At 36.5% G+C, this 288,358-nt stretch overlaps 8 protein-coding genes across 10 annotated transcripts in view; 5 read left to right on the top strand and 3 right to left on the bottom strand.

The window, feature by feature from the left end:
* ft (cadherin-related tumor suppressor fat) overlaps positions 1-104,858 on the bottom strand; it is a 155,915-nt gene extending 51,057 nt beyond the window's left edge. For both annotated transcript variants that reach the window (XM_069500366.1, XM_034971433.2), the window contains exon 1: positions 99,673-104,858. In XM_069500366.1, the coding sequence (XP_069356467.1) occupies positions 99,673-104,826 (5,154 nt within the window). In that variant the 5' untranslated portion in view covers positions 104,827-104,858. The remainder of the gene's footprint in view (positions 1-99,672) is intronic.
* Positions 104,859-122,273: 17,415 nt separating this feature from the next.
* On the top strand, positions 122,274-125,070 carry LOC117984386 (uncharacterized). Its single transcript, XM_034971012.1, has 3 exons — positions 122,274-122,331; positions 122,539-123,304; positions 123,646-125,070. The coding sequence occupies exons 1-3, from the start codon at positions 122,285-122,287 to the stop codon at positions 123,742-123,744; spliced, it is 912 nt and encodes a 303-aa protein (XP_034826903.1). The 5' UTR covers positions 122,274-122,284; the 3' UTR covers positions 123,745-125,070.
* A 6,342-nt stretch (positions 125,071-131,412) lies between these two features.
* LOC117984776 (synaptic vesicle 2-related protein) lies at positions 131,413-147,419 on the top strand. The gene is made up of 13 exons (XM_034971425.2): positions 131,413-131,801; positions 132,722-132,881; positions 133,151-133,247; positions 134,003-134,127; positions 135,714-135,777; positions 136,758-136,883; positions 138,580-138,651; positions 139,849-139,988; positions 141,125-141,282; positions 142,011-142,119; positions 142,572-142,656; positions 143,136-143,225; positions 144,116-147,419. The coding sequence occupies exons 1-13, from the start codon at positions 131,681-131,683 to the stop codon at positions 144,254-144,256; spliced, it is 1,488 nt and encodes a 495-aa protein (XP_034827316.1). The 5' UTR covers positions 131,413-131,680; the 3' UTR covers positions 144,257-147,419.
* A 1,094-nt stretch (positions 147,420-148,513) lies between these two features.
* LOC117984775 (lysine-specific demethylase 5-like) lies at positions 148,514-155,533 on the bottom strand. Its single transcript, XM_034971424.2, has one exon. The coding sequence runs from the start codon at positions 155,032-155,034 to the stop codon at positions 152,611-152,613; it is 2,424 nt and encodes an 807-aa protein (XP_034827315.1). The 5' UTR covers positions 155,035-155,533; the 3' UTR covers positions 148,514-152,610.
* Positions 155,534-157,682: 2,149 nt separating this feature from the next.
* Positions 157,683-163,372, top strand: mRpL38 (mitochondrial ribosomal protein L38). The gene is made up of 4 exons (XM_034971431.2): positions 157,683-157,990; positions 158,327-158,895; positions 162,225-162,386; positions 163,066-163,372. Exons 1-4 carry the CDS (start codon positions 157,809-157,811, stop codon positions 163,338-163,340), a joined length of 1,188 nt encoding a protein of 395 aa, XP_034827322.1. The 5' UTR covers positions 157,683-157,808; the 3' UTR covers positions 163,341-163,372.
* Positions 163,373-163,934: 562 nt separating this feature from the next.
* LOC117984778 (hsc70-interacting protein-like) lies at positions 163,935-202,823 on the bottom strand. 2 transcript variants are annotated; one of them, XM_069500438.1, is made up of 9 exons: positions 202,807-202,823; positions 171,263-171,455; positions 170,726-170,817; positions 169,696-169,904; positions 168,824-168,933; positions 168,109-168,268; positions 167,419-167,673; positions 166,826-166,970; positions 163,935-166,103 (listed from the first exon to the last, which is right to left on the bottom strand). In XM_069500438.1, the coding sequence occupies exons 2-9, from the start codon at positions 171,445-171,447 to the stop codon at positions 166,036-166,038; spliced, it is 1,224 nt and encodes a 407-aa protein (XP_069356539.1). In that variant the 5' UTR covers positions 171,448-171,455; positions 202,807-202,823; the 3' UTR covers positions 163,935-166,035. The 2 variants fall into 2 exon arrangements, with proteins under 2 accessions (XP_069356539.1, XP_034827320.1); XM_034971429.2 differs by lacking the exon at positions 202,807-202,823 and adding an exon at positions 171,568-171,673 and having other exon boundaries at positions 171,263-171,465.
* On the top strand, positions 174,602-184,414 carry LOC117984777 (GATA zinc finger domain-containing protein 14-like). The gene is made up of 12 exons (XM_069500059.1): positions 174,602-174,994; positions 175,467-175,699; positions 175,921-176,019; positions 177,564-177,647; positions 177,720-177,800; positions 178,055-178,126; positions 178,241-178,324; positions 178,448-178,528; positions 180,094-180,207; positions 181,430-181,806; positions 182,856-182,986; positions 184,321-184,414. The coding sequence occupies exons 1-12, from the start codon at positions 174,952-174,954 to the stop codon at positions 184,380-184,382; spliced, it is 1,461 nt and encodes a 486-aa protein (XP_069356160.1). The 5' UTR covers positions 174,602-174,951; the 3' UTR covers positions 184,383-184,414.
* On the top strand, positions 199,496-253,573 carry kek3 (kekkon 3). The gene is made up of 4 exons (XM_034971231.2): positions 199,496-199,753; positions 248,884-248,926; positions 250,662-252,255; positions 252,621-253,573. The coding sequence occupies exons 3-4, from the start codon at positions 250,736-250,738 to the stop codon at positions 253,465-253,467; spliced, it is 2,367 nt and encodes a 788-aa protein (XP_034827122.1). The 5' UTR covers positions 199,496-199,753; positions 248,884-248,926; positions 250,662-250,735; the 3' UTR covers positions 253,468-253,573.
* Positions 253,574-288,358: the final 34,785 nt, after the last annotated feature.

The following is a 288,358-nucleotide window of genomic DNA, read 5'->3' as shown; positions in this document are numbered from 1 at the left end:
GTGGCCACGGTGATAAGGACAAAACATAATCATTTTGTCACTTTCTAATAATAATAAATAATAATAAATAAATCTTTATTTTCAGATATAAATCCAGCAAGTTATACATTATACATTATAATAAAATACCTACTAAATAAAGAAATTAATATAAATTAAAATTAAAATTAAAATAACTAAAATATTGTTTGATGTTCAAGAAGTAGAAGTAAAATCTTACTTCTACTTCTTATTCGCTAATAAGAGCTTAAATGCATTTAGCTATCTCGCTCTAACAGTAAGTGTCACAATAGGGCTACTTCTAATAGTCCTTGTTCTGAGCCTAGTATTAATGAGTAAGGCCCTACGCAGATGACAGACTCTTGTCCGCGGATGTCAAAAATTAATCACTTCAAAACTGCATCGCATAACGCACACGATGGACTGATAGAATGGCGAAAACCCGTAATAATTACGACGGACTTTTGTCCTCCGCGGACAATATAGTCTGTCGTCTGCGCAGGCTCTATTGGACAATAATTTGGGTAGATGTACAGCAGGGTAGATGTATAAGCAATCTTCTCGTAGCATCATAAACGGTTCGATTGGACAATGTTACGCAACAGTACTTTTTGTGGGTGTGAAAGGAATTTGACAGCATGTGACGAACAGGTTAATACGGTACCTAATAGTGCATTCCCATATTCCCATACAGTGAGCGGAGGCGTTCATAGTTAGGCCCGTTTTGATACAGCGTTGTTGTCATTTATTTATTGCTAATTAGATCAATATACACCAATATACGTAACTTCTAATAGGGTATTTTACCTTTTTTGAAAAGTATCTTAATTTGATCCTAAAGTGATAATAAACTACCAAAAAAATTACAAAAAATTTGTTCAATCGATAAGTGTAATAAAAATGCATTTAAAAACCGCCGCGAAAACGCTACCCGCCATCTTTTTACGTTCATGAGCTGATGACGTCACGCGGACACACTACGGTAGGTATCATGCGTTTTGGATATTTTTGTAGAACAGTTCAAAAATTAAATCCTTAAAATCAATTAGGTATAAAATTCATTAGATAATTTTATAAACGAAAACTAACATTTTTCGATTGCTTATTGCTAAAACTGTCTTGTTTATACATTTTTAGATTTTTTCTCGCTTGGTCTAACTCTAAAGTAACGTATTAATTGCGTTGCTGTGACTCGATATTGTGTGTGTTGGGAGTGGAGTGTTCAATGGCGGCATCAAGCTTCTGAAATGCAACTATCGGCGATCGCTGATGCTAAAAATATCGTGTGTGCTATGGCCCACAACACTCACTGCAGTCGCAATATTGCTAATCGCCGATACTAAAAGTAAGTATTGTGTGTGCTTGGCCCATAGACATGTAGATTTGTTGTCAATTGTCACCTCTAAACTGTTACGGTTTACACGTATTCGTACGATAGCATTTCCAATTACCTTTGTAAACTCTATGCTAGGATTGATTGATTGACTACTGTACAGTTTCTGCAGCAGTATTCTTCTGTGTATTTCTTAAACAGTACCTACTACTTAATTTTGGAAAGCAAGAAATTTTGAACCCGACAAATAAATACATTGACTTTTATTTCTTCTTCTTTTAACTCATAATAGATAACGAATTATGTACCTACATTGTTTTAGTATCGGGCCCCTTATTCATCAATCAAAGAAAAATTGTACCTATTCATTAGGTACTTCAAGCACTATTACAGGTACCTACGGACCTACCTACATAATATTTAATCAATCTGTGATACCTGTTTTCGGGTTAGAATTTCTAGCACATAACACTACAGTATAAGAAGAGTAACAGTAGTCCAACGCCTTTGATCTCGTGGTAAATGCCGACAAGCGTTACGACAACGTCTAGGGTTGTCACAAGTAAACAATATATTCTTATTTTGTTTATTTCAGATCAATATTGATACAGACAGACAAACATAAAAAATAAAGAATGTACACAAACATCCTATTACAATTTATTATATTTGAATATAATATCTGAAATTAAAGGGTGCTGCTGTCACTTGTGTTCGTGGTGTCTATGTGACCACGTGATCAGATTTTTGAAAGATCATATCTCCAACGTCTTCCACTCTGTAAGTTAAGAGAAAGGAGGTTCTAATTCAGTTGGAAGATTTGACCTAAGCAAGCCTTGCAAACCATACAAACATTGCAAGTTAAATAAAGCCTGTAAAAAAACAAATCCACGCGGACAAAGTCGCAGGCATCATCTAGTATAGTACCATCAATAGTTAATGTGTAGGTACTTCAATGCAATAAAAATAATGACGACGACAACCCTTCAATTTATGTCCCGGCATTACTATATGCATAAAAATAAATAGAAATCTGTTTAAGAATGTACAAGTAAAGAAAGCCCTTTCATGTGATGTGATACCCTTTTTGGTATCGTTATCTTGAAAATTGAAAATACTAATTATTGTTCATAAACACATTTTAATTTTTTATATTTTATATAACCACAAATTCACGGTTTTCAGATTTATTCCTTTACTTGTGCTATAAGACCTACCTGCCAAATTTCATGATTCTAGGTCAACCGGAAGTACCCTATAGGTTTTCCTGACAGAAACGGCAGACGGGCAGACTAGAGACAGACAACAAACTGATCCTATAAGAGATCCTTTTTCCTTTTGAGTTACGGTACTCTAAAAAATCACAAGAAGCGGTAGTGATTTCAATATTATAATCATGATGCAATGACCGCAGAAGAAGCCTCAATCATCGTGGTTATATTCATTCATCTATTCCTATCAACATCAAACATTTAACACAAAAAGACCCATAAGTAAACATTCAAGAACACTTACAACATAATACTTGATTATGTTTTTGTTAGCACTGTACGCAGACTAATCACACAATAAGGTCAAAATGTGGTACCAGCTGTAATTAAATACAATTCGAAGGGACATGAACACATCTCGCGCTGTTGCTTGCACCCTTTGCAAAGCGACGCGGCGCGTAAAACTGTCCTGATAACGATCAATCGCTAAGATTGCAATCGCGACCAGTAGGATTAGTACAAGTTTGCACATCTGTACTACGTTGATAGATTTCGAGTCGAATCACTAATACCTCAAGCCTTTCGTCCATACATTTATGACTAGCGCCTTAATTGGAGGCTTTGCGAAATAAAATCGGTGCCTTGCACTGAATAAACTACTTTAACCTTCACTTACTACGAGTTTAGGTCTATTTTCCTTTAACATTGTAGTGTTTTAAACTTGTTTGGAACCTCGTAGCTTTAGTTTTAAGTTTATGTAATTAATTATTATCACCATTACATCAATTTTCATACCAATTTAATAATAACAATTGATAATCAAAAAGTACCATTATATTAACAATGGTACAACACACTGCAACGAAGCAACGGATCGGCGTGATTTTTTACATGGATATAGATAAGGACCAACTTTTTATCCCAGAAAATCAAACAGCTCCCACGAGATTTTAAAATATAAATCCACGCAGACGAAGTCACGGGTATCAGCAAGTTTTGAATAAATGGTTTTGGAATTTTTGACTTTGACGCCGTTGTCCAGATGTGCAAACTCGTACTAAGGGTAAGGATCGAGTCCGTTCAAGAGACGCTTGGCCGACATTCCGGCACCTCTCTATCCAGTATCCAGCTATTAATGAAACATGGTCTTAATGAACGAGACGTAAAATTATACGGATGGTAATTTTCAATGCAAGATACCTTTTATATTCACACATTAATGACTTTGTTTTGACGCGTTTTATAATCTTTTTCGATAACAAACACGATTCGCTCATTAATATCAGGAATTTTATTTCTGCCTAAATATTTTTCAGTTGCTATAAAAAAATGATGACTCAATTAGTGATCTTGGTAGAGAGACTCATAATAATCATAATAATTATTATTCATGTAGAATGCAAGTATAGTATGTCATTTTGGCTTTGTAGAGCGTTGTCACTCATACCTATATTATGACGTTTTGTCGGCGTCAACGACAGAGACAATGCTCTACAAATCTCCTTCTAAAAATCTACAGGAGACATAACTCTAATAGGTTAAAACTAGCTTATGCTCGCGACTTCATCCGCGTGTACTTCACGAATTTCAAAACCCCTATTGCACCCCCTTAGGGGTAGAATTTTCTAAAATCCTTTTTATCGAATGCCTACCTGATAATAGCTATCTGCATGCCAAATTTCAGCCCGATCCGTCCAGTAGTTTGACCTGTGATAGATCAGTCAGTCAGATATTATGGCACACACACACACACAACTTTGTTTATTTATTATTAGCTCAACGGGTAAAGAGTGGACTGAAAACCGAAAGGTAGACTGTTCAAACCCCGCCCGTTGCACTATTGTCGTACCTACTCCTAGCACAAGCTTGACGCTAGTTGGAGAGGAAAGGGGAATATTAGTCCATTCAACAATGGCTATATTCTTTTAAAAAAAAATATTGCATGTACCAATTTGCATAAAATGATAATTAGTAGACGTAACAGTCAAGGTATAACATCAACTGACACACATGACATCAACAAAGTTTTATACTATGTCGATGTCATAGCATTTATACTAGAATGTCGCTTCCCGCCGTCTGTCCCTTTAGATCTTTTAAACTTCACAACAAATTTTAATGCAATTTTCATCAATAAATAGAGTAATGAGATCAAGGTATATCCGTATACTTTTATACTGTTTTGTGTTAATTTGTTAAACTACTGACTGAGAGCTTTCATAGAAAATTCTGTCTTATTCTTTTGAAATATGACAAAACAACCACAGTGATAATAGATGGCTGACACCACATAAGTATCTACATTGCACGGTGCACCCATGCAAAGCTGGGGCGGGTCCCTAGTAAATGATAAATAGTAGACGCAACTAAATAAGCCGTATTTTAACATTTTAAATGGGACATTAAGAACCAAATCATAAAAGGGATAATGATACATATTATGTACCTACTCGGAACGAGCGTCGCAGGAGCCGGTCGTTCACACAGGCCTGTCCAATTTATATACTTTTTTCCCAAGTGTAATGTTACAGCTATAAAATTTATAGGCACAGAGCTCAACATCACAAACAAAATATAGGTACATGAAATATATTTAAAACAAAAATTAATAAGTAGACACAATATGTATATAATCAGTATTCCTTATTTTATAATAAACTTTGTTGGTATATTGGTTTGTCCTTCAATCAGGTCGCAACAGTGCAACGGATTGACGTGATTTTTTGCATATGGGTATAGATAAAGACCTGGAGAGTGACATATAGGCTACTTTTTATCCCGAATAATCAAAGAGTTCCCACGGGATTAAAAAACTAATTCCACGCAGACGAAGTCGCGGGCATCAGCTAGTATGGCTATATTTTGACTCATAATGAATTCCTGGCATGCTTGGGTAAATGCAAATAATAAAATATGTGAATAAGAAATACTTAAATTGTACGCAATAATTCTTACCTGATACCTGCTGGTTTGATAAATTATTGAATGGATGAAGTAAACGGAGGACAGTGTTAGTTGGCACGCTTTCGAAAATGTTTATGTCCAGCAGTGGACGCATGCAGGTTAATGGATTGGATTGGATCACGGAACAGGGTTGGATCGAAATGTAGCTAATTAACGTAACTTTACAACCGACTAATCGTATCCAAAGTCAATTTTCTACATATTTTTTTGCTTTGTTCACGAAGCGGTTAGTTTTTGTGGTGGACTCCCGGGCTAACACTTTTGTCGGGCGCATGCTGGTTAGATCTCCCATCGCGAGATATGTTGATTTACGTTTAACGCGCGTGACCTCTCGTCGAAGCCGATCATAGGTTCGATAGACGATTCGAACTTGCGCTCCGAAGATATCGGCACATCGCCACTCGTGGAGATGTATCTCGGAAATATTTCGCGGTGCATAGCCTCCGTGCCGGCCACTCGGACTGAGATTGCTAGATTTCTTTGTGTTTCACACGATTCCGTTCCAGTAATAGAATCGGGACTCCAAATATCATAAATAACTTTGGCCATATTTACCCACTGATTGCATCTGCATCTAGGAGTAATAGCGGAAACGTTATTCCAAAATAAAATATTGCTGTCGATAAAGAGTAAGATCATTAGATCAGCTGTATTATATGTTTTTTTCACTTTCAATTTGTGTGTTGTAAGTAATATAGGTAGATAGGTATGTGTAGCTCCAAATTTAATTAAAACATTAAAAGGATAAGCTGTTGTCAGCTTCTTTCATATTTTCTTCAATTTGCATTACATGAACGTAGTAAAAGTGGGCGCAACAAAGAAAAACCATTTAAAAAAGAAAAAAGAAAAAATGTAATGTTTTATTAGTCCCTTTCCCATAATACGCTCTATCGATAGTAGGTATTAAAACTAACAACACCCAGAAAATGTAGATACTTAAACCTATGATAAAATTACCTTGTAAGATTTATTGATATTTGTGCGAGTAATAATATCTACTAAGTAACTAAAAAAGTAATTTACATAACGTACCTACAATGCAATTAAAACAACATGACATTAGAACGTTTTACAAACATTAAACACAAAATCAACCTAGCATTAAAATTTTACGGAACTTAATTGGCCATTACCATCTCGATAGGGATGTAGAGTTGTAGATACTTCAAATTGGAATACATAATTTATACAATGAATAATTAATTATTATATAACAATTGACACTTTTTTAAGAAGATCATTACATTTTTAATATGCAATCCTGTGAACCTGTAGGTATATAAAGATTACAGTTAAGTACATAGTTATTATTGTGATAAATTCAAGCCTACTACTAACCAGTTTTTGAAAAACCAGTTTAATTTTACAGTTAGTAAAACATAGCTTTATTATAGCAATAAAATTAATACAAGAAAAAATCATTCAATCGGAAATATCAAAACAAAGCACTTTTTAATTAATTGATTAATTAAAGGCAGGGGTTGATTTGGAGGGAGTAATTGATTAATTAACCAAATAAAAAAAGGCAAATATATATGTATGTATGTATGTATATACTTTATTGCACCACAGAAACACAAATGACAGGTTACAAAAAGAAATCTTAATAAGTAGGTACAAAAAGGCGGTCTTATCGCTAAATAGCGATCTCTTCCAGACAACGCTAAGGAAAAAACGAACAAATGGACAATGGGAGGTGGTGTAAAATAAACCTAAATAGTATATAATAATATACCGTCATTAGCAATAACAATAGAATTACTAGGTACATCGTCGCTTACTGGCGTGTAATACGGCATTTGACCAACTAGTCAAATCAGTAACTTTTTATCAAACGTCGTGCATTTAGTATGCAATATTCTATGAAAGACTGGAATGTGACGTGACATCATAATGACTTACTTTTTTAGTTTAATTAATAATTTAAAATGGTTATGACACTTAAAACTATTTGTTAGTTTTACATTGATTTTACTTATTTTGGAAGACCCTCTATTTAATGATCACTGAAAAATAATTTATTTTTGATGTAGTCAAATACCCAATTATCAATCAGTTTATCTGTGCTTACCGTCAGGTAAAGTCGCCGGTTGCAGTCAAAAGTTTAGAACTTATAAATTAATAAAAAACGAATAATCTATGAATATTTTGGCAACCCTACGCAACACACGAGTTCAATGTTGCTAATTAAGTAACATGTAACGAGCTTAGAACTTGAGACCAAATGTTAGACCTACCTATTTAAATTAGTACGGAACGTAACAATGAATATTGTATGGAAATATTGCACTCGTTTCAATAGCTTTGTTAAAATGTGACCTTTAGATGTGAGGTATGCACTGTAGTTCTTCTTAGATACCTAATATTATCTATAAATATAATATTATTATGTCTTATTTTTAAGGTTCCGTACCTCAAAAGGAAAAAAGGAACCCTAATAGGATCACTTTATTTCTGTCTGTCTGTCTGTCTAGAAACCTATAGGGTACTTCCCGTTGACCTAGAAACGATGAACATGAGCTACTTTTTATTCCAGAAAATCAAATAGCTTCCACGAGATTTTTATAAACCTTAATAAGCGTGGACAAAGTTCCAGACATCATCTATTTGGTAAAGAAATTGCTTGCATCCTCAAGACGTACTTGAGTTCTTTTTATCCCTAAAATTCGAAGTTTCCGCGACATAGACATAGGCTACTTTTTATACTGGAAAATCAACGTTTCCGCGGGATTTTTTAAAAACCTCTATCTACTCGGATGAAACCGTGGGCATCACCTAGTTAACTATAATTCTAATCTACTTGGGTACTACACAATTTTTTTTAATGTTAGCCTACGGAATAGGTCTACGCCCACGGATCGGTAATAAAAAAAATGAATAAAACACTGAAAGAATTTCACAGTGATATGGCATTTTACGTATAAGAATTATTCTTCTTCTGGTATTTCGGCATAAGAATCTGGTCGTTGATTAATATTTTGGTTACCATTAAATACCTGCAGTGTCTTTGAAATCCTAATGATGTAAGGGTAATACTAATAGTCTGTTAGAATGCAGGGTTAATGGATTTTTAATTTGGTTCTGGTGAAATAAAACTGAAAAGTTTTATGATACTTGTTAAAATGTAAATCATGAGCCGCATTTGCGGTTGTCAGTCAGATTCTGTTTAGTTAGAGGTTGCGATAAGGGATGCAAATATCCTTAATGCCTCCAGTATTGGTATCAGAGTTGCTCGGGATGTGCAGTTGCCGACACGATAAGTATTATAATTTCGAGCGTTTCAAGCTACTGTTTTGCTCGGTATTTATAACACGAAACACCTGATTTAAATTTAGGAATCTATATATATAAAAGGAAAAGGTGACTGACTGACTGACTGACTGACTGACTGAATGACTGACTGATCTATCAACGCACAGCTCAAACTACTGGACGGATCGGGCTGAAATTTGGCATGCAGATAGCTATTATGACGTTATAGGCATCCGCTAAGAAAGGATTTTTGAAAATTCAACTCCTAAGGGGGTGAAATAGGGTTTTGAAATTTTGTAGTCCACGCGGACGAAGTCGCGAGCATTAGCTAGTCTAAATATATAAAAGGAAAAGGGCTGACTAACTGACTGATCTATCAACGCACAGCTCAAACTACTGGACGGATAGGGCAAAAGTTTGGCATGCAGATAGCTATTATGACGAAGGCATCCGCTAAGAAAGGATTTTTGAAAATTCGATCCCTAACGGGGTGAAATATGGGTTTGAAATTTGGGTATTCAACGCGGACGAAGTCGTATAGATTAAATATTTTAAGTACCTAGGTATAGATTATTCCAGCCATACTCACTTATTTAGTTGACGTCAGCCCGGCTCGTTTCGAACCCATCCGGGGTCCTTTTAATATAAAGCACTCAAAATAGTTAAAACGCTAAAATGAAATTGTTGTAGTGATCAAATTAGAGTAAGTACTATAAAAGTAGTAAATAAAAGCCCATACTAATATGTATTGTAAATAATGACAATATTGCAATAACAGTTCCATTCAATAACTTTCAGCGAGAAATTCATTTCCACGAAGACAAAATCATCAAATAGTTTCTATTCAGTCAATCTCAATAAAGTACCTACAATAAAGTCAAACATCTTCCGGCATTCGTCAAACGGACGTTTCACGGACGAAGGCAGTTTGTTTAGCAGGCCGCGACCCGCTACGCGCTAGTCGGTATCCAACATCCAAGCAAGGGACAATTGAGCGATTTGTCAAGTATTGCATTAGGCAACCAGTCGATGCATTCAATATGAAAATCGATGCAACGACACCTTTGCGCTCCTGCTCGTTCATTTCTCTCCACATTGGACGACTGCCGCATAAATGTCCGGTACAACAAGTAATGGATATATTGCAGTTGATAGTAGCCGAGATCTAGAAACGTGGGTAGAAGCTCGCGAATAGCAAGCCTTACGCAAGATATATCTACATGGGACAATGGACGAGGAATGCTCAGAAAACAAGCTTTTTGGGGATTTATTGGATAGATTTTATGTGGGATGGATTTGGTTTCCTTGCATCTACCGCCTACTATTGACTAACATGACCTAATACTATTATTTCCTTAGAAAATATATTTTCTGTTTCAGAATATCGAACAACACACTTATTTATACTTCAATTATTATAAGCTATCATTTTAGCCAAAAATGCCTATATTAATTATTTTGCTAGACAGTTTTTTTTACAATTTATTATTTTAGGTTCTTTTTGACTTGTACCAGACTTTTACATAAGACTTTATGACTAACTATTAGCGACCTGCCCCTACTTTGCCCGGGTTGAACAACATAATACCTATTATATAGCCTGTTATCCATCAGAAATATTCTACCTACCTCTATAATTATGGTGAAAGAATTTCTCATGTATGAGTTTCGAAGATTATCCTCCACATACACACAAACTCACTAAATTCGAAATCTTTATTTATAATATTACTACAGAGTTCTTCAAATAGTGTACAATCCAAATAGTTAGCTTAATATGTAGTTCATGTAATTTAAATTACTATTTATTTTAACTACCCAAGAATAACTAACATTCTTGCAATCCGCTAATCCGGGTAAGATCGACTAACAAGTCTTCACTGTCGACTAATTAAAATTAATACGTCTACCGCACTTCGTTAGCCGGCATCAATTTCCCGACCTCGCCCGCCCTGTGACATGGCTCGCCAGTCGCCACCACCGCTTGTTACTGGGTCGACATCAATGCCTGCACATACCTATTTGTACCGTTCTAAGGTGTTTCCAATATTCCATTCGTAGCTATTTTCAATACTGAGTATCGATGTCGCGTGAACGATAATACGAAAATCAATACATTTAATATGAGTTAAGTTACGTTGGATGATGCTCGTGACTTCTTGTTTGAACTTTTTGATTTTCTGGAGTAAAAATCAGTCTATAGTAATCCGTCTCCAGGATGCTAGCTGTCTCTGTACGAAGTATATGATGCCCGCTCCTTCATACACATGGATTCAAGAGTTCGAACGGGTTTTATTACAAACTTTGGTTTTTTGATTTCCTGGAACCAAAGTGGCATTCGTAAAAATTCGTTAAACGGATGGGCCGTGAAAAGTTAGTAGATAGACAGACAGATAGACAGACACGTTTTCGCATTTATAATATTAGTATGGAATTATGGATATGGATAATAGACACAGTTAATTTCGTTATAGATGCAAACTTCATCGATGACAAACAAACTGGCCAAAAACGTGCCAGATCACGTGTATGGTTCCGTAGCATAAAAAAGGATATTATTACTATAGACTTTAAAAAATAATACGAAATAATCAAAACAAAGTTATTTTTATTGACAACTACCGGATTTCGTACGTATGGATTTAGGTTTTTAAAATTTTCCGGGATAAAAAGAAGCCTATGTCACTCACCAGGTCTTAACCTATACCCATGCAAAAAATCACGTCGATCCGTTGCTCCGTTGCGACGTGATGGAAGGACAAACCAACAAACAAACACTCTTTCGCATTTATAATATGGGTAGTGATTTTTCTCTGAATACTATTTGTTTGAAATTTACACCGCATCGACCGCATTATCTTGGTCTATCATAGCTAATTAACTACGTACCTACCTACCAATATCCTATTTATAATAAACTGTTAACAAAGCAGTGGCAAACCTCTTTGACATTAATAGGCAACAAAGAAACCAAAAACTTCAGTTTAGCTTTATATAGGTAAGCATTCCACAAAGATCATTTGATCAGGATTAACTTTATAGGAATTTCCACACATACACATTCCGTCGTTATTTCCAATCAAATAAATTAGGAAGCGCATACAAAGAAGGAAGCGTCAAGCAATCACGCAACCTTAAGGGAACATTTCTTAAATAATAGAACTCCTAATGAAATACGTAGTACTTGTACCTATCTTTAATTGAATCTTATTTTTAAAGCAAGCCATGTCCATGACATTGGCTGCACGTATACTACGATTTCAATGAAACCTTTTATATTTCCGGGATCCAGTATTCTGTACCCATCTGACAGATACAAACTATATTTGTGGCAAATGTTACAATCCGATCAGACTACACACGATAAACCGTAAAAAGGTAACGGACACACACTTTCACATTTCAAATATTAAGTAGTTAGGATGGATTATGCCAAAATCATCTTCAATTTTCGCTCGGTCACGAAAGCAATAAATAATTATTGTTATTTTTTTTACTTGGTAATAGTAGGTAATCGTATAGCCTTAATTGGCTCTCTAATTGGCGTAGATCATCCATCTTATTCGTTTAGTAATACAGTTGCCTAGAGGCGATATAATATATACCTACTACGGCTACCGTTTGAAACCTTATTTTATTATATTTTATATAAATAAAATATGTGATAAAATAATAGTTTCATTTCAAGAAGAAGAGCTAATTCATATAAGCGACTTAAATCGCACGCGATTAATCGTGATACGTGCTTAGCCTTTGGCTTGTGTGCTCAAAGCTTAGCTAACGGTGGTTGCGCCCACTCTAGGTGTCGCCCAACTACGCTGCCATCCGTCCCTGTGTTCCTACAATTTATGAGACATCGCCTACTTTATTGGGTAAAGCGTTTCACATAAATCCACTAAGAACATCTCTGTGTATATTTTTAACAGGGCAGTTTATTTTCGTTATATTCAAATTGCTTTAACACACATATTAAGTCGACGGCTTATCGGAGAGTCATTTAAAACGTGTTAATCTTTTTACCCAAGTAAATACCGAATGTATATGGCTAAGTCGTTATTAATTAAGATCAAAGAAGTATTGTACTATGAATAAAATTTAAATACTATCTGTCCCGGCTTACTCACGTGTGTAGTCGACGTTAGCCCGACTAGTTTCGAACCCATACGGGGTCCCATACGGGGGGGGGGTATTTATAATGGAAATCACTCACGGTAGTTTAAACGCTAAAATAAAATTTAAATTACTACATCCCATAAATTATGTTCGTTTTGTACTAATTTGTTACCTTGCCTAGGTTTAAAAAACCATTATTTATTTTTAATCATATTACGTCTTACCTACTATAGTACGCGATAGGTCGAGATAGCAATCCGGGAGGGGACGCCCTTAAACCCGCACAGATTGAGACTCTTTAAATTTATTTGATTTGATTTATAATTTCGTTTGCGATTATGGAAATAGGTGCAGACAAGATTGTGTTTTTAGTTATTACATAAAAATGAGTAAAAATATCTGACAACGTAACACAAGTCGTGGGTACATGCTTGTAGTTTGTAGCATGTGGTACAGTTATAAGCTGCTACAACCGGCTGAAAGATTGACTGACAGGACAGACACTAGGTCCGGCAATCAGGCACTAGGGCCAAACAAATCCGTTAGACATTCAACCTCTGGTATCTGACTAGATATCATAGAATGATGATGTCACTATTAGGTATTGAAACTATTGTAGAGCCATTTTAATAGGCCAATGTTTACCGTTTTAAAGCGAGTTTGTTAAATAGTTAAAAAAAATTATCAGCAGAGAAAACTTGGCAGAGTAGTTCGGTTTCATGAATACAATGGCTGTATTCAATGATAACTAACTATATGATAAATAAATTGAATAAAAATCTAATTAAATTCCAATTCGGAAAATTAAAGAGTTTCCGCGGGATTTAAAAAAGAACCGGCTAAGTGCGAGTCAGACTCGCACACCGAGGTTTCCGTATTACAGTCGTATTTTTTCGACATTTTCTACGATAAACCAAAAGCTATTATGCATAAAAATAAATAAAAATCTGTTTTAGAATGTACAAATAAAGCCCTTTCATATAATACCCCACTTGGTATAGTTATCTAACTTTGAAAATTGGAAATACTAATATTTGTTCATGAACACGTTTTAATTTTTTTTCAATGATGTATTAACCACAAATTCACGGTTAACGGATTTATTCCTTTTGTTGTACTATAAGACCTTCCTATCTGCCAAATTTCATGATTTTAGGTTAACGAGAAGTAGGTACCCTATAGGTTTTCTTGACAGACACGACGGACAGACAGACAGACGGACAGACAGACAGACAAACTTTTCTGTTTGTGAAAGTGATCCTATAAGGGTTCCTTTGTTCCTTTTGAGGTACGGAACCCTAAACATCATCTACGCGAACGGAGATGTAGACATCAGCTATGTCTTGAATATAACTATTTTTTACGATTTCGAGCCCCAGGAAAAAGTTGGCTAGATGAGATAAAATTGTTCGCAGATATTATGTGTTTGCCATGACGGTTCTCAGAACAGTGTTTAGATTTTTTCTGCTTGTCAGGTTCGTTATTAACAAAAAATCTATTGAATGCGTTTTGATCAGATTTACTATCTCATTATAATTATTAACAAATTAAATTGTATCCGTTTATAGTTTTACGCTGGAGAATACTTATTAAAAAACTTCACGTAGATTCTGCGAAATATTTAAGTACATTTATGTATCCCTACGAAAATAACTATTGTACCTATATGGTCAAATATAATTCATGTAACTAATAATAATCAAATATGGTCAATAATGGTCAATCATTAACGGTAAAATAGGTTAGTAATTTTAGCTCTTGAGACTATAGTGTATCTGAGTTTTCAACCAATGTGACGCGATAAGACAATTTTGTAATTGTTCATTACTTATGTCTACATAACCTAGGTTATACGCAATAAACAATAATAAAAATGTTGCTATTTTACATTTTAGTTTAAATAAATGTTCCCTGGAAACGGAGACGGCGCTAATGTGGGACATAACGTGCGTTGACACATTAGTCCCGTGTCACATCAGGGAGACAGCATCAAGATCGGGAGCTGCAGCAGAAATAGCTGAATATGGCAAGTGGCGCAAGTATGCCTCTCTTATCGAGAGTTATATTATTGATCCGTTTGCCGTGGAGACCCTGGGGCAGTGGAGTCTTGTCTTAAAAAGTTTTTACGAGACATTCACCGCGATTAATAGCTCATCTGGTGACAGAATGCTGGCTGGCTCAATTTTTGCGTAACGGATCAGCCTGGCTGTCCAGCACGGAAATGCAGCCAGTATTCTTGACACCATTCCACGCGGGCATGATTTATATAGTAATTAGATAAGGCTAGCTTAAGGTTTTATTGTAATATTTACGTTTAAATAATAATATATTGTAGTTACATCAATAGAACATCAAGTGTAGTATATCAGTTCAAAGATTGATAGACATAAGAGATATGGAGTCTGCGGTTAGACCTGTGTGTATTCGTTTTGTATTCAGTTTCAGTCTGGAAATTGACTAGATATCATCTGCGTACTGATTGTATTAACATTTGACCTATGCAGGAGATGTTTAGAGAATATTAAATTATAGCAGGCCCAAATCCTTACTAATATTGTAAATGCGAAAGTGTGTTTGTTTGTTGGTTTGTCTTTGAATCACGCCGCAATGGAGCAACGGATCAACGTGATTTTTGCATGGCTATAGTTAAAGACGGAAGGTTTTTAATTCGGCGATAAAAATTGTCACTTGGAGAGAGAGTGAAAATAAATGAGTCTCCACGGGATTTTTAAAAACCTAAATCCACGTGGATGAAATCGTGGGCATCATGGGTTGGATCCTTTTCGCATAACGACGTCCAATTATTATGTGAAAATATGAATCTGTCGTGTTTGCAGAAATTATTTGTTATTAAAATAATGTCTCTATTCAGTTTTATAACTTACCTTATACCTATCTATTAATGATGGCGGCTGAAAATATATTTTATAAGCCCTAATTTAAGATTGCAGTTCAAGTCGACAAAGTTTCAACTCTTCTTTAAGTGTTGCAACTACTTATAAACCTCGTTTTAATATAGTTTAACCTCTATGTATGAGGAAATTAGAAATAATGTCTCCTTGAAAAAGTGCCATGTTACAAAATAAATCTTCATAATTCCTGTCATAACTCATAGTATCTTAACGTCTTTACTGCTCAATCGTTACCAGCTGATATTATCATAAATATCCTATTTTATGCCTACTTATTAAAATGTCCACATAAATCTGTCTTCATTGCAGTGTTGAAAAAGTCGCCTGATATCTTAATCTTCATCATAGATCATAACTTTCTAATCAGGTCAAGTAACGTTCAACTTTACAAACTAGTTAAAGAACGGATGTTACTTGTTTAAAGAAGTTAAAAAGTAGTTCTACTGATTCCATTTAAATCTGAAACATAATTTACTGTCTCTTAACTTCCGCAGATCACTCTTCTCGATAGCAAATTAAAACGAGTGTCGCGATAAAATGTAAACATCTACTTATTTTATTTATTGGACAAAGAATACACATATGTTTTTAATAGATGATGCCCGTGACTTCAGCCATGTGATTTATGTTTTTGAAAAATCCCATGGGAACCTTTCATTTTCTGGGACCAAAAGTAAACAGATTGACAGAACAACTAACCGCTCACTTATAACTTAACTTATAAATAATACCTAAACGATTGTTAGATAAATGTTATCGTCTTATAAAAATGTCTTAGCTATATCGAATCATCAGACCACCTTAGTGGCAAAACCGAAATCTCCTCGTTAGCAAACGCGATCGTGACTTTTGCAATATGATCCATTTTAACGCTCGTAGCATACTGTTATTATTTCTCTTTATTTAGCTAAGAACGGTACCCGGTTTATACATAATAACCTTTTATTACTAATAAGGTCTTATATAGGCACACCTTAGATACTACTATTGCCCACGCAAACAAATTCTGTAGTCAAGTAGCGATACAATGTTTTGTTGATTTTTGATTTAAAAACAGCTTCAGCTGTAAGCACAGAAGATATTTTGTATTTGAAAATCATTGTAACTGTAAGAGTCATTCTAAACATGTAGATTAAGATTCTCGTAGTGTAATATAGGTAATAATGATACCAAGTAAACCACGATTTTTGATGTAACCCCATCAGCATGTAATATATTCAAGACAAGCCCATAAGATGTATAATTGGAGACAAGTTATCACGAATCCCATGATATCTAAGCGTTCAATTATCCTATTCGTTATCTTATCTTCACCAACATTATACAGTTTACCATTACAAATATAGGAAGCGTACTATTAGAACCGGGTGAGCTGTACATATTATTTCAAAATCACTTTAAAACCTACATCTAAATATGTAATTAATAAAGTTTGGGTCGAATGAGCTCGTAGGTTGTGGACTCACGAAGTAATAAAATTAAATAATGTTCCCACAACTACTCTTGTCTTTGGTGAAAGGAAAATACGCTTTGCGCTAGTATTCTGTTGCACTCTTTCAACGTTATGAGTAATAAAATAAGAGAGAAGAAAGAAAGAAAGTAATAAAATACAGCCGCATTCAGAGATGCTTAATCGTTGCTTAAGTTTAGTTAAAACGACACAGAGCTATATCTCTCACATAAATCTGTCTCGTTTTAACTCAATCTTAAGTAATTATTAGCGACTCTGAGTGCGGCTGATAGAGTGATAGAATAAGGGATGATTTATGCCAGCACCTGGCGGACGCGGGCCGCGACACGTGGACGAGGCACGGATTTAAAACATCACGAACATTTTATATGAAGCAGTGTATACTTCACCGTGTGGCATCTGTGCAAGGACACGACACGATGAAGCATAAACTGCTTCATATAAAATGTTCGTGATGTTTTGAATCCGTGCCTCGCCCGCGCTTCGTACTTGGAACGGCCCGCGCCCGCCACGTGCTGGCATAAATCATCCCTAATACTAAATACAATCCTAATAATATTATTATACAGTCTGGATGTTTCTTACTCCTTTAGGCCACAGTGAGTGAACCAATTTGGCTATTTGGAATGAGGATAGCTTAAACCTTGAATTAACACAATATTATTTTAGCGTTTAAACTACCGTGAGTGATTTCCATTATAAATAATATCTATCCCGGCTGTACTCACGTGGCAGTCATAGCCGCGGCGCGTGCGCGAACTGACTCCCTTGAAAAAGGACCCCGGATGGGTTCGAAACTAGTCGGGCTAACGTCGACTAGACACGTGAGTACAGCCGGGATAGATATTATTTACAATATTATTTTATCCCGGAAAAGAAATCCCGCAGGGTTTTTAAAAACCTATATCCACGTGGATGACGTCACTCGCGGCCATCAACTAGTTACCTAGTAACTGATACCTCTGTACCTAGGTACGTATAATTTGTTTCCATAGTGTATTAATTATTCAATGCCTCGAAAATATCACAGTTTTGTATAGAACATAAAAAGAGGCGTAAAATGTTTATTTAATAAATGATTAGTAGGCACCTTTAAAAACGTTATAACGTTACAAATAAAGGAAATGTTCTATCCGAGTCAGCCTGTCCCCAGTTTTAAAAGTCAATTAAAAGACTGATCGATGCTTGTCTTGGAATCTCGAATTATTATTTTAATCGTGTTTTTTTACGACGTGTTGGGATTTATCGCTTCGTTCAACGCACGTATACACACGCAATGCCGGTATTAAAAGAAAAAATATTTGCGGTTAGTATGTGTATCTAGTGTACACGATGTATTTCGCACGCTGCATGTTGCATCATACAGATTCGACCTGTTTCAGCAGATTACAGCAAATTAAGCGTTTGGTTCATTGTATATCATGGAATTCCGCAAAGTAACGCCTGCTTATATACAACATAAGCTAGTTATTACATAAACTGCTAGACGTATTGTGTATCTTTTCTACTAGAACATCAAAGCTCAACAGGATATTAAAATAAACTAATAATAAAGGAAGTCAAGCTGAAACAGCGTGATTAATTTGCAAGTTTAGCAGGAGGTCTGATAGTATAGACAGCCTGTTACGGCCAGCCTGCAGGCGGCCGAAACTTGTTGGTAGTCAGTCTGGCTTCAGATTAGAAAGCACTAGATTGATAAAAGCGAACAAACCACTATCAAGGTATTGATTAAATAACCGGTGTGTTGAACGTTTGATATGACCATATCGGTACTGCAAACTCGCAATGTTCTTGTGCAAAATAAACTTTAGCGCATAATATGATCTAGGTACACAGTTCATTACATTTACCTATTGGTTTCTTTTTTTAACTATAACTGGTTTAACTTCCAAAGATGTTTAAAAGGACTCTGTATTCACATAATATTGATAGATTAGTGGTTAAGCCCTTGGCCTCCTATAGTCGAAGGTTTGGGTTAGTTTCCGGGTACGCACCTCTATTCGGAGTTATGTTTATTTTAAGCAATTTAAGTACTATCGCTTAATGTAGCGGTAAAGGAAAACATCATGACAAAATCTGTGTGCCTTAAGAGTTTTCTATTATGTTTTCAAAGGTGTGTGACAGGTACGTCTGGTAATCAGCACTTGGCTGCGTGGTAGACTAAGGCTGAAATCTATAGAGCGCACTTTGACTTTGCTCAGACTTAAGATTGAGTTCAAACGAGAGACATGTCAGAGTGCGCTCTATAGATCTCACCCTTAGTATAGCCATATCCTTCTCATTCTGGGAGGAGACTCGAGCTCTGTAGTGAGCCTGCGATGGGTTGATGATGACTCTGTATTTTAATGATTCTAATAAGGAACATGTGGCCTAGTTGTAACAACGCATACGAGTAATCAATCGTTTGCGATTATGATTGGCAACTGGATGAGTGACTGATTTTGGAAGTCCGAATTTGGAGCTTTTGTTTCGTTATTGGAAGTGAAAGGCATGAAAAATGCTTATAGGTGCTTATTATTGTACAGACTTTAGTCTAAAATATTCTAAAATTTTAATTTAGAACATGGGCTTTAAATTAAACAATGTTTGCAATTTTATTTGAAACTAGCTTATGCTCGCGACTTCGTCCGCGTGGACTACACAAATTTCAAACCCCTATTTCACCCCTAGGAGTTGAATTTTCAAAAATCCTTTCTTAACGGATGCCTACGTCATAATAGCTATCTGCATGCCAATTTCAGTCCAATCTGTCCAGCAGTTTGAGCTGTGCATTGAGTCAGTCAGTCAGTCAGACACCTTTTCCTTTTATATATTTAGATTTAAAGCTAGACGTTAACATTGTGGCTAATTCCGCTGTACACAATCTCTAAACTAAACTAAAATGGCACCTCTAAATCTATTGCTATCCCTTTCTTAATGTTGCTTGCGGATAAGGATAGCATTAGATTTGGACCTGTTAATTTAGGTTAGTTTAGAGATTGTGTACAAGAGAATCGGCCCCAATATCGTCCTATAAAGTGCGGATGAATCACAATTTAGAAAACAAACAACAAACTCGCTCACGGCTAAGGGTACAACCATTACCAATAACAATTTCCCGGCCGCCATCTTTGTTCACGATTCAGACCAGGGAATGATTAAGGCGATTATACCCTTGTTTTTTATTAAAGAAAAGAAAACAATATCCTTACTAATAATATTATAAGTGTGAAAGTGTCTGTCTGTTTGTTTGCTAGCTATTCACAGCCCATCCGTTTAATCGATTTTTGTGAAATTTATTACAGTTATGGCTGGCATGGACAAAAGGCTACTTTAACCTAAGAGTTTCCAAGGGATTTTCAAAAAAATCTAACTCGACGCGATCGAAGTCGCGGGCATCATCTAGTAGTAATATAAAACATATTCAATGGCATAATTTTTATGTCCCGATGTTTTTTTACTTTCGTCTGTGATGTTGCGACAGTATTTTTATCTTACATACTAGGAGTAGTAATCATTAAATCAAGAGAGTAGGTAATCATTGAACAAACTCCGATTAAGATTTTGCGTTCAACATAAGTAAGTTTGGATGTACCTTAATAAATAACATCCAAGTGTATGATTTTTTTTATATAATATTTTTAAAGAAACAACATTTATGGGTTAGAAATTGAATAATGAATATGTAAGGTAGAGCGAATTTTATCAATTGAATTCAATTGAACTTTAGAATTTGTTTTATTTTTGCAAATTTACTGACTATTTTTATACGTAAATTCTTAGGCTGCGATATTGGATCCGTTTGTCAAATTTTTTAATGTTAAGTTAGGCATTAATATAAAGTACAATAATGTGGTTTTGGTGCCGAAAATGTTTCGACTTCCACTTTAAATCAGATAGCTAATTGCAGATCTGCAATAACAGTAACTTTGTTTGCATAATAAAAAGTTTGTTTATATGTATTTTGTAATACTTGTGATAAAAACGGACGTTAGCGGACATCTTCCTTCATAAAGTTTTATTGAAAATCTGATATCCCTAAGTTTATGTTAAATGATTTTACCGTTACTGCAGACTTTGCTTGAAATGATACCCGCTGTAGATATTTAATTTTATGTTTTCATTCAATAACGAACATTTAAAGAAAAATAACTTTATCCGATTAAAATATTTTGTGCACCAGCTACAGCCTACCAAGCAGTCCAATGTTTTTACCTCAAAAAACTTTTTAATTAGGTAACGCAGGTTTACAAGAACTATCAAGCAGCTTCACTTGCCTCTCACATGAAGGAGAATAAGATTTTAAAAAGAATAACAACACAGATAGATATACAGGTAGGAAGGGTACTAGAAGTCTGCATACAAGACAAGATATGGTTATAGTGTAAAACATAACCCTACTTCTGGTACAGTCAGGTAAAAATATATATATTAACCTACATAATATTGAAGTCACTGAACTAACAATCACGAAAAGGAACAAGCAAATTAAAAAGACGATAATTCGAAATATTATCTTAATCTGGATAAATCTGATTCATTTTAAGTCACGATAACCTAACAATGTCATGTTCAATACTATTCGTAACTTAGTCGAAGATATTCTGTGTCCGCGATACCATCAGACGCCCCGTTGGCTTATTGATAAGGTTTCCATACTTCCCGTGTATGCTGGAATGCTTCTGAGTTTATTTAATGTAATTTATATGGAGGTACGGGGATATCTCGAAGGGAAATTTATAACAAGTAACAACGCACGCGTATAACAATCGTATGTTATATGATAACAACTTATATTTATTATATTTAATACGCTTGAATCGGTGTATGTTACATGCGTTTTGTTTTATTGAATTTATTTACCTAATAATAATAATATATTTCAGTACTTGATTAGTTTATTTTATTAATTAAATAAGCAGGTAGGTAAATATAATTTATTAGAAGCGTAGTATGACAAATAATAAATAAAAGGATGACGATTACTATTAAGGGTGGATTCTTAGTTAAAATTAATAACTTAATGTAAAATCTTCAGTTATAGAGATAATAGGTAATTTTAGAGTTCCGTACCTCAAAAAGAAAAAGGAACCCTTATAGGATCACTTTGTTGTCTGTCTGTCTGTCTGTCCGTCGTGTCTGTCAAGAAAACCAATAGGGTAGGTACTTCCCGTTGACCTAGAATCATGAAAGGCAGTTATTATTATAGACAAAATATTATCACAACATCAAAATGACACTGAAATCAGTTCTATAGAGACCATAACACAATGATATTTAGTTTGAGATATTCATATAAAGTGAAGTCAATAAATCAAGCAAGGCACCTACAGTAACGGGTTAAGCGATATGAAACCCTGCGCTGCTATGTATCACAGAATAGCTTCAAATTGAAACTGTTATGATGGGCAGAACAGATTCGCCAGGGGTCGAGGCGACATCACGAAGCGAACGGGGTTAAAGAGCGCTGGCTGATAGTTGTGAATTCACCCGATACAATGGCCAATTTCTTGATGGATTTTACCGTAACTGAACTCTTAAATAATAACCCTTCATTTTCTGAGATGCAGAACATTTCGCAATTAGCAACCATTGTGTTCTAGTTATTTACTACTTGACGAGGTACATATTTTAAGAGTGATATTTACGCTATACTAGTAAACACATTTAGGTAAATAGTTTTTATAATGTTGTAAAAATGTATAAAGTAAAGAGTTTAAACATGGTCCTCAATGATACAATAATTATTATACTCATACTCATCAAAAGAGGAAAGATTTGTTTGGTTATTTGTAATCAATAAACTCTGAAACTACTAAACCGATTTTAATAATTCTTTCACAATTAAAAAGCTACTTTATTCAGAAGTAAGTAACATAGTCTATAATAGTTATGTATAAAGCCACTCGGCAAATCGAAAAGAATGAAATTATAGAATATTGAATAGAATATAGAAAAGCTTTAAGAATGCAAAAAAAAAATTATTGCTCACTTTTTTGTAGGTTAACTAACTAGGTAACTTCATTTGAAAATAATATATTACAAAATATGTAAAATACAGTTACGAATACCATACGTATGCGATAATAGCTAGTAATTCCTAAAATAGTAGTGTTCATATATTAGCCACGTCCACATGTTAAGTTAAGTAAGCTCTTGCCAGTTTATCAGTCAATGAATACAGTAGTTTAACAAATGATATGGAGATAGCTTCCTCACATATAAAGTATCGCCGTTTCTACACTTCTCCATATTCATCATCCCATTGAACTCGACAACACGGCGTCCCGTGTTTGACCCAAGCCTACCTTCATGTTAGTCTTTAACCTTTAATTGTCCCTTGAACAAGAACAATGTGCGTCTGTGTACTTAGTCTACAATAAATCTATCTGCAATAGGGTTGCTAACTGTGCAGTTTTTTGAGTGCATGTCTTGGTTTTATAATAAGTATAACGTAGGGTGACCAGTAAACTTAGTACGAGATTTTATGTCTCACCAACGTTGATGGTATTCGAGTGTCGAAACATTTCCGCATTATAGTAAACTGAATCTTAACTGTCTTGTTTTTTAAGCTCAAGTTTGTCTACACATCTACAGCCAGCGTTCAAAGCGGAAACGTTGCAAAATTAAAATCAGTGGCATTGAATTTTTTACTTAAATTCAAGGCTCTATAGATCCATTTTATTTTGACGTTATTATGTTTCGACTCTCGAATTCTAGCAACGTTGGTGAGATGTAAAATCTTATACTAAGCGTACAGGATCACTTCAAATAACAAGCTTGCTCAGCAGCATGCTCAGTTTTAAAAATACGGGATCATTCTTAGCATACTATAAAATTGGCAATAGGTATCCCCCAATGATTTTCGTACTTTTGCCACTCATTTATTTTTTCATAGTCAGTCAGGTAACTTTGTATATTTTTGACCGTCATTAACCTGTGTACCTAGTTTGTTTTTAAATCCAATGGTTATCCTTTTTTGTTCACGGATAAAGAGTAGCTTATGTCCATCTCCGCGATGTAAGCTTTTTTATTCCATTATGAGTTAACCCTGACTGCAATCTCACCTGGTGGTAAGTGATGAGTCTAAGATGGAAGCAGGCTAACTTGGAAGGGCTATAGCAGTTTTATTTAATTCATTCGTACCGGAACAGTCAATCGCTTGGCAGCCTGGCTTTGCCAGTAGAGCGGTAACTAGCTACGGCCGTAGCTTCTCAACGGATCAGATCAGAGACAATTTAAAAATTATCAATTCCCAACTTGTTCATGTCGGGAATTGAACCTCGGACCTTCCATTTATAAGGCCACAGAACTCAACCGCTGTACTAGAAAGGTCGTCGAATCTCTGCGCCAAATTTTATCAAAATCTGTCAAACGTTTGATCCGGAAAAGGGAAGTGGTAACAGACAGATAGAGAAATGAACAACAAAATAGACGGACACACATTTCTACTACGTCTTACTTGTCAACTTCAATATATCCTAGTATCCTACAATATCAGCATGGCAACCCTAATCTAAATGCACAATAACTAAGCACAATAAAATTGTTCTACAAGCGCTGGGCGAGGCCTTTGCCCCGCCATACAGCTGATGGGCCATTACTTTACTTACTTTACGGTGTCTCTATGAAATGAACGCATTTCAATGAGAATTAACACTTGAAGTTATTCATAAATACTTGTCTTGCTATGGAACTGTAATTAGGTGAGGTTAGACCAGAGAGTAAGGTTATCTGATAGTTGATACAGAACCGCAACTGTGTCTCGAGCTATTTATATTATACCTTCGTAATCATTACAACGTGTATTGATAATAGATTAAGATAATTACTGATCAATAATTACGAAATGAACCATGTTCAATTTGAATTGTTGTTATTTTCGGGTTCCGCCGTACATCCGAAAGAAAATACGGAACCCATACGTATCTCTTGTACTGGACCGATTAAGTAGGAAGGTATACACTATATACATGAATTTCTGTTACCCAAACAAGGACATATAAAAGATAAAAAATTTGCAAACTGTACCGTGTGACATATAAGTATAGGACTTTTCTTCTTTCTCTTCTTTTCTTTTTTCTTTTCTGTTGTGAGAGATTTTTTTACAACTATTTCAAAATTAATAGTTTTAAGTTATTTATGAGAAAACTATGAAAATTGGTCACTTTCCCCCTTGTTTCCGAAACTATTGAGCTTGAAATTTTGAAAAAATACAGAAAAAATTTCTTCGTTTAGAGATCAGGAAAACCTATAAGAAGAAATCCATGATTTTAAAATATCACGGCAATACTTAATCTCTCAAGGTTGCGCGAACAAACTTAGGTACATATTATTCATCGTACGGAACCCTCTTCACACGAGTTCAACTCGTATATTTCCGGTTTTTTATCTTTCAACATGCGTACTTTAAAGTTTATATTACCATTTAAATTAGTGAAACTACGCTGGTCAAAAGGAATTATGAGACATGAATTTGCTCGGGCTTATTTTCTACTATTTTTATAGATAGGTAACTGATATGTTATATAATTGTGTTAATGGATACAAATATTCTGTTACCCGTTAAGTAAATCTTTATAACTGTAGGCTATTTCTTATGTTGACCGTAGAAGCCAAGAACAAAAAGCTTGGGGAAATAGACTTAATATTTTTACCGAGAAACCCTCACCACCTGGGTGTCTGATGCACTTCGACCGTCCGCTGTGCCAGATCCTTCTTTCCACGCAGATGCAAACTGTGGAACCAACTCCCATCGGCGGTGTTCCTACTAGATTACAACATGGGGATGTTGGGCGGATCAACAAATTCCTAAAAGGCCGGCAACGCATCGGCGCTTCCTCTGCTGCAGCAAATGTTCATTGGTGGCGGTAAACACTTAACATCAGGTGACCCGCCTGCGCGTTTGCTCGTTAACTCTATTAAAAAAAAACTACCTACTACCTAATATGCGAAAGTATGTTTCCCGACGAAGACTTTTTATCCCGGAAAATCTAAGATTTCTCACAAGATTTCTAAAATACCTAAATCCACGTGGGTGAAGTCGTAGGTGTCATCTATTCTTTACAGATTTAGTTTGAATCCCTGATACGGATTTTTATCTCGGAAAACAAGTTTCCACGGGATTTGTAAAACTTAAATCCACGCAGACGAAGCCGCGGGCATCACCTAGTTTTTCCATGAATCTTAAGAGTATGTAGCAGTTTATTAAAGTAATACATATTTACAGGACGTCTTGACCGTTCACGTTATCCTTGTTAAATAAAATTGTAAAGAGCACCGGAGCGACAATTCGACACAGAGCCGACTGCTCTGCGATCACAAAGCTTTCTCATTAAACCGTCAACGTTCGGAGCCGTGACAATAAACTCATTTCAAAGAAAAAAATCCTCAGCCCGTTTTGTTACATTTCTTAACGGAAAAAGAGTACAAAAGGTTTTTCTTAGGCGAAGCGTGACTGTCGTAATTAAGTGGCGAGAAAGCGATCGTGTTGACGAAGTGTTTGGTATCGAAGTGCATAGATAAGCTTCGAATTATGTACCATAATTCTTTTCCCAATTGACTACGAAATTGTCACCCAAAATAATTATGTATTCAGTATTCACTGTTATCTAGCTTTTATTTTCTACTACTGTTATCTATTTTTTAGTAAAAATGGTAATTAGGTAAAATATAATACAATATTCATTGCCTACTGAATAACTTTTAAATAACGTAGTAGTAAATTTCTATTCTATTGTAATGACGTGGTAAAAAAGTATAACGAGTCTAGCTGATGCTATAGTCCAGGTTCAGTTATAAAATCATCACAGGATAATTTCTATTGTCAGGTCCAGTTACATGACAGGTAGTTAAAGTTACTTTACGGTTACTACCTTCAAACTTTGATTTGACAACTCAGGGTTTTTTTTAACTTTGGACCAAAATTTTACCATAAATCCCTTATCATACAGGTATGAATAATGATTTGTGCAATCCACTTTGCTTTTATTTGGCGGTCAAAGTTAAATTTAACCATCTGTCATGCAACTAAACTTAATCAACGGGTTTTTAAATCTACTTTATTCAAAGCGCCAGTTTATTTTCTTACATTTAAGAATCAACCACCAAGTACCTAGGCAGCTGTATATTTCTGATCAGCATGCGAATATCACAAGGGTGTAAAAAGCTACTTTAAATTCTCGAGATTCCCTAAAAAGGTATTCGAAGTTGCAGTCATCTACGTGTCCTATAACATAAAATCCGGCTTAATAAGTTGCTTCCAATTTAAAATCAAAATTATTTTTAAGTCCGCTGTCTCTCAGAAGAGGGGACCCGTCGGGGGCCAGATTATAAATCATAAATGCCACGTTAGCCTCGCCGGACGGCCGGCTCGTATCGAAATTATCGCCCGCAAGCCCTACGTAAAATATACAAAACAGTCTCAGGTTACCACGTCAAATATTTTCTCTTAAGACGTCTAAAATAAACTACACTGACTGACTCATTAGCTCATACCAGTTTCTCCGTAGAATGGAAACGAACGTGTGTTTTGCTATAAGACCATTTTATGATTGAAACTGAATTACGAATATAAAATGCTTGGAGGATTGGTCTCTGCGCTCCGACCGGCGTCCAATCTATAACCTAAGATAAAATAATTATCTGACCTGCCTCGACTTCGATTGAACGGAATTTTTAAAAATCAGTGAGGTTGATATTTAATTATATGTATTCCTTTATATTTAACCGAAAAACAAAATATAAATTTCCACGGATATAATTTGTAAAATAATAAGGGTCTTATATTTTATTTATTCTTATATTTTTACCCTTATTATTTGTTTGTTGGTTTATTGGTTTGATGGTTTGTCCTTCAATCACGTCGCAACGGTGCAACGGATTGACGTGTTTTTTTGCATGGGTATAGATAAAGACCTGGAGAGTGACGTGCCATAGGCTACTTTTTATCCCGGAAAATCAAAGAGTTCCCACGGGATTTTTAAAATACCTAATTCTACGCGGACGATGTCGCGGGCATCAGCTAGTTACATAATAATAACGTTATTTAGATTTTCCTAACAATTTTCTTCCTTACATTTTGTCCTGCTGTTCAATTGTATGTGATACTTCATGTTTAGATCATTAAATAAATGAATGTCATACATATAAAGTGTAGTATAAATACTGTAACTGTCTTGTGTGGGCTAGAATAGAGTCATATAAATAACCAATTTCATTGCTTGAAAGGATCATGATAAATGTATGTTCTCTCCAGTAAAAGTTGACAATACAGTTTGATGCATTTGAAAAATGTTATGTAGCATACACTTACTACGAGGACTTATATGCCACAGAATAATCATCTGTAGTCAGCGACAGGTCAAGACGGCAATGATCGGGGTATCAGGCGGGGGAGACGCCCCGCACACCCACCGCCCGCACCGGTATGGTAGGGCGATTGTATAAAACCTACATCAATCATTATTACGATCTCAATTGTTCTGATTGGCTGAATTTGTACGATTCTTGTTGCAACAATGCATTGTAGCCAATAGTGAGCAAGCGTTAACCAATCAGAGATGATTGCGATCGTGACATTGTACTTAGCTGTCATTTTCCCACAATCGCGCAGCCAGTTAGCACGAGGGTTGTGCGGGTGTGCGGGGCGTCCACCCCAGTTGTCATCTCAACCTGTCGCTACTATACCTATCTACAAATACTAAGATTGGTTTTTTTTTAATAATTGTATTTTCATAGTTGATAGTCAAAATAGTTATGATTTTGATAACATTAGCTAACTCTACGTACGTAGGTTTTGCTCACTAGCACAGTTTCCTCTCAGATAGACCATAATCCGCCAAGTGGCTAAGTGTGGATTGATAGACTTCACAAACCTTTGAGAATATTATGGAGATGGGGCACTCAGGCATGCAGCTTTCGTCACGATGTTTTCCTTCACCATTAAAGCGAGTGAAATTTAATTGCCTAAAACGCACATAACTCCGAAAAGTTAGACGTGCGTGCCCGAGATCGAACCCCCGACCTCCCGAATAAGAATCACGTAATTTTTAATGATTACTAATAAACTAAAGACGCGAATATTGCGACACCCAAACTGGGTATCCATAATACTTTGTACATACTTAATATGATGTAGTTTATGGAAATGCAATAAATGAAAATTGAAATTGAAATTGAAATATTAACAAAACGCTTAACGCGGAGGAAATCTATTTAGGTAAACAAAATAATATTTGCAATAAGGCTATCTGATACCAAACTAGTTTCAAATTGTAATCTTGGCATCTCAGCTAGGCGTTAGGCTGCGACGAAGACTACCTTTTATGTAAAGGCTTTTTTGCCACATTATTTTTATTTTTTGTAACGATGCCTTAGGTAGCTTGTCGGTAGGAAGGGCATTCCGAACCAACAGTGGTAGATTCAGTGACGATTCAAAGCAATTTCTAAAGTTTATTTGAATAAAAAATCTTTCTATTTTTGTTTCTTAATCCATACTAATATTATCTATACTAATATTATAAATGCGAAGGTGTGTTTGTCTGTCTGTCTGTCTGCTAGCCTTTCATGACCCATCCGATACACCGATTTTGACTTAATTTGATACAGAGATAGTTTGCATCCCGGGGAAGGACATAGCCTACTTTTTATTCTGGAAAATCAAAGATTTCCCACGGAATTTTCAAAAAACCGTAATCCACGCGGACGAAGTCGCGAGTATCATCTAGTTATTCAATAAAATACAATTTATTATGATAGTGCTACCAGTACCCTAGTAGCCCTTCTTACACAACTGCCAAAAAAAGGAGTGCACCTAATGTTTTCAGGGTCATGAACCCTTATGAGTTGCTTTGTTTCACCATAACTTCTAAATGTAGGTACAGGCTACTGTTAGATATTTTATATCAACCTGAGTGACAATGTATTTAGCAGCCGTGTTTTAAATTATTTTTAATTAGGTACTTATACTTGTTAGTTATAATATCGTAGGAAATTGAAACAAAATTAATCGAAATTATAAAAATCAATAGTAGTTATTGTATTTTCTACCTTTATTAATGATACCTATCATACTTCATATTTCATGCTAATATTATAAATGTCTTCGTTTGTTTGTCCTTTAATCACGCCGCAACAGAGCTTTTTTTGCATGGATATAACATGTAGTTAAGGACCTGGAGAGTGACATAGGCTACTTTCATCCTAGAAAATCAAAGAGTTCCAACGGGATTTTAAAAACCTAAATCCACGCGGATGAAGTCGCGGCCATCAGCCAGTTTTGAATAAATGCTTCGACTTTGACTTTACCCGATCATGATTAGCAAATTTTTTTTTTTTTTTTTTTTTTTTTTTTTTTTTTTTTTTTTTTTTTTTTTTTTTTTTTTTTTTTTTTTTTTTTTTTTTTTTTTTTTTTTTATAAAGAATATTAGCCATATTAAATGACTAATATCCCCCTTTCCTCTCCAATTAAGCGTCAAGCTTGTGCTAGGAGTAGGTACGACAATAGTGCAACAGGCGGGATTTGAACCGTCGACCTTTCGGTTTTCAGTCCACTCCTATACCGGTTGAGCTATTGAGGTAAAATTTAAAATTGCTGTGCTTAATAAAAAAGTGTACCTACCTAGTAGAAAAATGATACATAATTTAACGCATTGACAACTTGATAAATTACCCGTCTGCTTTCAAAGACTTACCCATGCATCAATAGGAAATAGTAAAAAGCGGTGTCAAATGTTCGTGACAGTAATCACGGGCGCAAAAAGCGTCACATGCCCCTCCAATTACCGACCATCTACGGAGAGCCTACGTGCCAGGCGTAGCTACCCGATACAATCTAATTCCTATAAAGTGTACTCACCTAAAATAAACAACAATTATTATTATTAATCTAATTGGTAAAGAAATTGTAGAGAACGCAATATAGCGTTAGTTCACTTTTGTAAAACTTTTGTTAAATTAAAATAGATATTTTGTAGCCGGTGACATCACATAATATCTAAGTTAATCAAGATCAGCACCAAAACGTAACAGGTCAGCACAATACTTTTATGGGGGCGCAGGCCAAACAAGTTTAAAACCTATTTAGGGTTCTATTGTAAAATAAGGAACCCTTGTAGTTTCTTCAAGTCCATCTGTCTGTGTCACAGCCGTTTTAAAAATAAACTATAATACTAGTTGTAAGGTTTAAAAGAAATACCTACAAATAAAGAATCCTACTAAGTAGGTACCGTTAGAGAGAGGCATATTTCAATTTTTTTTTTAAATGGTACTTTCTGAAAACGAAAAGCTGATTTTTTAAAAATCATTATGTGGTTTCTTAGACAATTTTTGGAAAAACAAACTTACTGTTTAGTGAATAATGACCGCCAAAGTTTTCAGCAATTAGCATGGCTATGGAGTCCTACTCTATATTGTGTGCCCTGATACGTACTTTTTGTGTTTTTTTGTTACTTATTAATAATGAATTACATAACATGGTGTTATTTTAAAAGCGCCCAGTGTGAGTGTTCTAAGAGTTTTCGCACCTCGGAATATTAGTTTTAGATTTCACTTCACTAGGCGAAAACTTAATATGTAGAGAAAAATCTAAGGATTCATTGCGTTGACTACTAAGATACTGCATATTTTGTATCATACAATAAAAACGTTACGTATTCCAAATGACGGTAGAGTAAATAACGAGTTCAAGAATAAAGACGTGTATGCGGGATCCTTCTATTTTAGAAAAAACAGCTAAAGGGGAATAGCGTTGCAATTATAGCAAAACCATCTTCCCATCCGTCTGTCCGTGCGCGGCCAAGATGGCTGCCGCATGCCTACCCAAGATTGACTGGTAGCTGAATACTTCGCCAAGGGCGATCTAGGCTGGGCTATCTATCTCGACCGGCCTGCCACGGAATGAAGTTTTGCCCTCGGTAAATTAAAATTCTTTTTATTTGATAAGTGTTTTGCGATTATCTGTACCTAAGTACTAACTTTAAATACGATGGACGTTTCATTTAAAAGCAAAATTTTATTGTAATGGAATGTATAAGTGAATACGTTGGATCTGAATGTATTGATTTCTTATAAATATTTGATGGGCATGTTTGAATATGCTTATAGAATAGCAGAAATGTAGAATATGCTATATTGTCTATAATATATATATTAAACTTATATATACTGCATATAGTGTGTATATATATGTAGGTATATATTAAACTTCATATTATTGTAACCTAATGTCAAAAATGTTTTTGTTTTGTATAATATTTTTCATTCCTTTATTGTTTTTAATATTCTAGTCAGTAAGGGGAGAGCACTGATGCCTATAACACGAGTGTACAACTTATTTTAGGCATCGGTGGATTAACCTAATTTTGGTTGTAATTTTGGTGAAACAATAAATTATTTATTTATTTATTTATATTTATTATATTATATTATACTATCTTGTACCTCAATATTAAAATAGATTCTAAGATTTGTATAAGAAAAGGTGTTATATAGAGTAAGCTATAATATTGACGTTAATAATATTTTCTATTATTTTTTATACCTACTCGAACAAGATTCAGAATGTTCAAATATTTCAGCCATTTGCTAAGTCAGATTATTTCTATTTTTTAACATCTTCAAATTTGATTTATGTATAGTAAAGTGTATAGTATGTATAAAACACATAATTAACTACCTTCTGAAGAAGCAGGTAATTTTGTTCCTTAGTTTTATGCTACCGAGGTTTCAAGCATCTGCTAAAATAGATAAATCAACAATAATGGACCCTTATCGCCGACGTCGAAACATAAACATAGTATTAACTTTAGCTCAACGTTGAACCTATCTCATAAATGTCGAATAGTCCAACTCAATATTCTATGATCAATATAATCCCTTTAAGGTGGAAATAAAAAACTCACTTTATACACTGCGAAATGATAACTTCTAAAGTAGTAAAATATGCATCAAATTTTACCTGAAAATAAAGAAAAATATATTATTATTAGTACATCTATACTATCATTAACAGTTGAAAAAGCATAATATCATGGACATTAGTTACTCTGTGGTACTGTATTATCTGTAAGGAGTTAATTAAGTACATTACATTATTATCTACGAATTCCGATGCCCATCTAACATTACATCGGCACTTATCACCACGTGAGATCCTGGTCAAACAAACCCGTTTTAAAATAAAAAGACTGTGCAAAACATTATTGAATTATTATTAAGTTTTTCGACCGGATTAACTCTTAACCGGTACATCGGTAGATCGCCAAAAAAAAACATAATAATGACGTTCACACGTTAAACGGTGCCCGCCTAAATTGCCAAAACCCATCATCACACAAATGTACGCCGTTAACCCAAAACCGCATAAGTCACATTCATCGCGCATCAAAAAGCAATCAAGCGACAAAAGTTGAGGCGAGTCATCTGGAGGAGCTCAAGGAATATTTTTGAAACGCACTAATCGATTCAAGCGAGGCCACAGGTAAAGGCCTTAACATAATTTACGGTGCTCTATAAAAAGTTGGTGCATCGGGAGTGGAGGTAGAAAATATAATTTTAAAATACGCTATATAGCTTTATGACAACCACAAGACCATTAACTATAATGTGCCCTACGGAGAAAAACTAGTACATATTATCATGTTTTGCAAACAGAATTATACATAATATTTAATGTTAATTTTATTTAAAAAATTAAATTATGATACAAAAGTTGTTGACAATTGTAAATATTCCAAAATATATAAATAATAATTGATTGGTTATTTAGGATTTTACACAGGATTGCAAAAGCAATAAATAGTGTTTATAGATCATAATATAAAACGACAGAAATAATAAATTGTAGTACAAGTTTAATAAATAAAAAGGTCCTTTAGTAATCCAGGGCAAGAAATAAATCATCCTTTTTTTAGGATTTTGACACCTTTTGTGAAATTGTACATACAAAAATTATTTTTTTACTTTTTAGTGGCGTTTCATGTAGGTTTTTTATAGTTATGTCCAGAATCAAGATCGATTCTGCAGGTGTTTTAATGAAAAAATTAACATTAGGCAAATTAACCCTTTTATGCATATTTAGTGTTAAATGGACATAGATAACCAGAAGATATTGTTTATCACGATCTTTCACGATGATTCAAACTCAAATAATTTATCCAAATTTTGGGTACCATTGTATACTTTTTAATTGTCAATTGTGGAATTTTTAAGAAATGTAATGGTGATAATTATATCCTAAATTATTCTATAAAGACTAGCAAATTCCCTGAAACATGGAAGAATGCTCAAATTGTCCCCCTTCCTAAAAAGTCGAATCCATCAACCGTAAATGATTTCCGTCCCATTTCTATTTTGCCATTCCTCTCAAAAGTCCTTGAGAAGTTAGTCTACCAACAGTTAAATCTATTCCTTAACAAGCACTTACTTCTCAGTCCTTTACAATCCGGATTTCGTCCTGGTCATAGCACGGTTACGGCACTGGTCAAAGTGACCGATGACATTCGATGGGCAATGGACAATAAACAGCTCACAATTCTAACTTTGCTTGACTTTAGTAATGCATTTAATACGGTGGATTATGACATATTGCTGAGTCTGTTACGTTCTATTAACATAGCTCCATCGGTGATTGACTGGTTTCGGAGTTACCTCAGAGGCCGTCGTCAGCGCATCCAAATCGACGAGGTTGTCTCTGAGGTAGGCTGGGGTACCTCAGGGTGGCGTGTTGTCTCCTTTACTCTTTGCCATTTTCATAAATTCCGTAACTTCTCATATCTCTTCTCTCTACCACATGTATGCAGATGATATCCAAATTTATTGCTCTGCAACTCTAGAAGATCTCGATTCTGCTGTTTGCGTTATTAATAATGATTTAGCTGCAGTTGCTGATTGGAGCAGACAGTTTGGGCTACGCGTTAATCCTGCAAAATCTCAGGCTATTGTTATTGGCAGTCCAGGATACATTGCAAAAGTTAACTTGCAAGGCCTTTCTCCGATCCTCTTTAATGGCGTTGTTATTCCTTACTCTGACTCTGTTAAAGACCTAGGTATCCACTTAGATCAACAACTGTCCTGGTCTGTACATCTAAAAAAGTTGAGCAGAAGAACATTTGCGACGATGAGTTCTTTGCGACGGTTGCGTTATCTCTTGCCAATTCCAACCAAAGTTATGTTGGCACATTCTCTCCTTCTCTCTATTCTCGATTATGCGGACGCAAGCTATCTCAACTTGACTGAGGACCAACTTAACAAGCTTGAGCGACTCCAAAATCTTGCCATTCGGTTCATATTTGGTTTGCGCAAATATGACCATGTATCTGAATTTCGTCAAAAGCTCAAATGGCTCCCTATTCGCCGTCGCCGGGATTTGCATGTACTTTCTCTTCTGTACTGTGTGCTATATCACTTAAAAACTCCCCCTTACCTCAAGGAGAAGTTTAGTTTTCTTGGAGTGCAAACCGACATAAGATCCTGCCGAACCTTAATGTTAGAAACGCCGAGTCATAAAACGAAATTCTATGGCAACTCATTCACTGTGCGAGCTGTTGAACTTTGGAATGCACTACCATTGACCATACGGAAATCAAAGTCACTAGACTCCTTTAAAACTGCAGTGAAGAATCATTATCTTACAAACTGAAGACGACAATCATATTTGTTTCTCTTTAAGTACGATTATGGAGTATATATTAGTCTATTTTATTAGTATATTGGTATTATACATATTATTTAATACATGTATTAGTGGTTTATGTATTAGTATGTATCAGTTATTTAAATGTATGTTTATTAGTATATTACACACCACCTGCAATCTAATTTTCCTTATACTTTCCAATCTTCAAGGTTGCCTGGTAGAGATCGCTAATTAGCGATAAGGCCGCCTTTTGTATCTTCCTTCTGTCTGTGTTTTTTATTCTTTAATGTAATCCTTCTTGTGGTTGTGCAAATAAAGTGTATTTATTATTATTATTATTATTATTATAATTAATTACGTAAACTTAAAAGTAAAGCTACGAGCGTTTTAAACGCGCCTTGAGAAGCTCAGATTTTAGTCCAAACAAATAATTACTTAATTTGTAATAATCATTAAATTAAACGCGACATAACATTACTCTCCCAGGCTAATAACAACCATGATTACGATGCATGTCCGGAGCAAGCCTGCGCATCTCTAACTTTGCCCCAGACACCCCCCGCTGCCACGAGAAATATGTTACCTGCCGCATGATCGAGGAAACAAACACTAAAGTATTGACGAGGCTATAAATTTCAGAAATGACCCTGCCTTCTGATTATAAAACCAATTTAGGTGTCCAACTTAAAGTGTCTTTCTTTACGTTATGCTCTTTGTGTATCCGATTCCATATTATTGAATTTAACATAATCTTTGTTTAACGCCTTTTTATTTAAATGTCAAGAGCGTTCAATGTCTAGATAATAACTTGCCTAGACATCTTTTATTAGGGTGTAAATTTTCACAAATAGCTCATTATAATATAATGTACACAATAAATAAACGTGTACATTGTCACCAACTTGTTTTTAGCTATCCTGTATCATACTATGGGCAATGGCTAATTTTGTTGTATATGATCTCTAAACTAAACTAAATTGACAGATCTAAATCTTCTTAATGTTGAGCCAACGAGAGATTGCGTTTTTGACGTTTCGACAGTCAGATATCAAAGCAATGTGTGCGAGAGGGCACATAATATTATTTTCTCAAAATAAATACCTGATTATTTTATATGCAACTGCCAAGAATATGTAAAAAACGCAATCTCTCGTTAACTCTATAATAGTGCTATTTATGAAAGGTATATAAATATATTATTTAAACCAGAAACCCCCCTGATATACCTAATAACAATACATTTAGACCTCTCATTTCATAAAATCTCATGGGAACTCTATGATTTTCAGGGATAAAAATTGTAATTCTTCCGTTTCCTGGATGCAACCTATCGCTGTGCCAAATTTCGTTTAGATTTGATCTGGGGGAAACATAAATAGCATGCTTTCGCATTTTAATGATGCTCGCGAATTAGGCGTAGATTTAGGTTTTATAAAAATCTCGTGAGAACTATGGTTTTCAGGGATAAAAAACCGGCCAAGTACGAGACAGGCTAGCGCAATGAGGGTTCCGTACTACAGTCGAATTTTTTCGACATTTTGCACGATAATTCAAAAACTATGATGCTTTATGCATCATAGTTTTTGAATATATAATAAATAAAAATCTGTTTTAGAATGTACAGATGAAGGAAGACCTTTCATATGATACCCCACTTGATATAGTCACTCACTTCGAAAGTTGAAAATACTAATTATTAGTTCATGACCACAATTTAATTTTTTTTGTGTGATCTAACCCTAAATTCACGGTTTTCAGATTTTTTCCTAAATATCAGCTATAAGATCTACCTACCTGCCAAATTTCATGATTCTAGGTCAACGGGAAGTACCCTGTAGGTTTCTTGACAGACAGACAGAAAGACAGACAGACAGACAGACAGACAGACAGACAGACAGACAGACAACAAAGTGATCCTATAAGGGTTCCGTTTTTCCTATTGAGGTACGGAACCCTAAAAATTACCATTTTTCCATCTCCAGGACGTATCCCTGTGCCAAATGTCAAGATTTGTTCAGTGTGGATCAGTTGAGCCGTGGAAATGTAACATAGACACATAATTTTGCATCTGTATATATACATAAACGGAAAAGCTGACTGACTGACTGATCTATAAACGCACAGCTCAAACTCTGGATGGATCAACTGGACGGATCGGGCTAAAATTTAGCAGGTAGGTAGAGCTATTATGACGTACATGTCCGCTAAGAAAGGATGTTTGAAAATTCAATCCCTAAGGGGTAAAATAGGGGTTTGAAATTTGTGTAGCCCACCCGGATGAAGTCGAGGGGATGAGCTAGTTTTTAGCTAAGCACAGGTTAAGGCGACATAGCTCAACGGGTTGCGAAGCTGAAGTGGCAATGGGCAGGGCACATAGTTCGTAAACCGATAGATGTTGGGGTTTCAAGGTGCTGGAATGGCGACCTCGCACCGGAAGACGCAGCGTTGGGAGACCCCCTACTAGGTAGACGGACGACATTAGACGAGTCGCAGGGAGCCGCTGGATTCAGGCGGCACAAGACCGTGGCGTATGGAAGTCCCTACTAGAGACCTATGTCCAGCGGTGGACGTCTTTCGGTTGATGATGATGATGATGATGATGACAGTTTAAAATAAGAGTCGATATGTATGTTCTTTCTCAATGAAACACATTTATCGTAGGTTGTCAAGTGAAAGCGCTCCGCGCCGGAAGCCTGTACTCGTTGCTCTAGCCAGCCTACATTAGTCTGCTTAATAAGCTATGTTTATTTGTCAGTTTTCCTGTGCTAAGGACTACATTTTACCAAATCGCAATTTAACGATTCTTACGTACCAGTATGGTAGTATGTTGTAATGGTTAGGTGCATATTATAACCTCTTTCGATTTATAAGGTTTCACAACTTTGTATTTATCCTAATCCTAATTATTATTAACATTATAAACGTGGCAGTTTAGAGGGTCATTATTGCTTCACGCCACAATGACTTAACCGATTTGGTTGAAATTTTGAACAAAGATAGCTTATACCCTGAATTCAAGTAGATGGATTAAATGATTCAAAACTAATAAAAGTTTATTGGAATATACCTTTCTATTTATATTTCTAAATTAACTCATAGCTTACTTTTCATTCCGGAAAATCAAAATTTTCCGCGGGAAAGCTGCATCTACGTAGACGAAGGCTCGAGCATCATCTATTTTCTAATAAAAAATAGTAACAAAGTAGTAAACCTTATAAATAGAGCTAACCTGGAATTTAACGAGAGATCTCATAAGGTACAAATCACTCATAGTGGAGGTCTTATTGCGTAAATCCACAAATAATCAAATGTAATTGCCTACAATTTATAATATTATCATAATGACTCTCATAGGGCCATGACACCAGATTGGAATAAGATTATAAAATAAAATAATATATAATACGAACCAAAAGCACAGGAAAAAGCTAGCTGGGCCATAAAAAGTTTATTGCTTTTCTTCCACTTGATCAGAGGTCGTGGACCTCATATAGTTCGGTTTGAATTTTTAATTCAACTAAATATGTACATCTGATTACCATTAATAAAATTAATCAATACAAATCAATGTTTATATGTCACAGTTGTCGAAAATGACAAAATATTCAGGCTTTGAGTGACACTCCTTTGGTTTGTTTTGTTATAATAATATGTAATATGCCCACTCGTTGAATTTTAAAACGCGGCAAGATGAGGCCTCTTTATACCTAGGTATATGCGCCTTATTCTGAAACTTTCGAATCGATGCAAAAATATGCAGCAAGTTCTTGAAAGGAAATCTCTTGAAAATTAAATATGAATAATGAATATCCATACATAATATTCAAGTAATGTATGTCATATTGCCATACCTACCTATATTTAAATTAAGATCTAAGTTCTTACATAAAAGCTTAAGCGTCCAGCATTTTTGAGATTATTCCTATATAATAATTTGTGTAATTACTATTATTTTATACGAGCTGAGCCCACGGCTTCATCTGCGTGGTGCATGCTTTCATGTTTTTAAAAATCCTGTAGGAACTCTTTGATTTTCTGGAATAAAAAGTAACCATGTAATTTTTAAGATCTTTTAATATATCCGTGCAAAAAGTCACGTTGATCCGCTGCTCCGTTATGACCTGATTGACGGGCAAACCAATAAACAAACATACGTTCGCATTTGTAATATGTATAGCTAGGTAGTAATACAAGATAAATGATGTGCAAATTTTCAGCTTTCTAGGTTGGGCCGGGCGTCGATAAGTCAGTCAGTGAGTGAGTTGGAGCTTTTCTTTTTATTGCATAAGATGTTAGAAGAAAAGTAGCAAGTTGTGATGAAATTAACCATTTACTAATCATAGTATAATGTAACGTTATCTTATGTTTTTCTAAATAGTAAATTTAAAAATAAAAGCTGCCACAGTCTTAACGATGCAAAATAATTGGATACCCGTAAACAGTAAGCCCTATAAGTTATTAGTGGAAGCAATAAGTTATTGGCCGCTGTCATGAACTGACCCCGGTTCAACTCAAATTTGTATACAATATTAACTGAGCTAGAAACGCGTACAGGATTCCATTAAATCACATAACTCAAAACACGCTACTGGCGCCGGGGCCTAATTGAAAATAGCAAGTAGAGTCCCTAGATTTAGCGTATTAATTAAAATTAAAGATTCTCGCCTCTCCCCACTTACGCTCAGTACGGACTTGCTCGCTACCATTTGTACCCTGCTCACGTTTACTCACATCAATACAAATTAAACATTCAGCCTAAGTTTTAGAGACCAAATTTCAATAACAAGCCCTCAAATTAAAATAAACAAATCTAAACTATAAACGAACGAGCCAAAGTTCAATTTGATTTGTCAAATAGCGTTCAACAGTATAAAATGAAACAAGGCGCGTAGTTAATAATTTATTGATATAAGACATGCAAAGCCCATAAAGTAACCAATGGCACACGTCTCGGTCTCTTTAATTTGTAAGTCGTTAGTATTGAACGGGCGCTGGCAGCGTTGAGATTAAGATTTTACCAGTTTCAATGAGTAATTTCAAAATTGTCTTTACTTTAGTGACCACAGACCTTACACAGATAAAGGCCAAAACTTTGTACAAAAATTCTGAGTTATTCCTTGTCTTCATTATAAAAAGAACTTCTGCTAGGTCTTAGCCAAGACTGAGCGTTGATTCGAGCAGTCAGTGAGTCGGGTTTTTTTTTTATAATGTACCTATCTCGTTAGATTCTGAATTAAGAACAACATTAACAACCAAAGGGGCTGATTCCATTGCATTTAATTTTAGTTTTTCTATTTCTAAGCCGCATTCCATTAGGTTGGACCTGTCATTTAAGTGTGTTTTTAGAATAGCACGTCTCTCTAAGTCTAATAATATAAGCGATTTTAAATTTAGAAAAACGCCAATACAATCGCTGCCAATGTGCACTTAGCATTAAAGCACTTGTCATATCAGGATAGAAATATATATTATAGAAGCCAGTTTAGATGATTAGGATTCTTACTTTAAAATAATACAGCAGATGCTTTGCTTGATTTTTAATTACTTAATATTTTGGCCTTACCTGACAAATTTACAACTACCTACATTTTAAATAATTGATAGATGATAACTTTCATTAGTCATCATTAGATTTTATTAATCATCACTAATACAAGCCAAGCCCACTGTTTAACGCCCTAAATCTCACATACTCATACAGTGTACACTTTCAGATATTGTGTAGAAATTTTAATATTTTTGGTAAAAATGTAATTTTAATAAGTTATGTGTAGTACCTACCTACAAAGTTAATTATCATAAACTAGATTAGTATTAGACAGAATGTAGCAAAAAAGGATTAAAATAAATGTACAGTCCATAAATATGCCTATATAGCTTTTTTTTAAATTGGTCTGTTTTTAACAGAAATACAGCGAATAAAAAAGATAAGTAGGTTTTTAAATTATATATATGTCGGAGAATATAATACATACGAACGTAGGATGTCATAATTAATTAAATCTAGATGAATCTTCGAAATATAGGTAGATAGTAGGAAAGAAATAGTCTGAGAAGTCCGAACATGAAATAGTATCCATTTGCTAAAGTTTATTGTAGCTAAATACCTATAAGATATTTAAAATAAAGTACATTCGTTATTTAATTAGACAAAATTGAAAATTTTTATAGCCTCGTTCATTATACGGCAGCATAAAATTTAATTGATGAATGACTGTTTTATCACCAAGTTTTTTTTTAAATTATTGCATAAAATTATCTAAGAAAACCAGCATTCAGTAAATGAGTTTGTATAGAACGTTGGACTGTACAAACAATGAACTAAGTAATGAATAAAGATCAATGCGTAAATGTGGTAATGGAGCTTTATTACAATTTAGTAAATAAACAGCCAGTCAACCGTAACCAGGCGTAACAACGTAAGTGTCTCAAACAATAGCCCTAACTGTTGAACAAACAAAAGTTATCGTTCGAGTCTCAGGCGTTAGGACGAAACCGACCGAGCGGTGGGGCGGTGCGTCCAGAGAATGTTAGAAAAACTTATAGAAAATGACAAGCGAGTGACAAGGACGGGCAAAAATATAACGTAGAAAAGAGAAGGACGGATAGAAAACTCGTTCGCCAGCATTCCGCCGCATGGTGGATTTAGGAACGGGGGCAACGCGATACGATTAGGCGGTTATGCCTTGTTATTTTTAAACTTTTGAGATGTGATTTTTATAGAGGGAGATGATTTTCTGCTACTACACGCGTATTGCTTTTTCAATTAAGACATTTTTGACACCAGCAATGGTTGAAAAGGAAAGTCAATAAAAATACATTCCACCAATATTATTGCAAGTGATATTCTAACAATGCATGAGATATCTTAGTTATTTTTAATAAAAGATCGAAAAAATTGTCGATTACTTTGTAGTAAATGCATCGTTCATAGTTTATCCCGAAGCCTAAAGACTTCATGTGAAGGGCTCTTGATTCCTCGTAATTGCTTGTAATTCAATTTTTTTTAGACTTTTGTTTAGGTATGTAAAAACTTGCATCTTCACATCTAGTCCTATTTTTATATTTTGTACATGAAACCAATAGCAGTATTATATGACAAAACTAAATAAGAGCTCAAATGAAAAGCCTTCGCAGTATTACTATAGGAGACAAGATAGAGACCTGCAACTTACTTGGTATTCAAGAAGGTCATTCTGAAACACTGTATGTTAAGTGAGATCTTAGGCTTGCAGCCACTAATAGTTTGCCTAAACGTATAATATTTAGAAAACCTACTCGTGGCTAATACATCTTCTAGCATTGAAATGGACAAAATCAAAAGTACGCTAGAAGACGTGTGCTATTTAAAATGACAGTTGTTCTTGTACTGACTCGAAGCGCTCCACTGAGCATACCGGGAATTGGGTATTTGACTCAAACTTTTTTATTACTTTATTATAAACTTTGATAAAAATAATGACGTAAACTGAAAAAACTAATTAAATCGATCAAATAACAAAAAAGTTATAAGCATTTAAATATTTCTGATTAGACAGAGATTGCGATATAGCATTTTGACGTCACACCTTACTAATGCCATAGTAGATTCGTGCGGTTTCATACAAATTTTTGTTTTGCGAGAAAGGGATAGAAGACTCTCCCACTCCAAAATTAAAATGCCTGTAACTGTAAATTTTTGTTGGATTTTAATATTATTTTCAGCGTACGTCATTATTTTATCCTAGTTTATAATAAAGTAATAATATTTATCAAAGTCAAAAGTAGAAAAATACCCAATTACAATTGAAACTTTGTGTCAAAGGGTGTTTCATAGATAATGTTTACAAATATCTCATCACTAAAATTCCGAGTACGCTCACATGATGCTCACTACTGCTATCAGCGCTAAAATGGCAAAAATCAAGTTGTTTCAAAAACAGGTTGGCAATTTTTTTTTAATTTATAGACTACCGCTTGGCTGCAATCAGACCTGGTGGCAAGTGATGATGCAGCCTAAGATGGAACGCGCTTGCCTAGAAGATGCCTATTGCAGGTCCAGTCCAGCGTGTATTAAGAGAGATCATAGTGTCTCTTCGGAACTCATCTGTTCTAACTTAGGAAATCTAACAAGAATGGGGAAACAGAGGGGAGAAATCTGTCTCAACAGACGGACCTACGGAATGGCTTAAAGTTTCAGGCTTTGTAAAGATATACATTTTAAAATCGTGAATTTATCTGTTGCGTAGCCCGAAACAGCAGTGGGCCCCCACACGCATGCATCGAGGTGTCCGATTGCTTCTCGTGTAACGTTACTGAGGTGAAACGAACCTCGCCACGACAAGTTATGACACGACAACAAACGCCGACACACATGATAAAGGCTTTCTTTATTATTGATATCTACCTATCTTCCTACTCCTGTTAGCCTGAAATGATTATTGGCAAGATAACTTTATTAATATACCTAAATATTGCCAAAGTCAAAGTTAAAAAAAAATATTCAAAGAAGTACGCGACAGGTTGAAATGGCAATCGGGGAGGCATTGGCTCCGCACACCAGCACAGCCCCCACGCTAACGCAGTGTGGGTGAACGCGGATGACGTGCAGGTGTACGGGGCTTCCCCTACCTCATACCCCGATTGCCATCTCGACCTGTCGCGGACTATAGGTACTATTGTAGGTACACTTTTTTTACTGTCAAATTTTGGATTTGTAAGATGAGGTAGTGGTGATAATTAGTGACGTAAACTTAAAACTAAAGCTTCTAAGGTTCCACTTGCGCCCAGGTCTGAGAAAAGTCCACAACAAACTCAGCAAGGTATTCTTTTCTTTATTGTTTTAAACCTAAACTAATTCATATAATATTATATCTAAAAGACAACCACGTAATTTGTTGAAATTCAAAACGAATATATTATTATTATGTAGCTACTTTTTCTCACTGTAAATCGTGTGATTAAAATTAAGATTTAAAAAAAAACATTAAAACAGTTTTTATAGTTCATGTAACTAAAACTCAAAAAGTAATAGTAATTAGTTAAGCTATACTGAAGAAAATAGCTCATAATTCCTTTCCGACCGTTAGACCGAAGAAAAGACATCAACGCGTTATCTGTGTGACGCGTTGATGTCATTTCTTTGAAGAAAGAGGAAGAAATTGTAAACATGCCAATGCTGTTTTTATGCATGGTACCTTTATTTTTCAATCAATTCAATAATCTAACAACAGAAAAATTATTATTTTTTTACATTTAAAATCTATTTTGCACATAATTACTGATTTTATTTATCACTGCAATAGAAAATAATTGCAACATTTACGATGTCTCAGTAATTAGATATTACCTAATCAATTATTTAATACATAGGTATTTTGAATGCGAAAGTGTGTTTATTGATTTGTCCTTCAATCACGCGGCACGCCGCAACGGATTGGCGTGATTTTTTATGTTTTTTGCATGTTCATACATATAGTTAGAACACCTAGATATTGACGTTGCGTAGGCTACTTTTTATGCCGGAAAATAAAAGAATCCCACGGGATTTTAAAAACATATTAAACCATTCTACGCTCTAAGATTAAAACTAATCCACGCTAACGAAGTTGCGGGCATCAGCTAGTATAATCATTATAAAAAACGAAAATAGCACTGACGATACGAAGTCGCTATGATATCGTATTTTTATGAAGCCTTACAATTGTCCCTCTTTCCTACTTTATTCAATTTTTTTAAGCCTGCAATATTATGTGGTAATATTTGCTTATCCTTTGTGAACGGTTTCGCATGTCACAACCGCAAGGATATCATGATTTATAAATAACAAAAGGCATTAAATAAATCGCCACCCTTCGTTTCAAAAGTTAGACAAAGTTACATACCTACTTATCTAGCTTTATTTAATATTTTTCGATCTTCAATTTATTTATATATTTTATGGTTTTTTAGCAACTTACTACTAATAGAGAGAGTGAGAGCCTTCGTTATTTATAAAACATTTTTGAAAAGTAGCCTATTTATTTTTAACGATGTGCCTTTTAAATAGACTATTTGCGTCAATTCAAAAGGCATTTGCGATATTTCTCATTACATATTATAACAATCTGTAATTATTGTAAGCACAACAAATTATTATCATTACCACACAACATGGAACAAAAACAGTACTGTCGCAAGTGTGTCGGCATTAAGCCATGAACGGGCTCATAGGCGGGCACTTAACACGCCAGAAATTCCTCGCAATAAACTTCCTTCTAAAAGACAGCACTCACTTTTTATATGAATTGTCAAAGTCGACGCGCGAAGTGGTAAAATATGGCTCTGTATACAGCAACAAGGCTAGAGACAATGCAAACGTTTTTATACTCAGTAGCAGCTCTCTTAGATCATTACAATAGCATAAAGTAGCCAGTTATGAAGCAGCCATACGCTGTGAGAACTTGCTCTGCGACCGGTTTGTAGCTTAACGCTTTTTGTAGAAAAAGTCATCCGTCGTTAAACAGAAAAAATAAATTTCCCAAACTTAAGCCAGATTTACTTTACGAGCTAGCACAGCATGAATCGTATAAAAATTGTAATTTTATAAACCGTCCGTATGACAAGTATATAAAACTGAGTTTAGAAATATAAAATTAAAGAGCGATCTTGAATTATCGATGCACCACGAACAACCGATCCATAAAAGTCAGAAAAAGAAAAATCGAGTAGGTATCGTATAAAATCGTATCTGCAAAGATAAGGGCGGCGACGCGTTCGTGCCGCGTAGCTCACGGCTGCGACTCAATATTTCATGAAACAACCGATTTATATGCGCGCTCCAGCAAACCTTAATGTGCACTGTATGTAATTACTACTAAAACAACCAGGTAGATCATGGCTTTTTCTACACGAAAAATGAACAAAGAAAAGTTACAATCTCAAAATAGAAGACACCAGTTGACTTGTCCCAACTTTGTACGGGTGGACATGAGATAAAATGTGAAAAAAATACGAAAATTATTCTTGAACTTAATTGAAAGTTAGGCAAGTACTATAAGCGAAATAGTAATTATGTTAAAAATAAATAAAAATCAGGACTTTTTAAAATTATTCTCTATAAATAATGAACTCTAGCCCTAACTACCACTATAAAAAATCACATCATTTTATTACTACAGTCCAAGTCCCTATTGTGCATTGTGATAAGTGTGTAATTTTAATAAATTACAAGAAATATTTTAAAACTAGATGATGCCCGCGACTACGTCCACCAGGATTTAGGTTTTAAAAATCCCGGGGGAACTCTTTGGTTTTCGGGGATAAATGTTTTCTATATCCATCTTCAGGATGCAAGCTATCTTTGTACCAAATAAATTATTCCCGCAACTTTATCCACGTGCATTCTTTATCAAGTTTTTAGAAATCCTATGGAAACTTTTTGATTTCCCATAATGCATTTTTTCAAAAAAATATAGCCAGTGTCACTCGGGATGATGTAAATATATCCTTTACATCCAAATCTGTTCAGGCATTTGTAAGTTATGGTAGAATAAAGAAACTCACATACAATACATATATATTACGTATTTATAATGTATATGATAGGCAGTGGTTTAACTACACTTCAATGAATGAAAATGAACCCTGAAAATAATAGGTAATACTTACACTCCTTTTTGGGGCAGTCATGTAAAAATTATAGAAAAGTAAGTATTTTACGTGCGGACAAGGTAGATGATTTAGTATGTCGTTCATTTCATATAATTTATTAGTAATAATATTTCATACTAAAGACCAAGCAACAGCCTAATTTCAATGCAGGCCTACCGCGGCATTAAATCGGCCACCGGTGAATGCATTACTAGGTTGATGCCAGCAATCGATGATTAACATACAATAATGAAAGTCATAATACAGTCAATACATTCCTTGCCAGAGATGTGAGTTCATCTCTACGTCCATTACACAGATACATATTACAATAACGCCGATGGCACCGACATACGACTCGGTCAAGCTGATTTCGCAATATTTTTACATGATTAAAATATGATTATAGTCCATAAATTTTGTAGCTTATAAAATAAGTTGATGATGCCCGTGACTATTTCCGTGTAAATTTTTATATTTTTAAATTCCCCCGGAACTCTTTGATGTTCCTGGATAAAAAGTAAAAAGTAGTCTAAGGACTACCAAATAGATGATACCCAGATGTCTTTCTTTTGTTGTAACGTGGTTGTAACATAAGTTTTTAAAATTCCTGTGACTTTTCGGGCTAGTCGGAGTGCTAGCCCATCGGTTATACTGATTCTGATGAAATGTGGTACAGGTCATAGCTTACATCCCGGGGACAGGGACATGGCTGATTTTGTCCCGGAAAATCAAAGAATTCACACGGTATTTTTAAATCCACGTGGCTAAAGTTGTGACCATCATATCATATATTTGGTACAGAGATAGCTCGTATCTCTAGGCTTTTTTTATCCCGGAAAATGAAAAAGTTCACTGGATTTTTAAAAACCCTCAACCTAAATAAGGTTTCGGGATATAAATGTAAGTTGTGAAATAAAATATAGCAGCATGTTTAACAACTTTGTTTCAGACATGTAAAACATAAAACATTTAACGCACTTAGGATTAAACTTGAAATCGTTTTTATCAAGTATAAACTAGCTTGTGCTCGCGACGTTTTCCGTGTGGACTACACAAATTTCAAACTCTTATTTTATCGCCTTAGGGTCAAATTTTCAAAAATAATCCTTCTTACGTCATAATAGCTATCTATCTGCATTCTGCATGCCAAATTTCAGCCCGTTCCATCATGTGGTTTGAGCAGTACGTTGATAGCTCAATCAGTCAGCTTTTCCTTTTATATATTTAAACTATATGATGCCCGCGTCTTTGTACGCGTGGATTTAGATTTTTTTAAATTGCCTATGATAATTTCCGGGATGCAAGCTACCTCTGTACCAAATTTCGTATAAATCGGTTAAACGGATGAGCTTTTAAGAATCCCGTGGGAGCTGTTTGATTTTTCGGGATGAAAAGTAGCCTATGTCCTTCCCCGGGAAGTAAACTAACTCACTACCAAATTTCATCAAAATCGTTTAAACTGTTGGGCCGTGGAAAGCTAGCAGACGACAGACAGACATAAAGACAGAAACACTTTCGCATTTATAATATTAGTGTGGATGAGGAGTTTTTAACTAAATACAAACCTAAATAAAATCCGGATAAATATCAATTAATACCTATTAATAATTGTCAGAGACTTATAATGTAGTATGTCAAACAGATTATTTCTCTTACGACAGGTAAGTGCCCCTACTTATCACTCTTAACATTTTTATCTGATTTACCCATATGATTAAGGTACGTTTAGGTATCGTGTTTCCAAGCAAGTCCTTACCACAGTATTCTTCTTTAAGCTGTGTTAGCCTAGTGGTTAGGACGTCCGCCTTCCAATCGGAGGTCGGGGGTTCGATCCCAGGCACGCACCTCTAACTTTTCGGAGTTATGTGCGTTTTTAAGTAGGTAATTAAAATATCACTTGCTTTAATGGTGAAGGAAAACATCGTGAAGAAACCTGCATGCCTGAGAGTTCTCCATAATGTTCTCAAAGGTGTGTGAAGTCTGCCAATCCGCACTTGGATCCGCAATCAGCGTGGTAGACTATGGCCAAAACCCTTCACACTCTGGGAGGAGACCCGTGCTCTGTAGTGAGCGAGCGATGGGTTGATCATGATAAAGATGATGATTCTTCTTTAGCCTTTGGGATTTAAAAAGTATCACTTTCTTTAGCACTTTACACTTTGCTAGTATCAGATTCTTTTTTTGAATTTTTAGAGATAATTTAAGATTATTAATTTAAGTATTTGAACAGGTTTAATTAAATTACTCTTGATATTTGACTCATGCCGATGTTTGAAATAATTTATAGGGATAAAATACGGCTATTTTGAAGTTTTTATTTAAGTCTCATTCGAAAATGATTTTGGATAAATGATGACTGACTTTACTAAGCAGTTTTTTCATTGCTAACAATGCATCATGGTAATTATAGAAGATATTGGTCTGTACTACGAAACTGCCCCTTTAATGAGATCTTTCATATTAGTAGCCGTTACTCAGACTCACTTAAGATATACATCTGAGAATGCACGTTTTAGTTATGTTTTAAAATAAAATAAAGTGTCCCTGATTTTCTTAGTGGCATAAAATTTATCATTCTTCATAAAAGCTTTGTAAACATCTTGTAATATTTTTTACAAAAAGTTTGTACAGACGTTCTTGGAACTTTAAAATAAAGTAACAAATCGATCTGCCACTTGAAAAATGAAACATTTTTAGGGTTCTGTGGCCAGAGGGTGCCAACGGGAGTCTATTACCAAGCCTACGCTGTCCGTCTATCTGTCAGCGGGCTGTATCTCATGAAGCGTAATAGATAGAGTCAAAATTTTCACCGAGTGTGGATTTCTATTTCTATTTCCGCTATAAAAACAAATGATAAAAAATTCAAAATGGCCGCCTTGCAAATTAAATTAAAAGTACACAGTGTTGTGTCTTGTACGATGGTACGGAACTATTCGTGTGCGAGTCGCACTTGACCGGGTTTTTATATTGTTAACGATTTCTTCACATTTTTTGTGGTTCTAGGAACATCTTAACACATGAAACATGCACGGTTGAAGACTGAAGTAGCAATGACAAGTGATACACGTCTGTTAAAAAATTAAAAAAGAGCATAAAACTGGTTGGCAGTTGATTGTCTATTTTGAATTATAGAAGAGCAAGTCACGATCAGCAAATAAAGTTATTCAGTGGATCAGTGGAATTACCTACTACGGGACTCGATAAGTATATTGAAAGGTAGTTTTTGGAATATCTTTTATTTCATAGTGACAGAATTTCATTTTCAATACCTTAGTATTTAGATAGGTGCCTATTATAATTTTCTTTATCATCACCATCATGATCAACCCATCGTCAGGTCAGTAAAAAACGGGTCGCTTCTCAAAATTCTCAGACATGCAAGTTTTCTCACGTGTTTTCCTTCACCGTAGAAGCAAGTGATATTTAATTGCTTAAAACGTACCTTCCGATCACGGCGTATTTATCAATTTTCTTATATTTCTCTAATATATATACTTACTTATATAAAGTAAATAAAAATGTTAAATTTTATTTAATTAACCTAACGTCAGTCAAATATTATAATTTATTTAACAAACCAAATAAAAGCATGATGGATTCCTAAACAAACAAAAGGATCGTTGAATGATTTGCATAGTTTCAAGCCTGGTTCATTACAATGTTTTATTACGTCCGTCGTATTACTTATCAGTGTGTCAAACGTGTGTTATCTACACCGGCGGCTGATGGATCGATGTTATATATACAGTTACTCCCATTGCTTAACTTGTCCATTTGACCATTCCCGAAGCTGTCGCCCTTTATGTTCGCCGCCGTGTCTCAAATCATCCTACTTATTTGTGTCTTTACTATAATAGGTATATACCTGGGCGCGTTTGGAATCCTCGTAGCTTTAGTTTTAAGTACGTATTAATTATCACCACTATAATATCATCTCATAAATTAAAATTTTGACCATCAGCAAGCGTAAAATTTTACCTATTCTGAATAAATAGTTTGAGTTTGATACTAGATGATTACCGCGACTTCATCCGCGTGAATTTCGGTTTTAAAAATACCGTGAGAACTTTTTGAATTTCCGAGGTAAAATAAATTGTATTAAATTCAGGGTATAAACTATCTCCTTTTATAATTCAAGCCAAATTGGTTCAGTCATTATGGCGTGAAGGAGTAAGAAACGTCCAAACTTTAAGCGTGCCAACTACAACAATAAACAAACAAGTGTGCTTTTATTTGCGCAGATGGACGTGCTGCGGCCTATTTTAAATACAGTGCAGCATCATAAGCTATTTCTTTCTCCATATTAATTGTAGGTAGGTAAAGCTATTTTAGCGTTTTACTTTTACCATACACCTATTAAAGTATTGTATATCCATACTAATATTATAAATGCGAAAGTGTGTCTGTCTGTCTGTCTGTCTGGTAGCTTTTCACGGTTCAACCATTCAACCGATTTTGACAAAATTTGGTACAGCGATAGTTTGCATCCCGGGGAAGGACATTGGCTACTTTTCATCCCGGAAAATTGAAGAGTTCCCACAGGATTTTTAAAACCTAAATCCACGCGTACGAAGTCGCGGGCATCAGCTAGTATATTATAGTTTATACCCACAAGTCAAATAATTTAGAGACATCAATAAATCTGGATTTGAATATTAACATGATATGATGTTATACCTTAGTACGAGTATATTATAAGAACTAAATCATTCGCAATTTAATGAATTAAATTTTAATCCAATAGGTAGGTAGCTACTGAGGTGACAGTCTAGGAAACCTGATCGAAGCAAAAACTGGTGGCATATGCACATACCTGCCTCTTATTTGAGATCTTGAGAGGCACGAGATTGTATCTATCTGAACAGGTAACAAATAGCGGAGTTACAAAAACCTGAAGGCCCCAACCAAACCTACACAACGGGCAGGCCACAATAGAACATGTCAGATTATAAGATGAATGATTTTAATTTCTGCGTTCCGCCCGCTACACCGCACATTAAATCTGTATGAATACACAAAATACAGACTCGAATTCAATACCTATAAATGAACAAGGTAAAGTTTCAAAGAGCTCGCTAAAGAAAGTTTATAAAATCAGTCAAGTGCGTATTGGGCCTCGCGTAGCGTAGGGTTCCGTAGTTGCCCATCACAATAAGCGGAATACACAACTAACTTTTCAATGAAATTTCAAGCACATTTTATGAGTTGGTTGGCTATTACTCTTTAAATTGTAAAGTTTAGAACCCTACTAAACTTAGCAGTGATAGTATTACTTTTATAACTTCGTTATACGTTATATACTACTATATCTAAATAACTATTTGGCTGGCAGCAACCATTTAGATGTCGGGAGGGGACACATTTAACAAAATAAAATTCGCAAACGGATCTCTGAATCGAAACATTGTTTTCACAATCCCACAATATTTTTGAAAGACTCAACAACACCTCACACTATGAAAGGTATAGTGTAGGTGTAGGTACCTACCTTAATAACTTTTTTTTTCTAAATTTTATTATACCACTTTATCGGTGTGATTATATACGGTATAGTGTATACCTATGCCAAATTACAGGTTTCTAGTCCTAAGAGTGTCTGAGCTAAGCTGCAGACGGACGGAGAGATGGATAGACTTACATGGCGAAACTATACGGGTTCCTCGTGGACTATGGAACCCTAAAAACAGTTTTTAATTAAGCCAACCACACAAGTATAAATGTTGGATAGTAAATTCATCAACGCCATAGCTAATTATGGCGGGATCGCGCTTATTTAGAATTGAATTGTGCAATGCCCAGACGTAAGTACCAGGGCTCCATAGTAAAGCCGAGAGTATCGGATATCCGACGTTAAACGTAGTATAGACTACAGAAAAAATTGTCGTATTTTGCGTGTACAGTGTACAATCCGATAAAGACCGTCTCTACATCACTCGCTCCATACAAACTTAGTTTATTTCTCATTAGAATATGAATCAATCAAACTCGATGTAATTTTGTAGACACATTTTAGAAACTAATCTGTGGTTTGCTAGATTTCCGTAAAAATAATGAATTCTATGTATCTATCTAAATATGTTATTTTAAATTTGCCGGTTCCGCAATTTTTTATATGTATTTAAAATTATTTAGAAATGTAATTTTAAAGCTACACGGGTGAAAAGATTTGCATGTAAATAATTGAGACCGTGTAATCGAAACTGAATATTTTAACGGAAATCTGGAAACCGCAAGCAAAGATATTAGTTTCTAGAACGTATCTACGAAATTTCGTTGAGTTTGGTTGGGTAGTGACCAAATGAGAGCCAAACTACATCCGTTTGGAGTGCACTACGAATAAATGCCTCTTAATTTATTGACACAATATTAAACGCACTTTTTCCTCATATTTATAACTAACTTAGAACGCGTCCAATAGTTTGAGCTGTGCGTTGATAGATCATAGTCAGGTCAGTCAGTCACCTTTTCTTTTTACATATATTTAACAAGCTTATGCCCGCGACTTCATCCGCGTGGACTACACAAATTTTTAACCCCTGTTTTACCCCTTTACGAGATGAATTTTCAAAAATCCTTTGTTAGCGGATGTCTACGTCATAATAGCTATCTGCATGCCAAATTTCAGCCCGATACGCCAAGTAGTTTGAGCTGTGCGCTAATAGATCAGTCAGTCAGTCAGTCAGCTTTTCCTTTTATATATTTAGATTTAAATATGTAATAATTAAATTGTAATATATTATTTCTTATTTACAATGATTATTATCTATTACGGTAATAACGCCGCGTCAAACGGTTTACTATCGCCGTTTACTGTAGTAATTGGCGCCCATCGCGTCCGTCAATGCTGACCGTACAAGTGCAATCCCGAACAATGGCTGCTAATAATAAGGAACGTCGTATTTACGAGCATACGTGCCCTCAGACCTGAGACGAGCCAGCTCTATTGTACTCAGACCTCCTATGATTATTTCAACCGCATGCATTTTTCTACCAAAGGACCCTTTTTATGATCACATCAACCTAATTTACGATTTTCCTTAAGATTTCAAATGAAAACTTCACCATTGCAGTGTAATTGGTATAATTCATCGATCACTTCGATTTTGATCGATTCTCAGACCGGCACGTTTGGGACCCACGTAGCTCTAGTTATAAGTTCGCGTAATAATTATCATCACTATATCTTGCAAATCCAATAACTAACCATCAAAACTTTATTATCTTATGGGGACGTGGGGCCCGGGAGATCGAGCTCTTTTCAAGGAAATTTCGAAAAGGGTTATCGAGTCAACCTGGGACTCGAAAGCTGGCAGCTACCTTGGTCAAAGAATTATTTTGGCCATCCAAAGGGGTAATGCTGCCAGCATCTTGGATACAATGCCTCGCTGCGGTGGTCTCGATGAGGTTTTAATTTAATTTATTTTAATTTAATTTAAAAGTGTTCTTTTTACTTTTAATTAAGGTTTAAGTTTATTTAATAGAATTACCTATTTTGAATAAGTTATTTTACTTTGACTATGATTTGATAGGTACTGAAAGCTATCCGCATTTGATCGTCATTTATGTACTAAACTACCTACTACATTCTATATCGACGACTAAAGTATTACAAACGCGTTTCCTTTTAGTTGTGACACTAAATTACAAAAATGCACCAGTAAAGTAAAAACCGGACAAGTGTGATTAGAGCTCGCTTGGAGAGGGTTCCATACGATGAATATGTAAGTTTGTACGCACAATATAGAGAGATATAGGTACCATTACCATGTTATTTTTAAAAGACCACCACCATAGACTTTTTAGGTTTTCCTGTAATATTATATTTTCATCTATTTTCTCAAATTTTACTTTAAATCCATTTATTTTAAAATGGTAAAAAAAATACATACGTGACTCTCACAATAAGCCCATGTATTTGATAATATACAAGTCTTACGATACAAATCGCAAATATATATTTTTTAATTTTGGTTCACATAAATTCAACTTAATCGGTAGGTACCGTAGATGCGGAACAAATTGGCTGTAATAGACAGACAGACTGACAAACAGACACATGAGTGATCCTATAATGGTTCCGTTTGTTCATTCGGACGCACGGAACCCTAAAACAATTCAACATTTATTGCAATCATAGCATAATATTATGGTACTTCACACCTTCAAAGTGCAAATATCTACAGAATAACCTATAAACTGACACCATTTTATTGTGTCGTGACATTAAACTAAACATGTTACTTAACAAATCTACAATACATTCCAAAATCCACGTAACTCGATACCGAGACCGGTATGGCTTAGCTAGATTTGCTAAATTCAGCCTACACGGTGACCTAAATACGCCAGCGCCTGCGCACCCGGCGCCCGCCAATCATAAACCGCCATTCAAATTTCGAACCGGCGCCACTTCATCTATGACTATGAAGATAATAAAATTAGAATTGTAGGCTACCTAGGTATTGCGCAATTCTGCTCTTTATTTGACTGCGAATGGGTTAGTGACGGGGCAATCTATAACCTTGAATAAGATTGACATACTTTAAAGCTTGCCACCATTATAACCTGGGGAGTGTGACTATTCAAAGTTAGAGCTATGTCGGTTACTCTGGTTCTCCTACATTACTGATTTGATCACGAAGAGAAACTCCAAACTTAGCTCTCTCCATCGCCCACTGATTTCAAAAGATATAAAATATATTAATCGTTTAAATAAAAAAAACCGTTAGCACTAAGCTAGGCAGATTAGTCGAGTTAGGTATCTACTGTGTAGTTCACCAGCATCATCATCATCATCATCATCATCAACCGATAGACGTCCACTGCTGGACATGGGTCTCTTGTAGGGACTTCCACACGCCACGGGCTTACGCCGCCTGAATCCAGCGGCTCCTGCGTTTTCCGGTGTGAGGTCGCCAATCCAGCACCTTGGGACCCCAACGTCTATCGATTTTACGAACTATGTGCCTTGCCCATTGCCACTTCAGCTTCGCAACCCGTACTTGCCCGTACGCACCCGTTCTATCTACTGGCGTATAACTATTTAACTAAACAAACAATTTATAAAAATGATAAAACATCTTTTCATTAGACTCGAAGCAACAGCAGTAAAATATGCATAATTTGCAAAATATTCTGTACCATGTAACTACACAGCAATTATGTGCATTTATAACTAGGAACATAATTCTAAAAAACTAGTTTCAGCTGTCGGCTTGTCTTGCGTATAAATTGATTTGGCCGCTTGACTGGCATTTTTATATGGTCAATATATGATGCTTCTAAATTGTTCAATCACTATTGCGTATGCAAAATCTATAGTATAAGTGAAACGATCAACAAAATGTATGAAATTAAGCTTTATAAAAACGAGATCTTGCTCGTGACTCGTAGGTTTATAAAGTCAGTCTCTATCAAACAAATTATGGGTGCGACTTCATTCACGTGGATTTAGGGTTTTTGAAAATTCCATGGGAACTCTTTGACTGTCCCGGACAAAAAGCACTATATCCGTCCCGTAATACAAGCTATCTCCTGAATAGTAGGCCGACGTCTTAACCACTAGGCTATCAGAGGATTGTAGGTACAATGTGGAAAAATCTTTATTTAACCATAAAACATCCGACAAAGCCTTCCACGCCGAATTGTTTAGTCTAGCACTGAGGCGTAAAGCATCATAAAATGTACGTACAAACATTATGCACCTATCTTTTTTATTAGGTACCAAGAAAAATTAATAAGTAAAAAAAAGCTCTGCAGTTTTCACATAGTAAATGTTTTATTTCTGTTAGATTACACTCTGCTATAAAGAAATAAAACATTTACTTACTATGAGACACAGTCAAAGGGGTGGCCACGAACTTTAGGCATTTGAAGTAAACTAATCGTATCGAGTGACGTTCACCGTAGAACCGTATAGAACCTAAACTATTTGGACAAAAGATTCTCCTACACTGGGGTACAATAGAGGTGGGCAGCTCCAGTGCCACATGTAGGGTTGCAGGGTGACCCCCACAACCAACTTGCACACCATCTACGGTCTACCAGACCGATTAAAATAGACGTTAAATAAATTAAAATACACCGGCGCAAAATAAGTGGGCATATAATAGAGATGGAGATAATAAGAAAACTTAAGGCTATGAGTTGCCATCTCGACCTATCGCGTACTATACTTGTATGTACAATACATAATATTATGCATTGTGTGAGAAATAAGCCCGTCACGTTCTTGTTTAAGCGCACTCATTGGCAAAAGCATTTATTTGTCTTCACTTAAAATATCCTATTACAGAAACAAGGGTTATATACGCGTAAGACGAGGGAAAATTTTATAAAAAGAGATTTCGACTACTTAGGTACCTAATCGCTTCACGAGGCCTTAAAAACTTTAATAACTCAAATATTCACAATTACAATCGCACTAGCAATTATACTTGCAGAAGTCGCTTTCATTGTCAATTTGTGCAATCTATCAACATAATAGTACTAAAATTATAAAGAACTACAGTTTATAAGTTTGCTTGTAGGGCGTAATCTCCGGAACTACTAAACCAATTTTGAAAATTCTTTCACCATTAGAAAGCTACATTATCCCTAATATACATAGGCTATATTATTTTTTTCAAAAAAATTAGCTACCTATGCGAAGCCGGGGCGGGTCGCTAGTATCTTATAAGTATTAAATTTTTTTACAAAAAAAAAAACCGACTTCGTTACACAAACACTAAAAATTGAAAAATAATTTAATTTATTACCGAGTATATTATGTATACAAGAGTTAATATAGTTCCATAATAATACTTTTTGGTGCCGGTGCAAATTAGCTTTAGCTGCGCGAATCGTCTAGACTTCATATTTTTATGGGACTCCACAATGGCACCTCATTGGCACCGACCCCAAAAAATATTATTATGGAACTATGTATATTAACTCTTGCATACATAATATATTCGGTAATAAATTAAATTATTTTTCAATTTTTAGTGTTTGTGTAACGAAGTCGGTTTTTTTTTTTTGTAAAAAAAAATTATTTCACAATTTTTAGTGGCCCCATGGAATTATGCTATGACTGGTTAAAAGTCAACTGTTTACTAAGCTATTACACTGATCGCGAGCAATTTACTCTTATCCGTTGAGGAGTTCCAGTATCTATCTTCGAAGATGGTCATCAGATCTTCACCAAATTGAAATGGGACCAACTTTGAAGTATACCCTTTCAAACAAAAAAATAATTTTCAAAATCGGTCTAGGCGTTTTCGAGTTATCGGGGAACATACATAAAAAATAAAAAAAAATAAAAATAAAAAAATAAAAGATTCCGACGAATTGAGAACCTCCTCCTTTTTTTGAAGTTGGTTAATAAATAAAAATGAATTCGCCGAAATGTATGTACGCGCATAACTTCCGAACGACTGGGCTAAATTGGTTAATTCTCTTTTTTGTGTTAGTAATTGTCAGAAAAAGGTTTTTATGAAAGAATTTTATTGGAAAATCCACGGGATAGATAGATATAGATAGAAATACTTTATTGCACACAAAACATATTACATAACATGACAAAAACAAAGAAACTAAAACTAAAAGAATTTGTATACAAAACTTGCAGAAGTTATGCCAACTTGTTAAGACAACATGCGGGTGTTTACGTAGTACGGTATACGGTATATATAGTATGGTATAACAACATTGTAAATTGTAAAATTAAAATTAAAAAGAGCAACCGCCGAGTTTCTTGCTTGTTCTTCTCGGTAGGAACGGCATTCCAAACCAGTGGTAAATTAAAACTACCCGAAGATTCGAAAGCGCTTGTAAAACGTCTACTTGAATAAAAACATTTTCTATTCTATTCCATTCTACAAAAACTGACCTCTGCAAGAAATTGCGGAAGTCACTTGCCAATGGACACTTGGACTAATGTGATAAGTTGATCAAACTGACATCGTACTGTTTATAAGGTGGTGCAGGTACGTGCGCATTTTAGGCATATAAGTTAAGAAATGTCTAGTTTAAATCACACAACAATAACTCGCAAAAAAAAAAATCACAAATCACACTTTCTCACCGGATGTGAGAGCGTAAAGTAAACAATAGACATATTGCTCTCTATAGAATTGTGATTGGTAGTTTATTTCACTAAAAGTTTTTGCAGTATTACAAAAAACTAATGTGCGTCAGGCTTAGGAAGCAAGCTTTTTAAAAGCTTTCCACAGTGCAGGGCATTAAGCCGGAGTGGAGATAAAACAGGTACCATAGATGACGACATTGCCGCCATAAATATGTTCAGTTTCTCGCCTTTGTTACACTGATAAATCACGTGCTTTGACTAAATCAAGGTTGCTCATAATTTAGGAAAGAAAATTGAAATGAAATGAAATGATTTATTTGTTTTAAAGGGTCTTTTTAAAATTGTGCCAGGGACCCTGAAGTAAGTTTGCAAAACCTGTATCTCAGGGTCCCCAAAATTACTATGTGTAATATTATCTCAATAAAAAAGCTTTTTTAAAACAACCTTTTATGATGTATCCATGTACCAAAATGAATTTGTCAAGAGTCAAGACCCATTCACCTCAACTATGTGTTGTGTGTATGGAGTTGTAATGGGTGGTGAGTTTCTATGACCACCTCCCAGCTATATCATGAGACCGTTGTCATCATATAGGTCTACTTGTGAAGACAAATCTAACGAGCTCAAACATGACGCAGTCAAGAAATTGAGGAGTTCCTAGTTCCTATAGCCAAGTTCCGCCTACACCATGAGACCACCTCTATGGTACCATATTGCATTTTCATCGAAGGCTCAATCGGTTAGGAGAAACTGGTCTAAAATTCAGTTGCAAGATTTGACCACACACTAACACGGCAAGTTAAATAAAAACTTGTAAAATAAAAGCGAATAAGTACTCGCTAGGTATTTTTTGTTTGTAGTTTCACGTAACTCTTAGTTGTTTTCTTCTATCGTCTTTTTTCTGTCCATTTTTAGGGTTCCGTACCTCAATAGGAAAAACGGAACCCTTATAGGATCACTTTGTTGTCTGTCTGCCTGTCTGTCTGTCAAGAAACCTACAGGGTACTTCCCGTTGACCTAGAATCATGAAATTTGGCAGGTAGGTAGATCTTATAGCTGACATTTGGGGAAAAATCTGAAACCGCGAATTTAGGGTTAGATCACACAAAAAAAATTAAATTGTGGTCATAAACTAATAATTAGTATTTTCAACAATCGAAGTGAGTGACTATATCAAGTAGGGTATCATATGAAAGGGCTTCACCTGTACATTCTAAAACAGATTTGTATTTATTTTTATGCATACTTAGTTTTGGAATTATCGTGCAAAATGTCGAAAAAATGCGATTGTAGTACGGAACCCTCATTGCGCGAGCCTGAATCGCACTTGGCCGGTTTTTTTTTAACCTGACTCCGTTATGTTGCCTATCTCATATCTGACCATTTATTTACGAAGCCACACAGATATTATCCCCCAGGAAAAACTTACCTACAAAACCTGTCAAACAGCTAAAGATGGGGGCAATTGCTATTGAGACCTAATAAACAATAACTAAAATATATTATGATAATACTTGTACGATGTGTCTTGTTTAATTTAATTTATTGATGTGTTTAAAAAAGGGCTGTTCCCTTCGCCTGTATCTTGATGCCTTCTACCCACGGCGCGTAATTTGAATGCATGTTTTTGTGATATTTTACAAAATATTTGAAACCCAAGACCCGTGTCATGATAATTAATTATACCGTCCGCTGTAGAAGGTAAGAAAATATCCATACCTAATTCCAAACTTATAATAGGTACTTATATTAATGTGAATATGTATCTGTCTGTCTATTACCAAGGCTTAACCTATGACTAAACCGATTTTGACAAAATTTGACGCAGATAGCTTGCAACCTGATGGTGGACATAGGATAGGACTTTTTATCCTTGAAAATCAAATAACTCCCACGGTATTTTTAAATAACCTTCCTAAATCCACGCGGTCGAAATCGCCCTATTCCACCAAGTTTTTAGGTAGGTACTCGATGGATTTGCCTCAAAGAGAAGTGAATAAATAGGCAAAGACTAATATGATGGTAGCAATTTTTTTCAGTTTTCTAATTGGCCTTGAAGGAAAAATTTGGGGCTTTATAGGTAGGTACAGATGAAACTTGATAAGCCAAAACAAGCATATAAAATTAAATTTGTTGAAAACAACTCTACCTTTGCTCGCTAGCTCCTCAAATTAACCTATAAAACATAATAATAGTAAGTATCGGACTTTATTTATTAAATAATGACAAATAAGTCATTTATTTGTAAAACATTTATCACGGTCTCTAAGCAATCGCATTTTATACCTACACATTCAAATACCTACGCTTTGAAAATAAATCCCACATGGGCCAATGACAAAACCCTCTCGATCCGGAAAAACATTCTTAGGTCAGATAATATATTGCTGTCGCTTAAGCAAAAGTAGATTCGATATTTCAAACCGCGGCTAAGTTATTGGCCGTTATTAATAACAAGCCTTTTCTAACTTAATCTGACTTGAAAGCATTGAGTCGCACGTCGTCGTGGGCAAAGTATTGTTCTGATAGCAAATGGAATAGTCAACGTGCCTTATCTGTACATTATACTTTAGGGTTTCTAATGATTGTACCCACTTATAGATATCTTCTATTACATTGACAAAGCACCTTTTTTAAATCTAATAGTCATATGAGATGTCTAGCATGGAAGTTGTGATTATTACATTGTGACAATTGCAATCATTGTACCTAATTGTCTGAATTTATCATAATTCTATCTGTGTATTTATTTTATCCCTATAATAATAAGGATACAGTTGACACTCTAGAGCTATTCAGAGTTGATTTCGGTAGTCCTAAGATAGTAAGTGTCTTTTGATGAGATTTATAAGCTTATTTCCAACAACTACTACTAGTACTTAAACAAAACCAAATAGTATACAACTGGCATCAAAACAAAAATTAACATTATTAATTAAACTGGTCGACAATTAACTTTGCATGTAACATTTTTTTATCATCCTTCTATACAAAATATTAATTCCAAAAATAAAAGATCCTTAAAGTTTTCAAAATGCAGTCACCATGAGACTACAATTTTGTACACATTTGAAAATCATTGCCACCCCTTTGTCCTTTATTGAGTTGAATATAAACAATGCTAATAGTGGGCGTCACTTTATTGTTATGAATACTCATACAATTAAAGTTTAGAACAAATAACCCATTGATAAATGTATTTTTAAACTAATTAAAAAAATAAAAAGTCATATCATAAATACTCAAAATCGGCAAGGTGTGAAAATAGGTAAGAAAGGAGCGACGACAAATGTTTGTGACAAAAAGTCGGTAACCCAGAAAGATGCGGGTGCGTGCTGCGGGGCGGGCAGCGTGTAGAACAAACTTTTAATATTTAGGTACAAGAAATTGTAAGAAAGACGCACGGACGTGTCCTAATCGAGAACGGGTGCCGAGCGGCATGGAAAGTATACGGCATCGCGCCCGCTGCCCGCCCTGCCGGACGCATCCGCTCACACCTGGGCCGCTCTATTTAGAGTTTCTTCAGTATTAATTTATACTGTCGTCATATTGGTAATGTGAAATGGAATTACACGTCATAACATAATTGTTATTCATAGATTGTCCAAACACATATTTAATTTTAAAATTTATTTAAGCAACACTTATGGCTTGTAAGTACTAAAGCATCCCACTTAACGTTTTCAATTAATTTATTTCAATAAACTTCATAATTGAGGTGGCATCTCGATTGATATTTTTAAAAATACTCGACTCAATTGTTCCTCGTTAGCGAGGGCTGGAGACGTTGGAGTTAGTCCAAAGAATTGAAGTATCTCTTCAGTATTAACGCTGTGTCATTGCACAGGAACAATGATGACTGTGGAGTCGCGACTGTTGGTTTTTTATCCGACTACGAAAGGATTATAATATCACTTGACAATTATTAGATTTTGATAAATATTAGGTGTCGTTTGCTTTTTCTCCGAAGAATATATGGCGGTATGATAAATTTATTTTTTATTAAGAATATTGTACGTAGGTATAGTTTTCAATAGCATCGATACCTATTTTAATATACCTAGTAACTTCTTATGAGTATGTATATATTATTATTGTCATTAATTTATTGACTTAATATGTATAGATATTATTTTATTCGTTTGACTCCGTGAAAGTAATAAAAATTGATCAAGCCGATAACAATATTGTTATCATCGACTCTACATCTTTTTGTGCGTTGCTAGGTGAATACGAACGATTGAGTGGCCATAGGTTGGCGTGTGGGCAGTGGAGGACTATTGAGTCTTTTTTTCTGCGTACGCGGGCACCTCCTTCCCTCCCTCGCTTCGTTCCTCTCAGACTCGCCTGCGTCCTCATTGTCCACGCACTAAAATAGCCCGCATTTAAGTTCTCTGCGAAATATACACATAAAATTACTTTAAAGGTTTAGACAGACAGAACGCGTAACGGATTCCAGGAATCTTAACTTACCCGTAAGTTTTCAAGTGAAAACATGTTACAGTCCGATTTTTTTGTAATTTATAGACTAGGCTGCAATCAAATCTGCTGGATGGTGGAGTCCAAGCGCACTAAAGCGCGCTTGCCCAGAAATTGCCTTTTCACTCTTGACTTGAAGGTATTTTGGTATATTAAAGGAGAGTAGGAAATCTGAAGCCGGTAGCGGTTTGAATTAGAATTAAAAGCGAATTGCTTTGTAGGTAAGTGTCTGTAGAATTTTGACTATGTACGGGTGGAGAACCGTGGCGATGTCCTACAATAATATGATAGATAAATGTTCTTGGGCACATTCTCCAAAATATATCTTGTAGAATACCGATAGACAGGCCACTTTCCGCTGATGTACTAAGTTTTGAGGCTTAGAATTGACCAAAGCTTCATCACCAATGAGTGATCCACCGGTCCCAATTCATCAAGCCTCTTTATAAAGTCTTTCACACAGCGGAGGGCATATCGCGTCGCTGCCGTCACTCTTCGTTTCTAGCCAGGCTTTACAGGCAAAGCATACAACCAAGACCTAAATGATTTATTGGTAGTATATTTGCTTTACATGATTGACTTGAATAGGGCCAGCTTAATTAGTTTTATATTTATTAGGATTTGTAACTAAGAGGATCTCATTACCGCAAATGGACTTAGTTGGTAGGATCTTGTAACGTATCAATTTTATGAACAGAAATAAACTCTATACTTTAGGAATATCTCCACTTTATCAATGACTACCATAATCATATCCCTAAACAGTACAAGCAGAGTTAAATAAGTGAATATATTATATAGTGTAAATTCACTTTCCGTGAAACGTAGCAAACGATTACTTGCTACTTACATTAATTTAAATAGATGTTCTTCAGTTTCTTAGATGTGATTCGAGTGTTCTCACTCGCGCATTTATTTTTATTTTATTTTATTTTTAATAAAGGGGATTAAATGTAATAATTTTCAAACTTTGCGAGATTTTGCTCCGTGACTCACATTTCACCGGCTATTTAGAGTTTCACTATTTTACATAATATATGAAATGGCTTTTCACATGAATTTTATATGCTACTCGTAGCTGTAAAATGGTCCATCTTATCAAACCAAAAAGATTATGAAATTGTGTATTTGATTTGGGAATTTTACTTGATATTTTTTTCAAATCTGAACCGATTTTCATGATTCTTTTTTAAAAAGGTAAGAAGATCTTAAAAAATTAAGAATGTAAAACCTAATGGCACATTAAAGCCGCTTTTGTATAGTAAATACTAAATAGTATATACCTACCTACTTTTAATTATACTAACATTTTGTCTTTTTTTGTTTGTAAATTTTATTCTTAGAATTAAGTTCTCATGTAGGTAAGTGACTTTGTCTCTATGAGAATTAAACGTCTTTAAACCTAAACCTAATTATAATGTGGATACACTTAAATTACCTATTATTAAACTGTAAAATCATAATCTTTACTTTTTTGCATAAGTCCATAATAAAAAATCTTTAGTATTTCCCTACAAACAAAGGGACAATAATGGGCGTCATTATAATGACCCTTGACAAAGTTGCTTGATATCTAAATTGAGTATACACTTTCGCAGTTTATTCCCCAACATCGGAGATACCTAGCGCTTGCAAATGCCTGTGCCGGCTATAAAAATCACCTCAAGTGCACAAAGTGAGATAGCAACTATCTGAACGATTATTCAGAGGCATCTAAGGGGTAGGGTATATACCTATAAGCCTGCGTGCATACATTCCGATCCGTCACGACTATATCAGTTAGGAACAAAATCTGGCCAAAACGGCAAACCAAAATTAAGCACTAACTAGATTATATATGCCTACCATTTCATGAAGATTTGGCTTTTTTTAAATCCCGAGTTTTTTTTCTCGGATAAAAATTAGCTCCAGGTGTTTAACTATACCTATCCATGCAAGCAATTACGTTGATCCAACGAAAAAGGACAATAATTGTCTATATCGTAGTGTACTTAGACTGTGGAACCAACTCCACAGCGTGTTCCCACTAGATTACAACATGGGGTTATTCATGGAGTGGACCAACAAATTCCTAAAAGGCCAGCAACGCATCGGCGGTTCCTCTGGTGCTGCAAATGTTCATGGGCGGCGGTAATCACTTAACATCAGGTGACCCGTCTGCTCGTTTGCTCGCTATTTCTATTTAAAAAAAAGACTTAGTAAACTCTAACATAAAACATATTTGGATTAGTCGACCGTGTTTAGTTTATTGATCGCTCTGTAAAGTTGCAGGACACCCAACATACGACTTCCTGATGTGTTCGGTCGAACAGGACCGGTAAGTGTACAGGCAAGCTAAAGCGCGCCCTTATCGTTCGCCTGGTTGTTTTAAGCCGAGAACAAAGTGCCCACTTTATGGGACGTTCTTACCTGTCTGGATTATAATTTTTATGAGCTATAAAATTCAAACTATCTCGTTTTGACAACAAGATAAGCTGTTAATTTGAATTTTTACTTATTCTGCCTAAAACCTAAAATTTATATAGGCAGGTCTCATTATGAAATTAGTACCGATCCATACAGTTTGCAAATTTGTACCTACTCTTGATGAGTAAACGCAAGAGCAAATAACTTTGTTTGAAATATTGAGAGTGGGTATGACTTTATTGACCATCTGAATCTTACTACAGTTTCTTTTAAGGTGTTCTTAAATAAAGTAACTGTTTATGCAACGATTGTTTGGTTAACTATGATTGGCCAGTTCCCATCACAACAAGTGGTCGTACTGGTCGTGTTATATGTTAAATAGATAGACGTCGTGTAAAATACTTTAAAAATAAAAAATCTTCAAGATGAATACAAATTAATTAAATTTTCGTAATACAAACATGGAATTATGATAATTGCTGCTGTATAAACTGTAAAATTTAAACTATGTCCAACCGAGAGTCTGGATAGTATCAATTTTGTACTTTACTATTGAATGTCATAATAAATACTGTTATACAGCTTTTCATTTCCATCCCGATTCAGAATTAACAACCGTTACGACGGCTATCGGAAAACGTGCCTTATTTTGGTAAATTTTCAGATCAAATTATGGTTGGCAAGTTTCATTATGTGGAGAATTGGACGTTACCTTTCTCATGTTTCGTAAACAGTATTTATTTTTGTGTGAGTCGAAAATTCTTGTTAGAAACGGCTGGTGTGAAGAAACTGGTTTTGAATTTTTATCTCAATTATAAATATGTAGATAGTAACGCCCCCGAGTATACTCAGTTGCTGGAACTCTTTAAGGTTACACTTCTGGCGCGCTTCTCCATACAAATATATTACGCATATTATTCTATTATTTGTAGTTCTACATCTAAAAATAAGCCAGACATAAATTTATCTTTCCATTATCTATGCCTTCAAACAATAAATACTTACAGTAAAATTATTTTTATTTTGTAATGACTCGTGAAACATATTTATTTTAAGCCGTATTTTGAAGCAACTTCCTACGTTAATAAACTATCTTCAGTTTGTTAAAAAAATATTTCTTAGTTAGCAAAAAATTACAAGCGTTATTAGCGTTGTTCACACATCACGCATCTCGCTCATGAGTATGTCCCGCCCATAAATGCTGATTGCAATAGCATGCTCTTGCGCTCGACTTGAAGCGACCATGGAGAGCACTCTTAATATCGGCTCGTATATCGGAAGATGAGATATTTTGTATCTGTATCAAGTTATGGTCTGTTCGTTTCATTTGTCTTGTAAATTATTGCATCTTGTATTTCATAAATTTGTTTATTACTGTTCACTTTTAGTATACCTACTTATGAGTTTTTTAATACATGTATTTATCCCATTTATTAGGTAAGTACTTGTTATCAAACTCAATGAAATTTTGCTAACACATTTTGGACACTAAGGTTTCTGTAAAATATGCCACAATTTTTGTTTTCCGTATCTATAATTTTTTTTAAGTTTGATTGGTTAATATTCGGATGAGAGCCAAACTACGTTTGTATGCAGAGTGTTGGCTCGCTAGGGAAACTTCTCTTAGGTTCGCCGTTATGAGTCTTCAAATATTCCAAGTTATAAGGGATGTAATGATTCAAAATTATTGTAATCGATCCGATCCGCTTCCTCGCAGTAGGTAGGTACGTGCTTAGGTGATCCTTGCATAGAACAAACGAACACGAGACGATTTTATCAGTGATCCGTTTTTTCTTACTTTTGACTACGGAACACTAAAAATAATCATATATCTACAAGTTCGGCATTAAAATCTTTTTCACAGAAACCTATGTAAAAAATCAATAAATAAGACAGTCAGCGCAAAGACTGAAAATAATGTTACGTCTTACTTCTCTATCTAATTCATCGGAATCCTTGTATAATTAATCTAACAATTATGCATAAAATTACAACCAATAAAATTAAGATAAACCCTACTAAGCCCTAAGTTTGATAGCGATCTGTATTCCAACCTCATGAGGCAGTGAGAACGAATTAAGGGCAACATGTTGTGATGCGACTGAGAACAATAGAAAGGTACCGCACAAAAACAAGCACGCAATCACAAATACAGGCCGAAACCCGAAACATACCTGTGCTTCGGTCCGGGGGTTATTAATTAGTAATTGTAGGGTGACAACCTAGTCTAAAAACGTGGAAAATACATCTTTAATTAACTAACAACCAAGTTTTGAATACAGCACCCCCAAAAGCTTATACAAATTCAGAGCTTATAAAAGGTTTCTAAGAGTAAAACATTTTTAATGCCGCAGATTCAAATGTGGATGGGAGAATGTGACGTTTTATGGAATCGCAGTTGAGTGCGAATGTCCGGAAAATTGTCGTTAATGATGGCTCTCCTAATTAACGAAAAAGTGTCGCCACGTTGACGGGGCACCAGAAAAGGATGCCTGAATGTATTCGGGCATTGGCCGTCGTGAAACTCAAAAAACCGTTTAAAAATCACTCGCTCCGCCCACAGTACGCCCAGCCAGTGTAGCAGACTTATGATTTATCGTTACGACGACAACCCGCCCCTCACTAACTACCCGGCTTCCGTCCTGCTAATTATGTGCCTATATTATATCGTCCTTGCCAAATCTTAAGAGGTTGATTTCTCTCATCGGCGGTTTGAATCAGCCTTTGAACTGCATAAAATTTGATACTGGCGCGCGTATAATGACATCTTAATAAAGGTATCTCGATCTTTATTTAATTATGTTAAACGGGATTTGTAATTCGTATTAACGGTTTGGTAAATTAAATAAAATGTAAATGTTCTTTGTTGTTCACCAAGTAGAACCATGAGTACCTAAGTAGTTAATTTGGGTTTAACAAATTCATTTGTCAATATTTACTTCGATTACCTCGGATATAAAAGTTACATCTGACACCTATCTAGATAGACAGTATAAGAATCGACAGACGGCAAGACTATATCCAAGGATTCCTTTATTCGATTACGGAACCATAATAAAAACCATTTATCTTGTATTTGAAATGGGCCAGTCTCAAGTGAACATAATATAATATGTAAGCATACACTACCTACTAAGTAAGGCCTTTAACTTAACAAAACACTCTGATGGTAGACAAGGCATTCCACAACATTTTACCTCTAGCTTAAGAGTATGGGGGTATCTTGTAAGGAAAACATATGTATAGCAAAGTGGAGGAAAGTGTTTACAACAAATAGCAGAGTATTCCTAAGTAAAACTTTCGAACCAGCTTTAGCTTCTAATTAAATTAAATTGAATTCCTTAAATCTAAATGTTTAGGTTGCGATTTAAATGATTACCGTTGACGATGAATAGCAGCATCAGAGGAGTCACAGATTTAAGAAAGAAGATGAAAGGACATCACTGGTCAAAATGGCCTTTAATTTTTTTATTGTACCGCTCTATCATTAAAATGCACATCAATGATCGAAGATCCGATTTAAGAAAATTTAATACAATTTTACTAATCAGAAGTTCAATCTATAGTTAATCAAAACAATTTTAATGCTATTTCAGTGATAAAACGTTTCAATTTATGTCGTGATTGGACGTTGATTATACGGTTCATTTGGTAACGACGTGCACCTTAATCTTAACGTTCTGTCACAACAGACGAACGAACAAGTTTTTTCGTGGCTTGTAGCTAATTTATTCAGTGCACCGAGCGCCGGTTAAGCGGGCAATTTGTCATGGATAAATTCTCTATTAGTTTAACCAATCGGCTGCGAGTAGGTATGCGCGTGTAAGTTTTTGTAATCTTCACATAATATGTATCTAATCGTTTCTGTTCTGCGAGTAGATATTACAATTTGTTGGGAAATTATGTTTGCAAGAAATAATCTTCCATTACAATAATAAAGTTTCGGTTTCCCCTCCACTTTTAATATGTGTACCTTTAAGTCAAGATTGAATAGGCATCTTTTAGGCAAGCGCACTCCATTTTAGGTTAATGCATCACTTGCAAGCAGGTCTGATTGCAGTCAAGGCAAAAAGAAAGGCAAAAAGGTGAAAGCTATATGAATTTAAAAAAAAAAGGTTTTCCCTAATAACGACCACGCTGGGCAGGCAGGTTTGTCTTCGCAGCGGCACAATGTGACAACTTTAGTCTTCCATACTAAAGAATTATTATAAAACTAGCTGATGCCCGCAACCTCGTCCGCGGGGATTTACATTTTTCAAAATGCCGGGAACTCTTTGATTTTCCGGCATAAAAAGTAGTCTATGTGGTAATCTAGGGTATAATCTATCTTTATTCCAAATTTCATCCAAATCCGTTCAGCTGTTTCTGCGTGATTGAGTAACAAACATCCAAACATTCACACTTTCACATTTATAATATTAGTAAATTATATGGTATAGACGATGAACCCTAAAAAGGGGTAAGAAATAGAAATTCAAGATTTAAAAACAAAACATTTATTTAATACTGAAATCGTGTTGAATAGCGTAAAAGATGCTCATATATTGAATGTAAGCATACATTATCTGTAACTAAGAATGCCAATGGCGTGAGAACTGCCAGTGACCACTTCAAAATTATTCTAAATACGTCCGATCCACGTCCTTGATGCGTGACTAGTTAGCAGAACAGCCGGGAATACATGGAAACACTTGCTTCGCACGCATTCGTACTTGCAGTTATAAAAACGTCTTACGATACGATATCGAGCTGTAAAGAATTTAGACAAGTTTATAATGTTCATAATAGTGATTTTTATCCTGTAAGCTTTGCCAAGAAGTTAGTGGAGTAACTTTTGTAGAGTAAAACCATGCAAGTAACTTAATATTAAAGCGGTTAGTAACAGCGATCAGAAGTCTGCGATCACAGAGTATATTCTACAACCAGGATAAAATACTGGATCGAACTCCACAATCGCTGAGTTCTTTCCATTGAACGCCATTATATCTACTACCTAGGTTAGTGCACGAAGCGATTGAAATTCGCAAACACCACATTCTTTTTATTTTTCGTGAAGATGTCTTTAAGCTAGCTCGTATGTGGAGTCCAAATCTAAATCTAATGGTAGAATTATTTAAGCCAAGACAGCGTCGTACGATATACAAAGTCAATAGTGACGTTATGAGTGTACTTTGCCGGATAGCTCGTGAAGTTCCAGCGAAAAGAACAAGAAAGCGGGTAGTTTGATACTGCGCGTGATAGTTTTGATTTCACCTCACCTTTGATTTAACCACAGTCCTACAAGAAAGACCAAAAACTAAATAGGTACGAGTAGCTATGGTTTTCACGAAAAAATGTGTTGAGGTTTTTTCCATTTTTTAATGTGAGGTAACTTTTTATCCTAAGAATTTCTGAAAAGTAATTTCGTAAATGTTCATTGTTAAAATGTAATTTCGCGGCCAATTTTATACATTAACATGATAAAGAAATTAAATTTTGCATAATCACATAAAAATTCTTACACTGTCTGTAGTAGAAAGTAATGATGGACGTTGGAAGTTGGAACAAATGGTCTGTGTAATCAATGACCAATGGCAATTTAAATTGAAACTTATTGGTCGTGCATTGATTGTGGTCTTATTCGTGTTGTGACATTAATTTTATGGTGCTTAAATTAAACCCACTTCTTTACTCCCCACACAAAAAGAGGAGTGTTATAAGTTTGTCTGTCAGTACGTGTGACTGTGTACGCTACGATGAGAGAGCACGTTGCTCTCTTCCTAGTGTTGAAACTTATAGATAGAACTGTATTCGGTTTTTCATTCAAAAGGAAGTTATAAAACAATATTTTTTATAGAAGAAACTAAAACATTCGTCTGTTTGAATTTAGGCTTTTAATAATCCCGTGGTAACTTTTTTCATTGTCCGGCGTGAAAAGTGGCTCTACACGTCCTTAACTATAATTATATCCATTATCCATGCAAAAAATCGCGTCAATTGACTATTACGCGTCGCTCCAGCATGATTGAAGGAAAAACCAATAAGCTCACATTCACATTTTTAATATGTGAATGTGATTATATTAGTATTATAAGATAGTAAATTTTTAGGAACTACTATCTAGTTTGCATTAGGTACTCGTAGGTTCAATTGACTTAAACTTTGAAACTAAAGTAAGTTGAACTGAATTGAATTTTGAATTTTATTTATTTATTCAAACTGAATTTGTCTTACAGATTAAAAAGAGCAAAACAAATGCAATGCAACTCTCCATTACACACTTTTACAACCAATTTCTAAAGGAGCACGATGAAGAAATTAAACTTTGCATAATCACATAAAATTCTTTATACTGTCGTAGAACGCGCACGTCAATAACAAATGAACCGTGTAATCAATGGCCAGTGGCGATTTAAATTGAAACGTAATAACAACAAAATACGCCATGCCTTGATTGTTCCTTATTTGTTTTTGGACTTGGCTTTCAATTTACGAGTAGGTATGTTAATCTGTGTGTATATTCTTATCTGTATATTATTTATAATTTATCAAGAGCGATCAGCTGTAGCTCCATCCAGTGTTATAATTGATCCGAGATCAGAACACAGGACATTCTTGACATTAGATTTCATAGTTCACGGCACAACATGCTCATAAAAAGGAAAGCCCTGACTCACTCACTGACAGACTTGTAAACGCCCAGCCCAAACCCTTGAATCTAGAAAGCCGATTTTTTTTTAAATTATATTTATTTTATTATATTTTCACCGTTGGGGTCCCAAGAAAGGCGACCTCGTGAAAATAATCGCATGGGAGCCGCGAAAATCAGGCGGTGCAAGGCCGTGTAGTGTGGGAGATCCTATGTCCAGCTGTGGAAGTATATCGGCTGACTATGATGATAATGAAGATGATATTTTCGCAAAGCGAAGCCGCGGGCGGTCGTTAGTTTACAAATAAATGCTTTCAAATAATAATTTCACATGTTACACGTAGGTGTATAATAAAAGGCATTTAACTTCATTAGACGTAAACGATGGAATGGAACTGCTCAAGGCTCGCAAACATAAAAACAATAAATTGTCTAACGTACCGGGCGTCATAAGACAACGTGTTCATAACGTGCCCGTACTCGCAGGTTATTTACTGACACCTACACATCGATATTACCCGACATGAATTTTAAATGATGAAGTGTAAAACTTTTTTTCTTAAATGGGATACATTATTAAATACTAGCTGATCCACCCGACTTTGCTTTGGTGAAATTTGATATACTTACTGAGGTATAATATAAACTAGCTGATGCCTGCGACTTCGTAGTTACGCGTGGATTCAGGTTTTTAAAATTATCAAATAGGTAGGCATAACTTAATAAATATCCCATGATATCCACCTTCAGTTTTGATAATAACGCCACATAAGGCATAATAAAATGTTGAAGTTAGTTTAATGAAGGAGATATTATATTAATATTGGTCAGTTCAATTTTATTTCTTTATGATATCATTTCGCGTTTACTACAGTACATAAAGTAGTCGGGCGTTGTCTGCAAAGATAGGAAATGGTACGAGATTCAATATAAATAAATTGCCCAATAGAATCCCCCAAGGTGCATCTTACACGCCTGACTCTGGATCAGATGCCATTACTCAACATGCAACATATCAATTAAAATGAGTATTAAGGATTCTCGTCTCTATAGGATGCTTTTATTACATTACTAGGTTTTGCCTTAAGGGCAAGGCTCGACCGTGCGTGTAGTTTCAGTAACGCAATACAAAAAGAGCGAAACCTGTATCTACCCCATTTTATGAATGACCCTTTTCTAGAGTGAAGTAAACATTTCAGTCGTTTTATTAGGGTTCCGTAGCCGAATGGCAAAAAACGGAACCCTTATAGATTCGTCATGTCTGTCTGTCTGTCTGTCTGTCCGTCTGTATGTCACAGCCACTTTTCTCCGAAACTATAAGAGTTGTATTGTTGAAACTTGGTAAGTAGATGTATTCTGTGAACCGCATTAAGATTTTTACACAAAAATAGAAAAAAACAATAAATTTTGGGTTCCCTATACTTAGAACTGAAACTAAAAAAAAAAAAATCATCAAACCCATATGTGTGGAATATATGGATATATGGATAGGTCTTTAAAAATGATATTGAGGATTTTAGTGTCATTTTTTTCTTAACTGAATAGTTCACGCGAGAGACACTTCCAAAGTGGTAAAATGTGTGTCGTCGTCGTCGTCGTCGTCGTCCCCCCCCCCCCCGGGGGGCCCCCGTAACTTCTAAAATAAGAGAATGATAAAACTAAAAAAAATATATGATGTAGATGTACATTACCATGCAAACTTCCACCGAAAATTGGTTTGAACGAGATCTAGTAGGTAAGTAGTTTTTGATTTATCGTACAAAATGTCGATAAAATACGATTGTACTACGGGACCCTCAGTGCGCGAGTCTGATTTGCACTTGACTGGTTTTTTGCTCTACTGATTATATTATATTCTATGATCCAAGTACGGACGTGAAATGTACAATTTTGAATATAGTGGTCATTTTTGGAGGGAAAATTAGATTAGTATTAGAGTAGAAAAAAGTTTTGCAAAAATTTAACAACAGTGAACATTTAATAACAGTTAAAAATTAATAAATTAATGAGCATAATTTGTCATGTTGCTTTACGAGCAATTTTTGTTGCTCATAAATTTTATTGACATGGAAAATGTAAACACGATAGGTCCTAAATACAGTGAATAATTTTACTTCAATCTGTTTTCCTACAATATTTATCAAGAAAAGCTTATGAGTTTTTACAAAATATGTTACCAAGATTGTATGGTTTATTTTAAGATAATATGAGTTTAGATAAAGGGGTGGATAGTAGTTTATGAAACGGTTGCATAATGGGTGGTATTACAAAAACTCATGTTTTAATACCACCCACTATGCAACCGTTTTCTAAACTACTATTACATAGTAGATTTTACAAATCATGTAACTTGGGTATAATACTGTAGATTGAGATAACACACAAGTAAAATGTCTTTGCCACACTAATATTATTGTATGCCACACATAATAATTATTGTATTGTTATCAGATTTAAAGTTGTGCAAGATCAATCGGTCATAAGCATGGGGGTAAAATTTCATTTACTACATTTGACCCAGCCAAGACATAATCAAAGCTAGCTTATAAATATATAATATAGCTAGTCGTTAGGTTTTGACCGATATATCAAAGCAATTTCTATCAACATTTTCACTAGTCGTATGAAACCAAAGGGTATCAGAGTATAGCGCGGGCGGTAGAGAATTTATCTGTTTTGTCATAAATCGCAACTATAATATTTACGATCAATATCATGCCGTGATTTACAGCGACAATGTTATTAAAACATCCATTACTATATTCTATGTAGGTACATTCGAACACACATGATAAAAAGAACATAAAATTTATAGCCTGACTGCAGCGTTTACTGTGGCCGACTGTACTAGGCCACCCTTGTTACAGTACGCGGCAAACATTAATGTAGTTCGACCTTAAGAAAGAGATAGGTAGTGTAGTGCACTGTGTACTGTAGAAACCGACAAAACGTCACATAGGTATGAGAGACAGAGACAACGCTCGCCAAAGTTGAAATGTCATTCTAAAGGCCGATGTACATTATTTTAAGCCTGTACATATTGTACGCATTATATACAGTGTGTTTTTTTAACTAGATCAGTATGAGAAATCCAAAACCATAGAAAATAATATAAAGATACTGTCTTAGGAACCTGTTCATCTTTTTTTTTGTGTAAACAATTTTAGCATAGTTGTTTTCACGAAAAGATAAAGATTTCCAAAACAGTTTTCCTGTATCTCCTATGGTTTTGGATTTCCCCATACAATCCCAGAAAAAAAAACACTCTGTATATCTAATTCATTGAATATTAATCATCCAATATTGTCTATTATCTTAATTATTGAGATTTATTATGAAAACTAATCCTCTATAACGAGCCAATCTCATATTCACGTCGTTAAAAGATCATGTATTAAAATCTTTTTTACATTATCATATTAAAAAAAAAATTTACTAGACTCACAAAGAACTTTAGGTGATAAAGCTTTTGCTTTATCACCTAAAGTTCTTTGCCACAAGCAACGTTGTTGTGGCAACCCCCTGTCAGACCACCTTAAACTTTAAAGGCGTCTGGCAGCGTTTGCCACGATATCTGGCAATCCATGACGTGATTTCAAATACTATTCCGTAGAAAACATTAAAAAACTAGCTGATGCCCGCGACCTTGTCCGCGTGGTATATATAAGGTTTTTTAAAAATCCCGTGGGAACTCTTTGATTTTCCGGGATGAAAAGTAGACTATGTCATTCTCCAGGTCTCATCTCATCTCTCATTTTGATGCCATCAAAGCACTTGATTTTAAGTAGGTATCAATTTTTAACTAAGCAGACTTTTTAAGGTTAATTAAAAATTAGTGGTGTATATAAAATATAAATATATACACTTAAATATAGATACATATTTAAAAATGTATGAATCAGCTAGTAGGTAGGTATTTATTAAATTCTATAGAGTAGTTTGGAAATTATATAGGAAGCGACAAACTAACTAAACAGATAGAGAATGCTGCATAAACTTTTCCGTAGTCGAGCAATAAAAAGCTCTGAGGTATGAAAAATAACATAACGCATAACATAACCTTTGTCGTAAACGACCGTACGACTTTATTGCGAGTGCCAGTGAGGTCGCGGGGTTATCTCGAAGTACCGGAGATCGTTGTCAGTCTTCATAAGTGCCGATGTATAATACGCGACAGGTCAAGATGGCAATCGGGGAGGGAACGCCCCGCACACCCGCACAGCCCTTGCGCTAACCCGGTGCAGGCGAGCGCGGGTTACGTGCGGGTGTGCGGGGCGTCCCCCCGCCTTATACTCCGAATGCCATCTCAACCAGTCGCGGACTGTACTAAAATGGCGTGGCCACCATTGCTTAGTGCCACGGACCAAACAATCGCAGCTTACGTACTTAATTATAATATAAGCATTCCGGAAGACTTAAACGAGGGAAGATCCGTGGTTGACCAAAAATGCCTTTACCTTGCCTACGCCTATGTAATGAGATAGACTTATTCGTCTTTGAATTAGCTACTGGGAATAATTGAATATGTGAAATATTTATTAGCTTGATAAACATTGCTTTATGTTTAACAAGCTTTTGCACAAGACTTCGTGCTTGTAGCATAGGTTTTTAAAATCTTGCAGAAACCCTTTGTTTTTCGAAAAAAGTAAGCGCTTCTCCAGGATTCATGTTCTTTATGTCGGTTAGATCGGTTCAGTGATTGAGCCGAGAAAACAGACGAATTTTCAGCAAACTGACTTTCGCAATATTAGTCAGTTTTATAGTAGATAGGTATAAACGTTATGTGTAAAGAAACCGGCCAAGAGCACGTTAGACACACGCACCGAGGGTCCCGTACTCAGGTATTTTTTTCAACATTTTGCACAATAAATCAAAAACTATTATGCATAAAAATAAATAAAAATCTGTTTTAGAATGTACAGGTAAAGCCCTTTCATATCCCACTTGGGGATCTTACTACACTATCTTACTTTGAAAATTGAAAATACTAATTAACTATTTGTTCATGAACACATTTTAATTCTTTTTTAATGATGTAACCACAAATTCACGGTTTATGTATTTTTTCCTTTATTTGTTCCTACTATAAGACCTACCTACCTCCCAAATTTCATGATTCTAGGTCAACTTTTTCTTGACAGATACGACAGACAGACAGACAACGAAGTGATCCTATAAGGGTTCTTTTTTCCTTTTGTGGTACGGAGTGTGAGTTAAACTCGCACACTTAGGGTTCCGTACCATCGTACAAGAAATAAAAATAAATTTCCATGGCAGCCATCTTGAAATCTTTATTATTTGTTGTTATAGCAATAGAAATACTTTGTAAAAATTTCAAATTTACCTATTCCAGTTCATGAGATACATCCCGCTGACAGACAGACAGACGGACGTATAGACTGACGAACAGCGCAGGCTTAATAATAGGATCTCGTACCTAGTCCCAGTTTTGATTATATAAATAAAAATAGATATATGATTATATAATTAAATAAAGGCCTGAAAATTCATGTAGGAAAAGTACATAAAACCTTAGATCCATCATCAGTACCACCCATTTCGTTCTCCTCCATTCCAATCAACTCACCTGCTGCCCCCCTATGGGAATCTTTAAGCACATTTAAAAACTCAGTCCCGATAATCAGACGCATTCCACGAGGTTCACGTCATTCAGTTTGCTCATCTCTTAAAAAAACCATACAACATGTTCTATGTCATAACACCTGCCATAGCTGGGAACTCTTGCTCACGTTCGCGTACCGTACGCTACACGTGGACAAAGGTCAGAGCCTCTCCCTCACACAAAAAATAAAAAATAACTGCACCAATGACAACAATAATTACAGCAACTTTCCTTCCCCTTCCCATCCTCCCTTAAAACGCAGTCTTACTTTAAATAAATTAATTGAAAATAAAATAGGTGATGGCGATCTTAAGGGAGCGGCTCGGATCTTGTTTTCTAGTGACACTGTTGCCCCTGACACGGCGGAGACTCTGGAAGCACTGCGTTCCAAACATCCATCCCCATCTCATAATTCTTCTTTTCCGGACGCACCGAGCAGTGACGATTTGGTTTTTCAGGCCACTACAAACGACGTGCTGGGAGCTCTGTTGGCTTTCAGGAGTGGTTCGGCTGCGGGGCTCGATGGTTTGTCCCCACAACACTTCAAAGATTTGGTTTGTGGTCCAAATATCGACGCAGACGGTACACTCCTCAAAGCCATCACTGATCTGGTGAACCTGATGCTATCTGGACGAGTACCTCAAGAAATTGTTGAAACTTTATATGGTGCCAATTTATGTGCCCTCAAAAAAAAAGGATGGTGGTATTCGTCCCATAGCAGTGGGTTCGACGATTCGGCGCGTCGTTTCTAAAATTTGCTGCAAAAAAAAATTACCCCTAATTTCATCCACATTTGTTCCTGTGCAATTAGGCTTTGGAGTTAAAGGGGGATGTGAGGCAGCTGTTCATGCGGCTCGCACGTTCCTTCTTGGCTCACGGGAGGAGGTACTCCTTAAAATTTATGTTAAAAATGCATTTAACTCAATAGATCGTGGTGTCCTCCTCTCGGAAGTTAAAAATAAATTTCCACAGCTGTTTCCATATTTAGCGCAGTGCTACCGGAATCCATCCAAACTTTTATATAAAAAAAATTTACTGATCTCCGCTGTGGGCTGTCAGCAGGGGGATCCACATGGACCAGCTGTTTTTAGTTTGGCTATCCATCCTATCATTTCGACGCTAAATTCAAAATTCAATGTTTGGTATTTAGATGATGGGACCTTAGGTGGCGAAGTGAACACAGTTTTGGACGATCTAAGCAGTGTTATATCAAAATTTGAATCTATTGGCCTAGAACTAAACTTTGATAAATGCGAAGTATATGTTCCAAATTCGTTTTCGGCTGATTCTAAATTAGATATTTTAGAGAAATTCAATATGTTGGCTCCTGGTATTAAAATTTTAAATGATGAGTCACTTCGTCTCCTAGGGGCTCCCGTACTAGATGCATCAGTTCCTCTATTTGTTGAAAATACTATTTCAAAATTTAGTAGTAACTCCCACCGTCTGTGTGAAATTAATCCACATATGGCTCTCACAATATTGCGGTTTTGTTTATTTGTTCCAAAATTTACGTACTATCTAAGATGTTCTCAACTTTGGAAATTTAATACTTTATTGGACAATTTGGATGCTTTTGTTAAAAATATTCTCACTAGTATTCTAAATTGTCCAATAAGTAATCAAGCATGGTCCCAGGCTTCTCTTCCAATCAGGTATGGAGGTCTGGGAATTCGCAAAATTTCTAGTGTTTCGCTGCCAGCATTTCTTTCCTCTGTTTACAGTACACACACTCTCTATGGCAAGATTATATCCAATTCTTTTGGTTCCATAGAGGTGTCTGGCTTAACAGAGGCAAGAAATGAATGGTCCATGCATAGTCCCAGCCAAGTGCCGGTTTCTCTTTCTTCCCAGAGACAGTGGGACGACATTATTTGCAAAACGACATTTGACACTTTACTAGCAAACGCAAATTCTAAAAAAGACCATGCTCGTCTTCTCGCTGTCTCTGCAAAAGAGTCCGGCTACTGGCTACATGCTCTTCCCTCTGCCAACCTGGGCACTATGTTAGACCATACGACACTTTCTGTTCTCATTGGTCTTAGGCTTGGCGCCACAATAAACCAGCCTCACCGTTGCCACTGCGGTGACTGCGTTGACGCCTTCGGCCACCATGGGCTCTCCTGTTCGAGAAGCGCTGGACGCTTCTCCCGCCATAGTACCCTTAACGACATCATCCGGAGGTCCCTTGCCACCGCCCAAGTGCCAGCTGTACTAGAACCTATTGGTTTGGCACGTAGCGATGGCAAGAGACCTGATGGTATGACGCTCGTACCGTGGAAGATGGGCAGGTCGCTTGTTTGGGATGCAACTTGTGTAGACACTTTAGCTGCATCCCACATTCAGGCGACCTCCTCTATGGCGGGTGCAGCGGCCATCAGCGCCGAACAGGCCAAGAGGCGCAAATATGAAAACCTCGATGGGAGCTTCGTATTCGTGCCTTTTGGTGTGGAGACCTTGGGGCCGTGGGGCCCGGGGGCTCGAGCTCTTTTTGAAGAAATTGCGAAAAGAGTTATCGAGTCAACCGGGGACCCGAGAGCTGGCAGCTACCTTGGTCAAAGAATTAGTTTGGCCATCCAAATGGGTAATGCTGCCAGCATCTTGGGTACAATGCCTCGCTGCGGTGGTCTCGATGAGGTTTTAGATTTAATTTAATTTATTTTAGTTTTAATTTAATGTTGTTTTTTTTAGATTTAAGTTTATAAAAAGTTGCCTATGTCAATTTCCTACCTTTGTATCAAACTTCATAATATATATAAATAAAATAATGTATAGTTAATTTATAAGGCAACGTTCCCATATCTTTACCACATTAATAATACAAGCATTAAAATAAAAGGCAATGTTTTATTCCTATTCAGCGTTGTAAATTTTCACATATATTTAAGTTTTAGTAGTCATTAAGTTTAATTTACTGCGATGTGCATACACCTTCTCCATAGGCTTAATGGATGTTATTTCTACGATCTTCTATTTTGCTATTTGCGTGTATTCTAGTTTACTCATTTAATTTCTTGTTTCTTCAAGTAGCATATTATACTCATTTGAAAATGTGCGACGTCTAAAATGTAGATTATCAGTGTTTTATACTAATTCGAGAACTCGAGATCACTCAATCAAATGCCTATATATTTCTCAGGCTGTTTTTTTTAATATACTTATAGCCTAGCGCTTGGATGCAATCAGACCTGATGGCAAGTGATGATGCAACCTAAGATGGAGCGCGCTTGCCTAGAAGATGCCTATTCAATCTTGAGTTGAAAGTACCTATATTATAAGTTATTTGCTTAAAGCAGACCTGAGTGCAGCACCCATTCGACCGGCTCTTATTTATTACACACATAAAATCGTGATCTCTATTCTGACTTCTATGCATAACTCAACATTGTACTAATCTGATATTGAAAACGACCGAACTAGTAAGGAAGAGTTTGACGTACAGTTCACTATAGGAGCCGATCTTATCTCACCGCCTCACCGCTGTCCTGTCCTATCCGCTGGCGGCCGCAAGCTTAGATTTAAAGGGAGCATCGGTAACTTGAAGAGACTATGCTCGATTATCATGATCAATTGAATCGAAGCACCGATGCCATAATCTATACGAACCACGAATATCGTACATGAAATCGGAAGGGACCTTAGATGTATGTTTACATCCTTATCGTGACTATCCCTATATCGCGTGGTCATTTAGATCATAAAACAATAGAACAGTTGCAACCGAGAGAATGTAATGTGCAGTTATGCAAATGGTAGGGGTCGCGACCGTAAGCATGAATATTGATACAGCATTGTCGAGATTGCAGATTTCCCCGCCGATAGCCTGAGCTCCTACTTTCTATGAGCACGATTCGGAAACGAATTATCCCAAACCGATTATCCGACGATAGCATTAGATCTTATGAACAATAAAAGGGTAGCGACCATCGACATAAACGACAATAAAGCGTTTGTATTTGCATACATGTTTCTCGTTAAGCACTGGAAATAAAGATGGAGGCACATTTATAAAAAGCTTAAGCTCATTCATTTTTTGTGCATATTTTTATATTATGGATAGCGTAAACGCAACAAGAGCTATCCGTACAACTACAATGGCCGGTTCATCTAAGAAACGACTTCGAAAACGAATATAACGTCAAAAGGTCGTAAAACGAGACCCGTTTTATGGCACACCTTTATAGCCGCAGGGTGCCTAAGGATGGTCGGCGGAAGCCACGTCTCAGTTGGCCTCGACGAAGTACAGCACTATTCCTAACCGGTCTACTCTCGTTCGACCAGCTAAAGAATTTGATTTCTATACCTACTGGTACATGGTAAATTTAATTTATCAGCTAAGTATGTATATCATGACATATTACGGTCATACCTTTCTATTGTTCAATGTTTCGACAGAGTCCGAATCTACTTTTGTAACGAGTTGGCCTAGCACCTTAACAAGCTATTTAATTCACTTGAGCGGTGTATATTTTTTGTACATAAATTTTGTATAATATTAAAATTGAGTATTTTAGTAATTGGTTTGGCTTGAAATAATCTTACACTATTCTAATAATTATTGGTTAGTAAAACAGCTGGATTATGGAGGTCAGCTGGGTCTAGGAGGGAGCAGGAAGATGTTCACAGGGCTTACAGGACTCACAGGAACTCAACCTAATAAACTAGGTCAACCAAGTTTTTACTCGTTGTATTGATCTGGACTAGTGGTAATTGGTAGATCAATAGGGATTAATGTCTGATGATGGACAGACAGGTCAGGTTTGTTGAATGTAGATCCCGTAGATCCATATCTGATTATGATTTTAATACTTATACGCTTTTCTACTTTTGAGTGTACCCTAGAACATGAGTGTACCCTAGAAAATGTCATTATCACGAGAATACACAAACGCTCATATTGTTGGGCAACGAATCAGCCTCGCTGTGCAGCGCGGAAATGCAGCCAGTATTCTTGGAACCACTCCACGCGGGCATGATTTGTATAGTAATTAGATAAGCTAGCTTTATTTTAATTTTTTCATTTAAAAACGCTCATGTAAAAAATTGTACCTACCTACCATACAAACAATTTCGCGGCCATAGAATAGACTAGTTCCTAGTAGGTACATGAAAGGGTGTATGTAGGTATAGAACCTATCGCAGTATTATATAATGCCCAACAATTGGTAGACAGCAGTAATTTAAAATTCTAATAAAAGAGTATTGTATTACCGAGCTAATGTCAAAGATATTTCCATGCATAAATTGCTTTGATTTAGGGTCGAAGTAGTGCTTGGACTCATAATTATTTATAGTCTAAATGAAGTTGTATCGTAAACGTCCGCTGTGATTTATATATGCGGCTAGAAAGCAGCCGAAATCCTGATACTTCTATATTTTATTACCCTAATTTAAGGCTGCTACCCCATTATCGTAAAATACACTAAAAATATAATTTGAATTTATAAAACAAATATGAAAGAGAGAGTTTACACGAGGCTCGATTAAAATATATGTAAACATGTTTTTAATTTTGAAAATAGCTATTTTACAAATACGACAAGATAGCCCGCCCTCGGGTGGATCTTCTGAAAATCCATATGGGATTAGAAAGGGTGAAGTTTAAAAAATGCTGAAACACGCAATAAGTACCTACTACAATCTATTTTTATCCAAAAGTCCAAATACCAATTTTCATGGATATACCTATTATGAAAAATAATAGATTTTCATACAAACTAGTATTTAACTCCTTTGGGGGGTGAAATGTCCAAAAATGGTGACACACATTTTTCCATTTTTAACCAAAAGCCCAAACGCCAATTTTCGTGGATTTAAGTGAAATAACTTGAAAAACTATGTATTATCGTACATTTCTGGAATCTACCCACCATGGGTTGAATTTTTACCGGCCCCGTGAGGGGTGCCTGATCCTGAGTGCCCAAGAACGTCATAAAAGAAATCTGCTGTAAAAATTTAACCGCCTAAAAGCGATCAATTAGTCAGTCAGGACGTTAAGCCTATAATATATACATATATAAAAGGAAAAGCTGTCTGACTGATCTATCAACACACAGCTCAAGCTACTGGATGGATCGGGATGGGCATGCAGATAGTTATTATGACGTAGTTATCGCTAAGGAAGGATTCAGGACGAAGTCGCGGGCATAAGCTAGTTATATAATATAATATATATCTATATATTATAGCTTTAAGTTTTATTGTATTAAAAAAAAAAAAATCTATATATTCCATTAAGTAAATTAAAAACAAAAAATATATATAAAAATATCTTTAGGTACAGTTTAGACTAAGTAGCTATTATTACAAAAATAACTTTAATTACTACGCCAATGATAATGTCTTAACAGTTCGGAAACCACTTTCAATAATTAGAAACAAAGTAAATAGGTAGGTATAGGTAGGTGTTCAATATTTATAAAAATACATATTTCCTATTTCTCTTTCGAAATATATTTACTTATTCGTAATTTATTACGCGTAACCCGCCAACCCAGCCAACCAGTGGTATTTAATTGTACAAATTAAACCCGATTTCCTATCCGCAGATTGACGACCGGTAAACTAACTATGTTATTCATTCAAACTGTAGGTACATAAATACCTACATATCTAATAACTTCTTTCACTTTCTCGCCAGTTGACCGTCGTCATTAGGTATGTCATTTATTTACACATAGTTATAGTACGCGACAGGTCGAGATAGCAATTGGACGCCCCGCACACCCGCACGTCCCCCGCACTCACCCGCATCAGGCTAGCGCGGAGGCTGTGCGGGTGCGCCGTTCCCTCCCCGGCGGCCCGACCTATCGCGGACTATACTTGACTCTATATTATCTCTATTTTTGTCTGTATTACATTGCTTCCGAGTTCCGTCCAATTTTAAGGCGCCTAGGTATGAGATGAGATTTTTTTAACTTCAATACTTACAAGTTAGCCCTTGACTGCAATCTCACTTGGTGGTAAGATGCAGTCTAGATGGAAGCGGGCTAACCTGGAAGAGGTATGGCACTTTTTATTAAACCCATGTACCCCCATTACGTCTTTGTTTTCTACATGGCATCGAACCGGAACGCTAAATCACTTGGCGGCACGGATTTGCCAGTAGGGTGGTAACTGGTAACTAGCCACGGGTGAAGCCTACCACTAGACCAGAGAAAATTCTGAAATTATAACATTCCAAATTTCTAGTAGGTATGTATGAAGTCGGGCGAGCTTCAAGCTTTCATTTCTAGTTTCTTTTATTAAGCTCGCCCGACTTCATACGTACATTCAAGTGTAGAAACAAAAAAAAATGTTTTTACTTTGCAGTGGTTTTGGAAGTCGGTTTTTAATTTAAAAAAAATTATAGCGAGTTCCAATAACACATTTCGCTAATATCACGATCACAAGCAGACTATCCGGTTGCTAGCAAGAATTGAATTCGGGTACTTTCTCTCATTTGTAAGCTGCAATTTTGCTGTTTGAGAAACAAATATCCTGTTACATAGAGCGACAAAAACTAAAGTGACATCACGGATACGAAACGTATATTTTGTAATAAAGACTCCTACCTGTATTGGCATTTCTACCTGCACCAGCTAACAGGTTAATACAATCGAATCTTTCCATGGAAATAAAAAATGGTTCACTTTTGAAAAATATCTCAACGTGGGCTGGTATTGTCCGAAACACGTTTCTACTTTAAACTACCAAAGTACAACAAAAGAAATTCTTCCAATGACTAGTGAATTTTTGATAGTTCTTCATTTTTAGGGTTCCGTACCTCAAAAGGAAAAATGGAACCCTTATAGGATCACTTTGTTGTCTGTCTGTCTGTCTGTCAAGAAACCTACAGGGTTCTTCCCGTTGACCTAGAAACATGAAATTTGGCAGGTAGGTTGATCTTATAGCTGACATTTGGGGAAAAATCTGAAAACCGTGAATTTAGGGTTAGATCACACAAAAAAATTAAATTGTGGTCATGAACTAATAATTAGTATTTTCAACTTTTGAAGTGAGTGACTATATCAAGTGGAGTATCATATGAAAGGTCTTCACCTGTAAATTCTAAAACAGATTTTTATTCATTTTTATGCATCATAGTTTTTGAATTATCGTGCAAAATGACGAAAAAATACGACTGTAGTACGGAACCCTCATTGCGCGAGCCTGACTCGCACTTGGCCGGTTTTTCATTTATATGGGGTCTATTTTTATTTACGAATAGCAGTGCCCGCGACTTTGTTCACTGAGTATAACTGCTTTCCTGTGGGACTGAGTTACCTAAAAAGTAGTACCAGCCTGTAAAGTCTCATCAAGACCAAATACAGCCGTATTTGAGATAAATCCAGACAAACAAAAATTAAAACCCTTTATTTCGGTTTTGATAACTCGCAATTAAACATATTATTATAAGCTTAAGAAGATGAACTCCATTTGTATGTGATGATGATGAATGAATATGTACATTAACTTATCTTATGTAACGTTGGAATTATTATACTAAATATAAAGGAATAGAAACTTTTTGCAAAGTTTCTACAAAGGGCTTTAATGTAGAAAACAGTAAGCACGACCATACAAATCAGGAAATTATCTTAGAAATAAGTTACAATTTTGAAAAATCTACTTTTATAGAATTAAGGCGCATCGATAATTCAAGGACAAAATGAATGACTAACTGGTCATAAATATGTATAAACCCTTTGATTACAATGTTGGTCCACAATTTATCGGCTAAATTTGATACCCGTGAAATTATACCCACTTAGATAAAACCGTTTCGTAAGCCTAAAATAAAAATTGAATTAATGTGAAAAAGAAATTAGTCTTATTTCTTTCTGGAAACGGTTTCACAGTATATTATATAATATTTGAAAATAATACAACAAATAAGTATGTAACTGAGTTTTAAGTACTTATTTCATTTTATTTTAAGTAAGTATTTCATGTCAAAACTAGTGGTGTTTCTATAACTGTAATAAAAAGTGAAATCATGTTTATTTATCATACACATAACAGTAGGTATAGATAGTAGAAGTATAGGATAGGTAAGCAAGGTGTTCTAAATATTGTCTGTCTGTCTCTCTGTCTGTCTGTCTGTGAAGAAACCTACAGGGTACTTCCCGTTGACCTAGAATCATGAAATTTGGCAGGTAGGTAGATCTTATAGCTGACATTTGGGGAGAAATCTGAAAACCGCGAATTTAGGGTTAGATCACACAAAAAAAAATTTATTGTGGTCATGAACTAATAATTAGTATTTTCAACTTTCGAAGTGAGTGACTATATCAAGTGGGGTATCATATGAAAGGTCTTCAACTGTACATTCTAAAACAGATTTTTATTTATTTTTATGCATCATAGTTTTTGAATTATCGTGCAAAATGTCGAAAAAATACGACTGTAGTATGGAACCCTCATTGCGCGAGCCTGACTTGCACTTGGCCGGTTTTTAAATATCATAGCGATCAAAGAGTATATAATCACTATAGCGATTTGACATTTTGTGTACCTACTTACCTATATTCACGAATCTATTATTGCATAAATTTTGAGAATGCACTCTATGTGTCAAATGCAAAGTCAGAAGTACGATTTTACAGTGCGACAAGGCTATCTTGGCGCGTGGCGAAAACCGGAACTAACGTTGACGTCAAGTGCCCCCTTTGTTCTTGTTTGAATATTCTAAGCCTTTGTTCTCAAACAGTGCCCCCCTGTTAATGTCATTCACAAGAAAGCCTTGTCGCACAATAGTCCTTGGAATTTTCGGGTTCCTATTGTCTTTGATAATTATAATAAACGTATTAAAAGGTAAATAAGGTATTTTGAAAAGGTAACGGGAAGTTCCATATGTGGGCGGAAGATTCTAACAATTTCACTAGGCCATTTGCATTTTACAACTTGTATCGTTGTACGTAAACGAGATTTTGCCGGGAAAGGCGAGAATCGACTCGTCTCCATATTGCTTATACATTTTATATTTAAATTTAGGTGTTAAAACGCTAATTAGGGGACCTCTTTTAGGTAGAGTCACGGTGATGTTATAGAATGTATTAAAATGTGTTTCTTATGACGATCATAAAGTTATTTAATTTAGGTATATTGTGTTTTCATGCTGGTTGTATTTTTGTTGCATAACTTAACTATACAAAGTAGGTAGTGTTTAAAATATGTTAATAGGCAGGTAAGTAGGTACCTCAATAAATAAATAAATAAATGTTTATTTCGGACGTTTCCATCCATAGATTGTTAGTATGTTAGTTACAATTTTTTCCTTAATTAGTAAGTTAGTATTGTTAGTTCATTAATGGGTAGGTACAATTAATTTTATTTTACTGACCCAATAGCTATTGCCACACAGTGGTGTAGTATGGGACAGTCGGGCCTGGCCGCAATTTCCTTTAGGATGCGGTTGTCGCTGGTACGTAAGCGCTGCAGGAGAGATGCCGCTTTTTTCGCATCAATGATATAACAAAGCAAAATTTGAGAAGATATAATAGTACAATCCTTTATCCCGTACTCATAAGACGTATCAAAAATTTAAGTGTATGATGACATAATGAGTGGTATTGGAGTTTGTATAGGGTTTCTTGTTTTTCCCATATTTTAAACACTGCGGAGACGTACACTTTGCGACTAGTCGAGAAGAACATTGATCGTTTAGACTTTAGAGATGTGATGCTGGAGTCGAATGCTAGGAGTTTCATGGACCGAATTTCGTACCAACGGGAACGTCTCTATATCTACTCCAAGAACCTTTCCACGGCGCAAGAGTGACTCCATTGTGCGACAAGATCGACCGAGGAGGGCACCAGAGACCGAGGAAAGTCGCCCATAATACTAGTATAGTACCTACTAGGCTGTCGCCCAGCAGGAACTGGGCAAAGTCGTGAATGCTCGTGATGCATACAACATCTGCCCTCAAAGAAATTGCTTTGTGATAACCACAGCCGTTCTACCAAGAGATTTACGACGAAGAAGAAGCTTCTTATTTCTGATAGTACTTGCCTAGATAGGCAAGCGTTTTAGAATGTAAGACTGTTTTGGCCTTCTGGTTTGGTGTTTAGAAGATATAAAGAGCGATTCACGAATACTGCCACTAAACACACCAGAATATGATAGTACACCAAACAAATATTGATTTTTTACCTTAGAATCTAAATTTTAATTTAATTTTATATTTCACCTCTGTAATAATATGGGTACAATTTGCCTGAAATAAATAACATTATTATTATTATAGTAGTACGGAACCCCTCAGTGCGCGAGTCTGGCCGCACTTGGCCGTTTTTTTACTTAACAGTAAACTTTATGGCCCTTTCTAATAAAAAATGGCACATTCCCTTACTCTTCCTCTCTCATTTCCTTTTAAATCCACATTATAAACGTGAAGTAGGTAAGGAGAACCTACGCTTCGTTGGTAAGAAATTGCTTCATATCCATCCATACTATAATATTATAAATGCGAAAATGTGTCTGTCTGTCTGTCTGTCTGCTAGCTTTTCACGGCTCAACCGTTTAACCGATTTTGACGAAATTTGGTACAGAGATAGCTTGCATCCCGAGGAAGGACATAGGCTACTTTTTATCCCGGAAAATTAAAAAGTTCCTACGGGATTTTCAAAAACCTAAATCCACGCGGACGAAGTCGCGGGCATCATCTAGTAAGTATATAAAATGAAAAAGGGGACTGACTGATCTCTCAACGCACAGCTCAAACTACTGGACGGATCGAGCTGAAATTTGGCATGCAGATAGCTACTATGACGTAGCAATCCGCTATGAAAGGATTTTTGAAATTTCAACCCTTAAGAGGGTGAAATAGGGGTTTGAAATTTGTGTAGTCTACGCGTACGAAGTCGCGAGCATAAGCTAGTTATTATTTATTTATTGACTTCTTGATTGTACCTTATTAAAATAGATGTTACAATAGATAATAGATATGTTTCGTGCCACAATCTACTATTCTATGGTATGCAAGCCTTCCCAGGAAATGCCAACATACCACGCCTTAACTACTACCATTTTAAAATAAAATTTCCTTAGACCAATAATCCTACGAATTCGATTTACCGGTTACCCATGTTCAATAGTGATTTAGATTTCGAATAAGTATAAAACTGCTAAGTTGAATAGAACTAATTCAGTGCTTAGTCAGCATTTAGTATATTTTATTTGCAACTAGCTTATGCTCACGACTTCGTCCGCGTGGACTCCACAAATTTCAAACCCCTATTTCACCCCCTTAGGGGTTGAATTTTCAAAAATCCTTTCTTAGCGGATGCCTACGTCATAATAGCTATCTGCATGCCCAGCCCGATCCGTCCAGTAGTTTGAACTGTGCGTTGATAGATCAGTCAGTCAGTCACCTTTTCCTTTTATATATTTGCAATATATCGTGAACTTTTACAAATTATAGGATTTTTTGATTATTTGTTCGCGTTTTTTTTGTGGTATCAGTGCTATGTCCTGTCTTCGTTTTTGACAGCGTTCTGATTACACCCTGTATGCAGTTATAACGATCGGTACAATAATATGTAGTGACCGAATTTATAAAAATACTAGATGATGCCCGCGACTTCGTCCGCGTAGATTTAGGTTTCTTAAAAATCCCGTGGGAATCTTTGATTTTCCGGGATAAAAGTAGCCTTTGTCCGTCCCCGGTATGTAAGCTAACTCTGTACCTACCAAATTTCATCAAAATCGGTTGGGCCGTGAAAAGCTAGCTAGAATGGAGACTATGGAATTTTTTGGCAAATCGCGAAAAACATATTTTTGCAACTAGCGCTTCGCTTTTTATTCGGACATAATTAATATGCTCACTACAGAGCATCGGGTCTCCTCTCAGAGTGAGAAGGGTTTTGGCCACAGTCTACCACGCTGGCCATATGCGGATTGGTAGACTTCACACACATTTGAAAACACTATGGAGAACTCTCAGGCATGCAAGTTACCTTATTTAATATTTAATTAATCTATTAATCTATATTTAATTAATCAAAACGCACATAACTCCGAAAAGTTAGAGGTGCGTGCCCGGGATCGAACCCCCGACCTCCGATTAAAAGGCGGACGTCCTAACCACTAGTCTATCACAGCTTATCTATTACAATTTATAAAAGACTCATTTTTAATTCAGACACTTTAATATCAAAAGCGTGCGATATTAGGAGGTAACTATAGGTACCTACCTACTTACTGTAAATCATACAATCATAATGCGACGGAGGAGTGCCAGGCTCGGAATTAAAATGCAATAATATATCCAGCGAGCTGTAATTCTGGCCTGTCTCAGATCTCTTGAGATTATCGTAAAGTATTTATTTATCCATTCCCTCGGGAGGTTAGATAGCATCAGGGAATCAATTTTGCGGTGAAACGTCGCGGAGGCGTAAGTTTTGCGAGGCCTAACTTACAGGTGGCAGTAATGCCCATTTAATAGCTATTGGCAACCGAAAATAACGCGCGATAACGTGCTGCCAGTATAATAAACGAGTATTATTTTCTTTATTTTGTAAGTTCACGATTAGGTATGTATACGTAGTTATAATGATAGTACTTATACTATTTTACATTGGTGATAGGTTGACTCGTTGACGGTTCGTTTACACATACAGCCAAAAGGTACTATACTTGAATGATAGAAGTAGGTATTTCCGAAAAAAGGGTCAAGTCTACAAATTATTATGTAATCTTTTGACCACAGCACGCCAGCCGATTACGTCAAGCGACTGGCGTAGTCACGAAATTCGGACCCTAGGCTACGACGATTTCTCCAATGTTAGGTTGGTTTACATGATAGGTAAACCCGGAGGAGGACAGGCTACCAACTTCTGTCCCGGAAAATCTACCACGGGATGTTCAAAAAACTAAAACCCGAACAGATGAAGTCGCGGTATCATCAAGTTCTTTATAAAACTACCACTTAAAGATAAACATTAGAACGTTTGGTAGCGGGAAACTACCTACCTACTACCTATTCTTAAAACTGCACGCTTTATCAAATCCCTGATAAAACTTCTACTGTCGCCTGCTACCTTGAAACGCAAGCTCAGTAAATTAACGGGTCCGATATAGGTAGGTACTAGCAGCGACGTCCTCTCTCACGCAATTCATAGATCCTTAATCTAATTCTAAAGCCCGCACTAAAACAACGCCATTAATATCGACGCAAACAGAGCGCCGAGAATCTATCAGAACTGTAAATTTTTGCCTTAGCATTTAAATAGTTAGGCCATATCCTAAACAAATCTTTGATCACAGCTATAATCTAAGAGAACCAGATAATAAAAATGACGGTACAAAACCGTTTCCATCAAATCATAATAAACTTAGTAGATAGGTAGGTACAAGACGTTCAAACTTATGAAGTACACTCTACGCTCATAACTAGTCATACATAAAACACCAATGTATAATACCTATGACGTAGAAAGCATCAAGCTTACTAGAAACCGGTTTAGCTCCACATGAATGCACACATAGAAGTTGTCCAATTAAACTTGATCTGTGACAGTCAGCGATACCAGTCCCCGCTCGAAACTTGGTGAAGGGCGTCTGGAGGCGAGGCAGGTCGCGTTGAACTGGTCACCACTCTCGAGTGATAAGAAAGCGGCCACAGTAGACTGTCAGGGAACAATCTGTTGTTAAAATGTTGTGATAGCTTTCGATATTGGAAATTATAAACCTAGGTAGATGTCTCAAGATAATGAGCCCGATTGGTTTGTTAAAATGTATGTAAGTACCTAAAGTACCTGTAAGTATTCGTAGGTACCTTATACCTAATTTGCATCATAAATTTTTAAACCGACTTTCAAAAAGGAGGTGGTTCTCATTCGACCCGTTCTTTTAAAGTAGGTATGTAACATCGATTTTTTCGAGGTTTCTGGACGGATTTGCAAATTTTTTTTTAATCGACAGTCCTTGTTTCCGAATTTCTGGATCCAACTCTCAGCCCTAATGAATAAAATGCATTAGGTAATATTTTTACACTACAACCTTAGCTTACTTGCTCTGAATGTCAAGACGAGTAGTTAATTCAGTTATAAATTACTAGATGATGCTCAAGACTACATCCGCATGGATAAATTTAGTTAAAAAATTCCGTGGGAAATTTTGATTTCCTGGGATAAAAAAAGCTATTCTCTTCGAGATGCAAGCTATCTCTGTCGTCAAAATTGGTTAAGCGAATGGGCCGTCAAAATTAACAGACAGATACTTTTATTACTATATTAGACATAATTAGTATGGATACAAGTTGAATCTATTATCATACTACCAATATTTTAAATGCGAAAGTATGTTTGTTTGTTGCTTTGTCCTTCAATCACGTCGCCGACGAATAAAGCAACGTATAGACGTGATTTTTATGCACGTGCACATATTATGTGCACATGCAAAAAATAACGCCTATACGCTGCTTAATAGCTATATAGTTAAAGACATGAAGAGTGATAAATACTACTTTTTATCCCGGTAAATCAAAGAGTTTCAACGGGATTTTAAAACCTAAATCCAAGCGAATAAAGTCGGGGGCATCCTCATAATTAACTGATTCAGGGCAGTTGTAACTTTCCTTGACCTCACTTCTTGTAGAATACGATTAAACACTAAATTGGAGCACGCTGTATCTATCATATCGAGTAACATCAACTCTCTCCGAGACCAACTATTTTTCTAATTGATCGCACGACTGAGTCTGAAAGGAACAAAGCTAATTTAGAAACCTTCACCTTCGGTATCTTTACTATTGAAAAAAAAATTGGTAGGTACCTAACTCTCAGGGCGATTCAATACGGATTCATTGTAAATCGAAACATTTCACGAAGGTTTATACTCATAAGTAGGTTCTAATTAGGCTCGCTCGATGTCCGGTGAGGGTCAATTATAACACCACTTAATAAATATTAAATTACCTTTATAAATGAGAAAGTGTCTGTCTGCTACGTTTTCACGACCCATGAGTTAAACCGATTAGGTCAAAATTGTTACAGAGGTAGCTTGCCATTCCAGAGACTGACATACGCTATCGATTTTATCCCGGAAAATCAAAGACTTCCCATTGGATTTTTAAAAACGCTAATTTCGCTAATACGGAGATAACTTGAGTTTTTTAGATGGAACAAAATCGGATTTTTAGAAAGCTAATTCCAGTCGATTAAAGTTGGTATGTATCTAGTAAAGTATATTTCTTAAACAGAGTTTTTTAACTTTTCGTGTGATAACAAATGTTCAGTGACGACAACATAACTAACGCTGCATTTAATTCCACAAATCAAGCCTTAAAATAACTCCGTCACCGATGCGTGCTCTAATCCATTGGGGACGGAAAGTATAAGGTACCTAAGTGACTTTTTTCTCTCTCGATAAGGCTTTTAAGGGACACGCCACCCAAACTCGTTATCAATTGTGCCTCAAAAAGCATTAGACAACGTAACAGGTTGAAATAAATGCTGATTTAACATCCAAAGTTCTCTTCCAACGAGCACACTCGTCCCAATCAATAAATTTGTAGATAAAAACAAAAATGCTAATACGTTAAAATTCCCAATGCTAAATCAGCGACGTCGGCGACTTTGTTTATTACTTAAAATATTGTATTACGGCTGTTTTACGCCGAAACAAGAACATGCGACAATGAGGCATGCTACAATTGGAAACATAAATTTTGCGACCTTTAATCAGCATACGGTAGTCTATTTTATACCTAGATCATATTATTATCGTGCTGTAAAATTGGAATATTACGGTACGACCATTGACTTATTATAATATGATAGACTAAATATACTATTATCTACTACTAGTTATATAATACTAGCGACCCGCCCCGGCTTCGCATAGGTGCAATGTAGATACTAATGTGGTGTCATTGAGGTGTAGTTGCCTCGGAAACTCTCAAATGAGAGGATTTTTTCCGACCTAATTCACATTACTTCAAATTCTCTAGGGATTTCTAATTTTTTGAGAATTAAACTATAGCTATAAACCTTCCTCTTGAATCACTCTATCTCTTAGTGAAAACCGCTTTAAAATCCGTTGTGTAGTTTAAAAGATCTACGCGTTTATACATACATACAGACGCGGGAAGTGACTTTATTTTATACTATGTAGAGATGCGACTGTGAGGCATGCCGCAATGTTGCTCTGTGTTGCTCTGGTGTAAACGAATCTTTAGGCATATTATGTACAAAGGTAGAGCAGGACCTATTTCTCTTATATTTTTTTATTTACAATTTAAAAATTCATATGTGTACAAGCTCTTATACGCAATGCGTAGACACAAGACTATTAGTATTGGCGTGAAATAATGAAAGCTATTTCACAGTATAACGTAACCTGTACGTTCATTAAGGTGAGTGTCGATGCCCGCGCCGGGAGCGCGTTGAATAAATCAGACTGGGGAATGCAGGCTGGCGCCCTAATGCGCTTTCGATGTCAGTTGATAGTCACCCCTCTCCCCGGTCTACCTTAAATCGATCTTCTCTCATATAATCATAACACAAATAATATTATTGCCAATTCACTTTTAAAAACCAGTTGGTGTGTATAAAGTATGGTAGAGTAAGTACCATTGTGTTTGAATAAATAATATGATTGAGTATTATTATTGACTAGCTGATGCCCGCGACTTTGTACGCGTGGATTTAGGTTTTTAAAAATCCCGTGGAAACTCTTCAATTTCTCGGGATGAAAAGTAGCCTATGTCCTTCCCCGGGATATAAGCTATCTATGTACTAAATTTCATCAAAATCGGTTGAACGGTTGAGCCGTGAAAAGCTAGCAGACAGACAGACAGACACACTTTCGCATTTATAATATTAGTCCATACCAATATTATAAATGCGAAAGTATGGATTAAAAATTAAGATATTAAAATTTTAGGTAGGCAAAGCTCATCATGCTCAGCTTAGTAGTCAGTAAGTTGTTATCAAAAAGACTCAGGCAGTGGTCCGACCGCCGACGATGAACGATGACGTAGAACTAGAAACTTAAAAGAGTTGGCGATCAGCGGGAAGCGAGTGTGTAGCTTCGATAGTTTAGTCGCCGGGCTATAAGCGAGTGTGCAAGTGCGACGAGCGATTACTCGCGCACACACAAAAAATTGTGGTCATGAACTAATAATTAGTAACGAAGAAGTAGAACTAATAGTTAGTAGAACTAATAATAGAAAACTAATAATTTTCGAAGTAAGATAACTATATCAAGTGGGGTATCATATAAAAGGGTTTTACCTGTGCATTCTAAAATAGATTTTTATTTATTTTTATACATCATAGTGTTTGAATTATCGTGCAAGATGTCGAAAAAATACGACTGTAGTACGGAATCCTCGGTGCGCGAGCCTGACTCGCACTTGGCCGGTTTTTATAATTACACTGACCCATCTGCTTATAAACTACTGAATGAATGGATTTCATTGCAATTTGGCATGTACATAAAACTAATAGGTACTTGTACATTTTAGGTAGTTTACATACAATTCATCCCAAAAAATGGCTCTTTCGGGATAGGCAATTAAAATTTTTGACGATGTTACTCCATAAGTCATTTAAATCTGAACCGATTATTATTATATTTCCTTTTTTTGCAAAGGTTTTTTTTTAAATCTTTTATTAACAGGCTTTTACTTGCAAAGGTTGTACGATAAAGTTGGTTTCATGTAATAATCTTTTTCTAAACTGGTAAAAACTGTAATATCTTTGAACAATTTATTGTTAAAAACTCGTTTCCTGCTAACACAAAATCAGAATCGATAAACATAAAGATTTCTTATAAGACTTTTATGAGCAAATGTGCTAAAAAATACCTCTGTGTACCTACATCAAAAAAGATGTTGAAAAAGAGCGAGTAGGATTCGTGCTCTGAGATGGCTCCGTAATTGTTTTACACATTGTATATTATGCCAATATTGGATTCAAAATTATTGATTTCCTTTTTTTCACTTATTTTTATTATCTAATTTTGACGACCTCCCTGGCGCAGTTGTAAGCAGCGCGGTCTTATTAGTGGGAGGTACCGGGTTCGATTCCTGGCAGTGGTTTGGAATTTTGTAATTTCTTAATTTCTGGTCTGATCTGGTGGGAGGCTTCAGCCGCGGCTAGTTACCACCCTATCGGCAAAGCCGTGCCGCCAAGCGATTTAGCGTTCCGGTACGATGCCGTGTAGAAACCAAAGGGCATGGGTTTAATAAAAACTGCCACACCCCTTCCAGGTTAGCCCGCTTCCATCTTAGAGTGCATCATCACTTTCGACCAGGTGAGATCAAGAGTTAACTTGTGGCTGAATTTAAAAAAAAAACTACAAGACCTACGTTCTAAATCGTAGATCACCAGGAAGTACCCTAAGGTTTGATGATCAGTCAGTGTGTAGGAGTTTTTAGTTTACAAAATATACGCATCATTATGCCTTCAGTACTCGATATCAGGTTGTTACCTCAAGCCAATTTGGAAAAAAACAGCTTTGACACACGGACTGTTGGACGCGCAACAAAATCCGAAAGTGTTTCTGTCTGTCTGTTGGCCTGCTTGCTTTTCATGACCCATTCGTTTAACCAGTTTTGTTTGACTCATAGCTTTCATTCCTAGGAAGAACATAAGCTACTTTTGTTTTGGAAAATTAAAAAGTGGATCTACAGCCACAGGATTTTTAAAAAACTGAAACTTACGCGGACGAAGGTGCAGGCATCATCTAGTGATCCTGTAAGTGTTCAATTTTGAGTTACGGAACCCTAAAATTACAGTGTATTAAGAGTGACACTCAAGCACTCTACGGTCAATAGGGTTAGTTCGATTAAATAAGATATTTGGAACGTATTACGAACTCGATTCGAGTTTTGAATACCTTTTTATTTTTCTGATATTTTAAATTAAATGCTAGCCCTTTCTTAGGTTATCGTATCGTTAAAAACATCTTATTTTAAGATTCCAAAAATAATTTGTAAATTTATATTTATATGCACGCGGATGAAGTCTATCATCTAGTAGTAAAATAAAAGTTGTGTACGTCTACCCGGGCTGATTTTATGCTTACAGAACAATAATGTTTTAAAATTTTCAACCCCAGTGTAATAAATGTTTTTTAAGGCCAAAGTCTCAGGTTCAACTTTTATGTGACAAAGAGTAAAGGCATTATCGTAACCATAATCCAACGAGAGGTTTACGAGCATACTTTATAGGATTTTGCTTTTTATAACATTTCTTCAAACTTAAAATGGTACATTTACCTTGTAGCGTAAATTCCTTCCTTTCCGAGTTTGTTATTACGTTTTTATTGATTTTGAATAAAGTCCAAGCATAATTTGTATATTATTGTGATATATATAAGTTTAAATTGCATGTATTATGTGTATAATATCATTGGATAGTACCTATATGTACCTACTATACATGTTATAAAACAAATACCCTTACAGACATCAATCGATCCGAATCCATGAAAGTACGGATATGAAAAATATCTACGACATACGTCATTAGCTACCATACAAAACAAAAAGGAACGTATTTTCACGGACCCGGATCGGATGAGTGCGTAACCGCCGCTATGCTACTGAAATTATTTAAAACAGATACATAATGTTTATAATTTTATTAAAGTTCCTATTAATTATTGCACAAAGTAAGCATGAAACAAACAAATTACAAACAAAATTCATGTTTCATTTAATCTTTCGAATGTTTCAGAACGAACGTTGAGATTTCGTTGCGAGACGCGGCTTATCGTTAATTTAGAGTCTCCGATTAGACTCTGCCATCCGACGTACGCTAACGAGCATTCGTTTTTAAATTTATTTTTATTTCGACAACAGTATGGTGCCGATGTTTTGTCTTCTACCGACGATTGTACGAAGTTAATTGGATTGTCCGCATTAAAATAAACAAAACCTACCCATACTCATTCGAATATGCTTTAATCGCGACATCTGTCACACCAGTCGGTGCCTTTTACAACACTTATTTTATAATTTGATTTATTTAAAAAAGATCTTGAAATATTACCTTAGTAGTAGTAGATTGCAGTGGAGTCCCAGAAGAAACGGCACAGACTTCTACTTCATATCGATCAACACCTGCTTCTCTATCTAGAGTTACAGCTGTGGACAAGATACCTAGAGAGGAATCTATATCAAACAACCTGTCCACTTGTTTTTTATCACCAGTCACATTCACTATATAATATTCTAAGCCACCTTTATAGTTGTTAGTCATATTTAGCACAGGAGTTCCAGCTGGTTCATTCTCAGCCACCGAAATAGACCCAACGTTTGTCCACGTAATACCCTCTAACTCTGTCCCACCCATTATAACAGTCAAATATGTTTCCGTGCTTCTTTGTTCACTCAGCACTGCTTCATCTGTAGCTTTAATAACAAGATTCCATCTGGCATCAGGCATGGCGGGAGGATAGCGCAAAGTCAATGCACCATTACTTCTATGCAAATCAAAAATATCATTACCACCATGAATCAGCTTATATGTAACTAGCCCATTTGTTCCAGAATCCATATCACGAGCCAAAACATTCATTATGAAAATTCCACGATTTAAACTTCGTCCTAATCTTTCAGAATTTATGACAGCAGCGTTCATAGAGACGAAAACTGGTGCGTTATCATTAATATCTTCAACAATAACTGTTACTAGTTTCTCTGCAGAAAGTCTCAATGAGGCAGGTTCAGCTCTGTCATAAGCAACAACAGTTATCCTAAATGTGTCAGTGCTTTCTCTATCAATAGGTAATAAAGTGTGAATGACTCCTGTGATATTATTTATTGCAAAATTTCGTCTCCCATCATTGGGATCTTGATGCGTGATTGAGTAATAAACTTTTCCATTTAAACCTGAATCTGGATCTTCCGCTGTAACTGTAACTATTGGAGTATGCGTTGGAATACCCTCTCTTATTTGTCGCACAATAGCAGTGTTAGTAAAAATGGGTGCATTATCATTCGCATCGATTACGTTAACTATAAATGAAATGCTCGAAGAAAGACTCGGGCTTCCATTATCCGTTGCTGTTATATTCAAAACATAGGAAGTTAAATCTTCGTAATCCAAATGCTTATGAAGAAACAATTCTCCAGAATAGCTGTCTATAAAAAATGCTTCTTTTCTATTGCCTGATGTAATGGTAAATTGCAACTCATTATTTATACCTAAATCTGCATCATTAGCGTAGAACTGAATAATTTTTTTATTAACAGGTTCTGTTTCTAAAACTGAAACTTTCATTTGAGTTTGTGTGAAAATGGGTGCATTGTCGTTCTCGTCCAATACATCAATACTTATAGTTGCTGTAGAAGAAAGACGTATAGCTAGTCCTGAATCATGAGCCATTATGGTGAGTGTATAACGATCTACTGTTTCTCGATCTAGAGGCTTATTAATAGATAGTTGACCAGTGGCTTCATCAAGCATAAATTTTCCAAGGTCGTCACCTCCAATAAGTTTATAGTAAATATCTCCATTAAGACCTTCATCAGCATCTAAAGAATATACTCTCATTATGGAAGCGCCAACATCAGCTCCTTCAGAAACTTCTACTGAATATGGCGTTCTAGTAAAAATTGGAGCATTGTCATTTACGTCAGTAATATATATGGTAACTCGAACTGAATCAGACAACTTTACTTTTCCATTGTCACTTACTGTAACAGTCAATGTAATGTAATTTTGTCCAGTGTTTTGTGATAAACTCTCTCTGTCAAAAGTTTTCAGAGTTCTAATGAACCCGTTTCTTGAATCGATTCTAAAATCATTTTGAACTATAGGTAAACTGAAAGTCAGTTCAGCATTTCGTCCAATGTCTTTATCTGTTGCTGTTAATTTTCCCACAAAAGTATCGGCTGGTTCATTTTCTTTAATTTTGAATATAAAAGTTGTATTAGTAAACTGCGGACTGTTATCATTTTCGTCTAAAACGTGAATTACAACTGGAACCTGTGATGATCTTGGAGGCTTTCCATGATCAGATGCTATTATTGACAAGGAATAGTAATCTCTCTCTTCTCTATCAAGTGAACTTCTCACATATAGATAACCATCAGGGAACACGCCAAATTTTCCGTCCATATTACCCTCAATAATTTCATAGGATATTCTACCATTAAGCCCTAAGTCAGCATCTGATGCCGATATAGCAAAAAATCTTGTATTCACAACAGTTGATTCTAATAATGAAGTTTCGTAGGAAGTATGATCAAACACAGGAGTGTGATCATTCACATCTTTTACTATGGCCGATATTGTATGTTTAGTTGCAAGTACTGGTCTTCCATTATCAGTAGCAGTTACTTCGATTGGTAAAATTGATCCTGGCTCACTTGTAATAGCTTTGTTTAAATATATAACGCCAGTGGTATCTGATATGCGAAAACTGTTATCTACGTTGTAACTTAAACTATATGAAACTGTTCTATTTGATCCTGAATCATGGTCTGTGGCTCTAGCAAAATAAACTTCTTGTCCAACCGCCATGTTTTCAGGTATAAATATTTCATCTTTTCCTTCTATAAAAATCGGATAATTGTCATTAACATCTAATATAGAAATATTCACCGTTGTAAATCCAAATGTTTGACCACTTTTGGCCATAATTTTTAAGTTATACGTCATTTTATCTTCGCGGTCAATATTTGATGCAGTTGTAATTATGCCACTTTTTTCATCTATTTTAAATACATGTTTCTGATCACCATCTATTAAATAATACAAGATTGTATCACTTGATGTTCTAGTATTCACTTTACCTACAAACCGGCCGAGCTGAGTTTTCATTGTTCCTTCATCTTCCACTATTTTAAAATTATAACCATTATAGCCCTCAAACTCCAAGTTTTTACGTTGTGAAGCTTTTATTATTTCAACAATGGCATTTTCAGTAGCTCTTCTATTACCTCTATCTTGACATGATATTCTTAGAGAATATATTGCTTTAGGTGCTTTGCGGAAATCTTTTTGTAAAATTATTTTTCCACTATTTGGATCAATATCAAAATACCCATCCCCTCCACTTTCAATTTTATACATAATCTTAGCATTTTCTCCTTCATCTAAGTCCTGAGCTTTTACTTGAAGGATCGTTGACCCAGGATTCATGTCTTCCCTTATACTTTCAAAATATCTTTTAGGGTAAAACACTGGGTCATTGTCATTAACATCAAGAACTTTAAGAAATACTGTAGCCGTAGATAACTGAGGAGGGTATCCTTGATCTTTAGCAACTACTTGAATCTCATACAAGGGAATTTTTTCTCTGTCCAATTCTATAGCCGCACTTAATTGTCCAGTTATAGCATCTAATATAAAAGTATTAGGATATTTCCGTTCAACATTTGACGATAGATAATAAGACACAGATCCATTTGTTCCTTGATCATAATCGGATGCAGTTAGTATGAGAATTTCTTTAATAGGTTTCACGTTTTCAGGAAGAGTTGCATTGATCTGAGATTGTGGAAAAGTAGGCGCTTCATCATTTTCATCTAATATTGTTATTTTAAGTCTCGTATATGCCCATTTGGGATTAGGTCCGCCATCCCTAGCTGACACATTTAATTCTACAGTACCTTGGATCTCTCTATCTAATACTGACCTTGTTGTTACTAAACCCGTGAGATGATCAATGAAAAACCATTGTTGTTGATTTCCATCATTAAAATCATAGAAAATTTCAGCATTAACACCTGAATCTTCATCGGACGCTGTAATACCAGCCACATATGTACCAGATGGAGCTAGTTCACTTAACACTGTTGAATATTCAGACTTTTCAAATACTGGTTCATGGTCGTTTACGTCATTAACGTGAATTACAAGAAATGCAGTGGTGGTGCGTGAAGGTACACCCTGATCAGTAGCAACCACACTCAAATTGTATTTACTTATTTCTTCCCTGTCTAAAATTCCGTTAACATGGACGATATAAACACTACTCGAGTTTTCTAGACGAAAATGATTGAGTTCATTTCCGGATACAATTTTCACACTTGTAATACCATTTAATCCTGCATCTAAATCAGTTACAGTTATTGCAGCAACAAGTGATCCATTCTTGGCATTTTCATCGACTGTAGCAAAGTTTGCCGTCGGGGGTACATAAGTAAAGGTAATAACTGGGTCATGGTCATTTGCATCAATAAGATTAACAGTTACATACGTTCGTGCATCTTGTCGCGGTACCCCATGATCCTTGGCTATAACAGTCAAAACACAGGTCATATTACACGTCGTATTGCTGCAATACTTTGGACAGTTTAATTTCTTTGTAGTTGTTATAACTCCGGATTCTGGATCCACTGCAAACTGTTTTTCTGTATCAGTAACTTCATAGGTAATTTTACTATTGTCACCCAAATCACTATCTGTTGCAGTTACTTTTAGAACTGTAGTTCCAGGTGGTACACTTTCGTTGAGAGACACAGAAAAGTCACTTTGATCAAATATTGGCGGGTTATCATTTACATCTAAAATAGTAACATTTACTTGTAGGTACCCGTACTTTGGCGGGCTTCCGCCATCCCGTGCTGATATATTTAAGACATAAAAATCATTTGTTTCTCTATCTAACTTGCCCGTCGTTTCCAAGTGTAGGTAGGAAGTTTGTCCGCTCGGATTTACAGTAACATTTAAGCGAAATTTCCCTTCATTATCACCATCTATAATTCTGTAATCATTTGCTATTCCATTTTCTCCCAAATCCATGTCAGTTGCTGCATCTAACAACAACTTCGTTCCTGGAGCCGCACTTTCTGAAAATGCTACGGCTATAATCGGTTCAGGGAACTCTGGAAAGTTGTCATTGACATCCGTTACACGAAGTCGAACTTCAATAGGATAAGTAGGCTGACTCGATAGAACTACAAACGCATAACGATCCACTTTTTCACGATCAAGAATCACATTAGTTTTTATCTCACCAGATACTGAATCCAGGATGAACTCTTTCGGAGGCTCATTAAAACGATAGGTGAAACCAGGTTTGATTGGTATCTTTCCAACAAACGTTCCTATAGGTTGAGCCTCTGGCACGCGAAGGTCGACACCGGTGTCCACGGCGCGAGACTGCATCTGTTCGGCGGCGGCGCCAGCGCCCGCGCCGGAAAGCAGCGCCAGCACGGCCAGCACCACGTGCCACCGCCCCATCCTTGTCATGACACTGGTAATAACATCGCACAGATGCTCTCCTTCAGCGAAATTTACCCGCAACTGAAACTCTTACTGTGTCCCGTTCGCGCAGTGCCGCGCGCTCGCTCTGCTCAGGTATGCAACATGGCCGCGACGACCTGCGCGAGCACGAATATCTCACAGAAAGTGCGACCCGCCGTTGCGCCTACGCCGTCACATTCATTCGTAAACACACGTGACACTCACTATTTACACCAGTTACAGGTCGCAATGTTGGTTTATTCAACTAAAACTCCATACACTTCATACATAGAACGTTAAAACGTAGAGTACGGAAAGATATCACAGTTTAATAACACTATCCAGTCAAGTTATTGTCAGTTTGTAGTGTTGTTTTCGCAACGGGACGGGCATGCAGGTTGCGACGCGCTCGGCACGGTACTGGCGCGGCGGGCGGAGGCTTTCTCGCCGCCCCGCGACCCTCCTTGTGCCTCGAACCTCCCCGCAGCTTTAAAGCTCAGACCGTAGCTGCGGGATGATGATGCAGAGATAATGTCCGCCCAAGGATTCTACTATTTATTGTTCAAAAGACACTTATTATTATCATTGATGCAGTAAAATATTTTTAATAAGGCTGCTGTAGTAGGCCACGTATAGTTAACACTTTCCTTGTGTAATTAATATAACTATCAGTATTTCTATTTAAGTTATTTTACAAAAATTACAAAGTTATAAGATAGGAAGTTATAAAAATCTCCTAAAATAATATAACTCAATAATTTAAATACTGGAGCTAGGTATAAATCTAAAAAAATAACGCCTACCGTAGAAATTGAAACACTTAGTTGCATTGAACCATATTATAAAATTAATTATTTTAGCTACCTACCTATTATATTTATATCTATACCTTTGGCGCGTTGATGTCTTTTGTACGCAAATCAATTCATTGTAATTATGAGCATTGTTATAGCGGTTCTAGGTATATTATTGGTGACATTACAATGTATTTACATTTCACAAAATTTTGAGCTATAATCCACTGATAAATAATTTATTCAAATAAGTAGGCATCTCAACTATTACACTATTTCAGTAATATTTCTGTATCTCTCATTCTAAAGGTCGACGTACAACATTTCTTGCCGGCTACTTTATCAGCATTATTATAGTGGTTCTAGGTTTGTTATTGGTTACATTACGTTTGGTATTAAAATATTACATTAACAAAATGTTGAGCTATAATCTATATAATATAAAAAAGGAGAAGCTGACTGATTGACTGACTGACTGATCTATTAACGCGCAGCTCAAACTACTATACCGAAGTGGCTGAAAGGCATGCAGATAGCTGTTATGACGTAGACATCCGCTAAGAAAGGATTTTTGAAAATTTAACCTCTAAGTGGGTAAATAGGGGTTCGAACTTTGTGTAGTCCATGCGGAAGAAGTCGTAGGCACGAGCAAGTCCACTGATAAATAATTTATTCCAACACGCTAGGTAGGCATCTAAACTATTACACTATTTCTGGAACACAAGAATTGAAACGCCTAGAGTAGCCGGAACTGGATGTCTGGACTAGAGCCAAATTTATAAAATACCTTAGATACTACTTACTCAAATTAATGCAATTTTTTTTTAAACGGTCCAGTAAACAAATTAATGCAATTTTTTTTAAACCTACCAAATGTCACACATATCCATTGAGGTATACTAGTAGATATTCTGCATCGGTAGAATTTTAACAAACTGCATAGATATGCAAGGGAAGTCTGTACGTAGACTACCTACCTATAAATGAATGAATGAAATGAAAATCTTTTTTTTTTATTTGTATAAACTTTTACAAGTGCTTACGAATAGTCGTATGCATCTACCACTGATTCGGAATGCCTTTCCTGCCGAGAAGAACCAGCAAGAAACTCGGCGGTTGCTCTTTTCAAATATTTGATATAGGTACAAGATTATGCCATGTATAAAATAGTATTTGCAGTCTTGTGCGTTGCTGGAACGAGCTGCAGGTCAAATCCACGCTCTTTTATCATTTAGATAATCTTCAATTGTGTAATATGCTTTTTTCAGGAGCATATTTTTAATAGATTTTTTAAACTTGTGCAAAGGTAAGTCCAAAATAGTTTGCGGGATTTTATTATAAAAGGTAATACCCATACCCACAAATGACTTTTGGACTTTCCTGAGGCGGAAGGCAGGAGCTGCAAGTTTGTCTCTGTTTCTAGTTAGCCTATTGTGTAGACATACATATTATTGTGGACATACATACATTTGAAATTGTGGTGTATATTACTATATAATATAGCTTAAAATCAATTAAATGCCATTTGTTATAACAGTAAAAGCAAAAATCATGAGAAAACCTTCAAGATTGAGAGCTATCCTTAATATTGTTATTCGCAAAGGTGTGTGAAGTCTGCCAATCCACACTAGGCCAACGTGGTGGCCTGTGACCTATAAGCCCATCTCATTCGGAGTGGAGATTCGTGCTTATATTTGTAGGTAAGTACTTAACTGGAGTCATTTTTCATCCTGAATTTAACACATAATTTTCCGATTGATGTTTAGGAAATGTATAGAATTCTAGGAAATCTGTATAGAAAAATATTAATTCACACATCTTATTGATTTTAGGAGTTACATACATTTCCTTTCTATATAATGACGGATTACATACATTTCTGGCAACAATAATAAACGATGGTGACGACCATGACGACTGAAACCCCAAAGTAAGAAAAAACTCGTCCTTGAACTCCATCTATGTCGTGCATGCTTTACAAGGTGCAGCTTTATGGACATTATTTTCTATGATGCTTTCAAGACAAAACTTCTCGCAAACTCCTGAACTTTTGCCGAGCTTTTGCCTAATCCCGCTGTTCTTCAATAGATGGCGCTGGTAAGCAAATCTAAAAAGGGTACCTATTTCACACCAAGCGAGATAAATCTAAAAATGTAGGTATATAAATAAGATAATAATTAGCAATAAGCAATCTAAAAATGACAATTCCAGTTCATAAAATAATATAATATTTTTTATAGTTCATTTTATAGGTTTCATTTTTTAATCAGCAGGTCTACAAGTATCCGCTGTAGCCACCATGATGAATCACGATTCCCGACGTTCCCGACTGTGACGTGAGACGTCACATTGATTGTGGTTGTAATGTAAACAGAGATTATTACTCCCGTTACCGTACCGCATATTTTATTTATGGAAGACGGGTTCGTACCTAATATGGTAAAAATTAAGCTCTCTCATGGTGCAAGCTTGGTCTACTTACCGAGTATACTTACCTACTACAGTACGTGGCAGAAAGCAATGTACATCGACCTTTAGAAGAAGGAATTTTTAAGATTCAGTCATTGAAGATGTCAATCCTAGCTATAGTACGCGACAGGTCAAGATTGCAATCGGGGAGGGTACGCCCCACACACCCACACAGCCCCCGCGCTAACCCGGTGCGGGCGAGCGCGGGTGGCGTGCGGGTGTGCGGGGCGTCCCCCGCCTCATACCCCGATTGCTATCTCGACCTGTCGCGGACTATAGTTATAAAGGTATCGATCGCTTTGACAAACCATCACCAAAATAGCCTGAATAATATATACGAGCCCCTTTTGGTTGGTTAAAAATAACCCAGTAAGTACTTTCATACTTATACTATATTTTCTATTGAAGCACTTGTTGCTTAAATGGCTTGACGTCACTCCCCCTACTAGTGCCGCGGCGGCTTTGCCCAGGGGGGCCGCGCCTCCCAGCGGGAAGTGCTGACGTACGGACCTATACTTATGAATGGAAAGAGTCCTAAACTTGGCTGCCTTACTTCTCATACCTACATAGCATATTATCACGGACTACGTCATTTCGACTAGCATAATATCTTTGTCACCGTAGACAGCATTTTTACTGACGCACATTTTAACGCTCTATCACTATCACTACAAAAATAGCTATAGTACGCGATAGGTCGAGATTGCAATCGGGGTATGAGGCAGGGGGACGCCCCGCACACCCGCACGTCCCTGGCGCTCGTCCGCGCCGGGTTAGTGCAGTGGCTGTGCGGATGTGCGGGGCGTTCCCACCCCGATTGCCATTATATTATAAGTATACATATTGTTCGAATTTCGTTGAAAAAACATTTTTAAAAAGATAATTTTGACAAATCCATACTACAAGTAGGTATATCCATGTTATAAATGCGAGTGTGCTTGTCTGCTAGCTTTTCTCGGCCCATACATTAAACCGATTTTGACGAAATTTTTTACAAAGATTGCATGCATCCCTGGAATGGACAAAGACTTTTAATCCCATAAAGTTGAATACCTCCCATGGGATTTTTAAAGCCTAAATTCAAGCAGACGAAGTCGCGGGCATCATCTAGTAAATTATATAATATATTCGTCTTTACCGTAACAAGTAGAATAATTAATAAAGTACCAGGAAATATTGTACATCGACCTTTGGAAAGAGATAGCAGTTTCGTAGAGCGTTGTCTCTGTCGTTGAGACCGACAAAACGTTACATAGGTATGAGTGACAGAGACAACGCTCTACAAAGCCGAAATCTCATTCTAAAGTTCGATGTACAATATTTCTTGCCGGCTACTGTATGTTTGCCTGCGTAAGCACCTACCACGCATACGTTCAAAAATTTTGAAGGGGTATAACAGATAAAATCTGTTAATTCAACATTTTTCTGTCTAAAAATTTTTAAGTTCCTTTTTATCCTAATAAAGATTTTAATTAATATGTTAGTATATCTAAAGTTGTAGTTTTTATATAAGGTCATCTATTCTTGGTACAGAACAAAACCTTTCTTGAATGAAAATTTCAGGAGAACGGGTTGCTTTCAGTTGTAATTTATTACGGTCTTCTGAAAATCGACATTGGGAGTCTGAATGCCATTTCTATAAATAGAAGCTCTCCCACCCACGCTACTGAAAGCTCAGCTAAGTAGTATATCTACGGGTATACACGACCCCCGCCGCCGCGGCCGGGGAGAGAAAAACAAAGGCCTCTGGTACCTAGCTACTACTCAGTGCTTCATCGCCTTTGTATAATAGGCAGACGTGCTTCGAATACGGGTAGGTAATAGAAAAAGCAATTATTTTGTATCTGCTGCAACAATAACAATGCGCTAAGTAAATTTACTATTTTTAAATCGAGCATCCTTTCAAAGGAAATTCTTGCGATGAAAATTCCGTTAGAATTTCTAGGGTTCCGTACCCGAAGGATGCCATTTGGACTCTACTACTAAGCCTCCGCTGTCCATCCGTCTGTCCGTCAGCAGGCTTGTATCTCACAAACTGTAATAGGTAGAGAGTTGAAATTTTTACTGAGTGTGTACCCGCTATAACAAAATATAATTTTAAAAAACGAAGTAAATTTCAAATTGGCCGCCATGCAAATTATTTAAAAAATTAAAAAGTACTTACATAATGAACTTCTATGACGGTACGGAAATTTATCCTTCCTAAGTGAGGAGGATCGCACTTGGCTGGTTTTTATTTAATAACTGGCACAGGTAGATATAGCCGCATCTACTTAGATTACAACATGAGGTTATTCTAGGGGCGGACCAACAAATTCCTAAAACGCCGGCAACGCATTGGTGGTTCCTCTGGTATTACAAATGTTGATGGGCGGCGGTAATCACTTAACATCAGGTGACCCGCCCGCTCGTTTGTTCGCCATTTTTATTTAAAATAAAAACATCAGTAAATATTTCTGTAGACATTGTCCGTCGTGTTCAGCGAAAATGATTGTGTCGTACTGTATTACTTTACGTAGAAAATATTTAAATTCGCAACAAAAATCTGTATAATACACGAAGCGCCCAAAACGCAACGCAATTTTTAACTGGAGTGGATGCTATTTTTGGCTGATCTTTCATACTGCCGTAGGTACTTCCTCCTACATAACTTATTAATAACATTACAAGTGCCAAAGTTTGTCTGTCGCTCTATCGCTCTAGTGACGTGCGGGTGTGCGGGCCACGGAACAGAAAGAACAGTTTTTTCTGTTCCGTGGTGCGGGCCGTCCCCCCTACAAGTTTATTAAAGAGAAAATAAATTTATTTTACATTCTAGGCGTCTTTTTAAGCGTACTTAGTACGTTTGAGTTGATTACTGTTTCAAGGGGGTATTTTTGTAGTTACATCATCATCATCATCAACCGATAGACGTCCACTGCTGGACATAGGTTTCTTGTAAGGACTTCCACACGCCACGGTCTTGCGCTGCCTGAATCCAGCGGCCCCCTGCGACTCGTCTGATATCGTCCGTCCACCTAGTGGAGCGTCTTCCAACACTGCGTTTTCCGGTGCAAGGTCGCCATTCCAGCACATTGGGACCCCAACGTCTATGGGTTTTACGAACTATGTGTCCTACCCATTGCCTCTTCATCTACGCAACCCGTTGAGCCACTGCAGGTGTAGTTACATGTCATGTAAATATACTTTGAGGGCCTCTGTTCATATCATAGCAGCATCACTAATAACAAATTAATACTAGGTAGGTACCTAAGGTTCTAGATATCAATAGTAATGCAAAACGGCGACATAGAGGCGCCAGTCGGTCAATGACCTAGTATTTGTGACTTCCGCTATGTAGGTACCGAAACTGACGATGCAATTCGACTGCACCGAAATACCGATTTCACCCTCCCCGACCTACCCAATGCGGTTGAGTCTGCGAGGCGCTATTATTTCCTAAAGTTCTTAGCTATAGTTACTTTTACTAGGTATGTAAATATAATCTACCTATACCCATATTAGATGATGCCCGCGACTTCGTAAACGTGGATTTGGGTTTTTGAAAATCCAGTGCTGATTTTCTGTGACAAAAAGTAGCCTCTGTCCATCCCCGGGATCTCTGTACTCGTCAAAATCAGATAAACGGTTGGGCGATGAAAAGCTAGCAGACAGACGGATAGACACACTTTCGCATTTATAATATTAGTAGGGATTTATATCCATACTAATATTATAAACGCGAACGGGAAAAACTGACTGACTGACAAGTGCATGGTTTGAATGTAGGTACAATCCAAACTACTACTGGGTTTCGTAGGCCGCCATTCAAAAAAGGAATTTCAGAAATTCCACTCGAATGAAACTGGGATGAACCAGTTTAATATATAAATATACGATATCTAACGGTAAGTAGAGACATCCGGGGAGTTAGACCTAAGTAGCAGGCAGACGATAAGGAATTGACATTTTGGGAACTAGACCAAGCAAGTAGAAGAAATTCCGGAAATTGTAAGTAACAAAATATACTAAATCATTGGAGAAATTTGTAGAAGTAAAAACTACCCATATTATTATAAATGCGAAAGTGTGTTTGTTTGTTGGTTTGTCCTTCAATACGCCACAAAGGAATTGGAATGCAAAAATCGGATCGACGTTAATTTTTGCAATATAGTACAGACCTGGAGAGTGAAATAGACTATTTTTATCACGGAAAATCGAAGAGTTCGGGATTTTTAAAAACCTAATCCAAGCCGGCGAAGTTGCGGGTATCAGCTAAAAAGGAATAGGCAAAGTACGCTCTTTAATCTACATTAAAATCTGGTTTATTTAATATCCCTATTATACCTTGTCAGATAAATATATTGCTCCAGGCTGTCCTCCTACGGTTACATAATAGGCTACTTGACAATTTTTTTAAGTTGGTCTTAAATGGTTAATATTTGTCCTATTATATCAAAAAAATTAACACTATATTTTTTTGCGCCCTAAAAACCGTAAAACTTTAATTTAAAAAAATATTTTTCTTAGACAGGTGAAAACACTGTCGGCCATGTTTGGCCGATAGATTATCTGTGCTCTGACGTCATGCATTTGTAAACAACAGCATAACCACAGAGTACATTATATATTATACTGAGCATAACCTACCAAAGTTTAATAAACATGACTTCTATACTAGTTTACATGAAAAATATAGTAATTATCGTTATTGCATCATCCGAGAATGTAAAAAACGCATCGATAAAGACCACAGGAAAGTTGTGGATTAGAGTGCCCAGTGAAATAAATATACGTAACACGCAAAGACTTGCTTAAAGGGATCCTATATGACTAACGACTTCAACCCAAATTTATTTTTGCAAAGATCACTTTGTTGTAAGTCTTACTTAATAACTTATTCAATTTATAAAGAGAAAACGATATTTTTTACGTTTACTATGAGTTTTTAGAAATATATAAAAACTAGCTTATGCTCGTGACTTCGCCCGCGTGGACTTCATAAATTTCAAACCTCCATTTAACCCACTCAGAGGTGGAATTTAAAAAAAATCCTTTCCTAGTGGATACCTTCTCTTTACCTACAAAGAACACACTCACCAAATTTCATGTATCTAGGCCCAGCTGTTTAGATGTTTAGGCTGTGCGTTGATATATAAGTTAGTCAGGACTCTAAATTTTATATATATGGATACTACGTTAGTCCCCGCGTGACATAGGAATGACATTTCTTTGTTTACATATTTAATGACGTCACATCATGGCTGACAGCGTTTTCTGCGTTTCAAATAAAAATAAAAATTGTATTTTTTTAAATTGAATTTATATATCCATCCTGCGTTTTTAATAATTGTTATTGATATATTTCGTTGTTTTAAGCAAAATACTATATAAATAATCATTTATTGGACGAAATTAGATATGAGTCAAGTAGCCTATTAGTAGGTAAGTGTGAGTTAATTACTTAAATAATAAGTTAGACCTACAGTTAAGCAGAATTTTGCGTTATAGTGTTTTTATCACGTATATGACAATAACAAGCTCAGGATGGATATCAAGCTTTATTCGGTTTGTTATCTGCCCTAAATATGTGTTATGTACCTAGATTGATTTTCAATGAGACTACTTCATCGCAATATACAATGTTAGGTTTAGTATACGCAACACCTGAAAGTAGTTCATTCAGAATCGATTGCAATCATTTTTAATACGGGTTATATTTTGGCCAAAAATACTTTTAAATCTTGCAAGTTTGAACACCTAGTTGAATGACCGTAAGCACCAGCTGATTCGAGCTGCGCAAGCGGGAGCGCGCAACATCGACGCCAGCCATCCCGTTCGCTCACAGCCGCTCGCTTGGGGTGACCATGTTTTTCGAGGACAACGACTCAACACAACAGGCTTATAACTTTGTAAATTTTCATTAAATATTTTTGAAATTTTATATAAATGTATATTCTTAAATGTACAAATACTCGATAAAATTTTCGGTTTTTGCGTTAACTAAAACTAACGTTGTATTATCATACGTACGTAGGATCTGTTCTCCTGAACAATTTTGTATCAGATTTTTCGCCTTTCGCCTATACAGAGAGCTGGACGTTGAAAACAAACAAGGGTATCCCAGCAAGGGTTCTCAAAAACTATCTTTATTTTATTTTATTCGTTTTTTGCAATCAACAGCGATATAAACAATATAATTTTACATAATAACAGACTGAAAATAAGACCAAATAGGATTTCAACTTTTTACAGATTACTTAAATAGATATTAATTATAAATTTATAACAGTACCTTTGATAATTTAAACAAGCTTAACAATAATATAATAATATGAAAATATAAAAGTCAATTAACTAGTAAAAATACCTAGTAGGTGATTCACAACATATGTACTATGTATCTATAACATATCTATAACATATCTATCATTCAGAGAAGTAAGTATATGGTCTCCAAAGTAAAAATATTCAAAACCTAAGGTGAACTAACCGTTGGGTGAACTGGTGAAAAAGACGGCCACCAAATAAAAAAAGTCGTCTCATACAAAAAAATTTAAGTAGTAAATTATTTTCTTCGTGAAAACTTTTTAATTTTTTTGGTTGATTATTTTTTATTATTTATTTTCTTTATTGGGTTTACCAACAGCTTAGTCATTCACAAATACAGTCACAAAAACAATTTTAACTATGTAAAATACATTCACAAAAATGACAAGCTTATTATAGGCAACCACAGCATGCATAAACTTATCATACCTTGATGTAACCGCATATTCACGGTTTTCGGGTTTTTTCTCTTTACTTGTGCTCTACCTGCCAAATATAATGATTCTACGTCAACGGGAAGTACCCTATAGATTTTCGAAAGGACAGACAGACAGACAACGAAGTGATCCCATACGGGTTCCGTTTTTCCTTTTGAGGTACGAAACCCTAAAACTTGCCTATACTATACAATAATGTTCTCAAAAGTGTGTGAAGCCTGCCAATCCGCCAAGTGGCCAGCTTGGTAGACTATGGCCAAACCCTTCTCATTATGAAAGGAGAGCCGCGTGCTTAATAGTGAGCCGGCAATGAGTTGATCATGAAAGTGATCACAATGATTAATCTACCATATTGCACTAATTTTATTTGTTTTAGTCCCATGTTAATATTATATCGTAATAGCATGATAAGATGGGCAATATCTCATTTTAATTTATTTACCTAGTTGTTATCTAACAGGGCCAATATGGCAAAATAATCGATTATTAGATAACAAAAGATACTTCTTCGGGTTTCGCTTAAACGTATTTGGAAAAAAAACATTTCATTTTAAACATAAAATCTACAATTTAATGTATTTCCATCGTCCCTACGTCTCTTTTGAGGATACTCGAACTAGCTTCGCAATGTCATTCATCTTGTTTCACTTGAAGTTTATCCCACTGTATCAAAACACAAACTACATAGTAAAACTGTTTTATATTGTAACTAGATGGTAACTAGCTTTATAATTAGTATGCTTGCGACTTTTTTTTTTTGACGATTTACCTCTTTAGGGATTGAATTTTCAAAAATATTAGAAATCATGTTATAAATATTAAAATTTGTAAAGTTAAATACTATGGCCATAATTAATAGAGCGCTTTAAATATAATATGAAGGAAACATTTGATTGAATGTAGAATATTGCAACCTAAACCTTATGTGATTCATTCAATCAAATGTTGTTGACAATAGACATCCTTTAATTGCATATCTATTTAAAGTAACTTACTTACTAAGTTTGCTAATCGTTAAAATTACTACAATTATTTATCAAAGTAGTATTACATAATATATTTGTTTGTTAACATAATAATGACTTTAGTTAAGATACGTTGAAAACGAATCTTAAGGAATGAACGAAGGTAACTTCACGTCATTTCGATTAATGTCTGAGTTCATTCATGATAAACGATATAAAAAGCCGTGTGGCCGAATAGGCAGGTAGTTCTGTAATGAAAACCGACAAATAAACTTGTGAAATCGTCTTCGAGTTATTTTTCCTTCGTGGGCTTCTTACATCAGAAGCAGGGATCGATCGGCTGAACGCAGGTAATAAGTGATTTATTTTATTGTGTGAATAAGTCTAAAGCGATTTGAAAATTGAGATGTTTTTTTTTGTGTTTTAAACCTGTTCATTAATATCCATTTATGGAGTTAATTATAGAAATACCCACCACCTTCATAAGATAATTTACGAAAAGGAAAAAGGAACAAAATGAAACTTTGCTGAGATAGGAGTGATTTTTTTTAATCTACCCGTATTTCATCGATTTTCATGTTTTGATCTTTCCGTGTTACTAACGTCTCTAACCGATCTACGTAGCTAACCGATTTTCAAACTATAAATAATTAAGTACGTTAAAATCTAACGCAATAACATCTATTTCTAAGTAATGTGTGTTTTTCATCTACCCGCATTACATTGATTTACATGATCAAAATGTTTATTCGTCTTTTTTTTTCTTTCGTTCTTTCATATCGAGGACGACGATGTGCCGCAAGCCTCAGCCTGGAAGTGCGGCCAGAGACGCAGTCGCCGGTGTGGCCGGAGTACAGCCGGGAACACGGCTGGCAACGCGGCCAGAAGCGCGGCCTCCACGCCGCGATGCGACTGGGAGCGCAGCCGGCAGGACAGCTGGGCGGTGCGGCCGCCGGTGCAGCCGGGAGCGCAAACGTCGGCGCGGCCAGAAGCGCGGTCGCTGGTGCGGCCTGGAGCGCGACCGTTGACGCGGCCGCTGGCACGGCCAGGAGCGCGGCCGGGAGCACGGCCGTCGGCGCGGCCAGAAGTGCGGCCGCCGGCGCGGCCGGGAGCTCGGCCGCCGGTGCAGCTGAGAGCGCGGCCGTCGGTGCGGCCGGGAGCGCGGCCGTCGATGCGGCTGGGAGCGCGGCCGGGAGCACGGCCGTTGGCGCAGCCGGGAGTGCGGCCGGGAGCGCGGCCGTCGATGCGGCTGGGAGCGCGGCCGGGAGCACGGCCGTTAGCGCATCCGGGAGTGCGGCTGGGAGCGCGGCTGTCGGTGCGGCCGTCGGCGCGGCTGGGAGCGCGGCCGCCGGTGCAGCTGGGAGCGCGGCCGGGAGCACGGCCAATGGCGCAGCCGGGAGTGCGGCCGGGAGCGCAGCCGTCGGTGCGGCCGTCGGCGCGGCTGGGAGCGCGGCCGCCGCCGGTGCAGCCGGGAGCGCGGCCGTCGGTACGGCCGGGAGTGCGGCCGTTGGCGCGGCCGGGAGCGCGGCCGTCGGTACGGCCGGGAGTGTGGCCGTCGGCGTGGCTGGGTGCGCGGCCGTTGGCGCGGCCGGGATCGCGGCCGTTGGTGTGGCCGTCGGCGCGGCTGGAAGCGCAGCCGCCGGTGCGGCTGGGGACGTGACCGTCGGCGCGGCTGAGAGCGCGTTGTCGGCGCGGCTGAGAGCGCGGCCGTCGGCGCGGCTGAGAGCGCGGCCATCGGCGCGGCTGAGAGCGCGGCCGTCGGCGCGGCTGAGAGCGCGGCCGTCGGCGCGGCTGAGAGCGCGGCCGTCGGCGCGGCTGAGAGCGCGGCCGTCGGCGCGGCTGAGAGCGCGGCCGTCGGCGCGGCTGAGAGCGCGGCCGTCGGCGCGGCTGAGAGCGCGGCCGTCGGCGCGGCTGAGAGCGCGGCCGTCGGCGCGGCTGAGAGCGCGGCCGTCGGCGCAGCTGAGAGCGCGGCCGTCGGCGCGGCCGAGAGCTTGGCCGCCGCGGTGCGGCTGGGAGTCCAACCAGAGCAACCGAGGGAAGCAGAAAAGTCTGCTAATTCAAATGGTGATAATTATGCATCGATGTAAACATGTTAATATGAGTTATATAGATTTCATGAGGCTCATGAGTTTTGTAGATTTATCAATGATCAATCTCCAAAACTGCATTATGATGAAAATAAAACAATCTCTAAATTTGATTATACAACAAAAGTTAATGAGTGCACTAAATAACATACCACTTTTGCATTCCCGACTCAGATCATGTTAAAAAAAAAAATAGTACATGGTAATTACAATCGATTAATCGCAAAACCTTAAGGGCTTGTGTGGATCTTGTAGATTTGCTTGGGTTTTCGAAAGACATGGGTAGGGACTAGGGAACATAACAGTGGAAGTACCCATAACCCAATGCATAGACTCAGAACTCTCACTCGATGATATTTTATGACACCCGATAATTTGTTTTAGTTTAGTTGAGTCTCAGAGAACAATATTATTTAAAGCATTGTCTTTTTTTAAAGATTTTGATGAAGGGATTAATAAATTAGAGAAATCTTTCACTTATTGGATTATGCCATATTAACTTTAAATGAAAAAAAAATGACATTTCTATTTATTTTGATATATAAATATAAGTAATCTATGAAAAAATCTTGAACTAGTACACTCATTAACCAAATTCAATCAATCAATTAATAATAGTACAGATAGTGAAGAGAATAAATAATTATAATAATATCTACATTATTAGCATTATTAAATGTAGTATCTCTAACGGAAAAATCAAGGGATCAAAGGATATTCCAAGCATAAAGTTAAGGGGATGTCAAAATGAACTTCCAGGCATGAACCGAGGGCATGTCCGAAGAAGTTCCAGGCATTAAATTAAGGGAGTGTCTGAAGGAACTTCCAGCATGAAATGAGGGTATGTCTGAAAAAGTTCTAGACACGAAATTAAGGGCATGTCTGAAAAAAATTTCAGGCATAAAATTAAGGGCATGTCTGAAGAAAATTATTTCAGGCATAGAATTAAGGGCATGTCTGAAAGAACTTCCAGCATAAAATGAGGGTATGTCTGCAGAAGTTCTAGACACGAAATTAAGGGCATGTCTGAAGAAAATTTCAGGCATAGAATTAGGGATGCTTAAAGAAAATGTTAAGCATTATTTGAAAATTGAATTATATGAGTAGCAGGGAGCTGCTGGATTCAGGCGGCACAAGACTATGGAAGTTCCTACGAGATTTAAAAAAAATTAAAAAAAATTATACAAGATAGATAGATAGAATTAGTAAATATGTATGAGAATTTTATTTTCTCTGTGATTTTATTTAAATCAGTGTAATTTTAATTAATGCTTCAGATTATGATAAATTAAATTATTGATTGGTTATTTTTTTTGCGACACAAGTTCTCAAGTTCTAATTATGTTTCGTTACTCAAATACTAAAGTTATTACTTTATTCATGTATCAATCCATTCTCATTTGATTATTGTAATTCTGATTTAATTGTTACAGTTTCACGATTAGTTTAATCCTGTTTTAAATGTATAAAACAATATTAAAGAAGCTAAAAATCTTGAGTAAGATTAAGATGAATTAAAATCTTAGTAATATTAGTTAAATAGATCTTAAATAATCTCAAGGATTTTATATTTAGTTCAGTTAGTTAGTAATAAAACATTTAGCTGGTATAATAAGCTTCCAGAAGACATATTGGAGGTGTCTCTCAACAATGTTCAAAGTCTTCATAAAACGTAAACTTATTTAAAAAAAAAATCTATTACAATAATACCTAAAGTACTATTTGGATGATAAGAAAGCTTGGTTGGGAATGAGTTGCTTAACAGCTTTGTGTTAGTTCTAAGTTATTTTGTAAAGTGGTGATAATAAAAAGAATACCCGGCTGAGTTTGTTGTGGGCTCTTCTCTTCTCTTCTTTTTGTTTTAAGTACGTATTAATTATCACCACTATATCATTTTACCAATTCTGGATAAACAATTTGAGTTTGAGTTTGAGGTAGTCAGGGTGTAGTCTCATGAAAGCAAAAGCACAGTGGACATAAGTACATTATGTGAAAAGAGAAGGAAATTCTAGTTAAATTTTAAATTCTTTACCACGCTCTTCTCGCCTAATACAAAGATACTAAAATATTGTCAATTATAGTTAATTATCTACTTATGCAATTAAAAGTTTGAGGACAAACTATGATTATCAGAATGGCCGAAATGTTAGAAATCATGTTATAAATATTAAAATTTGTAAAGTGAAATACTATGGCCATAATTAATAGAGCGCTTTAAATATAATATGAAGGAAACATTTGATTGAATGTAGAATATTGCAACCTAAACCTTATGTGATTCATTCAATCAAATGTTGTTGACAATAGACATCCTTTAATTGCATATCTATTTAAAGTAACTTACTTACTAAGTTTGCTAATCGTTAAAATTACTACAATTATTTATCAAAGTAGTATTACATAATATATTTGTTTGTTAACATAATAATGACTTTAGTTAAGATACGTTGAAAACGAATCTTAAGGAATGAACGAAGGTAACTTCACGTCATTTCGATTAATGTCTGAGTTCATTCATGATAAACGATATAAAAAGCCGTGTGGCCGAATAGGCAGGTAGTTCTGTAATGAAAACCGACAAATAAACTTGTGAAATCGTCTTCGAGTTATTTTTCCTTCGTGGGCTTCTTACAAAAATATCTACGTAATATTTCAGTTAGCAAATACTAATTTATTAAGTTGTCTTGAAACTTTCCAAGGTTTTTAGTGAACAAGCTCTTGGAACAACGTTGCTTGGAACAACGTAGCAAGTAAGTACTTACCTAAGTAATTACCGTGGAAAATAAAATAAAATAATAGAAATGGTATCTGCTTTCTCTAAACCGTGTCGCTATCGTCGATTATTTTTATGAGCAACTCATACAAAAATAGTTAGCGATCATGACGTCTTGGAGACATGCTCGCTAACGGCTAACTATGGGCCTCATAAGAAAGCTCAGAGTAACTCAGCGGGCAATCGAGAGAGCTATGCTTGGACAGGAGATCCTTCAGGAGAGCCAGAGTAACCGACATAGCTATAACGGGTTGCGAAGCTAAAGTGGCACATAGTTCGAAAAACCGATAAGAAGTAGGGGTCCCAAAATAATCCAAAAGAACATACGTCTCAAGCATCCGAAGCAAGATAAATTAAACAATAATTTTATACACATACGTCTGTTTTTACAATAATGCCTACTGATGATATGCTCTTTTAACATTTCTATACCTATTCTAAATTCCGTTATAATTACCTATTTCGAAATTAACAAATTTCTCTATGTCAATTTTACGAATACCTACATAAACAAAGTTTTAACATAACTTTCGATAGTCCATAAGTAGGTCTCTTTGAGTAACTTATTCCATTAGAATCCATCAGCCTGCATGCGTCCTGCTGGACATAGGCCTTTCCAAGAGCACGCCACCATAACACGGTCGGCAGTCCACCGCCATCCTCATCCACCCGCTTCCCGCCACTTTCTTCAGGTCATCGAACCAGTGGGTTAGAGGTCTCCTATACTTCGCTTACCAGTACATGGTCCCGACTCCAGAACACAACTATCAGCGTCGGTTCTGCAACAGACCAGTCGCCCTACCGCGGTTGTTTGACAGCTACAATGTCACGATCGCAATCATCTCTGATTGGTTATGCTCGCTCACTATTGGCCACAATGCATTGTTGCTCATTGTTGCAACAAGAATCGCACAAATTCAGCCAATCAGAACAATTGAGATTGTAATAATGATTGATGCAGGTTTTAGACAATCGCCCGCTGACTTGCCCATTGTCACTTCAGCTTGCTAATCCTTTGAGCTATGTCAGTCGCTTTTGTTCTTCTGCTAATATCCTCGTTCCAGATTATTCCCTGAGAGAGAAATATCAACGTAGCTCGCTCCATCGCACGCTGAGTTATTATTTGTGGACGAGGCCAACTGTCAGAGTCTACGTTACTGCTCCGTACGTCATTACAGGTATATAAGAATGCAATCACAGACGCACAAGCATGGCACATTATAAGCAAGTGATATGCAGGCTAGTGGAACGCCTAAAAGATGCCTAATGTGAAGTGGAAGGAAAAACGAAAGCCGGAATAGGAGTCCATACCTATCCTAGCGGTGTGAAATAAATACGATAGTTCTTTAGACTATCTCTGACGCTGTACCGGCTCTTACCTACTATATTAATATCTTTTGAGCCTAGTAGTTGGTATCCAAAATAATAGTGGGACGATTTAGTAAGATGAATAATCTGTGGGTGCGATCAATATCCGAGGGAGTTTAGCGATGGGGGCGAGTGGAGGGAAGCCACCCCGAAGGGTGTACGCAGGGAGACGTTCATTGAGAACGTGTAGGCGGCGCGTGGGCGACTAGCTTATAAAGCAGCACGGCCCGCCCTACCGTCATAGTCGTGTTCTGAATTCTGTATGCGAAAGTCGTTGTGTGAAATGTGCATCATGCTTTCTGGACTCAGGTAAGGCATTTTTTAGTTTCTACTACAAAATTAGTAATTAAATTGTTTCAACAACATTTAATTTCAGCAATTTCTTTTTAATTGTTTTAAATTTAAAGTAAACCTATACGTACTTACGTACCTAATTGTTTTTTTTTTAATGGGAATAAGTACCTCATTAATATTTAACGTTTCAATGTAAAATAAAATACAGTTATTTTTTTATAGGATGTGGGTGATTTTATTCTGCTATTTATTAGCACAAGCTAAGACTTATCCTTTACAAGAATGGCCTGTATACTCGCAAGCACCACGGGAATACCCCGAAGATGACTACTATTACGCTCCAAAGGTTCAATATTATTATGATGCGCCCGCCATAAATGTACCTGAGGTCTACGGTCAAGTTCCTTACACATATTTTTATGACCCTTACGGTCATTTTGCTAACGAAGCGCCAAAGAGACAAGAAGAAAGGCTAGCCGCTCTGCCGATCGGACAAGAGACATGGTTCGAAAGCGAGTCGGCACCCCGCTGGAAGTCTAACAACATCGATGACGTCAATGCAGCTTTCCTTGATAATTTGATATTAACGCAAATGGCTCAAGATGCACAAAGACGACGAGAAAATGCTCGAGCAGCGTTTGCGAACATTGATTATGAAGAAAAGGACAATGAAGACGAAGATGTCAGAGAACTGAAGGCTTTAGCAGGGAAACCATTCTACCATGTTCCAAAAACTGTTCCTAGAATTGAAGAAGACGATTATGTTGATGACGATGCTGATAGCTTTATTAACTGGAACGGGAATAAAAGAAGTGTCACCACGGCAGCACCCGAGCCCAGCACGGAACAACCAAAGAATGGCCAAAAAGAAGTCGTAATGCCACGACCGGCATCAGTCTCACACATTTTTGAAAGCCATCAATCTAGTCAAGACAAGAACTCACCATTTTACAACACCATCACGCAGTTATTAGAAAAACAAGGCCATGTAAGTGTGAACATATTTTTATATTTAAACTCAATCATCTCTATAGAATAGGGGTGCTTATGCATATAGATTGTGGAAACCCGAAGTCTAAAAATAACTTGCCCGGGTAGGGGGGTGGTGGGTGACACGCGCTCTGAGGCCGGGTCAATCGCGGTAGGGTGGGATGCGGAGAACCGATAGCAGCTAAAATTGCCTTTCCGATTAACCTACTTAAAACACTGAATGAAGTTTGATCTGTGTATATTAAAATAGAATTAACCGTTTTTTATAAAAACATCGGAACGGAACCCGAATAATGACCAATTAAAACGCAGTTACTAATAGCTATTTTTTGTTAACAGGAAACTTCGAAAGGACGAAGAATCGATAAACGTTTCGTCGCCGGTGACTCCGATCTTGTCGTTGAACTTCGAGGATTAAAACATCGCATTGCAACTTAAACAAATGCAGCTTGATTATCGCCAACTAACATGAGACTGAATATTATTTTAGAATAGTAAATACTAACAGCAGAGACCTGACAAACTAAACACGCAGGCAATCAAAAACCAAAAAAAGTAGGATAGGTTATTTTCTAAATTTTTATCCGCATTCATCATGTAGGTAGGTACATTTATTTATTTACAACATCTGAATTATATAATTGCCGATCATTTCAAATGCAATGTAAAAAACATTCATCTCGATTTACGATTGGTATCTATCTCGCTCAGTAGAAATAAATTCAGTGCAGATATCTCAACAAAGTACCTAATCGATTTACTATGTACATAATAAATAACATTTCGGATCCTTTTCGATTCTTTACTAGTTTTGATAAATATCGTAGCAGTTACGGATGTCTGAACGTACAAAATGTGACTATAATCACGATTTCTGAAAAGGTTGTTGAGTGTATATTAAGGAAGATGTAATAATGTTCTTCAAACGAAAGTTTGTTCCCTTCATTTGGCAGCTAATGTCTTGCACTATTGATTGTGCATTTGTAAATAATATATTAGATATTATGTATTCTTCTAAGACTTAGATAGAAAATATATAACATGAAATTGTTATTTTTTGTAAACTAAATATTTTTTGTATAATAGGTACTTTTTGCTAAAGTAATAGTTTTGTGTTAACTGGGCAAAAACTTAATATTTTCTGCGCAAAATTTGAACCTATTTTAACTAATAGGTAAGGACTCTACTTTTGTAAATGGAACACAGAAAATCACGTCCATTACCATACGACCCCATAAAAGATGCATTTATATTATAATTTATAAATTATAAGTATACGGATCTAGGGTAGATAAACGTTTGGGTAAATGAAATCGGTAGAGAATAATACGTTTATGATAAAATCATTACTAAAGCACGATAAAATTAATCATAAGTATATCTACCATTACTTTCATAACTAACCATCATACAGAATATCTTCTTAACTTTTCTGAAACTAAGCAATTTTGTATCCACCATTTTCTAATATAACTAATATTATCGGGTGCTAATTAATTATTTGTTTTCTATTTTTCTTCTACGGTCTAAGCAGACAATATACAGTTACTTAATCGTTTTGCAAAGCAAAAAATATTGAATAAAGTATACTTTTTTAACTGTAAGAATGAAATGATTCTCTCGAGGAGCAGAGGATTAGGTGATATTTTAGCTTTACAGCTTCGTAACTAATGTTTGTAAGACAGCAGGTCTCTGAGACCTTTGTTAAAATTGAATTTGTATGAATTCCAAATCTATTTTATGAATTGTATAAATCATACCTACTTATAATAATCTCTTACTTTCCAATTCCCTTATTGTACCATTTCATATCTCCCTAATGCGCATTGAGTATAATGTTATAATATTCATATTAATAATGTAGTCCTTTTATAATAATTTTATTCATCTTAAAAGTAATTAAAAATTATCTTTCTAAAGTACATATCTGTTCATAATAGTAACAAATTAAGTTTCCATGTTTAGATAAAATTCGATCCAATTCCTAAAGTTAGTTTAAGTATAATTATAAAATACAGTGTTAATGTGACCTATGAAGTATTACTAGATCATGATAATATAATTCTTTATCTTGAATGTGAGAATTTCCCTTTTATTTTCGCATTGATGTTTAGGTTGTTAGCACAAGTTTGTGTGTAGGTACCTACTTCTTTTTATGTTCGGTAATAGAGGTAATGCCTTAAGATAGATAGATATCAAAACTTCGCGTGTGAACGTAATATATACAAGCCTACTTAATGTTTAGAAGATTTTTGCGAGAAGTTTTTGTAGGCTCAAAATATCACTTTACATACACGACTATCCCTATATATTATATTTTATAGAGAATGTATTAGCGAACTTACTTTTTGTTATTATTTCAACCTTAACTTAAAATAAGACGTACCAAAAATGAATACAATTTGAACTATCAGAGGACCGTAACGACATTGTGTCCTGAAAAATCAAAAAATAATAAAATATATTAATTACAAAATATGATGTGTTTTATTCCCATACCTTCTAGCTCTTGATGGCCACTTTCTCTACACAGTTTTCACACCACTCAGTTGGATGAGTATTAGGTAGACCTGTATTTGCGTAGCGTTCTTTTGGTTTTCGTAGCACCCGCCGGCGTCAGTCCTCGCGGTGAAATCAGAGATTCGTCAGAAAAAGTAGGCTACTAAAGTTCGCTTATGTAAAAGATGCAGAATTTTCTTGCACGTCTCAAACGGGACTCCGGTGGTTTCTAGGCGGTTACTCCGTGAGCACCAGCTCACGGGGTAACTTAAAGCCTTAGCTGGCTACCGACTGCATAATAATATTATGTTGGCAGCTAGAAACTTTCTCACCGTCTATTTACACTAACTGGAGCTCCCTGTACATCTTCTACGTTTTTTTGAGTGCCGTATCTAGGTATGTACCTTTCCGGTTCCGTAACGCCTAAAACAGCCGTCCCGTGGCGCAGTGGAAAGTTTTCTCCCAGACGACGACGGTTCGCTTTTATTTTTTGGTTAAGATCTGATAAAGTTTGGTAGATTTACCTACGTATGGGATGGAACTCTTCACCGATTACCGAAACAGCAAATCACTCGCGATCAGTAATAGCCAATAGGTACTTACCTATAAGTACGCAATCGGATGAGATGGCAATCGCAGAGAGACGCCCCGGCACACCCGCACGTTACCCGCGCTCCCACGCACCGGGTTAGAGCGGGTGACGTGCGTTCCCTCCCTAACTAGGTAGGTATCGTACCTAGTTGAATAAATTAATAGTCTCGAAAATTCTAAATTTCTAAAGCAACCTACCTACGTTACCTTTAACCTTTCAACAGAAAGGCAACTTTATGTACTTAATAGAACACCCACACAGTAACTACCCACGCGCTCGCTGCACAGCGTCCTTTTTAGGGTTCATTAGTAAATAAGCAACCCTTATCGTTTCACCGTGTTCGTCTGTCAGTCCGCCCGTCCATCTGCTTAGCTCAGAAACTATCGTATTAGAAAGCTGTAAATCGGCATGGGTAGGTAATAGGTATACATATTAAATTATTATTAATCAAACGGACAGAGGTAAAATAAAATTTTGAAAGATTTTTTTTACAGTATAGTGTGTGTATCGGGCATATCGGGGGTCGAATTGTTTGCTCTCATCTATCTCAGGGTATGGGGGTCCCTTAAAAAATATTACGAGTGTGTGAAAACCATTTTTTCAATAATTCAGGGCTTCGTTTGCGAATAGAGTCGTTTCATTTACCTACCTAGTAGGTAGGTATCTAGGTAAATGAAAAGTTTAGTAGGAGGTGATAAAAACTGCAAATGCAAATCTTAGGTAATTATCATCGCCAGCTCACAACAGAGCACGGGTTTCCTCTCAGAATGAGAAGGGTTTGGCCATAGTCCACCACGCTGGGCAAGTGCAGATTGACAGACTTTACATACCTTTGAGAACATTATGGAAAACATTATGGTTTCCCCGCGATGTTTATCTTTAATGTTACAGCAAGTGAAACGCGCATATATAACTATGTATAGGTAATGCGCAAAAATCACGCCTCACGCGCCATTTTAACTTTTTGTTTCAAATTTCATGTCAAAAGTACGAGTTAGTCCTTATTTTAAAGGTGAATCGTACTTTTGACGTGAAAGTTGACCCATACAGTTAAAATGGCGCGTGAGGAGTCATTTTTTACGGACCAACTGCGTAAGGTGCGTAAAATGCGTGTCCGGGATCGAACCCCGTACCCGCGACAGGAGAGATGTAATGATGCTCCCAGGCGGAAGCAGCATTAGCGATATTTTCTTTGTTTTAGTTAAGTACCTACATACAACATACCTAGGGATTGCTCTTACCGCAACCGTTGCTATTGCGCTGGAACCATGTCTCATTAACATCGTAATAACGTCATTTTGACGTCAGCCGAAATAAAAATATACCATCAGCTCGAAACTTCATTCTAGCCCTGACGTCACTAAAATGGCGGCCACGCGCAATAGCAATTTGCGGGACTTAAGAGTCTACACTTTACCTAAGTAGGTATATTTTTATGTATGCAATATTTACTTTGATACCTACAGTTAAATTCATACAGTACTAATATTATAAATGCGAAAGTGTGTTTGTCCGTCTGCCCAACAGTTTAACCGATTTTAATGAAATTTGGTACAGAGCTAGCTTACATCCCGGGGAAGGACATAGGCTACTTTTTATCCTGGAAAATTAAACTACAGGATTTTTAAAAACCTAAATCCACGCGGATTAAGTCGCAGGCATCATAATATTATCATAATTAGTAATGTATAAAATTGGTTATGTTAGGTACAAGCAAAATAGTTAGGTAGGTACTTTCATTGCTAACCGTACTTTTCTGAAATCTTGGAAATCTTGGAAATCAGTTGAAATTGACATTTAATTGTCTTAACCTACAGATTGAGGTAAAATCATAGACTTAGGATTTTTCGCTACATTCTAACTTAAGTAAAATGGCGAGTTTGACTTTCTCCGTAGACTGAGTAAAAAAGCTAGACTAAAGTACTGTGTAACTGCGTCTGAGATAGCGATAGCACGACGTAACGATGAATAACACGACAATAACCATTGTTTAGTACACAGTAGTCAATATTTGTATTCACCGATCAACAATATTTGTATTAAACGTTTTGTATATTAAAACAAGTACCTAACTAATTAACTAATGAGAAATACAATGACGCCACGAATTCTCAGTTTGTTTTGCAACTGAAGTTGTAGTCCTTGAAAAAATCGGTTACACGATAAGGGACAAAAAATAGGTTAGATGCGTCTCTGTTTTATCACATTAGTAACTTTATCTGTGCCCTAGAATAATAAATACTATAGAACGCTGATGAAGTTACTTTTGTATGAAAACCGCGCGAGCCACCTCGCACACTATCTTAAAGAATAGCGTATTCAGCAACACAGCCATCGCGACTTTACTATTGGTCAAAAAATTACAAGCAAAAATCGTCTGTATCTTCTTAACGGTAGGGTTGATTTTCAAGTACCATTCAAGTATTGTATTGCCAGCTATGATAAAAATTTGCACAATAAATATTTTCAGTTCCTAATATCATGTTCCAAGCGTTGATAATTATTGTGCTTATTGTGCAAACATCTGAAAAACATGTTTCACTATATAAAGTACATGTCGCTCGAAGTAATCACTTTAAAAATAATTAATTAAATTATTGTGAAAATTTTTGTACGTCACTGGCAATACACAAGCCACTGACAAATAGTGATGTGTAACAATTGGAAGTCGATATCGATAATAATTATCAATACGTCATAATTATTGGCTATCTTAAAGGGCAGTTAAAGATGGTATGGCATTGTTTAAATTTATTTACATACATGACGATTTCTAACAGACTTTCGAAAAAAAGGTTCTCAACTCGACTTATATGTATGTTAAATATCAGTATGTACCTACCTAAGTTACCAATCTTCTCACTTCAGCCGAGATCCTGTTCTTACGATTTCAAAATCAATAATGGTACCGGAAATGTCTATAGTTAATTCAGTCATTCTTTAGAATACCTAGTCAATCCATGATATACCCGTCTTGTTTTGGCAAAGTATAAAATATGCAATCTATTGTTGTCCATCATCATCATGATCAATCCATCGCCGGCTCACTGCAGAGCACGGGTCTCTTCTCAGAGTGAGAAGGGTTTGGTCGTAGTCTACCACGCTGGCCATGTGCGGAATGATAGAATTTATATAAGTATATTGATAGACTAGATAGTAAATAGATCAGTCTGTCAGTCAGGCCGGAGGAAGTCTTATTATATAAATAGATCTACTATTGTTGTATTACTACCTACTATAAATTATGCTATAGTACTTAAACTTTTTTATAACAATAGGTACCACAAGAAGATTAACAAAAATACACTATCGATAAAATTATCGACACACGCAAGCCCAAAATTAAGAGCGTTGACGCGTGGGACCACTTCGCAAGTTCTTTGTTTGTTTGAAAATGAAGAAAATTTTTGTATGAATTTGTTTTGTTTGCTGGCCATCTTTTTTCCCCGACCGCAGCGATAATCCTTGAAGATACTTAGTGTATATCCCCTTATAGCAATAGCTTCTAATCTGCCTACAAGAATAGGAACAGAGACGGTATTAAAAGCCTTGGTGAGATCAATAATCACGCCTACTACTTTGTTCTTAGCTTCTATACGATTAACAATTTGATCAGTCAGAAGGTTGATGGCATCTTCTGTATACTTTCCCTTCCGTAAACCAAACTGATTCTCAGATAATAATATGTTATGTCTATTCAAGAAGCTGGCTGGCTGGTTGTTCAGAATTTTCTAGATGACATTTGAAAGCATTGTTAGCACTGAGATAGGTCTATAATTTGTAATTAAGGTACTCCAATAAATTTTGTACAATTGTGACTTTAAGGATTTTTTTTCTGAAAGAAAACCTTCAAGCTCTGTGCACATGTGCTTTCGGTGGCTTTAGTGCCCACAAGACAGTTCTTATATTCTTCTAAGTGACACTGTAAGACTATTCGTATGGACGTATTCGTATGGATAGCTTGGCCTTATGTTTCTTAGCATTGCTATGTCTATCTTCTCTTATTGTAGGCATTACGAGATACTCGTGTGTTTCCGATGTTTTAGTAAACCACTAAAACAAACGGGGCTTTGAGTATTTACCGTGTGAAAGACTGAGTTTTGATATCACTGTAGTTTTTGTATGTTAGAAATAAATGTCTTTGTTAGAAATAACCAGAGAATGTGTTTATTATATGTGTTTTTCGTGGTTATATGTTAACTAAAGACGCACTCAAAATCGTATAATTTAGTAAACGTCTTCCGCAAGAATAAGGATTTGATAGGATTATTATTTTTCAATAAAATTAATAATTCATTAGCAATAGATCTTTAAAAAAGGCTTGTTCTTAAATATTTCAACCTTTTTATTCGTTATTACTCCTAATATCTGTAGCACTTCGCACATGAATAATTCCAAAAAAATCGGTAATTGTGTTGAACGCTCTTAACATTGTCAACCGATATAATTTTTCGAGATTATGCCTCGATCTACAAATATTTTAGTAGATTTTTATCTTATGGACGAAAGAAATTCCTTTATTTACCCGGACTCACATTTTTATTTCGCATACGACTTATAATTACAGTAAAACTCGGCATCTTTTCGAGTTTTGTACGGCAGCTCTAATCACGGTGACAATTGGGCAAAAATGGCCCATAGTAATGTGCTCAAAAGACTTTGATATGAGCGTTTGCTCATATCCGCGGCTCGCCTGCCCCGCCCACATGCTTCATCAAGTAGAGGGGGATTCCAACATCAATGATCTGTGCTCTCTTTTTAGTGTGAATGAGAATGCAAACGTTCCTTTATCTAGAATTTTTACTCAGTCTACGACTTTCTCCCTATTTTTTGTCTTCTTTTCAAACGGATTATGGTTAGTATGGTAGTAATATAGTAGATAGGTAATCTATGATGGTTACATTGGTCAATGACATTAATGCAGCATTCATGATCATGACATTTATATTTTATTGACACCTATATGTTATTGATCTGTGATTGACACTTGACAGTTGACGTTGACACCACCGGTTAGTTGACGAGGCGAGTAGGAGTTTCAATTTTCAAAAGTTTCAAAATAAATACAATAAATAAATAAAATAGAATATTACGCGTTCCTATAAAAAGTGTATGAACAGCCTTAGTTTAAGTAATAAGTCAGTTGCTTATTTGTATTGAAAAGGACTATGAAAGTACAAGAGTACGCAATAAAATAGGTAACAGCAAGTTCAGATTCCCGTTACTCGAATACTTTCCACGTCAGAATAAGTTGCTTAGGTGGTAGTTTAGATAAATTCAGTGATGCGTAGGGCTAAAGGATACCAGGATCTAGACGAGAATGCGGGAGACTCCCGTCCACCGGCACCCCCAATGCCATTACCGCAAGAAATCGAAATGGCCTCCGTTTCGGTAGTCCCTGATGGTATGTCATGAAATTAATCTCATACATTACCTATTTATAATTCACTCATAGAAAAAGCTATACAAATTTTACACCAAAATCCAATACACCTACTCCACCTACATGAGTAATATAAATACATGAAAGAACACAACTGTTAAACAAGAGAAAGTATGTAAAATTAAGTAATCACATACTTTCTACTACTACTAATTTCTTATTAGTTAGCTTGCTTACGAATTCCATTCTATAGTTAAGGCAACTAATCATTGCAATTTAAGCATTTTAGCTATACAAATACAATGTTGTATTCAGCAACTTCATAAAAATGTAGATAGATTTTTCTTAGACAGGCTTTCGCTGCATGCCTGACCAAAATTAATGATGAGTTGGTATGCATTGGCCTAGAATATGCCTTCTCAGTTATTGCTTTAAAGGTGCACTGTTCTTCTTCTTCTTCTCTCTGGGCTGGTTTCCGCACTTAAACGTTTCCGTCTGTTGTGCACTGTTAAAAGTAAGCCAAAATGAAGCCTAGGCTTAGTGTAAGTAAGTTTCAAGCTATTAGTATTTGTAATACATTGTATCTATACCTCTATACTAATATCATAAAGAGGTAATGTTTGTAAGTTTGTTTGGTAGGGGTAATTTCTGGAACTACTGAACAGATTTTGAAAGTTATTTCACCAGTAGAAAGCTACATTATTTCTAAGTGAGCTACGCTTGTGAAGCAGGGGCGGATCACTAGTCAAGTATAAACCAAATAAAAGGACTTGTTAGCTTTGTAGCAAAACAAAATGTGTTCATGAACAATAATAATAATAATAATTAGTATTTTCAATTTTCAAAGTAAGATAACTATACCAAGTGGGTTATGTTAAAAAATACTTGAGTACAGAATCCTCAGTGTGTGAGTCTGACTTGCACTTGGCCGGTTTTTTCAGATACATTCACTGTGACACAAGCTGTAAACGCATTGGGTTTTGGCTGGTTCCAAGTTAAGTTATCACTGTACACTGGCTTGTGTTGGATGGCTGACTCAATGGAGATGACCATACTGAGCATATTGTCACCAGCTCTGCACTGCGAATGGAATATCAGCAAGTAAGAATAGAATATATTTTTATTCAAGTAAACTTATACAAGTGCTATTGAATCGTCAAATAGTTGTATTTACCACTGGTTCAGAATGCAGTCCCTCCCTAGAAGAACTAGCAAGTAACTCGGCGATTGCTCTTGTCTAGTGTTCAATTTAAAATTTCTTCTTTAAAATTTTTTTCTTCTCTTGCTTTTCTTTTTATATAGGGTATGTAGATTAAAAGCAGTATTACTTAACTGTAAGTACAGTTTTATTTTGTGAATATTTTTTTCAGGTACCAACAGGCCCTTACCACTACAGTTGTTTTTATGGGAATGATGTTAAGCTCTACATTCTGGGGCAATATCAGTGATAGATATGGAAGGAAAACTGTAAGTAATATCACTTAATAATACCTTACAGGTTACTTGCTTTAATGGTGGAGGAAAACGTCGTGAGGAAACCTGCATGCCTGATAATTCTCCATAATGTTCTCAAAGGTGTGTGAAGTCTACCAATCCTCACATGGCCAGCGTAGACCAAAACCCTTCTCACTCTGAGAGAAAAACCGTGCTCTGTAGTGAGCCGGCGATGGGTTGATCATGATGATGATGACAGGTACTGAAGGCTTACTCTGCAAAATTGTTAATTAGATAATAACTCTTGTTAAAGTGCAATTCAGCTCGCACAGCACTACAGCAGAGTGAACTAGAGTGAGGAAACTCTTGGTTTGATCGTGAATCGCGATATGTCAAATATTAGGCTCTAAAAGAAAAATAGGGCTACTTTGGGGCTAACTGCCTCAAATGTCCTGACATTTGAAGCCTGCCAGTGACGTTGAAGCCTTGACGTTTTGTTAGAAGTTCCCTATCTGTTATGAACTGTGTATAACAGTCTAAAGTTTAACAAACTCCTCTCTTTCTATCGCGTGAACTCTTATAATATATCTCTTTCTTATGAGATCAAAGGGGATCAGAAGCCGCCGTCTGGTACTTGTCACGCGTCGTCATTGGGTCTCGGGTCACGACCAAGTGGGCCCAACCTGTAAAATAAGTGTAAGCACTTGAGCACTGTAGTATTATGTTTGTCAGCTCCTCATAATTCTAAAACAACACAATACATTTTTTATATTTTTCAAATATTTCAGGCTCTCAGCATGTGTGGAGTGTTACTATTTTACTATGGATTGTTAAGCGCCATTGCTCCCAACTTCCTTTGGCTGCTATTTTTGAGAGGACTTGTTGGATTTGCAATAGGATGTGTGCCACAATCGTTAGTATAAAATTTCTTACTAGTAAATACACACTTTAGTACTAGTATTATGAACTGTGATCAAATATCCTGTGGGAACTCTTTGGTTTCCCAGGATAAAAAGTAGCCTACGTCACTCTACAGGTAGGTATGAAAAAATCACGTCGAAAACCACGTCTATTCGTTGCTCCGTTGCGACGTGATTGAAGGACTAACCAACAAACAAACACTTTTTTTGCATTTATAATATGGGTAGTGATGGGAAAGTTTGTCTAGTGATTGGAAAGTTTGTCTTTCTCCTACCTTTTCACCTATAACGCGTAAAATTCAACGCCTCACGCGCCTTTTTAACTTTTTGTGTCAAATTTCATGTCGAAAGTACGATTTTAGTCCTTATTTTCTTTTTGTAACAAAAATATTTACAGTAAAGAGACAAAAAAAGTTGACAGGGAAGCACTTACCTCTATGAGAGATATACTTCCCTCTTTTCGGAGTTGTGTGCGTTTTAAGTAATTAAATATCACTTGCTTTACCGGTGAAGGAAAACATCGTGAGGAAACCCGCATGGCTGAGAATTCTCCATAATGTTCTCAAAGGCGTTTGAAGTGTACTAATCCGTACATGGCCAGTGTGGTAGACTATGGCCAAAACCCTTCTCACTCTGAGAGGAGACCCGTGCTCTGTAGTGAGCCGGCGATGGGTTGATCATGATGATGATATCCTTTTAACCGATTTTGACGGAATTCGGTATAGATATCAAATTTCATTCAAATCAAATCAAATAAAATGATTTATTCAAAATGGGTAATAAATTACACTTGTTGAAAGTCCATTGTTGCATTTGTAAGAAGATATTTATGTAGTGGCGATAATTTTTACGCGAACTTAAAAACTAAAGCTACGAGGGTTCCAAACGCGCCCAGGTCTGAGAAGAGCCCACAACAAACTCAGCCGGGTATTATTTTTATAATCACAATCAAACTCTAAAACTAAAAATCACAATTACTTATTTTACAATCAAATTAAAGAGTTCCAGTGGGATTAAAAAAATTAAAAAAAATTAAAAGTGGGATTGAAGTCGCGGGCGTCTCTAATTGCTATTAATTGAAAATACATCGACGACCTCCCTGGCGCAGTGGTAAGCGCTGTGGTCTTATTAGTGGGAGGTCCCGGGTTCAATTCCTGACAGGGATTTGGAATTTTATAATTTCTAAATTCTGGTCTGTCTGGTGAGAGGCCTCGGCCGTGGCTAGTTACCACCGTGCCGCCAAGCAATTTAGCGTTCTGGTATGATGCCGTGTAGAAACCAAATGTGTATGGGTTTGTTAAAAACTGCCATACCCCTGCCAGATTAGCCCGCTTCCATCTTAGACTGCATCGTCACTTACCACCAGGTGAGATTGCAGTCAAGGGCTAACTTGTATCTGAATAAAAAATAAAAAATAAAAAATATCTATACCTATTGCCTAGCATTATCCTGATGTTTTTATTGTGCCGTGCCGTGCCCGTGATTGAACCTCGGATCCCTGAAAAGGAGGCCGACGCGACGTCTTAACCACCAGGCTATCATGATGCATAGTGTTAAAACAATTTTATTATTTTTTCAGGGTTACACTGTATGCAGAATTTTTACCAACAAAACAAAGAGCCAAATGTGTTGTTCTTTTGGATGTAAGTGTTGCTGCCATATAGAAATTCCATACTATTTTTCTTTTGTCACCAGAAAAAATCTACTTCTCAGGCTGTTAAAGTTCTTGTTTATGCTAGACTAGCTTATGCTCGCGACTTCGTCTGCGTGGACTACACAAATTTCAACCCCCTATTTCACCCCCTTAGGGGTTGAATTTTCAAAAATCCTTTCTTAGCGGATGCCTACGTCATAATAGCTATCCGCATGCCAAATTTCAGCCCGATCCGTCCAGTAGTTTGAGCTGTGCGTTGATAGATCAGTCAGTCAGTCAGTCACCTTTTCCTTTTATATTTAGAAAGATGTACTTTAAGATTATAAACTTATAGATGAGACAAATAATAAGTGATTTGTTTAATAAATAGTTAATAACGAATCAGTTATTAGTTATTTGGGCTGGCTTTGGGTGGTTTGAATTATGAAGAATGTTCTTCATAGGTGTCGTTTTAGCAAAAGATATGTATTCAGATTCAGATTCAGATTTTTTTTTTTTTTATTGTAATATCGCGCCAGTATTAAAGTATTATGCGTATTGAGATTTTTAAGTGTCTTTAGGGTTCCGTACCTCAGAAGGAAAAAAGGAACCCTTATAGGATCACATCGTTGTCTGTCTGTATGTCTGTCTGTCTGTCAAGAAAACCTATAAGTGACCTAGAATCATGTTTGGTAAGTACTATTCTTATAGCACAAGTAAAGGAACAAATCTGAAAGCCATGAATTTGTGGTTACAGCACAAAAAAAATATTTTCAATTTTCAAAATAAGATAACTATATCTAGTGGGGTATCATATGAAAGAGCTGCACATTCTAAAACAGATTTTTATTTATTTTTATGCATAATAGTTTTTGATTTATCGTGCAAAATTTCGAAAAAAATATCCGAGTACAGAGCCCTCGGTGCGCGAGTCTGACTCGCACTTGACCGGATTTTTTTGGTATTAATACATATTACATATTTTTCCAGTGTTTCTGGGCGCTCGGTGCTTGTTTAGAAGTGGCGTTGGCGCTGGTCGTGATGCCGACCCTCGGAGTGCACTGGCTGTTAGCCCTATCAACCATACCTTTGCTGATATTTGCTATCATATGCCCTGTAAGTATTTCAATGTTACAAGTTATTTAAACCAAAACAGCAGTAAACCTAGTTCAAGGCAGCATGACTCGAAAAGTTCCATGGTTAAATTCGTACTAATATTATAAATGTGAAAGTGTGTCTGTCTGTCCGTCTGTCTGTCTGTCCGTTTGTCTCCCTGTCTGCTAGCTTTACATGACCCAACTGTTTGACCAATTTCGATGAAATTTGGTACAGAGATAGCTTGCATCCCGGGGAAGGATATAGGCTACTTTTAATCCTAGAAAATCGAAGAGTTCCCACAGGATTTTAAAAAGTCTAAATCCACGCGGACGAAGTCGCATGCATCATATTTTAGTAAAGTATAAACAACACATAATCAGGATTTCGTCTGATGTCGTCTGTCCACCTAGTGGGGGGTCTTCCAACACTGCGTCTTCCGGTGCGAGGTCGCCATTCTAGCACCTTGGAGAGACCTATGTCCAGCCGTGGACGTCTATTGGTTGATGATGATGATGATGAATCAGGATTTTTCGCTAAGTGCATTGGCCGTAGTTCATCATCATCAACTAAGTACTTAGCACAGGTCTCCGTCTAAGATTGAGAAGAGTTTGATCATAGTCTACCAGTACCACGCTAGCCAAGTACAGATTTTCAGACTTCACACCTTTAAGAACATTATGGCAAACTCTTCGCCTGCAGCCCAGGTGGAAGCGGGTGCGTCCTGCAGGGCGGGCAGCGGGCGCGATGCCATATATTCCATGCCGCTCGGCACCCGTTCTCGATTAGGACACGTCAGCGCATCTTCCTTACAATTTCTTGTAAATATTAACAGTTTGTTCTACACGCTGGCACCCATTCCCATCTGGGCCGCAGATTTAGGCATGAAGGTTTCCTCGCATTGTTTTCCTTTACCATCAAAGTAATTTAATTGGAAAAAAATTATTTCTTCGAACGTAGATAATTTCAAAAAGTTGAAGTGTTTGTCCAGGATTGAACTACTAAAATAACTTTAAGTATGATACCACACCTTTGAACAGTGTTACAATTATCTCAATACTTTATTATATTATGTAGGTACTTCTAAGATTATGTTGAAAAATGTATAGCACGCGACAGGTCGAGATGGCTATCGGAGAGGGAATGCCCCGCACATCCGCACAGTCCCCGTGCTAACCTGGTGCGGGGGACGTGCGGGTGTGCGGGTCGTCACCCCACCTCATACCCCGATTGCTATCTCAACCTGTCGCGTACTATACTTTCATTCATTTAAAATTTAAATGTTGTTTAACAGCCATGCTCACGGATTTGGTTAAGGTAGGTAAAACCACGGTAAAACATTTTACCACGACTGCTGAAATATCTCTTAAGGCGAACTGATCGGAGGATCGCAAAGGCGAATGTATCGAAAAGTCTAAGTCGCCCGAGCGCCACGCTTTTTATAAATATCTCTGTTACCATATAATAATACCGTAATCTCTTAGTGTATAAAACGTTGAACGTAAATACGAAATTTTGTTAAAATTAGTTTTATATCAATCGAATAAAAATGGTTTTTCTCCTAAAAGTCGTGTAAAAAATGCGTATTTTGGGCTTGATGCTTTTAACATCCGAAATGTGTCTTAGTCTGCATCAACACTTAACACCAGTTGAGATCGCAATCAAGGGCCAACTTGTAATGGAATTTAAAAAAAGTGATTTTTTATTATTGTTTTAGTGGTTACCAGAGTCAGCCAGATTCCATGTTGCAAGCGGACAGCCAGATAAAGCCTTAGAAACGCTTGAGAAGGTACGTTCATGTTTTGTTTTATTGGATCAATTTAATACTGCTGTTTCAAAAAACATTGATTTTAAAGTGAAATTTTAAAGAATCTAAATTTCAATTCTGCTGTGATAGCCTAGTGGTTAGGATGTCCGCCTTCTATTCGGAGGTCGGGGGTTCGATCCCGGGCACGCACCTCTAACTTTTCGGAGCTATGTGCGTTTTTAAGTTATTAAAATATCACTTGCTTTAACGGTGAAGGAAAAGATCGTGAGGACACCTGCATGCCTGAGAGTTCTCCATAATGTTCTCAAAGGTATGTGAAATCTACCAATCCGCACATGGCCAGCGTGGTAGACTATGGCCCTTCTCACTCTGAGAGGAGACCCGTGCTCTGTAGTAAGCCGGTGATGGGTTGATCATGATAATGATGAAATTTTAATTCACTTGTTAAATTATAATTTAAAAATACCTATAATTAATACTCTGTAGCCAGCCAATTTTTACCCGGTCTTCTGTAACTTTAGTAAAATGTAAAGAGGTTAGCCATAGATTTTGGTATCAAAAAACCTTAGTTTTAACATTGATATAACTATAATATGTTTCCCAGAACTTTGCCCGCGTGGATTTTGGTTTTTAAAATCCTTTGGAAACTGTTTAATTTCGGAAACACCTGGGGAATTCCCCCGGAATTCAAGCCATCTCTGTACCAAATTTTGTCAAAATCGGTTCAGCGTTTTATATTTTTAAAATATCGTGCGAACTCTTTGATTAAAAATTAAACTATGTGTGTCTCCGGCATGTTTATCTTTGTAACAAACGTCAAAATCTGTTAATGGGCCGTGAAAAGTCAACATACACATACGTTTTCGTATTTATAATACTATTATAGAATTATAATGGCGCCGATTCTCTTCTTTAAACTTTTAGACTATCTATATCTTTTTCTTTTTAATATTGCTAATAAAGGGACGGAACATGAATTTTACATTTAAAGACTAAATTTTAGTGCACGCTACAAATTTAAACAATAGGCTCGCGACTGGAAGCTTATGTCACGAGGTTTGACAGCTCTAAATTAAATTTAAAACTGTCAAACTGTATCTGTCTTTTTCTAAATGCATTAGTAAGAAGAGGATGCGAATACTCTAAAATTTAGGTGTGCACAGAATCAGTACCAATATTAGTGTAGAATGAGTATGGATTTGTTTACAAATGTTTAAGATAGCGCAAGACAACGGTCGGCCCATGTTGCTCGGCCGCCTGGTGTGCGACGACTCAGTCGGCATCGGTCAGCGCGGACGTCTGAAACATCTCCTCATACCGCAACTGAGGAACACTAGCCTTCTTCTCTGGGTTATATGGTACGTAGATACATTGAATAATGACCATGACGTTCGGTCGGGCCATGATGCTTAGTCGCTTGGTGTGCGACGACTCTAATGAAAAATAATGTCTATCTTTATGTTTTAAAAGCGGATATAACGCGTAATATTTAACTGCTCACGCGCCATTTGAAGTTTTTGTGTCAAATTTCATGGCTAACGTACGATTTTAGTCCTTATTTTAAAGGTGAACCGCACTTTTGACATTACAGTTGACCCATAGAGTTAAAATGGCGCGTGAAGAGTCATTTTGTACGGACTATACTCGACTTTTCTATCTATCTATCCTTGCTGTGCCAATGATAGATACATAGATAGAAAACTTTGTTGCACACAAAACAAAAAGGAAAACACAGAAACTTTTTTTCTTCAAATACAACATTGACTGCCATCTATTACCTGGTGGTAAGGTGGTAAGTAAGCAGTCTTAAGGTAGTAGTGGGCTAAACTGGAAGGGTGTGGAAGTTTCAATCAACCCATACCCTTTGGTTTCTACACGGCATCGTAACTGAACGCTAAATCACTTGGCGGCACGGATTTGCTGGTAAGGTGGTAACTAGCCACGGCCGAAGCATCCCACTAGACCAATTGTACATCATGATCACCCCATCGCAGGCTCACTACAGAGCACGGGTCTCCTCTTAGAGTGAGAAGGGTTTTGGCCATAGTCTACCACGCTGGCCATGTGCGGATTGGTAGACTTCACACACCTTTGAGAACATTATGGAGAACTCTCAGGCATTCAGGTGTCCTCGCGATGTTTTCCTTCACCGTTAAAGCAAGTGATATTTTAATTACTTAAAAACGCATATAACTCCGAAAAGTTAGAGGTGCGTGCCCGGGATCGAACCCCCGACCTCCGATTGGAAGGCGGACGTCCTAACCACTAGGCTACCACAGCTTCAGACCAATTGTACAACTAAAAACTATTGTGTGCGGCGGCGGCCAATCTCCACCAGGCAATCTTTGGTGAGAGGAGAGAAAGGATTTTGGAAGAAGCCATAAGTCAATTGACGATCACAGTCGCGCGTCTCTGTCGCCGCCGCCGTCGCGGTCGCGTGTCTCTGTCGCCGCGGTCGCGGTCGCGAAGCTCAAAGTCGGACATTCTGATGCAGGATGTCCTGCGCCTTCTGCTACTACGGGCTGGTGCTGATGACGACAGAGCTGTTCGAGACGGATGCGGGCGGTGGCGAGGCGTGCGCTGCCGACTGCCGCCCGCTGCAAACTACCGACTACATGGACTTGCTATGGACTACTTTGGCTGAATTTCCTGGTATGTTCACTGTTATTAAGGCCGAACGATATGTATAGTTCGCGACAAGTTGTGATGGCAATCAAGGTTTGAGGCGGGGTACGCCCCGCACACCCGCGCTCGCCCGCACCTGGTTAGTGCGGGAGCTGTGCGACACGGTTAGTGCGGAAGCTGTATCGGGGCATTCCCTCCCCGATTGCCTCATATTTTAAAATCCTGATTACGAATTCAAAAAGAGCGACTTAATGACACATATATACATATGATTGGTTGGCAAAATAATCAAAAATTATGCTTTGATACCATTTTTTTTCCATTAAAGTACAGTTCGGTCTGGCTTTGCATTACAGCTCTGGATTCTAGCTGTTTGAGCCTCAGTCGTAATAGTCTCTAAGCTGTAAATTTTGAGTGTTATAAGTCCCGCAAATTGCTAATGCACGTTGCTAGTTACGTCAGCACTAGACTGAAGTTTCGAGCTGATGGTATATTTTTACTTAAATATATGTCAAATGTCGTCATTTCGATGTTGATGAGACATGGTTCCAGCGCAATAGCAATTTGCGGGATTTATATCTACTTATATATTTTTTCAATTACTATGCGACAAAATTCTAAGCGGAAATTCTGGTTTTATTTTAAGACAGAATGACCGGGCGCCTTGTCTGCGCAGATATGACGCTCTCCCAATATCTCTTTAAATAATACTTTTGGCGGTCATCATTTTTCTAATTCCAAAATTTATTCTTCAGGTATTTTCGCTACGATATTTATAATAGAAAAGTTTGGACGTAAGAAAACGATGGCAACTCAGTTCGTCATTTTTGCTATCTGTGTATGCGCTTTAATTTACAATACGAAGTAAGTGTTAACGTTATTTTTTTTATGATAACTTATGTACCACATACCATAGCAGATGTAATTAATAACTAGCCCTATTAAGAGCGATTACGCTAGTCGTCTGGCAACTTGGTCGACAGCGACCAAAGGGCCCCATATACGGTACGGTACGATTCGTCGCTTCGATCAGTTTTAAGAAAATCGTGACAATCCATCGCTTCAAAAATGCCGTTCACACACGAAACGATTGGTCGTTACGATCGATCATTTACTTGTCCCAAATGGAACGATAAAAACACGCTCAAATAATTCAATATGTGCCCTATGAAATGGAAAATGAACTTCTTTTCCTTACTTATGAGGCGGTAACTTTGATTCGGCACAGAAAAAAGAAAATCTAGAAAAGTGTGTGTCACATTATAATATCATTCTTTATTACTGATAGATATTTATTAAAACTTCGTTTCTTTCAGTCGGACATTCCTAACCTGCATTTTGTTTTTGGCGCGCGGTATCATCGCCGGACTATTCCAAGCAGCTTACGTTTATACACCAGAGGTAAATTAGTAATGATATCCTAAAGATAGACAGCAACTCTAAGCCTAGCCTAGTCTATAGAGCGCACTTTCATTTTGCTCAAACTTAAGACGACATTAGAAGGAAACAGCGCTACAACACTGACATAAATCTGTCTCGAAAATAAATAAAAATCATAGCTGCCCCGGCGTACTTCGTAACAGTCGATTCTTTTTCAGGATTTTTTTTTAAATTTTTCTCTCTGTAAGAACCATCCCCGTACTTCAAGGAATATTATGGAAAAAGAATTAGCGAAATCGGTTCAGCTGTTCTCGAGTTCTCGATTCATTTTTATATATAGAGATTATTCTCTTTAATAATGAATTCTAGCCCCATAAACTACCACTATACAAAAAATCACATCATTTTATTACTACAGTCCAAGACCCAATTCTGCAAGTGACGCGCGACATAGTTGTTTATCTCAAAGCAGCTTAGTGTACCAATATTTCTTGTTGTAGGTATACCCTACGGCGTTAAGGTCGACCGCAGTCGGCGCGTGCAGTGGAGTCGCGAGACTTGGCGCCATGATAACGCCTTATGTAGCTCAGGTGAGTTCATCTTTACGACTATCTGATCCGCCCCCGGCTTCGCTCGGGTGAAATTTGATCATTATCATCATCATGAATATGATTAACCCATCGCTACCATGTCACGATCGAAATCACCTCGATTAGTTGATGCTCGCTCACTATTGGCTACAATGCATCGTTGCAACAAGAATTTACGACTATCTGATCCGCCCCCGGCTTCGCTGGGATGAAATTTGATCATTATCATCGTCATGATAATGAAAAAATTCAAGTGGCAATGGGCAGGGCACATAGTTCGTACAACCGATAGACGTTGGGGTCCCAAGGTGCTAGAATGGCGACCTCGCACCGGAAGACGCAGCGTTGGAAGAAGACGTTGCCGGAACGAGCTGCAGGTCAAATCCACGCTCTTTTATCATTTAGATAATCTTCAATTGTGTAATATGCTTTAGGAAGAGCTTTTTCAGAAGCATATTTTTAATTGATTTTTTAAACTTGTGCAAAGGTAATACATACGGATACATACGGATCTCCTCATTTCTGATTTGATCACGTAGAGAAACGGAAGACGCAGCGTTGGAAGACCTCCCACTAGGTAGACAGACGACATCAGACGAGTCGCAGGGAGCCGCTGGATCCAGGCGGCGCAAGACCGTGGCGTGTGGAAGTCCCTACAAGAGACCTATGTCCAGCAGTGGACGTCTATTGGTTGATGATGATGATGATGATGATGATCAACCCATCGCTACCATGTCACGATCGAAATCACCTCCGATTGGTTGATGCTCGCTCGCTATTGGCTACAATGCATTGTTGCAACAAGAATAGCACAAATTCAGCCAATCACAACAATTGAGATTGTGATAATGATTGATGCAGGTTTTACGAAATCGCCCTACTGATTCCAGGTGCTGCTAAAGAACTCTATAACGATAGCGACAGCTGTATACTCCGTGGCGGCTCTGATAGCGGCGGTCGCGTGCGTCGCCTTGCCGATAGAAACCAAAGGCAGAGAGATGAAGGAAACTGTTACAGCTACTGGTTTATAAATAACTAGCCCATGCCCGCGACTTCGTCCGCGTGCATTTACGTTTTGGAAATCAAAAAACAATCACGTCGATCCGTTGCTCCATTGCGGCGTGATTTATAGACAAACGAACAAACAAACACACATTCACATTTATAATAGAAATTTAGGTATATGACAGACGAAGACGAAGGAATTATTATTTTTTACCAATAATACTATTAACTTTATGTACAGTACCCGGCAGAAAATATTGTACATTTTATCTTTAGAAAGAGACAGCAGTTTCGTAGAATGTTGTCGTGTCGTGACAAAACGTCACATAGGTACGAGTAACAGAGACAACGCTCTACAAAGCCGAAATCTCATTCTATAGGTCGATGTACAATAATACTTCTTGCCGGCTACTGTAAGTATACTTAGCCTTTACATAATAATGCTGAAAGTGTCTAGATGGTCACAAGTGGCCATTTTTTACTAACAATGATCCTATAAGGGTTTTTTCTCTAGAGATATGGAACCCTAACTATCCAGTCACTAGTTTTTATTAGTCTTTAGTTCGTAATCAGAATCGATGCGTGACGTTTATCCGACTTTAACATAAGTTGAATTCGCACGGGTAGAAACAAAATTATTAGTTTTTTTTATTATTCAGATACAAGTTTACCTTGTAGTGGCTTTGGAAGTCGGTTTTTAGAAAATAATTTTTATTTATTACAAGTTTAATTTGTAGTCGCTTTGGAAGTCGGTTTTTAGAAAATAATTTTTATTTATTATCGAACAACCCCTTGAGGCCGTTCTAGATACTTCCAATAATCCTTTTAAGTATTTATCTATATTATAATTGAAAATAATTACTAAACCAGAGCTAATTAATATGATGTACCTAGGTATTTACTTAGTAAGATGTTAAAATGCAATACTCAATTTTGTTATGTTTTTATGCACATACCTAATAAGTAATTATGTAATCTTTAGTTATTTCAGTAAGTGAGTATTTTTATTACTTCAACTTTTATATTTTATATTGTTTTTAATAGAAACTAAGCTAATCTATTGAATTGATATGTTAAGCGAATCTCTTACCTGATAAATTGATAATGAATATTTTTATCAGTATTAATAGCTTAAAGTCGTAGGTTGTGATAAAATTGTACTTAATCGCTGATAGGTTGATTTTTTTTAGTTTTTTCTAACTGATACAATACTAGATTATGCCCGCAACTTCGTTTGCGTGGATTTAGGGAATTTTAGGTAAAAAATCCCATGGGAACTCTTTGATTTTTCCGGTATACAAAGTTGCCTATGTCAATTTCCGGGATGCAAGCTACCTCTGTGCCGAACTTCATTTAATTTGGTTGAACGGGTGGGCGTTTAGGAATCCCGTGGGAACTCTTTGATTTACCGGGATTATAAGTAGCCTATGTCCTTTCCCGGGATGTAAGTGAACTCTGTACTAAATTTCATCAAAATAAGTTAAACTGTTGGGCCGTCAAAAGCTAGGAGACAGACAGGCACACTTTTGTATTTATAATATTAGTATGGATATACAACTTTACATACTGCCTTGCCCTGCGTGGAGTTCGATCTTCGAAGTTCATTATTTTCATTAATTTTATCTCAAAGTAGGGAGGATACCTACCCTACACATTAGTGCTAATAATTGTATATCTGTTACTATCTTCGAATTTTAACTCGTGTCTAATGGTACGATTTTGATAAAAGTTAGATTTTATGCATTTGAATTTTCTTTCGGAATTCCAATTTTATATTAGACATATCGTAACTCATATTACTACTGTTGTTAGGTGTAATGTATAAGTCTCGCAAGTTGCTAATGCGCGTGGCTGCCATTTTAGTGACGTCAGCACTAGACTGAAGTTTCGAGCTGATGCATTTTTACTTAAATATACGTCAAAATGACTTCATTTCGATGTTAATGAGACATGGTTCCAGCGCAATAGCAATTTGCTGGACTTATAACATATTTTAAAATGTGTATCTATTACACATTTGGTGTACCTAGGGCAGGTAAGATCACTATCAGCCTGACCAGAAAAATAAAAAACTTCGCCATGCTGCGGGAAACTAAACTTTCACCTTTAAAATCAAATCAAATCGTGGTTTTGACATGAAAGTTTACACAGGGCTAAAATGGCGAATGAGATCACTAAATGTACCTATGCATTATACATCTCACCAAAGCAGAGCGCATTTGAATATCGAAACAATTTAGCATTTAAGTAGAATGGGATTTAAGAACATTGTTTTAAAGCTCAAGTTCGTCCACACATCTACAGCGGTTACTCCAAGCTGAAACTTTGCCAAGTAAAATTAATAGTACTGAATTTTCGACTTTAAATCAAGGACTTTTAGATCCATTTTACTCTGTCGTTATATCATAGTTTCGACACACGAATTTTATCAACGTTGGTAAGACGTAAAATCTCATACTAAGCATACTGACTAGGCATGCGGATAGGTTTGCTTCTGTTACCATACGCAAATTGCGGCGCTGAAAAAACTTGTGGTGTGTTGCAAGTTGTGTTGTGTTGCAAGTTGCAACTCAATCTGGCGCAAATCATGACGATCAACGAATCTTGACCCGAACGTCAATGCGCACGTCTTCATATAAATTGTAGGACTTCATTGCCACTCGCAACACATCTCAACCAAGGGATGTGACTGCAGTCTTAACATAATATTAATTTAATAGTTGACTTCTCGAATACAAAACATTATAAATATAAGTAAGCATTTTATTATCTTTGAGGTACATAATTTAATTTTAAAAAAAAATTACGAGCCGATTTTTCAATCATCAAATAACTTTTATCTGAGGAACAAATTGAGATTTTGTCAGTTTTTGTATAGCAAATCTGTCTAAGTTTTTTTGGCGATTGAAAAATCAGCTCTAAATCAACTTGACATTGTAATCTCTCTATTGCGTCCATTCTGTGGCTGTTTATGTACGTACGGTCTATTAAATAAGCTGTTTTCTTATATTAACATTGAATAGATAGATAAGTATTTATTGTAATTTTTTATTATTTTATAACATTGTAAGAATAACTTAATACCAAATATTATCATTTATTTTACAAGAACGTGCTAGTTTATTTGCACTATAGATTAAGTAAGATATACACTTTTTTATTTTTTTAATAAAAATGCACAGCTTTTTATTTAGTTTTTTAATTATTTAGAACTAAGTGCCCACAAATTTGTCCGTATGGATTCAGGCATTTTTTAAAATTCCGTTGAAACTCGTTTGAATTATCGGGGTAAAATTAGCCTTTATGTCTGTTTTCGGGATGCAAGCTAAATTTTGACAAAATCGGTTAAACGGATGGACCGTGAAAAGGTAACAGAAGATACCCTTTTGCACTTATATTGGTATTGATTAAGGCTATCCTGCATCGAAAATTATTTGCAACACCCACGCGTCGCGAAACGGCGTAATCTAATATTGTGTGATTGTGTGGGATGCTGTGCCATTTATATTGGTAATACTTATCATCGATCTGATAACGAAAATAGACTTGAGGTTAGAGTTCGTCCTTACATCGACAGTCAGCGGCCCAAGCGGAAACTTTGTGAAGTAAAAATGTTGAACGCACCCGCAGCGCGGAGCTCGTCAGAATAATTGACATCGAGCCCTAGGGTCCTAGCCAAGCCAAGTCCCCTAACCTGCGAAATGCTGGTTAGTAGGTAACTCATCACTGGGATTAGGGGCACCGGCGCGTTACCCTGCGCCCGCGGTAGAGACCACGCCTCGAGAACCGTACGATCGCATCGGCCAATTGGGGTACGGGTACCTACTGGTAAATAATTTCAAAATGGCCAGTTCAAAAAACACCGATCAAGTGCGAATCGGATTTGCACACGAAGGATTCCGTATCGTACAAGATATATAACACTTTTATGTGCGACACGGTTTTAATTAAATTAATTAATTAAACCTAATTATTAGTAATTTATGAACACATTTTAATTTTGTTTTGTGATGTGATGTAACCACATGTTCATGTTTAGATAAGGTTTAGATTCCCTTTGCTTTTCTCTTGACAGACACGACAGACATAACGAAGTGATCCTATAAGGGTTCCTTTTGAGGTACGGAACCCTTAAAATTAAATGTTATTTTTTGTACGATGGTAGGGAACCCTTTGTGTGCGAGTTCCGACTAGCACTTGACCGATTTTTCTTATGTCTACCGACGCTTCAGAATTCAGTCACGTGCTGTAATGAATGATGCCTAAATAAAACAAAGGTCCAATCTATTAGAACATTATTTATTAAGAATTTTAACACTAAATTTTTCACCAAACATGATCACACAAAAATTCATTACACCCGTCACTCGTACACAACATGAACACAAATTATTTCACTACTGTGTCTAATCTATAAATGCCTAAAAGTGCTTAATTTTTCGCCTACGTGATATTTATAAAACAATTTTAACTTTCCATATGCAGGGTAAATAATGTTATAATATGTTAAACAATTTGACAATATTTAATTAAAGCAAGATAAGTCATCATTAAAATCAAAATCACAGTAGGTACCTACCTACAGTGTTTATGTTAACCTCTAGGTACCTATGGAACTAAAATAAATCCACTGGTAAAATCATATCAGTATTCAAATAACCCTACACAGACGTACTTACAACCAAACTAAATCAGTCAGATAATGGCATATCATAATATCTTATTAATTACCTACTATAAGTATTTCCGAGGTTACACCTGCACTAGCTCACATCATCAAGTTGTAGTACATGACTATTAAGTCACTTTATAACAAAAAAATTAATATGATAACGGGTAGGTACTCTCTCCGGTCGTTCCTTCATTGTTGAAGATCGTGGTCCTGGCAAACTGCCCTCGAATGGATTATGCAATTCCAGATAACGGGTACACACCAAGATTAATTTGATATTTTTATTAATCGATATTTCAACCCAATTGGGTATTTTATTACTTTTGAATTTGATTATATTATTACTTTATTATTAACTAGGTTAAAAATAATGACGTACGCTGAAAAAAATATTAAAATCTAACAAAGATTTACAAAGTTACAGGAATTTTAATTTTGGAGTGGGAGGGTCTTCTATCCCTTTCTCGCAAAACGAAAATTTGTATGAAGCGAAAAGAACAAGAAAGAGGGTAGTTCGCTACTGCCTATGACAGCTCGAACTTCATCTCTCGCAGCACCGCAGTCCCGTCGAATTACATTGTCCACAGATCCTCCTATAGACAGTGTCGTGTCGTGGATGAGGTAACGACTCTGTGATGGGGAATACGACGCAGAGAGAGCCTCCTACAAAAATCTATACCTACCTACCCTAGTTCTGTAATTTTCCACAATTCAGTTTTCACTTGCACTGATTTGTTTCAGTGTAGATGTAACCTTAAGAATACTAATATTGTAATTCTTCATTATTACAGAAGTTGTGATTTTTTTAATATTTGAATTATAATAAATTAAGAATAGGTACTGGCTAAGTTGCTAACAGATATTATATTCCCAAAATATATACATCTCATAGCCTTCTTGTATACATTACAAGTGCCTAGTGTATCTAATACTAGATTTAAAATTACATTACCTACTAACTTACATGAAAATGTCTTATGGTGCTAATTTGAGTTTCTCTTGTCTATTATAAAAAAATATACAAACTCAAGAAAAGCCTATAACTTTACAATGGATCTCAAAATATAATAATAGCTAGCACACGACATGCATCCAGACTTAAAACTTTATATTAGTATCAGTTGTTACGACTTTTGCAGCATAAATATATTTGGGTCGGAATATGCCAGACTAGTTTCGAACCCGTCAGGGATTGTTATCCAATAGGCTTCTGCTCGCGACGCGGAGCCCAGGAGATTGCGAGCCGCGCGGATTGCGACACGCAACGCACGCTAAGGAGGGTGAGGCCGAGGGTAGGCGGCTTCTGATCACCTCCCGACGATTCCCGCAGAGCTTCGTCGCTGGCACCGTCAGTCCAGACATGCGAAACTAGTCGGGCATACTCCGACGGTACATTTAATATATTTATAATTAATATATAACTCATGATAGTTTAGACTTATGTAGTAGATATTAAATTAGCGGCAGCCTATGATCAACAAGAAATCGCAGGCGGCAGCTGTCATAATTAACCAAGTGTATAATTTCTGAACTGGTAATATCGCATTTAAAAAATATATAGGTACAAAAGACACTGAGATAATTACCATAACATTACTTAGGTATTTTTAACTCTAGTCTTTATTAAATTGTGCCAAGCGAGGCAATAGAACTTCCTATACTAATTTAAGATACTTTCTTACAAACATTATAATACTTTTCACTTGACCAGTGCACTAAAATGTGCCTTACAGTATAATAAAGAACGACACATTTAATTTAATAATTGTTCAACCAAGTAATTTTGGATATTGACTGTAAATTGGGAACTGATACTTTCTTAACTTCACAGGAAGGAAAAAACTTGTTTCCTTCAGTTAGATTAAAGTAAAAAATAGTGATGGTATACACCTGCCAGTGGTGAACCTTCGCAAGTGCAGGTAAATGCTTTTTCAAATCTTTGTTCCAAATGAACTATTAATAGGCTTTTTTAATTTAAGGCCCTTTTTGTAAAGTGCCTTAATTTGATTCTAAAGTGATGATAAATTACCGAAAAATTTGCAAAATATTTATTCGACCAATAAGTGCAATAAAAATGTATTTTGCATTTCAAATTCCGCCACAAACGAGAACGTGACGTCACACGGTTTGGTAAGCAACGGTGTTTTCTTTGTGAAATACATTACAATACCCATGTGACGTCACAGTCGGAATTAACATGGCGGCTCCGGTATCATGCCTTTTGGATATTTGTAGAACAGATAAAAGAAGTGAATTTTTTAAAATTAATTATATACCGAAGTTAACATTTTTCGATTGCTTATTGCTAATACTATCTTGTTTATACATTTTTAGATTTTTTCTCACTTGATGTAAAATAGTTAAAAGTTGAGATAGGACATGTTGCCAGTTCAATATCTCAATTTCTCAATTAATTTATAGGTACCTACTACAATTATTTTAATTTTGAAAAAGCAAAGAAAGTAGGTATCCCTACATCTTAGAGGATGTACAATTTTTTCATTCTGCATTTAGTTAAGGTTGATTACAATTTAGCTTAGTGCCCTATACCTTTGCAAAATTCAATAGGCGCTAAGCAAGTACAATACGCGGCAGAAAGTAAAGTAAATCGGCCTTTAGAATGACATTTCGGCTTTGTAGAGCGATGTCTCTCTCACTCATACCTATACGACGTTTTATCGGTCTCAACGACAGAGACAACACTCTACAAATCTGCTATCTCCTTCTAAAGGTCGATGTACATTACTTTCTGCCACGTACTGTAGTAGGTACTTGTTCCTTATTTGAGATCAGAATTATAAGATAAGTCACTATATTTTTTGATATTACTCATAATATTTTTTTAAACTAACTTTAACTACAAGGAGAAAACATAGAACAAACGGTGGGATATTTTCCAAAAAGTTATTAAAATATAGTAACTTGAGAAAGTTAGGTATTGAAGAAAAGATTACCTATAAATTCAGAGGTAATGTAATGTTGACAGCATTTTAATAAGTAAAAAGAATTTATTTGAAATATTCTCAATATAGTTACATACCTAATAACATCATAGATTAAATGATGAAAATATATTAAGTAATGAGTAAGTAATAGTACTTACTTTACTTAAATAAAGCTGCCATGAAATTGTGATGACAAAAACTTTCCTGCTGTGCTATACCTAAAAAGCCTTTAACAGCATAAAATATTTTAAGAATTAAGTAACACCACAAATATATGAAAATTTAGAAAAACAGTTTCTAAAAAATGCTAAGCAATTAAGTAGCAAAGTAGGACCAAAATAAAAACGAACTAAAAACTTGTACCTTTTTTGAAACTTTGCCACATTTTTTGACACCCAAAAACTATTTTTTGCATTAAACAGCCTTTAGAGTTTAGATATAGAACGGCAGTTACTGTATTACAACTCCAGGCAAATGCTAAAAGCAAGCATACCCCTTTCAAAAAGAACTTGTAGAATGTTGCTCATAAAAAAAAACACTTATTTTATTATTTCCATGACCTATTTATAGGAATGATGTTGAATGAGCAACACTGAAAATTATTTTCAAAAAAGGGTGTGGCATGTTGTTAGTATTTGCATGTGGTAAGTAATAATTTTATGACCTAGCCTAGTGCTTTCATTCCATACATTAAGTAATATTAAAATAATTCAATTTATACTTTGTACTAAATAATGCTCAGTCATTTGAATTAAGCATTATTTCAATCATCATCCAATTCTATTACAATTGTTTCAGGATTAAGAGATGCTTTAGTGTATTCTTCCTTTAATTGAGTCAATAGAGTACACTTTGGTATTTTGAGTTCTTCCGCTTCATCTATCAACACTTTCAATTTATGAAGTCTACCAATATCCGGTGCAGTTGGCAACAGAATATTTTTTGTTTCAGTCATCCATTTGTCAAAACTGTTTACTCTGAAGTCAATTGTCTGCAACATAATGTGCAATTCATCCATGTCATAACGATAAAATAAAGTTTTCTTTGCCAAAGCACATGAACAAAACTGTTCAGAGTGAGCATGTTGTAAGCAGGCCATGTGCTTACACTCTGCACATGACACAGATGATAAAAAGCATGTTGTTTTACATACTTCACAGAGTCGTTCATCATCACCGAGCAACTCAAATGCTGTCCTTCGAACATTTGTTAATCCATTGCTTACAATTAGAGCCCTCAATCGTCCTTCTTCTTCTGTCGCGTGAACCAGTTCCTTTTGTGTTTCTAAGGCAGTCTCTAAATCCAGACGATCACCTTCCAATGCCATTTTGCAAATAAGTTCATCGTGTGAAAAAACACAGAACCTTTTTAAATATTTGTAATGTATTATGCATTCACGTCCAACTTTAAGCCAATCAGGAGGGGCAAAGTTAACTGCTTCAGCAAAATTGTAGCCCTGATTAAAGCCAGCATGATAAGCTCTAGGAAATGTTACAACGAATTCCCCTGCATTTTGGTCTGTCCTGTATATTGGCACTCCTGCTGCCATCAATATGTTGGGATTCATTATTGTTACTAATTGGTGCAACAAATCAGGTTGTGTTTTGAAAAGATCAGGAGCTGCTGCTTTCATAGCAGTTTCTAGGAGCTCAGCACCACTACCTGGTACACCATACCAAGTTTTAGATTCACCCCAGTGCAAGTAATTGATTGAATAGCTCCAATGATCTTCATTATGCCAACAAAATGCAGAGAAACACATGCCTACATACATCCATGGTACAGTCATACCCGATATATCTGCATTTATAAATCTTAACACAGACCCTTCTAAAACTGGTAGGTTATTTAAATTCCAGCCTGAATCTACATATTCTTGATCTCCAGGGTATAGATTTAATGATGACTTTGTAGGAAATCCTGAACCATGGTCCATCGAGTGCAAATCTGCACCATATTCCACTGTTACATCCTCTTCAACAGAAGATATTATCCTCCAAAATTCTTTTTCTGCAACGTTTGTTGGCACCAAATGCCCAGACATTCCAAAATAGTCAGATTTAAATTTATCTGCCATATCACCAAATTGTTGTAAAGTATATTCCCTTTCTGCCTGAGCAAAGCCAAACGCTTCAGCCGGTTTATGGACTACTTCAGCAATACAACATGGACAACGCCAGTCACCATCTGGAACCACACTCAATGGTGGTTTCAAACAAAATGTGTGGTAAGTATCTGAACATCCATTACATATCAAAAGTAAATCATCCCTATGATCTTTCTGACAGATGGCACAAATGTAAATGGCCAAAGGATCTAAGTCATATCTAGGTCTCTTTCGAGACTTTGTTATGTCAAATTCTTCATCATTGAGTCCAGGCATTTTTGGGCCAGGGCCATAGCAGGCAAGTCTTCTCAGCTCTCTTGTACGCCTCACTTCTTCAGTATCTATTTTAGGGCAGTCAGGGTCGACTTTAATATCAGAGCCGGTTTTCATTTTTTTGATACTCGTATGTGGTTTCTCAGTCTCATTTTTTATAGATTCTATGCATATTTCCTTAAACATTTCCTTCGCATTTTCACCATCATCTTTAATGTCTGATTTAGTTTCAACCTTCTTCACTGTTTTTAGAATGTCTGCTTTGCTTTTTTCAAATATATCATATGGAAGAAGAATCTTTTCATAATTACTCCTAAGAAAATTCATGGTAATTGCGCTCTGGCTATACCCCATTGTGGCAGCAATCTTACGCCATTTTTTTGGACTGTTGCAATTTTCAAATCCACCTTCTTCATCTACCCAAAATTTTAAGCAGTACAAATCCAGTGTTTTGTTTTCAATCATGGGAATCTTTAATGGCGAACCTTGTAATTCCCAAAACTTCAATATTTTTTCGAGAAACAAAAGTTTTAAGCGAGTAATGGCTTCCAACTCGTTTACTTTTTGAATTCGTGGAACAAATTTTAATTTATCGACATCGAGAGAAAAAGGTGGCTGCCAGCTAGCTGGGGGTTTTATTTTGCAAATGCCTGTCTTTTCCGCTACGGGGCGAATTCTCGCAATATATCCCAATGGGTCCATGAATTCTTCAGGAGTAGGCTCGAATACGGGGGCTTCGGGCGGCGGAGTGAAAGTAAATTCAGCGCTTTTCTGCATAGCATTTTTTTGGATATTTTTGCTATCCATGTTTGTTAGATCTTCTAATCGTCGCCACAACAAAAGAAAATCACACGCGATTTATAGTCCACGCCAAAAGAAATTATAATGCCTACGTGACTTTTCGCCATGTGTAAATGGCTCCTAATATTATAAAGATCGGAGTAGGATTGGCGACCACATTTGATGAGTTTGAAATAAATACCATTTTGTCACTGTTCTATTCACATAGTACACCATTACACCATTGTGCCATTGAATAATATAGATTTTTGATCATTTACTTCACTTTTGTGGACCAAACACCTAAATATCAATATATTTAAACAATACGCAGTTCACTCAATCAATTAATCATGATCACATAATAATTACTCTGATTACCTACGACTGATTGTTCAACTGAAAGTTGAAACAAGCAAACTGAGAAACCGAGTCAGGAACTCAAGTTTTTAGTTTTTTGATCAATCAAGTGGTCACTACTGTTGCTGCTGTAGCCTCACAGAGTACTTTTTACATAGTGTAGCCTGTAAACTGCATAACATGTAAATGTACCTTTATTTTTTGGTTTTTAGGGTTCCACAAAATAAGAAGGGTGTATTTTGTACTATTACCTACTATACCATACCATATCTGTCTGTCAGTGGGATGTATCTCACGAACATAATAGGTGGCTCAAAAGCAAGGAACATAATATTTACTCTAGGGCTCAGAATTCACAATCCATAACATAACAGTATTAGTAAGGAAGGTAGAGTTGAAATTATCACGGAGTGTGTATTTCTATTTTCTATTGCCGCTATAACAACAAATGATCAACAAATAATAATAAACCAAGATGGCGAACTTCAAAATGGCCGCCATGCAAATTAAAAGTATATTATTATTATCCTGTACGGTGATATTATACGGATCCCTTCGTGTGCGAGTTCGACTCGCACTTGACCGCTGGTAGCAGGTAGTGTTGTCATGTCAACTCAATTCTCAAATTATTACAAAATAATGTTGCCATTCTTAGTGATTTGGAGACCCTTAACCGGAAACGAAACAATTGGATTGAAGATTCTAATTTTTAAATTGTTTTTGAAGGGCGAATTAGAGCTAAAGCATCTCAAAACTGAATCATTCAAGAAAGTAAAGTGCAGGAAAAGAAATATCACTTAAATAAAATATCAGAAAGTGAATTCTCGTAGGAGGAAGTTGACAAAATATTCTTAGTTCCATTGTAAAATAGCACCGGATGAAGACTACTAGTCAAATCAGCAACTTTTTATCAAATGTCAAAACGCAATGTTGGCACCATTGCAAATCACACAATAAAAAACCGGCCAAGTGCGAGTCGGACTCACGCACCGAAGGTTCCATACTTTTTTTTTTTCGATATTTTGACAAATCAAAAACTATTAACTATGAATAAAAATAAATAAAAATCTGTTTTAGAATGTACACATAAAGCTCTTTCTCACTTGGTATAGTATCGTACTTTGAAAATTGAAAATAGTTACCTATCTACTAACTAATTATTATTTGTTCGTGAATCCATTTTTTTTATGGAACCACAAATTCGCATTTTTTTCATTTACTTGTGCTATGAGCAGACCGCTCTTTCCCACTGGGCACTGTGGGCATGATCAATAAGGGTCCCCTAGTCCTTGCCAGATCACCACACGATACACTATTTCTTGCATTCATCAATTTAATTACTATTTTTTGTAAATAAATATATCAAAGTTTCGCGCTCGCTTCACTCGCGCTTTCATTTTCTTTTGATTGCTGCCCGCAGCTTAAGACTGCATGTATTTAGATTTTTAAGAATCCTGTGGGAACTTTGATTTTTTGGCATAAAAAGGTTATAATATTGTTCCTTTCCTGGATGCAAGCTATCTCTTAATAATTTGTAAAATATCTTTGAATAAAATTTGTTAATTTTGGTTAAAAATATGCGCCGTGAAAAGGTAACGAATAGGCACACTATTAAAACATACAAATTTTGATATGGCTACGCTCGATTCCTTTAAATTTTTCTGTATTAAACGGAAAAAAAATTCGCTCGTTGCGCTCGTGCTCTTATTTATTGTTATCTATTCCACCTCATTATCAAATTAAAGGTAAAAGCACAGGTGTAAGTCCGTAAAATTAAGTCGAGCAAAAGTTTTTTTTTTCTTATGAGAGGATTCGGTTAAGGTTCTGATAAAACCCCTCCCAAAATCAATTCCTAACTATGGGCATGCCGTGCCGGTAACTCGCCCATTGCGTGCGCGTCTTGGTGCGTGTGCCAATAATAATTGTTCGATGCATAAGGTCGGAAACTCGTTTTACGACTAAATGCGTGGGAGTCTTGGAATGATACGACTGTACATATTATCTCGTCAATTATTAATGAAATTAAGATTTTCTATTTCAGGAATATTTAGAATTAATATTTTGTTGTTGTAACGAGCTAAAAATCTCATTTTCCGCAAAAAGTGATGCCGCAACGTGCAACGGGAGTGCGTTTCTGGTCTCGTATTATAGATATCCTTGCCAAGGCTCTAACTCACATTCGACCGGAAAAAGCTTACTTTCCATCTCGTGCAGTAATGTACTATTTATTAACTATTTTAATCTGAACCGGAACCATGATGTCAACTTGCGAGGACAACACTATTCATGCGTAATAGCTGTCAAGTCACAAGTGTCATTTTATGAAAGCACAGAGTACATTATATGAAAAAATGGACTAAACTGTCTTTTGTGACTCTAAAATAAATATACCTAAATTAAAATTCAATTTCGTAAATATTGTTCTAAGTTAAACATTTATAATGAATAAGTTTTCTGGTTTATGGCGAATAAACCATATTCACTTTCAGCAAGTAAGGTTAGGACACAAAATGAGAGGAAAACCTCCCATATTTTGCAGATCAATAAAAGAACGTTTAGACGAGATAAACTATAAAGATGAATTGTACACCACAAGAATTGATATTGGGTTTCCGCCTGAGAAGTAAGTATACCACAAGTATCCTTACCCTTAATATAAATGCGAAAGTGTGTTTGTTTATTCTTTAATCACGTCGCAAAGGAGCAACGGATTTTTTTGCAGAGTTCTAGTTTATGACCTGGAGAGTAAAAGCTACTGTTTTTTCCGGAATATCAAATACTTCCCACGGGAAATCCACGCGGACAAAAGCTAGTATTTTGTAAATTGTAATTTAGTATACCACAAATATACCCATATTTGTTTAAAGCTAATTAATAGCTTTGTAATCATTAGGAAGAGGTATTTTTGCCTGATGTGTATTCTGGTTTTTTTATAGAATATAATATTATTCTTTTATAGAAAATCATCATCATCGGCTCGTGAAGACCGCTTAGAACAAATGAAAAAAGTTAAGAATGATAAAAACCTTGAACAGCTGGCCCGGAAAGGAAAATTAGAAATAGACATGGACCAAGCTAAAAAGGATTGGCTGGCGTCCCTAGGGCCACAGCACAAAAAACAAATAGCGGAGCACTATGCAATATATGAACATTTGTATGGAGAAGGGTTTTTCATACCTGGTTTAAATTTGGATATATTCTATGATTTAAAAGATGGAAATTGCCTGCCCGTGTACTTTGGAAATGTTATAAAACCAGCTGAAGCACTTGAAAGCCCTATTGTATCTTTTGAGTCTGATGGCAATACACTGTGGACATTAGCGTTAACTAATCTTGACGGGCATCTGAAAGAAAGTGATAAGGAGTATGTGCATTGGCTCATTGCCAATATTCCCGGGAACAGTATTGAGAAAGGCGATGTTATTGTAGATTACTTAAGGCCTTTCCCATTGAAGGGTACTGGATATCACAGATATGCATTTGTGCTTTATAAACAGGATGGAAGGGTCTCTTATGATTTACCTAAAAGTAAGTAAGCAATCGCAAGCATTGTTGATACATGATACCTTAATAATATGTAGGAATATATTTTAAGATTTATTAAGTACTAGATAATGCCCGTGTAAAAAAGTAGCCTATGTTCTTCCCCGGGATGCAAGCTATATCTGTACCAAATTTCGTTAAAATCGGTTCAATGGCTGGGCCGTGAAAAGCTAGCAGACAGACAGACATACAGACACACTTTCACATTGATAATATTAGTATGGAAGTATGGATAGAAACCAAAGGATAGAAAAGTAATAACCTACCATCATACCAAATTTTCTCTAAATCGGTTGAACAGATGGGCCATAAAAGGCAAGCAGATAAAACTTGATAAAGATAGTACAGTAGCCAGCAGAAAACATTGTACATCTTTAGGAAGAGATTTCAGCTTCGTAGAGTGCTGTCTCTGTCGCCTATGTGAAGTTTTCTGTCACAACTATAGAAACAATGCTCTACAAAACTGCTGTCTTTCTAAAGGTTATGTACAATACTTCCTGGCGTACTGTACTTGTCTTCACCAAGTTTTCAGTGTTACAATTGTTTTTGATCATTAAGAATATCAATAGAATTATGTTTATATTATGACGACCTCCCTATGACGATATCCCTCAGTGGTGAGCGCTGGTCCCAGGTTCGATTGGGGGCAGGGAAAATTTTATCATTTCTAAAATTTCTCTGATCTGTCCCCCCATTGTGTAAGAATAACCATTTAATCGCTATCGCAAACGTCAAAAAATTCTGCTCTATGATTGGTTGATTCACTGTTTACATTTTTTCACAGCCAATCAAAGGGCAGAATTTCTTGACGATTGCAATAGCCATTAAATTGTTATTCTTACACAATTGGGGGTCTGGTCTGGTGGAAGGCTTCAGCTGTGATTAGTTACCACCCTACCGGCAAAGCTGTGCTGCCAAGTAATAGGCTAGTTGACACTTTTTTTAAGTAGGTCTTAAATGGTTAATATTTGTCCTATTAGATCAAAAAAACTAACACTGTAACAAACCATCCGTCCGCGCGGCCGCCGAATGCTTTCCCACTCGCACACTACTAACTGCACTGTTCTACAAACACGTCATCGAGTAGCCGCCTACGCAAGAAGCGGGGATCCGCGAATATAAAAGAGCGCGCCCGCCAGTCCGAAAATCATTCTTAGCCTAGCGGCCGGTCTTAGAGCGATAGCCCCGCAGTCCTCTAAGACCGGTAGGGTTAAGGAGTGCGGTAGCTACCTGCAGCCCACTCCGACACCCAGTTGAGATCAGAATCCGACTTTCAGCCTAGCGGCTGGCCATGGAGCGATAGCCTAGCAGTCCTCCAAGACCAGTCCGGTTAAAGAGTGCGGTAGCCACCTGCAGCCCACTCAGACAACCCGTTGAGGTGATGAACGCGATAGCCACGCAGTCCGCTCATCCACCTCAATTGAGGGAAAGTCACTGGCGCCAACGTGGGGCCCAACGAAAACACCACAAAGAAGAAAGTCACTTGAATATGGATGCAAATATGCTGTATGAGCAGCTTTAATGCAGGAGGAGGGTGCAAATGATCATCCTTCCAAATATGCAAGCCGACTACTTACGTCAGCCAAATTCGCACTTTGACAAGACAAACCGTATGAAGTTGCGATTACGCCTGACCCTGGAAAACCTATTGGAAGATATCACACATCAGCAATAGTTAGTTACGACAGACGAGATGAAGAAACGCCTACGCCAGTTGTACCCATTCGACGACGAGGAAGACTCAAGATCTTCCTGGTACTCTTACGGGACGTTAACGAGCACCAGAGGGGGAGACTGTAACAAACCATCCGTCCGCGCGGCCGCCGAATGCTTTCACACTCGCACACTACTAACTGCACTGTTCTACAAACACGTCATCGAGTAGCCGCCTACGCAAGAAGCGGGGATCCGCGAGTATAAAAGAGCGCGCCCGCCAGTCCGAAAATCATTCTTAGCCTAGCGGCCGGTCTTAGAGCGATAGCCACGCAGTCCTCTAAGACTGGTAGGGTTAAGGAGTGCGGTAGCTACCTGCAGCCCACTCCGACACCTAGTCGAGGCCACGAACGCGATAGCGCCAGCAGTCCGTTCTTCCGCCTCCAGATTAGGTTACTGTTCACCAATTTTATATTTTGTTACATGTATGTACTGTATGAAGTGGAGAATACAGATTTTAAGCAAACCCCTCGAGTTTCACTGCTACCACCCCCTTACAACACTATATTTTTTTGCGCCCTAAAATCCGTAAAACTTTAATTTAAAAATATATTTTTCTTAGACAGGTGAAAACACTGTCGGCCATTTTTGGCCGATAGATTATCTGTGCTCTGACGTCATGCATTTGTAAACAACAGCATAACCTACCAAAGTTTAATAAACATGACTTCTATACTAGTTTACATGAAAAATATAGTAATTATCGTTATTGTATCATCCGAGAATGTAAAAACGCATCGATAAAGACCACAGGAAAGTTGTGGATTAGAGTGCCCAGTGAAATAAATATACGTAACACGCGAAGACTTGCTTAAAGGGATCCTATATCACTAACGACTGCAACCGAAATTTATTTTTGCAAAGATCACTTTGTTGTAAGACTTATTTAATAACTTATTCAATTTATAAAGAGAAAACGATATTTTTTACGTTTACTATGAGTTTTTAGAAATATATAAAAACTAGCTTATGCTCGTGACGTCGCCCGCGTGAACTTCATAAATTTCAAACCCCCATTTAACCCACTCAGGGGTGGAATTTCAAAAAATCCTTTCCTAGTGGATACCTTCTCTTTACCTACAAAGAACACACCCACCAAATTTCATGTATCTAGAACCAGCTGTTTAGATGTTTAGGCTGTGCATTGATATATAAGTTAGTCAGGAGGACTTGAAATTTTATATATATGGATACTACGTTAGTCAATAGGGATGACATTTGTTTGTTTACATATTTAATGACGTCACATCATGGCTGACAGCGTTTTCTGAGTTTCAAATAAAAATAAAAACTGTATTTTTTTAAACTGGATTTATATATCCATCCTGCGTTTTTAATAATTGTTATTGATATATTTCGTTGTCTTAAGCAAAATACTATAATAAATAATCATTTATTGGACGAAATTAGATATGAGTCAAGTAGCAGTCGTTCTAAAACAAAGAGGTATGGGAGTAATAAAAGATGCCATACTTCTTCCATATTAGCCCACTTTCATCTTAGACTGCATCAACACTTACCACCAAGTGACATTGCAGTCACTGGCTACTTGTATCTGAATAAATAAATAAAAACTTAATTGATAAAAATCATTTTTCCAGTTACATCATCATCACCCCTTGAGGATAGAACATTTAGCACGAGAGATTGGTACAAGAAGTACCAAGATAATATAACGCCTATAGGACTTGCCTTTTATCAAACTGATTGGGATGCAAGTGTCAAGGACTTCTTCCACAAGACATTGAACCAAAAAGAACCAAGTAAGTTTGTAACTCTTGAGTTGTTCAAAAGAAATTTAGAAGAAGAAGTAAACTAATTTAATCATGAGACTCCCTCTGCCACTCTGAGCACAACGCACTTCACCAATGTCACGTAGAATGGAAGAGCCACAGAGGGGACTTTTTATGAGACTCCATAACCATAGGATCCAGTGTTTGAAAACTAGTCAAATCAGTATCTTTTTATCAAACGTCAAAACACGCGCTTCTATGAAATAATGTGATGTCACAATGATTTGAAATGCTTTTTTAGTTTAATCGGTAATTAAAAATGGTTATTACACTTAAAATTAACAAAGGACGTGGATTTTACGTATTTTTGAAGACCCTCTATTTAATAATCACTGAGATATAATTTATTTTTCACATAGGCAAATAGTAAATACTATATTCTTATGCTTTTACTAATTATTAGTTCATGACAATTTTTTTTTGTGTGTGATGTAACCCTAAATATACAGTTTTCAGATTTTGCCAATTCTGCTGCAAGACCTACCTTCCTGCCAAATTTCATGATTCTAGGTCAACAGGAAGTACCCTGTAGGTTTCTTGACAGACACGACAGACAGACAGACAGACAACAGAGTGATCCTAGGGTTCCGTTTTTCCCTTTGAGGTACAGAACCCTAAAAACTAATAATCTTGTACACTTTTGTTACAGTTTATGAATATGACTTCCCAGAGCCATACATAAAGCCGCAAAAATGGTTTCCCCTCAAAGAACCATTTAACTTATACATGGATAAATACAGAGATCCCAAACAAATTAATAAGGAGTATCTCCTGCGTAAGCTCAAAAATGAAGATCCATTTATTACTCCTCCGCCACCTCTCAAGTTCCCAAATGCTCAGTATATGCCAACAAATATGCCTTCATGGTTGAAGTTACACGAGAGGAAAATAAGACTTCGCTGGGGAAGAGTCAATGATGTGTAAAACTAATTAATAAAATATTATTATAGACACTAGACAGATTATTTTATTTACTAACTACCTATAAACTATATTAGTTTTAAGGACCTTTGTTCAGTTTTAGTTGAAAACTATGTTATGGCATTTTATTAGTAATATCAGTTGTAATTTGTATTTCAAAGGGAAAAATATTCAGTATTTTTCATCCCCATTTTTCTCTATCAAAACTAAGTAGGTACAGTACACGGCAGTAAGTAATGTATATCGGCATTTAGAATGACATTTCGGCTTTGTAAAGCGAGTCTCTATCACTCGTACCTATGTGACGTTTTGTCGGTCTCATCGCCAGAGACTGCTCTACAAATCTGCTATCTTTCTAAAGCTCGATCTACATTACTTTCTGCCGCGTACTGTAGGTATATTACGATAAAAATTGTATAAAATGAACGTCATTTTATTGTTTAGGACTTGGCCGAGCCACATTAATTATTGTGAAAAAGTGTACTGATTCTTTCACAATCATTGAAAATATTAGAATGTGTAAGAGAGAAGAAAAATAAGCTAACCACAGCACCTTAATGCTTTTTTAAAAAATTTCACTAAAATTAAACATCAAGATACAAATACTCATACATTTATTACTAGAATAATATTAAAGTAGTTACCTACATTTTTGGTGAACCAAATAATCTGGTAATTTACAAAATATAAATCTTAAGTGAAAATAACATTGAAAATAAGAAACAATAGGTTCGTTAAAATAATTATATGGATTGAATTTGATCAAAATAAATGCAAATGCAAATACTAAGTTTATATTGTACACAGTTAAGTAAGTATATAATTTTTATTCAGTAAATATATTTATTTTTACGTACATAAATTAACACATGATGGTTTGGCTTAGAGCAATATTTTTTTTCTCTACTTTTGAAAGGCCTAACCACTAGATTAACATAAGGAGAAATAACATTTTTGTTTGTAATAAAATAAGAATATAAAACAGGGTGGGATGTGTGTCATTAACAAAAAAAAATAAGTATATCCGAATTGTGAATTTGTAATATGCAGGTTTGTAGAAACTGGAATGTAGCTATTAAAAAACTCTTCATTTGAATATATTATATAATCCAGTAAAAGAAACAAACAGTGCATATTTTATTTTTGATTAATTATTATTATGGGACTGTACATTAGAAGCCGAGTAGAGACTAGTGAGCTGTCAGTAACTATTGCACGTTTTTATAAAAAAGATATATACAGGTAACGGTTCGCAAGCCTAGCCTTATGAGACTGAAAGATTGATAGAATCAAAGGCAGTTTTAGCAGAGGATATGCCGGTTCACTGTTACGACTGTCAGTTATGGTAACCGCACGAATTTATAGAATTTGATAAAGGTGGATCGACCGCCCCTAATACCTACTTGACACAAATACCTACTTATCGCTATCCGACTTCAACTACCAAATTAGAAGAGTGGTGGTGTCCGACTTTGCGCTCGGCAGTCAAAGTGGGATAGCTATAAAGCAGATATTTGCTTCAAAGGTAATTATAGTCGTAAAAATATAAGAGGCCCGTTTTGACATTTGTCATCGCGTCGTAACTAGTAACCATACGACTCGGTACTCGATACTTACGATAGATCGATTCAAGTTTGTATCAGTATTTGGTCGATTTGATAAAATATCATTAACACAATATTTAATTACTATTAAAATCGAATAAAGCTGGTTAAATTCAGTAATTAAATGGTTATAACACTATTAAAAAGAAAAAGACAGAACGTAACTGTTTTCGAAACCTTTTGTAATAATTAGAAATTGCATGCTACAATAAAGTAAGCGCAAAAAGAATAGTCGCAATATATTATTTCATATTATTTTACACCTCTAAAAGATTTACGTATTTTTTTAAAACACTTTATGTAAATAATTTTAATTTTATTGTTTATTTCAGTTTCATTCCAAGTTACATTCTATGGTCTTTCACAAATGTCAAAACATTTTTACGACTATAGGGAGCGTCCGATCCACCTTTATCTCTACATTCGTAGGTAAACTCAAGATCGTATACACACTAAAACCTCGAACTTTACCTAAACTTCCATAATTATGAATACCCGGCTTAAGATGCAAGCGAGATATTATTTTATTCCCCCTGGCGCAGTCAGTTAACCCATTCAAGGCAAACTTATTTGCATGATAAAACAGTCCCTATAGTCTATTTTTTAATCCCGGAAATAAAAATGACGTTTCGTGTATTCTTGTCAGATGTGTATGAAACAACAACATATTCCAATTCAAATGAAATAAGTATGGGCTGATACTCAATTTATGATTTTTAATAATTACTATTGAAAAATTCCTTAGGTGAATTATTTTTTGTTACTAATTATTATTATTTATTCTTTAAGTCTTTGAAATAATATGTGCTACTTTTAAATCTCATATTTACACATTTCGTATCTTTATTTTATTCGTTATGCATGGAATATTATTTTATTTACGATTTTAATTAAAATCGTTCGACAGCACTATTTTTGTTAAGATGATATCATTATTTTTAAGTTTGACATTTCTAGCTGTCATTTTAATCTCTGGGATTAAAAAATAGACTTTAACTAAGACTACTAATTTTTATGATGTTCACACCCTTACACCATTTACCATAGCCAAAAATATCGTGATGTGTAAATAATCTAAGCCATGTAAGGACTGGCTAGTCCAAGCCAACATCATCGTCGCCTGTAGTTTTTGCCCCAGCACCGGATTTAGCACCATCAAAACCTGAAAAGTAAAGTAAGCATATTTCCATACTAATATTATAAATGCGAAAGTGTTTGTCTGTCTGTCTACTAAATTTTTACGGTCCATCCTTGTACAGAAATAGCTTACATCCTGGAGAAGGCCATAGGGTACTTTTGGTCCCGGATAATCAAAGAGTCTCCACTGCCAACAGGATTTTTAAAAACCTAAATCCACGCAGACGAAGTCGCGGGCATCATCTAGTTATTTATAAGTGGTGACTACTGACTGGTAAAACATCAAGATCCCATTATCTCATTATTATGCATAAAAATAAATAAAAATCTGTTTTTAGAATATACAGGTAAAGCCCTTTCATATATCCCACTTGGTATAATTGTCTTACCGCCGTACTGAGTCGCTTAATCGTTACTTAAGTTTAGTTAAAACGAGACATAGCTATATCTCTCACATAAATCTGTCTCGTTTTAATTAGCGTCTCTGAGTACGACGGTTAGTTTGAAAACTGAAATATTAATTGGTTTTCAGATTTATTCCTGTACCTGTACTATAAGACCTAATTACCTGCCAAATTTCATGATTCTAGGTAAATTGGAAGTACCCTATAGTAGATTTTCGTGACAGACAGACAACAAAGTGATCCTATGAGGGTTCCTTTTTTCCTTGTGAGGTACAGAACCCTAAAAAAAGATTTCTAGGTTGTGAACATCCTAATTAATAAAAATTATTAAAAAATGATATACCTCCAGGCGCAGCAGTAGCTCCTCCCACGCCAAATTTACTCTTGAGCAGTTCCAAAGCAGCAGCTACTTTGGGGTTGCTTTGATATTTGATGAAGTTAGCCGGGTTCGCGGACACGTCATAGAACGCGTTCGCGATTTCAGGATCCTAAATAAATGAATAAAATATTGATTATAGTCTGTCTAGGGAAAGCCGAGTGAGTCGGGCTGAAATTTGGCATGCAGATAGCTATTATGACGCAGGCATCCACTAAGAAAGGATTTTTAATAATTCAACCCCTAAGGGCATGAAATAGGGGTTTGAAATTTGTGTAGTCCACGCGGACGAAGTAGCGGGAATAAGATAGTGTTCTTATAAGAGTGTTTAAATTAGTAAATTTGTCGTAAGTTAGTGTGGGTTTACTCACGTAAGCTACTTACGTGAGTAAACCCACATAGAAAGAAACACACATTCTGTGAAAATTTCAACTCTCTACCTATTAGAGACACAGCCCGCTGATAGACAGACGGACGGACGGACAGCGGAAGCTTAGTAATAGGGTCCGGAAGGAACCCTAAATATGGTGTTATTTTAAAACCAAGTGATAAGGAATCACCTTAAAAGCTGCAATAATCTCAGGGTCAGAGAGCAGCTTCATGAAGTCGGCACTCTCGAAGCCTCCCAGGCCGCCCGCGCCGCCCATGCCTCCCATGCCTCCCATGCCGCCCATGCCGCCCATGCCTCCCATTCCGCCCATACCTCCCATGCCCGGGGACACGTTGGGGAAGGAGGACTGCGATTCGGCCTGTTCTTTGGCCGCTTTCGCGCGAGCCTCCTGCGCCTTGCGGGCGCGGCGCAACTTCTCACGGTGCTACAAACAAAAAACAATGGGTCTTACTAATAAAAAAAACCGACCAAGTGCGACTGAGACTCGCCCATCCATAGCTTGGAAAGAAATAATAATTGGAATGAAAAGTTATTCAGTCAATATAATTTATAGTACGAAAAAAAAATCCTTTGTGGAGGGGAAAGTTTTCAAGCAATTAAATGTCACTTGCTTAAATGGTGAAGCAAAATCATGAGGAAATCTGCATACCTGACAGTTCTATATAACATTGTCAAAAGTATGCCTATCTGCAGTTGGTTAATGTGGTGGAGGGCTACAGCCTAAACTTCAGAGACCCGGAAAATCAAATAGAACCTACAGGAATTTTAAAACCACCCGAACAAAGTCTCAACTATTATCTAGTAATTTTATTTAAAAAATCTCCAGTTTACTACTTTGGGTTTTGACATGTATTCATACCTCTTTTTCTTCCTTCTTGCGTTGCAGGCTTAGTTTGTGCTGACGCAGTTTTTCAGCGTTAAGCTTCACTTCACTGAGCCATTCATTAGTTTGATCATCGTAGTCTATCTTGAGTGATTCGCAAAGATCATGACAAGCTTCTTCAAACTTGCCCAGAAGCCTATCAATGGAAATAAAAAAACGGTAAGTAAATTATTTACAAGGGAGTATTAAAATTAATACTTATCTATACTATACTAATTAATATTTATAATGAAACTGTAACTACCCAGTAAGGTGATAGCTAGTGGTTAAGACTGCGCTCACATTCAACTGGTCCAGGATTTGGTTCTGGGCATGCACTTCTGACTTTTCAGAGCTATTCACAATTCATTTATACATTGCTTAGAACATGGCACAATACACTAATCATTTTTGGCTTATTTCGTTTTAACAACATATTGTATTGTATAAAACGGCTACATAAGTCGATTAATTAGGTGATTTTTAACTGTCAATATTTCGACTCAGTTGAAAAACAAGAGGGTAGATCGGTACTGCCCATGACAGCTCATACTTTACCTCTCGCAGCACTGCAGTTCTGTCGTGACAGACAGACAGACAGACACCACCACAGAACCACATTGATTAAAAAATTGAAATGAAAATGGTGAGGGGAGACATGAACTCAATAATGTGGAGATGATGAAGATGATAAGTTCGCCTCTGCATGTACCTGTAGGCGCGCCCCCGAAATTTGTATGCCGCAGCGCTGTCACAGTTGAGTTCCAAGGCACGGGTGCAGTCTTTGATGCAAGCGTGTAACTTGTTTTGTTTTAGGAACACCTGCAAATACAAAAAAAAAATATGAAGTTAAAATAAACAATATACAACTGGGTTCCAAAAAGGAACCCTTTTAGAATCACTTCATTGTCAGACATACAAGTGTATGTCTGTCCGTCTGTCATGTCTGTCAAGAAAACCTAATTTAAGGGAACTTCCTGTTTACCAAGAATCATGAAAATTGGCATATCAAAGAGCTTCACCTGTACATTCTAAAACAGATTTTAATTTATTTTTATGCATAATAGTTTTTGATTTATCGCGCAGTGTCGAAAAAAATACCTAAGTACGGAATCCTTGGTGCGGTTTTTGCAGTTAGCTGCTTTTAGGATTCCGTACTCGAAGGGTTCAAATGGGATCCTATTACTAAGACTCAGCTGACCATTTATCCATCCGTCTGTCTGTCAGCGGACTGTATCTTGTGAACTGCAATAGGTAGAGAGTTGAAATTTTCATAGAATGTGTATTTCTATTGCCGCTATAACAACTAAAAAACTAAAAATGGAAAAATATCAAAATGTGTTAATATTCTTGTATCTTCTTCTTCTTCTTCACTCTGGGCTGGTTTCCGCACTTAAACTTATCCGTCTGTTGTGCGTGCATCGCCCCTCCCCACCGAAGTCTTCACTCCAGCCATACAAGCTCGCTCCAGAAGCCAAATAGACCGCCCAGTTATTCTTGTATCAAAGCATGGAACCCTTTGAGTGAGAGTCCAACTCACACTTGTTTTGGTTATTAGATATAGCACTGTAGTAAATTGCTTACCTGCCCCCTTTTAGCAAAAAGCAGTGCACTCTGGGGGTTAAGTTTGATGGCCTCAGTGTATAAAGTGATGGCCTCATCGAACTGCTGCTCAGCAAAGGCCTTCATTGCTTCAGTGCGCTTCTCATCAGACTGGTCGCGCTCTTCATCTGTCACTTCCTTTGAATCATCGCCCATGTCTTGATTAGCTTCTGATGTATCCGTTATGACACCTGATATTATAATAGTTATTTTTTTAACCTGACAATAAAACAAGTAAGGTAACAATATAAAACATTGTATTCTATTCAATGTTATTGACAGTATTTATAATGTAAGCATCAAGGATTTTTGTAAATTCCCTAAGGAGGTAAAACAGCAGGTGAATTCTTCTATTTTTCATGTTTATAACAAAGGCATTATAAATGAATCAAAAAAGGAAAACTCACTATAATGTAGTTAAAATTAGACTAAAATATTATAGATTAGCGCTAAAGATGTTTCAATATAAAAAGCAAGAATAAGATGTGAACTGCAGAAAAAAGTGAAAGTGTCTAATTATTAATCAGCTTGAAAGCTTTGACACAAAGCTTGAACTTTTCTTTTATTGCAAGCTAAGCTTGTGCTTGTCGGTAATCATGGTTGATAAAAAGCAACAATGAGGTCTAGGCTGGAGGGTGCTTGCCTAGAAGATGCCTATTTAGTGACGATTTACGCCAACGCGTGGCGTCCGTGTCCGTGCACGTACGCCACATGGTGAAGCATTAACATCATCATATAAAATGTTTGTGATGTATTGAATCTCTGCCTCGTCCGCGCCTCGTACGTGGCACGGCCAACACCCACCACATGTTGGGATAAATCACCCCTTTCTCTTGAAGATATTTAGGTTATATGTGGCAGGAAACAAGAGCCGGAAGGTGGACTCTACATAAAGGAGGACAGGATACTTTTGTCCCAGAAAAAAGGGCCCCTTGAAGATTTTCATAAACCCTGAAAACCTGTAGTCATATGAAGTCGCAGGCAAAGACAGGCTAGTCAGGATATAAATTACCTTCCATATCTAGCTCCACATCAGATTCTGCATCTGACTCTTCCCCTGACGATGCAGCTGCATTGTCTTCTGCATTAGCCTTATTGGACTTGCTAGATGAACAAGTATTTTAATAAACATCATTTTTGTGACTCGGTAAAACTTGAGATGATATAAAAGTAAGTGGTTTCATAAACTCACACTCATAATTTTTAAGCATAATTTCCGCTGGTGTATTATAAGGTTGGCCTGACGCCATTTTGATGTTAATTACGGGCTAACCAAAAGCTCACATTATATATTCAAATATAATGAAGTATTTTATTTTTACCCGATTAAGGCAAATTATAGCATATGTACAATAGAATTAACCACATAATTAACATAATATAGACTTCATACAATTTTTTTAAATTGATAAGCTAAATGGGCCAAAAAATGTTGAGTTCAATCCATACAATTTTATTTAGTCAACAGCAAGATATTGGTTAAGACGTTTTATTGTGCGCAAAATATTCATTAACATAATAGATATTCGTTTGTTTATACTCTACATACCTGTCACCGGAGGCCGAAAAAGTTTTAGGTTCGAAAGTAGCAGTTGGAATGGTGACGCCGAGCTGCGATAAATAATCTTTGAAAAAAGATAATTTAGGGTGGTTCAATATTTGTGGCTGGGCCGTGCAAAGGTCCACAAACGTTTTTAGCTGCGTTAACTGCTCCTCGCTGAATGGGCAACTCATTTTCACACCTCTGCAATGCTGCCGGCAAAATGCATATGTTACTTACTTACACAAATAAATAGAAAAATATAATTAAATTAAACAGCTTTGAAAGTTAGCTGTGAAAAGATTTTAAATTACCTTTTTCAACAACAGAAATTATTAACTTCAAGTGTTCAAGAATATTCCGATTTCCGATGGATCATGGAGTTTTGCAATTTGCTTTTGCGACTAATATCACTTCTGTCAAAACAGTGTTATCAGTCTTAATTTCATTTTACCCCAAGGTTGTTTACAATAATTTATTAAATTATTATTAAATTATTATATTTTTACATTTGATTTCAAGATTTAAAGAAAATATTCCCTAATCTTTAGTGGTTATAATAATAAATTAAATCCGCTTATATAGACTGGTGCAGAGATTGTCATTATATTGATATCTGTCTGTACGTCTATATACCATATCTTTTTTAGTTGAATAAAGTCAATTATACATATCAAGTGCATTTTAATTTTTATGCAGTACCTAAGTAATCTTTTAATTTCACACCAAAAGATATATTTTGGCATTATTTACCCCAAAAATTAACCTGCTTAGTTTTATCCTAAAGTGGCAGCACAGTAAAATCAAATTATTTGACACATTTGACTTTGACATATTGGAGTTACTAAGTTACTGATGAGTTCTTGTTATGTTGTTACTTCGTTAACTACCCTACTTTACTTCATACTACGTTACTTCATAGTCTACTCTATGATTTTGACTGATTTTAATGGTGTCACCAGACACTTGCAGCCTCAGAATAAGGACTGTTAGAAGTAGCCCTATTGTGACACTTACTGTTAGGGTGAGATAGCTAAATACAATTAAGCTCTTGTTAGAACGTGACAAAATGATTATGTTTTGTCCTTATCACCGTGGCCACTTTTTTTGTTTGTCAAAATGTATTTGTACGTGAGTATTTGACAAACAATGTGAAGTGTAGAAGGAATGACATTTCACAAGTAAGAAAATCTGCTTGAGCGAGAGGGACTGAGGGGGCCACGCTAGTTGCAAATCTGTACATATCTGTCAATGCTTTCGGCAATCAACTTCAGCAAGCATCGGTAAACACCACAGAGTACTTTTTACACACGGTGTTTGGCTATGGTTTGGCTAGTTGCGATTTTTGCCACGCGCCAAGATAGCCTTGTCGCACTGTACGATTCTCAGCGTTGCCAGACTGTTACTTTTGTAACATTTTACGTTACTTTTGACCTTCTCATGTTACCTCCATCTTACACGACTCAAAATGTTACTTTTACGTTACTTTTAGGACTTTATAAAAAAGATCAAATTTTTTCCAGAAACCAAAATATAATTAGGTAATATAAATAAATAAATTGTAAAACGGAACGCATCCAAAAAAGTTTTCGTTCGTCGTGTTGGCGTACTTGTTTTTGTTGGACTGACGTATGACTGACGGAAAAACGCTCTTTGACTGATGGCATAAAAAAGCATAAAAATCACTTATGTGTTAGGTTTTTAATGAAGTCATGGGTTTTAATTTAATGTGGGTTGGCTTTAGTAATCAGCCGCAGGAATTCTGAATTACTGAGGCTTGGAGATGCAGTTTGGCCTCCCCTTTCTTATTAGGTAGTAGACTACCTTATTAGTAGGTAGATACCTACAGATTTGTTCGTTAATATACCAAAATTTTTGCGCTCGCTTCGCTCGCGTTTTGTTCAGTATTAGTTATTGATGCCGCGCCCACAACTTTGCCCGCATTTATTTAGGTTTTCACAAGTCCGGTAGGAACTCTTTGATTTTACGGGATAAAAAGTCTAAGCCTGTTTCCGGGATGCAAGTTTCTCTGTATAGTTAGTACCTGGTTAAAAAGATAGACCGTTAAAAGGTAAGGTAATAATGTAGATAGACAGACACGCTTTCGCATTCATAATATTAGTAGGTACCTACAGATTTATACGTAATTATATTATCAAAAATGTTACTTTTCACGTGAAAATGTTACTTTTTGAGCTGTCTCATGTTACATTTGCCATCTGCCACTGGCAACACTGGTCGATTCTTCTTCTCTTGTTTGGTGGCGGTGGCTTTCTATAGTGCCAGACCATTGCCAGACAGACAGCACAATGCTTTTTGACATGATTTTGCCATTGTCAAGTAGTTTGAAGGAGGCACAAGGAAATTGGTCGGTACCTAATCATTCATCCAAGGGTCTGTACATATAACTTATATTATACCTATTATTCGTATGCATAGACTATACGTACCTATATACTGGGAATTTGATTTGTATAGACCCGGATCATTGAACATAAATAAATAAATAATAAATAAATATTTTTTTTTATTCAAATAAACTTTTACAAGTACTTTCGAATGGTCGGATGCATCTACCACTGGTTCGGAATGCCTTTCCTACCGAGAAGAACCAGCAAGAAACTCGGCGGTTGCTCTTTTCAAATATTTGATATAGGTACAAGATTATGCCATATATAAAATAGTATTTGCAGTCTTGTGCGTTGCTGGAACGAGCTGCAGGTCAAATCCACGCTCTTTTATCATTTAGATAATCTTCAATTGTGTAATATGCTTTTTTCAGGAGCATATTTTTAATAGATTTTGTAAACTTGTGAACAAACAAAATGGCACCGACTCAACGGTGCTAAAATGTTTATGGAGCACCATTGTATTAGAGGATTGACCAAGGGGATAATCCTCTAATTGTCTTCTGAAGATTACCCCGTTCAAACAGACAGACTTGAGAGAAAAACTTAAAACCAACTTCAATAAGTACATCAAATCGCTGAAGCCGAGCCGGCAAGGATTAGTCGGAAATCGGGATGATGGCAAGAGACCTGGGATTGACGCTAGTATCCTCGGAACAGGGACAGGTACTAATGTGGGATGCAACGTGCGTTGACACATTGGGTCCCGTGTCATATCAGGGAGACAGCATCAAGACCGGGTGCCATTAGCCACAGCAGAAATGGCTGAAACCTGTAAGCGGCGTAAGGCCCTGGGACCATGGAGTCTTAGTCCTAATAAAATTTAACGGTACATATGTATTTTCACCGCGGTTAATATCCTCATCCGATGACAGAAGGGCTGGCTCGTTTTTTGCGCAAAGGATCAGTCTGTCGGTCCGGCGCGGAAATGCGCGTACTTAATATAAGTTTTCTAACATTCTTACCACCATTTCACGCGGTCATGATTTGTACAGTAGGTACATAATTAGATAAACCTACCATTTCCAGTTTTCCGCTTCTATAGGCTGGGGTCACCGGTCTGAATTTCCCCAAATTCTTTTAATGAATTGATTGATAATGTTCTTAGAAAGAATAACAATTTCCCATCTACCTAATGTTTTACGAAGTAGTTAAAAACCCATTAGGGATATTATGATATCTACCTACCAATAATAGTGACAAAACCATTTTTTTATTAATTTAATGCAGGCATAATAGATTATGACCGTATTGTAGTGGGTAGTGTAGTCTCTTAGTTTTGTGACGAAAATGTTTTCTATAAATTCAGCAACTGTTCTGTGCGTAGCAATAGGTGAGTTATATCTAATAATAAGTACCTAGTGAAAATATTTAAATTTAAAAAAATGCGATTCGATCAAACAGTTTTATAATTCCCGATATTTCAATTCATTCATCATCATCATTATTCCACTAGATACCTACTGCGAATGGGTCTCCTCTCAGAATGCTCGTATAAGTAAGGTTTAGGCACATAGTTCACCACGCTGGCCCAGTGCAGACTGGCAGACTTCACACATCTTTGAGAATATTTCGGCGAACTCTCAGGCATGCTAGGTTTTCACTTTTTTTTACTCATCGTTGAAGCAAGTGAATCGCTTCAAACGCTACGTGGGGTACCACAAAAATTAAGGGTTGGTTCCCGGGATCGAATCCTGAACTCGAAATAATATAATCGAAAATAGGAGGCCGAGCGATATTTTAACCACTTGGCCTTGCTTTTTTTGTACTGGATTACTCACCTAATTACAAAACTACTGTTACAGTTTTTTTTAATTTGAATCAGTATGATACGAAAACTGTCGATAAAGATTCAGATAAAGCGACCAATACCACCACAGATGCGACGGCAAATAGTACGACCACACCGTCGCCTTCGTTAGTAAATAGATTTTTAGATATTGACGGTATTATGAACATACACAGTTTTTTCCCGAATTTCAATATTGGCGGACTAAGTCCTGGTAATTTTCAGAATTATCCTAACAACGGTAATCAAGTAAGTATTTATTTTCTTCGATAATTTATTATAGATAGCTCGAGATGGCAATGGGGTATGAGCCGGGGTACGCCCCGCACACCCGTATGTCACTGACTGACTGACTGACTTACTGAAAGTAAGTATTCGAATTTTGAATACAGTGTGACGAATTCTAATTTTGAGTTTCTGAAAATATAAGTACTTAGTACGAGCATTAATTTGCTTGTAAAATGTTTCAGATAGGCAATCCTCAAGAAAATAATTGGAACAATGGAAACTGGGACGCGGCAATTCGTTATCCTGATAGCCCACAAAATTATCCCGGTCAAAATGTTCAGGTAGGTAAATATTTCATTTGACCATTAGATTTTTTAAATTATGATTTGCGATCAGTCCGAGGACTTTTAGCAAATTAGGTGTAGGATATTGTTTTGTAGCGGTTGCTCCTCTTTAGGCGCTAGCACTCAATTAGATAATTAAGGATGATTTATGAGTATAGGTATAGGTACCTAGGTAGGATTTGCTGAGTTTGTTGACTGTAGATACTTACACACCTCAAATATTAATTGAAAGTTTTTCCTACTTAGTATTTGAAAACAAAAAATATATAAAAAATTGTGTTAGGTTACCTACTGAAAAATTAAATGCCTCGTAATATACGTAAACGGTTTAAAAATCATTCACGAAAAACCTTTATCTAAGTAATATACTTATAAAAGGAAAGGTGACTGACTGACTGATTTATCAACGCACAGTTCAAATCACTGCACGGATCGGGCTATTTGGCACACAGTAACAGATAGTTATTATGACGTAGGCATCCGCTTTTTTCCGCAAGATTTTTGAAAAATTCAACCCTTATGGCGGGTATGCACTCATCCGATCCGAGTCCTAGAAAATACGTTCCGAAGTAGTCATAGAACTATTTGTATGGTAGCTTATGACACAAATGACGTAGATATTTTTTATATCCGTATTTTCACGGATTCGGATCATATGAGTGCGTGGTCGCTCGTTAGGGATAAATAGCGGTTTGAAATTTACAAATGTGAAATGTGAAAGCATATTAACCTAAGCTGGTTTAGTAATAAAATACTATCAAAAACCTCAATAGCTCAACCGGTATAGGAGTGGACTGAAAACCGAAAGGTCGACGACGACGGTTCAAACCCCGTCCGTTGCACTATTGTCGTACCTACTCCTAGCACAAGCCTGACGCTTAATTGGAGAGGAAAGGGGAATATTAGTCATTTAACATGGCTAATATTCTTTAAAAAAAAAAAAAAGAAAAAAAAAAAAAAACTATACTTACATAATTATACCAAGAATATAATGTTGGTGTTACGGTATTTTAAAAGATCTTTCTTTACCAAAAAGACGAGCAAAACTGACTAGGAAGTTACGAGTAGGTAGGTACGATTATCGTTTAAAAGTCAAATTTTATTAATATGTACTTAATGTATGGTCGCTAACTATGGACCTCATAAGAAAGCTCAGAGTCACTCAGCGGGCGATGGAGAGAGCTATGCTTGGAGTTTCTCTACGTGATCAAATCAGAAATGAAGAGATCCTTAGGAGAACTAGATTAACCGACATAGCTCAACGGGTTGCAAAGCTGAAGTGGCAATGGGCAGGGCACATAGTTCGTAAAACCGACCGAGACGTTGGGGTCCCAAAGTGCTGGAATGGCGACCTCGCACCGGAAGACGCAGCGTTGGAAGACCCCCCACTAGGTGGACGGCGACATCAGACGACTCGCAGGGAGCCGCTGGATTCAGGCGGCGGCGCAAGACCGTGGCGTGTGGCAGTCCCTACAAGTGACCTTTGTCCAGCTGTGGACGTCTATCGGTTAATGATGATGACTTAATGTATTATTTTTCAGGGTAGCAATCATCAACATCCCGGAAATGATTTTAACAATTTCAATGGGGGCAACTATCCTGTAAACCCTAATCCTCCCCACCAGGTAAGTAAAGTATGTTTATTCAAAGTCTTTAAAAAGTAGAAGTACGGAGTCATTTGCTTGGTTTATTTTCAGGGTAACAATCTGCGATATCCTGGGAATGATTTTAATAATTTTAATGGAGGCAACTATCCAGTAAATCCTAATATCCCCCAGGTAAGAAATAAGATGAAGGATAGGTAAAAAGCGGTGATAGCCTAATGGTTAAGACGTGCGCCTTCTTTTAGCAATATCCTGGAAATGAAGGCAACTATCCAGTAAATTCTAATACTCCCCAGGTATAAAGTTGGATATGATTATGATTTTAATGTGTGTAGGTACCTAAGTTTTTTAAAAAGCAGAAAGTAGGTAAATACAGTCTACCGTCTACATAAATATTTTTGTGAATTAAGTACCTACATTATTTACAGGGTAACAATCCCGGAAATGGTTTTAACGACTTGAATGGAGGCACCTATCTCGTAAATCCAAATATCCCTCAGGTATGAAGTTAAAAATTATAAAAAGTTATAAAAATTATTCCTGCATATTTTAAAATAATAAAAAGCCGAAATAAAACAAAAACACTTAAACTTATAAACTAATAAACTTTACAGGGTAATAATAACCAGCAATATCCCGGGAATGATTTTAACAATTTAAACGGAGGCAACTATCCCGTAAATCCAATCATCCCTCAGGTATGAAGTAGGATATTAATACCTACCTTTATAATATTACGAAGTAATATTTGTGTAAAATATTAAAACCAGCAAAAAAGCATGTAATTTTTCGGTGGAAGAATAATGTAGGTATATTTACAGGGTAATAATAATAATCAGCAATATCCCGGGAATAATAATTTAAATGGAGGCAATTATCCCGTAAATCCCAACACTCCTCAGGTAATATTAGCACATAAATAATAATTAGGTATGTATAGGTATTTTTTTTGAGAAGGCGCGTACAACACATTCACAATCACATACTACGCTTGTGTAAAATCTATGAATAAGTGCAAGTGTCATGAAGAAGTCTCTCTATCGCTGTCGCATGCAGGTAGCTTATGAGCATGAGAGAGAAAATATTGTTTTGACTTATGAAATACAGCGTGATTTTTGTTTTTCAAACCCACCCGCCAATTTACCAAATTGTTTATTTTGAAGTTAGAAAAAAGTCAGTTTTCTGAAAAAATCTTGCAAAACTTCGAGTTGGTATAATCTCGAGAAATAGTAACCTAATGTAGGTATTTTGCTATTTCATCGATTTTTTTGAACATGATGTGTAGTAAAATTGCGTTTGTGTGAGTACTGTGAACGTGCCAGGAACCGGTAATCCATCTATACCTTTAAGCGAATATAGGAAAAATATGTTTAAAAACTAAAAGTCTCATAATGATTTTAAAATATCAGTAGGTAGAATGATATTGGGGCTTCTGCAATCAATCTCACTTTGCTCGATCGATGCCCAATCAAGTTTTTTATCATGTTTTATAGTTCGCCACATGGATATATTTTTTGAATTATTTAAGCAGGTAAGTACAGTTAATGTGAATTTGACAATGAATGCAACATCAAGTTCGCTTGACTAGGTTTTATAAAAACCCTTAAATAAAAAGGGTCAAAAATCCCTTAGGAGCTTTTGTTTATCTTTTATGAATAAAGTAGTCTGGATCACGTCTTGCATAGACATAGTCAATTCAAAAAAATTGCCTAAGCCGTGCAGAGGGTTAGTTCGGAGACACATTTCGTCAAGGGTGAGTCGGACTTGCACACGAAGAGTTCCGTACCATCGTACAAGATTATGAACTATTTAATTTAATATTTTGTTAATTTATGTGGCGGTAATAAATGCACACTGAAAATTTTAACTCTCTACCACTAAGATACAGATCCGCTCACAGACGGACGGACGGATTGCGAAAATCACACACGGATGCCCCAACATTAACCAATAACTCCTTATTATAAATGCGAAAGTGTGTTTATTTGTTGGTTTATTGGTTTGTTGGGTTGTTGGTTCGTTGGTTTGTCCTTCAATCACCTCGCAACGGTGCAACGGATTGACGCGATTTTTTGCATGGGTATAGATAAACACCTGAAGAGTGACATATGCTACTTTTGATCCCAGAAAATCAAAGAGTTCCCTCGAGATTTTTGAAAACCTAATTCCACGCGGACGAAGTCGCGGGCATAAGCTAGTAGGTAATAATATAAAAAGAAAAATCCTGACCCACTGACTGACTCATCAACGTTCATCTTAACCCCTTGATCTAGAAAGCTAAAATTTTGCACAGAGGTTCTCTAAATAATGTAGACGGACTAAGACCGGATGTTACGAAATTTCCACGGGATATGCAATAATCGAAAGAGTAAGTAATTCACAGTTTTACTTATATAGGTAATTTAGTTCCGACCTCGGGTAGTGTGCGCTGAGGCCTGAGCTTAAATAATTGTGTCATTGATTTTAGCAAAACTATCCTCAATATCCGAGAGCAGGAAGTAATTTGGATAATAACAATAATTGGAACAACAATGGATATCCCGTTAACTATCAAAACCGCCCTTCATATCCGAACGAACAGGTAAAGTTTAATTGGTTGGAGAAAGTTAAATTGCGTAAATGTTATACTTAGTTAGTTTAGACGACCTCTCTGGCACAGTGGTGCACTCTGTCCTAGTTGTTAGGCAAGTAGGATTGATTTCCAGATGGGTTGATTTGGCATCGTTCTTGTTGGGCGACAGTTACCACACTATATTGGCAAAAAGTAACGCCGCCAAGCGATTGTGTTCCGACTTCCGATACGATGCCTCGTCGTAAGCGATTATATGTATTTGGGGGTAGGTATAACCCGTCGGAAATATCTGCAAACCTGGCTTAATGACTTCATGCAACGTGCTTGCGTTGGCAACGGTACTGGTGTTTATTATACTCTTAGGGTACTAGGCGAAAATGGGCGAGCTACGAGGAAGAGCGAGGGGAAGCGTATTCCAGCGAGGTGTGCAGATATTTCCAATGGTTTGTACCTACGTATGAGTTAAAAAATTACTGCCATCCCTTTTCCGTGCATCGTCGCTTAGGTAAATATGATATCACGTGCATCGTAGACTGCATCGTCAACTTCTCATGATATCTATCACGTGTGATTGTAGAAAAGGCACATAGTGTAAATGGCAAAGGTAATAAAAAATACCTACTTGAATTTGTATAACGTAGGTAGGTAGACAGCTAATGCAAATACGAACTACGAACCCTCTTCCCGCCATCATAATGTCTACTTATTATTCTAACCCGTATTTAACAGGCTACCAGTTCTAAATAATATCTGTCCCGGCTGTACTCACGTGTTTAGGCTACCAATTTTTACAAGGACCGATTATCGTCTGACGTCCACAAGCTGTTTTAGTCATGTTATATCCTGTTAAAATATTTCTTAGTTGGCTCGCACATACACACATCGAATTGAGACGTATGAACTTTTCGTTATATTGTGGTCCTTAGTTAGTATACAACCACGAGTAGATGATGCCCACAACTTCGTCCGCGTGGATTAAGATTTCTAAAAATCCGCGGGAATTCTTTGATTTTCCGGTATCAAAAGTTGCCTTTGTCCTTCCCCGGGATGCAAGCTATCTCTGTACCGAATTTCATCGAAATCGGTTAAACGGATGGGCCGTGAAAAGCTAGTAGACAGACAGACAGACCGACAGACAGATACACTTCCGCATTTATAATATTAGTATGGATACTACCTATGGAAGTATGTGGATTATGTTCCTGCCTTCTCCAGTCTTCCTGTTTTTTAGGACCAGTATCCAGGATCAGGAAACGGCTTGAATAACATTAACGGATTACAAAATAATCAGAATCCAAACCGAATTATGTTTCCCAATAATCAAGTACCAATACAAGGAATTCCACAAGGACAAACCCCCGGCTTAAGTCAAGGTCAACCTCAAGAGCCTCAGGGAACCTTCCAGAACGGCAACCCTGGATTACATAATGGCGGTTCGTTTAATCCTCAAGACTCAAACGGATTGAACAATTTACCGAACGGCAACTTGCCTTTGTTGCAATATCCGCTAACTAACGTTCCAGACATAACTACTGAAAAAGTGGCGATATTGGGACTACCTGTCACTATATCCAACGAGACCACCCAGAAACCTCTTGTTAATGCAAGGTAATTTGTGATTTACTCTAATAGTAGCAGCTTTATTTTATTTTCTCCAATCTGTTATCGGTATATTATTCTAGGAAAGGTTGTTCTAATTTAGACCTTGCTTTTGCAACCAATAATCAAAACAAACCCGACTGTTATACCTAACAGCTATATTAATATATCTAATCCGAACTTGCTGCCAAGGACGAGTAAAATTTTTCATTTTGTTCACCGAATTAAATTTATCTTGACCTACAGATATACCTACGTAAAGCTAAAGGCGCGAACAGTGTAGGCATGGTAATGTTATACCGTGGTGTAGGTAAGGCGTCGTTTTAATACAATGCAATTACGCGACCATCGCGGAGTAAGCGATGCCGACCATCGCGTCTACTCTGTGATCGCGTGCTTGCGTCAAATAGAACGAGAATACGTGATCATCGCGTGAATGCTAATTAGGACACCTATTCAAGATCAGTACGTTTGATCGCGCTTTCGCGTTCGTACGAGGATGCCATACCCCTTCCAGGTTAGCCCGCATCAATCTAGATTGCATTATCACTTAAATGAATAATTTTTATCAGACCTCTTGCTCACACTTACAGGCTTTATGGAACTGGAACTTGATGCCCTGGTGTTGTGTGTAGCAGTAAAAAAAGGATTTGTCGATGGTCGATAATCACCAGGGGAACCAATACAAAATTATCTGTTAGCTACCTGCGTCCAAACGGCATCCTTTTATCGATAACGACTGCTGTGAAATTCTCGCATCCCTATGATCGTAATAATTTATGACTCCGTTCGCAAGTTCATAATGACCCAACTATAGTAGATTCGCCTTCAGACGAAGCCGAAGACCCGAGAGGAATAACCGGATTCGGTAATCGGTTCGGGTATAAAAATGGATTTCATCCGATTTTTAGCAAAAAGTTCCAGTCAAAACGGTTTGAAGCACTAGTTAATTAACAAAAAGCGCCTGTCCGTAAAACTTTCTATTCCGACATTTTAATTGTCTTTTTCATCCAACTAACTGGCGAGCCAACTTTTCTTGATTGTTTTTTCTACTGCAGCACGAGTTCTGCCATGAAACAGTGTGTCCAGGACTGCCCGTCGACATCTGAGTACAATCCTGTCTGTGGCAGTAATAACATAACATATTTTAACGAGGGGAAAATCAAATGCGCTCGCCGTTGTGGTATTGGTGAGTTTCCAATGGAATATACTCTGTATTAATTTTGCTCAGATATCATTGGATATTATACTTTCAATAATTATATTATTATTAAGCTCCCATGAAATCATTTTATTAATATAATATTCGTATGACTGTGCAATATCATACGTGCAAATCGTTGCTAATATAATATTATATTATGCAAGTTGTAAGAATATAATTGTAGGTGGGATACAGATTCTTATTCTACCAGCAGCTGTTGATAGGTGCTTAACTGGGTCTTAAATCCTTAATCTAAGTACTTAACTGATAGGTAGGTAGGTACTATGTACATTTATTTGGCAAACTATGGCCTAAACCTTTCTCACTCTGACAGGAGACCCGTGCTCAGTAGTGGGACGGTAATGGATTGATCATGATGATGATGATGGCTTTGGCTTTAATGACTGCATAGACAAACAATGTTCACAGGCATTAGTCATTTTGTAATGGTCTTGTGGGCGATGATGAGCGGGACAGCTGGATTATTGCGTCCACTGAGCACACCGTTGATCGATGTTCTACACACAAACTGCTACAATTATCTCTATTCTCTACTAACTAACTACTAACTACTTACTAAGTACCTAATGGTGTTGTACACGCACCAAGATATAATCTGCTACATAGTTGACTCGTCTTGCGGCTCTCTATCTATCCGAAGGTAGATGAATGTGTTACCAATCAGAATACTTCCTTGTGAAATTTTCTGAATCATAATGGAATTCGTATATAATTGCACTAAGAATTTAGGTACTGATCTGTCAATTTTTTTAACCAAAACAAACTTGTTAACTAATAGGGAAGAAATGAAAATAGAATGATGACCACGACTTCGTCCGCGTGAATTTAGGATTTTAAAAATCCTGTGGGAACTCCTTGATTTTCCGTGACCAAAGTAGCTCATATCCTTCCTTGGGATGCTAGTTATCTCTGAAGCCGTTAAAATTGGCTAAACGCAAGAAAATCCAGCAGATATGTAGATAGACAGACAGATAGACGGACACATTTTCACATTTACAATAATTTTGATTAGTATGGAAATATGGATTAGATATACGGTGGATTTCTAGTTTTTGACAAGGTACTAATTATCTCTTTAAAGGTACTATTTACAATTTAGGTACAATTATTTGGAAGATATTTCATCAGTTTTCCAGCACTTCATGGGCAATCCTGACTTCACGAAAATGCAAATGCGGCGTTCTCTTAATATTTCTAGACGTAAATAGTAGTAATATTACTTGTATATGTCAGTCAGTTATTCAGTTTACCTTTTTACATTTATAGATATTTTATTATTACAGTTTGTAATATTTCAGATATACCTACGCAAAGAAATGGTGCATGCACGACCGATTCTACGCCCGGAATATTTGGATAATGGATTTTAAGATTATATTGTTACAAAAATTATCATGAAGTTTCAATTTCCAAACAACCTGAAGCTAAGATCATTGCTAGGTAACTTTGAACTCAGGATCCAGATTCGTTGCAACCAATGACCTAAATTGTTGCAATAATGAACTCCACGCACAGAGAATCGTGGCGATAGGCTCGCCGTGTGACAAAATTCGATACAAACTCTAATCTCCACAGGGCGATAGTAGCGCGGCAACACTACACAAACACAACAACACACGGCATGCTGTTAAATCGTATTTATGAACAATACGTCGACAACGATTATTTTTGGCAGATCCTCGTACGTATGAAGCATTTTAATTAAATGTAATATTAATATTTTAGGCGGAAGCACCCAAGAATTCATTTTAGCTTATGTAAGATTCGCAACTCATGAAATTAGAAATTTGTTTGTTATAGTTTCAAGCTTAGGTATATTTTAATAAAACGAAATTCTGAATTCGTATCTGCTTGCTTGAGGCTAATTAATGCAATTCTGTACTTATATTATGTAGTTATAACAAGTCTGGCTTTAGTTATTTTATCTGGTTTGTTGTGAAATATAAACACAATTTTCTTCCTGTAAATGCTTGACTAGAAGAATTAGACGCTAATTAAACTATGAGTAGGTATGAATAAATAAGTCGCTCACGCAGACACGATTGAGACCACGATTAATTAAATAGGCTACTTGACTCATATCTAATTTCGTCCAATACCTAAATGATTATTTATTATAGTATTTTGCTTAAGACAACGAAATATATCAATAACAATTATTAAAAACGCAGGATGGATATATAAATCCAATTTTAAAAAATACAGTTTTTATTTTTATTTGAAACGCAGAAAACGCTGTCAGCCATGATGTGACGTCATTAAATATGTAAACAAAGAAATGTCATCCCTATGTCACGCGTGGACTAACGTAGTATCCATATATAAAATTTAAAGTCCCGACTAACTAATATATCAACGCACAGCCTAAACATCTAAACAGCTGGTCCTAGATACATGAAATTTGGTGGGTGTGTTCTTTGTAGGTAAAGAGAAGGTATCCACTAGAAAAGGATTTTTTGAAATTCCACCCCTGAGTGGGCTAAACGGGGGTTTGAAATTTATGAAGTCCACGCGGGCGAAGTCACGAGCATAAGCTAGTTTTTATATATTTCTAAAAACTCATAGTAAACGTAAAAAATTATCGTTTTCTCTTTATAAATTGAATAAGTTATTAAATAAGACTTATAACAAAGTGATCTTTGCAAAAATAAATTTGGGTTGCAGTCGTTAGTCATATTATAGGATCCCTTTAAGCAAGTCTTCGCGTGTTACGTATATTTATTTCACTGGGCACTCTAATCCACAACTTTCCTGTGGTCTTTATCGATGCGTTTTTACATTCTCGGATGATACAATAACGATAATTACTATATTTTTCATGTAAACTAGCATAGAAGTCATGTTTATTAAACTTTGGGAGGTTATGCTGTTGTTTACAAATGCATGACGTCAGAGCACAGATAATCCATCGGCCAAACATGGCCGACAGTGTTTTCACCTGTCTAAGAAAAATATATTTTTAAATTAAAGTTTTACGGTTTTTAGGGCGCTAAAAAATATAGTGTTAATTTTTTTGATCTAATAGGACAAATATTAACCGTTTAAGACCTACTTAAAAAAAGTGTCAACTAGCCTATTGCATGAATAAAATGTAGATTAATTTTAATTAACCAATAATTCGTAATATGACGCATCAAGTCTTTGTTTTTTGTTGCAGTGCAAAGCTGAAACTCTATTTTACAATCGGCTTTTGACTAGATCTGAATCAAGTAGGTAGGTAAGTACCTATTAGAATTATTGTGAATGTGTTAATACTTAGGTACCTACTTTGTTTTTTATACCATAGTATGGTCACACGAGTAGACTGTGGTATGGTGTTCCTAGGAACTAGACTCTGGCTCCTTATTTTAAAAATCACTATACGGGTAGTACTATGATAGGACAGATAAAATAGTTTGAAGTGAGGATGCTCTGATTTCTTTCTTGTTTACCTACATTTGACCTCACATGGAGTCGGAGTGATCTGACTTTGTTTTACGGCTCCACACGTTGGCCCCAACTAGGGTCGCCAGGCGTCCGGATAAAGCCGGACATAGGTAAAGGCATTTTGATTGCGTGTCCGGCCAAAATAAACGGTGTCCGGCTTGTCCAGCTTTTGTTAGGCTTTTACATTTCGCAAACGAGCGTGGCCGAGCGCAGGCGAGTCGACTGTCGGTCGCTCCCGCAGGCGGCAGTGCCGCCTGACAACAAGATTTATGACAATAATGAAAAAGCTTGATTTTACATAAAAAAATTTGGTCGTACCTATTAATACTAAGACACAAAATCCTCAATAATGTAGGGTGTCCGGCCTTTCTATCCAAATGTCCGGCCAAACTGGCTGGTCTGTCCGACAATTAGGTTTGGCGACCTGGCAACCCTAGCCCCAACGCTGACCCCAACACTGTTCGCCCACTGTGGATCAGGAAATTAGCATTGGCCTCAACGTTGGCAAAGTTAATTTCCCGATTCACACGTTGGGCCAACAGTGTTGGGGCCCACGTGTGGAGCCGGCTGAACTGAGTTTCGGATTTGGACAACAACATTGCGATTACTGATTAATCAATGCTATGGTTAAAGCAAAATCCCCGACGATCGTTATTATTACTATACTAATTGGAATATTTAATTACGATACTGGGGGCGGCCTCATAGCCTTTTGTAGGCGGTTGTTTGATTAAAACTGTATTGAAAGGTGTAGTCTAGTCAGTCTACACACTCTACTAGGGTGTATAAGCTTATTGACACACTTTTTTAAACAAACTGACTGACATGGCTTAAACCACTGGGATTAGAAAGTTAATTTAAGTCTTGATACTACTTGTAGGTATATTGTATTCCGAGCACGTACCTAGGTACCTCTAAACTTTAGTTATGTGCATCTTACACTTGAGGTTGTGGGCAATTAGGTAAATAGGCCTATCATGCGGTAAATGTGGGAACCTGCATGCCTCTAAGGGTTCGCCAATTTTCATACCTAATGTCATCAAGGGTGTGCCAATCAGCACTTGGCCAGCGTGGTGGCCTTGTGTGTGTGTGTGTATTACAATCTCAATTGTTGTGATTGGCTGAATTTGTGCTATTCTTGTTGCAACAATGCATTGCAGCCAATAGTGAGCGAGCGTCAACCAATCAGGGGTGATTGCGATCGTGACATTTTAGCTGTCATTCTACCGCAATCGCGCAGCCGTTCTCAATAGTGAACCGGCAACCGGAAATGGTTTGAGATGAAAGTGGTTTTAGGGTTCCGTAGTAAACAAGGAACCCTTATAGTTTCGCCATGTCCGTCCGTCTGTCCGTCCGTCCGTCCTCGGTTAATCTCAGAGACTATTAGTGCTAGAAATCTGTAATTTGGCATGGGTATAATTATATTAATCACGCCGACAAAGTGGTGAAATAAAATTGTGTAGTGGCGATGATTTTTTTTTCTCGTCTACCCCATAGTGTGGGATATCGTTGAATAGGTCTTTTAAAAATACTGTGGGTGTGGGAACAAATTTTTTGATTTCTAGATCGGTTTGTAAAATATTGTGTTTTAAAGTGCTTATTTTTATTAGAGTCAAGTGTCCGCCCCCCTTTGTCCCGCCCCCCGGGGGGGGGATCTAGTAACGTGAAAAAATTCACAGCAGTAGTATATATATAATCAATTTTAAAGGAAAACTATCATGGCTAACTAGGGTTCACAGGTTAAGGAGTATGACTACGGAACCCTACACTGCGCGTGACCCGCCACGCACTTGGCCGGTTTTTTTTAATATAAAACATGCCCAATAAAGTAGGTACGGTGCGTCGGCGGTCGATGTTTTTGATCATGAAAATGAAAAGATAAAAGGATTTTAAGAGAAAAAGAAACTGAGTTAAAAGGGTAGATAGATAGGTAGGTATGCCGTGCAAATTGTATGAAAGCACTCTCGAGTAGGTACCTTTCTACGAGTAGATCTCGACGTCTGAGTGCGTTTGTATTGTCTTGTGAATGCCGACTGCTTGTTATTTATTTACGCAGGTTAATTATTTATTTATTACATTGCTTGGTCACAGATGAGACTTTTGGGATAAGCTCATCATTATGCAAACTTAAATTATGATATAGGTACGTGAAAGTGTGTCTGTTAAGAATAGCTTTTCACTGCTCATTTGACCAATTTTGACGAAATTTGGTACAAGGACAGCTTGTCTCGCAGGTATGGACATGGCTATATTTCGTCCCCCAAAAACCAAAGAGTTCCCACAGGATTCTTAAAAAACCTAAATCGCTTTTTAACCTACAACCTTACGCGTGCGAGCCAAACTCGCACTTCACTAGATTTTTTAGGTAAATACTCAATATTTGTTACAGAATTCAGGCTGACGAATTACTAAAAATTCATTATATTCCATTTACATGCTAGTAGCGGAGTATAATAGAAATGAAACAAAAGAAAACTTCCGCAATTCACCACTATGCATGAGGTTTTAGGCAATGTGCAAGTTTGCTTAAGTTTTGCAAGTGCCATTACAATTTAATAAACTGTGAACTCACTTATTGTTACACTACGTGTTTCACAATGGCCAGAGTACCTAGACTTTTTTTTTTTTTTTTTTTTAATTTGAAGTTGTAAGTCATAGGTACAAGTTACCTTGCAATATGTGGTGTACGTGAGTACCTACTAAGTAGGTGCCTACTCAGATCAAGAATTTATTGATTTCATATGACACACCATCGAAACACTGTATTAACATTTAAAATATTACATTATAATAATTTGTCAAGTCCGAGTACACTAATTATCATTACAGGCACCTATACATATAGTATAGTTTGTCCGCTTAAAAATAACATAAATGTTAAACAATTTGAAAAGCATTGAAAACTTAATAATTGCTGTAATAATAATGTCAATGAGATATATTATATGCAAATAGATCAGAAATATTAACAATAATGCTTTAGAATTATACAGAACTATGCGTGAAGATAATATAAGGAAGATGTAAGGACCCCTAAAAAACAAAAAACGTACAACGGCACAATATAGAAAATGAACTAGAGTGTAAAATAAGCTTCATCCCAAATTTTTGTACAACTGGACGAAAAAATTCCGAGGTTTTACCATTTTTATAGCTTCATTTGCCTGGACTAATATAATTTATTCCTAAAACTAAATAGTGCCGTGAAAGTGAAATGTCGATGTTGGAGAGAATTGACCTAAGTTACTCTTGAAAATTTTTGGAGCGAATTTTTTTTGTAGTAAATGTAGTAAAATATTCAATATGCGTGTAAATTTTTTGTGTGATAAATGCATAATATGAAATGTGATTTTTATTTATATATAAGTACCTAATTACCTATATAATTATGTAACAATGATAATATTGTAACATGTAAATCTTTAATGTCTATCGATTTTCGGAATAAAAAGCGCAGTTATCGACAGTAAAATACTTACCTATTTGCTATAGATTTACGGATGAAATAAAAATTCTGGAGGTTTTACGACTGTTGGGTTCTTCTCAGACCAAGGCGAGGTTTATGTAATAAATTATTATCACCATTAATTACATCAATAAAATTATCACGCCGGAAAATCGAAAAGTTCCAACGGGATTTTATATTTAAGAAACCTAAATCTATGTAGACAAAGTCACGAGCATCATCCAGTATATTATATTTTTCCGCATTCATCATAATTTTCAGTCCAGTTGGCATATTATTATCACTTGAAAGCCACAAACAGGAAAACTGAATTCTTTTACAAAAAAAAAAAATATTACCCATGGAGCAAAATATTACCTAATTGAAATTATATCGAACTTTGTTGCTTTGTGGTAATTAATTGAGACTGACCTGGTCTCTGACAGCTAATTAGTGCTATAAATATTCATTTTATAAAACGTAATATCTATTTTATTGTTACAAAATATTAATAATATTGCGATGGCATGTATTAATTTGGAATTTAATATTTTGATTACTTGATTAATTAATTTTATAATCGACTAGCTGTTGTTCGCGACTTCGATGAATAACTAATTATAACCTAGAGTATTCGGAGATATTGTCGCTATCTATCAGTGAAAGAATTTTCAAATCGGACTCCTAGTTTCGGAGATTTACATATTATAAACTCGCAAACTAACAATAATTAATATAGCTCTTTATAATATTATAGGTAAATTTGTAAGGACTTCAGACTCAAGCTCTCGAAGACTCAGACTCAGGAATAGTGATACAAGTAGTATCAGTATTATCATCAATGGGAAAGCTCAAAGGGAATAGTGAGACCCACCCACAGACTAAAATCAGCTCTTGCTTCGTATCACATCTAAACACATCGCAATAAATGGAATGTTGCAAACACGTACATGTTTATTATTTAAGATAGTTTACTTCCCACCGTTCACCGCATTTTAATTACAAACTCAGGTTTCACATTCGGTTATGTTGTACAAAAGAAAAATAAAATATCATCATATTTTACTGTAATTTAACTTTTCTGTCAACACTGGATCCCTCAGGAACAATTTCTAATTCGAAGCCGCTAAGATCTGAAACGCCCTTCCAGCATCAGTTTTCCCCTCCAATTATAATATGGGTACCTTCAAGTCAAGAGTGAATATGTATCTTCTAGGCAAACGCACTCCATCTTAGGCTGCAGCATCACTTGCCACCAGGTCTGCTTGTAACCAAGTACCTACTAGTAGTACTTAGTCTACATTTAAAACCGAATATCTTGATGAATATTATTAAGTGTATCTAGTAGCCCTTTCAGCCAAGAACCTGTGATGCCTAGTGGTTAGGACGTCCGCCTCCTAATCGGAGGTCGTGGGTTCAATCCCGGGCACGCTGTACCTCTAACTTTTAAGAGCTACGTGCGTTTTAAGTAATTATTAAATATCACTTGCTTTAACGGTGAAGGAAAACATCGTGAGGAAACCTGCATGCCTGAGAGTTCGCCATAATGTTTTCATAGGTGAGAGGTTTTGAGCCTCAATAGCTCAACAGGTACCTTAAGGAGTGGATTGAAAACCGAAAGGTCGACGGTTCAAACCCCGCCCGTTGCACTATTGTCGTACCTACTCCTAGCACAAGCTTGACGCTTAGTTGGAGAGGAAAGGGGAATATTAGTCATTTAACATGGGTAATAGTCTTTTTTAAAAAAAGGTGTGTAAAGTCAACCAATCCGCACTTGGCCATAAGTTGACCATTCGTGGTAGACTACGCCTGAAACTCTTCTCACTATGAGAGGAGGACCGTATTTTGTAGTGAGCCGGCGATAGGTTCTTAATGATAAGAAGCCCTTTGGGTTTGGATTCATGTACCTATTTTAACTAAAATAATTTTAAATCATGTTTACCTCTGGTAGTTTATAATAGCACTATAACTGCTCGCGACTTCATCCGCGTGGACTACATAAATTCAAACCCCTATTTCACCCCCTGGGGTTGAATTTTCAAAATCCTTTCTTAGCGGATGTCTACATCATAATAGCTATCTGCATGCAAAATTTCAGCCCGACCCGTTTAGTAGTTTTCGTTGTGCGTTGATAAATTATTCAGTCAGTCAGTCAGCTTTACCGGCTTTACCTTTTATACATAAACCTATATTCAGATTTAGGTTAGATTTAGATATTAAGATTTTTGTCTCACCAAAATGAAATTTAAACACGGCCAAGTGACTATCAGGAAGTCACAGTAACAAACTTTGACGAGTTTGGCCTGTAAGATAGTTAGTGGTTGCAAAGTTTTCACCATAGAATTGAGGTTAGTCCCTTTCCCCTGTTTTCCAATTCATACCTCTGCATTCATACTTCATATCAATATAGGAGATCTAGAAAATTATGAAACAATAGAAAGTATAGTCTACACTAATTGCAGTAGTAGAGTCACTGATTTAGCATAAAAGATATTAAGTAGATATCCTACATGAAATGATTTTGATTTATTGCAGGTCTGCTGCAAAAATGAAGTTCCCAAAATATTGGAATTTAATTGTCAATCGTAGGTTTTTGCATTCTAAAAACCACTAACTGAATATCTAAATATACGAAGTGCTTTTTGCTTTTTGGGAACATAGGCTCGAAGAGAGGGCTTTTGGCAGAACAAGTAAAGGTGAAATCCAAAATTTGAATGCATTGTTATTGCACTTATCGGTCGAATATTTTTTTTGTAAATTTTTGGTAATTTATTATCACTTTAGGATCAAATTAAGACACTTTTCAAAAAAGGGTAAAATAGCCCTAATTGAAATGAAATTCGTCGAGATAGGTAGGTACCGATACGCTTTAATCAAAGGGTACAAGGGTACAAGCTGGATGGGTGAAAGACGACGTGTTTTATTTTAAGTATTATAACGAGTCCATACAATAACATGAATAGCAAGTTTATATAAAAATACACTGACATTTATGGCTGTATGTTCACTTATTTATAATTATATCCAAGGCAGTAAAAAAGGATCGGAATTACGTATAAATCCAGCAATTGAGAAGCTGGAAGTTTGTTCAGTGAAGTCTCGGTAAACACAATTAAAACGGTATCTTTATGTGGACGGATCGTAGTCGACTTTAGGTGTACCTAATATGCTCGCAGATCTCTGAATCTCGGGATTTAAGAATGTTGTGCTAAATGGACTTCAAATTCAATATTTGAAGCATTCCGTAAAATGGAAATTATTTATTCTAGTTACGCTTAACTATTAGGTATCTACTTTACTAATTTAGTTTTAGTTAAAATAATTATATAACAAACATGAACCCCACACATTACAGAAGAAACATTACATAACAAGCATTATAGAAGAATGTTGAGAATCACTTGCGACTGTTGACAGCGTGTCAAGAATGCAACAGTAGGTGCCTACTACAAAGGCTAAGCAAAGATCTTGAAATCCTGAAAACGGTAAAAGTGCGGAAGTTGGAGTATTTTGGCCATATTATGAGAAATCGCATATATGGGGTAAATAGCCGGCAGAATACCACCCCGCCGAAGAAGAACATTGTGGCTCAAGAATTTACACCAGTGGTACGGGAAGACTAACGTTGTCTTTATTCCGCGCAGCAGCGGCTGTAGCAGTCCAAAGTGCAGATAGTCCTAATGATTGCCAACCTCCGATAGGAGACGGCACAATAACAAGAAAAAACATTAACAACGCACTAACTTTTGTTTTTAAAAATGTTTATTCTTTGACTTTAAATTGAAATCAACAAAGTCAAATTATAAAGTAACTAACTCCAAGTAAGTAAGTATTAAGTATTCCAAAGGATCAAAAATCATTGGCTTATTTAAAGTTTTAAATAATTCAATGATTTTTGATACTTTGGGATTCCCAAGGTCTTTGGAATTTTCTTCAAGTGACGACCATGGACACGAAACTTGTGACAATTGTGGTCTGTGGTTCCAAGTGTCTCGAAAGGTCTCGAACATTTCGTCTACATTCAATGTCAAATGTTCTGTTCTTGTTCTTAAGTTTCAGGTCGATATCGCGTGACTTGTTACTTAATTCCTTAAAGCTAAATAAAAAGACACATCTTCTATCTTCTTATGTATAAAAGGAAAAGCCGACTGCTTGACTGACTGATCTATCAACGCACAGTTCAAACTACTGGACGGATCGGGCTGTTTGGCATGCAGATAGCTATTATGACGTCAAAGTCCGATAAGGAAGGATTTTTGAAAATTCAATCCCTACAGGGGTAAAATAGGGATTTGAAATTTGTGTTGTCCAAGTGGACAAAGTCGCGGGAATAAGATAGTCTCATATATATAAAAGGTAAATCTGACTGACTGACACACTGACTGATCTAGATCATCAACGCACAGTTTAAACTACTGGACGGATCGGGCTAAAATTTGGCAATTGGCATGTAGATAGCTATTATGACGTGAACTTTCGCTAAGTCCTAAAGTCCACGCGGACAAAGTCGCGGACATAAGCTAGTTATAGATATAATAACTCAATGTACATAAGCGAAGTTATTTATTGCATTTTATACATAAGTAGCTGATGGCTGCAACTTCGTTTGCCTAGATTTACTTTTGTAAATACCTACCGTGAGAACTTTTTGATTTTTTGGGATGAAAAGTAGGTAGGTAGTCTATGTTACTCGCCAGATTATTAACTAAGTAAGTATATCTAACCATGCAAAGAACCACGTTAATCGGTTGCCCCGTTGCAAAGTGACTGAAGGACACACTAACAAACCAACAAACAAACATACTTTCGCATTTATATTCGCAGTGATTTTACTGTGATTTTTCATATTTCGCGCTTTTTCGATACTTTCAAAACCAGACCAAACCTAAATCCACGTAGACAAAGTTGCGGCTTAAGCTTTTTTTAATATCAAGTTAAATAAACAACGAATTCGTAATTAGAAATGTGGAAAGTTTTTTGAAATCCATTCTCCAAAACTTTTCAAATATTATCTGAACGTATTTTAAATTAAAAGTTATTCCTACAAAGTCACACACACGTTTGTTCAGTAAAACTCTACTTACATACCTATCGTCATTAAAATTCCCTTTAGGGCAACTGGGATTATTGAAAGGTTTTCTGAAGCCGAATTTTCGGCGAATATTAGGTATAGGTACCCTTTCCCTCAAAGATTCCGTCCACATAAGAGATGTCGTCTTGATTATGTTTGCCGAGACTTTATACGAGTTCCTATAAAGTCTTGGCAAACATGAAGTTCAACAAAAATGTTAAGTTCATATTGTTATTTTATGTACAAGCTGGTTTCAAACTTCACAAGTTGCATGAAAATATGAGGAGCCACAAGCCTAAACAGACAAACCTGCAGCGAAGGAAAACATCGTGAGGAAACCTGCATGCCTGAGAGTTCACCATAATGTCCTCCTGTGTGAAGTCTGCACTTTGCCTACGTGGTGGACTATGGCCAATTAAGCGTGAAGCTTGTGCTAGGAGTAGGTGTCAACAATAGTGCAATGGGTGTGGTTTGAACCGGCGCGGATAGGAGATCCGTGCTCTGTAGTGAGCCAGCGATGGGTTGATCATGATGAGTCAATTTAGTCATTTTCTGAATTGCGCATGATGGAAATTGAATCTGTCACGTCCCACACACCTATTTTACCTTTAGGTAATCCGGGAATTCAAATAAAGGACATTTTTGTTGAGCTTTAAAAGCAATAAAGCAATAATATTTGTATGGAGTTCATCAGAAGCACCGTGCTTTGCTTTATACAGTTGCATATTGCATCATGGAGCGGCGCAATAAAATCGGGATCTACTGTTACGAGTTCTCTTCAGTACTGCAACAATGGCATTATATGCTCCTCGTTTTATATGAAGTACCGTAGACCGTCGCGATTGTTCTATAAAACGGCACGGTGCCGTGGGCCTTACCTTCTGTGCAAATAATTGATCAAGTGATTTTTTTTTTTTTTTTGATGGTTAGGTATAGTTGAAAACCTGGAGAGTGACATAGGCTACTTTTTATCTTGGAAAAACAAACAGTTCCTGCGGGATGGCATGCTATTTTTAACAGATTTATTCTTCAAGCACGCCGCAACAGAGCTACGGATCGACGTGATTTTTTACATGGTTACTTTTTATCCCGGGAAAACAAACAGTTCCGGTTATGCTCATGCGTAATTTAGATACTTAACTAGGTGTTCAAACTTGCAGGATTTTAAAATATTTTTTGGTCAAAATATAACCCGTAGTAAAATGATTGCAATCGATTCTGTTACTGATTCTGAACAAACTACTTTCAAGTTTTGCGTATACTAAAACTAACGTTGTATATTATGTACATGTTACAAGCTCATTCGCGCGTGGACTACTCAAACTCCAAACCCCTATTTTACAACCTTAAGGGATAAATTTTCAAAAATATTTTCTTAGCGGATGTCTACGTCATAATAGCTATCTGCATGTCCAGCCCAATCCGTCCAGTGGTTTGAGCTGTGCGTTAATAGATCAGTCAGTCAGTCTGTCACCTATTTATTCCTTTTAGGGTAGGTTTTTAGATATGTTTTATTACTGAAGGTTACAAGGCCACACTGCAATCTTATTTTGAATGTTATACTAAGTCAGTACGTTTCTTAGGTACCATTTTCCTGCAAAACTACTGGACAGATTCAAATGTGGTTTTTTGCATTTTGCAAACAAATTTCACCTTAGAGCATGTTCTGAGATGTGTTTTAGGATTATATGCCATGGGTCAGAGGCGTTCCACTAGGTAGTGGTTTATAGTTTTAATTTTAACAAAATTTAACTACTCTACTGAACTGATTCTCACGGAATTTTGCACATGAATTTAGTTACAATTGAAACATAAAAAATGTTAACTCTGGGTTAACAACTCCTGAATCTGATGCTGCAAGGGTACTTACTGCCTACACAGGTTTTATAAAGTAAAACCTGTGTCGGCAACCCTTAAGTAAAGAGTAAGTTTTTAGATACACTTGTATTTTAGGTTTTTTAATTTTATGTCTTCTTTTATGTATTGCGACGTCACGATACATTAATTTTCTGCTAATGTGCATGTAAGCCAGTCGCTGGTGCGTTTACTTTTGACAAATTTTTGTATGAAACAAACTGTATCATCTCGCGGGTTAGGCCGCCACATTGTTGCTTAAAGTGAACAACTATTGAAAAGTTGCCACTGCCAGCACCTTTATATTGCGTTTATTATTATATTTCAACATTTTTCTCTTTAATAAAGCTTATTTCCGGTCAAAATATAGAACTTAAAAATTGGTCCGAATGTTGGAAACACCAATATATAAATGAATTGTGAAAAGTCCCCATCATTTATATTGATGTTCTCAACATTCGTACAAATTTTTAGCTCTATGCGAATTGTTGTAACCTTAAATTTTGACCGTACTATAATATAATTTATATCCCGTACCTAGTGTAAAATAAGCTTGAAGCTGTTCATATAGGTATCTGTATTTGCCTAAAAAATATGTATGTACATTGTACGTTTAACATTAAGTCATATAGTAGAAAACTTCCTAGCTCATATCGCCCTAAAGGCACATTTAAATTCCGAATCAGTGAGAAGGGATTTTGATGTGGGAGACCTCAAATCTTTGGCAAGAAACTTTCCATCAAAGCTTGTATGAGTATCTTTGAGGAAAGCAGAACTTTGCTAAGTTTGTTACGGAACCCTCCTAATAGCCGCTTGATTGCGTTTAAATCGCATTATGGGGACGTAAATGTTATTAAAGGAATTGCTGAAAGTGACATTAATTTATTATCTAACTAAGAAAGTACTATTAAATAACCAGTTTAGGAAGTTCTATCATCATAATAATTTATTTTAATCTCTCATTTATTTACATACTTATCTCATCGCAATCATATTTTTAACAAATGTTTACAAAATGACCCTTGCAACTCGTATGAAGTCGTCTGTCTATGTCTATAATTAGTCTACCAACACTACGGTTTCCAATCCGAGTTCACCAGTCCGGGTTGGAAATAAAACAGTTTAAAAAGACACAAAACGTCTTTAGTTTTACATGTATGTGTATATTTTAAAATAAAATAAAAATGTGTATGTACAGGTTCCATTGGTGAACCTGTACATACACATTTTTATTTTATTTTAAAAGATTTTACTGGTTTTAGGTAGCGCCGTGTTCCCTCCCAAGGTTGGGGTGAAATATTACAAAGAGATAACACAAGAACTTAAGAGTTTTAATTTTAAGTTTTACCTACTCTAATACAATTAGTGATAGTAGGAGTGGACAAGTGCTAGCGGTGGTTACAGGACAACTCACGCAGCTCGCTTTAACAAAAAGCCACATCGGCAAAACTGCTGACTTAGTGCTCGCTACGGTGTAAAACATTTGTTTAAAACAATGCCAGCCCTAATTCCAGTACCTTGGGACTCCAATATCTGCCACTTCTTTGAACTATGTGCTCCGCCCTTCACTCCTCCGCACTCCGCACTTCAGCTTCGCAACCCGTAAGGCCCATATGCCTATAGTATAGGCATATGGGCCTAACGGCCTACTCTGCTTTTTACTATGTTTCTCATATTTTCTGATATGATTACTTAGAGAAACCCATACCTAGTTCTTTCCATCGCCTGTTGAGAGACTCTGAGCTATCATTTTGAAACGAAACTTCTACATGTCCAAAATTAATTAATATTTATTTTAAATATTATGTAAATTTTTTTCTATGAATTGTTAAATTTGAGAATATGTTTTCGGTCAAGTAGATGCTAGTAAAAAAAATTAAATATCTTATTTAATACTAGACTAGATGATGCCCGCAACTTTGTTCGCGTGGATTTAGGTTTTTTAAAATTCCCACGAGAACTCTTTGATTATCCGGGATAAAAAAGTAGCAAATTTCGTCAAAGTCAGTTAGACTGTTGGGCCCTGAAAAGCTAGCAGACAGATAGAAAGACATACAGACACACTTTCGAATTTATAATTTTAGTACGGATGTATTTAAGTATATTTATCTGTACGACAACCAAGTCTTCATAATAATATAGGAAGGTACAGTACGGGGCCAAAAGTAATGTACATCGACTTTTAGAAGGAGATAGCAGATTTGTAGACCACTATCCCTGTCATTGAAACCGACAAAACGTCATATAGATATGAGTGACCGAGACAACGCTCTACAAAGCCGAAATGTCATTCTAAAGGCCGATGTAAATTACTTTCGGCCGCGTATTATACACTGTGCCATAATTAATACTCAGTGAAATTAAAGTGAAGTTACTATCGCTTATGATCTCTTCAAGTCCATTCCCTGTCAAATAAAATAAATCACGTCAATATTTATTGATGACCGATATAATTATGTAATAACCATTCAACAAAATATAACTTGAAAGTAAAAGGGAGCAGGTGTCGAACAATCTTTTCATATTTGTCCTCATCGTGCCTACTCCCAAACTGCTGCTCGTAAAAACTTACCACTTCATCGAGTGGGTTACACAGAATCGTCTTCACTCGGCTAAGTTCGCCTTGCTTCGGCGCCAGTCGTTTGGGCGGGCGGAAATTCAGTCTACGAAGGCGGCATCTACGGACTGACGTAGCGTACTGGACCGTGACAAAAACTGTGTAACATCGCTCCACTTCTAAAAATGCAAAATATTTTCTGAATGTGATAAGTTTTTTTGCGTTCAGATAAAAGAAATTCGAACATAAAATGATTGTTTGGTGTATAAGTGTGTCTATGGAAGTGATATTAATAGATGTGTGAACCAAATTACTGACTTGAGTACACCGGAAATGATGTTAGGGAGGTTTAATTCAAGTATAATAACATTTAATAAGGTAAGAAGTCTGATATTTTGGTGTAATAAAAAAGATTTATTGAGCCCAGTGCGTTGCTTCTCGGCTGTATTTTACGGAAATACGGTTTTTACGTGTAATAAAGCCGTACATACATATGTAAGTAACCGTTACTCAGACTTCGTGTGCGTGCAAGTAAGGGATAAAATTTGCATGCGGCTTTGCATTTTGTAATAAGAGTTAGCAAGTAACAATTAGTTAAAGTATTCAGTGCTAGGTATGGTTTTAAAAGGGTTTATTTACTCGCGGTTTTAAAGTAGGGATATCATTTAATAAAATAATAAATGACACAAATGAAAATCAGTACTTACCCTTGTTATAAATGCGAAAATGTGTTTGTTTGTTGGTTTGTTGTTTTATTGGTTTATTGGTTTGTTGGTTTGTCCTTCAATCACGTCGCAACGGTGCAACGGATTGACGTGGTTTTTTGCATGGGTATAGATAAAGACCTGGAAAGTGACATAGGCTACTTTTATCCCGGAAAATCTAAGAGTTCCCACGGGATTTTTAAAAAACCTAATACCAAACGGACGAAGTCGTGGGCATCAGCTAGTGAGACTGTATAGTGTCGATTATTATTAATTTTATAATGAAAAGTCACATTCGAATACCTAAATACTTGCCTAGTAACAGAGGTATGTACCTACTCATGTATTTTCGTGCTGCATGGCAAGGAATGAGTGGCGAAATACAATCAGATTCGCAGGGAAACACTAGAGTAGAAATAAATAGAAATCTTTTTACGTAGTAATTGTTTTTGTATTATGGACTACTAGCTGATGCCCGCGACTTCGTACGCGTGGATTTGGATTTAAAAATCCCGTGGGAACTCTTTGATTTTCCGGGATAAAAAGTAGCCTATGCCACTCTCCTGGTCTTAAACTATACCCATGCAAAAAAACACGTCGATCCATTGCTCCGTTGCGACGTGATTGAAGGTCAAACCAACAAACCAATAAACCAGCAAACCAACAAACCAACAAACAAACACTTTCGCATTTATAATAGGGGTAGTGATTGTGTGCTACGGATGAATTGCGACATCAATTTTAACAAACACTACTCCACGGCCCTACTTGAACAACTAACCAATCATTGGCCCAAGACTCAAGAGCTATCATAAAGTGGCCATTCAAATCCGAGTTAGATTTCTGTGCTAGCTGACTTACCTTGATTTCACATATTGTGTGGGCTTACCTACATATATTATATTTGAGATATGACGCACTTTTTGGATTTGGTGTCTGGAGAAGATTAATATTTTTCATTGCGCGTCAAATTGTCACTAAAATAATATATAGGTAACTACTTAAATTACTAAACTATACCTAAAGGATAAATCTACTACAAAAACTAAAGTTATCTTTCTAGCAGACATTTGTGACGATACGTAATGATGAAACCCATCTAAAAGTTATCGTTTCATCTTCATCGATGAATTCTATGAAAATGTTGCTATCCTACTGGTTGGTTTCATACATATCCCTCGTTGCGCATCCTCTCACATCCCTGGTGGAAAAACAGCCTTAACTTTACGATACGTTTGCTGACAGTTTTTATCGGTTTAGCGTTTTGTTCCACAGAGCTTTTAGAGAACTGATGGATATTGATGACATTTGAAATCCGTCGAGTGGGATAGGATCTAAAGTGTAATCTTGTAATCCGCGTTTCAGAACTCTATCGGTATTGAGTTGGTATGTCTACAGTAGCTACTGAACCGTGAAATTCAGAGGATTTGTTATTTAAAAAACTTTGTATATAAAAGGAATACTATAGTCATGGGATTTAGTATCTCAAAAAGATTTACATAATTATGGTTATGATAGGTTCTCTTTACTGTATCCATACTAATATCACAAATGCAAAATTATGTCTGTCTGTCTGTCTGCTAGCCTTTCACGGCCCATCCATATATGGGATATAGCTTGCATCCCGGGTAAGGACATAGGCAATTTTTAAGCCCGGAAAATCAAAGAGTTCCCACGGGATTTTTGAAAACCTAAATCCACGCGGATGAAGTCGCGGGCATCATCTAATAATCTATAAAGAAAGGTCCTAACTCACTGACTGCCCAAGCCCTTGGACATAGAAAGCTGAAATTTTACACAGAAGTTCCCTTCCCTTTCACGGAACGGTTTTGAAATTCTCACGTAATGGGCAATAAGAAGATTTTTATTTTCGCTTTAAAGTTGCTTAATTTCCTTGTTGAAGCCTCTAATGATATTATTATTAGAGATTTCGGTATGTAAGTAAACAATTTAATTACTTATAGATTATTTATAAGTAGGTAATTATAATAATACCTACTGAAATACTTATGAAGAAGATTTCGCCAATTAGATTGCATTGAAAAAATGCTCAGCATTTGTCAGCAAAATGTGCAGCATTCTCTTTTCTTTTTTTTTTCAAGACAGGCGGGCGGCTCTTCTGTCTCCCGGGTCTTGCGACCATCTTCGCATGCGATGACCATTAGATGGTAATAGGCAACACTATTTATATAATTATAATTATTTATACAGCATTCTATAGAGCATCGTACTGGACTGCTCATTCGCTTAGCTATAATCTATAATAATTGATCTACCTCGGCTTCACTCGAATGGAATTTTTGGAAATCGACGAAAAATACTGAAACTCATAAGAATTACTTATTTGTTCATTTTTAATCGACAAACAAGTTTATCATGACTATTTCTCCTCAAATTAAGCGTAATTTATCAACTTTAGGGGTAGAATTAGCAAAAATCCTTTTTTAGGTAGTGACCACTGTCTAAATGGGTATTTTATAAAAAACCTACTGTCAAAACAAGTTTGTAACCTCATCGGTTTGGGTTGTGAGTTGATAGAGTTACAGCCGTACCTACTCAGAGTCACTTAATCGTTACTTAAGTTTAGTTAAAACGAGACAGAGCTATATCTCTCACATAAATCTGTCTCGTTTTAACTCAATCTTAAGTTACGATTAGCGACTCTGAGTACGGCAGTCAGAGGTGAGTAGTTAGTAGAGAGTTGAGTCTTTTTAGGGGGATTCCAACATCAATGCTTTTTACAAACGTAATATTAGGCTGCCATCTTGCTGACGACAACAGTCAATTAATGATTTTTTAAGGGAGGACGGAACTTGCCGCCTACATCTATTGCATTTAGCAATAGCTAGATAGACCTAGCCCGTTTATGAGGTCCTTGAGCTCGTTCATATGAATTCATTGAGTCGTAGCGAACCTCGTTTGGATCTCGGCGCTTGATTTGGTCCGACGTTTCAGCTACTACGTAATATCAAATTCAGTGATGGTAGCGAAAATAAGGCATTATTGGATCGCACAAGTCTGAACGAGATTTTCTAACTTCACCTCTACATACATAGCAACTATTTAGAAAAGTCGCAATCCATGTTTGTCTGTGTATGACTTATCGACGCAACGTCATGCCCAAATCCTTGGACCTAGAAATCTCAAATTTTGTACCTCTGTACAAAATTTGGCATGCAGATAGCTATTATGACGAAGGCATCCGCTTAGAAAGGATTTTTGAAAATTCGACCCCTAAGGGGGTGAAATAGGGTTTGAAATTTGTGTAGTCCACGCGGACAAAGTCGCGAGCACAAGCTAGTTTATTACTATTAGTGTATATCTCACTTGGATATAATATGTACTTAAGTTATTTAATCTAAGCTAATCGTTACTTAAGATTGAGTTAAAACGAGACAGATTTATGTGAGAAATATATAGCTCTGTCTCGTTTTAACTAAACTCAAGTAACGATTAAGCGACTCTTGAGTGCAGCAGTAAGACTGTCTTAGTGTTAAGCTTATTTATATGTAACAATAATCACGATAGCTTTGCGTGAATTGATACTTGCATTGCCATTGTGACTAATTAACCGGATAGGAGCGCTCTTGTCAATAATTGGTTGCAGTTGATTAAAAGCAGACTCTCATCCATAGAACACGATTGTATTAAATGAATTTGTGCTCCAGCTGTGTCGTATTATTCTCTAAAACATCATCGTAGAGTTCGTTAAGGTTCGTTACTATTTTTGAAAAACTAACTAAAATTTGTATTTTCGCGGCTGGGTCTATCAAATCACCTAAACGAAAGATAAACTACTTTTTTCTTCATTTTCAATTCGTCGATGTGTACAAGTTGAATACTATTCATACAGACTTAGAGAATAGCAGTACTGGGAGGCAATCACCGCGACTAGGCAAATAGAGAAAGAAGCGTTTCGCTTTTCTATTTTTACACTTGGCTCTTGTTGCCATATCCAATTCTTAATTTGAGTCTGAGGTAAATTACCGGTATAATAGCTGTTTTTATATTCTTGCTTAACTTTTACTAGCTTTTGCTCTCAACTTTATCTGATTTAGGTTTTTTAAAGATCCTTTAGGGATTATATGTATAATTGTATAGGTAGGTAAGTAATTTTTTTTATAGCATTCTTTAAAAATTCTTTAAACATTATGAATGATTATGATTTATAAAAGTAACTTAGAAAGCAATAGCTAGGTACTTATAATGTACTAGCTGAGGCCCGCGACTTCGTATGCGTGGATTTACGTTTTTAAAATCCCGTGGGAACTGTATGATTATCTGGGATAAAAAGTAGCCTATGTCACTCTTCTTCCTTTCCAAAATTCTCTATAGGTACCAATAATCGAGTCGGTTGGTTGGATAGTTAGGGCGTGAAGGTAGGATGAACAAATAAACACACTTTCGCATTTATAATATTAGTATAGAATTTAGTAGACCCGCTGTATCGTAAATTAATGTTTTATCGTAGCTGTGTTCAAAACTTCCTCATGCAATTTCGTATGCAACGAAGGCTTTCGCGGCAGACGATGCAGCGTACGAAGTTTCATACGTAGGTACCCGAACAAGAAACGCTTAATACTTTTAGCTTCCTACTTAGAATAATTAAAAGCAGTCGTTGTGACTCGAGATGCCGCTTGTTGTTCGAGAGTTGAGACTTCTTGCGCAACGGAAGCGACTCCTAATAAATTTTATAAAGTAACGAGAAGGAAAATTTTATTTAAACGGGAAAATTCCTACGTAGAGTCTACCTACTTTAATAAAGAAAATCTTCGTGATGTACATGGTAGATATACTGCAATGTAAAGTAACAACTTTGAAACACAAATCATGAATTCGAAAAGTGTACTGAATGGCCGCGTCCACATCGCGTCGTATTCGTGGAAAATTATTATGTTGAAAGGCCAAATTTTCATCAGTGCCTTTTTGCCGAAATTTTTTGCAAACTTTTGCAAAACAATACAAAAAATAATTGGTTCGTAGCTATGTGATGGTACGTTAAGTTGAATCGTCTATAACTCTACCTATAGTCATTGATCACCGATGTCTAATAATACCAGTACGCTGGACCTAGGATTGGCGACCTGTTTTTAAAGCAACTTGATTTCGCCGTTTTGGCTCTAATACCAGTAGTGAGCGTCATGTGACAGTACCCGTAACTAAATTTAATGTTAGTGATAATACATCTGTTGGCATAGTGTTAACACCACCATTTGACGCAAAGTGTCAACTTTAATTCCCGATACGTTCAGTAAAGCACTTTGAATCGGCACAAAAATAATAGGCTAGTTGACACTTTTTTTAAGTAGGTCTTAAATGGTTAATATTTGTCCTATTAGATCAAAAAAATTAACACTATATTTTTTTGCGCCCTAAAAACCGTAAAACTTTAATTTAAAAATATATTTTTCTTAGACAGGTGAAAACACTGTCGGCCATGTTTGGCCGATAGATTATCTGTGCACTGACGTCATGCATTTGTAAACAACAGCATAACCTACCAAAGTTTAATAAACATGACTTCTATACTAGTTTACATGAAAAATATAGTAATTATCGTTATTGTATCATCCGAGAATGTAAAAACGCATCGATAAAGACCACAGGAAAGTTGTGGATTAGAGTGCCCAGTGAAATAAATATACGTAACACGCGAAGACTTGCTTAAAGGGATCCTATATCACTAACGACTGCAACCCAAATTTATTTTTGCAAAGATCACTTTGTTGTAAGTCTTACTTAATAACTTATTCAATTTATAAAGAGAAAACGATAATTTTTTACGTTTACTATGAGTTTTTAGAAATATATAAAAACTAGCTTATGCTCGTGACTTCGCCCGCGTGGTATTCATAAATTTCAAACCCCCATTTAACCCACTCAGGGGTGGAATTTCAAAAAATCCTTTCCTAGTGGATACCTTCTCTTTACCTACAAAGAACACACCCACCAAATTTCATGTATCTAGAACCAGCTGTTTAGATGTTTAGGCTGTGCATTGATATTTAAGTTAGTCAGGAGGACTTGAAATTTTATATATATGGATACTACGTTAGTCAATAGGGATGACATTTGTTTGTTTACATATTTAATGACGTCACATCATGGCTGACAGCGTTTTCTGAGTTTCAAATAAAAATAAAAACTGTATTTTTTTAAATTGGATTTATATATCCATCCTGCGTTTTTAATAATTGTTATTGATATATTTCGTTGTCTTAAGCGAAATACTATAATAAATAATCATTTATTAGACGAAATTAGATATGAGTCAAGTAGCCTATTGTCATTTTGTATGGCACGCCTTTTCCAGCGTAGTGTCAGTGATGGGTTTTTTTTAAATTAATTAATGTGTTTGTTGATGTTGAGTGATGGCTACATTAGATTTGTTTCAATAGTTTTTAGGTTTGTAGTTTTATTACGTGTATTACAAGTGCAAAATGTACGAGAGCTAATTTATTGCGTTGAAATTGTAACTGCATATTTCATTTGTAACGTCTGTCCAACGGATGCCTGAGCTCCCTATGCAACTATTCTATTCACAACAACACAACCGCAACCGGATTTAATTGGTAAATTGCCACCATAAAATTATTAGCCGGTCACAAAACGTTGCAGCGAATGCAAATTATCAGAAATTCAATACAATTGCCACGTATGTGCTCAGCTCGTGCGATTGTTTGGCCGACTGTGTTTAACGGGTACGCTTTGTTCATCGAATGCGAGTACTATTTAATTAAGGTGTGAAAAATATGGTCGGCTTAATTTCGTCATTAAGTATACAGACAAACGATTACCGATAATACGTTTTCGGTTTAACACTTTTAAATCGTTTAATTCTACAAATATTTATTACTAAATGATAAGTAAGTTTACGTTTATGAAAAATGCCGTAGAAATTCTTTGATTTTCCAGGAAAAAGTAACCAATATCCGTCTCTGCGATGCAAGCCATCTCTTTATGAAATAGATGATTTCTGCCGTCTGCGACTTCTTCAGTGTGTATTTAGGTTTTTGAAAATCCCCTGAGAGCTCTTTAATTTTCCGTGACAAAAAGTAGCATATGTAGGTGTGTCCTTCCCCGCGATGCAAGCTAGGTATATCTATACCAAATTTCGTCAAAATCGGTTAAACGGATGGGCTACGGTGAAAAGCTAGCTGACAGACAAACAGATAAACCCTTGCGCACTTATAATATTAGTATGGCAGTATGGATTCTGTGCGAGTTGATAGATCTACGTGTAGTGTTTTTGATTTCTGCTACACTAAAAAATTAATTAAAGCGTACCTAGGTACCTACCTGATTATTATTCGGCTCAATAAATAAGATCTACAATATTATAGTACCTATCTATCGCCTCTCGATGAGAGGCGGACTATGCTCGCCGGAGGCCCGGGCGGCATCACTAAACGAGGCCCCTGTTCTCTGCTATAATATATCTGTATAATATTCTTTTATTTTTGTTGGATTTGTTTCCCAGAGTTGGGTCCATGAGAAATAAATTAATCAATAACAAAATATAAGCGCGAGCCAAACGAGTGTAAATTTTTTCTTTTAATTGTACAAAAATTAACTTATTTGTACTTAATAATCTATTTCTCTTTTTTGATTTTTTATGAGGGACTGCAACTCAAAAGTTGCTCTAATTAACTGAACATATTTGGCATTTTACTAAAGGTTTGAAGCTCCCTAAACCCAAGGCCTGGGGCGGACCCCCGCCACCACCCCACCCTTAGTCCGCCACTGTTCTCAACATTAGCTTTACGCTAAGTTTGAGGGGAAATGGAAATATTTAATCATAACCTAAGATACATATCTAATATCCTACAAAAAATATTTTTGTGTGCGTAAAGTACCGGTAACAACTTAAGGCATTCCTGATGGTTTAATTTTCATGAGAAGATCCCACTTACTGCATATTTTATGTTAAAGGAAGCGAATATTCGAAGTAAGAACGTGAAAAGTTTATCCCACCGAATATATTATGAAGTCATGACACGTGAATCGTGAAAAGAAAACTCACGCGTAAAGTAGATTACTTAAAAAGTGCAACGTCGTCGGTTCCGTAGGGTAAAAAAGATAGAAATCAATGATGTTATATATTATTTAGAAAAGAAGAAGATAAGTTACATAGGTACATAAAGTGCAGACTTAAAACACACATTGGTAACATTTTGTAGAGCTATCATCTTAATCTGTACTCTCGTGGTTTTGTAACTTCTGTCTCACTGAACATTGAGCACGAATCTTATAAGTACGGCACTAGCTTTATGCCTGCAACTTCGTCCGCGTGGACTACACAACTAACCTTTTTTACCCCCTTAGGGGTTGGTTTTTACCGATGCGTCCAGTAGTTTATCAGTCACCTTATCCTTTTTAACCGACTTCCAAAAAAGGAGGTGGTTCTCAATTCGGCCCGTTTTTTTAAATGTATGTACCTACAAATCGATTTTTTCGAGTTTTTCAGGACCGATTTGCAAATTCTTGCTTAATCAACGAGGATATTTCCGTGGTGGTCCCATAAAAATTTCTGGATCCAACTCCTCAATCCTGATGCTGCAGGGTTCCTGCCCACCTAAGTTATCAATATCCAGGAAGTGTTCATAGTGAATTAATTTTGTAGGTATCAAACAACGACTTCATGCTTGGAGTCCAAGTCCCAACTCCTCAACCCTGATGATGTAGGGTATAACCCTCCTAAACTATAGTGATTCAGGAACTGCGGATGATGCAATATTATTTGTAGTGCCAAGAATAGACTAGACGACATTGAACTTTGGATCCCAACTCCTCAATCCTTATGCTGCAAGTTTCTGAACTCCTAAGCCGTGGGGATTCAGGAATTTCTGACGGTGAATTGATATTTTAGGTATCAAGCAACGACTTCATGATTACACTCCAAGTCTGAACTCCTCAAACCTGATGATGCATGGTACAGCACTTCTAAACCAAAGAGATTCACGAACTGTTCCTGGTGAAATAACATTGTAAATGCCGAGCATAGAGTTTGTTATTGAATTCCAAGTCCCAACTCTTCAATCCTGATGCTGGAAGGTACTGAACTCCTAAGCCATTTGGATTTGGAAAGTTATGCTGGTGAATTAATATTTTAGGTACCAAGCAATGAGTACTTACACTAAGCATAATAACAGAAACTAGAAATCAGAGCGTACAGCTCGCCCGACTTCAACATACATACACGTGTAGAAACAAAAGTTAATTTTTACTTTGTAGTGGTTTTGGAAGTCGGTTTTTTAATATTTTTTATATAGTAAGTTGTACTTAATAATAATATGAACGTAACATGGTCTATGTTAGGTATAATATCATTCTCATTAGGAATAAATAATCAAGGATTTTACCAACCGATTAAATTGCATAAAAGTGTAAATTTTAATAACAAAATAGAATATTAAGATAAGTGTACGAGTTTATGTGTGTATGCTAGTTATGCGTATGATTCTTTTTCGACGACCTCCCTGGCGCAGTGGTGAGCGCTGTTGTCTTAATAGTGGGAAGCCCCGGGTTCGATTCCTGGCAGGGGTTTGGAATTTTATAATTTCTAAATTTCTGGTCTGGTCTGGTGGGAGGCTTCGGCCGTGGCTAGTTACCACCCTACCGACAAAGCCGTGCCGCCAAGCGATTTAGCGTTCCGGTACGATGCCGTGTAGAAACCAAAGGGGTATGGGTTTAATAAAAACTGCCATACCCCTTCCAGGTTAGCCCGCTATCAACTTAGACTGCATAATCACCTACCACCAGGTGAGATTGCAGTCAAGGGCTAACTTGTATCTGAATAAAAAAATAATTCTTATTAAAAAATATTCTCACTACTTGAGCAAAGAGTTTGGTCTTTCAAGAGTTAATTTCAGTATGGGATTAATTGTATCCGAGTAACGATAATAGAGCCATTTTGAAGTTTGTGAATTGTTGGTTTGGCTTAAATTCGAAGGGATATGTTGAAAGTGGGATATAAGATACGAAGTTAAAGTCGTTGGCTTTAATCTTATTTTATCAGTCTAAGTTGATATCGGTTTTAATCGAGTTAAGTATTTACTTGCTATACCATACAAAATGATAATAATCATTTATTGTTTATTATTTGGAGAATTTTGTTTCACACTAACAATTAATAAAATTAAACTCATTTCCTAAATTCCTACTTTAGCGATGCAGATTTCCTCCCCGTCAACAAAAAAAAACTGGTCAAGTGCGAGTCAGGTTCGCGCACCGAGGGTTCCGTATTACAGTGGTTTAATTTATTATACTAAGTACTAGCTTATGCTTACGACTTTATCCGTGTGGTCTACACAAATTTTAAACTCCTATTTTACTCCTTTAGATGTTAAATTTTCAAAAATCCTTTCTTAGTCTACGTCATAGGTAATAGCTCTGCATGCCAAATTTCAGTCTAGTAGTTTAAGCTGTAGGTACGTTGATAAATCAGTCAGTCAGTTTTTCCTTTTACACATTTAGAAAATTATGGCATAATATACCTAATGATTGTAATATGAACATTGAAAAAAGCAACCGTCAAGTTTCTTGCTAGTTCTTCTAGGTAGGAATGTCATTCCGAACTGTTAGATTCTTTTGAGAATTCAAAAAGCATTTGTATTTTGTAAACGTTTATTTGAATCAAAAATCTTTCTATTTCCATTTCGAAGATGCAACACCGAGAAAACGAACTAAAAACACCACAAGATGATGTAGTCAGCAGAAAATGCAATGAAAACTTTTAATTGGTTTAGAAAATAGCACTTTCCTTGTATGTCGTACAAAACAACAGTATAAATAAGTACTTAATTTAAATACACAGTGCAATGCCATGTTATCTGAGTTAACCTGGGCAGTTCGTTATCCACTAAAAGGATTAGTGTCGTCGCCAACCGTCTGGCTGGGCATATGGTGTACTGCAACGTTTGTTAAAACTACGTAGGTATGTTATGCGGAAGTTATTTTATATTGGTAGAGTATGGTAATTGTCTTTATGAAAAGCAACAATAATATGATTATTAAACTAATCATTGCTGAGTGATTTTTGGCCAATAATAATTAGGATTATAACTTTTTGGCTGTCAATACAGAAAAAAATTCAATGCGCAACGGAAATAGGGCGCGACGACGCGCGCGATTTTTTGAAAAAAAGAAAAACAGGCCAAGTGCGAGTCAGACTCGTGCACCGAGGGTTCTGTACTCGGGTATTTTTTTCGACATTTCGCACGAAAAATCAGAAACTATGATGCATAGAAATAAATAAAAGTCTGTTTCGGAATGCACAGGTGAAGCCTTTGAAGAGATTTCATATGATACCCCACTTGGTATAGTTAACTTACTTTGATAATTGAAAATACTAGTTATTAGTTCATGTCCAAAATTTAATTTTTTTTGTGTTGTAACCACAAGTTTACGGTTTTCAGATTTTTCCTCTTATGTCTGCTAAAAGACTTACATAACTAGCAAATTTGACGATTCTAGGTCAAGGGGAAGTACCCTGTAGGTTTCTTGACAGAGAGACAGACAGACAACAAATTTTTGACATTTAGAAAAAAAAGTGATCCTATAAGGGTTCCGTTTTTCCTTTTGAGGTACGGAACCCTAAAAATAACAAACAAGGACTTGCAGGTAAGTATACAGCTGAACTTTGTGCTCTGTTTCTGTAAACTCCGTCGCATACAAATCATATGCATGAGAAAACTTGCAACGTCTGAACACGAACAGCATCGCGATGAGCTGGATAAGCTTATAGATTTACTTCTACTTTTCTATAGTTTGACCTGCAACTACTTTCATACTACCTCCTGATATAAAACGAACCTAGCTATATGGGTATAACAATTTTAAACGTTTTACTGAAAAAAAAAACCAGTAGCTGGTGAAGGCAAACATCGTGAGGAAACCTGCAAGTTTTCCGTTGTTCCCACAGGTGTGTGATGTCTGCGAATCCTCACTTAGCCACCACTTACCACTTACCACCCTACCGGCTCAGCCGTATCACCAAGAGATTTAGCGTTCCGGTACGATGCCGTGTAGAAACCAAAAGGGGAATGGGTTTAATAAAAACTGGCATACCCCTTTCAGGTTGGCCTGCTTCCATCTTAGACTGCATCATCACTTACCACCAGGTGAGATTGCAGTCAAGGGCTAACTTGTATCTGAATAAAACAAATGGACCCATACTCAGCAGTGGACCGGTGATGGGCTGAGATGATGATGACGTATCACGTAACATAGATATACAGGATGTTATTTTGGAAGCAGTCAGAGAGGTGATTTGAATTAACTTCCAACCTTCTACATTATATTAGGGATAGAGGAATGGCGTTGATTTTAAAAGAAATAAAAACTGTATTAAAAGATTTTCGATAAATCTCATAATTCAAAAGAAAATCCAAAAAGTCGCAGAATTCAAAATGTTAAAATGTAGCTAAAGAGTGCAGCTTACGTATGTCTTCGCAAAAGCCTCTTGAATGTGAGGGATTGTATCGTAATCCTCCGTGTTCCGTACTCAGTTAAAGCGTCTGTAACGTATCCTTTAGTTAATTCTCATCTGAGTTTAATTGAAGTTAGGATTCAAGTAGCAAATGTTTGTTGAGGAAGCCAACGTCGAGTTTTTAATAAGGTAAATGCAGTAGAGACTAACTGGCTTTATGTTTTGCTTTAGAATGGAGTAAATTAGTTCGCAAAAAAATACTTATTGATTTCTGTTATTAAGAAGTCGTCACAATTTCGGTTTAAAATTTCAATGCTTACCTATTAGAAGATGCATCAGTTACATGACTGATGATTGATGAATGACTGATAGAACAGAGAATCGTGCAGCAACAAACAGTCATGCAAACATCAGTCATCACTCATCATATTAGACGGCTTAGTCACAGCACAGTAGGTACCTAATGACTGTGTTAGCTTACTTTAGGGTCGGAACCCTAAAAATGGGCAAAATTGGACAAAGTGCTCTAAAGAGCTTTTTGCCCTCATTCCGCCCTCCTTTTTCTACAACCGCACCGCGCGCCACCGTAAGCAATTTCACCCTCACCACCTGGGTGTCTGGTGTATTTCGATAGTCCGTTGTACCAGATCCTTCTTTACACGCCCATGCAAACTGTGGAATCAACTCCCATCGGCGGTGTTCACACTACATTACAACATGGGGTTATTCAAGGGGCGGACCAATATATTCTTGAAAGGCCGGCAACGCATCGGCAGTGCCTCTGGTGCTGCAAATGTTCATGGGCGGCGATAATCACTTAACATCAAATGACCCGCCTGCTCGTTTGATCGCTATTTGTATTAAAAAAGACACAGAGGTAGCTTGTTATTCTATAGGTAGATGTTTTAAAAGTCGTTGGTGATATTAAAATGTCGTTGCATTGTCAGCAACACGCTACGCTAAGCAACGTCTGAATATTGGTTTAGTGTAAAGTTTTAATGTAAGTTGTTTTAAGTTGGGATTTGTTGGCACAAGAAACTGCTTTGACTATAGCGTAAGAATAAACTTATGAAGTTTACTGTATTGGAACACTATTTTATTTTAATACTTAATAGTTGGCTTCGCATGAATGTGCTTATCTATTGCAAATAGGTAGTTATTCAATGACTGAAACTATTATATTAGGTATATGGAATTTCTATGTGAAATACTCTAAAAGGTAGTGAAAATTGCACTTGAGCCCACTAAAAAGTTTAGTAGGTATATAGACTTCATTTCATCTTCATCTAAATATATAAAAGGAAAAGGTGACTGACTGACTGATCTATCAACGCACAGCTTAAACTACGGGATGAATCGGGCTGAAATTTGGCATGCAGATAGTTATTATGACGTAGGCATCCGCTAAGAAAGGATTTTTGAAAACTCATCCCCTAAGGGGCTGAAATAGGTGTTTGAAATTTGTGTAGTCCACGCGGACAAAGTCGCGAGACATTATGAAACGAATGCACCGGCATTTCTTAATATCAAAAAATAATAATCAAACTAGTTTGCGACTTCATCCGGCTAGATTTCGATTTATAAATCCTGTGGGACCTCTTTAATTTTATTATTATTTAAAGTAGCTTATGTGTTTAATTATAAAGGCATAGATAGCGAAGTGGTTGAAGGATGAACTAGAAATCAACAAACAAGCAAACGTTCGCGATAAATGAAAACTGAGTGCTTTTCACCCGTCTCTGCTTGGAAAAATTAGACTTGGAAAAGTTTGCTGACTTCGTGATTCATTCGAAATTCTTAACCCTATTCAAAAACAAAATACCAAACGCTTTTCTTTCGGAAGGACTTCATTGAGTGAAACATCATAGCAAGCTCTAAGTGTAAAGTTTCTTTCAATGGAAGCCTTGAAACTAGAGGTTACATTTTAGATTTTTTTAAACTTTTCAATCTCGACCTGAAGTGCTTGATTTATTATTCTTTTAGGATAAAAATGCACAAAGCCTTTGTCTTCCTTTTATTGGTGCTCTCAGGGAGCAAAAGCTCTCAAATTTCCATCTTCATTATACGACATTTGCTGGACTCTTTAGTGGAAACTTCAATAGCTTTATGCTTAGGTAATAATTTTTTGGCAACATTTCTCGTAGACATTATGTGCTACGAATAAAATCATAAAAATAGCCTTAATGGCTATAATCTACGATAGTTATATAGACAAGGCACGCGTGTACCAACTACTTAAATATTATGTACCTAAAGGTAGTTGGCACACGGTATGCCTTGTCTCTTCTCCTAAAACGAGTCTGAAATATATAGAATAATAGCAAGTCACAATCCACGATATAATCGGAGTAAGTATTTATACCGATATGGAGCCCAGAACAGTTATTTTTTAATTTTTATTTGTCCGCGTTTCACGCTGAATCAATTGAACGAATTTGAACGCAACTTCGCATATTTACTATGTCTAATACTCCAAGTCAAAATTACCTATAGTTTTTACTCCGCAAAACAATAATTGTGGAGTCGAATACGGAATTATAATAACTAAGTATTTTTTGTCGATGTTATTATTATTACCCCATAACCTAATATACCTCCGTCAAATCTTAACCGATTTTGTCAATCTTTTTTTTACGAAGACAGCCTCTGTGACCTTATAAAGATGTGTGAAGATGTGATGAATAGTCTAAAGCTGCAGGACGGCTCTCCCCAATATCTTGTGTGATTTGTATGAAGTGCGACCTACCATATAAATTACGTTTTAGAAGTCAGAACATTCACTTCACGAGGAAGATTAATTTTTCACATGATATAGTAAGTCTATGCTTTTATTCGATAGGTAAGCTCACCTGTACAATGGAAGGGCGTGTCAGCTATTACATATAGATACATAGGTAAGGTTTATGTACACTTCATAACTCACAGTGCAATAGCTTGTTATCTGCCTGTACCTGGACAGTTACAGTTGGCTGGTAGTTCGTTACAAACTAAAAGGATTAGACTCCGTTAGCCTGACCTGACGCCACGCCTGACGCAAGGGGCAACTACGTCACAGGCGTTGTTGTGTTAAATTCCGAGCTCCTATTGTATGAAGTCTTTATCCATATGTTATTCAGTTAAAAAAATTATATAGATTACTCAACTATAATAATATTATGATTGAAAAGGAACACATTTTTAATTTAAAAAAAAACATTTTATAGTATATTTCCACGGCTATACTTACGTATCCAGTCGACGTTAGCCCGACTAGTTTCGAACCCATCCGGGGTCCTTTATCAAGGGGGTCAGTTCGCGCACGCGTCGCACGTACCGCTGCCTTAATCTAAAATAAACTCAGTAAAATATAAAAATATTTAAGTACTTATTTATCTAAGTCGGTCTCGCACACGAAGGATCGTGTACTGTCGCGTCGTACAAGATATTAAAACACTAAGTACTTATTATGTCCTTTTTTTAAATACATTGCGGCTATTTTGTACCAATACGATGTTGAAATGAATAAGATTATATTATCTTGAATATCTATATAAATAAAAATGAATCACCTAAATATATGTACGCGCATAACTTCCGAACGACTGCACCAAATTGGATAATTCTTTTTTGGTTTGATTTTAAAATTCCTACGGGATAGGAATTTGTATTTTTGTCGAGCAAAGCCGCGGGCGGTCGCTAGTTTTCCTATATACCTGCTTACGCAAATTAATTAAAGCTAATTTTATTAGCTACACGACGGATTACGGTTTCATTTTAATTTTAATATTTAGTCGTTGAATGGGCCTCAGCTACTCGTAATTCAGTATGCTTCCATTATGATTTATTTTGTAAGGCTTGTTATAAATTAATTTTCATCTTCTTCGACGGGAAGGGAGAAAATTGGCCCTTATTGTTGACATCCACTTTAAAACTTAATTTCGTTCTATATTCCGCTGATGTAGCATCGTCTCTTCCTCTTTTAAACGAGTAAATATTTTATAATTCTTATATTACAAACTTAAACTTAATTAGAATCTCTGCAAGTGTTCTTTTTCTGGAACAGTCTCGATCACGACCGATGTACGTGGTCTCGGGTCCAGAAGAACATACAAAATATAAAAATACGCTGACATGTTATATGTAAAATGGGGGGATAGATGCTCTTAGGGGCCTCTAGGGAGCATCTATCGCGAAAAATCGAGGCGTCTATCCTTTTTGATAGGGATAGATGCCCTAAATTAAATACAAAACACAAATAAACACCTAGGTATGTAGGTACTTTATGAATCAGTGTACTGACATAAAAAAACAGAATGGAGTTTATTTGTATTTATAAAGTAATGCAACAGTAAATAGGTACTTACGTTTGAGTTTTTCAAGCTTTAGTCGCGTTCGCTGCGGAGATGATCACACGTACAAGTGAAACGCATTTTGATCAGCAAGACAACCTGCGGGGACAATGTGTGTGGTGCCTAAGCTACGTATTTAAAAATTTAATTCTTTGTTGCGATTTTGGAAATATAGGTTTTTTGGAAGTGCGACGTCTATCCCACTTTGGCATTTATCCGTAATTTACCCTACAGTTAAAGACCTGGAATGAAACATAGGCTACTTTTTATTCCGGAAAATCAAAGAGTTTTGAAGTTTTGAAAATCTAAATCGACGTGCACGCGTCGCGGGTATCAGCTAGTTTAAACATAAATTGATGAGCACGCATTGCGCTTTCGACGTGAACACGCACTTACCTATAAGATAATAAATTATTTAACTTTAACCTTAAGATAATGTCCAGAAATTATTCATCACGTCTTGATAGAGTAGGCACGGTACAATCAGGCCCGGCCTTTAATGGATACAGGTAAAATAATGCACATACATAATATGTAGATACTGAATTATTGATATGGGACAAATTTCGCTTCAGTGAACGTACCTAGTTGATATTGGATTACATTGTTAGTGAAGGGTAGCTTTATGTTTCGTGTATAATCACAATGGTTAATCTTTATTAATGTACAGGTAGCTGTGGTCGATATCATTACAGTAAACCCTTTATACATATTTAAGTAAATTATATTTTGACAAATATGTAAAATCTTCATAGCAAATTAAATGTGTTATTTATTTATAATATATATAGTTTATTCAATTATATTTTATAAAATAGGTTTGAGAGAGGACTCGCACACGAAAGGTTCTGTTCCGTACCAATCGTACAAAAGCATATGTAGGTATAGTACGCGACAGGTCGAGATGGCAATCGTTGTGGGAACGCCCCGCACACCCGCATGTGTGTGGATGACGTGTGGGTGTGCGGGGTGTCCCCCCGCCTCAGACCCCGATTGCCATCTCGACTCGTCGCGAAATATAGGTACACTTTTAATTAATTTTATTTAGGTACATGGCTCCCATTTTGATATTTTTAATATGTTTTGTTATAGCGCCAATAGAAATACACACTCTGTGAAAATATCAGCTCTCTGCCCATTTCGGTTCATGAGATAGGTACAGACCACTGACAAACCGATAGATAGTAGTAGTAGTAGTAGTAGGGTCCTGTTGGCACCCGTCGGGTACGGACTACGGAACCCTAAAAGGCAGCATATCAACGGACAGTTCAGGGTTATTAAAGCGAAACACGAAAGCTCAACGCGTTGAGCTTTCGTCATCAACAATGAAAACACGCGTGTTTTCATTGTTGATTATGCAGTTCAATTAAGTACTGCATGAGTCGTTTCTGGTCGTGTGATATCCCGTTTTGGTGATCATGATTTGTGCGATCAACTTTGTGATCGCCCTAATCATGCGATTTAAATCCGTAGGACTTTTTACTTTGGTGTTGTTTTAAAGTCTAACGTTTATGCCAACGAGCCTATGACTATCTACGCCGTAAAAAAAACCGGCCAAGTGCGAATCAGACTCGCGCACTGAGGGTTCCGTACTACAATCTTATTTTATTGACCTTTTTGACGCTAAATCAAAAACTACTTACTAGATTTCGTTGGAAACCTATTTTCGGTGGAAGTTTGCATGGTTCAGTTCAACAATTCAGTTTAGAAAAAAATACATGGCATGACATACGGACGGACAGACAGACAGACATAACGAATCTATAAGGGTTCCGTTTTTTGCCATTTGGCTACGGAACCCTAAAAATCAACCACCGTTAGGCAAATTCTTCGACAAAAGACTGCGTTTATGACAGCAAAGCCGTGGAGGCCATTTGCTCAAGTACTGTTTACTTCATCAATCAATCATCAATAGAAGATGTACAATTTTGAATCTTAAATCCGTTTTTCTATCACAATTACTTTTTACGTGCATTTTGGGACATCCTTTATGATATTTTACTATTGATAGCAAGTGCGTTGCGCAATTACGACGCAGATTGTAATTTAATTTTCCGTCCGCTATCAGTTTTAATTTCTTTTATTTTGTAGAGCTGCCCGGATTTTCGCTCTCGTTTATTTTCTTCTATGAAAGTAATTAGGTATACTGAACGAAAAGGCGGCATTCTTTATAATATTTTAATAAAGCGTCCAATAAACTAGGGGTATGCGTATTTGCAAAAAATATACAACATAATATTCTCACTCTCTCTCTGCATCGTATTCATTACTGGTGAGGGTCGTGACGCCTTTCCATTATTCACATGATGTTAGGGTAAGCAATGATATCATCGCTTCACCTGCCCGCACTATCCTAGTAGTTCTTCTTCTTCTTCGCTCTGGGCTGGTTTCCGCACTTAAACGTTTCCGTCTGTTGTGCGTTATCCTAGTAGTTAAGACATCGGCCTCTTATTCGGAGCTGTCCAGGGTAGGATCCCGGACACACTGGTTAGGACATACTGTTTGGGATAAATATTCTAATACTAATACTAATCTGAAATCGACAATTATCATTATATTCTTCACAATATTAAAAAAAATCTAAATAAAATAAAATAAAGCTCTATAGGTAGGTACAGACTACAGATGGATGAAAAGACGGAGAGATGAACTATGGAACTCTACAAAATCGCGAAACCCATGAAGTCGTTTACGAATTTTAACTTTTTAAATATTATGTACATCATCATCATCATCGACGTTCACTGCTGGACAAAGGCCTCTTGTGGGGATACGCGCCATGGCCTTGCGCCGCCTGAATACAACGGCTCCCTGCGACTCGTTTGATGTCGTCTTCCAACACTGCGCTTTTCGATGAAGGTCGCCATTCTAGCACCTTAGGATGCCAACGTCTACCAGTTTTTCGAAATGTGTGTCCTGCCCATTGCCACTTTAGCTTCGCAATCCACTGAGCTATATCGGTTAATCTAGTTCTCCTACGGATGTTCTCATTTCCCACCTGATCACGTAGATAAACTCCAAGCATAACTCTCTTCATCCCCCGCTGAGTGACTCTGAGCTTTCTTATGAGGCCAATTATTTCGTTAGTGATCATGTCTTGGATCCATAAATAAATACGTACTTAGTGCTACACAAAATAAAGCCAAAAAATTGTACAACAGAGCTAAAATGAACGGTAAGTTAGGCATCTAAAAATGTCATTGACAATTTTAGAGGCAAGTTTTAATCTATTCCAGCGGTAGCCTTAAAAGCAGATGGCGAGTCAAACGACCAACTTTAAAGCCTTATTAACATTTTCCACCTCCTTTTTTAAAGGGAAATTAAAGTTTTATTTTAAGGTTATACATATATATAAGGACTACTTGTCTATTACTCAAACGATTTACAAATATTTTCTCTGTTATGTTTTCAGAGTGCAGACTCTACTGTGGTAAAACTAAAATGACAGATCTAAATATATTGCTATTCCTTCCATAATGCTTCTTGATGAAAAGGATAGTACTACATTTAGAACTTTCAATTTAGTTTAGAGATGATTTAGTGATTATATACAATAAAATTAGCCACATTATAAAGATAATATTTTCATATTGTCCTATATAAACAACTAGCTGATGCCCGCGACTTCGTACGCGTGGATTTAGGTTTATAAAAATCCTGTGGGAACTCTAAAATTTTCCGGAATAAAAAGTACCCTATGTCCTTCTCCGGGTTGCAAATTTCATCAAAATCGGTTGAACGGTTGAGCCGGGAAAAGCTAGCGGACAGACAGACAGACACACTTTCGCATTTATAATATTAGTATGGATTACAATTACTGACAAAATATATGGTTACAAAAACATACCTACCTAATAAAGTTGCATGAAAATAAATAAATTGATATAATTAGTTACAATTCAGATTTTCTCTAGTAAAAAGTAATTTAAACTTGTTATATTTTATTTTTCACTATTTTGTTCAAAGAAATTTTCGTCAGAGACATTGCAATATGTTCAGTCCCTCGCGTCGTAGCCTTAGATGTCTTTCCAAGCGCTCTCTTTGTCTAGTTTTGTATATTCGTATATTACTCACTGCAAAAGAACAAACTGGAGTCCGAAGAGCGACAGGAACTGTTTTGATATGACAAAGGCGGAAACTGGGCCGGGACGTCATCTCCATCGTTCCTTCCCTTGCGTGTGTTTGTGTTGATGCTTACTTTTGTTATTACGAAAAACTTTACGACCGTCCTCCCGGCCGAGGTTACACTGGAGGTTTACTTCTCTGTTTATTTGATATAAAGTTTTACCGTGGTCATAGTTACGAGTTACGACTGGTATTAAGAAAATATTATATTTAGATGTTTTTGCTTGATATTAAAATGACTTTTAATGACACAATTAACTGTTAACACCATCCCTTAGGTAAGTACACACAGGTAAAAACGTTAAAAGTGCTAAAAGTAATGCTATGCTACTTTTTATCCCAGAAAAACAGTAAATATTCGGTATTCCATGTCTGTGGTATGAGCTGTAGAGGGTATTGGGGCATAAATCCTATTTCTTTCTGCAAAAATATTTAAAACCCTTCACCTTTGGTAAAATAATAATATATCTGCACTGTATGGGCCGATTTGCTTGTTCATTTAGTACGTCATACGAGCGTGAAAGAACTCTGCTCGTCACATGCATGGGTAGGATTAGTTTGTGTTTTACTTGTTAGTTCCCCTTTATCGCTATTGTTGGTCATAGATGTAGGATGTAGCCCTGTATTCTGTAACAAGTTAGACATTTGGATAGAAATAGGTTAAGCTCGCTTGTTTTTACACCTGGCTTGTAAAAAAACACTTGTATTTAATCAGGCCCATTTTACAAGCTCAAGATTCAGAGAGATACCTAATATGTATAAGCATTTTGATGTTGCGACAGTTTTTGAATTCGTCATCAGTTGTTCCTTGTACTACAATTTCTATGGTGGCTGCTTTAGAAGCCTTTACCGAATGTGCCATTGAGTGCTCGTTCATGTAATCCAGGCATCAGCAACGTATCCGGCTATTGGATAGAACAAATAAAGGCTGCGGCGAACGTGTCCTTACATGAATACAATAAGAAAGTACCTACCTAGCGGAGAACTTTCGAGATGAATGGTAATGGCACAAACATTGATGTTTAACGATCGATCGGCTATGATCCACGGGTCAAGAGCCTATTAGGGTTTCTCCGAACCAAATGATATGGCGTTGTGCTAAAAATCTTAGCATACCTACTTCAAATAGATTTCGAATGCCCAATTTAAGTTGATTTCCTGATTCTCAAAATAAGTAATTTAAGAAGTTTTTAAAAAACCCGACTGCGGTTTGTTGTCCCATGTCTGTCATGTGTTTAAAAAAATCATTTGAAAATGGCACCATACAACCGCTAAAGTTTACAGTGTCATTTGTGGCTGATGTTAAAGGGTTCTAACGATACCCCATACATCCAAATCTATTCAGGTTGAGAAGTTATGGTGGAATAAAGAAACTCACATACTCAAACTACATCGCAAATGCAAACGAACGCTCGTAGGAGCACGAGCGCAGCGAGCGTAATTTTTTTGTTTTAATACAGATTTTTTTTAAAGGGTAAGCGAAAAAGGAAAAAGCGAGGAAGGAAAAAGAAAAGGCTAGATGTACTGTTCGAAGAATGGAGGAAAGGTAAAGGTGAATTCGAGGAAATTCACCCATCAAGTTACCAATTTGTGTCAACGTTGCTTGACAAGCGCAATCGACTGCCACAATAACAATAAATGAGGCAACGCCAGTCTCAAACGTACCTTATAAGTATAATAGTCATCAACTTTATTGTAATAAATTTTACAATAAGTTCCCAGAAGACATATTGGAGATTATACGTCTCTCAACAAGTTCAAAGTTTTTATAAAACGCAAGCTTATTGAAAAATTATAATACACTGTAAAGGCTTATTTAAATGATAAGAAAGCTTGCGGATGAGTTGCTTTGATAGTTTCTAATAAGACGTTTTACTTTTAAGTGATACTAGCTGATGGCCGCGACTTCGTACGCGTGGATTTAGGTTTTTAAAAATCCCGTGAGAACTCTTTAATTTCCCGGGATAAAAGATAGCCTAGGTCACTCTCTAGGTCCTTAACTATACCCATACAAAAAATCACGTCAATCCGTTCCACCGTTTGGACGTGATTGAAGGACAAACCAACAAACTAATAAACAAACACACTATCGCATTTATAATAAGGGTACCTACTGATATAATAAGGGCTGATTGTGAAATAGTGACAATAAAAAAAAAATTATGGGCTGAGTTTATTGTGGGCTCTTCTCGGACTTTGGTACCCTCGTAGCTTTAGTTTTAATATTACGTAATTAATTATTTACCAACATCAATTTTATCTAAATATATAACGTGACTGACCGACTGACTGATCTATAAACGCACAGCTCAAACTACTGGACGGATCGGGCTGAAATTTGGCATGCAGATAGCTATTACAATGTAGGCATTCGCTAAGCAAGAATTTTTGAAAATTCAACTCCAAAGGGGGTGAAATATGGGTTTGAAATATGTGTAGTCCACGCGGACGAAGTCGCGAGCATAAACTAGTCTTACATATTATTCAACAAGAATTATTGACAGTCAAAAAGTGTACAATGGTATTAGGTACCTACTTACCTAGTCTTTGGCTTTGACTGTTACGTAAACTCTACCTATAATATTATGCACAAATTAATAAACTCTAACGTACTGTTATCACGCTACGTTCATTATAAATTAATTTATGTTTTCTTCAAAGAGCGTGAAGAAAATTAGAGTTCATTGTAAGCATCCTCTTCAAGTTTAATTTGTATTTATATTCTGCTACCGGAGCATAATTATTCTGGTGTATAAAATGACGCTAAAAGAACAATTTTTTTCCATCCATTTACGGTTTTAAATATATTTTAAAACATAGGATATAAGTAAGTACCTAATTGACTAAATTTTTGGTATTTTAATGGATTTAAGTTGTTTGGTATATTAAGAAGAAGAAGAAGAAAAAAGACGTTTATTTATACAAATTGTGCCACACATCACAACTTAAAGCTAAGAGCTGGTTATTCCGGCGCTTCTTCCACCTGAGAACAAGCAAAAGAAGCGCCGGAACAAACTGTCATATTGTGTGGCACAACCCGAAAAAAGGGTCCCAGCTCAGCATTATGCGGTATGCCTTGTTGCACAAGAACATACAGCGCTGATTTTCAGCTGGTACCCTGAACCGGGTGACGCCACGAATCATAAACTAATTAAGATTATTAATTAAGATTTATATTAAAATCTGTCATTATCTATACATAGCTATAAAAAGAGCAATTAATTAAAGTATTGACAGCAAAATAAAATATATAGGTGTATAATCTAGCATACGCCCACGAGTGCGTGAGCGTGGATTTATGTTTAAAAAATTCGCGGGGGAACTCTTGCCTATGTCATTCTATAGGACCATCCAGGTTTTAAACTATATCCATGCAAAAGATCACGTACATCCGTTGCTCCATTGCAACATGATTGAAGGACAAACCAACGAATAACCACGCTTTGAAATTTATAACTGACTCCCTTTTTTTGTTGGTCAAAAGAGCACGTTTGCCTCGTATTTTGGATATAGGCTGTACAAGTAAAGCGAATCGCCAGCATATTATTTTGTATGTTTTTTGTTGACCAGCTCTCAAAACAATGCGGCTTTTACACTGCCAAGTGGCGAATATTTTCCACAATATTGTTTCAATTTTTCCCTTGACGAGAAAGTTTCATCAAGCGGTAACATTTTCATTTTATCTACACCATTTAGATTATTAACGAAGAAAACAATGTTATTATTTTTGAAACTATAGTATTCCATCATCCTTGTAGGTAATCAAGAAGTTGGTTCAGGTTTTTATACGATCTAGGTACATTTTGTTGAAGATATATATTTTATTCAACGTTATTGTTTTTCAAAGTTGCCGCGCTCTGAGAGAGCATGTTAATTTACTTTAACTTTGTATAAAGAGAAATGCAAAGTAATCATTTGCAGTGCATCTTTTCAAGAAAAGTTTCAAAAGGGAAATTTCTAAGTGCCTATTTTTATTTGCTATGTTTACGGGAAAGAATCGCTACTTACTTTACCTTCTACGTGAGAGTTAGGAACAAAGTTTAGCTCATCCGTGTAATTGTATAACTATTTATGCTTATAAAAAATATTACTATAGACGAAAAGTAGACGATTATTATTTGTCAAAAAGCAATCTGAAAGTTTTTATTACTTACTCTTTGATTTTCCGGGATAAAATTATCCTATGTTCGTTTCCAGATTGCAAGTTATCTCTATACCAAATATATTATGATACTACGTGGATTTAGTTTTTTTTTAGATCGATTAACTCGTTGATTTTCGAGACAAAAAATAGCGTATGTCCATCGCCGGGATGCAAGCTATCCCTGTACCAAACATCAAAACTGGTTAAGAGCACCGTGAAAAGCTAGTAGATAGTCAAACTTTTGCATACTTAATTATAATATTAGTATGGAAGTGTGGATACTTTGTCTTATCTTACGTAATTACTTATAGTGAACGGGATAACACAAAACGCAAACGGTGGCGGGAGGTCCGAAGAGTGACAAAAGCCGTAACTAGGCCAGGACGTTTCAGACTTTTTGCTCATGTGTGTTCTTTCTTGATGCTTACTTTTGCTATTATGAAAAGCTTTACGAGCGTTCTTTTTGTTTAGTTTGTGGTTAATGTGTAGATTATATTCGTCGTTTCTTTGTGGAGACACGTGCAGCTGGTGCTATGAACTAAAACATAATATTATGTGTTAAATTGTGTGTCCTTTCGGAAGGTAAGGGGTTCAATCCCGAGTACGCATCTCTAACTTATAGGAGTAATATGCGTTTAAATATCATTGTATTTAATGGTAAAGGAAAACATCGTGAGGTAACCTGCATACCTGAGTTCTCCATGACGTTTTCAAGGATGTGTGAAATCTGAAACTAAATTCTAGGACATGTGATATAGTTTTCTTCTGGCAGCGTCGTTATTTATTCGTCGGCCAATTAGGAGTAGCGATTCGCATGGTCGTCTAGAGTCTGGACTGCAGCATCATTGATGTATGGGAAATAGTCAATTTCCTGACAAAGAAAACATGCAGATTTTTACTAGTATTCTACCATTCAGGATAATCATCATCAGAATCATCATTTTCAACACATCGCCGGCTCACTAATGAGCACGTGTCTTCTCTCAGAACGAGAAGGGTTTGGCTATAGTCCACCACGCTGACCAAGTGCGGATTGGCAGACTTCACAAACCTTTGAGAACATTATGGATAACTTAGTCATGCAGGTTTCCTCAGGATGTTTTCTTTCACCTTTAAAGCAAGTTATATTATTTTTATCTAATTACTTAAAACGCAGATACATAATTCAAAAAGTTAGAGATCTTGCCCGAGATCGAAGCCCGGAATTCCCTGAACAGGTGGCCGAGGTCCACTATCCCAGCTTCAATATCACATCTTTTCAAGGCTATCACAGCTTTGTTATATTCGTGTATATACCTACTATATTATGGTGCACAATAAATAGTGCACTGTATAAATTTCACTGTATTCCAATTTTTGTGCAACCGCCACATGTTGCCAGCAAATACAATTGTATTTTCAGGAAACGTGTAGCTAACGCCGGCTCTCAATTGAGCTATTTCTGCAACTTTAATTTTTGTTGCGTTTCTATACAATAGGTGTGCAATAAAGAGAAAAAGTTTTGTTCCGAGCTTGTTGCTTGTAGCACTTATTCGTAGGTAAAATATTTTAAAGAGTGTGAGTAAATAGTACGAACCTGCTCGTAAATAAGAATAATATTGTAGCGTTTAAACTATCGTGAGTGAAATATTATTAATATAAATGTACTAGCTATTATGCTCGCGACTTCGTTCGCGTGGACTACACAAATTTCAAGCCCCTATTTCACCCCCTTAGGGGTTGAATTTTCAAAAATCCTTTCTTAGCGGATGCCTACGTCATAATAGCTATCTGCATGCCAAATTTCAGCCCCATCCGTCCAGTAGTTTGAACTGTGCGTTGATAGATCAGTCAGTCAGTCAGTCAGTCAGTTTGTCAGTCAGTCACCTTTTGCTTTCATATATTTAGATGATGGCTTAACTCACGTGTTTGTCTGAGTATGCCTGACTCACGGAACAGAATGTTCTTTCTGTTCCGTGGCCTGACTAGTTTCAAACCCGTATGGGATCCTATTTCAATGAGGCTCGGACAAACACGTGAGTTGAACCGTCATAAATTTGTGTTAATAAAGGCACAATATTTTTAAGAACCGTGGATGTATATTTTGTAAATAAAAAGTTGCTACCTAGCTGTTGACCTAGATTGCAGGTGTTTGTAATTGGCTAAAGTCCAGTTGCATGACAGGTTAAAATTACGTTACGGTTATCATTATATAATGTAAGTACTTTGACAACCTATAAGAAGCAAAGTCGTTTGCACAACTCAATTTTCACACCTCTATAATAAAAATTATAAAATTTTGGTCCCAAGTCCACAAATGGAAAACCTGGCTGGTCTGACCCATTTTGCTTTTATTGACGGAAGTTTAATGGTAACCGTAACGTAACTTTGATTGCCAATTTGATAGAGAAATGCAGAAAGCAATAAGCAACAGAGGTTTCGTTTCTGTTACGGCAGAGCGGTGCACTAAAAAAATTTCAAAAATAAAATATAAACCGACTTCAATAACTACAAACACTAAAAAGTAGAAAAATATTTTAATTTATTATCCATTATATTATGTACACAAGAGTTATTGTAGTTCTACAGTAATATTTTTTGGAGCCGGTGCCAATTAGCCGCACGAACCAACTATCTACTCTTCATATTGTTTTGTGACTCCACATTGGCACCTTATTGGCACCGACTCCAAAAATTAAAATGGGACCACCACTGAAGTATGTCCTACAAAAAAAGGATCATCAAAATTGGTTCATAATTGATGGAGTAATCGCGTAACAAACATACAAATTAAAAAAAAACATATAGTCGAATTGAGAACCTCCTCCTTTTTTTGAAGTCGGTTAACTTAATCTCTAAAAATTTATATAGCTAAATGTACGAAGTTGCGGTCTAAAAATAGTTTCTATAACATAATCTTGGCGCTCTGAAAATTGACCTAGAAACTAATAAAATATGAGATAGCGGTCTTAGCTCTGAATTTTAGTGTCACATTTAGTATGCATTTCATATAATAATGGGTGTATGAGGATTCCTTATCTTGTCATATTATCGCACCTGCAATTCAAATTCGCAAGCTGCGATGTTCCTATGAGGTGGTAGAATATAAAATTACTTTTATGCATATTACTAGGATTTTTTAATTTAATCTTAAATTAGCGACCGCCCGCGGCTTGGCTCTCTTAGGAATTTTGAAAAATCCAGCCTATAGTAAATTGTTGAGAGAACTTCAGGACATTTTAGCTTTTTCAAGGGCTTAGGCTGGGCACTGATGAGTTACCTATTCAGTGAGTCAAGACTTTCTTTAATATTATAATATTATTTAGATAGACTTACTTACTAGCTTTTTCTCGTGACTTCATCCGCTTGTATTTTATAGTTTTTAAAGGTCCCGTTGGAATTTTCCAAACCCTTCAAATACTTTCAAATTCTTAGTCCACGTTATTGAGATGTTCATCTACCTACCTAGTTATGCAAAATCTCGAGGTAGGTAAGTATAGTCAGTTTGTGTTGTAAGTGGCTGTAAGTAAGTAGGTACAGCTACTTAGATTTGATAGGTAGCTGGTAGATAGATTTATACTAGACTAGCTGATTAACTCTAACGTTAAGTAAGTAGGTTCACGGCAGGCGTTTACTTGTAATACATATAATTGTTGTAGATATCGGAATGCGGACATTATTCGGACACACTAAAATGAAAGTACTACTATTGGCGAAAACTGGAATATACGAGTATTCATTCCTTGAGATTTTGTGTTCAAACATTTGATCGGTTTTATTTTTGGCTTCACTCAGAATATTTAGTTAGGTAAATACTAATACGATATCGCTTGATGATTTGTATTGTATGGGTATAGGCTATTTGGAATTTGTTGAGGCATTCTTTCATATTTTTATGAAAAACAAATTGAAAAATTCTTATATATTTTGTCAGCATAAGTCAGTTAAAGCGGTACCATGAATAGGTATAGCAGTTTGATTTGTGTTTTCATGTCGGAGCTGGCTTTGTTTCAAATATCGGCAAACGGAGCACGTTTTTAGTTCTACGTGTACCGAATGGAAATCTAATGTTTTCAATATTTTTTCTTATAAAGCGAGTGAAATATAACCCAGCTATTGATTCCGTTGGCCTGGATGTTTAGTTTTGTACCATTTTGTATTTAATGTTTAGCACAATTTATAATAAGCATCTTTAGTGTTGGAAGCAGGGCTGGCCCAAGCTAACTCGGCACCCTCGGGGCCTAAGCGAAGTCCTAGAACAAAAAATATTCAATTGTACAGAAACGATTCCTAGGTAGGTAATCAAACGGGCGGATTTAACACAACTATTGCGTTGACAAAAGCTAATTTTTATTGATACGCTGCTTCACATAGAAGACACGCGCTAACCGCCTAGTCAGTCAGTCAACTCGCGTCAGCTTGTTCCATTCCTTAAACATGCCACCCCACTAATTTCAGTGCCCTAGGCGGATGCCTAGTTCACCTATATGGACGGGCCAGCCCTGCTTGGAAGATGAAGAAGTACGACTGTTTCAAAGGCAATAAGATTTAGGTCCAACGCATACATACCAATACCTACCTATGGTGCGGAGTCGAGGCAGAGCATCTTCTGTATACTTATACATATACTGTGTTTTTCGAAAATCCGACCATAAGCGGGTTAAATGGGGGTTTGAAATTTATATACTTCACGCTAGTTTTTGATAACGACTTAAATTCTCCTTTAATAACGGTTTCACATCAATATAATGAAAACAAGAAGTGACCCTAATTTTGGAAATTTTGAATTGAATCTACCTCTAGAAAGTCTAGTACTTATTTAGGAGCCTGTAGTTGAAACTTGTGTTTCCGTGAAATCAATTACATGGAACTTGGAAGGAAATTACTCTCCATCCCGATTCTCGGATTCATTAATTGCCATCGAAGCTGAAAACCGGATGCATTCCAGACGATTCATACTTTACCTACTTGTATTAGGTGGAGAAGTGTACTGCGCGACAGGTCGAGATGGCGTTTAGGGGGACGACGGGGGGACGCCTATGGGAATCTTTGCAAGCAACCTTCGTCCAGTAGTGGACATTTATTGTTCGAAACGACAACGACAATATCAAAAAGTAAAATTAAAATAGGTAGATAGGTATAGGCGGCTATCCGTGAATGGCCCAAAAAGTTTTCGTACGGGATACACATTTAGTTTTTCCCTTTAGTAAGCTATGTTGCTTTATTACTACATAAAGTGGTTTATGTGTGGGTGAAAGTTATTACGCAGTCCAATTTGATAAGAATTTTACTCCAGATTGCGAGGAAATTGGATTAAGTAACACAAGACTTTTTTGGGGTTTCAGTAAATCCCTTCGGGATTTACGAATTTGTACTTGCACACATTGTTTGGGATACAGTTTTATTCTTTAAAGGCGTTTTATATATCCACCTACTAGCTTAATGTAGGTATGATTTTGATTTGTATTGAAAATCAGTACCTATACCCTTATTATAAATGCAAAAGTGTGTTAGTTTGTTGATTTATTGGTTTGTTGGTTTGTCCTTCAATCACGTCGCAACGGAGCAACGGACCTTTCCACCATTGCACGCGGGCATGATTTGCGCAGTAATTAGGCTATGTTAAATTATTGTAAAAATTTCAATGAAATAACCTTTATCCTAAATTCCTAACTACGCACGTAGAGTAGATAGATACAATCAAAGAATGAAACAGATTACTAGACTTTGGCCACAAAAAATTCGTTGGTCATAGGTCAGGTTCCCACTTTGGCTAATAGGTATATTATCTTGCTACACGTGAGGATTGCCTAAACAAACTTAAGAGCGACGGACTTCTGATTATAATTTACATATATATAACATATAGCTACAACATACCTTGCTGGGTACGTCAAAGTGACTAGCTTTTTTGTCGAAACAGCTTTTAGCAATTCTGTGCTTTTAGTTTGTTATGATTTCTACATCTCTATGCCCTATATTTCAATGGTTCCAGTGCTACAATTTTCCAACGAGTAAAGTTACATTTTATTCTTTGTAACAGTAAGATTTTTGTTCATCCAATAGAGTCGGTAGCGGGATTCCTTGTTACGCCTCATAGCATTGCATTCAACACTTGTTTTGTCTTTTTACATAAAAGACAGATCCATTGTAAGCTTCTGCCGGACATAATAGAATGAATCCTCCTTGTCTTTTGCTTCGTGATAAAAAATATAAAGTTCAATAAGAAAACCCCGACTAGGTACTCTAAAATTCCATTAACTAGTCCATTCTAATAATAATAATTAATTATTATATTAGTATGAGCTAGTTACTATTTAATAGTTTATATTGTACCTAATATAAATAGGTAGGTATATTTTGAATTCGTACAATAACCCCTTTCATTTGATACCAAACTGAGTTTCATTTTTTTTTCTTACGACATTTAGATAGATAACGATGACCTGAATGTAAAATCTCAAATTTCAAGACAGTTTGAGCTGAACCAACTCTTAAACATACCTAGATATTATGTATTATATGTAGGCATTTTGCATATTTTTTTGCATGGGTATAGTTTAAGACCTGGAGAGTGACATAGGCTACTTTTTATCCCGGAATATCAAAGAGTTCCCACGGGATTTTTAGAAACCTAAATCCACCCGTAGGAAGTCGCGGGCATCAGCTAGTGTTATATATTTTGAATTAATGATTTGATTTGATTTAATTTGATTAGGTATAGATATATACCTACTAAATCTTGGGATGGCTTAAACTTCCAGATGCTTTCATGGTCCAGCCATCCTGACGCTTACAGCAACTGAGACACGTAGGTACCTACCTATTTCAGGAAAATTTAACCTTAATTAAGTACGATCAATTGGAGTTTTATAATCAGAAGTTCACTCAGGAGCTCGATCATTACCTAAGAAGGTACGCCGCTGTACGACACATTTCTTGAGCGGCTTTTGCAAGCAACGATGTCGCTCTGATGTTTATGCTGCTGAGGGAGTGTATTGTCATAAATCCATAATACATATTACGTAGGTAGTTAGTTCGATTTTTAAAAATGTACAAATTATGTTTCATGCACCCAGTTAGTTTTACTATAACCAATACGTAGAAAAATTTTCTGCCATTGCTACATTTGAGCTTTTTCTGCGAATAACTTTTTAGGTCACCTGTTTTTTATAGACATTTACTACAACGATACTGCCATAAAGAGTTGTAGTTAAAAAAATGTGCAGTCCCAGTTTCATCGCTGACATTAAATTAATACGATATTTGGGGCCGATTCTCTAGGCGGTTTTCTAATTTTAAAATGTCTAATATTAGACTTAGAAAGGTGTGTTATTCTGAAAACCCACTTAAATGACAGGTCTAACCTAAAATTGAATTTGACAGCACTAAACTATTCAATTTAGATTTTAAAGAGCAAAAGTTATTCTGTTGCACGAACTAAATGCCTAAATTAAGAAACGTCAACCTAAAATTTTCTAAAATTAGAGTGGACCTCGCGAGGTGCCCACTAAATTTAAAGAGTCTGCTTAAATGGCAAAATGGACGTGTTTTGAAAGAAATATTTTTATTTGAGTTTAGAATTGTTATATTTAAGATAAAAAAAGTATCTTTTAAGTGTTTTAATTTAATTTAAACTTTATAAAATGGAAATATACGTGGTTTCTCTGGCTCGTCGTTAATTCACAAAAAATAATTAGGTTGGTTATCTACTTTGTTGTCTAAGAGTATCAGACACCTCCACAGACATCCTGGCGGCTTCAGCAAGGCAAACCTAAGATCCTTAAGTCTCCTTATTTCTTAACTAGCAAGTGGCAGCTGTACGAAAATCCTGTGGGACTAGGATACTTTTCTGTAGGTACTTAGCTTACCTACCTACCTAATAAAAGTAGCCTATAAGTATATCCTTCACTAGTATGTGTCCTTGTGAAAAATCTCTGTGCCCAACTAGGTTAGATGCATAAAGGAACATACCCAGAGACAAAAACTTGCATAGGCAGCTACCTAAATATTAGTGTGAACATAAATCTTTGCCAATTAGGTATGCCAAGGTAAAACTTGATGCCTTGTTATCATTATCAATGAGATTAATTCCTACTACCTACTACTTATTGCTAAACATATCAAAAATAAAGCAGAATAAGTGTGGTGGTAGAGTAGGTACTTATAATAAAGTTTAAGTTCTAAAATCTTAATGAGTTCACCTAAAGGTTTATTTATAGGCTAAATTAACAGATTTTACATTTAGATATGTCTTATACTTACATACCCCTAGTATTGAACTAAGTACTTGAGTAGTACCCAGTTACTTCTTTATTTTCAACTCAGTAGATACCTGCTTGAAAGACTACCTATTACATGCATAAGTAGGTACTTATACTAGCTACAGTACAGTATAGATAACTACAACTAACTGACATAGCCTGGGTTCACTTTAATCATCTGATAAGTTTTAGTTGAGAAGTACCTAGTAGATACATCTTGTAATTCCTAAACATATCATGATAGGATCTTGTTGAGTTTACCTATATAGGTATACCCATACCCATATGGGTATACCTATATAGGTATACCCATACCCATATGGGTATCACATTTCAGGTTAACTAGCTGACCTGCCTGAGTTGTACCTGCCCCAGCTTTGTTCGGGTGGAATAAGTACCTATGTAAGTATCTGAAAATTATGTCGTAGTGGTCTATATAGGTACTTAAAGTAAACGTTCCTTACATGCAAATTCTCAAGTTTTTAAACTCAGCAGCTTAATAAATTACTAGACTCAGGAGTCAGCAGCTTATATGCTGATGTCAGTCAGTCAGTTTATATTTTTACATTTACATAATATGTACAGAAGAGAGAGAGAAAAGCTAGGACTTCTCCATAACATCCTCAAAAATGTGTGAAGTCTGCCAATCCGCACTTGGTCAGTGTGGTAGATTATGGCCAAAACACCTTATTCGGAGAGGTGACCCGTGCTCAGTAGTAGTGACCCGGCGATGGATTGATAATGATGATGATGATGATGATGTACTGACCTAGCTACCTGCCTTTAGGTCACAAGAAGTATATAGGGTACTTCTAGTACCTAAAGTGATCCTATAATGGTTCCTTTTGAGGTATGGAACCCATAGTTAGAAGAGAAATAACGTCAAAAAATAATTTGATTTCTTTTATCTTTTCTAGATCTATTTTATTGAAAACGGACTAAAGTTTTCTACACATTCCTATAATTCTACAAATTAATACAGAAATCTATAGTCTCAACCTTTATTTAGTTTGAAATCTATAGATCTCTGACTTTGCATAGACTTAAGATACTGATAAAAGAGACAGAGTTATATCATTGGCATAAATCTGTCTCGTTTTAACTGAAACTTACGTCAGAGCAAAGTCAAAGTATGCTCTCTATACATATCTGTGCTTAAAGTATTATGTTTTAACTATGTCTAGTCTGAGCTAATTCAAAGTATAAGTACTCTATAGATTTTAGCCAAAGAATATGCAAACCTCAAAAAATGATTTTATAATTGTTATGGTGAAGACTGCATTGAAATTGATATAAATAGGGACTGAAAACTAATTTTGAACTATTTATACCTATAGATTATAAATTTCATTTTTCAGGTAGTACTAGTACAACTAAGTCATACTACAGCTGCTCAGTATGATGAAGGCAAGAATTTCCTAACAAAAGCAAGAAAACTTCAATCAGATACTTAATTAACAATTACTTTTATTAAATAAAATAATAAAATATATACATATGTTTCATTCTGTACTGTACATAATTAATATTTATTTCAATAACATTTAAATAAAAATTAAGTTTAGGAAACAACTGTTCATTTTTGGTAGATGAGTGACGGAACATCTTTTTAACTCGCAGACTCCATATACTTGGTTTCATGAAATGGGCTGAAATAAAAATTATCAACGTTGAAAGTTTGTTATGATGATGTGTTGAAAGGTGTACCTAATGTATCCTACACTTCAATTTTTTGCTATGCATACTAGCTGTTTACTATGCAATTAAGCATCACTTTCTTTAACGGTGAACCAAACCATTGTGAGGAAACCTAAATGCCTGAGAGTTCTCCATAGTGTTCTCAAAGGTGTGTGAAATCTGTCAATGTGCACTCGGCCAGAGTGGTGGACAATGGCCAAACTCTTCCCGTTTTGAGAGGAGTCCCCTGCTCAGTAGTCAGCCGGCAATGAGTTGATCGTGTGATGATACTAACTGTTGCCTGTAATTATTATTTTTATATAGGTATGCTACACTTCCATTTTTTGCTATATTATAATATGTACTAGCTGTTTAATAAGCAATTAAGTATCACTTTCTTTAACCGTGAAGGAAAACATTGTGAGGAAACCTACATGCCTGAGAGTTCTCCATAGTGTTCTCAAAGGTGTGTGAAGTCTGTCAATCTGCACTTGGACAGAGTGGTGGACTATGGCCAAACTACATTTTGAGAGGTGAGCTGGCAATGAGTTGATCATTATGATGATACCAGCTGTTACCTGTTATTATTATTATTATACACGTAGGTATATACATTCAATCTTGATCTTGTAGGTACTTTCATGCCTTAAATCACATTACCGCCTTAGTTTGTTGAATTCATAGCAGAATTCATGGATACCTCGTTCCACGTCCTTGCACGCCAGATTTGTAAGTATACCGCCAAGTTTCAGAACTTCCTCGCTGTATATTCCTTTACCTGTATATTCAATGTACTCTGTGGCAGTCAGTTATTTAGGATGATTGCTTTTCATCTGTTTGCATTGATTTCCTAGCAAGAGTTTGACAATTAGGTACCTCGGTGATTTCAAGGTAAGGTAGGTAGGTAAGATTCCAAGCAAAATTCTTTGCTTTTATCTATTTTATGCACATAACCACTATTTTCACAAAGTTTTGTAACAAAAACTAAGATTCTTTAACCACAAAACATAAAGAAATTAGGTTAGAAATTATATTTGCAACAAAAATAATAGATCTGTTTTTTTAACTAGTTTTACGGCTCTGGGTTCTAGCACTTTTGATCAAAGACTTAAGCCTACTTCACACGATAAAATGAACAAAACTTCAATTTTCGACACTTTTATTGTGATTCGACCTAAATAAATCAAGTAAAGTTATTATTTTTGTATTTCAAGTAACATCGTTCGATATTTTTCGCAAAAAATAGTTTTAAGATTAAAGGGGAAAATCAAACACAAATTTAGTGCAGTTCTTGTTATCTTAAATAGCAACACTTACTATTCAATTCAAACGTCATTTTAGACGGCCATTTAGGATGTTTAAATTTAGTTGAAGCAAAAAAGCGAATGCAGTTTAGAAATAGAAATCCTAAAATTAAAGAATCTAAAATTTAGTTTAGGTTTAGGTTAGAGTACAACAGTAATGCTGCATGGTCGAACTAAGTCCCTAGTTCGCGATAGGTTGAGATGCCAATCGGCGTATGAAGCGGGGGGACGCCCCGCACAACAGCACGACACCTGCGCTCCCCAGCGCCGGGTTAGCGCGGGGGCTGTGCGGGGCGGTCCCTCCCCGATTGCCATTTCAACCCGTTGCGTACTACACTTACTAGGCATGTTCATTGTGTAGTCAACTTATGTAGTATGGATGGTCACCGTTTGGTTAATAAAACGTCATCATGGTCTTCATTTTTATGATATACGTCGTCTTATGTACAGCTGGACATAAGTTGCTAGGATCGTTACAAAACATGATCTTATTGCCCTTTGTGCCCAGCGCGCAGCGGTTCCCAAAAACAACTCGATTGAGATCGTCTGTCTGTAGCCATCTACCGACTGAGAGGGGAGAGGTCAATAAAACATATAAGAAGGGTTAAAGTACAGTACAGATTATTGTCTATTGTGGTAAGTTTGGATCTGCACCTGGGAGGGGAGAGGTCAATAAAACATATAAGAAGGGTTAAAGTACAGTGCAGATTATTGTCTATTGTGGTAAGTTTGGATTCGACCTGTTTCAGCGGATTACAGCAAATTAAGTTTTTGGTTCATTGCATATCATGGACTTCCGCAAAGTAACGCCTGCTTCTATACAAAGTTTAAATCCATTTGGAGAAAATAGTGTTTTTCAGTCTTCTATCTGATTGCTATTTTTGACAGTTAAATCACTGTACAGACCAATCTTAATGATCTTATATTCTAAATATGGATGGATATAGGCAGGGGCGTAGCTACCGCCGTATTATTAGCCGTATCAATTATACGGGGCCCCCAGGCTACAAGGGCCCCGAAAGTGTGTTGTGTACGCAGAAACTTAAATGTTAACCATTGTCCTTTTGTAGATTAAATTGAGAATATTTGAAAATCACATTACACCGAATTAATATATTCTGACTCGACTCAACTGCAACTGCTGAAAGAAGTTTTTCGAAATTAAAACTGATAAAATTACCTTTGGACTTGTATAGGACAGGAACGGATATCAAACTCGTCATTATTGTCCATAGAGGTAGAAAATTTAGAAAAACTGAAATCGTCCTCAGCTATGGATGATTTAATAAGTTTGCAGAAAAAGGCTAGAAAAGTGTACGTTTGATTTGAATAATTGTTTGACTAACTTAGGCCTAGGAGCATTAAATATAAGTAATAAGTTATAATCAATATATAATTATTTTAATCCAATCCGAGTATTTTTCTTTTATAAAAAAACCTTACCCTTCTTTTGAGCTCGCCAACACATTTTGATACATGGCCTGTCTAAGGCAAGCTACGCCACTGGCTATAGGTATTTTTAACAGTCGCAGGTAATAGCTAAATAGTTTTCTAGAATTATTGCCCCTGTTACATTTGTCCCACAACAATAAATATTATGTTCTCTGGTATGTTCGCATAGGCAGGGACAAAAGGCTAATTTAGGCCGGCCTTTCTCGAGCACTTTCTTCGTATTATGTCTGTACTTTGTGTTACATCTTACTTTTCGTACGAAAAACGTACGAGCTTTCTCTTTATGGTGTTGCAGTGAAAATCGCCTTTTATGTCACCTCCTGGGTTAGGCAATAAACATGACGGGAATTCTCGTACGGATATATATTTTTACGTGCTTTTGTACGTTTTAATACTTTTTCCGGTTAGTTAAATCATTACTTTTACAAAAAAAATATAATTCTACTAGCTGATGCCCACGACTTCATTCGCGTGGCTTTAGGATTTAAAAATCCCGTGAGAACTCTTTGATTTAAAAAAAGCCAAGTGCGAGTCAGGCTCGCGCAATGAGGGTTTCGTACTACAGTCGTATTTTTTCGACATTTTGCAGGATAATTCAAAAACTATGATACATAAAAATAAATAAAAATCTGTTTTAGAATGCACAGGTGAAGACCTTTCATATGATAACCCACTTGATATAGTTATCTTACTTAGAAAGTTTAATAGTTCATGACCACAATAATTTTTTTTTGTGTGATGTAACCACAAATTCACGGTTTTCAGATTTTTCCCAAATGTCAGCTATAAGATCTACCTACCTGCGAAATTTCATGATTCTAGGTCAACGGGAAGTACCCTGTAGTTTTCTTGACAGACCGACAGACAGACAGACAACAAAGTGATCCTATAAGGGTTCCGTTTTTCCTTTTGAGACGGAACCCTAAAAAGTAGCCTATGTCACTCTCCAGGTCTTGTAATATCATCATCATCATCATCAACCGATAGACGTCCACTGCTGAACATATGAGTAGGTATCTTGTTGGGACTTCCACACGCCACGGTCTTGCGCCGCCTGTATCCAGTGGCTCACTTCAGCTTCGCAACCCGTTGAGCTATTATCGATTACTCTAGTTCGCCTACGGATCTCCTCATTTCTGATTTAATCACGTAGAGAAACTCCAAGCATAGCTCTCTCCATCGCCCGCTGAGTGACTCCGAGCTTTCTTATGAGGCCCATAGTTAGCGACAATGTCTCTGATCCATATTCATCACTGGCAACACGCACTGTTCGAAGACTGGTCTTCAAGCACTGAGGAATTTTGGACAAAAATACATCTCGAAGCTTCCTGAACGCTGCCCAACCGAGTTGGCTTCGGTGGCTGGCCTCTTTCTCGAAATTGGGCCAACCCAATAGGATTGTGTGTCTTAGGTATATATACTCGTCTACAATCTCGAGTGCGGAGCTCTCAACGATTACTGGGTGGGGCCGGACCGGACATAAGCATTAGACATGATATTCGTCTTACTCATATTCATTTTTAGGCACACCTGCTGAGAAGCTCTGCTAAGGTCATTAAGCATTGTATTGAGGTCTTCCAGAGTCTCTGCAATAACGACTATGTCATCGGCAAATCGAAGGTGAGTGATGTACTCGCCGTTACAAAAATCACGTCGATCCGTTGCTCCGTTGAGACATGATTTATTTACCGTTTATTACAAGGATTACTAGCATATTAGTTGCAGTTGCACTCGCGCGCCGGTGTCGGAGAACATAGTACATTGCTAGTTGTGCATATACATCAGAAGGACGAATAAAATTTATGATTTGGGTAGTGATGGCCGATGGACAGTGATTTAGAATAAAAGTTTTTACATAATATTATTTATATTTTTTACAATATTATATTGCTTTATAAGGTCTAAATCTACAACCTATATCTCCTGAGGATGCTCTAGTGCCAGAGGGAAATGTAGGCATATTAAGTGTATTTTCGAGGATTTGTGTGATGTTGTGGTGGTGGCGCGTGTTGCTTGCTTGATGCCTTCTATGAGATCAAAAGCGGTACATATCGCATGATGCACGTTATTATTATTTTTATATTGTTATTGTGTGTATAATATGTATTCTGTATAGAATAGGTATGTATTCTGAGCAAGTTTAAAAAAAAATAGCGAGCAAACGAGCTAGCGCTTCACCCGATGTTAAGTGATTACTGCCGCCCAAGAACATTTGCACCACCAAAGGAACCGTCAATGCGTTAAAGTTTATATTAGGTACTGAACAAAATATTAAACACGGAATTACGGAACCCAACTAACTTGGGCAACGAATTCAGAAGTGAAACTTAGTCCCCTTAGACTAATGAAGTCATAATTGCTGGGACTAATTACTTCTTATCATTGGTGTCTTTATTAGCTTCTATCGCAAGATACTATCTGTCCCTAAAGTGAAGTAGGTAACTTTCAGGCTAGTCTTTGAACCTCATTATCGCTAGGAATTTATTCGGTAGGTAGGCCATTTGTCCGTCCGTTTTATTAGCCTTATTACGAAGAAAACGAGCAACAAAATTTTGGGGTGCTCTTATCTGCAAATGCCACAGACTACATTATTTTACGTTCTTCTTGATATTTTGTTATTTTCGTGTTTTACTACGTGTTAGGTCTTTGCTTTATTAGCCTTAACTGAGAATCGGATATTCTACACTATTCTCAATTATTCGCAGTCATATTTAGAACGCACTTTTTGGAAAAATAATTTAAGTCACCATGATTTTTTAAGAAAGCGCGCGATTCTGTTTATTCTTGTACACACAAGAATAAACAGAATGGCGAGCGCAATTTTTTATTTTAACAGCATGTACCAAAAATTGTATATATTAAAGTACCTACAATTTAAATGAGAAAAGTAGAGTGAGATGAAATCCTCATCTTTACCTACCTACTAGCCCATATTCTAAATCAAAATTTGGTTATATTCAGAGATAGCTTGCACTCGGAAACGGTTTTTTATCCCGGAAAATTAAAGAGTTCCCACGGAATTTTCAAAAAACTAAATCCATGTGGACGAAGTTGCGGGCATTAAAAGCGCGAGCGAATCGAGCACGAAATTATTCATATATTTGCGAAAAAATCTGTAGGTACTATGTTAGTAAGCCTGTATCCCGGAAACATACATAGGCTAGTATATTTAAATCCATCTCTGGCCACGGCCATGATACCTACCATTACCACATTGTAATTACGGCATTTTGAGCACAATAAAGTGTCAAAAAGCTAACAAATATTTTGGCTCTCGCGATATTTATGCATAGTTTCTATTTAGAGCACTATTGCTTCGGACACTGCAGCAATTACGTTACATTGTTTTTTAGCTTGTAACATGGTCTGTTCAATTAATCATGCGCTACCTGTGTGTACAGTTACCCCTCGTTCACACTACAGTTTCCTGTTTTAGCTGATCCTTTTTTAGGGTTACGTACCGAAAATGGTAAAAATGGAACACTTATGGTGCGACTTTAAGTCCGTCTGTGCGTCTCAGCCGATTATTCAGTAACTACTAAAGATGTCAGTTGACTGACATGGAATTTGGAATAGTTGTATATAATAGTGGCCCTACATAATTTCAATAAAAAAATTAAATTATTTTTTTCATTGAAAAACGGGGCAAAAATAGGGTTTGGTTTGAAATTTCAAAGTAAGAAAACTAGGTAGGTATATCGAGTGAGGTATGTACATTTTAAAACAGATTTTTATTTATTTTTATGAATTATAGTTTTCGTGCAAAATGACAAAAAAATACCCTTACCGATATTCGATCCCGGGCCCGCACCTCAAACTTTTCGGAGTTATGTGCGTTTTGAGTAATTGCATATCACTCGTGAACAGTGAAGGAAAACATTGTGAGGAAACCTGCATGCCTGAGAGTTCTTCATAGGTATAATGTTCTCAAAAGTGTGTGAAGTCTAGCAATCCGCACTTGGCCCGAGAATATGCCAAAAACCCTTCTCACTCTGAGACTCCTCTCAGCGATGGGTTGATCATGATGATATTAATTTGATATTAAGCTATATTTTATCGTCATAAAAAATATAAATGGTGAAATTACATATGTACCTCGGAATATTTCAAAATAATTTCTAACCAAAAGTCACTAAATCCTAAATGTTGTGGAGATCAGAAAACCCTCTATGTTAAAGCTCTGGCAGCTTTAGTTTAATACTGGGCAAAATCCTAGATAGAAGCTTAAATCGTGGCAGTATCTAAATTTATTCGACACTGACTGTACAACAACCCTTTCATAATTTAATATGGAGCAAAATGTGAATTTATAACACGCGATTAAAATGCAAGTCTCATTCGAACGGAGGCCAGTTAGATTAGTGTCAGGAAGCACTCAAACAAATAGATTGTAGCGACCCTTATCACATCTGGGTGGACAGCCAGCCGACAACATTAGCACTCTGTCACCATTTAGTGTAATGTATATATTGCTCATTTATAACTCCATGTAATTGCTTCGTGATGAAATGCCGTCGACCGTCAAGGAAATGAGAACTGGAGATGGTTTAGATTTGCAACAAGGAACTTAGATGCGATAATATTGTTTCGTTCAAGGACTGATATGAAGTTGTACCTATGTATAATAATTTTAATTACTACTGTGGTTGGGAAGATACTAGCCATTATTAGGATAGTTTTATTATGCACCTAACTAAGTTTTGATTAACAAATATTCACATTAAAAAAATGTTTAAATAAATAAACGAAATATCAAAATATTCATATTAATATTCAAATAAATAAAATTTAAAGAGAAAAATATTATTGTAAATAATGAAAACAGGTAAGCATTTTTATCATGGATCAAGAAGCAGGCCCAAGAACAGTCTTTAAAAGCTTGCGCAAGGACGCAATTCAAAGCGTAGAGGGCTCAGAAGAGAATTAATCGAATTAATTAATTATTGTTATCACACTCGGAGAAGCCTAATAGCAATTTTCGTTTGATTAGAGAGCGATTGCTATCACAACCTCTCAATCAAATCATAGTCGAATCACTGAAAGTCATTAATAATATAATTATTTAATAAACTAGGTTCTGCATTGAAGAGCGCCAACGGGATTTCAGCGTTCAAAAAACGTCTTGTCAAAATATATCTGCTAGCATCCGACAAACAGCTTATTAGATGTGTGAGAAACAGTGAGTACAAACTGAACAATTCATTGTCTGAAACAATTTTGCAATTGCGTTGCAATATTGTTGCATATTTTGTTACAAGACTTTGCGTTTACGAGATGTGGTAACGTCAAATATTATTATGTAAAGCTCACATACCTTCATAAATGAGAGCTATAAAGTAATATTTTTTATTAGAGATATAAATAAAATTTACCTTAGGGTCAAATTACACAAGATACTTTCAGCATCTGCAATCGGCGGCGATTGGATCGTTTTTCGGAAGCTAGAATCTACGATTGACTTTGGTTACGCATTTTTGATATGTTGGTTTAAGAATATGAAGTTATGCAACGTCTGCTCAGTGTTCATTTCACTGTACACATATTGGGACTCTAGTCGCAGCGATTTAGTGAGGCTTTGGCTGTAATTTGGATACCACGCATAAGGCCACTAGGCCTTTTACGGCTCTCATGTGAGTTATCTCTTAAGAGACAGAGAGAGTCAAGAGACACCTAAGAGTTTTTGCGATAGTAAGAGCTAGGCTTTAACTAAATTAGCGTAAATTATTAAAAAAATCAATTGCCATACGATTAAATAATTTGTTAAATTTATTTAAACTTCTTTGCGATGTGATTCCTCGTCATGATCTCTATGAATTCTTCTGAAAAGGTAAAGGTATCTACCTACTATTAAGATATTTTGTGCTTAAACGCCACAAGTCGCCAAAACGCAATGGAATCACAAAATCGCTAACCGCCGCTGGTAAAAGTATCGCGTGTGTTTCAGTCCTTAAACATACGATGTAGTTTGCGAGACAGCTATTATACTGGATCTCGGAGTCCCACATTAAACTTTGATCATGTTAATAATGTCATATATTATATTTGTCATTTTATTTGGGTCCCAGGGATTGAGGGCGGGTCCTAATGAAGGCCACGCATGTTGACTGACACATTGACCTTGTCCCATATCAAGGGAAAAGGGAGACGCAGGCCATTACAGTCGAACCCGAGAAGCAGCGTCGGCAACCCTTCTGGAGTAGGGGTGTGGATACCCTCGAGATGAAAGTGAATCGCTATCTCTTGTATAACTCATTACAGAGGATCTTGACCTATATTCATCCATATCCATGCTAATTTCATATTATAAATGCGAAAGTTTGTCTGTCTGTCTGTGTGCTAGCTTTTCACGGCTCATCCGTTCAACCGATTTTGTTGAAATTTGATACGGAGATAGCATGCAACCCAGGGAAGGACATAGGTTAGAATATAGTTAAAGACCAGGAGAATGAGATAAGCTAATTTAGCCCGGAAAATCAAAGAGTTTCCACGGGATTAGAAACCTAAATCAACGCGAGTGAACCCGGGGGCCTCAGCTAGTCCCTCTATATAGTTGGTAACACAAGTAAACACACAGATTGAGGAAAATAATTACGGAATAAACATAAATCACGCTTCCGCTTCAAGTAGTAGGCTACTCAAAATTAATAAGCCTCTTTACGAGTAGGTAGCTGGTAGATAGATACATGAGTGAGACATGACCCAATACTAGCGAAGTTGTACAACTGACGTTCTACTGTGTAAGTAGTCTTACAAGTCTTCAAGTAGGCCATTATCTATCCGGTTTAGACCAACTTTAACAATCTAACATAAAACGTAATTACCTATTACTTAAGGATGATTTATTTAACAAGTTATTTCTTTGGTAAACAATTTCATTTGTTACTTAATCGTTTTAGACATTTAGACCAAAAGATAGTAGGAAACGTTTAAAAATGATCCAACAGGAACAAAAAATGAAGAAGAGGAAAGCTATTTAAAAGAGAGGAAAATGACATTATAAACTTCATCGGTACTAGTAATGTAGACAAAGTTAGCCAGACTGTACATTTTGAAAAAAATTGCGGAGGCTTATACCTATACGTCGAAGGAAACCGCACAGTTGGTAATATGAGTAGGTTCAGCGATTAATTATTATTATATTATTAAGAAAAACTTTGCAATACTGCAAACAATAAAAGTTTTTTACACCGTTCCAAATAGAGAGAGAACCAGACCTTCCTTATCTTATAAAGGCTGAAAGTTCCTCTGCGTATTGTCCCCAACACTGGGAGGAACGTTTATTTGGATGTTTCTTTGGATCATGGTGGCTTAACAGGTAATGAAAATGTAAAAATCTTACGTCAAATTATAAAGTTATTTTTAAAAATATTTTCTTACGCAAACAAATTATTCATACAAACAAAGTCACAGGAAAATACATAGTATTTATTTAGTAGTTATTTTTCACTTTAGACTGAAAGACAAGTCTATGAAATAGTACTTTCTAAAAATAATATACCTAGCTGTAGCAATATGGTACCAATTACTTTCATACCTCACTGAATTAAATTTTTCCTCAAAAACCTGGAAAGATGCTTATTTATTACACAAATATACATGGTGGTAATGGCCCGCTGCTGGGTTGGCATGCAAGCGCGTGCCTCGCGGGGCATGCTATCGCGTGTCACTGAAAGGGCACACTACTATTATTATATCCCAGTTACACGCGAATATTCCTAAACTAGCTCTATTTAAAGCTATTATCGTCATGAATCTTTGAAAATTTTGTTTCGGTAACCTAATACTGTACCTACCTACCTAATCGTTTTGTCATAATCTGAACCGAAGATAATCTATGACAGAGAGAATGTTACTAGAAGACGCTTCAGTTTGAGTGAACAGGCAGGAGATTTTGCAAATTTTACTAGAAGATACTAATTCAGTTTGAGTTAACAGCCACAAGAATGTTACTAGAAAATCAGAGAGTGTGCGAATGTTACTACAAGATAGCTACTTTAGTTTGACTGAACAGGTAGGAGAATGTGTGAATGTTACTAGGTACATGATACTTCAGTTTGAGTGCAAATGTTTCTAGAAGATTCTTTACTTAGCGTATTTACGCAAATACGTTAAATTTATGGCAGGAGAATGTTAAGTTTGGAAGATTAGTAGGAATGATAGTTAAATTATTTGGTAGTTTAGAACTTGCTTAAAATGCTTGCTTAAAACTTGTTAGACAACTATTTTATTAAAGTAAAAGTAAAACGTAAAATTTTTGGTACCTAGCATGTTTTTCCCATATTTTGGTAGATTTCAGGAAAAGGTAGACAAAAATCTTATTATCTCTCCTTTCTAAACAAACTTTATAAGTGGCAACCCACCTTTTGTCTGTATATTCGCTTATGACTTCAAAATTTTTTGCTGTTTTTCGATGAGTTTTCATCGTTATCTAAAAATATTCACGAGGGTGGCTATGAACACATAAATGTTTTAGTTAGTGTAGCTTAGCAAACGATAAGCACTAAGCTTAAAAAATAATTAGTACCTACCAATGGCAGATTGACGAAATAATTTAAAATTATCATTTCTACTAATCTACCAAACTCAACATTCGATGGACCGACGATATAAAGAGGCTGGCGGGAAGTGAGTGGATGAGGAAGGCCGAGGACCGGGTGTGGTGGCGTTCTTTAGGGTAGGGCTATGTCCAACAGTGGACGTCCACAGGCTGATTATGATGATGAATAGCAGATTACAGCTTGTATTAAAAATGTGAGTAAGTCTTATCTAACAATGTTTATATATATTTTTAGTATCTACAATATTTGAAGCCATAAAAGGTAAAAGGTTACGTCCATAACAAAACAGATAAATTGTGTGAAACCGCGAAATTGGAAAAGTAATGAAAGAAATAAAGCGACAAGATAAATATAACAGTACACAAGTCCGAAGAATTTCTGTCTGGAGAATAAAATATAATTATTAGAGATTGTTCCTGGAATAGGTGAGCAAGGCTGTGTAATCTCTCCAAACATAGAGACTGATTTATGTCTGCTTCAACATTATGTTATTCATAAATAAATTCACTATTCAGATTAAAAGCTTTCTGCCAATGTTTTCACCAGTTTTTAATAACTAGAGTACCGACTAGGTAACAAAATGAAAACATTTCATATAAGTACCTACCGTATTCCTATCTCGAGATTCTAGCAGCAAAATACCGTTTTATGCAATAATATAAGTATTGTGTTATATTATGTTTCTTTTGTATTTAAGTAGTGTTAAAATATTGAGATAATAAAAGTATTGTGTTTAATTTAAAATACTTACTAGGCGAAGCTAATTTCGTTTAGAATTTCATAATATTATATTGACAAATAATTCAGCACAGAGGCATCGCTACATTGCATTTATTGCACTAGCGTGTGGTAAAGTTATCTTTCATGCCATGTTTATTACCATTGTAAGTGCATTTTCCGAGCAACTGTATTATAAAGTACGAGTCAGACTCGCGCACCGAGGGTTCCGTACTGCAGTCGTATTGTTTGACATTTTGCACGGTAAATCAAAAACTATATGCATAAAAATAAATAAAACTGTTTTGAAATTTACAGGTAAAGCCCTTTCATATTATGATACCCCATTTGGTATAGTTATCTTACTTTGAAAGTTGAAAATACTAATTATTTTACAGATAACAAAGTGATTATAAGGGTTCCGTTTTTCCTCTTGAGGTACGGAACCCTAAAAATCGTCCAAGCTTTTTAATAAAGCAATATTCACGTAATTTCTTATTAATGTAGATAAACGTAAAAATACGTTTAACGTTTAATGCGGTTATTATTTAAATGGCCACTATTAATTCATTATTATAATGTAGTACTTCGCATGACCACCTCGGTCCTCGACTGTTTCCTATTCGTTATCGCAACTAGGCCATGCCTTCAAGTAGCGTCAGATGGAAATGTTTTCATATGTTGTAAGGTCAAAGGCTATTAATTGTAACTAACATCTGAATCATGACGAGGACGCCATACCATCAGTTTCAACCATTTACCTACGTGTTATGATATAAGAGTACCCACTTAGCTCTCAATTTTTTTCTGGTGGGAGGCTTCGATCGTGGCTAGTTACCACCCTACCTGTAAAGCCGTGCCGCCAAGCGATTTGGCGTTCTGGTACGATGTATAGAAACCAAAGGGGTATGGGTTTAACAAAAACTGCCATACCCCTTCCAAGTTAGCCCGCTTCCATCTTAGACTGCATCACCACCTTACCACCAGGTGAGATTGCAGTCAAGGGCTAACTTGTATCTGAATAAAAAAAAACAAAATTAAATCTTATTTATAGCAAGTAGGTGCTACCTGAATGAAAAATTAAAGCATGCCGTTGGAATTTATAATTATTTCATTATGCATAATGCGTAAGCAGTAAATTATTCCAAAATCCACGCTGACTGTTTATAAATCATGGGAATTTTCACGAAAGAATTAAAACAAACGAGGCTTACAGAGACCCTGCGCCGATAAAATAAAATAAAAATTCGGACAGGTGCAAGTTGGAATGGCAAAATCCGTATTCCGTAATAAACGAAATTCGTTATAAACAAAATCAAAAATAATAGAAAGATTCAGCTGTTGGTGGTTATTTAAGTATTTTAACGTTTTAGAATCATTGGAATAAGTGCAGTTTTTATTATAAAGCTGAAAGATTTTTGAAGTTTAGTTTTTGAGTTATTTAATACAAAGTGTTCTAAGTATCTAGAATATTTATATCTATGTCTGGCGTAAAGATGAGTTTTCTTAATAATTCAACCTGTTTTCTATTGTCACAACTTCTCATTCTTTAAGTAAGTATCAAACAAAGACCATTGTAAAAGTCAAAGAAAAAGCTACACCGGAAAGGCTTTTAAGGTTCCGTACCTCATAATGGGAAAACACCGCATTACTTCTGCGTGGATTGGGAATCTCGCTACTTATTATTGCAAGATGAGCCCATAGACGAATGTGTAAACAGTAAAGTCGCGATTATATACTTAACATGAGTTACATTTAAGCTTAACATGAGTTATTTAATATTTAGATGTATTTACGAGTACATGAATTTTCTCTTTTGTTTACAGATTACGATGCACCTATACGAAATGCCAACAATGAAGATTTGAGGTAAGTAGGTGCGTCATTTAGGTTAATGGCAATTTTTTACTCTGCATAATATACATATTCGCCATCGCTGAACTTCGTGCCGTTCGCCGCAATCAACCACTCTCACCACTGCGCGGTTGTAAGAAAAATGTGTAAGCAGGTACAGTACCTACGCGACCGAAAGTGATGAACATCGGCCTTTAGAATGAGATTTCAGGTTTGTAGAGCGTTGTCTCAGTCACTCATACCCACATGATGTTTTGTCGATTTCAATGACCGAGAGAGTGCTCTACAAATATGCTATCTCGTTCTAAAGATCGATGTTCATCACTTTTGGTCGCGTACCAGTACCTACTAGGTAGTTCGTGTCCCGGCTCGCCACTTAACACGAATGTGTACAAATACCTTTATTAATATTTACATCAAAATGTCCTTCCGACCGAATTTCGGCCACGCCGGCCAATCTCCATAGACGCTAGCGCGGGAGATATTATAGTGCACAAGTGCATGTGAAAACACAGGTGCACTCTCTATTACCTCACTCTCATAGCCCGATGGCATGGAAATCCGACACGACCGGAGAGAGACCAGCCGGGCCAACGGCTTTACGAGCTCTACGAGGCACGGGATCAGAACAAATAATCAAAGTAGGTACTTATAAGAGTGCTTTATATGCCTACGCCTACCTAGATACATTGTTATCCTTACGAGTAATAACATATATCTAATATATTCTCTTTGCTTAGATAATAAATTATTATAATATAGCTAAAGTAACGCATAGGTATATGCTATTAGACCTAGTAAATGACAATCGGGGTGGGGACACCCCGCACACCCGCACAGGCCCCGCCCTAACCCGGCGCGGGAAAGCGCGGGTGACGTGTGCGTGGCGTCCCCCCGCCTCAATCCCCCGATTGCCATCTCAACCTGTTGCGTACTATACTTACTGAGAAATATTTTTCTTAATTACGTTACGCTGGAAAAATACAATTATCATAATAATCCGTTTAAAGGTTTTAAATATTGATATTAAAAGTAGCTTGGACTAATAAAAGTTTTATAATGAACGTGCTGCGTGTTGGTACCTATACGCAGTTTCGGGTAGCCACAAACCTCAAGAATGAAGGGAAAACTGACCGCTTTTGAGGTATTATTAGAGAATATAATATTATAATGGTTTCCACTCTATTAACAGTATTGTTTTTTTAATCATGTAAAATTTTATTTCACTTTTTTTTTAGCTAGCCTTATCTAATTACTACAGTATTATTAAGTAATTCATACTCCATTTTATAATGAACCCTAGATCCTAACGTAATTTTATAAGTATTACCTGTTATTACCCGGTTAATAATAGTGAGTATAAGCACGTGCCTATTTAATCTGAACAGAGTTTACATTTGCGAAAATGATTTTTTCCATAAATCAATATAGTTTTGTTACATACCTACCTAATATAGTATAGGTACGACAACTAGACGGCGTTATACAGTTTGAAATCAATTTACGGTAAATTATAGCCCAGTAGTAGCCGCGAATAGCTGAGATTATTATTAGCCTGAGATGACAAAAGGTTTACCTACCCTAAAAATGAAGGCACTTCCGATTCTTTTGTGCCCAAAATGGGAAAAAATTAGTGTACCTCAGCATAAATGTTAGCCATTTCTCATTGGGCCCAAAATCCTTGTATTAAAGCCTGATTATTATCGCTATTTCTATCGCAAGATGTAATATTATGTGGTATTTTTTCCAGGTACGTGGCCGCATAGGGAATGACGCTCGGCGGTGAAGACGATAGATGTGGCGCGGGCTGAATCGTCGCGTGGCATGTGGGTGCTGCTAATGTTCGCGATGGCGGTGGCCGTCTCCGCCGAATGTCCTCGTCATTGTGAATGCAAATGGCGAAGTGGCAAGGAGTCCGCTCTGTGTGCTCGCGCCGGCCTCAACGCTGTCCCACCGAGACTAGATCCAACCACTCAACTGCTAGACCTGGCTGAAAACAGAATAGTCACTCTACGTGATGATGCTTTCGCAGCTGCAGGCCTCCTAAATCTTCAACGTCTCTACCTACCTGCCTGTAATTTAAAAATCATTCGTCAGTACGCCTTTCGCGCTCTCGTTAATCTGGTTGAACTCGATCTTTCTCGAAATCGATTGGAGTCAGTGCCATCTCAAGCTTTTGATTCAATACCTGAGCTCCGGGAACTTCGTCTCGGCGGTAACCCAATCACAAAAATAAAAGATGACTCTTTCTCAGCTTTACCACATCTGGTTAGGTTAACTCTGAGCGCTTGTCGAATATCAGAAATTGAGCCAAGAGGGTTCAAAGGATTGGAAGGTTCACTAGAGTATTTGGAACTTAGTAAAAATAAACTACAGGTCCTTCACGTTGCAGTGTTGGCACCATTAAGATCGTTAAAGGGACTAGAACTTGCCAATAATCCCTGGAATTGTAATTGTGATCTCCGACCTATGCGGGATTGGATGATTAAAAAAAATGTTCCAGCAACCGTTGTGCCCGATTGCGCCCTACCTACACGGTTGATGACTCAGTCTTGGGATCGATTAGACTTGGAAGATTTTGCATGCCTTCCTGAAGTAACTGGAATATCAAATAACTTCAAGGGTTTGGAAGGAGATGAGGTGACGCTTGTTTGCAAAGTTATTGGTGTACCGGCACCGAGAGTGCGATGGGTTCGTGCTGGACGCCTTTTAGCTAACACAACTACAACATCAGGCAATTTTAATTCCGGCAGGACTTTTATGTTACGTAGTGAAGGACAAACAAGTAATTTGACAATTAAATCAGCAGATATACAAGACTCTGGACTTTATACGTGCAATGCTGAAAATAGGGCTGGAAAAGCGGAAGTGGTTTTAAGTTTAACAATTGAAAAGAAACCTCAAAGTAGAGGTTTCGGTGGCAGAGCACTAATGGCCGGTATGGCAGTCTCTGCAGTGATAGTGTTAAGTTCGTGTTTAATTGGACTATGTGCGTATGAAACTCGTAAAAAAAGACAGCTAGATAGGTGGAATGAACAAATAGTTACATCAAATCATAATGAAAATAATTATGAAAAAATTGAAGCTAATTTAAAAACAAACGCTGAGATGCCAAGAGTTATTACCTCAGACAATAGTCGTAAAAGAGGGGACTATAGAAACGTTCCTTCGCATGATCCCGAAGACGACTATGAAGGTTATAATCGCGAAGAACTCAGAGACCACAGAGAGTCCACTACGCCGCCGCGCGAAGCAAGATGGCGGAGATCTGAACCTTCATCTGCAAGATCAGGGGAACTCATTCAAGATTTGCATATACCGCGGATGAGCCAATACAATATTAGGTAACGAATTGATTTTATGTATTTTGAAGTTATTCCAAAAAAACTACCTCTATGTAGTAGGTACAATATTCTAAAGTCTCAGAGTACCTACCAAATATATTATATTCAAACTCCTGTTTTCATCAAACAGCTGTGAAATTAATAATTTTATATCGATACTTATTGCAAATTCCATTTTTACGAACATAATATTTAAAGAATAGATTTTTAAGATGTTCAAATATAAAAAAAAAATTATGATAACAATAATAATAATAATATGTAATTTTTATCGGGTTTACGAAATAAACTTTGGTATTAGACCAGATTTAAGAAAAAAAAATCTTTAGATTATTATTTGTTACAGACGTTATTATTTGTTACAGATCTGATGCTACACCTGAATCAATACAAAGTTCGAAATCAGCAGGACTTTTAAGTGGTCACGTTGAGATTATATCTGAAAATAATCGATTTAATAATAATGCCAGGTCATGCTCACGGCCCCGAACACGAGACCGCCTCGATAACGATCTATCTGGTAGCGACAGTGAAAAGAATTATCCTGATCTTATAGAAATGAGCGCCTTAGGCACAACATCTTATTTTCGCAATGATACGAAACACGATCCCTATTATTTTTATACAATTCCTCGGAGAAAAGATGGTGACAGCCGTAGTCCTCTCTTAAGTAGTCGTAGAAATAGTTCTGGGGGTGATTCTATTACTTTTCTTGATAGAAATTACGAGAAAAGTCGGCAACGCTCAAGTGGACGTCGATCAAATAGCTTTTTGGATCTCTCTGTGGGCAGTAATCGGATGCGACGCAACCCTAGTCTACCAGCTTCACCCTCCAGAGAGCAAACGTCAGTTCCGTCCGCTACACCACTTTTGGATTTATCTGGTCTTAGAGATTATTCACGTACGGGTCAGCCTTTTGAGGATTTTGACTTTAGAGCTTCACAGCTCGAGAAGTTTTTAGAAGAATATAGAACTTTAAGGGAACAACTTTCAAGAATGAAAGAAACTCGTGAAAATCTACAAAGGACAAGGGCTGTCGAAAATGAAGAGTTAAGAGCTATACTTAAAGGTAAACCCAGTATAGCTGTTACGGAGACTTCATCTTCTGTAGCTTTGGCAGATGCCGCTTCTCCGTTGGCTTTGAGTCCACCGGAATATAAACCTCAACAGCAAAGGCCTGAATGGCTAACCACACTACTTTACCGTAACTAAATTTCGTTGTATATATTTATATTTGAACTGATGTTAATGATAAGCAATTAAATTGTTTGTAAGAAAAGTGATAAAAAATAGTGTCATTCTTTTCAAGTTGAAATAAATTTTGAGTCAAAATTGGCTATTTTACTTACTTACTTAAGAAAATTCCTACTGACTTGTGGATATCCGATTTCTCCCGGTATGCTAGTGCCTGTGCTAGTACTTAAACTTTATGTCAAACTAGTTTATGCCCGTGACTTCTTCCGCGTGGACTTCACAAACTTAAAACCCCTATTTTACTCTCTGGATTGAATTTTCAAAAATCCTCAGCGGATATCTACGTCACAATATGTATCTGCATGCCAAATTTCAGCCCGATCCGTCCAGTAGTTTGAGCTGTGCGTTGATAAATCAGTCAGTCAGTCAGCTTTTCCTTTTATATATATCGATATCGTTGAAATCAGTTGGTAAGTAGGTAATTAAGTATGGGCTTTTGTATTTATAGTAAGTATGGATGAGAAACACTGAAAAGGAGTTGCATTCCATGTTGGATCGCAATCCATGTTGAATCGCATGGATTGCAATCATAAAATTTTGTGCAAGTAAGGATAATAATTCTCAGTTGTGTAAAAAAATTTGCATTACATTCAAAGTTGTAGCCTCAACATAGAATTCAAACTCAATTAGCAAATAAAGTGCTAAAATAGGAGCAGTTTAAATGCAGAGTTCCAGAAGACAAAGGGAGTACCCGCAATTACAGCTGTCCATGCGAACTGTGTTCATGACAATAAAAGCGATACTTTTATTGTGGCTATAAATTCCAGCCACGTTGTCAGCACGATGTTGGCGTTGCATCGTATCCGTTGCTTTTCCTATTAGGCTCAAGGCACATTGCGGGATACTTATTCGAAGCGACACAATACCTTTTTTACCCGTTATGTTATGATTTTGGCTGTCTATGTATGTATGTATGTATGTTTGTTTGTATCTATGTGTGTTTCACTGTAGCAGCTAAACTAATCGGCAGATTTTGATGAATGAGGTATCAATTCATTCGTTGTTATGGTTCGGGTGACATAGGCTGCATTTTATACAAAAATAAGAAATCTGACGAATGTTACATCCAAAATAGTAAGCGTCTTTCATTTTTTTTGCTATTATAGGATGTCAAATAAAAGAGGCAAAAATACTGAGTCAACGGTGAGGGAAAACATCGTTAGGAAACCTGCATGCCTGAGAGAGATTAGTCTGTTTCATGCCTGAAACTATGGCCAAATCCCTTTTCTTATTGAGAGGAGACCCATGCTCTGTAGTGAACCGGCTATGTGTTGATCATAATGATGAAGATGATAATGATTACATAGTGGAGATAAAGATAAGTTTACTTTGTAACAATTTAGAAACCATGCGTCGCTTTACTTTGCCGCAATGTACTTTGACCCTTAGTTGGTTTTGTTAGCTTAATTTTTTCACTCATCATTATCAACTGATAGACGTAGGGACGTTCCTTCCAGCAGCGGCTCCCTGCGAATCGCTTAATATCGTCTGTCCACCTAGTGGGGGAATCAGTAGCCTTATTTCAAATGCGCAAGTGTGTTTGTTTGTTGGTTTGTCCTTCACGTTGCAACGGAGCAACGGATCGACGTGATTTTTTGCATAAGTATAGTTAAAGACCTGGAGAGTGACATAGGCTACTTTCTATCCCGAAAAAGCAAAGAGTTCCCCCGGGATTTTTAAAACCTAAATCCGCGCGAACGAAGCCGCGGTCATCAGCTAGTAATTTTAATAAATAGCTACATTTATTTCACTGAATAAATGTAGCTATTTACAGTATTCACTAAAGGATAAGAGTAGTCAAACCATTCACACAATGTCGTGTCACGGGTAAGGGTGGTGCAGACTTCTAATAGATACCTACGCCCCGATTTAGCTGCATAGTTGTTAAGCCTAACTGCGCACAGCGCCTCTAAAATAAATCCTTGCATGTATGGCAGGCTTCAAGTGGCGAAGACAAATTAAGTTCCAATTAAAGTTGACAAGACCAAACATTTCTCTGGTAGCATATAAAAATTGAAACACCGACCTTGACCTGAATTGGAAGAAGCCGACTGGATCGAATAGCACTTAAACACGAAGAGTCTCGGCATACAATATTCTATAACATTGTGGGTATGTACTTACTTCTTACCTACCTATATTTATTTCTTTGAAGTACCGTACTAAATAATGAATATCTCCAAATTTTTTATGCAGCCATATTATATTACTAGCTGATGCCCGCGGCTTCGCCTGCGTCAATTTAGGTTTTAAAAATCCCATGGGAACTTTAGATTTTCCAGGACAAAAAGTAACCGACAGTTTTTAATCCAATCATTTTTTTTGTAGGCTGTACAGTGTACAGCATCAGTATTGAGGAGTTGGAATCCAAATCCAAATATGGTAAAATATATACAATCTATAACAGTTTTGAGTGACAAAGCATAGAAAATAACTACACCGAGTACTTAAATGGTGGTAGTTTATTTAAGATCCCTTCCCACTACACTCTATTATAAAAATCAGGAAATAAAATTGCGTAATTAAAAATACTAAAAAATCCGACTGCTAATAAATAGTAACTGATAACTGCAGCTAAACAAAGCTTGTTTACTGCAAAAGCAGTAAACAAGCTTTGTTTCCTATTTAATAGAAATGATAAGATCATAAACATAAATCTTAGAAAATGTATGGCAGGCGGGGACAAGCTAATAGTCCTTTTTAAAACTTAAAAACCCGACTGCTTACTAGGTACTTTACTAGGTAAGCAGTCGGGTTTTTAAGTTCTTTTAATTACTTACGTAATTTTTTAAATTCTTTGTCTTAGTATTAAGCATTAAGGATGATTTAAACTAAATTAAATTAAATTGTTATGGTCGTATAGATAATATAATAGGTTGTAAAAGAAACAAACGTGGTTCTCGTTTATTTTCGCATGAATCAAGTCGCAGTTCATATACGTTGATCGCATAGCAGTTAGTTTGTTTTACAACCGAGTGATGTCGAATAAATTTTATCAAATGCCTGAAGTTTGGAGTCATAGATGGCTTTTGGAAATCGTTTGTTAATATATTTGCATTATAATATGGATGTTATTTAAGTTATTTTTCTCGGGTGACGATGCCAAAACATGAAATACTAGCTGGCCCGCCCTTTTCAAGAAAAAAGTTTTAAAAATTATGAAACGCCTTTCTTAAATGAAGGGCCTTTCGGTCCAATTCACTCTGATGTGTCGACGCTCAAATTTCAAAGTTAGTAAGATGTAGTACTAACCACACTGGATGCAAGCGCCACAAGAGCGTGGAGTCCTATAAGAAGCCTGCATAAGAGATCTGCGAGGGAGATGAATGTCCAGCAGTGGACGTCCAACGGTTCAGATAACGACGACGATTACTTATTATGATCGGAAACTTTTGGATCTGATCTAATCTAATATATTCATAGCTTATCAATGGGCTGCGTTGCCAAAAGGTGAGAAATAGATAAGTTACCTACATAAAGAAGATTGTAATTAATTAAACATTCAGGTAGATACGTTAATTCTAATTTGAAAACATCGTTGTACCCAATTAGTGTTTTCGTACTCGAAAAGCAATAATATAAAAGGATTTCATTGAGAATAACGATCTCCACTCGGAGCTTTGTATTCAAATTAAACAGACTCATTGAACAGGAGCATAGCTTCTGTTGAACCAACTTACCTCTACCTGAAGCATCAATAAGAGAAGTATACTTATTTTGTCACGGATGTACTTAGCCTTTGTGAAATTTCTTTACTTAATATACTGTAGGTACAGTTCTCTTTTTTATTAATACAATTTATTATTAACCTAGTTAAAAGTTGAAAGAAAAAGGTAACATTTGGCAAAAAACTGTATGGGTCCAAGATCCCAGGACCGCCAGAGTTTTCTTATTTTCTGAGAAAAAATTTACGGGATAGAGTATGTGAATTTTAGAATACGCATATTTTTCTAGCTTTCTTCTGCTACCGGTACGTAAACACATTGCTTAATTTTCTTAGTCTGGTGCTGATTTTTATGTATGTTCCTGACTATCATAATACAATAATTACAACTCAGTTATAGGATATATTTTTCATTTTCATATTAATTTCACATCCTAATATAATATTATAAATGTGAAAGTGTGGAAGTTTGGATGTTTAGGTACTCTTTGTTACTAAATCACGCAAAAACGGCTAACGGATTTTGGATGAAATTTGGAATGGAGATTGAATTATATCCTGGATTAACACATCTGGTTACTGTTTATCACGGGAAATCAAGGAAAATATGATCAGCACTCGGACTTAAGAAAAGTGCGTCAATTTTTTATGTGGATACCTTTGGCGAGTTGATAGTTAAACCTATTAAATGGGCATCGGCACGAGCTAACAGATAACGTACGATAAAAGTACACAAGCTACCACAACTCTATTCCACACGTTTTGTTTCTCAGAAAACAAGTAAGGTCTGACAGTCCTGGGATCTTGCTCTCTCTATATTGGCTTACCTCCCTCGATGGTTTTTGTATTTTGGAGCACCGAAGTACCTAGTCCAGTAAAGAAATACCAAAACCTGAAACAAATGTGGAACACTAACAAACATTCACTGCACACTTTCGCAACTAGGTATGAGACATCTTTCAACAGTGTCAGAACTCGAAGACCATTTGAATGTCAATTTTAATTCCCATTTTGCTCGGTGGTGTGCTTCGAATCGGCACAAGGATAATAGTTGTCATTTTGTACGGCAATGTCCAGTTTTAGTGCTTTTAGAATTTGAGATACTAATTCATCACATGCAGACCTCTGCAATACAATCGATGCATGTGTCACTGCGGTAGCAACTTGTGATTTACGTGAAAATAAACGTGAACGAAACATCCGGTCTATTACACTGGCGACTGGTTTATTGACTATCCATTCAATTTCAGTTTTAACCTAAGTGCTTTTTGTACTCGCCCTACGGATTAATTAAACGTTTAAACGACTTAACTATAAAGTTTTACATGGAATATTGGCAACACATATCTACCTAACGTAGTCTTTTAGTAACTAGTCTGTTGCAAATTGATAAAATTATTTTATAGCATAATTCCTACCTATAATAAATAATTATAATATCTAAAAAAATATTTTTTTATTTTACAAACACTGGTTATTCGATTAAGTAATTACAATGTTATGTTTCTTTTTTTACATGTCTACATGATAACAGATAAATGTATAACTAACGCATCATATTTACAAGAGTCCAATATTAATAAACCTTACTATAGCTAACCACGTTGTCAAAAAAGTCCGCCTACTGGTTGCTCCTGGACAAGGGTGTTCATCAAGCTTTCACTATAGCCACACTGAATGGCGATGGTCAATCTTGGACCAGGTAAGCCTAGAGCGCGGATCTGCAACCTCTTCCCTTAAGGCGACGGCTGATGTCACGTACGAAAGAAACCCTTCGCTTTCTCGCCCCAGCAGCCCATCGTCTCCACCGCCAGTTGACAAAGAGAATATATTGTACCCAGAAGAGGGCAATAAATGAAATTTTTTTCACTCGCGGCAGCGGACTATAATATCTAAGTATTCATGTTCACATCAAAATTTGGATAAGCCTTATTACATAAATTTCAGGTAAGTATAAGTTGTTATCAATTTTGTTAAGTGTTGAATCTTTGTTAGTCCTAAAATAAACACGATGCATCAAATTTCTTTTGTCCTGAAGTACGATGGAATGCCGTCATCTACTGGCCTCGTGGCCAGTAACTATGCAGACATGAAGAATTCCTCATGGAGCGTTTACATGATGGATTAGCACTAAGAGAATGGACATTATTATATCTGTTCGAATAGAGGGAAAAGTCATGCTTTTAATACTTTGACCATAAGGATAATAAGATGACAGTTAGATCGAGCAATCGCTCGGTAAGTGTGGAAATAAGGAGAGACCCAAATGGTCTACGCAGTTAGGGCCCTATGTTGAAGGGTCGTCCTGGTTGATATATTTACCACTAGATCAAAGACGTCGGACTACTGTCTCTCTTTATACTGGGGCTTTGATGTTGCCAAGACTAGATTTTCTTAGCCGGCTAAATACGTGGGGGGTTTTATGATAGCACTTGTGCGCCGTGCTGGAACGTGCCGTCGAACCTTGGGTGCGAATGTGGATATACGAGCTTGTTACAGTTTTTACTATTAATCGTATTAGGGGGTTATTTGTAGTGCGCTCCAAACAAACGTAGTTTGGCTCTCATTTGAATTCTAACCAATCAAACTCAATCAAAATTGTTTTATTTCTTATTTTAAGTTTTATTTTAATATTTTCAATGTTTTTTTAAATAAATGAGATTTTGTAAAAAGGTAGTTTTTAGGAACTAATATCTATGGGTTTTCAAATTTCCTTTTAAATATTCAGTTTCAAAATTATACGATCTCAAGAATTTACTTCATACAAATCTTTAAGCCCGTATAGTTTCTAGAACGTTGTCTACAAATTGAGAACCAAACTGCCTTTGTATTGAGGGAGTTGACGGAGAGTCTGCTTGGTAATACAATCTTCAGTAAAATATGTACAATTGTAGATCGATATCTAACTTAGTTAATTACTTGTGCAAAAAAACGTTTAGGATCGTGAATTGACAGCGGTATCAGTCTTTCGAAGCATTTCAGATACTTCGTACCGTGGAAATCCTTCTACCACTAGCTCTATCGTTGTATGGCTCTACAACTCATTTAGTAGAATGAAGAATGACGGACCGACCTTTTTTATCTCCGTCAACCGCAATTTGCTATCTACAATCTCGTCTGAGAATTTTACGATACTATGTCTAGTGCCTATATTATTTTTAACAGTTACATAAAGCTTTTAGTTTAAAGTTATTGATACAATTCATAAAAAATATACAAGATATATTAATATGAGTTGCCGAAAGAACTGTTTACTGGTTTGTCTCAAACTTTGCCGTCCTTAACGCGAGTAACACTAGGTTAAGTAAAATTCATACTTCATCATACAATATATTAAAAATGCGAAAGTTCGTCTGTCTGTCTGTTACCTTTTCATGATCCTCCATTTAACTTTTTTTGACGGGTACAAAGATAAATTGCATCCCGAAGACGTACGGTTTATCACGGAAAATCAAAAAGTTTCTACAAGATTTAAAAAAGTTACGGGGCATGAAGCTGTGGGCATTAGAACATAAGTAATTATATTTTAGTTTCATCAAATTCTAATTGATATAATGACACAGTTCATTTCTAAAAAGGGGAGCGAGTTTCGAATGTTTGTTGAAGCCAATGTTGTAAATAGAAACACTTAGATAGGTACGTACTACGTAGGGTGTATGTTTAAGCTTCTGCAGGGATTTTAAAAGACGTTTAAACTAAAAAAGAAGTTCAATCTTTGGTGGGGATGGGTAAACTTCGTTTGCCGAGATATGGCTCATAAACGCGGTCTATCTCACAGCGCCGCACCCCTATTCAGCCAAAATAGTACCTCAAGGAGTTCGGTAATGAGTTCCCTCGTAGGCTTTACTTACGTCTTTCTATTAGCAGTTTTAACGATGCTATTAAAAAACCGGCCAAGTTGCGAGTCAGACTCGCGCAATGAGGGTTCCATACTAGTAGTCGTATTTTTTCGACATGCACGATAATTCAAAAACTATCATGCATAAAAATAAATAAAAATCTGTTTTAGAATGCACTGATATGATACCTCATATGAATACCCCACTTGATATAGTTTATCTCACTTCGAAAATTAAAAATACTAATTATTAGTTTCATGACCACAATTAATTTGTTTTTGTGTGATGTATCCACAAATTCACGGTTTTCCCGATTTTTCCCCCGAATGTCTGCTATAAGACCTACCTACCTGCCAAATTTCATGATTCTAGGTCAACGGGAAGTACCCTGTAGGTTTCTTGACAGACCGACAGACAGCAGAGTGATCCTAAAAGGGTTCCGTTTTTCCTTTGAGGTACGGAACCCCTAAAAAATGTTCGTGCTAGGCGACTAAAACATCACCTGTGCTTTTTTCAAGCCACATGTATGTACCTACCAATGTTTATAACCGTTTTGTAGGGTAGGTATCAAAATTGCCGAGCTGACAGGTAATATACCTGGCATCCCTCTCGCTTCAGTCAGTCAGTTTCAGTCAGTCTTGGTTCAGTCTTGGAATATTCTTTGGTACATTTAGACCACGGTCCCGTCATAGTAATATATTGATAGATTATTAATAATTAGTATTTTTAGGGGTTCCGTACCTCAAAAGGAAAAACGGAACCCCTATAGAATCACTTTGTTGTCTGTCCGTCTGTCTGTCTGTCTGTCTGTCTGTCTGTCGGTCTGTCAAGAAACTACCAGTGTACTTCCCGTTGACCTAGAATCATGACGTTTGGCAGGTAGGTAGGTCTTATAGTTCAGCTTGGCAAGGGTAAGAAAATATTCGTGCAGTACTTACTATGAGTACCTACCTACCTAGTTATTCTTTTCTGAGGAACCTAACCTTGTTTATAAGAAAAAAGTTAAGATATTTTAATTTTTAAGTGCGACAAAGCTATATTGGCGCGTGCCGAAAATCCAAACTAACGTTGCCGTCAAGTGTCCCCTTTGTTCTTGTTTGAATATTCTAAGCCTTTGTTCTCCAACAGCGCCCCCCTGTCAATGTCATTCAAGAGCCTTGTCGCACTGTTAGCGGTTAGTTAGTTAATTAGCGGTCGAATGTAAACAATTTCTAAAACGAATACGTACTACAAAAAATTAGAACACCAAAAATCTTCACCATTATCATGATCAACCCATCGCCAGCCCACTACCGAGCACGGATCTTCTCTCAGAATGAAAAGGGTTTAGGCCATAGTCTGCCACGCTGGCCCAGTGCGGATAGGCAGACTTCACACACTTTTTGGAAATTATTAGTCATGCAGGTTTCCTCCCGATGTTGTCCTTCATCATTAAAGCAAGTGATATCCAACTGCTTAAAACGCACATAACTCTGAAAAGTTAGAGGTGCGTGCCCAGAATTGAACCTCCGACTTCTCGAAATAAAGTCAGAATCACCGCACAACAAAATTAATATACTGAAAAACATCTTGTCATCAGTTTCTCCAAACATTATTAATGGCTCCTATAAAAATGATGTAGAACTAAATCAATCACTCAAAATTAGAGCCGTTTTTATGGAACATAGAAAATAAATTAAACTGCCTGTCTATATATCCTATCGGGAGCAGAGTGATAGATTGGATATGATTTTTGGAGTTTTTTGCTTAAAGGATTTCTTGTTGAAACTATATCGTGATTGGAATTGACAGCGGTATCTGGTTTTTCAAGACATCTCAGGGCGTTTGTACCGCCGGGATCCTATTTTGCCGCAAGTTCGTAGGCTCTACATTCGTTTATCGGAAATGGACGGACCGACCCTTTTATTCCCAAAAAAAAAAACGAAATACGTTGCTGATAATTTTTTGTGTGTTCTTTGATTTTTTACTGATGTTTATGTTATTGAAGTGACGAAATTATGATCTTTAATAGTGAAAGAGATATGAGTGCTCCTCACGTTTCCCACCTCGGCCCATGGCCCTCGTCACTTCAATATATATAGGTAATAGTTAGGCTGAAATGCGCATTGCTCTGGAGACCTTTTTATAATCACGTCTGTAACATAATAATATTTGTCAGTTCTAAACTTTTAGAAGATTACTTTTTGATTTTAACAACATTTAGAATACTTCACGAGGAAGGTTTAAACTTTTTCTTTACTATTTATTTAGATTTTTGTTTATTAAGTTTTAACTATAGAAACCTAGGTACCTATTAGAATTTAATTTTAGTCCATGGAGATGAAAAAATAAAATAATGAGGTAAGGTTCACTAAGGTAAGACCACTCATGCGAAGCCAGGCGAAGTCAGCTAGTTTAATTTTAAAGAAAAGGAAATAAGTATTTAACAAAAAAATTATAAGTACATAGTTTAAAAACATGCATGTTGAGAAGTGGGAGGGCGGGCGGTGCATATCGCTACATGTTACACCATACAGATTTCATCTGTTTCAGCGGATTATAGCAAATTAAAGCTTTTGGTTCAAGTATATCATGGATTTCCGCAAAATAACGCCTGCTTCTATACAACAAAAATTAAGTAGTACAGCCAGCCATACATACCTATCAGTTAATTAATAATGTGCAAAAAAGATGTAAGTATTATAATATCATTGTTGTAGAATTACCTACGAGTAATATTATATATAGTTGACTGCCCTCGCATCGGATACATAAGTAGTTATGTATGGATAGACAAAAAGATGCGATGAAAGAACCTTTGCATACAAGCCAACAGTATCAAAAAATACGAGCAACGTTTTACTTTATGTGAATAGTATTGCTTCTCCTAAAATATTAAAAAAACAGCAAAAGCTGCATATAGGTAAAATTAAGATAGGAGTTTTATAAAAATGGAAATAACTTACATATTTATCCTCGCTTCGCTCAAATGGGATTTTCGAGAATGGGAGAGTGGATGGTATTTCCAAAATTCTATAACAAGTAGATAGTTGTCCATATTTGACCGAAAGCCCAGGCACGAATTTATATGGATGTAACTTTAGTTTGAAAAATGAGAGATACAAACTTTTTATATCCTTTATATCACCCCTGTAATTTCCAAAAACGCTTTCTTAATAAGTGCCTACCTAGTGCCTACGTTGTAAAAACAAATCATACCGTAATTCAAGTATCTAACACTAGCGATTTAGGCTGTGGGTTGGGTTGATAGTCAGTCAGTCAGGACAAGTACTTTATAAATTAGATCATTTCTTTCAAATATATTAATTAGACACTAGCTGATGCCCACGACTTTGTCCGCGTGGAATTAGTTTTTTAAAAATCCCGTGGGAACTCTATGATTTTCCGGGAAAAAAGTAGCCTATGTCACTCTCCAGGTCTTTATATACATAGGTATACTCATGCAAAAATCACGTCAATCCGTTGCACGTTGCGACGTGATTGAAGGACAAACCAACAAACAAACACACTTTCGCATTTATAATATGGGTAGTGATGGTGACGTGAAATCATAGAAAAATAGGGGGCTATCTGCGTCAAATATACTAACATATTGGGTTCTGGCTCACAAAATACCATAAGTATTTGTATCACAGTCCATTACTAAATATTATGGTCAAGATACGTAAACTAAGTATGTATCATCTCAGCATTCTCTAAATAAGTACACATTGTAAAGCGATTGCATTGTCTTGCTCGTGCTAATCCCTATAGTGAACTAACCAGATTACACCCACCCTATATAGAAGGTAGCATTTTGCAAAGTGAATGCATTGTGTTGTTCTCGTAAATCCCTAGGGAACAACTACATTAGGATCTCAACATCGCGGAGTCGTCGTTGAAGCGTCTTCATTCTGTATCAACGCTGTATGTGAGTGGATTCATGCGCATGATAATTTTTCCAACATCGTGCATCGCTCGCTGCTAGGATTCAATCAACATATTATTTCAATGCTCAGATATACTAGACTGAGTGGGTAAGCGGTTTAACCTGGTAGGTACGTCTACTTTACATGACAAAGAATATCAAATCAATATTCAGCGAGGCAGATACATCGACTGAATGTGAATTGAAAATATTAATCAAAATAATATTATGAGTAGTATAAGTTGCAGAAATTTGTATCAAGACGATATTGAGAATGGGAAATCATAATATGAGAATAACTCTCCAGCATCCACATATCCATAAATATAATATTATAAATGCGAGAGTGTATCTGTCTAAATGCTGGCCTTTCACTGCTGACCCATTTTAGCAATTTTTGACGTTGATATAGAGATAGCTTGTATCCCGAGAAAAGACAGCATACTTTTTGTCCCGGAAAGTCAAAGACTTACCATGGGATTTTAACAGAAAACCGAAACAAAGTTGCGGGTATTGTCTAGTATTAAATTAAGTTAGCCTGCCAATTTGCAATGGGCTATAGCGTGGCAGACTTTGGCCTTAAACCTTTCTCATTCTGAGAGGAGACCGTACTCAATAGTTGTCTGGCGATGGGTTGATGACGATGAATTGGGTTCATACCTACTTCATAGGGAAACAAAAGTAGCAAAGTAGTCCTAGAGAATGCAGTGCAAACTTATATCAGTATTGGAATGTACTTGAATGATATGGCAACTTTCTGATCTAAGATAAGCCAATAAGATGTCGAGTCGGATTTATAGGCAGATATTTATCAATGCAGAAGTCTCTGTTATTTGCGCCTCGCTGTAGAGCGGGAGTCGTTTAACAAAATGACGGACCCTTTTTATCTCAGTCGGGATGTTATTTGTTGCTTGTTCTTTTTCCTTCCATGCCACAAACCACTGACATCTCTTAATACATGCTGGACCTGCGAATGCCGATCTGTTTTTTAAGCGTCTTGAGCATTTTGGCGCTGATAAAATAGCACTGAGCGTCATGTGAGTAATAGTGATGAGACACGTGTCAACGTTATATGTAGTGTCAACACGAAGACCATTTGATACAAAGTGTCAATTTTAATGGTACGCTCTGTGGGGCGCATCGAATCAGCACAAAAAAATACTCATTTTGTGTGGCACACACCTCTTCCAGCGTACTTGTTAAAGTCCATTTCAGTGTCGGGATGTTGTTGCTTGTCCTTTTTCCTTTCATGCCGTGAACCGACGACTGCTATTTTGAATATCTTGTTTCTGAAAAATTAAATAAAGCACGTTGTTCCTTTGCAGTAAATACTGAATATCAATATTTCTTATTCTAAGTGTTCAACTTGCAGATATTTTTCAAGATTATTTAAACAAAGTATTAGACTTTGTTTAAAGAATCTTGTTAAAAAGAGAATAATGCTGTGTAAAAAACTAGTTGTTACAAAAATTTAAACTCTATTTTGTAGTTTTGCTGAAATTTGACACACTTTTTAAAATCATTTATTTTATTAATTAAATCGTTGTATTTTGGTGATGAGTAATTTTATAAAAATAAGTATTTATTTAAAGTTAACTTCACTATGTTGCGTGAGATTTCGATTTAACTAGTCCAACTTCAAGCTTGAAAAGTGTAATTGGTAGGTCTTGATTACATGTCGGATATTCGCATGACTCCTGCATGACTCAGTTATTTTGTAAAAAAGAAAACCGTGTATAGTTATTATGAAGCTCTATTATTTTTGAGGTTTAATCTAAGTGAGAAGCATTGTTTTTATATACTGTATATAATATGCTAATGCTTAGTGAGTTTGACTATGTAGTTGCAAAATCCTTTGTTTAATTTAACAGAGGATTTTTGGATGTAGTGGCATATAAATAAGCTTAGATAGGGCATGTCAAGGATATCAAAAAATATTTAGGAACAAAAGCACCTTTTCTCAAGTTATTGATTTTTTTTCGAGGTATCTTTGACTGAACTGATATTTTTATAAGTAGCTAGCTGATGCCCGTGACTTCGTCCGCGTGGAATTAGGTTTTTAAAAATCCCGTGGGAACTCTTTGATTTTCCGGGATAAAAAATCACATCAATCCGCTGCACCGTTGTGACGTGATTGAAGGACTAACCAACAAACCAATAAACCAACAAACAAACACACCTTCGCATTTATAATAAGGGTACCTTACCGATTTTCCGGGATAAAAGTAGCCTATATCACTCTCCAGTTCTTTATCTATACCCAGGCAAAACATCACGTCAATCCGCTGCACCGTTGCAACGCGATTGAAGGACAAACCAACAAACCAATAAACCAATAAACCAACAAACAAACACACTTTCGCATTTATAATAAGGGTACTGATTAAAACCAGCAGCTGAGCTATCAAGTAACAATTTGTCGATGCGATGCGGTCTGTTTTGGTGTGTACTAGGCATTATATTATAGCGAGTTGAATTGGCGATCCAATGGCCAGAGTGCAGCTCGCAATTACAGCTGTCCGAACAAATTGTGCTCTCGACAATGAAAGCGATACTTTTATTGTGACTGTAAATTCTAAACTTGTTGTCGTCGCGCTATCGGTGTCATGTATCAGTTTCCATCTGAAAGTTGGTGCATTTCATACGTTTCTTTTGAAGTAGGTACCATTGTGATTGGAAACTCGATGAAATGAAAAAGCGACACATAAGTATCTACCTACATCTCTATATATAAAATTCAAAGTCCTGACTGACTGACTGCCATATATATCAACGCACAGCCTAAACCGCTGGTCCTAGAGACATGAAATTTGGAGGGTGTGTTCTTTGTAAACAGTAGGTATCCACTAAGAAATTATTTTTCGAAATTCTACCCCTAAGTGGGTTAAATAGGGGATGAAAGTTTGTACGAAAGTCAGTCATTTTTCAAGTTATTTGCATGAAAATTGGTATTTGGGTTTTCGGTCACAAATGAAGAAATACGTGTTTCAGGATTTTTGGAAATTCAACCCCCACCTCTATTTTCTAAATTCCACCCGAGCGAAGCCGGGGCGGGTCAGCTAGTCTATACGATAAAATAAGATAGGGTGTCTGTGTAATATGTAGGTAGGTAATGTAATAGGTACATTATCCATACTAATATTATAAATGCGAAAGTGTGTCTATCTGTCCGTTTGTCTGTCTATCTGCTTGCTTTTCATGGCCCATCCTTTCAACCGATTTTGAGGAAATTTGGTACAGAATTACTTTTTACTACAGGCTACAGGTTACTTTTTATCCCGGAAAATCAAGTTCGGGATCGATCGGGATTTTTAAAAACCTAAATCCACGCGGACGAAGTTGTGGGCATCATCTAGTAATAAATAAACTCTACAATTATCCTACTCCAGATACTCTGCATTCGTCTCAGTCTCTCGAAGTTTGGTTTTCCGAAGGTTTCACTTCTACCGCGTGTAAACTGCAACGTTTTAACTTTTTGTTGAAAGTTGGTGAATTTCTTGTTACTTTTTATTTCATAAATTTTTTTACAAAAAAAATAAAAACCGACTTCGTTACATAAACACTAAAAATTGAAAAATAATTTAATTTATTAGGTACCGAATATATTATGTATACAAGAGTGATTATAGTTCCATAATAATACTTTTTGGTGCCGGTGCCAATTAGCTTTAGCTGCGCGAATCGTCTAGACTTCATATTTTTATGGGACTCCACAATGGCACCTCATTGGCACCGACCCCAAAAAATATTATTATGGAACTATATTAACTCTTGTATACATAATATATTCGGTAATAAATTAAATTATTTTTCAATTTTTAGTGTTTATGTAACGAAGTCGGTTTTTATTTTTTTTGTAAAAAAATTTTATTTCACAATTTTTAGTGGCCCCATGGAATTATGCTATGACTGGTTAAAAATCTACTGTTTACTAAGCTATTACACTGATCGCGAGCAATTTACTCTTATCCGTTGAGGAGTTCCAGTATCTATCTTCGAAGATGTTCATCAGATCGTCACCAAATTGAAATGGGACCAACTTTGAAGTATACCCTTTCAAACAAAAAAAGAATTTTCAAAATCGGTCCAGGCGTTTTTGAGTAATCGGGGAACATACATTAAAAAAAAAAAAAAAAAAAAAAGATTCCGACGAATTGAGAACCTCCTCCTTTTTTTGAAGTCGGTTAAAAACCTGCCAATTTTCTGCAGAACGTTTGAGATTGTACGAAAATTATTTTTTACCTTTAAGAAAATATCATCGATCCACAAAGCACTTTGAGGTTTGCAATTGCCGTTGATATTTTATAAAAGTGTATGAAGCCTTTTACTTTCTCGTTTATAATGTGTACCGCTTAGTGATAGAATCGCCTTTGAGCGTCGGTAGGAAATGTGCTTTTTCCATCAAAAGCGCAAATAATTTCAAAAATATTTAAGAACCGGGAATTACGTCCTTCCCCAGAATGCAAGCTTGCATCCCGGGGAAGATACCTTTCGTCAAAATAGGTTAAAACAGATGGACCATAAAAAGCTAGCAGACAGACAAACACACTTTCGCATTCATAATATTAAGTATTTAATAATAATAATAAATACTTAATATTATGAATGCGAAAGTGTTGTTTCTGTTGTTTCTGTTATTCTATCGTTTGTTGTTTCTGTTACTTTATATTCTGTTGTTTATTTTATTTTTTGTTGTTCCTGTTATTTGATTTTCTGTTACTTTACTTTAATTTTTTTTGTTGCTTCTGTTATTTTATCGTTTGTTGTTTTTTTTTTAAATATGATAAAAATGAGAAAAATAATAATAATAATGTTCTTTATTTCAGTCAAAATGTACCCATATTATTACAGAAGTCAATAAAAATCTAAATATATAAAAGGAAAAGGTGACTGACTGACTGACTGACTGACTGACTGACTGACTGACTGACTGACTGATCTATCAACGCACAGCTCAAACTACTGGACCGATCGGGCTGAAATTTGGCATGCAGATAGCTATTGTGACGTAGGCATCCGCTAAGAAAGGATTTTCGAAAATTCAACCCCTAAGGGGGTGAAGTAGGGGTTTGAAATTTCTGTAGTCCACGCGGACGAAGTCGCGAGCATAAGCTAGTTATAAATAAAATAAAAAAAATATTAAAATCTAGAATAAAAATAATAACAAAAATAAGTACAATAATATATTATTGTAGTGTATATTTAAGTATAGATTAGCCGAAATTATGTTAGAATTAGTCGAATTTCCTGTTAAGCCGCTATAGGAAAATAATATGGTAGAGTAGACTAAGTATATTCCTTTTTGTGCAAAAAAGGTTTCTAGTTAAATGTATTGTGAGTGGAATTGACAGCAGAATCAGTTTTTCAAGACATTTGAGAAAATCCGCTCCACGGGAATCCTTTCGACCGCAGCCCGCGTCGTTCCGAGGCTCTACACTCGTTTAGCGAAATGACGGACCGACCTTTTTTATCTCAGCCAACCGCAATTTGCTGCCGACGATCTCATCTGCGATACATAACTACCACCGACCTTTGAAATTTCTTTTCTATTAATTTTAATTAATGATGTTGACATACTTTTCTTTTTTATGTGAATCACTTTTTGTCCATAATATTATACTTAACTAGCTTATGCTCGTGACTTTGTCCACGTGGACTACACAAATGTCAAACTTCTATTCGACCAACTTGGGGGTGGAATTTTCAAAAATCCTTTCATAGCGGTTGCCTACGTCATAATAGCTATCTGCGTGCCAAATTTCAGCCCGATACGTCCAGTAGTTTGAGCTGTGCGTTGATAGATCAGTCAGTCAGTCAGTCATTTTCTATATATTTAGAAGATTAATTGAATCTGAACGTCGCGTCGTCCACCCCTCAAACACAGTCATTAAATAAATTAAAAGTTTAAAAGTGAAAATACTTTCAGAATCTCAGCCCTTATGTTGATGAGAAAGGGTGCTTAATTCTTTTGTAAGTTCCGTTTACGTTGTCACAAGATTCTATAGCGAAAACTTTTTTTAATTCGTATTATGTTTCAGATTTTGTTTCAACAAAAGATACTCGATCTTTGGGGTTGTTAAAAATTCATGAACGTCTCAAATTTACCATCGTAAGTTTCCTGAATAAAGGAATTAAAAAGTTTTAGGACTTAGTCCGTACTTTGCATGACGATATCTCAATATCCATTTTCACTTTACTTACTTATGTCTATAAATTGGATTGAAGCGCATTTAATTTGCCCACGCTATACATTGTATATCAATAGCAGTACCTACTTGTCTATCTCAAGCTTTTATTTTCATCGATACATTTTTTCGTTGCGGTGTGATTGAAGGACAAACTAACAAACACACACAGGGGTCGTAATAGCAATAGTTTTCTTGTCCATCTCAAGGTTCTGTTTTCTATCATGGTTCTGCACGTTTCAAATGACGTCACTTAAACAGGCTGAATAGAATATGTTCTATATAGAAGGATTCTTCTTATATTAAGGTGCAACGCTGTATAAATATTGCTGAACGTTCACTTTTTCGGACGAATTTCCTGAATAGACATTACTCGAGAGTACTCATGGTGTATAGGCACCTTATCGTTGTAGCATCAAGCCTTCCATGCGACAGCATACACATGAATTCGGGGATAGACAAAGAGTGTGCTATGAAAGAGCTTTTCATCTCAATTTCGCTTACAGTTTGAAAGAGCTGTGTGCGTTGTAGTATCGGTTAAATTTTTATAAAAGAAAATGATATTTTATTTTTGTTACATAATTGTACGTATATTAAAATTGACTATAGCAATCACTCTATGGCTCTGTAGTGAGCCATATGATGATGATCATGATAGCAATCACTGTCTTCTACCAGAGTGAACTAGAGTGATGGAACTCTCGGTTTGATCCTGAATCGACTATGATCAAATATTAGGTTATGGTGACATAAAATCATAGAAAAATAGAGCTACATTAGGGCTACCTGCGTCAAATGTACTAACATTTGACGCCTACCAGTTACATGGAAGCCTCGATGTTTTGCTAGAGGTTCCCTAGCTGTCGTGAACTGTGCTTCTACTAATACACGCTGGACTTGTCATTGCCCATTACCGACCTGTTTATTGTTTGATTTTTGCCTATTTGACGCTGTTAGCTGTCGTGAGCGTCATGTGAGCGTACCCAGAACTAAATGTTAGTGATGACTGATGAGACATCGGTCAACAGAATGACCATTTGACACAGTGTCAATTTTAATTCCCTGTACGCTTGGTGGGGCGTTTAGAATCAGTAGGTACAACAAATACCTAATTGTCATTTTGTATGGACACCTTTTCCAGCATACTTATTTATATTATGCCCATTTCAGTGTAATAGACAGTTCACTGAGTATTATTTTATAGGTAGGTCATTATACCCGTAGGAGGTAGGTAATAAAGGTAATAGTCACGTAGATTCTTATAAAATAAATAATTTGAATTCTTTTCCTTGAATTCCATTGTAATAACAGAAAGCGGCACATTCAGCCATTTATGAGTGTTTTAATGAACGAAGAAATTTTCCTTTGGTTAAAGTTCCAGCCTTGATTATTCATCTGGAAGCGAACGGCGCACGAAACAGCTTTGTCTTGCGTCGGAAAATTAATGAACTTGCTTCACTTTGCCCTAAATGTAGCCAAGGAAACGTCGCTATCGCGTTGAAAGATTTCATAAACACGTGTATTGTTAAAACTTGCTCGGAGTTTCTAAAAGCCCTTTTTCTAAAGGCAAGTGAGTTCAATCTTTGGTCTCGGAAGTTAGGTGGAGCACTTCGTTTGTCGCGATATCCTTCTCGAGCGCTCGCTATCTTTAAGCACCGCCTCCTATTCAGCCAAAATAGTACATCAACGGGTTCGGTAATGAGTTCCCTCGTAGGCTTTACTCTGTTCTTGCTATTAGCAGTCTTAATGATGCTATTGAAAAGGTCTTGCGAAATAGTGTTCCTGTATTTACATGCTGTTTTATTTATACAATGTGAATCTTATTATTGTTCTATTACTTACCAAGTTGCAAGAAGAAGAAATGGTCAGTGATTAGGTACCATGCACGATACCAAAAGAGATTGCTGAACAATATTATTTTCAAACTAGCTGATGCTTGCAACTTCATTTGCATGAATTTACGTTTTTGAAAATTCCGTTTAAACTCTTTGATTTTCCGAGAAGTATCCTATGCTGGCTGGCGGCACGACTTTGCCGGTAGTATGGTAACTATCCACCAGACCAGACCAGCGACAGTTAAAAAATTAAAAATTCTCAATTTGCCCTTGCCGGAAATCGAACCCGGGACCATCGTCAAAAAGTTAACAAATGAACAGAGATAGCTTTAGCGTCACATCTAGGAATCATCTGATCTACTCACCGCTATTCGCGGGACTGTGACTTCACTCACTGCTACTCTCCGCACTCGGTGTGCGCGGACTTTTAATTTAGTTATTTATTAGTGTCGATTTAGGCAGATGGTAGTTTTACCTATAACTTCAGGTTAGTTTCAACTATAAAGTTACCTTGCAAACAACTAACGTCGAGGTATCATAACTTATCTGAGCTTGTGCCACACTTAATAGGATCTTGGTTATGTGCAAAATGCAAAGGAACTTTTAAATAAAAAATATTTTTTTATGATTTTGTTTTCTTTGCCCTGTCTATTTCCTAGTATTCAACCGCCTTTTGCCAATTGCCATCTGAAATAGAAAGAGTTTAGATTAAATTTATTATAGTTAATTTATAATATTATCAATAATATAATGCTAGCAATAAAAGTTACTGCGATCGTCGACTTAACGTGCCCTCACAGAGAAAACATAAGTCAAATTCGGACCTCGACACTCTGGGTCTTGGGATGGTCTTGGGGCAACGTGGAAACGTAGGTACCTACCTATTGTTGCAACAACCACATAATCACACTATCATCACCATTTGAGGCACTACAAGTACCTCAAATTTCACGTAGTTCAGTGATAAAGTAAAAGGAAAATATTTCTACCTACTAAAGTCAATAAATTTAATTAAATTAAATGCTCCCTGAAGACAATACAGACAATAAGAAAAGCTGTTGTTAAAATTCATAGTCACCCGTCACCTTTGTTTTGAAGTCTAGACTAGAACAAAACAAAGCTAAACAAATAAATGAACGAGTTATCTAAAGAGAAAATGTTCTTATTTTGTACCTAATTGTGATTTTCTGCTATACCGAATACATGGAAATGGCAGCTTCATTATCTCTCATGAATAAATAATTACCTATATTATTGTGTAGGCAAAAAAATTGAAAATTCTTGTGGTGCCCCATTTTCTCAACTTTGAGAATCATGAGTCTCTTAAGACTCCACTTCCCTTTGGTTTGCAACCGCATATTAAATGGCATCAAATAAATAGTTGTGTTAACCGATTCTATAATTTGATATGCAAAACCTCTTAACTAATGAATACGCGAGGTTTGTTTCTTTAATTTTGTCAGTAATTAATTAAATCAGTAACTCTTTTACCAAACGTCAAAACACACGATTAGTAGGTATGGGAGTTTGTATAAAATATAATAGTGAAGATTATAATTTTTATATACGATAGTGTTTTTACCTACACTTCAAGGCATCAGTTAAGAAAGGATTTTACGAAATTCAATCCCTAAGAGGGTGAAATCGGGTTGAAAGATTGTATAAAAGTTATCGAAGCTATATGAAGTTAGGCCATTGTGGTATTCTTATGGTTAGTTACCATTTGGTAACAAGGGGAACACTTATGGCGAGACTAAGTGAGTGAGTAGGTAATGGGAGGCTTTATACAGTGGGAATTTTTCTTAACCTCATGGAATACACGAAATTTACGCGGATAAAGTTGCGATTAACAGATAGTAACTTATATGTAACTACCTTATGCTCGTGACTTCGTCCGCGTGGACTACACAAATTTCAAACCCCAATTTCACCCCCTTAGGGGTTGAATTTCCAAAAATCCATTCTTAGCGGATGCCTACGTCATAATAGCTATCTGTATGGCAAATTTCAGCCCGATCCGTCCAGTAGTTTGAGCTGTGCGTTGATAGATCAGTCAGTCAGTCAGTCAGTCACCTTTTCATTTTATATATTACTAGCTAATGCTCGCGACTTCGTCCGCGTGGACTACACAAATTTCAAACCCCTGTTTCACCCCTTTAGGGGTAGAATTTTCAAAAATTCTTTCTTAGCGGATGCCTACGTCATAATAGCTATCTGCATGCCAAATTTCAGCCCGATCCGTCCAGTAGTTTGAGCTGTGCGTTGATAGATCAGTCAGTCAGTCAGTCATTCAGTCAGTCAGTCAGTCAGTCACCTTTTCCTTTTATATATTTAGAATGTCATAACTCATAATGTAATATAACAAAGTGTGTTGTAACTTTGATTAATCTGGCTCGTTAAACTTTATGGATTATCGGGGTCGTACAAGTGAATATTTGTGAGCTATAACATCACCTCTTTGATCAAGCTTGCAATTGCTGTCGGGGACACAGCGTACAAATTTAATTACATTTTCCATGTTTGTATTGGGTTTCTCTGACCCCTTAGTGGTCAATACTTTTTGTTTGAGCTCTTCTAAAGTAGGCCTACATGAAATGAATCACTATGGTTTAAAAAATAAAAAATATTATTTTAATTATAATTGAACCAGATAAAACTCGAAAACTAAAAACCGATGAAGTACGCTTAAAATACCATCAGGGATTATTATAACGAATGATATTTTTATACGAAAATCAATTATGTTTTCGAATTTACACAACGATTTTTATTTCACGAAAACTTGATACATATAATATGTAGCTTTTATTCATGTCGTGTTTTTGCAATTTCAAACAAATTGCATTAGTTAAGACATGTGGATCACTAGACGACATCAAAGTTGGTTCCAGATCGGACTGTTACGCCGACTCCAGACATTGGCCCCAAAGCTGCTCACAACACTGTTCGCCCAATGTGTGGATCGGGAAATTAGCATTGGCCTCAACGTTGGCAAAGCTAATTTCCCGATCCACACGTTGGGCGATCAGTGTTTGGGCTATGCGTTGGGGCCATTGATGTTGGAAGGGCCAACGTGTGGAGCCGGCGTTAGAGTTTGTAAACATCACCACGGCTCGACGTCGTCAACGTGAAACAGTGTGGTGTCGCCGCGTTACGTTGACTTGACATAATTTTATTAATTTACATTACCGTGTCGTGTCACATGTGTTGTAAATTAAGAAGCACTCTTCGGCATCTGCCGGGCGGCATCGCCTGCGCCTCGGATGTTTTTGACGCCACTCGGCTACCATCAGATGCGGTCTACACGGTGACCGATCAATTGACAAAGTTTCATTTCCCAAACAAATTTTGCCAAAATTATGAATCGTTTTATGATCGTTATAAAACTTATGTTTCTACAAATAATTCACTTGATAAAACAAATTACCAGACAAATTGTTATTTCATAAAATATCATTTGACAAACAATTGATTTCTTTAATCGTGTTAATTAGTAAAACAACATATCGCACTTTTTTTTTGATAAAATGAATTGTTTGATAAAATGAACTGTTTGATAAATACTTTAAGAATTCACCAAAATCTTTTATATGTCGACCGGGCCAACGGAAGAGACCGCTTACTATAATGGGGGGTCTCTTTCCACCCAGAAAAAAGGAGCTCCGTCGACGGGCCCCGGTCGACGAGAAGAGACCACCACTATGGTGGGGGGTCTCTCTCATCCCCCCCGCTCCCACCATCAAGAGCGAGCGAAGCGAGCTCGGGACTTGGGGCACTCCGACTCGGAACGGTAAGGTTAGAAGGGGATGGCGGGGTCTGTAAGACCCCGCCATCCCCTTCGTGGGTTATTTCTTTTTTTACCACCCAGAAAAAAGGAGCCCCGTGATATTATTGCTGCGTTGCATAGGGGTTTGCATATGTATGCAAAACAGACTTTTTGTGTGTTTTTTGTTAATTAGTTATTTTATCAAATAATAAATTTATCATCTATTATTTTGTAAAATCGCGAATTTTAAAAACAAATTATTTGGTGAAATAATAAATTTTTAAATGATATTTTAACATTCAGCAAATTTGCAAAGTAAAACATTTGTGAATAGAATATTTGTCAAATGATCTTTTGTAAAATGATAATATGTTTGCGGTATACGACGTTTGTGATTTGATTAGTTTTTCAAAAGTTTTTGGTGAACTGATAATTTATCATACGTTTTTTGTCATTCATTAGTGAACCGGTCTACACGGTAGGAATGGAGACCGACTGACTGCGATGCAGCACTCGGTAAACGCGAAAGAATACTGCTGCATCCGAAGGCATGCGCTCGCATTCCAGCGCATTTTCTCCATCGGGCACACAATATTACGGTTGGAAATTGCAGCATGCAGTCGCATACGATTCCACGCAATTCGATGCGGCGCGATTGATGTGAATGTCCTTAACAGAATGGATTAGACGAGCAACGTAGCTAGTCATCTTATAAAAAATTAAAAAGATACAATACTTAAGCATTGGACTTCCTCATTAACCTAAATAGTTTGCATACGACAAATTTGCGTTACACAAAGCCAAATGGCTCTAATGATGCAATATTTGTGCCCGTACAAAACGAATGTAGCGAAACACGTCGCATGCGGTCTTTCCTCGCATACATTAAATAGTAATTAGAACAGAACTAGAACCGCAAGTTCCCGCTCTGACGAATGCAGCGTAGTAAATCAACTTAGTGAATAACAAATGGTTAAGATCCAACATTGAACATCACTCATCAAACACTATAGCTAACGCTTTCAGCTTCGCTCAAGTGGCTTACCTTATTCTATAAACTAAAATTTAAATTTATAATTAACTAGCTTATGCTCGCGACTTCGTCCGCGTGGACTACAAAATTTCAAAACCCTATTTCACCCCCTTATGAGTTGAATTTTCAAAAATCCTTAGCGGATGCCTACGTCATAATAGCTATCTGCATGCCAAATTTCAGCCCGATCCGTCCAGTAGTTTGAGCTGTGCGTTGATTGATCAGTCAGTCAGTCAGTCAGTCAGTCAGTCAGTCAGTCAGTCACCTTTCCCTTTTATATATATAGACTAGATGATACCCGTGACTTCATCTGCGTGGATTTAGGTTTTTAAAAATCCCATGGGAACTCTTTGATTTTCCGGTATAAAAAGCCTTAGTCCTTCCCCGGGATGCAAGCTATCTCTGTACCAAATTTCGTCAAAATCGGTTGAACGGTTGGGCCGTGAAAGGCTAGCAGACAGACAGACAGACGGACAGACAGACACCCTTTCGCATTTATAATATTAGTATGGATTATACTACTAATACTAGTAACTAGCTGATGCCCGCGACTTTGTCCGCGTGGATCAGCACCACTGAATATCCATAAAACCACCATAAAAATTCCGTGGAAACTCTTTAATTTTCCGTGATAAAAAGTAGCATATATGTCACTCTCCAGGTCTTCAACTATACCCGTGCAAAAATCACGTCAATCGGTTGCTCCCTTGCGACGTGGTTGAAGGACAAACCAACAAACAAACACACTTTCGCATTTATAATAATATGGGTACTAATGGGTACCTACTGATAACATGGGTACTGATTTAACATTATTATTTAATACACAATATTATTTAATATTATTTAAATGATGGTAAAACGAACGCGTTTTACTAGTAGATATTAAACACACATCAAAAAGCGCATAAAAATATCTAAGCAGGTAATAAAATAAAAAACAAAGCATTTTATTTTTCTACTTCTTACCGATTTCAAAAAAGAAGTTTGAAACTTGGTGCTTATTTTCTATTATAAAATTTTAGCAGTACTTGCGAGAAATATCCTGAATTGATTGGGGCAGTATGATACCAAGCAAACACGGGATTCATAGAATATGAATCAATAGTAGACGTATTTACAAATCCAACCCTCTTCATATTGCCTCGCTATTCTAGCTTATGTAAAACAGCCATATCATTCAGATATTCTACGACCGCTGCATCTACTATCAATTGAGGAATTAAATCTAAAGTAGGTACAGTACAGTGCGCGACAAGTCGAGATGACAAATCGGGGTGTGAGGCGGGTTGACGACCCGCACCGCACACCCACACGTCACCCGCACCGTGTTAGCGCGGGGGGTGTGTCTGTGGCCGGGGCATCCCCACCTCGAGAGTTTCCATAATGTTGTCAAAGGTGTGTGAAGTCTGCCAATCCGCACATGGCCAGCGTGGTAGACTATGGCCAAACCTTTCCCTCTGAGAGGAAACCCGTGCTCTGTAGCGAGCCGGCGATGGGTTGATCATGATGATGATGATGATGATGATCCAATAACAATATTTAACCCAACCCACCGCCAGCCCACCACTGACAACGGGTCTCATGCGAAAGATTCAGGCCATAGACCGCCATCTTAGCTAAGAGTGGATTGACAAACCTCACACACTCTGAGAACCTTATTGGAGAACTCTTAATAATATTATTATGGTAGGTAATGTACGTTAAAGTTATTTGAGTAAAAGTTTACTGTTATCAAAACACACGCAGCTGTTCTAAAGTGTAAGCGAGGCTCGAATGAAAGGCTTTCACCGCGTGCTCTTTGTCTATCTACAAATTCATATGTGAGCTGTCGCGAGGGAGGCTTGATGGCATAACGATAAAGGACGCCCGTTTGTATCCACTGTCTGGTACACGAGAATTTTATCCGAAATACAAAAATAAAATGTACCTACCTAAAGTTGACTTCACTCTTCTATTTCCCGCTTATGTATCGTAATCGAACCCGAAAATACCACTTGTAGGGCAACAGTCCGAACCACTAGGTCACATAATACATTTTAGTCGTCAATAAAACAAAATAAATTGGGTAAATAAATGTGATTTGTATACCTATTATGAAAACACAAGAGAGCAAAATCTGAAATTAATTAATCCTTCGCTGTAGTCAAGTGAAACAGGAATTTTATTTTGCAGCAAGTAGGCAACGGGTTTGTACTCTCATTGTTATTCTGTTTTTGTTTTCTATAGTGTTTTAATTCCACGTTATTATGAGCTGTAACAATTGATTCAGGAACCTTGCATTTTTTAACTAAAAACTTTATGTAACTAACTTTACTATTTATAATACATTTTTTCAATGCATTTTATGGAAGTATGGACTAGTTCTAGTCTAGTTTATATTAATAAAATGAAATGAAACTTATTTATTGGTTAATAATAATTATGGGTGGTTAACAATTTTTTTAGAATTTAAAAGTCACACTATATAGTACTTACTGACACTTCAACATGGATATTTGATTTCTTAAATCTAAATCACCAATAATATAATTAAGGCAGGACCTTTAAAGTGTTAATAATTTATTAATATACTAGATGATGCCCGCGATTTCGTCCGCGTGGATTTAAGTTTTTAAAAATCAAAATTTCGTCAAAATCGGTTGAACGGATGGCCCATGAAAAGCTAGCAGACAGACACACTTTCGCATTTATAATATTAGTATGGATGACTGTTTTTGACACGATTTCTTGAATTTGCTGTCATGAAGCCATTGATTCCCTCAATATAATGTTGTCTTACACATTTTTAAAGGGGTTTAAATATTTTAGTATGGAGGCTGGCCTACCGACATGTCGGCCATTTTCTTTTTAACCGACTTCAAAAAAAGGAGGAGGTTCTCAGTTCGTCGGAATCTTTTTTTATTTTATTTTCAAAATAGTGGCCACGCATAAAACCTGTATTTTAATAAATATCTGGCATCAATACAAACAAGTATTGTAAGAGACAAAATCGTCCAGAGTGTCACTCACGTTTCCGAGATATATGCTATCAAAGTTGTACTGGTGGAGTCATCAGTATATAGAACAGTCTAGCCACTAGTACAACTTTAATAGTTTAAGTATATCTCGGAAACGTGAATCTTTGGAAGATGTTGTCTTTCTACGTGGCCGCTATTTTGAAAAAAAAGTAAAATGGCGGAAAATTAGGTAGGCCAAAATATTCAAAGCCCTATCTATAAGCAGTAGCAAATCTATGAATTCTTTTGGAATCAATGTTTGGAACATTGATTCCAAAAGGTAAGAATACCTATTCAACCCCACAAAGAATTTCTGTACCTGGCGCATACAATTTTACTATAACGCTGTTTAGTATATACCTATCTTATTTGTTAGAAATTCTATTTTCTCCATTTTTAGACAAACCACACTAAATTAAACGACCATAACTCTTAAAAATCTCTGTCGTAGTGAATTCTTCTGAAAAATAAAACGCAGTACTGTACTGTCGTTGACTTGGAAAATTTCTGAGGCGGCACTCTGGAGCTCTTTATAGGATTTCCGTTCCGAGTTTATATGTGGCCCGGGGAGAGAAAAAGTTAAACAATACCCCGTTGATGCGAATGCGTAGGGGAAATTGAGAGAGTTACTTGCGAGTCACAATTTACGTTTGGAAAATATCACTTTAACTTTTGGGGTAGCAAACTTTGCGTTGAGGAAGTTTTTTATTAATATCCGAATTTAGTATTAAATATTATGTACTTTTCGTTCGTGACCCTATCAATACTTGTTTTATGGTTTGATACTGGTATGAACACTGTGTACAAGTGTGCATAAGCTGTAGGTACATGTAGTCCATTTAACTACGCATGCGGAAAAAAATGAAATATTTTAGAATGTAACTAAAATTCGTTCCTCTAAAATCGGTTTTTCGAACACTATCAAGCAGGTCTTTTTGCTTCCCGCGTGGCGACAGCTGTTCGCTCGGCACAACTCAGTTTTAGTGAACTCTACGCCATTCCATTTTCGTTGCAGGTGAGATTGACTTTCCACACAAAAATTGGATTTTAGCGACAGAACAAAAGAGTTCTACAGTGTACGAAGGCACTCAAGTATACCATGCATGCCACAAAAATCATACCTGCCTACATGCAGCGCCTTGCTTGCCTACGCCTAGTTTATAAGAGAAATTTAAGAAAGAAAAACTCGCGCACTGAGGGTTCCGCACTACAGTCGTATTTTTTAATATTTTGCACGATAAATCAAAAACTATTAGATATGCACAAAAATAAATAAAAATTTGTTCTAGAATGTATAGGTAAAGCCCTTTCATGTGATACCACACTTGGTATATACCTATTCTAACTTTGAGAGCTGAAAATATCTACTATTTGTTTAAGAACACATTTTAATTATTTTTGTGATGTAACCACAAATTCACGGTTTTCGGATTTTTCCGCTTACGTGTGCCAAATTTCATGATTCTAGGTCAACGGCAAGTACCCTATAGGTTTCTTAACAGACACGACAGACAGACAGACAACGAAGTGACCCTACAAAGGTTCCTTTTTTCAGAAAGAATAATGAAGAAAATACTTATGAGTAATTCATACCTATATTAGATTCAAAATATTATTGCATAGTTTAATTTATAAAACCTTACAAGAAAAGTTTTGAAATATTATGTTGAAAATATTTTTATCTTTCGTTTCTGTTGGGATGATAAAATTATTCAAGAATTCCGAGATTCCCAATCCTAATGTCTCAATTGTGGCACAGTTCTGACAAAGGTCTCGGAGTTTTACGGCTCTTGTATGAGGCAACAATAAAAAGACCTCGATTTATAAACACTGAAACGAGACGGACATATATTATGCATAGCATATATTATGAAACTAACTTAAGCCCGCGACTTCGTTCGCGGGGACTTCACAAGTTGCAAACTGTTATTCATCCCCTCAGGGGTTGAATTTTCAAAAATCCTTTCTTAGCGGATGTCTACGTCAAAATAGCTATCTGCATGCCAAATTACAGCCTGATCCGTCCAGTAGTTTGAGCTGTTCGTTGATAGATCAGGCAGTCAGCTTAACTTATTCCATACTACGAGAAGAAGTTATTTTGTAAACATTAATTATTATCTTTGCTATTTACGAATTTGAAAATTACGTAGAAAGACGTAAGCATAAATTTTGTAGATAGAATTGTCGAGCACAAGTACATAATATAATGATCAATTTGGTTTATACATGACACATGTCACGTAAATGCGTCATGTGCGCTCAAAGAATTTGCAAGTACTACTACGTAGTACAGGTATTCCTATGTCGATGTGTGCGTTTGACACTTTGATGTGTCAACTCAACGCATACAACCATCTAGGTACGTAGCGTAGCGTTGCTTACTACTACTTACGCTAGATACTTTAGCATGACAAGATGCTTTCAGCTTTACCAATCGAGTGCCGCCAGGCCTGCCGCAGAGGTTTCTTATTTTCTGAGAAACAAAATGTGTAGTATTATATTTTTAGATTTATTTATCATATTTTTATTGTAAATTTGAATCTTTTATGACTATCTACTTTATTATCTTTCGCTACTGAAAATGTAATAAAATCAGAAAAACAATTACCGCTTTTATTGCGTTGTAAATCTGAAAATTTATTGTTCCGTTGGAAACGCAGGGTTTAGCGGTTGTATTCTTCGCAATTATGCTTTTGCCTTCATATTGGCGAAACTGAGTTACGACCCAATGTTGAAATAAATTGTTCCTTCTATGCTCAAACTGAGAGTCTACGAGATATCTAAGAGAGGTTAGTTTAGAACATCATAGAATACATATTAATATTATGTTAATACCGTACACGCGGAAAATTATATATTTCCGCCTTAGATTATATTCCTGAAAATTGAAAACTAGCAGCTACAAATAAACTTTTACAATACGTTATACGTTGAATGTGAGTCTTGTACAGAAAAAACCTCCCTAGTGATTGTGATGGTGAGGACCGAGGACCGCGAGGAAGTCCACTCAGAAAATTAGAAGCTATAAGCGAACATACAGACAAAGGCGGATTGCGACTGTTTCATACTACCTAGATAAGAAGAGATAAGCAGGCTTAAAGATTTTCGCACAAAATTCAAATCTTTTTTTGTGCACTTGTCCACTGACAAAAGTGCTTTGGAGCACACATTTTGTCAGTTTCAGTTGTTCAAAATCGAAATTTGCAGCAGATGTTTTCATAGAATGTGGACGCAGTTTTAGGGACAAGATGTCGTAACATTATGTATGCACATTACAGTTTGGCCAAATTAAGCATTCATATCCAAACGCGAAATTTAATTAAACTGCAGATAACTTGCCTATCAAACTTACTAAAACCGAGTCTTACATTGATGTAAGGAGGTGTAATGGGTATAGGTATTAGGGATGTATAGATAATGATTTTGGAAAATGTTCTTCTATTACCGTTCTACCACACGAGAGCGAGAAGCCACAAAAGCAACCACATTAGGATACCAAGGCCTTGGTACCTTAATGTGGTTGCCTTTCGGTTGTCAGTATTCAATCTACACGCTAGAAACGTTTTTGTTCAAAGTTTCCGATACGAACAGCTAAGAATATATGAAACACTCTTTTGACGTCCGTGTTTTCTGCTACATGCCTACATATGAATAAGTATCTATCTTCAAAGAAAGTGCGCTCTACCCTTGATCTCGTCATATCAGTCGGCTTTTTATCCGATATTGACGTTAAGTACAAGCCTATCATGCAATTTAAAAAATAAATTCAATGAGCCTACCTATTTAAATTATAAGATGAGTATTTGAAACAACAACAGTAGTATTATCAGACTGCTCTATTGCTGAAAACAAGGCGATAACTTTGTATTGTACAACACCAAATCCTATTAATAACGCTGAATCGAACTTTGCATTGAGCTCTATCGGATAATTGTAATTCAGCGGTTACAGTTATCTTCGAGCTCAGCGCTGTATTCAAATGAGTGAATATCTTATCCTACAGATTAGTCGAGAGATGCATACATAATACGTATAGATACATTATCTACATTATTTGTCTCATAACGTTTAAGATGAGTAGAATCAGATTCTGCTACAAAGGAATGAAGAGATCTATATGATATGAGACTACTATATAACAAATTTTAGCGCCCTTTATACGGCTTGGCCTAGACCACAAACTACCACCTATAGCCCCCTAATCTGGACATCCCCGATCGCCAAGCTTAGGCAGTTGCTTAGCATAAAAGTCGGCCCACGCCCGTTCGGTGCCCTCATTCCGCACATTGTTTTGATTACGTGACGTTTGAGTCCACCAATCACAACAAAGGATTCTCCCCCGTCCCCCACCAACATTTTACGCGTTTGCTTTTATGCAAAACCTTGTATATGCGTACTCTTGAGGTAGAATTATCTGTCGCCTAGAATAGGTAGGGACTTCTTGATCAGATACAATCAACTACTTTTTTCCCTCTCTCTACTCAAACGATAAGTATGGTACAAAAGCATTGAAGTGTGGAAGTCACGAGCTTTTCCAGCGATCCAATCCGCATGGATTTATATTTTTAAAAATCTTCTCTTCTCTTCTTCTCAGATTTTTTTTTAAAGTTTAGGTGTCCATTGTACAAAAAAAAAACACGTACAAAATCTTAAGTTTCTTGACCTATAAGTACGTTGATATGTCAGTCAGTCATCCGGAAAAGGTGACTGACAAGCTATTATAACGTAGACGTTTGAAAATTCCAACGGACAATGTCACGGGCATAAGCAAGTAACTCATAAGATAACTCATTATAAACAAAGACAGCCTTGACTTCAGTCTTTGTTTTATACTATTTAAATATTAACACGATACAGCTGAACGGCTCTACTAAGTGCTAGTATACAGGATATTAATGACGTATTAATGGAAGTAAAGCACAATGTTAACCAACAGTCTCTCCTGGGAACCGTTGTGTTGATGCATATAGTCTGTAAATTTAAATTTCCACACTATGCGCGTTTATTTAATTTAATTAATAGTAAAACCCTTTCATATTTTTGCTCACCATTATTTGTTTTAGTAGGTCTAAATACCTACTTAAATATAACATCTCATAGTGCAGAAGAGATTTAATATTGTTTTGTTATATAGAATAGAAGCGAAACAATAAATGCTACCTATTTAAACCTCAACGAAACGTCTTACTGTAAATTAAGATTTCCACTATGCGCGTTTATTTTATTTTCGGAGTAAAACCCTTGTGTGTTTGCTCATCGTTGTTTGTTTCAGATAGAAACTTTCCCTTCAACAATTCTAATCGAAAGATAAAGAAAATCTAATCCCGTAGAAGCTCCTTAACCTCTAGCGGCACTTGCAAAACCGAATCGTTCCATATCCCTCTTATCTAAAATGCTACACGCTCGGGGGAGATACAGAAAATCTTAACCTCATTACACATTTTACATACTTTTACTTGAGACTGCCTTATTTTGCGCAACTTTGCTCGTGCGGTTTTAGGTTTTGGAAGATCCCGTTGGAATTACTTAAAATCCTTTCTTAGTGAGGTCTACTTACGTTGAAAGAACCAACGAGCAATATCCAATATCTCATCAGAGTTGTAAGTTGAAATGCCAGTCAGTAGGTTTCTCCTTTTTTACATAAATAAATGAAATAACACATCAACATTTATTTTAAAAAAATAGTGTTAAGTCATCATCATCATGATCAACCTATCGCCCGCTGACTACAGAGCCGGAGTCTCCTTTCAGAGTGAGAAGAATTTTGGCCATTGTCTACCACGCTGGCCATGTATTTCACATTGGTAGATTTCACACACCTTCGAGAACATTGTGGAGAACTCTTATAGAAAATAGTTATATACCTACTTGAAAACTAATCAACTTAAAGATAACTAAGTTAATTTGGTTGACAATGCACTCATGATTTTATTTTTAACAGTTTTTATTTCAAGCATATCTAAATTATCTCCAAGGCAATTTCAGATATATCTAAGGCTTCTTCAAATGAGGTCATTAGAATACATCAAAATTTAATCTGAACGGCTTGTCAATACGACCCAAAAGTTTTAGGACAATCGAACCTATTTTAAGCGATCCTTTTATTTCGCTTAATTTACCCTCATCACCAATTTAGAATTTTGTTTTATAAAAATACATTGTACTTATGTTTTATTTTTCACAAATTCAACATATTTTTAACCGACTTCAAAAAAAGGAGGAGGTTCTCAATTCGTCGGAATCTTTTTTTTATAATATGAGTCTAGTGTTTTTCAAGTAAATAAACATGACAGCTAAAGACATTAGCCAAAGGAAAATCTAGTTTTAAAATTACACGGGTTCAAAGATTTGTATGTAAGTAAGTAGGTAGATACTTTAGTCCATTTAAATTTTAAAATGGATTTTATATCGAAAATCTGGCCAACCACAAACACAGATACATAGTAGTTCCTAGAATGTAATTGCAAAATTTAATAGAGTTTGATTGGTTAAATATTCAAATAGGTGCCAAACTACGTTTGTATGGAGTGCGGTATGAATAAACTCCTCTTAACAAAGGCAACTCTGGTTTCAGGTTTACTTGTTTCTTTTCCAAGAGGACATCAAGTAGTAAGAAATTTAAGAGAGGCTCTCTTAAAACCTCAATACAATGGCTCAATTGTGAAAAAAATGTAAGTTCCGACGAGGGTCCGGGGCTTTATGGTCTTTATTATTGAGCCATAAGCCATAAAGGCACCCCGCTTTATAAACGCTAAAACAAAACACAAGCGGGCGCATATTTCCTCTTTTATATACACTCCCAGTAACATTATGCCGTGCAATCAAATGGAGAGAGATTTATAGCAAAGCCTTTTAATCCTTTCGCAGATTTGGACGGTGAGTGGGAAGGAGTGATAATGGAGATCTTGCGAACCGATCTTTACTTAATTGTTTTTGAAGTACTAGTAAGCCAAGGGGAAAAAAGGGATTTTTTTAATAAAAATAACAGAAAAATAATTAATACATTTGATTTTTTATATCACCATGAGTATGAAACGCAAATGTAACTAGGTAGGTTTAACTAGCTGATCCACCCCGGCTTCACTGTGGACCCTCTACTAACACAGGCTTACAGGTAAAGTCGGGGTGGGTCTGTTAGTTATTAATAACCGGGATCGGTGACTGTTCTCCGGGGTATAAGAGAAATGGAAACATCCCAACTATAGTACCTACGCGACAGGTCGAGATGGCAATCAGGGGGGTAACGCCCCGCACACCCGCACATCCCCCGCGCTAATTGCCATCTCGGCCTGTCGCGGACTATACACATTGTGCACAAAGCTCTCTGCTTCTCTTATTCTGCCTCTACGCTACCTCTATTCAGTTAACAGCATCGAGAACGTGCATAAATGTATCGCGGAGCAATCAGCGAATCCGACCGTATAGAGTGTAATTGCGACCTAATTCAAATAGTGGTAGAGGCTGTGAGCTCGGTTTCATCAGCTGCTATGTATTCATCGCGATTGACACATTAAAGTGAATTAATTCGTTTTTAACCAAGGTTTTTAATCCATACTAATATTATAAATGCGAAAGTGTGTCTGTCTGTCTGCTAGCTTTTCACGGCCCATCCGTTTAACCG

This window comes from Maniola hyperantus, chromosome 8, assembly GCF_902806685.2.
Source record: "Maniola hyperantus chromosome 8, iAphHyp1.2, whole genome shotgun sequence".
Classification (NCBI taxonomy): Eukaryota; Metazoa; Arthropoda; class Insecta; order Lepidoptera; family Nymphalidae; genus Maniola; species Maniola hyperantus.
The sequence above is the reverse complement of the archived record's forward strand: the minus strand, read 5'-3'. Positions and strand labels throughout refer to the sequence as shown.

Bases quoted from the DNA above. Each gene is read 5' to 3' on its own strand.
- LOC117984776 (XM_034971425.2), top strand. From the start codon at position 131,681: ATGCGTAGGGCTAAAGGATACCAGGATCTAGACGAGAATGCGGGAGAC. The intron at 131,802-132,721 runs GTATGTCATGAA...CGGTTTTTTCAG, and splicing joins CGTTTCGGTAGTCCCTGATG to ATACATTCACTGTGACACAA. The intron at 135,778-136,757 runs GTAAGTGTTGCT...ATATTTTTCCAG, and splicing joins AATGTGTTGTTCTTTTGGAT to TGTTTCTGGGCGCTCGGTGC.
- kek3 (XM_034971231.2), top strand. From the start codon at position 250,736: ATGTGGGTGCTGCTAATGTTCGCGATGGCGGTGGCCGTCTCCGCCGAA. The intron at 252,256-252,620 runs GTAACGAATTGA...TATTTGTTACAG, and splicing joins ATGAGCCAATACAATATTAG to ATCTGATGCTACACCTGAAT.
- LOC117984777 (XM_069500059.1), top strand. From the start codon at position 174,952: ATGTTTTCTATAAATTCAGCAACTGTTCTGTGCGTAGCAATAG. The intron at 175,700-175,920 runs GTAAGTATTTAT...AAAATGTTTCAG, and splicing joins ATCCTAACAACGGTAATCAA to ATAGGCAATCCTCAAGAAAA. The intron at 182,987-184,320 runs GTGAGTTTCCAA...GTAATATTTCAG, and splicing joins CGCTCGCCGTTGTGGTATTG to ATATACCTACGCAAAGAAAT.
- mRpL38 (XM_034971431.2), top strand. From the start codon at position 157,809: ATGAATAAGTTTTCTGGTTTATGGCGAATAAACCATATTCACTTTCAG. The intron at 157,991-158,326 runs GTAAGTATACCA...ATTCTTTTATAG, and splicing joins ATTGGGTTTCCGCCTGAGAA to AAAATCATCATCATCGGCTC. The intron at 158,896-162,224 runs GTAAGTAAGCAA...TCATTTTTCCAG, and splicing joins CTCTTATGATTTACCTAAAA to TTACATCATCATCACCCCTT.
- LOC117984775 (XM_034971424.2), bottom strand. From the start codon at position 155,034: ATGGATAGCAAAAATATCCAAAAAAATGCTATGCAGAAAAGCGCTGAA.
- LOC117984386 (XM_034971012.1), top strand. From the start codon at position 122,285: ATGCGAAAGTCGTTGTGTGAAATGTGCATCATGCTTTCTGGACTCAG. The intron at 122,332-122,538 runs GTAAGGCATTTT...ATTTTTTTATAG, and splicing joins ATCATGCTTTCTGGACTCAG to GATGTGGGTGATTTTATTCT. The intron at 123,305-123,645 runs GTAAGTGTGAAC...TTTTGTTAACAG, and splicing joins TATTAGAAAAACAAGGCCAT to GAAACTTCGAAAGGACGAAG.
- LOC117984778 (XM_069500438.1), bottom strand. From the start codon at position 171,447: ATGAGTTGCCCATTCAGCGAGGAGCAGTTAACGCAGCTAAAAACGTTT. The intron at 167,674-168,108 runs GTATGAATACAT...TTTTGTTTGTAG, and splicing joins GCAAGAAGGAAGAAAAAGAG to CACCGTGAGAAGTTGCGCCG. The intron at 166,104-166,825 runs GTATATCATTTT...TTTACTTTTCAG, and splicing joins AGCTACTGCTGCGCCTGGAG to GTTTTGATGGTGCTAAATCC.